The sequence below is a fragment of the Python bivittatus genome, unplaced genomic scaffold, assembly GCF_059951505.1.
Source record: "Python bivittatus isolate LINGU-HERP-01145 unplaced genomic scaffold, Pbiv_v1 ctg000480_np1212, whole genome shotgun sequence".
Classification (NCBI taxonomy): Eukaryota; Metazoa; Chordata; class Lepidosauria; order Squamata; family Pythonidae; genus Python; species Python bivittatus.
The window spans coordinates 52,796,032-53,053,958 of NW_028277075.1; the positions used below are offsets into that span (position 1 = coordinate 52,796,032).

General features: G+C 38.3%; 2 protein-coding genes across 10 annotated transcripts; both read right to left on the minus strand.

Moving 5' to 3' along the window:
- Nucleotides 1-5,958: 5,958 nt before the first annotated feature.
- On the minus strand, nt 5,959-10,599 carry LOC103056592 (alpha-1,3-mannosyl-glycoprotein 4-beta-N-acetylglucosaminyltransferase C-like). The gene is made up of 3 exons (XM_025176745.1): nt 10,473-10,599; nt 8,055-8,237; nt 5,959-7,097 (listed from the first exon to the last, which is right to left on the minus strand). The coding sequence occupies exons 1-3, from the start codon at nt 10,597-10,599 to the stop codon at nt 5,959-5,961; spliced, it is 1,449 nt and encodes a 482-aa protein (XP_025032513.1).
- Nucleotides 10,600-34,580: 23,981 nt separating this feature from the next.
- On the minus strand, nt 34,581-235,419 carry TEAD1 (TEA domain transcription factor 1). 9 transcript variants are annotated; one of them, XM_007426364.4, is made up of 14 exons: nt 235,104-235,419; nt 234,256-234,386; nt 156,801-157,054; nt 97,421-97,485; nt 89,331-89,393; nt 89,179-89,241; nt 77,329-77,463; nt 77,081-77,127; nt 73,670-73,731; nt 69,407-69,531; nt 59,239-59,412; nt 46,234-46,374; nt 44,681-44,833; nt 34,581-42,954 (listed from the first exon to the last, which is right to left on the minus strand). In XM_007426364.4, exons 3-14 carry the CDS (start codon nt 156,946-156,948, stop codon nt 42,841-42,843), a joined length of 1,290 nt encoding a protein of 429 aa, XP_007426426.1. In that variant the 5' UTR covers nt 156,949-157,054; nt 234,256-234,386; nt 235,104-235,419; the 3' UTR covers nt 34,581-42,840. The 9 variants fall into 9 exon arrangements, with proteins under 9 accessions (XP_007426426.1, XP_007426430.1, XP_007426429.1 ...); XM_007426368.4 differs by lacking the exon at nt 89,331-89,393; XM_007426367.4 differs by lacking the exon at nt 89,179-89,241.
- Between the last annotated feature and the right edge of the window lie 22,508 nt (nt 235,420-257,927).

Sequence of the window (257,927 nt, forward strand, 5' to 3'; positions counted from 1 at the left end):
CCCTGATCACATTGAAAAGATAGTTAAAAACAGCATTTTTCTCAGCCTTGAGCTAAAATGGGTGGCAAGCCTCTTACAGGATTCTTGCATGTTATTTGAGTGTTTCTTCTCTTCTGGACATGCATTTTTAAAAACTTGTTAGATTTTTCTTTGCTGTTCTAATGTTGTACATGTTTCATGGAATTGGGCAACCTGATTAATTTGTCAAATAAATAAATAAATAAATAAATTGGCAGATACATTTCTGAGGCTCCTCAAATTAATTCAACAAAGGTTTTTTGGTTTGGTTTGGTTTGGTTTTCATCACAGAGGGTACATATTTCCCATCTTTATTGGATACTTCAGGGAAGCTTTCAAAAGTTTCCTACTTCATTATGCTGGAAGTGAAAAATGAAGGAGGGTCATTTACACAGCCAATATGGGCTTGCCCCATTTTTGTTTGTTTGTTTGTTTGATTGATTTGACATTCATGAGCTTCTTAAAATAATTTTGGAATCGGTAATATGGCTTAAAGATGTGAATGTACTTTGGAATTATATCCCCAAAATTTGGAATGTATCACTATATAAAGAATTAGGGACTTAGAAAGCATGTAAGTGAAAAACATTATTCTTTTTCAATGAATAGATTGTAAGCTATGAGCCATGAGTGTAAATTACATAGGCTAGGTTAATGCAACAGTTAAAACCCCAGAGACCATACTATGGTACATGTTACAGACACCATAATGAGGAAGGAAGGAAGGAAGGAAGGAAGGAAGGAAGGAAGGAAGGAAGGAAGGAAGGAAGGAAGGAAGGAAGGAAGGAAGGAAGGAAGGAAGGAAGGAAGGAAGCAGTGTTGTGCAAAATCCCAGGCTTTTGTACATACTTTCCAACATAGATGCAGGTTTGTAAGACATGGTTTGTATCTTAGCATCAGGTTTTTGTTCTAATTTTCCTCCCTTCCTCCTCCCCACTGGCAGATGTCTGTGCTAGAAACAGACTGAAGATTAGGAACCAGTAACCACAGTCCAATATCCAGGATAACACCTAAGGACACTACAACATGAAATCATTATATTGGATTGTGTAAAGTTACCAGATGATTAGTGTAATTCAAAAAGCTACTGGCTGATATGTGTGTGTGTATATGAGTTCTACTTTCCTTAGTTATCTGTACTGATGAAGGGAAAAAATATTGTGTGTGTGGGAATATGAAGATCCCTAAAGCATTCTGTATTTAACAAATAGTTTATTCATCTAACAACTCACATAAGTCATCCCACCCACACCTCACTGCTACTTTTAAACATTTTAGGTTGTTTTGAATTGTGGATTTGAAAGAAGGTACCATCCCAGATTGAAGTGATTAGTGGAAAAAGAGGTCATCCTAAGGAAGTTCTCTGGTGTAGATTTGCTGCCATCTAGTGAGTCATAGTAAACAGAGCAAGGAAAGAAAATTTTGTTTAGAAACTTCTCAGCCTTGTGGCCAAGACTGAGGGTAGTTTCCTGTGTGCTTTCTTTAACTGTCACACACTTGATTCTACTCATCCCCCTTAAGCCCACTCCTAGAATTGTTTCATTTGGCTTCATGAAAGTGCGAGGCAAGTAAGAATCCAGACCTAGATCTTGAATATTACCAACAGCTCTGGTTTCAGATAGAAGAATAGCAGAGCAATCCATTGAGGAAGAATATTTAGTGGGCAAATTATCAATTCCCAAAGCTTTCTGGACTCAGTCAGGCAGAATGAAGGGGAAGGAAACGTTTCCCTTTTCCGTCTCCAACTTTTCTCAGTGTTTTTTTTTCCCCCTGTGCCTTTAGTTTATCCTCCCATTCTTTCCGTTAAAAGGGAAAATCTGCGCAGTCCCAGAGACAATATATATGAAGGTTAGTTCTTGATCAGGCCCTTATCAATACATGGAAACCCTCTCCCACCCAAAAGGAAAGCATTTCTAGCTCTAGCTCTTGTTGAATGGATGGGAGAAAAAGAGGCAAGAAAGGTGAACCATGATTATTAGCAAAGAACTCACATTTGAGTGAGTTGAGTGGCAGTTGCTGGGATTCTTCTGTATGGGTGTCTTAGCTTTCCTACAGTAAATTACTTAGGGAAGGGGAAGTGCCTGTATGTGTCTGTGGCCGCTTAATAATTTTCAGCTCAGCCTGCCAGGAAGCCGGCAATGTCCTCTTTCCCACTGGGGGAGGAGAGCACCTCACCGTGCCCTAAAATGAATCCTTACACACATGCACACACACACACACACACACACCACATACACCCACAAAAGAGAATTGCCAGTTGAACCTTGATGAGAGAGACGTCAGCCAATCAATCAAACCTTATGATGGGTCACAGACCCAAACCTCATAAAAGAAAATACAGGATGTAAAGACAAAGTTTAATGTAACATGCAACTGATAAAAAGGCCTGTAACTGTGCTAAGTCTCCTTTGCTGCCAACAATGCACAGGCTGCAAATACAAAGTTTGCAACAGCAAGAGATATCTTGGGATCTTTATCTGCCAAAAGAAGCTGTCTGTAGAATTCATCTGACCAGCCGGGAAATGGGCTAAGAAGTGGCATTAGTACAGTATCTCATTGCAAGCGTCTCAGTAATAATTACGTTAAAGCAGGTCATGATCCCAAGATTACAACAATAACATCTTTCAGCATAGGAGATGAGAGATGCAGTTTTCCTTTCACTAAATCCTGGGAGAGTAGGGGTCTCCCAGGGGAGAGTGTTCCATAGCCTGGGCGCCAAACTGGAAAAGACCCTCTCCTGCATACCAGACAGCTGATTTTTCTGGCAAGGTAGGCATCAAAAGAACATCCGGTGATAGAAATAACTGGGCTTGTTTATAGGGGGGAGGTGGTCCCTCAGGCAGAGCCTGAGGCATATAGGGCTTGAAGAATTAACACCAGCTTCTTAGATTGAGCCCAGTACACAACTGGCAATCAGTGCAGATGTTTCAGTACAGGTATCCAGGCGATCCCTCTACCTTGCTATAGTCTATGGCAGTGTTTCTCAACCTGGGCAAGTTTAAGATGCGTGGACTTCAACTCCTAGAATTCCCCAGCCGTTGAAGTCCACACATCTTAAACTTGCCTAGGTTGAAAATACTGGTCTATGGGATCAGAGGACTGTCCTGTTGATGGACCAAGGTGATTTTAGGTCCTTCAGTATTATGCTTCACCAAGGAGATTTGCCATTTATGTCTAGGAGATAAATATCAAAATCTTACCTTTTCTCTCAAGACACATCTTTTATGTTCTGCACATGTAAATCTCTTCTCTGTTGCTTATAACAAAACCCTCACTTAATGCCTCAGCAGATGGCAGCACCTGGCTGACCTTGGCCAGGCTTAGAAACTAAGCAAGGCTGGGTCTGGTTAGTACTTGGAGGGTGGATCTCCAGGGAATGCCAGGGCTTTAGGCTAGCCTGGAAAGTCAAAAAACGTCCCAGAAATTAATGACAAGCCACATCTGTAGTGTTGCAGAAAACACTCCCTGGATGTGACCAGAAAGTCACCAGCACTCAAGCTCAATGTGAAGTTTTTATATTGCAGAATAAGTTGCATAGCAGAAAATTATGGCTGAAAAGTTGGTGTTCAACTTAATCAACAATTCAATCCATTTAAATTGTAGCTTCTAAAGCTACCTTTTGTAAAAGTTAGGGCATAACATAGGTGGGCAACTTTATAAAAGATTTGGCTGCATTACTTCTTTCACAATGCCCTGGGTCTATAAAAAGGGAAAGTAGCTAGGAGATGGGAATCGGGACCAAACAGGGATCTAGATCAGGCCAGGCCAGGAATATAAATGAATACGTACTCAATTAAATAAATATCCTCTCCACAGCAAGAACCAATTAGTTGCTTCCAACTAGCCTGGAAGAAGGACATTAATGTTTTAGCAAACAGCGCACCCACGTGCTTTGCCGCCATTGTCTATTTTTTAAAACAAAGGCAATTGCTCAATAGCAGTGTGTACATTTTGTGTGTGGGTATAAAACTCAATTATGTTGTCCCCAAGTAGGCTATTTCAAAAGATGCAAAAGGACGCAATTTAAAAGTAACAGATACATTCCAATTTTCCTACCGTTTAAACATATGGAAATCAACCCGTAAACTATACTGAGGACAAGCATGGTGTAAGGTGCAGAACTGGGAGTGGGGAAACTCTCATTCTTCCTTAGGCATGGAAATTAACTGGGTGACTTTGGGTACAGTAGATTATTCCTTTTCAGCTCAGACCAGGGCCAGGTTCTGCAGCAAGGTATCTGATAAAGCAAACCCCTCATCATGTCATGCATTGATAGCTTCACTGAAAGGACTAGGCCTCAAAGGACTAGTGCACTCCCCATGCCAGCGCATGGGATAAATGTTAAGAACAATTCATAAAATATACCAGTGGTTTTCAAATTTAGGAAGTTTAAGATGTGTGGACCTCAACTCCTAGAATTCCCCAGCTAGCATCTTGAACATTCTTCATTTATCAACTTTGTTCTCCTAAACCTAAACAAATCCTCTTTTTCTTAAACCTTTGCTTGTTTGCTGAAACTTTGCATCTAATATTGGAGGAGAGAGCTCTGGATATTGCAGCACACCCAAATCTCATTGGAGCTTCAGCTCATATGTTGCATATGCCTCGTCTATGCCAGGAGTCTCTGATCTTATTGGGCAGATAGGCATATTGGGAAGTTTGACAGCATATTATTAGCATTTTCACAAAACATTTGCCATAGTGGCCGCAGCTAGTAATAAAACATCCATTTATTAGCAAAAAAATTACAAGTAATCCTTGGTTAACCACTGCCCCATTCAGTGACGTTCAAACTTACGATGGTGCTGAAAAAGTAGTTTTACAACCAGTCCTCGAACTTATGGCTATCGCAGTATCCCTGCAGTCACATGATCACAATTTGGGTGCCTGGCAACTGGCATGCATTTACGACAGTCGAAGCATCCCACATTCATGTGATCGTGATTTGCGACCTTCACAGCCAGCTTCCAACAAGAAAAGTCAATGGGGAAGCTGGCAGGAAGTCGCAAATCGTGGTCATGTAATGTTGCACCTAATGACTGTGGGTGATTCACTTAACAACTGCAGCAGAACTAATGTCGTAAGTCAGGTGCAGTCATGCAATGTTTCACTTAATGACTATGTCACTTAGTGATGGAGTTGCCAGTCCCAATTGTGGTCGTTAACTGGGGACTACCTGTAATGGGATTGCTTCTCAGCCTCTAAGGTTTTTTCTACCGTGATCACTTATTCTATTCAAGGTAAGTGGGCATGCTTTGAAACAGGGTATTGCTTTGCAACTCAGTATCATTTTTATTTTCTACAATAAGATGTGAGACCAGAGGCATCTTTGGGGGAGGGGGTTAGAAAAATTCAAAGTGGCAGCCATGGCTGTGTGATTGAAACATTGCCCCTTTTTTCCGTACAGCAAAGGCCTTCAGCTGCATGGCCACAGCCACCATGTCAACATTTGAAACACACATTCTCCTCCTCTCTCCCACAGATGCCTCTATGCAAAGCACAGAAGAAAATTATTAGAAATAAAGATTACATCTGAGGGTGGCCCTTTGTTTTGCAGTATACTAGCTGACAATTTTATTAAAAATACAATTTGGTGAGGCATGCAACCTTAAGGCACCCAGAAAGGTGTACTGTATACAGGCACTGTGGCACCACAGCACCATGCTGGGAAAACTGGGTCTGGGCCATTTAGAAATATTCCAATGCTGTGCCATAATCAGAAATGACATGTTTTTAGAAAATATTCATAGCCATCATCTTAGCGAAAAACTATTATCACACTGCAATGTTGCTTTTCTTTTTCTTTTTTTCTTTTCTTTTTTGCCTTCCAAGTTTTATTTTAATTAAGGAGAAACTGAACTATTCTTCAATCACAGAAATCAAGAGTTAAAACATATAGTTACAATGAAGGCAATGTGCTTGTCCAAGGGAATGTACATTTTAATACTTCTTCAACCAAATATTAATTCTCCTTATTCTCAGCCATTCTTTTTGTGGTGCTGTGACTTGAATTCGAAGACACTCTATGTCATTGTTTTTTTCCTTATCTACCAACTCAAAATGTCCATTCCTAAATTTTCCTATTTGTTTGAAAATTAGGCATGTTTGCCCATCTTCTGAATGGACTTTGAGCCTTCCCTCTTCTACATAACCATCATAGAGGATGTCCTTATTAAATTCAGCTGATCCTGTGTAAATCCGAATCTTCTGGGGAACAATTGGATTTCCAAAAACAATGGTGAAAAAGCTCTCTGCTGTTACATTCTTGCCCCAAAAGACACCGTTTCCAGGAGGACACACATTTTCTGGGACATAATTTAAAACACTGGGAATATTTGTGAAACACGAAGCAGTAAGAAAATCTCCCAGATCTCCAGAATCTTCTTCAAACTCTGGATCATTGATTTCAGTTTCAATATTGTGAAATGAAGAAACTTTCCCTACATGTTGGAAAAGAGAAGGCCGGAAGATGATAGGACTTTCTTGAGCCCTAGATTTATGAAACAGTCCAAGGAGCCAGTCCCCAGGCATGTCATGATAGAACATCAAGAGGAATCGGGCTAATCTTGTAAGATCAGGGTTATGATAGAGTTTCCCTATGAAGCCTAGTCTGGAAAATGCTATTGTGATCCAATGTTCCTTTCTATCCTTTATGTAACCTTGAATAATGGATACAAAATTGGTGGCACAAACAGTATCATCTTCTAACATCAAATAATAGTGGGACAGATTGGCACAGAAATTAAGTAAATAAGCGTAGTCCACATTTTGTTTGGCTGCTGAGCCAATTTCTTCCCTGTTGCCCCAGTGCTGTGCTTTCACATTCCATAATGGAGGATAACTTGCTGTAGAGCTTTGGATAACAAGTAATCTTCCTGCATTAGTATGTTCACTAAACTTGGCCTTAATTTCTTCGGCAGTTTTTACATTTATCTCAGAATCATTATTGGCAAGATATATCACTAGGAGGATCTCCTTTAATTCTTCTGGAGAGCAGTGACTGAAGATGGACTCAATTGTCCCCAATAAACGCTGCTCCTTTACTTTGTAGATTGATGAGATTCCAATGGTCAAGAATCCTGGAGTAAAATAGATAAAACAGGTATCTGTAGCAAGGATAGACTGTATTCTTTGTGCAAAGTACTTCACAGAGATTATTTTGGAAGCCCTGTCAGGTAAGTTATTTTTTTCTATATGAAAAGATTCCCATTTTCAAATTGTGGATGAGATACAAGAATAGACATACCATATCTGAGCTGCAAAAATCCAGATTATCACTAGGTAAGAAAATTGTAGCCCTTTGTTAACATCTAGTGATAGCCTGATTTTTTGTTTTGTTATGTTTTTTGTTTGTTTGCAGCTCAGATGTCTTGTATATAGCCAAAGGGATGGATTTAGAAAAGCATGAATAGAAGGCTGTTAACATATCACAGCTTTCCTGACTAATCTTTTCTATGACCGCAGGGACCCATCAAAATCTGTTCCAGAGAAATGTGGAAACTGCCCTGTATCGGTGAAAGTGTCCTTCCTTCTACCCTATTTACTTGTCTAAAGCAGTGTTTCTCAAGCTTAGCAACTTTAAGATGCATGGACTTCAACTCCCAGAATTCCCCAGCCAGGATTGAAGTTCATGCATCTTAAAAGTTGCCAAGGCTGAGAAACAGTGGTCTAAAGTGATTGAGAGAGTTCTGTGGCAGAGATTCTTTGACCACAGCCAAACTTTTGGCCACTGTGTATCATAAGCTTTCATGGATTTAGGAGGTGGGCAAGAACTGTGTCCCAGGCCCAGTTTCCACATGTAGACATCTTCAGGGCTGATCATAAAGCAAGCAGGGGAGCAGGGCTTTCTATGGCAAGTCCTGCATGTGATGAACGTAGAGTTGCTGATTTGGCCAGTATGGTGCTTAGAAGAAGCTACACAATATATCCCACTGACTATTTGGAGACTTATTTGGGCAAATCACCATTCCAGAAATGCATTTATTGAAAGATTGATAGATTCAGTAACAGCTATATAAAGAATAGCCTATACTTACTCTTTTTAGAGGGAGGGGATCCAACAAGATATTTATATTTAATGGGTAAAGGACCTGAAGCACTTTCCAGTACACTGATGTTTAGATTCTGTGGTATCTTCCAAAAAGGATACTCTGGAATGATTATCTTCTTTCTTTTTGTACTCTTAAAGGTAGAAAAGCATATTTGTTTTCCAGCATCAGCTATCTGAATTTGTAGTTGACTGAGCTTTATCATTATCTTTAAGTTACCATGTCAATTTTTGTGTCCTGCAATAGCAGGAGGTAATTACAGGTAGTCCCCAGTTTTAAGAACCAGTTCTGTTGCCAGGGTCTGTCCTTAAGTCGAATTTGTATGTAAGTTGGAACAGTATTATTGTATTATGCTGTATAAGTAGTATTGTGTAATAAACTTGAATCATTGTATATTTAACTCAAGTCATTGTGTATTTAACTCAATTTTGCAAATTGGGTGTTCTTAACCTGAGGACTACCTGTATTTAACTTTTTTCAGAGGTAAACAAGGTCTCCTTCCAAAAGTTGGTGAGCCAGAACTGAAAAGTAAGCAGGGCCTGCTTTGTTTTCGCCTTTACTGATTTATAATTGCATTTATTATTTTCCTACTTCGTTTCTTACTAATAATTCCATTACTGTTCCCCTTATTTCATTATTATTTCTTCTTGGACTTTTATAAGTTTCATTTCATAATTTTATTATTATTAATGTATTTCTCCTTTATTTCTCACTTCAGTGTTATTCCTGTCTTTGATCGCAACACATTTTTAAAAAGTAAAGTCACCTTCAAGTCAAAGATGCTTACAGAGACATATCCACATAGCTTTCCTGGCATGATGTAAACATGGTTTGCTATCACTTTTTTCTAGGATATTTTTGCATCTTAAAATATTTTAGTCACTGAAAATATTTTAAATCAATTAATAAACATCCACCTGGAAATTGGGAGAATGCTTCTGGGACTTCAGAACAATACTCAAGGCAATCCACTGAAAGGTGATGGGATTGTGTGTGTGTCTGTATGTCTTTGTGTACTTTCAAATGAGTCCCTGTGGTTTCTTGGCAACATTTTTGAAAGTGGGTTGCCATTGTCTTCTCCCTATGGTTAAAAGAAAAAGACTGGCCCAAAGTCATCCATTTGGCTTTTGTACTTAAGGCAGGAATAAGACCTCTGATCTCCCTACTCCTAGTCCAGCACCTCAACCACTAGACCAAACTGGCTTCTGTGGAAAACTTGCTTAGGCTTTGTTGTTACAGATGCAAATCCGGTTGCTGTAGACTCGAGTCCTTTCCAGCAAATGGGTGGGAATCCCTATTGATAGTTTAAGGTTTAATACAATCAAGGGCAAATGTCTTTATAAAAGACATAGAATAACATCTGGCAACCCTCATCTGGGGAGTCCCACTAAAGGCAAAAGTGGTTGCATGGTGCCTCCTGGTGGTCAGTATAACTGAAAAATAACATATAGGGTATAAATTCCATAAAAATAGAAAAATCCCCCCCGCCCTCCCAGGGGATATATGGAAGCCATGTAAGACCCCATACATGGGGGCATGACATAATATAACATCTGTATTTTTCTAGTCTGGGAACTTAAGGGACGGTGAACTATATATACTATTCTGATAGCTTCTAAATACTAGCGCCAGGGAGAAATATTATCCTGCATGTTTTCTTCCAGTTCTCATTTAATTTGATGAAAGAGAAACTGCTTTAGACATGATTTCACAGGAGAAAAGGACATTAGAGAAAGTCTCAAGGGTAGAATGTGGTGTTCTTGACATTTTAAAGTTATGATCTGGCCAAGAAGTGTGTAGTTCTCTCTTTGCTGGTCTGCAGCCTCCTTGGCTTCCCAGCTATAACTAAATTCTAAGGGAAAACATCAGGAAGAGAACCTCTCCCATGGAGATTTTTCAGTAGCGGTTCTCCTGTCATCTCCTGACAAATAATTGAAGAATTTCTCATATCTCTTGACAAACAGGTGAAGAATTTCTTCTTGCCCTGGAAATATTGTCCACCCAATTTCTACATCTATAAGTTTAGTTGAAAGTTTCCACCTATGCCACTTTTTGCCCAGTATTATTAGTAAGTCAAATGAGTCTATGGGTCAACTGTCTAACCATAGACGGTCTCCAGACATGCCCTAAACCTAAGTTTATATTGGAATACATGATTACTTCCAATGGTACTATATTGGTACTACAATGTCAGATATATATATTTCCTGAAAAGCCAGGCACCCTGAAGAATACAAATTAAACAAAACAAAATACAAACATCTTAATAAGAACATACTAATGTTTCATTTTTATTTGCAATTGTAAGAATATATAACATTAATATTAACAACCCCCCCAAAAAATGCAAATTTGGATCCACAACTTTTTTTCAAATACTTACCATGGATGTTGTCATCTTGGAACATTTGCAATTCTTTTTGCCATGCTTCCAGATCATAGCAAATAATATGAAGAGTCCTAGGAGAAAGCATAGTCTAAAAATGTTTCCACAAGTGCAGGTTAGGGACTTCCGTACATTCTTAGATTTCATTGTAGTTTTTATTCCAAGACCCTTTAAATGCAAACAACATGTCTTAATGATCTTCTACAGCAATAAAATATTCCAAAACTACAACTATATTTTAATTTACATTTGTACATTTTAATACAAATTTTAACTGCTGTTACTGAAGAAATCTTGAAGAAACAAAATTTTTTAAAAAACCAATCCTTTTTTAGTCAGATGCTCATTTATACTCACAGAATCTGATCATGCATACCTACTTTGCTAAAACTAGAGAAGGGAGAAGATGGTTACCTCCCCCAATTCCCCACCTTAATGCTGCCAAATGAGAATAATTGGTTTTATAGTACAATATTTATACACCATTCAAAAGAGACAATAAAAAAGCTAAGGAGGAAACAAAAAAAACAGAACACATTCTGTCCAGCAGCCAACACCCAGATAAGCAGGGATTAACACCAAATAAACAATCAAGCAGAAAACAATGCCCTAATCAAGGAACTGCCAAGGAGAAAATCACACCCCCACCAACACTGGCAGAGTAAGCTACAGTATTGTATATAAACAGGGAGCAAACCCCACACTCAGTAGCACTGATGATGTTACCTAGTTGGGTAATGAAATGTCTGCAAGCAAACAGCCAAACTCTGAGAGCACCAAGGACTCCATAGTACAATCTACTGGGAGCGTGTTAGTTCAGAGAAAGCTGGTTAAAAAAAATGGCCAAGAGCTTCTCACATGGATGAATAACAAGTCTATAGGTCAACATCAGATCTTACACAAAGATTTTGAATTTGGCTTGCTGTAGATAAGCCAAACAGAATAGATGAAAGCAAAGTGATCTCCTGTTAACAGGAGAGCTGCTAAGCAACTTTTTCATTTGGCTCAAAAGATGGATCTTGGCGGCATTAGTCCCATGCTTGCTTGCTTGCCTTATTTTGAAGTGTTTTTTTTAAATCCACTTGTTTCGTACATTGTTCTCTAACCTAGCAATTTCAAGATCACCAAGCATACAACAATGCAACTGCTATTTAAAATAAAGGAAAAATAAAAATACAACTTCAGGTAATTATCTTTTTAATCAATACAAATTGCATCTTCCAGATTTTCTCCAGATTCTATGGATGGTTGTTTTAGATAGTAATGTTAGATTGCTGTTTGGGATGGTGTGTGTGTGTGTGTTTTAAGCTCCCAAGTTATGAGGCAGTGCATATCATCCTGGGGGTGACGTTCTAAATGAGGGCACCTTATCCTCAGTAGACAAGAACTAATCTTGTGGTTGAGACAGAGAACTGGGCCTCTGATGAAGTCTTGGATAGGCTCAGCTGTATGTTGCTAATTCTTTTGAAAGGCAGCCCAAACCATTTAGTGTTTAAAGGCTGAAGCCAGCACTGTGATTAGGCTAAAACCCAAAAAGTTGCCAATATAAAGAGCTACAGAATATGTAATCTTATCTAATGATGCAGTTCTTGCATTCTAGCTGTCACACACTGTACCAATTGCAGTTTCCAACTTATCATCAAGAGCAGCTTTACACATACATGTACTGTATTGCATTACTTTGACTTGGGCATAATCAAGGCATGTTTCACTGTATTACTATAGCTAAGTCAATTGCCTTTATTTATTTGTGTGTTCAATTTATATTGCCTCCCACTTGCCACATAATCTGCCACTGCTGCCAAGACAGCCTACGTTATTGGTTTCTTACGAGTAATCAAGCCCATTCGTAGAGAGCACTAAGAAGACAAGCTGCCCCAGATTGTACACTTGGCATTTTAGGCAGAATATGTCCTAAACCAGAGTCAGAGATACACCTCTGTCCATAAAGACGTCTGCAATGGGGAAAAGGAAGGTAAATGGTGAAATGCATGTCATACTACAAACTCCACCCTTCAAGTACTTGTTAGCAATGGCACAATGCAAGAACAAAAAGGCAGAGCTTGCATTGTGATATCACCACACAGGTTTTGTCATTTTGGCATGATCAAGGTTAGGAACAGATGCTGTGTCTATCCAACTTACAGTATTTCCATCTTGTCTATATTAAATTTTATTCACCCTCATCAGTACCAACAGGGACATACCAATAGTGAAGGCAGAAGAAGCATCCACCTTGGGAGGCCTAGACATAGGAGGGCCTAGGCATCCCTTTATCCCAAGTCTTGACCCACTTCTTCTATCTTTTTTTATTCAAATGGTGTGTTACTGTGGGGTGGAAAAACTTGACCTGTGACTCCCCTCCCGTTCTCTCATTTACCATCAGTTGCTGCAGCTGGCAGAACGGCCCAGTGCTTGAGCAATCTTATCATATAAGCTTGTTATAATTGAGATATTTTGGTATAACCTTAACCACTTTTATATATAGCCTTATTTTTTATCTCATTTATCTAGAGTTATTTCTCAACTAACAAAGTGTTCATAGCAATTTTACTATCTCAGTAGCTTAGCATTCAGTGATCTAGAATTGTATTAATTTAATAGTTAAATTATTTTGTAATGTTAGCTCCTTTAAGTATTTTAGATCTTCTCTTGTAACCTATTTCCACCCTTACAGTATTTTAGCCAACTGTTCCTTATCCCATACAATTTGCCTGGAGACTTTTCCACTAGGCATGGAATCATGTTTAAATCTGGCCACTGGCTGTAATAAAGTTGTTTATTATTTTTATTGGAGGACTTTCTGAAAGGTTTGCCATGGGGCCCAGAGAATTCTCCTTATTAGGTCGCATACCAATTCTTCCGCCAGGATTTCATTTGCTTCCTTAGATTAAATGATGGAAAATATACCCCTGGGTCAGTCATCCACATATTTGATGACACCTCAGCCTATACCTCTGGACAATTTGTCTGAGCTGCTTCATGTAGATGTTGAAAAGTATGGGGAATCTTGAGACCAATAATTAAAATCTCTAGGCATCTCTTTCTAGCCTATGATATTTCTATGCCTTCATGTCCATTCCAAGAGGAGTGGGTCACAACTGCAATTGTAAAAGTCATCTTCCGGCATTACCAAGATTTTAGATTCTGTCCTAAACAAAATCCTGAACACAGACTGGAATCAGTGAATACTCAGAAATGGGAGGTGCAACACTGAATAATTGGCCAAAGCCTAGAAATCAATACCTGGCTTCTTCTGTCTTGGTTTCAGTCCTTCCTCTTTCAGGACCACCAAAGCTACCTTATTTCTTTATGAGAAATTGATCACTTTGGAGCAGTACTATCAGCCTTGTCCTGGAATTTTCATTAGCTGGGAGAGGAGGAATATAACAAATATGTCACAATCTTCTGGCAGATGATCAGCATCCTCAGTCACACAAGCTCAAAATTATCCATAGCAACCAGATCAGATGATAGCATGGTTTATTCATCTCTAATTCTGCCAAAACTGTAGTATGCGAGTCAGAGGAGGTACAAATATTTTATCTGCTCAATAGTTTAGGTGCAAACTTGTCCTTAAAGGTTTCAATTCCTGACTCATTGCTCTGTGCCAAGTAGGTTAATGATCACCTGAAAGAACTCTATTCATCAATGTTATGCAGATTCAAGAGTGGTTAGAAATACTTTTTTTTTCTGCTGCCATCAGCACTGAAGAGTAAAATGGGCTTTTATCAACATTCAGCCATATTTTGCTTCTCCTGCAAAATATCTCCTTATTATGCTTAACCCTTCAGAAAACTAAAACATTCTATGGTTTGGATAAAGCATGTAGGAATAAACAGTTTGCTGAGAACATTTAGCAGGTTCATGGCAGGTCCTCTGGTCAATTCTAAATGAAATCTCCATAAAGATGTAAGGGCACCTTCTGGATCTGTATGTCACTGAAAGCAGAGTATTAGCATGGGACCCCTTTCCATCCATTGTAGAGTCAGCTTGCAACCTAAACCTGGCTTGAGTAATGATTTGTCCATGACAGCAAAACTCTCATAAACTCCATACTGATAAATTGGACCTATCTTAAATCCAATACAGATCAAAGTGTGTTATGGCAGCCCCAAAGTTTTGAATTGTCCCATCAAAATAATGGCAATATGGATGTAAAAGTCCTACACATCTCTATGTTTGGGATTCCTCAACACTATCTCAGTTCAGTTTCAGTGCTTCCCAAACTTTTTCCTTCATTACCCAAAAGCGCTTGTCTGAAAGCCCTGGGGGCATGGTGTGTGTAAGCGAGTGAAGGAGGGAAGGAAGGCATGAGAGCAAAGAAAGGTGGGATGGGTGGGAAAGAGTTACCCAAGTGACTTGCAACCTCTCCTGCTGGCTTCCCCATTGACTTTGCTTGTTGGAAGCTGGCAGGAAAGGTTTCAAATGGTGATCACATGACCGAGGGACACTGCAACCAGTCGTAAATGTGTGCTGGTTGGCAAGTACCCAGATTTTGTTTTGCCTGGAACTTCAAGGACTGGTCATAAGTCCCTTCCTTCAGCACCATCGTAACTCCGAAGGGTCACTGAATGAAAGGTTGTAACTCAAGGACTACCTGGTTATAATAGGTACAATATCACTGAATTATCTTTATGTCATTTCAACAAATTACCATTGGTAATTTCATTGATTTCCATCTTAATAGGAATACTTCGGGAAGTTTTCGAATATATTTTAGTACACATGGCAATCTTTAAGCCAATTTAAATGTCCCTGTTGTGATGGGTAATGGGTTCATGTGTCATTACCCAAAGAAAAACCATTTTTACCCAGTACTGGGTAATTTACTCAGGTTTGGGAAGTTCTGCTAGGGTGATTACTGAGCAGTTGAGTGAATGGTATAGCTATGTGTACATCTTGCTTCTCATATTCAAAAGCAGTCATTCAAAGCTGGTCAAAACCAGTCAACTGCTGGTCAGAATATCAAGTGAAGAGATGGCATTTTCATGAACCATAGCTACCTTTCTCCTGGGCCCATGACTGCTTCTGCCCTTTTGGCAGAGGTTTGTACTTCCTCTTTTGTCCAGTCAGGTCTCTTCAATTCTCCTACCCTTTGACCCAGGCCATCTCCTAACTTGAAAGTCTCTGTATTTAAACTGAAGTTACTTCTGTTCTATTGAAAGAGGTCTCTTCTTCCTTTACTTGGTGCTGGAACTACCAAGACTACAAGATGAGAGATAAGTGTATGGATCACTGCAAAAACTGTAAGATAGATAGATGATAAATAAATAGATTGATAGACAGACAATATAGATGATAGATTAGATAGAGACAGAGACAGAGACAGAGACAGAGACAGAGACAGAGATAGAGATAGAGGATAGTGGATAGATGCAAAACAAAACTGCAAGATTGTTACTTTTGCTGGCAGGGTGAATGGTCTGGAGTACCAGCAAAAGCTGAAACTGGAGGCTACAAGATCACATCTGCTGCACAACTTACAATCCATTTGGGAGGGCTGCAATTCTCATCATAGCCAGCCAACAGTGTTGGCCTTGTTTTTTTTTAAGCATTGTTTTTTCTCCTTATCCCCCATCTCCAGAAAACCCTCACTTTGCAAATGGCTCAACTCACTAAATAATTACCCAGTGATTATTCTATATGCAGATTTTGAACCAGCAACAATTTTCATCAGAGCTTAAGCAGTCACTGCACCCCAGAAGCCCCAACTGCCGTGGAATCTATCTGCCAATCAACAGGACTAGAACCTTCCCTTGGGTTCTTCTTTTACTGCTGCTTTTAAACAGTTGCTAGGCCCTAACCATAATATATCTGAATTGCTGTGAAGTCAACAGAGCTGACCCCTTCATGGATCACTGCCTTGTCGTGGCAAAGGGGCTTGCGTAACTCAGTGAAGCCATGAGCTATACCGTGCAGGGCCACCCAAGACGGACAGGTCATGACAGAGAGTTCTGACAAAATGTGGTCCACTGGAGAAGGAAATGGCAACCCACTCCAGTATCCTTGCCAAGAAAACCCCATGGACAATGTTAAAAGGCTAAAAGATATGATGCCGGAAGATGAGCCCCTCAGGTCGGAAGGTGTCCAATATGCTACTGGGGAAGAGCGGAGGGCATTTCCAAGTAGCTCCAGAAAGAGTGAAGCGGCTGGGCCAAAGCCGAAAGGACATTCAGCTGTGGATGTATCTGGAAGCGAAAAGAAGGTCCGATGCTGTAAAGAACAATATTGTATAGGTACCTGGAATGTAAGATCTATGAACCAAGGCAAGCTGGATGTGGTCAAACATGAGATGACAAGATTGAACGTCGACATCTTGGGAATCAGCGAACTGAAATGGACGGGAATGGGTGAATTTAATTCGGGTGACCATTATATCTACTACTGTGGGCAAGAAACCCTTAGAAGAAATGGAGTTGCACTCATAGTCAATAAGAGAGTGGGAAAGGCAGTAATGGGGTACAACCTCAAAAACGACAGAATGATCTCAGTGCGTATCCAAGGCAAACCATTCAATATCACAGTCATCCAAGTCTATGCCCCAACCACTGATGCTGAAGAAGCTGAAGTTGACCGCTTCTATGAAGACCTACAACACCTTCTAGAACTAGCACCAAAAAGATGTCCTTTTCATCATAGGGGATTGGAATGCTAAAGTAGGAAGTCAAGGAGTAATCGGAATAACAGGCAAGTTTGGCCTTGGAGTACAAAATGAAGCAGGGCAAAGGCTAATAGAGTTCTGTCAAGAGAACAAGCTAGTCATAGCAAACACTCTTTTCCAACAACACAAGAGACGACTCTACACATGGACATCACCAGATGGTCAATACCGAAACCAGATTGATTATATACTTTGCAGCCAAAGATGGAGAAGCTCTATACAGACAGCAAAAACAAGACCAGGAGCTGACTGTGGCTCAGATCATGAGCTTCTTACTGCAAAATTTAGGCTTAAATTGAAGAATGTAGGGAAAACCACTAGACCACTCAGGTATGACTTAGATCATATTCCTTGTGAGTACACAGTGAAGGTGATGAATAGATTTAGAGGATTAGATTTGGTAGACAGAGTGCCTGAAGAACTATGGACGGAGGTCCGTAACATTGTACAGGAGGCAGCAACTAAAACCATCCCAAAGAAAAAGAAATGCAAGAAAGCAAAATGGCTGTCTGATGAGGCTTTACAAATAGCTGTGGAAAGAAGGAATGCGAAAAGCAAGGGTGAAAGGGAAAGATATAAGCAACTGAATGCAGATTTCCAGAGAATAGCCAGGAGAGATAAGAAGGCCTTCTTAAATGAACAATGCAAAGAAATTGAGGAAAACAATAGAATGGGGAAGACTAGAGATCTCTACAAGAAAATTGGAGATATGAAAGGAACGTTTAGTGCAATGATGGGCATGATAAAGGACAAAAAAGGCAGGGACCTAACAGAAGCAGAAGAGATTAAGAAGAGGTGGCAAGAATACACAGAAGAACTATACAAGAAAGATCTTAATGTCCCTGATGTCCACGCTGGTGTGATCACTGACCTTGAGCCAGACATCCTAGAGAGTGAAGTCAAGTGGGCCTTAGGAAGCATTGCTAACAACAAAGCTAGTGGAGATGACAGTATTCCAGCTGAGTTATTTAAAATACTAAAAGATGATGGTGTTAAAGTGCTGCACTCAATATGCCAGCAAGTTTGGAAAACGCAACAGTGGCCACGGGATTGGAAAAGGTCAGTTTACGTTCCAATTCCAAAGAAGGGCAACGCCAAAGAATGCTCAAACTATCGCACAATTGCACTCATTTCACATGCTAGCAAGGTTATGCTCAAAATCCTACAAGCTAGGCTTCAGCAATACATGAACCGAGAACTACCGGATGTACAAGCTGGGTTTCGAAGAGGCAGAGGAACTAGAGATCAAATCACCAACATTCGCTGGATCATGGAGAAAGCACGAGAGTTCCAGAAAAATATCTACTTCTGCTTCATTGACTATGCAAAAGCCTTTGATTGTGTGGATCACAACAAACTGTGGCAAATTCTTAAAGAGATGGGAATACCAGACCACCTTACCTGTCTCCTGAGAAATCTGTATGCGGGCCAAGAAGCAACAGTTAGAACCGGTCATGGAACAACCGATTGGTTCAAAATAGGGAAAGGTGTACGACAAGGCTGTATACTGTCACCCTGCTTATTTAACCTATATGCAGAGTACATCATGAGAAATGCCAGGCTGGAAGAATCACAAGCCGGAATTAAGATTGCAGGGAGAATCATCAACAACCTCAGATATGCGGACAATACCACCCTAATGGCAGAAAGTGAAGAAGAACTAAAGAGCCTCTTGATGAGGGTGAAAGAGGAGAGTGCAAAAGCTGGCTTGAAACTCAACATTAAAAAAACTAAGATCATGGCATCTGGACCCATCAATTCCTGGCAAATAGAAGGGGTAGAAATGGAAGCAGTAACAGACTTCATTTATTTGGGCTCCAAGATCACCGCAGATGGAGACTGCAGCCATGAAATTAAAAGACGCTTGCTCCTTGGGAGGAAAGCTATGGCAAGCCTAGATAGCATATTAAAAAGCAGAGACGTCACCTTGCCGACAAAGATCCGCATAGTCAAAGCTATGGTTTTTCCAGTAGTAATGTATGGCTGTGAGAGCTGGACCATAAAAAAGGCCGAGCGCCGAAGAATTGATGCCTTTGAACTGTGGTGCTGGAGAAGACTCTTGAGAGTCCCCTGGACTGCTAGGAGGTCAAACCAGTCAATCTTAAAGGAAATCAACCCTGATTGCTCATTGGAAGGATCGATAATGAAGCTCAAGCTCAGATATTTTGGTCACCTAATGCGAAGAGAGATCTCTTTGGAGAAGACCCTGATGCTGGGAAAGATTGAAGGCAAAAGGAGAAGAGGACGGCAGAGGATGAGATGGTTAGATAGCATCACTGAAGCAATGAGCATGAAACTGAGCAAACTCAGGGAGGCAGTGAAGGACAGGAAGGCCTGGCGCAATATGGTTCATGGGGTCACGAAGAGTCGGACACGACTTAACGACTAAACAACAACAACAACAACAACAACAGAGCTGAAGAGAAGTAGTCTTCTTGTCACTCTCCCTGCCCCCCGCCCGGAATTGTTCTTCATTCTAACTTATTGTGGAAGAGGATTATGACCTTCTATTTACTCTGACAGCGTACAATGTGTTTTTGTAGAGTAAGGGCAGACCACAGTAGTAAAACTACATGTACACCTACAATTTTTATTGGCTTTTGCAGATCACACCAAGCAATTGTTTAAGTTACAGTTTGCTGAGTTCATGCTTGCTGAGTCAAAACTAGTCAATCCCCATTGTCGCAAAGTGAATCCAGGTAATGCCTCAGCTACTGACCTTGATGTCCTGAGACCAAGTAAAAGACAACTTTTAAGATCCTAGTCAAAATAATAACATTTGGACATATGGGATTATTTAAATGTGGGGTTTTTTGGGGGGGGTGTTAGTCTACACACACTGACTTTCAGGGAAAGGGAATATAGGGAGCATATCTATATTAATAATCCCAGCTATGAAGTTAGGCTGCTTGACCTGCTTATAGCTGGGTCTTTGGCTCCAAAGTACCCAAGACAGCCTTGCATCAACTTAGGAAAAATAATAGGGTGAGTCATTTGACATGGGAGAGACAGAGTGATGTAGTGGTTAAGCTTCTGGACTAGGAGTGGGGAAACCCCATTTCTAGTCCTCCCTTAGATACAGAAGGCATCTGGGTAACCTTGGGCAAGTCACTCCCTCCCAGTCTAAATCAGCATCAGCTTCTTTTCTTCAGGTTCACATGGAAGGCTGAAAAATAAAACTTCTTGCTGCATCATGTATTGATAGCTTCACTGTAAAAACTGCAGTGAGTGCAGTGCAAAATAAGCAGACCCATAAACCAGGCAGAACATAGGAAAAACGGTCATTTGACATAACTGCTTCTCAAAGCATGGCATGAGCAAAGCCCCATCTCCTTGAAGAGCTAAAGCAGCTGCATCTTCTGGAAGCTCAGTGTGTTGCACATTATAATAAAAGTCACATTAGCATTCATAACTTTAGTTTCCTAGTCTGGTCTACCTTGAAGGGCTGACATCAGCTAAGAAAAGTGGCTGCCCGTGCACATTCCTAGCTAATCCTAGCTGAGCTACAATAATGTAATTTCTTCAGCACTGCAGTGTAGAAGTATGATCCTCATTTAGCAACCACAACTGGGACTGGCAACTTGGTTGTTAAGCAAAGCAGTTGCTAAGCGAAACCATGACTGTGCTTATGATCTTACTTCAGCTTTCCTTTGCTTTATAGACCTGCAAATGTTGTAAATGTGAGGATTGATTACAAAGTTACTTTTTCATCACTGTTGTAACTGCAAATGGTTGCTAAATGAGGCAGTCTGTAAATGAGGACTACCTGTACTTTAGTAAGCCATAGTAGTGAAGCATTATGGAGCCATGCAAACTTTCTATATGCAATAGTAATTTAAAAACTTACAGTCCTTTATATCAGCAGCTTTCTGTCTTTTAGAAGCTCTATTCCTATACCCCACAGGGCCTACGTAAGGCCTACCTCCCTGAAACATTTTAATTTTATTGTTGCTGTTGAAATAGATTTATGTCTATCAACACCAAAGGTCATTTGTGTGAAGAAGTCTTCAGAGTAACCTTTTAAATGCCAAGTCACAAAAGCAGGCCTATAAGGGAGCTTTATACCCTTTCCAATTGTGCAGTAGACGTTTTTTTAAAACAAATATTAAGTAGAAGGAGAAATAACAGGGCTTCCATTCGGTTGGAACCTGCTCCTCGGGTTCCAGCTGAAGACCCTCCAAATGGTGGTCAGCCAATGACAGTTAATAAGCCAAGCTTCAGTGCTGAATGCACAGGTTTGCCACATGGCCCCTGCTGAGTTTGCAGTCTGAAATTTGGCCTCACTGTTTGTGGTTTTCAAGGATTTCAGCAGATGCAGCCCATCGATTTAATGTTTCATAAGGACCCCTGCTGTAGCTTCCACAGCTTGTTCCATTGCCTTGGGAGCAAGGGAGTAACATACAAACAATAGAAGTGATGCCCCTCAGCAATTCTGTGGCTATAAACAACATCCAGCACCAGGCCTTCTGGCACTTCTATTTTGACCCATCTGCAGTAGAAGCCATTTGTCCCCCACATACAGTACATGAATAACATTCTTTCTTTTAGCTTTGCGCCTCTTTCTTGCTCCCTTTTCTTGACAATGTTTTTTTCCTATATGCATTAATCTTCAATGTAATCATCAGAAAAACATGAGGTGCCATGGTTTGAAAAGGCACTATGCATTTTGAGGGCCCAACTACCTCTTACCATTAGATAATCCCATGTTATTTGACTTCAATTGATTTTCCCTTGCTAGAGTGCTATCTAAAATTAACTTCCAGTTTTATTAATATAAATATTGTCATGACTTACTAGCCAGGGACGTGTGGCTGGGATCACCCGGCATGTTAAGCTAAAATATACCAACTACATTTTGGCCTAACATGATGTGTGACCTAACCATTGTGGTTTGGAATCTACCCATCCATAATTGATGACAGACTGGTTATGAGCAATACATTTCTTTATTTTTAAAAAATCACAGTTCAATAAGCATGTCTCGATATGTTCTGTAAACTCAGTCTGTATGTTTTACCCAAGGTAAGAATTGAGTTATCTCCAGGCTTGTATGTTTTCAGAAATGATATGTGTGTGTGACAGCTTCTCTGCTTTAGGAAGCTATGTGTAATTATCTCTGCAATACACACTGATGACCAATTTGTTCAGTTTGCACTCTCCAACTGAATACTGAGCCTAAGCAGATCATCTCAAAACTGCAACATCAACCCAGAGTTTTGGATTCTTCTGCTTCTTTCCCATCTCTTGCATTTTTCACCTGAGTCTGAGGTCAAACTCAAAAGATCGTTGTCAATAGCATGTTGATGGATCCTTCTAAAGAAATGACCCAACTGTAGATTTTGGACTTATTTCATATTAATTAATACAAATTTATGTATGTATGTATGTATGTATTTATCTTAATTAATTAATTAATTAATTAATTAATAAAAAGGGCTTTCACAGATAATGAAGTGAGCTTTTATGAGCAACCAACACATTTTGGCCTTGTTTCATTCTGTTTTGTGCATTTTTTTCTGGCACATATATTAGAACTCAGTCACTAGTTTCCTGTCCTATAAAGTGTTAACTAACATAGTTATTGCTGCTTTGAATTGGCAGTTCAAGTATTCAGTTTTTTTACATACAACAGTGACAGAGGCTGGGTCACTGAACATTGAACCACAAACTAATCAACTGCATAGCTAGGCTAGTGAGTTCTGTATATTTATATATATTTTTAGTCACCTCAATCACTGAAGCAACTCTAAGCAGTGTACAAAGATAAGAAGCAATTTAAAACAAGTATAAGCAAAGACAATAATAAAAATAAATAAATCACGCACATCAGGGAAACCACAATTCCAAATAATTTACTGTACGCTAAGCAGGGCCACAAATCATGCTATCCAGGCCTGTTGAAAAAGCCAGATCTTCAAGACTTTCTTGAAGGACAACAGGTCACACAAGGTTTGAATGAAGTTGGTGACATCATCAAGAACTAACTAGCAACAGAACGAATGAGCACCAAACAAGCCAACATGAAAAAGGGATGAAAATAATAGGGACCAGATCTGGTTGGTTCTACTTTAGTAGCCAGAAAGTCATTCTTTCCATGTTAGCTGTGCACTGTGGAAGCTATGCTTCTTACATAAATGTAGGTTACAGAGAGGACAATCTAAAACATTAGGTTTAAAGATGCATCCATTCCATTGCACTTATTTTGCAGGGGAGAATTTATGCAACCGCTGCCAGATACAATTGATAACCAGACACACTTTTTAATATCCAGACTGGTTATATGTATATTTGTCACCAGAAAGGTGAAACCTCTGATCATCTTGAGTTCTGGCAGAAATTTGCCACTCTGTGGCAAAGCCCTGGGTTTAACAAATGATTTCCCAGGATTTTGTTAATAGCATGACGAGGCACACTGTCTTCTAATGCCAACATTCCCTTTGTTGTAAGCTTTTTTTTTTAGCTGAATAGGTTCTTGAGGATTAGTTCAGACAATTCCCTTGGGAACACTCCTTGTTTCAGGCAGTTCCAGCTCCATTTCCTGATTTTGATTTCAGAGAGTTCCTGCTCCAGTTTACATGGGTACTTTTGCATCATTCAGGGAAGCCGAAATTAGCAGTAATTGGAGTCAGGTAACCTTGGCAGCCGCTAGGTGGCCCCATTTACATGGCAAGTCATTCGTTACCTCAGCAAAGGCAGCAAGGCCACCGGCGGCTCACTGATGCTCCATCCCGACTGCTTTAATAATACATATGGAGACAATTACCGTACGCTGAATCACAGTGAGCCAGCACTTCATTATACAAATGCAATTCTAATACAATCCATAATGTTTTTCAACTAGCAATGTATTAATCATGGTCTTTTGCGTCTCAGACCACTCACTTGTGTAAATAGCTAATAATTATTTGCTGCCCTTTAAGGACACTAAAACCAGCTGTTGGCAACAGATGTCTCACTCGGCCTATTGGCCTGCCCTGTTTTAATCACTCATAACCATAATGAAAAGATGCACTCTGGGAAGTTTTACAACCTCATCAGTTTGCATGAACAGGGTCTCTTGAATTACAGCCAGTTAGATGCATCCTGAATCTCCTAGGGAGACCATGATGGTGGTAGTTTGTCCTCAACGTCATGTAATCAGAGCTATCATTGACAACAGGTATTCTCCTTAACTGATGTTGGCCTTATGTGCAAGGTTTTGAGAGGGCCCCCTGCTATTTCCTCCCCTCAACCTGTTCCCCCAACCCCAGCAGAAGGTCTAAAAAAAGGCACAAAGTTTACAGTATAAATCTGCTGACATAATTCTACAGCGATTATGCACATCCCACATCAGTATGGCTCATGGCCAAAAACACAGAGAACTGCATTTTGAATATAGTTGGAGCTTGCCAAAGTGGGAAAGGCTGATTGTAGAGAGGGGCAACCTACAGCCCCAAAACTCATTGCTGTCCCCCTCTTTTCTAACTGTAGTTTGCTGACTTTGATTTAGTTTGAAAAGATAAACAAAGAAACAACCTCCCTACCCCCCAAAGCAGGGGAAAACATTAACATCTTGACCCCATCCACACTCATGACACTGTCTGATCCAATGGATATCATTTCCATAGTTATTGTAACCCAGGAATACCCAAGGCTTCCAGCACCATAACCGTTTTTTTTTAGAAGCCCACATGCCTATCCACCTGAATGTCTGTTAAATTGATCTGTCATTTTGGACTTGCCTTTACCCCTCCATCTTTTCAGAAATCTGCCACCAGTCTTCCTCCTAGCCCACCCTGCTGTGACCTTCTCACCACACACACACCAAATTTCAGAGCACCTTCTCTCCTTCCTTTCTATCAGTCTACTGATCTCCATTCATCTTCCCAGTCAGTTAGATCTTCCTCTGAAAATTACTGTATTTACTTTCACAATGATAATGTTCCTAAAAAAGTTCACATCCTTGGAATTTCTTCATGTGTCCTTGGTATGGAACCCTCTGTGGTTGTCCATAACCAGTGTTGTCCTGAGATCTAAAGGCTACCCAGCCTGTTGCAGAAGGCGAAACTGTTTCCCTGTCTTAATGTGGAAAAGCCTAGTCCTGACCTTCTGCTGTATAACATTTCACATTTTATTTTTATTAAATGTAGAAGCTGCCTGACTCCAAATGACTCTGAGCAGGTTACCATTTAAAAGCAAGAACAATGACACAAAAAATCATAAAAGATCATAAAGATCAAGGAAAAAAAACCATAGAAAGACAACCTCCCCTCAGAAGAAGGAATCAGAACCCACCCTATTCCAAGTCCTGAGGGAACAGCAAGATTTTCAAGGACTTTCAGGACATCATTAAGGTGAGAGACATGCACACTTCTTGGAGGAGGGCATTCCAGAGGTAGGTGCCATGACTTCCTAAGTCCTAATAGGTAACACTGCTTAATTGGAGGGCCCCGGAATGCATCCTCTGTGCCCCATCTTACTGCTTGGGAGACTACTGGAGACAGGCAGTCCCATTCGCCGGTGCCATGCAGGCTTTGCAAATGATTTGAAAGTAGTGCTTCCAACCAAGTGCAAACCCAAGTGCAAATGCAACACCTCTTTACTGTTCATTAAAGCAGCTCCATTTTTAATGCCTCCATGCAAACCTGGAAAAAAAAAGAGTGCTGCATTAATCGAAATGAGTGGATTCTTTAAAGAGTGACACCTTTTCTTCAGGTTCACATGGAGGCCTGAAAAAAGTTGCCCTGCTTTAATAAATAGCTGAGAGATGCTGTGCTAAGTCCAAAGCATTTCTGAAGGATGCACAGCAGTAACATCCGTAAATTGCTTTCAAGTATTTGAAGCAGTGATAATTACAATGTCCCTGTTAGTACTTCCCTTTGTAAAAGATAGAAGAAACTGAGGCATGGAAAGGGTGGTTTGCCTTAAGCAGATTCATAGCAAGATGGGATTCATACAGGTAGTCCTTGTTTAATGACCAAGCATTCAGTGACCATTTAAAGTTACAACGGTGCTGAACGAGCAGTACTTATGACTGATCCTCAAAGTTCTGGCTGTCCAGCACCCTGTAGTCACATGATTGCGATGTGGATGCTTGGCAACTGGCTCACACATATGATGATTGCAGTGACCTGTGGTCACATGATGGCCATTTGCAACCTTCCCTGCCAGCTTCCCACAAGCAAAGTCAGTGGGGAAGCTGGAAGGGAAGGTCACAAGTTGCTCCAGTAAGTCCCTCGCACTCTCCCCCTCCCAGCAGCAGCCACCCCTGGCCCTGTCATGTTGCACCTCACAGGCTACCCAAGCACCCTCCCCCACCTGGCAGCGGTCACTTACTTGCCTGCTGGCCTGCTCATTTAACAACCCACGATCTTCACTTAACAACAGCAACAGGGAGTGCTGGGATTGCCATAGCTAAGCAATGCAGCTATGTGACATCACTTTGCGACTGCATTGCTTAGCGATGGAAATTCCAGTCCCAATTACCATTGTTAAGTGACAGCTACCTGTACCAGGGATATCCAAATACCTAGCTTAGGCATTTTAACTACTAATGCATGCCGGCTCCTTTTAGCCGAGTATGTGATGGAGCTCCAAAACCGTTAAACCCTCCATAGTAGACTGGGAGGGGGGAAAAAACCCCAAAAAACCAGGCCTCTGTGATTCAGGTTCATTTTGAAATCGCAGTAATCATAGAAGGTTATATGCTTGATCAGAGCCACTTCTGTTTTGTATCTTGCTTTGATCAAAAGGGGGGGGGAAGATACATACAATATGTTTTACAATATGAATTACAATATAATTTGTCATTAACAATAGGGACTTTTGTGAATGTCCCCAAGAGAGAAGAAGGCCTGAAGGAAAAAATTATCCTTTCCTACTTACAGATGGTCTTTCAGGAATAGAGGAATATATTATCAGGTGCACCACAATGTTTATGACCTCAACTTGTAGTCTGTAACTAAAGAGAACTTGGCTTGCTTTTGCTCACACACAAGGGTCTAGCAATTATTTAAATGGAAACATTCTGGAAAAGGTTAGTAAGAGGTAAAAATAAGAATCATGAGTACATTTTTCTATTGACGATTACTAAAATGGGTGATACTTGCAGAAAGACTCGTTAGCTCTCTAGACTTCATCATTCATTACTGCCAAGATGAAGAATACATTTCTTTTTAAAAATTAATACAGTTCACATTTTATGCATTTTACACATACCAGATTTTCAGAATATCTAATCAGTTCGTTAATAATCTGTCTGGGGCAAATAAGAGATATTTGGGATATAATTATTGTCACCTTTGTGTACAAAATCATGACTTCAGTGTTAAATAATTGCCACTTTAGTAGCATAAAGCATTTTCTACACAGCAACACTCCAATTAAAAATTGGTTTAAAATCCATAGGAATTAAAGAGAAATTAGTGAATGATCAGCTCTGAAGAGATAATTTACTAATTAATATAGTGCCTGCATATTTTAGAAAGCAAACCCAAAATACATTTTTAAAACGCTCCAAACATCAGTCCAGTAAGTTCTGAGTGGAAAATAAAAATCAATCCGTGATTTTTCAAGAGGCATTGAAGATCCTGGCTTCCACATGTTTGAAGCTCAATTTACTTTTCCATTAGGTTGGTACAATGAGCAGAATTTCAGCCGCTATGGATAGATTGCCAGAGAAAAATGAAACAAAAAGACTTATTTCCTGCAGCCCAAACCAAAGCATAGATTGTGAACTTCGCACTTTTTCAGTCTGGTCACCCATGAAAGAGGAAAGAAAATATATACTGGATTGCTGTGAAGCACTCTATCAAAACAAAAGCTTTCATATCGGTGACAGGAGAGTCACTAGCTGCCATATGTCACTCTGATCTACATATGCTAACCTGAGCCTGGCCAATGGCGTTCCGTCAGACTCTTCCATGACCCTGTTGTTCCCTGTAATGAATGCCCCATTGTCAGCAGTGCTAATGCTACGCAATCTGTTTGGCCATATTGCCACATGTAGCCCAGCTTGGTGCAGCCCCGCACATTTTGCCACATAAGAGTCCCGCGCTGGATGCCTTGCAATCTGTTGCTCTTGAAAAGTGGAATTCGGCTGCGACAAAGGAGGCCCTTCATTGTTATCCGTGTCAGGCATTCCAAGTGCGCCTCTTCCAAGAGCAGCTGTCTCCGAGGCCCGGGTTGAAAATACACTTCCTGCCAACGACTTGGCCTGTTGTATGAAAACAAATTGCAGGGTGAAACAGAGTTGCTTTGACCGGTTCCTTCAAGTGAGAATGTTATGCTATCCAAATCTTCAGCTACATGGAATTCCATCCTGCCTTCATGACTGATATTATGACACCTTCGATTTGGTGCTATAACTTTCACAATCAGCACACTCTTTGATTCCAGTAAATTTGGATATCGCTTACCATAAACAGATCTACTGGGAATAATGTACTCTATAATAGGAAGTGGAATTCGGCTGAAGGAAATTTAAGTGTCTGATATTAGGGGAACATTCTTGTATTAGAATAGTTCAGTTAATTATTAGTCAACTAACAAATCAATAGTTTGCTTCATTCATAGAAATCAGTTATCACAGTGGCATTCGTTTTTATGTGCCGGGGAAGATTGCTAAGGGTAGACTTGTTTATTGTTGGAAACCACTTTGATTTTGCTTTATAATGAAATAGAAAAAAGATCACATTTCAAGCATAGAGTAGTAGCTTTTGTTTAACACATTTTAACCTTGCGTGTTTCTTTTTATGTTTCAAAAACTTCCTATATGGCGAATCTGATTATGTATTTTAAAGGCATTTTTATAAATATTTTAAGTATTTTTTTTAAATAGCACATTTTTGACAAAAATGAAACCAAAATGCCATAAGAACTCCTCACATGCACACGATTGTAATGAAAATTGTAAGAATAGGAAAAGATTGCCAGTTCTCATGCTCTGTTCTGCATTGTCACAGAGTGTAAAAAAGATTAAAAGGCAATGGTTAATCAAGTATAAGTATTTGTGTTGCTTCCAGCTCTAGTTTCAATCATGATCTAGGTTTATGCAAATAAGAGGTCAATGTAAAGCAAATCTCTCTTTCCATGTGGGGGATTCATTTATCATTTATTTACATAACCTTCTACACGGAGGGAAAGTGGCATTTTAAAGGAGGCAGAAAAAGTTGTGCACAGGAGACAAAGGCAGTAAAATCCAGGGTCTGTCCATAAATCCTTAATGTTCTTTGAAGAGTAAAAGATTAAAACAAAACAACACAACACAGGCTGGGCTTGTGCAACACGCCAAATCAAAAACTAACTAATGTTAGCCTAGAAATAGGCAGGTGACCATACAGTGACCGTACGTCCTTTATTAAAAGGACAGTCCTTTATTTCAGAAAGCTGTTCTTTAGATTTTTTTCCCCAAAAACTCACTTTTGTCCTTTATTTTGGTCATGTAACATTTACTGTACAAATGGTACCACTTCATGCACAGTCTTTCACATTCATGCGAAAATATGGAAATTGAATTATCTTTTTAAAATAATTGTACATACACTGTTTGCTTTTAGATATTTTTATTAGAATATGCATTTTTGTAAAGTTTTTCTTGGTTTTGCTCTTGAATTTTCCTTTGTAAAGCAATGTTATAAACATAAACAATAGATTCTTTAATCCTTATGAACTTCTTTCAGATTTCTCCCTTTTTCAGGTTTGTCCTTTCTTTTTTTCCAAGAAAATGTGGTCACTGTATGTTTAGTACACAGTAAAGGGAAAGGGACTTTTCTGCATGCTCATTTGAAGCCAGAATCGTAGCAAGTAACCTTTTGCAGACAGTAGCTATTATTTATCTGGTATCTATAACACATCATATACCCTTAGTACCCTGCCTTTCACTGCCCCCACTTTCCAATATAGTTCACTCGTGTGACACGGGGGGGGGGGGGAACACCTGCTGTGAAAGAAGGCGAATTTTGTCATGAAAATCTGTATTTGCCATGAAAGCATATTTCCCCCTTCGGCTTCCTTACTAAGACAAGGTTTATATTAAGCACATGCTGGCAAGCCAGGAAAGGCTGTGTGGATTCATAGCAGGCTTTGCTGCTGTCACACGAGGGCCCGTCTGCGGCATCTGGATTGGTCAAACACTGTGTGCGACACCGCTGCCTTCTCGGCAGTTTCCTTCAGCATGGGCACGGCTTCTCAAATTATGAATCAATACACATTTCTGTGAATGACTTTTCTACCTTGCTAAATTTAATAGTTACACATCTGTGTGCCAGGCTCTCCGAAGGCACCAGCCTTCTTTAGGCATTCATGGCTCACCCATTTCAAGAACCTTGCTCACTGGACCATTCTAACATGCCTTTCTATTGTGAGCCTCCAGAGTTGACTCAATGTCATGTCTCTTGCACAGACATCCTGATAATTTTGTTTGCTTGTTGGTCTGAGAGGCACTGCCCAAGGTTTTCAGAGGCACGCAGTCCTAGGGCGTCAGGTTGTGTATCCCTGCATAAAAAGAACTTATCTGGTCTTTCATGCCACTGCACCTGCTGCAAAAGTATTGAGAGGGTTGAGCCACTAGTTCCAGGGTTCAAACACCTGTCTGACTTCACTGAATGGTTGACATTAACCATTTGATCACAGACAATTAGGAAGTCCTAAGGATGTTTCAGCAAATTAAAGAGTGGTAGGGATGGCCTATAGAAGAGATGCAAGCTTTTACAATAACTGATTGCCCTCCACCAGGATTTCTAGATTGCTATTGTCTGCTCCCCAGCTCAGATCATGGGTTCAACTATACTGTAAAGTCAACGGGTCATCACATTTGCTGCTGCCCTCACACCACGACCACATACAGTTGAGGCTTTCTAGGCATTCTAGGATCTGACATTTGTGGTGGCCCAGGCAGGTGTGGGTATTCAGAATATCTGGATAATTAAGAGAAGTGACAGAGCATCTAGAAAACATCAGGTACCTTCTAATGGGTTCAAACAAAACAATAGATGCGGTACTTAAAACTTGGTTAGGAAAGTCATGGATCCGTCCATTGTCATTACGATGTCTCCCCTTGGCATCTCTTGCCAGGATGAACCAAGGCAATCTGGAGAAGTAAACAATGCAAAACAAACAAACAAACAAATGGAAAAGCAAAACAAAAACAAACATGCAAAACACATACAGGTCAGTGCAATTATTTCTCCAACATTCCTCTAAATCCATCGTTCTCACAATTATTATCATCCTGCGAGAGTGGCATGAAACACTAAAATACCAAAATACTGCAGAACAAAGCCAAATCACTTCCATAACTATATGATTAGATTTGAAGAGAAAAGGTCAGCATTTCCGAAATTTCCCAGTGTTCTTTCCTTCCTTGAAACACTATTGTTTCTCAAGGAATGTAAGTTATTTTAGTGAAACAGGTCTGTTAAAACTCTATGCAACATTTCAAGAGAAAGAATGAGCTCGTCCCATTGTTACCAAGAAATGCAACAAATATAATAGTAATTTCAAAACAAAATCAAATAGGAAAAAGAAGGTGGGGGGAGGGAAAAACCTCCGAAGTTTGATGACGCACACTTTATTCAGGAAAACAATGGTAGAAGAGGGGATTATTTCCCCCTCCTACCTCTGAACATCCCTGAAACATCGGGTTGGGTCCTGTGAGAAACAAAATGCTGGTCTAGCAGGGGTCTTGGATGCTCCTGCCAGGCTACGATGTTCCTATGCAGGGAAAATGTGCCATCGCTATCGGAGATAAATTATAAGGAAAACAGCAGAAAGGATGAGAAAAGCAGTAAGGAAGGATTTTGATCATTTTTAGTGTCCTATTTTTTAAAAAATGGCCTTTTCCCATGTGAGAGTAGGATAAAACTGAGAGACACGGCAATACACAACAATTGTTATGCCAAATTACTCTTTCAGTGCAATCCCATAGATATGTTACCCAGACAGCAATCCCACAGATACTCAGTGGGGATGTCCCAATAGTCCAAATTCATTCCTTGAGTGTAGTTTACATTTGAATGTAAATCAATTCATATTACGAAGCAGAGGGATTTTTAAAGCCCCCTCAGTCTCCGCGTATAGGGGATGTGTCTTTCCTTAATGTGCTTTCTTGAAAACAAGCCTCTCTGTCCATGGCAACTTCACCTCATTAATAGGCTCTTTTCTATACCTCCAAGAGATGCTTTATCTTACAGCGGCTTGGGGGAGGGAGTCATGCAGAAGCTGGGGGAAAGTCACAGACATGGGTGCTTTTCTTGTTTTTTGAGGGGGCTTGTTCTGGAAGAATGACTTTCAAAATTATTTTAGCATATTTTAGGGTTTAGGCATGCTTGCATTTCCAATCTCTTTATAGCTCGAGCTATACGTCTGTCTGCCCATTTTTACTGTGATATTTCACCAGCTGTACGTTCCCATGATACTTTAAACCACTTAAGTATTTGTAATGCATTGTTATCCACATCTTGCATAGTTCCCCTGTGGTTAAACATACATATGAGTGTGGAACAGGTGTTGTTTACCAGAATTTGCAAACATTGGGTTTCTAATTCTGGTCAAATATTAACCCAAAATGGAAGCTGCTCCATTATGATTGTCTGGAAGATGTAGCCAGAAAAGAGCTGCGGGCCATGATGAAATTGCTGTAATGCGTTGACATACAGTCAAATAAACTATCCAGAGCAGTTTAATAAGTTGTGTGGACATACCCTGTATAACTAACAAAGTTATGTGTTCAGCTGTTCTAGCATAGCCTTATCTCAGTTCTTTTTCCATCTACCAGGAAATAGTAGGGGTTCTTTTTCTATATATCCTGCAAAATGTGACATTTTATTCAAAAGAATTCACACATTCTTTCTTGATACAATTATTTTGCCTTCTGTGATTTCCTGAATGTTATATCATGCCATCATCATCAAATCCAGCTTGCAGTCTACTGAAAAAAGACTTATTTATAGCATGGGAGGGCCAAGATCCAAAATTCCTGGTTAGATACTGTATTCTAGTGGCTCAGAACTTGTGGATTTATGGTCGCAATCCTTCTGTGCCAGGTTGGGGAAAGCCGACTGTATATATTGCAGCATGGAGCCAGAAAGCCTGCACAGAAGTCTGATCACAGGAGTTTCTGTTTCCCCTTTCTCCTGAAGGCCTTTGTAAATCTGCTCTGGAGAATTGGAGGATTTGGAAGACTTGCCATAGGAGATGGAGTCAGCAAAACCCACCTTCCCCAGATGAAAGCCACTTCTGCTGCAAAGATCCCTTTATGAACAGAAAGAGCCCTAATATTTGTGGAACAGCAAAGCAGATCCACTAAAAAAAAGAAAAAAAAGAAAGTCTTTCCATTTCTGAGACTGGCCGGCCATAAATTAAAGGATTGAACTGAAGATGCAATCATCTTAAAGTACTCAAGCAGTCCAATCCTAAACAAAATTCCCAGAAGGCAGCATGGTGAACCACTTCCGTACTGTTGGAAGAAAAATAGGTAGGTATGTCCATATATTCACTGAGAGTTGGCTCAATTTTAGGAAGCCTGTATTTTTTAATCCTAAACATGCTCTCTCAGAAATAAATCTCTCTTATGGCGATCTTCTTCATACATTTTCCCCAAGCATTTCCAAAGATGCGAACAGAAACAAGACCAACTACCTGGCCTTATGCTTGACACTGTGTATGTTCAGCTGCCATATCTCTATGCATACCTCCGTATGATCCTTTGCCAAGAGAGGTCTTCATGCACACTGAATGGGTTCCAGTGGTAGCTTTCTGATAAGCCAGCTCTCAGCTCTTCAAGGTAGGCCAGGTCAGGAAACAGACTCCACAAGAAATACTAGAAGCCTACTTTATTGGTATAGGCTACAATAACAACACCTTGAAAGCCTGACAGTGTTTTCCCTTCCCTCCTTCTTATATCAAAGAAAGTCAAGGTGGGGCAACTGCAAGATTCTTTTTCACACTTTTTTTATCTTCCCAGACCGAGTTCGTTTTGCTAATGGTCTTAGCAGAACTTCTGCAAGGTCACCTCTGTGCTCCTCTACACAACCCCTTCACCACCATTCTGGAAGAATCTTGTGCGCTATATAAGGCAATACAAAGAACAACAAGATGATAACAACAACAGCACAATAGAGATTGCTCAACATGTATGACGGGGGGGGAGGATATAGTTGGTGTGCTCTGCTCCTTACTGCCCATTGAAGAAAGTAACTGAATGGGATTAATGATCTTCTAAGCTTCTTTACCAAAATATTCTTGGAAGATGCTGTTCCTAAGGCCTCAGTGTATAATAGAAAGATCCTTTATTATGATGTGATTAATATTTGCCTTTATGGAAAGACTTATCTTTTGAGGAGATCAAAATCTCAGGGTTATACAATCCCAGAACCCACCAGCCAAACTCTGCCTGCACACCCATCAGGGACACCTGGTGTGTACAGATTCCCTCCCTCAGGGCCTAACAACTGGCAGTATTGAAGCAAATTAAAACGAAAGTGACAATGATTTTATTTCCTTTATTTCCAATCAATACTGTAGGAATACAAATTTTCTAGAAAGCTACAAAAAAATCTACCACTTTATCAAGAAGGCATCAAAATGTGTCACTTTGCAAAGACATGAACACCTGCAGTAACCGACACAAAAATAGCATTTTTAGAGTGATGAAATAATTGCACTTAACTGTCATGGATATTAAAGGTATCACACATATGTACCGCGAAAGCTAGAATACAATTTTTTTTTTACAAAGCACTTTTATAAAAAAATTCTCTGCACACAAACCCTATAATTTTCATATTACTATCATACTAAAGATAAATTCACTTTAAAGCCAACACTTAAAACGTTTTTAAAAACAAAGAAGGTACCAGTACCTACACACAGACGACAAATACAAGAATACTGTACTGCCAAAAGGTTTGATTGAAAGTTGTTTTGAAAACTTCAAAATATGTTAAGACACAATTTGCCGAGGTTCGTTTTTCTTTTAAAATTGAGCTTTCCCTCAGTGCCTGAGCAAGAGGTACTTTGTCATCCAAGGCAGATTCAACACCCCCCTTCCCCAAATAACCAGCAGCAGTACAATATTAAAGTAACCACTGACCATATATGAATATGCTTAAGTCACAAACCCAGTTTATACACATTACACAAATAAACAAAGTGAGAATTCCATTAGGTCATTTACAAATGTGAATGAATGCATGTGTCAAATAAAAACAAAAAAGGAAACAGAAAGAAAACTTTTACATAAAATGCACTGATATTAAAAAATTAAAGGCTATTCAGGTTTTAAAAACTGTTATAAAATTATTTTGTCTTTTTCAGGCACATATTGTAGGCTTTTCTTCTGCAGTCAGGAGCCTGAAGGAGAGGCCCGTGTAAAAGAAAGAAAACAAAATGAGAAACAAAAATAAAACCATCGTGTGGGGAGGTAACAGGATGTATGTCCTCTGTGAAGTGAGTGCATTTTGGAATTAATTGACACAGCGGAACGACATTTTTGGAAACTCTCACAGCCATGGTAATCTGCTCAGCTGGAGAGAAAGAAATCCAAATTTTTATTATACTTGAATGATTTAGTCTTTCTACTCACGGGAATGGCCAGGAGAAAGAAAACAAACAAGATTACCAAGTAGTAACCAAAATAATAATAGTAATGATAATCATCATCATCATCAACCTGAGTAGAGACAAAAATGGGGACCAATTTACGTTATTACAGACATCCCACTTGGAGGGGGCAGGGAGTGGTGCTTCAGTGCCTTCCCAGGTGCTCCAATCCCCACTTACAGAGTTACCCAGCACTGGGGTGTGCGCCCTGCAGGCAATGAGGTCACTACGCACTGCAGACAAGGTGGAGTGTTTACCGTATCCAGGAGCTTCCCAGCTGCAGCAGAAGGCGACACACGCCATGTATATCGGTCCTAGAGAACAGGGATGGGCAAGAGTTTTTAGCCTGGGTGGATATCCTTGGTATTTGCATCATGCCCAGGGGGCTGTAGAAAGTGTGGGCAGAGTGGCTGAGGTCCCACATTTCAAGCTTTCTTTTCATCACTAGGAAAAAGCCCAGAGCACCTATTCTGCCCCTTAAACCCCCTCCACTAACATGGGAAGAATTAGCTCATATGGGGGAAGGATTAGAGGACTTTTAGTAGGCAAAATGGGTGCAAGGTTTATGACACTCATTTCACCCTTCAGCCCTCCATCCCAAAAACTGGATCTTCATTTCAGGCCCACCCACTTGGGGGACTGCAAATGGGGTGCTGTAGCCCATATGCACAAGTTGACCACTCCGGCAGCAGAACCACATTTGTTACATGATGTGTTGATTGTATGGGCCATGTTAAAGTCACCACATTGATCTGTAACTGATTTTCCTAAACTGTCAAAAGGCAGGGTCAGTTTAGAAAACATGCCAAACAATGATCTTTGTTTCCTGTAATCTAGAATCTAAATATCAGAACAGCAGCTTTTTCAGGCAATCTTTTCAGATTGGAAAATGTTTTGGGAGGGAAAAGTAATGAAATCGTATGAAGTTTCAGCCAGTCTTCTCTCTTCCTCCCAGCAATTGTTTATGTTGTTTTGGCCTTCTCACTTAAAAGCTTGTGAGATTCGTGGGATTGTGAGATTTCACCTATTTTTATTTTAACATGTTTAATTTGGTGTTTAATATTGGGTGCCTCACACTCATGAATGCCATACTGCCAATCCTTGATATAATCCATGGTTTGAGATCTAAAATATAATACGCACATCATCATTCTGAGCTACTTCCCTGTGTTTGTTTATTATATGACTGTTCAAAGATTTGAAAGTTCACTCTATGATGCAACAGCTTCTGCAGGCTGAGTAAGGAACATTTTTACTAAAGGGCCATCAATGCAGATGTTTTATCAAGTATAGAATGAATAAAACATTGATTCACAGAAGACTTTACTCTATGACTCTGATTCTGTGTATTTGGAAGATTGTGATCAGATTTCATAAAATTTGATATTACTTAAAAGCTGACTTCATACACTATAATATGGTTTGTTTTTATTTAGCACATTGTGGGATCCAAGCCAACATGTTTTGTAAACCGTGTTATGCTTTAATGTGTAGCATGAATCTAGCCAAATATGGCTTATTCAACCACCATGATTAGGCAAAGGCTTAAAGAGTTGTTATGTGAACCAAGTCCAGAACATCGTTAAGTTTCCTTCCTGGTTTGGCATGATGTCCAAACTAAAGAAAATGAAGAATACCTAAGAATTCAACCAGGACTGTAAAATTTACCGCTTTGCAGCTTCTGAAATTCTATAAATCACCTTCATGCTCTTGGTTGCTTTTGTTCAGTTTAATTGTCTCTGTTACTTGAAGGTGATAAAAACAGGAAGATTGAGTTCAAGGGAGTTGCCAAACTGAATGGACTCTAGCAGTAAGTGAGAAAATAGATATCAAACTTGCAAATTACACAACATAGTGGTACAGTACCTAAATAAGCCATTCTAGAATTCAAGTAAGTATAAAATTACATTTGTAAAAGCTATGTTTCAACTGCAACAACTTGTACCATTTCTTTTTTCTCAATTTTATACATAAGACAATAAATAAAAATGATTCCTTTGCAATAAAATATACTCCACCCACTTCCTTACTTATATCTGTCTCAGCAGATATATTTAATAGTTGTAAATATATATAGTTTACTTTTGAGGCCAAGCAATCCTTAGCGGATTAGATGCAAGAAGAGAGTGAGGGAGATTTAAATCTTTGAGGAACAAGAAAATCAATATGAATGCAAATGAAAGAGATAGGGGGAACAATCACAAATATTACCACTTTGTGCTGCACAGTAATTTTGATTTTTTAAAAAACAAAAAACACTATTAAAACCAGAATAGCTACAAACCCCTCTGCCAACTTTTGGTTTTACTGCTGTCAGTTTTCTCGTGTGTGTGTATGCGGCATGTGTACATGTGTGCGTGTATACACACACATACACACACACATACCTTCTGAATCAGTACATCAGTATCAACGTTGTCAATGTCTCTTGAAATAAACATTATTCTCCAAATTCACAAACTTTGTTAAATGGCACACTTTATTTAAGGAAGTTACCTGTCTAGCAGTATGACAGGAAGGGACTGAATGATACCAGTCCAAAGGATTTTCCAACAATATTTGTTACTCATTCCTAAAAAATTGGTGCCAAAAAGCACAGGTCAAATGACAGAAACATTCTGAGCCATGCTTTTCAATTTTAGGCATCTGATTGCTCAAGTTTGTAAACAAAATAAGTGCAAATTTAAGATAGAGAAGACAACCATCTTCACAGAACTAGTTACTACATTAATAAAATCACATTTGTCCTTTAATTTTCTGCTAATTATGGAAATATGTAAAATTGGATGGAGAAAGACATGGCAAAGGTGAAATACTGATTTTTCTTTTCAATGCTAGTCATCAAAGCCTCAGAAACAACAAGAGGGAGATTAGTTTCCAGCATTATGCACTCTTGTGATTTGAAAAAAGCATGCTACTATAAAAAGATACTCTTTGAGAATGGAGGCCTGTTAGTTTTGACTGTTTCCAATAAACCAAAGGCATTATGGTGATCTCTAAATATTTTTGGTCTCTACAATTTGTCATTATTATGGCAGCACTTTTCTAAGCTGGAACTTCAAAACCAAAGGCACTTGCATGCAAGAGTGCAGAGTCACAAACGTTTTAAGTATTTGGTCATGAGAATTGAAAAAGGCAGCATTATTTATACAATTTGCTTTCTGCAGAAAATTCTAGAGATGTTATGTTTCATTTTGGTATAAAGATTCCAACTATGTAGTAATGGGGACTGACTTGTCTAGGAAGGTATCTTTGACCAAAAGGTTTTTCTCTAGGAGATTGTTTTTTATATATATAAAGTAAACCAAATTAATGGACTACGTATGATTGACATGAAAGGCTGAAAGGTACTCCTACTATAGCACTAAGGCACTGCATATTGTAATGCTTTGGCAGCTTGGAATTAAGAAGTTCCTACGACAAATAACAGTAACAAGAGAGATGCTTCCAGCTTACAAAAGAGCTCACAGTTGCCAGGCAGCTTTTTGGGACCACACATTCCACACAAAACCTTTGACAGACTTAAGGCTTGAGGAAGAAACATGCACGGGGGATGAATCATTTACATCCACAAATAAGTGATTGACAAGGCAAACAGTTCCCCATACATTTTTACAAAAACGAATGCCAAGAAACATCAGGACGCTTCAAACTGTATAGTTATTACATACATTGTGTTGCAGGCTGCATTATCCGGAAAAAAAAAAAACACCTGTGCCTGTTTTGCAAACTGATCTATTTTACATGCCTCCAGGTGTTACCTGGAGACACAAAATGAGCCTAATGTTTCAAAACTTTTTTTTCCCTAAAAAAAACAAAAAAAAACCCAAAAACAAATCCATCAAAACCAAAAGCCTCATAACAGTTGACAGTTAAAAAGAGAATTTTAGACCTGTAACACCAAGTGCTTCAAACAAAGAGCTACTTCAGCTAGGAAAGATGTAGTGCTTCTCTTAGGTGCACTGCTAGTGTTAAAAATGGGTGAAGAGACCCAACCATAAATGTTCCATTTTAGTGCTCTCAGACAAAATAACTGACAGCACAATCCTGTGCATATCTACTCAGAAGTAAGCTCTACTTAGTTCAACAGGATTTACTCCCATGTAAGTGTCTACAGGACTGCAGCCCAAGAGGTTCATCTGTCTTAACATCTATTAGTCAAAAGACGCTCAGTTTACAAAGCGCTCAGAGACTCTTCTTGGCCTTTTCTTCTACTGCTGTCCTATCCTCCTACCTTTGTGAATGCAGACCTGAGGCTTAAGCGATGGTCTAGGCATCTTGCCTTTTCAGGTCTTACAAATGTTTGAAGATCCCTGTAGCAATCCACTAGAGAGGGTGAATGTAGTCATGGACAGAGGACTACAGATGTCATATAGTCTTCCAGATGTTAAGCACCATATTTTTTTTTAACAATGAAACAAAACAGAACTCTTCAGATGATTTTAGACAATTGTACCTTGATACACATTCTTGCAGTCTTTAATGTGAATGTTTTCAGTAGTGAAAGATCTGAGTTTATTAACACAATGCCTAAAATATTATAAATACTATCTATCCTAAGAGCTATCCAAAAATTATTTTTCGAAACTGTAGGGAACTGTGTCTCCAAGAGCAATAACAATTGTCATTCTGCCACAAATGCAAAGGAGGAAAGCTCCTGTATTTCATTCCAGAATTTTTTCTCAATTTTCAGCTTTGGATAGCTGGAGGATAAATTTTTATTCTAAAGGCCTGAAAAAGTCCTGAAACCAAAACCAAAGAAACCTATAATTAGAATGGGAACTGTGAAGCAGAACTGCCAGGTGCAAACGCACCCACAAAAAGGGGCAGGGGGTGTAGTGACAAAATGTGCAAAGTGACATTAGGATGGAAAAATGACAAATTATGTCCTTGTCTCAAGGGTTGGAATGCAAGTATGTAAGAATGGAATTTGCATCCTTACATTGCTGTGCATATGTTGTCATTTTGATGCAGATACCTATTGCTGTGCTTCTAGGAACTTCTCAAGTAAATCTGCTTCCACAAGTGAAGAAACTAAGAAAGTCTGACTTGTTATTTGTGGCTAATATTGTCATGTGCCAGTACTTCCAACCAACAAGCTGAATTATGGCCCATACTGTAAAGAGATGGCTTAGATTCACAGTAGTTGTTTAAAGCACATATTTAACCATACTGTGAACATGCTCCCCTCCTAATGTCAGATCTATTAATATAAACTTGATTAAGCCACATTTCAGCCTGGCTCATGTATGAAGACATAAACTTTGTACATAATATGTTACTGAAAGAGAAACAAGCCCCACATAGGCACAATCTGTTTATGTGCCTAAGCAGTATGAAATATTGTATGCCTAAAAAGTCATACAGGTGGGGGAAGCCCAGATGAAGGGAAATTATAGCAGAAGAGCCAAAAAGAATAGATTAAGGGAGTGTTGTGTGTAGGAAGCTCTATGCAAATAATCTTTTCAAACCTTTGGCATGAGTGCTCTGTTCCTTCTCCTGAGCAAACAGAAAACTTGTGGACAGAATGGATGATGATCAACAAGAAGAGGGATAGAGAAGTCTGCAAAAGGAAAGTTGGTCACAAACATAACCATCAGTGCTGGTTGGGTGTTCAGAGAGTTATAGCCCAACCCATCTGGAGGAGCATCAGGCTGGAGAATGCTGCATTCATGATCATCATAGGCATCATGACAATTTTAAGACAAATCTCATTAAGACAGAGTCTACCAAGCCACCTGCAGCTCACCAGATATGCATTCGGGGCAGCCAAGGACTTGATAGTCCTTAGACTGATTCTGAATTTTCAGAGAGGCTATTCATTTGTGTAGGGAGATAGCCATGTGCTGGCATTATATGCAGAAGGCTCAGTCTTGGAAAGACTCTTGCTTGATATCCTGGAGAATAATTCCCAGTCCCTACAGATAAACCTGAGCTAGGTGGAGCAGTGATCTGATTCAGTATAAAACAGTCTTGAAATGTATTAAGCCCTTAATAGGGCTTCCACAAATAGTTGATACTTTATACTTAGCCTGGTGGATCGAGCAGGACTAGCTTAAGGAAACCATTCTGTCTTTTGTCTGATGTCAAATATTTCTAGGATTCTAAAGACATTGAAACAGATGAACCTTTTGTTTTAGATCTTCTATTGTTTTCTCAATTACAATAATTGTTGTGGCTTTTACCTGACACTGTAATTACAAAATAGCACTTTCAAGCCCCTCTCCCCTACATTTGCTAATTGGTAATTTTGGTGTTGCAATTTCTTGAGTTGTTGAGAAAAACAAAACAAAACCATTTCATATAATATATAATCACGCACACAGGATTACATACACTGTAAGTCTAATCTTTCAGTATTTGTCTAGTTATTGCAAAACGAGCCATCTTTTAATTAAATAATCAAATGTCCTTATTAGTACAAATATTTTATATCTTTTTAATGCACTAGATAAAATTAGTAAAAGGGAGGAAGTCTTCTCGCTTTGCAATACCTGCTTGAAAGTTTCAATGAATTAGAATATTAGTTTTAATATAGAGGGAAAGAAAAAAAATATACTTTGTCTACTTTAAGGACCTGTCCATTCCCATCAGGCATTTCTTAAGGCTATGTTTGTCATTTGGCTTCAAACAGAAATTGAGTTGCAGTATAAAATAATTTAGTGATTTACATTCGTCTGTATTTTCCACAGTAATCAGTTATGAAGATACTTTTTAAAAAAGAATTTGTGTGCTAATTTATGCTTAGTCAAAATTCATTTCAGTTTCACTTGCACCTTAGAAACATGATTTTATTAATTTAGACAAAACACCTCATAAATTCTTATAACTGCTATTAAGCTTTTCCATGGCAATTGCTCTGTCTTACATTTTTCTAACACAACAAATTAAAACTTCCACAAATTCTTAAATATAGTCTCCCTCCAAAATGGTGGCTTTATAAATTTGAAGAACACTTTGTTTTAAGAAAGAATTTGTACAACTGTACCGGAATTTCACAGCTACAATATTTGTCAACACACTCCAATGAGGTTTAGAAAAATGTTGGGGACAGCTCAGCCAAAGAAAACTGCCATTTAGTGTTGAGGTTGACAGTCTGTGTTTTCATAAGGAGTTATGTTGAAAAGGTGTCTATAAATAACTGTTCAGTCCTTTACAAGCCTGTAGATATGATGCTGTGCACCATGTTCGCTGTTTGAAACTTCAAATACGCAAGCCATGCAAAGGAGGGTTTCTTGAGTGTCCCTGTTTGTTACAACCTGTTTGGGTTCATATGGGAAAGAAAGGAAAAGAAAGGAAAAGATGACATGTTAGAGACCTGTACATTCCCACAGAGAGACAAAAAAGTAAAAAAACAACAACAATGTAAATTCAAAAGCAGACACCTTTCTTTATTTTGAATATCAATAAATACACATTTCTGAACGGTCACAGCCTGTTAAACAAGCAGACTTTAAATTAGATTTTTCAATTCTACCTTTCTGACATATTTTGCACATGACAACAAGGCATGGTGGAATTGGTTTGGGGTCAAATTCTGAAGGAATATTTTTGGAATTTTCCTAAGGAAATTACTAACCATTGTGTTCAACTGTGTCCCTCAGTTAATTTAAAACAAAAACAAAAACCTCTGAAGCATCCATGAACACAAAGAGGTGGGAATGTAACTGCTTCCCTCCCCGACTGCAGCCCTCCTCCAAAATCTGCTCCAGAGGTTTTGGGATATCTCTGGGAATAGCATGGGAGCTAATAGCATGGGAGCTTTCATAAAGATTGAAAGAATAGTTCAGAGATATTGTCTACTTTTTAAAAGAGAGTATAACAGTGCAATTGTAGAACTGCTTAACTTTTTAATAACCTGTTCCATCCTGACATTTGGAAATCTGAATTTCCAACCACATTTGAAATGGAACAGAACCTACTCAACTTAGAATTTTGAAATTCTTCCAGAGAAGATCTGTGCCATTCTATGTATCTTGCTTGAAAGCCCTGAGAGAGAAAGTATACACAACTACTCTGAAACTCTTCTACTGCAGTCTGGACAGATAATGGCTTGGACTATTTGAGCTTCTTCTCTGCCGTACTAAAGTGCTCAGAAAGGGGGTAAGTTTAGGAATATTGGAGAAGAAAGGAGAGGACAAAGCAGAGGTGTAACGAGTTGCATGAAGAGATCTGAATTATATGAGATGTCCTAGTACCCAATCTTTCTCCCTAAGTTCTCAAGAACTTCAGGAGCTTCTGAAATACAGCCTGCTGAAAATAGATAGCTAACAGTGAACATAGCTTAAAATGAGTAATTTCACAAAGTAAGCTGCCAAATGCCATAAGGAAACATTACCTTCCTTGCACTTTGAACTAAAGAGGTGCCAGCTTCTTCCCCGATTCCCACTTCATCACTCAGAGTACTATGAGAGAAACACACTGGGTACCCAGTCCAAGGAAACTATTAATACTGTGAATGCCATTGCTAACATAATTAGTGGTCAGATGCTAGAGCTGAAAGTGTATAATAGGGTTACATGTGAATGTCAGCATCTTATTCCCATTAACTTTCATAGGTCCATGGTGAGGGCTAAGAGGAAGAAGCACAGGCAGCTCAAAGTATAAACACACCCAAGTTTCTACCCTAAAGGCACAAGTTATACATCAGCCTAATTCACATGTAATCAACCATTTCATTATGCCTTGATTTCATATGTGAGGCTTGTTCAACAAATCATGATTAAAATCCTGGGTTAATATTGTGTGGAATTCAGGTTTTTGCTTCCTACATCAGGTAATTTTATGAAAAAACTGAATTCTCAGCACACAAAGCTTCATATATTGGCCTATCAGGAAAGATTAAATCAGAACCTACCTTTGAAATAACACACTTCTCAACTGAAGGACATGGCATTTCTAACTCATTTAAACCGATCTTAAGAAACATCTACCTACTCCCAACATACTCCAGAAAACAGTGAGCAAAGGAAAGAAAAACATTACCAACAAAATTGTAAAGTTTTCCAACACACTGTTCATCATATATTTTTCTGGTAAATGCTTGAGCTTGTGGATGAAATTGATCATGTATTCACACATCGGGGAGCGGTTTATTCTAAACACAAACCGGCCATTCTCAAACCGTGCATATTCAGTCTAAAAAGAAAAAAACAAATAGAATGTTGAAAACTAGAATAATTGAACTAGGTATTTCAAAGAATTATTTAGAAATCATTTGATTTTCCCATTAAACTACTGCTTAGACATACTGTAATAAATATTGTAACAACATCACATATTAGCGTATTTAGACTGCACCCGCCAGTAGAATTCACTTCCTCTCCCTCGGCAATCCAATACACATTTTCAGCTGACTGCAGATTGGGAAGATCCTCTGAAACAAATCTAAAGGCTAGAGGTTTGTGTGTGTGTGTGTGTGTGTGTGTGTGTGTGTTTGTGTGTGTGAAGAAGAGTTATAAGAAAGCAGGAGGGCAAGGGAAAGTCCTCTTGCATAAATTGAAGTTATTCATATATTGTCAACTGTGGTTCTTAATTAAATATTTAATTCTACTAAATTAAATATACAATGGAGCTGAAATGTTAGTTTCTAATAAAAGATATGCTAGAAAATACTATATTGTTTAATCCATAATCTTTAGCAGTGCTTTGATAATTATATTCTTTATTACAAGCATATCAAAATAAAATACAATAAACCAACATAAGAACAGTGCAACACTCTAATACCCACTTGATATACCCAGTAACTAATCCCAATTTAATTTAATTTAATTTAATTTAATTTAATTTAATTTAATTTAATTTAATAATTTAAGTTCCACAAGCCACAGATGCATTTTTAGCAACAGCTAGTGTTGTTCTGGTGTGTTTGCCTGCCAAGTGGAGCTTCATATACAGTATAATGGAAATGGGTATTTGATAGAAGGCCTTTGCAGATACTGTACCTATATCATCATCCCTATTTTGTCAGCTGAGAACACTGAGGAATATTCAGATATTCCCTATTCAGTATGTGGAGAATTCTCAAATTTGTAAAAGGGATCTTTTCATCCATAGTTCCAGGAATTTAGGGAAGAGTTCTTTCTTAATTCTAGAGCAAAAAGCAAGCGTATCATGATTCAGCAAAGGGAATATGTAGGCTGAAACAGAATTTTTCTCCAAAAAGAGTGAAAAAGGGATACATGCTTACATGTCTGAGAGAGAGAAAGAGGTTGCATAGTGAGCAAGCTACAACACAAAACAGTACAGCTGTCAAACAGCCAGATTGCTTTAAGGATTTTAAAGGGCACTCATAAAAGACCATTCCCCTAGCAAGTTAGGTCAGGCTGAACAGCAGGGAGCTTATTCCACTTTCCTAGTCACTCTTTCCAAAAAGATACCTAGGTACCTAGAGAAGATATACACCACAACAATTTCATAGTAATGCAACTGTAGTTTCATCAATTCAGATGGACAATTTGAAAGAAGGCGTTTTGTTTTAGAGAGAAAAATATGAGATGGTAACGATAACCCCAGGGTTATTTTAATATCCCTACCTCTACTTTTTCTACCACTTGCTTCCCAAATGAGCAGACTTTGGTGGAACAGGTGATTGTCATGTTTTCTGAACTTTCATATTGACTAGTTACACCATAGAATGCTCCTGTATCATCTTGGATGTTGCAATTTAAATCCGCCTGTAAGGAAAACAACATTGATGTGAGAAGCAATTAGCAACTGGCATCCTACTTTTAGGCAGGCCACCCTTGAACCACAAAGAGCCCACTTAGATGCAAAGGAATACATCATCTTGATTCCCGCCGCATGCATAAATTTCTTACCAAGTGACTTTCCACTGCAATTTTGCAAGGCAGGATTATTTCATCTAAGGTTTGGATTCAGAATTCCTGAGCCATAAAACCTTTTGACTATTTTGACTAGCCAGTTTCTAACTCCAAGAAGTAAGAAGATATAGCTGTTCAATGGGAAGAATATCGCTTTTCTACTATTTGAACTGGATACATAAAAATAAGCCCTCCTTTGAAATGAAAAGAGCTAGAAATATATACTTTTAGCCCCATATTTGCTTGGAAATAAGATTTTAAAGAGAACAACCAATGATTCCCTATGTCAATAATGAATCATATCACACATTGGTTTATATAATAACCCACCACAAATAATAAGGACAACCCTCCAAACTCAGATGGCATAGGCATAATTTGGATCATTGGGAATCCAATTTCTTATAATTAATTTAATTATAGCAATTTTAAGAACAGTTCAGAGTGACCACTGAAATTCTTCATTAAATTCATAGGAGTGAAAATACAGCTACATGCCACATGTCACTGAAGAGTAAGGAAGAAGATTGCCTGATGTTCTTCAACACAGCCACTGAAAATTGCAACCATGGGTTCATGCCCTCTGACAACTTCTCAGCCACTCACTGAGAGACACAGGAAATAGGAGAATGGATTACCTGTTGCAGTGTGTGCATAACTACATAAATGAAAAGAAATAAGGACATGAGACTAGCATATGTTTTGAGAAAGTGTGTGAAAATTTGCAGGAAAAATCTTCTATTCAAATCCTCCCTGCCAACACTACACTTGTAAAACATAGCAAAGGTGGAATGGCTTTATATAATAAAACAGAACTATCCAATCTTTTTGCAGACAGACTTGTCTGGAGAAAGTAACACCAAGATATTACCATAAAATGGAGGGTGCCCCATAGATGACTGGCAGCATGCTGTGATTGGATTCAGCCAATCTCAGAGAACAGTAAACTTGAGAGGCTAAAAGACGTGTCTGTCAAAGAACCTGACTATATGACAGAGATATGGACAGAATAACAATTAGAAATATATCCAGATATACGTATTACAATTCAGGATTATCCCTCCCCTCAACTCCTTGTTTTCCACCTCACATTTCTCAAACAAAAGTGATTTACTCAACCCAGAAACTCATGGCTCTCTTTTAGGTTCAGCACCCAAATATTTTCCTTCCCAAGTTTCTCCTGAATTATGTCAACATGTAAGACTCCTAGTTATGTTCTGCAACCCTCCTCCCAGGACAAATACAGGTAGCCCTTGGTAACAACCATTTGTTCAATGACTGTTCAAAGTTACGATGGCGCTGAATGAGGAGACTTTACAACTAGTCCTTGAAGTTGCAGCTGTTACAGTGTCCCTGCAGTCATGTGATTGCAATTCAGGCACTTGGCAACCAGCTTGCAATTATGACAGTTGCAGCATCCCGTGGTCACATGATCACCATTTGCAACTTCACTACCAGCTTCCAACAAGCAAAGTCAATGGGAAGCCAGCAGAAGGTCACAAATGGTGATCATGGGATGTCATGCTTAGCGACCATGCAGGATTCGCTTAATGACTGCAGCCAGAACTGCCAGAACGTCCGCCATAAGTCAGTGCGGTCACGTGACATCACGCTTTACAACTGCATTGCTTAGTGTTGGAGTTTCTGGTTCCAATTACTGTTGCTAACTGAGGACTACCTGTAACTGTTTCCTTCTCCCTCAAATCAGTTATTTCTAATCTCTTCCCATCCTCACCCCACTATTGTCGCACTTCTACTGACTTTCTCCTTTATCTGGCAGTTGGTGTAGCTCTTCCTTTGGTGGAAAAGGAAGTAGCAGGAGCACATTAGAGTAAAGTACAGCCCTCTGGCCACTTTTTATCTTGACTTCTCAAGAATGTGAGGCCTAGAGGAATGATGAAGAATAAAGATGGATGGATTGCTTTGTGTTGAAGCACTCCCAGTTACGCCCCTCTATTATAAAATCAGCATGAGTGCAGGAGGAGATATTTGTAGTGCAATGATGCCCAAGGTATAGCATTACCTCCTCTTTCCACCTGTATTAAAAGGAACAAATGAAGCAAATGTAAAAGTATGGAGTCAGCCCTAACTCTTGGTAGTATCTGAGTATCCTGTTCATATGAAATTTGTACTGATGTTTATACTCCCATATTATTTTAATGCACATACGTGGAAGGTACATAGGTTGGGGTTTGAAGAAAATTTGGGATGGCTTTGCAGGTATTCTTGTCACTAGTTAGTTAGCTCCAAAGAGAAAGAAGTTGCACCTAACTGGAAGAGTAATATAATTACTGAGATTTCTTCAGCAATACATCTTTTTGCAAATCTGCATGGGACTGGTTATCCAAAGATGAGACACTGAGGTCTGAACAAGTATCCCTAGTTTAGACTCCAATAATATGTATCTTGTACAGCACTGTTCTAAAATGAAAAGGCTTTACAGATTGACCAAGTTTTTATTGAGAACATTTCTGCAGATATTAAATTGAAATAATGATAACATACAGTGTGAAAAGCTTCTGTAATATAATCTTTTTTTCCTACTTCCACATGAGCCGCGTCATCATTTTATTCATTTTTTCTAGTTCTACCACTAATATAAATTTAATATTGTAGAGTCTCAAATAATTTGCTAGGCACTCTTCCTAAAAGTTAATGAAATCAATCTGTTGTCAATTTGCTGTCACAGTTGACTAGTTGTTATAACTGAACATAAGGAAAGTTATTTTGCCAGGCAAAGTCACTCTACTGATTTTTAAAAACATTGTATGAAATGTAATTATTTTGTGGTGCATGAATCATCTTTCTATCCAGAGTAGTCATTTCGGTTACAATTGCAGGTCTGGTTTTATCATCAGAATTTTATTGGCCTCAGTCACTGTCCTGAGTAGCAATGCTCCTGAGGTAAATTATCATCATCTCCTGTTTTCATCATTCAGAAACACATACCTTAGAGGCCTCACGCTGAGGCAAAGATCATAAAACCAAATCTTGTATGGGATTCTAGAAATGCTAACAGGAGGCCCACTCCTCAAGAGGCCTCTCTTGGATTTGTGTATACTGTGTTAGGCAACTATGCTCCCATATCTGCCTTCCCTTTGGAGAAAGACAGTGGAAGAAATGGTGAGGTAACAGCTTCAGAGAATCCTTAAAAAAATTTTTTTAGACCATGGCCGTCAGGATTCAGACCTAGGCCCAAGACTGAAACTGCACTGGTCACTCTCACTGATGTTTAGTGGTAAGGTATGGATGATGAAAGGTGGCTATACTTGTCTTGCTAGACCTTTCAGCTATTTCTGATACTGTTGATCATAGTATCCTTATGAAACAGCTAAGCATGTAGTGAGTTGGAGGCATCATTTTATGGTGGATCTGCTCATCCTCAGAGGTTCCAGTTAATTGTTGTGGGGGGATAGGTCACACCTTCCATTATTAGGGTTAGGGTTTCAGTTGGTGCAAAGGGCAGTGCTCCATATGTCTACTAGGCAAACTCATTACTGCCATGTAAAGCCACTGCTGTGGGAGCTACACTGGTGATAAATATATTTCTAGGCACAGTTGAAGGTGCTGGTTATTACCTACGAAGCTCTATATGGCTCAGGACCTGAGTTTCTTCAGGACTACCTGCCCAGTACAGATTCTGTCCACTCAATCATCACAAGGTTGCAAAACACGCCTTGATTTAGCACATTTGGTTCTGAGTTTGTGTGAGTGTTATTACTGAAACTGATATAAAAGAACTTTCCATCAGCATACTTCAAGAAATGAAATTTTAGGTTTGGGATGGTATTTGTTTTTCTACTCTTTATGTGTTGACTTGTACATTTGCAAAAGCACTGTGTCCAAATTAAAAAGGGAGAGGTGGAAGAAGAAACATCTAACATCTAAATCTAGTCCAAGATTTGAACTGTACCATGATTAAACCCAACTGGAAACAGAGAACTGGATTATTTCCTGCTTCGAGCATTTTTTTAAAGGTAAGGGTAGTGGCAAGTTACAGTCTAAAATCACAACAGCTTCAGTGTTAGATTTCCATTTAATGCAAATACTTCAGCAACATCCTGGAAAATAGTACTGGCCATTTCCCAGGCACTTGTTCTCTGTGTCTGTTGATTACATATAATGCATTCATCCATCAGTATAATGCAGCTTGTCAGTACGGAGCGCTGGAAATTTTACATATCAAGCCTATCAGCTGTTTGACATGATGCATGAAAACGGCTCCTGCTGAAGGCCCGCAGCAGGCATTGAAAGAGAGCTGGCTGAAAACAAGACTACTTCAAGTGAAGAAAAGACTGAAATACAGAAAAAGAAGGCATTTGCCTGCATGTGTTTTACAACAGCCTGCTTAAACAATTTGCTTTAGTTTTTTTTTCCAGTAGCATTTGCAAAAAAAGACCGAAGTCCTTTTGCCATAAACAGGGGGGGGGGGGGGGGGCTTAGACTGTATTTCCTGAGGGAGCAGCATAATTAAAAAACAAAATATTCAGTAGTTAAAATTGAAGATGGAGGCTCATTTGCTAAATGGCATTGAGGCTTCTTGTCATTACCATGAGCTGCAATGAGTTGTCATTCTTATGGGCACATCGTGCTTCCCTCCCCTTCCAGTGAACAGTGATCAAAGGGCAGAGATTCATTCCAATTTCTTTTCTTTTCTCTTTTTTTTCCAAGTGCAGCATCTGGAACTTTGGCCCTGTTTGCTGCCGGTTTTGCATTGCCCCACGGCTCAGCTTTTTGCTGGCCAAGCCAAGCAACTGTACTTCCCAACAGCCCTCTGATTCATTCACGAGAATGAACATGTTTGTATCAAGTTGAGAAAGAATTTTGTATTCAGGTCCTGAAGGTCCCTGGGCAGGAATGATCTTCTCTTGGGTGACCGGAAAGGGCAAGCACAGAGGTTTCTGTCCAACTCAAATGTGTTGCAAAACTGGGTCAAAATGACCAGGCCACATCACTAACCTCATCTCTCTAAAGCAGTTTATTTGCCAAGCCTTATTCGGTTATGCAATAAAAGTGACATCTTAGGAGGGGAAACATTACAATGGCTTTTTTGTGAATGGAGACAAAGAATTGACATGCCTCCAAAGAGGGCAGCAGACATACATGAGGGACGTGGGAGGAGACCATGTGGCGGAGCTCTTTCTGAACACAAACTAGACTGAATTCATTACTGTTAACAATGGATGACAAAGAAACAGCATTATATTTTTCAGGTCACAGCTATTTTACATAATAAGAAAAGGAATAAAGTTAACCATCCAACTCATGTTACTTTACCACTAATTATGGCATATATTTACATCTATAAAATGGGAGAGATTTTTGGACATGATTTAATGCCCTTTTATTGTGCAGATTCCTTTATCTCTGTTCTACATTTGAATTTCAAAAATGCTTTGGACTTCAAAGCATCTTTAAAAGAAAAAAAGAAAAAGAAAACCACTAATTACAGCATGCGTTATTTTCTAGAATACTTTTTTGCAATGCAGATTCTTGAAAAGTAGGTATTCATTAAAAATACTTATTGATATTAATCAATAGTTCTTCATGGAGTTCTGTTCTCTGTTTCACAGGCGTGCTTGAAAGATACGTTGGCATTATTCTGAAGCAGTACCACAATCATTTAACACTTTAATAGCCTAATTCTGAGACTATTTGCTCAGGAATGAGACCTATAGTGTTCAGTGGGGTTTACTCCCATGTACAGTGGGGCAAAAAAGTATTTAGTCAGCCACCAGTTGTGCAAGTTCTCCCACTTAAAAAAATGAGAGAGGCCTGTAATTTTCATCATAGGTATACCTCAACTATGAGAGACAAAATGGGGGAAAAAATCCAGAAAATCACATTGTCTGATTTTTAAAGAATTTATTTGCAAATCATGGTGGAAAATAAGTATTTGGTCAATATCAAAAGTTCATCTCAATACTTTGTTATATATCCTTTGTTGGCAATGACAGAGGTCAAACGTTTTTGGTAAGTCTTCACAAGGTTTTCACACACTGTTGCTGGTATTTTGGCCCATTCCTCCATGCAGATCTCCTCTAGAGCAGTGATGTTTTGGGGCTGTCGCTGGGCAACATGGACTTTCAACTCCCTCCAAAGGTTTTCCATGGGGTTGAGATCTGGAGACTGGCTAGGCCACTCCAGGACCTTGAAATGCTTCTTACGAAGCCACTCCTTCGTTGCCCGGGCGGTGTGTTTGGGATCATTGTCATGCTGAAAGACCCAGCCACGTTTCATCTTCAATCCCTTGCTGATGGAAGGAGGTGTTCACTCAAAATCTCACGATACATGGCCCCATTCATTCTTTCCTTTACACGGATCAATCGTCCTGGTCCCTTTGCAGAAAAACAGCCCCAAAGCATGTTTCCACCCCCATGCTTCACAGTAGGTATGGTGTTCTTTGGATGCAACTCAGCATTCTCTCTCCTCCAAACACAACAAGTTGAGTTTAGACCAAAACATTCTACTTTGGTTTCATCTGACCATATGACATTCTCCCAATCCTCTTCTGGATCATCCAAATGCTCTCTAGCAAACTTCAGATGGGCCCAGTCATGTACTGGCTTAAGCAGGGGGACACGTCTGGCACTGCAGGATTTGGGTCCCTGGCAGCATAGTTTGTTACTGATGGTAGCCTTTGTTACTTTGGTCCCAGCTCTCTGCAGGTCATTCACTAGGTCCCCCCATGTGGTTCTGGGATTTTTGCTCACCATTCTTGTGATCATTTTGACCCCACGGGGTGAGATCTTGCATGGAGCCCCAGATCGAGGGAGATTATCAGTGGTCTTGTATGTCTTCCATTTTCTAATTATTGCTCCCACAGTTGATTTCTTCACACCAAGCTGCTTGCCTATTGCAGATTCAGTCTTCCCAGCCTGGTGCAGGTCTACAATTTTGTTTCTGGTGTCCTTCGACAGCTCTTTGGTCTTCGCCATAGTGGAGTTTGGAGTGTGACTGTTTGAGGTTGTGGACAGGTGTCTTTTATACTGATAACAAGGTCAAACAGGTGCCATTACTACAGGTAACGAGTGGAGGACAGAGGAGCCTCTTAAAGAAGTAGTTACAGGTCTGTGAGAGCCAGACATCTTGCTTGTTTGTAGGTGACCAAATACTTATTTTCCACCATGATTTGCAAATAAGTTCTTTAAAAATCAGACAATGTGATTTTCTGGATTTTTTTTCTCATTTTGTCTCTCATAGTTGAGGTATACCTATGATGAAAATTACAAGCCTCTCTCATCTTTTTAAGTGGGAGAACTTGCACAATTGGTGGCTGACTAAATACTTTTTTGCCCCACTGTAAATATGAATGGTACAGCTATCTATGCCAGTTGAATATATAAAACTGAACAAAGTTTGTCTTGTTCTGCTTCACTAAGTCAGCTCAAAGCATATATTCTTTTCTTTGAACTATCCCAGTCTCTCATGTCCACTACAGATGTACTTACTAAGTAGTGCTCAATGGCAGATACTGCCAAATATTATTTTGTCTAATATCTAACAATAATAAAGATAAAACAGAATTACAATGAAACAGAATGAAATTTAACACCCTATTAAAACATATTGATAAAAGAATATAACCGGCACCCAACCAAATTGAAATGAATCCCTCTACAGCAGGTAAACCAGTTTCAATGACAGCAGAATATCTACTGGATTAAGAACATTTGCCTCTCAGTAGTAGGGTAATGGAAAGATTGTGGAGTCCTTGGTGCTCTCTGAGCTTGGTTGTTTGTTTACAGATGTTTCATTACCCGACTAGGTAACATCATCAGTGTGAGTGAGTGTGCGGTTTGCTCTCTGTTTATATACAGTAACTTGCCCTGCCAATGTCAGTGGGGCTGTAGTTTTTCTCCTTGGTAATTCCTTGATTAGGGTATTGTTTTCTGCTTGATTGTTTGCCTGGTGTTAATTCCTGCTTATCTGGGTGCTGGTTGCTGGAGAGGATGTGTTCTAGTTTTTTTGTTTCCTTCTTAGCTTTTTTATTGTTTCTTTTGAATGGTGTGAAAATATGGTTTATTTCTATGTGTTTGTTGATGGCTGATTTGTCTGAATAACAAGGTTCCCTAGCATTTTTCGATTTCAAAGGATTGTAATCCTTTCTTCAAAGGAATAAAATTCACAAGGAAAGAAGAAAACAACAACACACTACTCTTCCTGGATATCCTCATCAGCAAAAGAAATGATGGCAAATTAGAAAGTCTTTCAAAAAGAAAAAAAAACCCCACATTAACCAAGTACTCCATTACCAAAGCAACAACCCAACCTCCCACAAAAGAAGCTATGTAAAAACATTATTCAGATGAGTACAAATGCACTGTAGCAACCCAAAACACCAGAAAAAGGAAACAGACCACCCGTACATCTTCCAACAAAATGGATACACATACAGCTTTATCAAAAAGTGCCTGACCACTCAACCCACTTCAGCACAACACAAACTATGAAAAGATTAACACTACCACACATCAAAAACATCTAAGAAACAACCCACACACGATTACAACCATACAGCATTACCGTAGCAACCAAACCAACTATAGCCCTCCAAAACATCGTAAGTAAACCAAAAGACCAAGTAGTCCAAAAAGAGAAAAAAGAGTCATCCACAACATAACAATGTAAGGACTGTAACAGCCACTATGTAGGACAGACAGGCAGAAGACTAGCAGAGCGTATCCATGAACACCAGCTAGCAGTCAGAAGACATGATGAAAACTCCTTAATCATACAACACATGGACAGACTCAACCATAGTTTCAACTGGGAAACTGTGAGCATCCTAGACTGAGCTAAATCCAAAAATGCTAGGGAATTCCTGGAAGCATGGCACTTAGGCAAGTCAGCCATCAATAGACATACAGAAATAAACCATATTTTGACACAATTTGAAAGAAACAATAAAAAAGCTAAGAAGGAAACAAAAAAGATCAGAACACATCCTCTCCAGCAGCCAACACCCAGATAAGCAGGAATTAACACCAGACAAACAATCAAGCAGAAAACAATACCCTAATCAAGGAACTACCAAGGAGAAAAACCACTGACATTGGCAGGGCAAGTTACTGTATATAAACAGGGAGAAAACCGCACACTCACTCACATTGATGATGTTATCTAGGTGGATAATGAAACGTCTGCAAGCAAACAATCAAGCTCAGAGACTTTAAGGGTTTTTGATTATTGAAAGATAATATTGCAAAACTGTTTTATTTTATTTGCGGTATTTTTCACACATTTCCCTGAAGGATTATAAGAGGCACTCCATTTGTTTTACTGGGTTCAATTCTAACATCCTGCTAACCATAATTTAGAAAACCTAACTATGGCCTAATATGATTCCTACTTTAACACATCCATAATTTTGAAATGGATTTGCAAATTAAAACAGACTACCAAGCCAACACCCAGATAAGCAGGAATTCACACCAGACAAACAATCAAGCAGAAAATAATAATCAAGGACCTACCCAAAGAGAAAACCACACACCCCACCCACACTGGCAGGGCAAGCTACTGTAAATAAACAGGGAGCAAATCCCACACTCACTAGCACTGATGATGTTACCTAGTTGGGTAATGAAACATCTGCAAGCAAACTACCAAGCTGAGAGAGCCCCAAGGACCCCACGGTTCAACATTGAGCACTGCATATTCTCTTCTATTGGAATGGAAAGATTGCTAGCCTGACCTCTCTTGGTTAGCTAGAAATAGCCATCCAAAAACTCATTTTCTTGTATTCCCACCAGATATGCTTCTAGTGGTGGCAGAACTGAGAGGAGGGCTCTTCCATAGAGCTTAAATGCGGGCCAAATAAATGCATGCCAAATAACTTTCCTGGACTGGGGCATGGCAGTTTTCTACAATATGACATGTGAGAATAGGCTCCATTGTGAGAAAACCATTCTGGAAAAGAGCCTCTGATGCCAAGGCAGGTGGGAAGTGGCTTGGAGTGCTGTCACTTGCTTCATTCTAAGCCCTACTCCTGGTCATGTGATCCAGGATAGAGGTATGCAGCCTGTCCTGTGCTTCCTAGTGCACACATACACACATAGATACAGCATGAACAGGAAGCAGAAACACATACATGCCATGTGGCTTCATTACATAGAAGGAGGCTGCATACATACAAAGGCTGCCTATGGCCACTGCTGGCAAAAACAGTCATGCTCTGCATCCTTCCCCAACCTTGTTTTTTTAAAAATGTGTGTTCTAGTTCTTTACTATTTTCCCACATCACAGGTTAAACTAGGGACTATCAGCTGTCCAAAGCTGGAGGCAGTAAACCATGTGAAGTTTTTTAATGAAAAAACAGTACCTTAGGGAAAGACAATTATACATGCCTATTTCCATGTACACTGGATGCAATAGGGCCACCTTCTCCAACCCTATTGTTGGCCTTCAGCTTACATCATTTTCTGCCCTCAGTCAGCATAGCTATTTAGAAAGCTTTAAAAAATTATCACTGTCTTCTACAATAGCCAAAAATGGGATCATATGTTATTTCACTGTACGCCTATCCCTGCTCTAATATTCTGCAAAAAAATAACATCACATCACATCTCTGACTGCTTCAGTTTGTCTTACCTATACTGGTTAGGAGGTACAAATTATATCTCATCCAATCACCAGCACTGAATAACGTTCTCAAGCCAATGAGTTTTAAGTTCAAGCCACATTTTACTTTTAAGTTTAAAGTGGGGCTACATTATTTTTCTTTCTCCAGAAATGAGTATCAGGAATTGGGAGTCTTCAACAATTTGCCACTCACATTTCTGACCCCAATCTGGCCAACTGTAGTTACTATTTGCATTGCTAAGAAAAGAAAATAGTAATTTATTGGGGATTTCCCTGGTGACTTTCAGAAGTGTACTACATGGACATTCTGGAAGTCGTAGCTCCACGTCTAGAGGGCACCAGGTTGGATAGGATCCCTTTAAATACCACTCAGTTGGAACTTCTTCTGCATGTACTCCCACACCATGCTAGCTTTCATATCTTGTGAATTGTTCCCTCCTCGCTATCACTACTTGAGTAATTGAATAACTGTGTCATTCTGCTGTTTTATTCCATTTTTAATTTTCTTATGATCACCTTATTATGCATTAATAGTAGGGATGCCAATGTGCCTGGTTGTACTTAGCAAAATAGGTTAATCTAAGGTTTGAGCAGCTAATATGATGTGTCAAATACTTTCCTTAGCTTAATTACTTTTTCTTTAGCCTAACTTCTTGGCTACAGCGTCTCTTCCCTGAAATCTAGCTGCACTCTATTAACACCTTCTGATATAACATTCATCTTCCAAACCGTGTTTCACATTTCTAAAATATAAAGAAAAGCTGAAGTAGACACCTTATGCCATTGAAGCACACTACTAAAGAAATACAGATCATAGATAGTCCATTTTAGTTAATACAATTTATGTGGGGAAAAAGACAAAAATCCTTAGGAACAAGACAGTGGGAGAAGTAAAATGTAAAGGAGGCTAGGAAGAAGGTTTGAAAAAGTACAAATGACCACAGCTCCAAAGTGGCAAGTCTTCTCTGCTGGGAGAGCAAGTCTGGAGAATGGTGGATTCTTCCAAATTGGGGCCTGCTTAGCTGTTGACTCTCTATACCACTCATGTTTTTGCAAAATCCAGTTTAATGTGATTGCATGAAACTGGATTTGCATATATATTATTGTTAGATGTAAAGGATGTACTTCTAAAAATATAATGTCAAAGTAACATGTTAAAAACAGCTGCAAATTATCCATGTGTTTCCAGGACTAGCTGGGATTGTGAAACTGAAAATCTCTCATGCTACAATTCTGAAAGAAAGACACAAAGTAATATATGCCATTTAGGTTTTGGAATAGGATTTCAAACCAGAGTACCTTATAACTGATTTGCATCATTATAATAGTTATCTTTTTATAAGGACATTGGTAAAATTTGAAAATAAATATATTCAGGACTGAAAGGTCAAAAATAAATGTGTTAAATCCAATGGGTGATCTGTGACACTTGATAACTCTGATAAGACTTGACAGTAACAAATATTATAATTATTGGATATTGTGACAAATAGTTTCAAGAGCTTAACGTGGCATGTCTAGCATTTCTTCCTCCATTTTTCTTCACAACCATATTTTGAGGAACGCTGCACTGAGAGATAGTGGCTGTTCCAAAATTATGGAGTAAACTTCTGTGGCTGATACTAGATTTGAACCTCCCCTCCTAATGCAACACCTTAACACCTTAACCACTATACAACACTGCCTTTCTATTACAGCAGAAGTCCTTCTAGCTTAATGTTCCATTCTAGCCATCCAGATCCCTCCAAAAAGTTCCCAAACAGAGCACAAAAACAACAGTCCCTTTTCTACTGTTGCTTCTTAAGAACAGGCATTTCCTCCAATCACGACTGAAATATAGTAGCGGACCTATCTTCCATATGCCTATTCTTTTAAAAACCACTTGAGCTACAGCCCTTAACACATCTTGAGCAGCCAATGCAAGTGAAGTGTCTTCTTTGTCTGTCTGGAATCTACTGTCAATCCATTTCTCTGGGTGAGCCTGAATTAGACTTTGAGAGAGAGAGAGAGAAAAAAATGCTTCCATCTACCTTCTGTACACCAGTCAAGATTTTTTTTTAACATTCAGAAAATACAAAAGCAAACACGCGCACATCCAAAACCCAGGCAATATTTGCTTAATATCTTACTCACCCAAAATTTTACTAGGAAGAAGGCATTCTGGGGTCCTTTTCCAAACAGTTCCTTCAAGCCTCCCTTCTTTTCAGGGAATTTGTCATAAATCTGACGAATGTCCACTGATTCCAGCAATGGATCACTGTAAGAGTGGTTGGCATGTCCAATGTGCACAAAGAGGTGTTTGTTATACTACAAAGTAAAGAAATCAATACGTTTATATTTATAATATTAGATGTACATAGTTAGATGTACATAGACCATATTTCTGTTTTAAGGAAATGACCAGTGCAATATCACATATGCAGTTTAACAATCTGAGTTAGATAACCTTTGGTCTGATACAGTACAGTTCTTGTACTCATAGGAAACTACTAAATAACCCTCACGTAAAAAACTGTAAACAATGAAAAAAAATCCAATTTATCAATTTGTACCCGTAGCCAGCATTATCATAATTCAGTTCCCTCCCTTAAAGCTTCTTATTTCGGAATCAAAGTTTAGCGTTTGATGACATCTAAACCCCACTTGAACAATTATGAGCCAGTTCCACAGTTTTTTCACCATTTGAATTTTTTCCCCCAAATCTTCCTTTCCTAATAGCCAAAATCACACTTGTTCCAAGCACAAGTGAAAAACTTTTCAATCTTTACTTCTAGATTAGAAATCTAGAGAAAGGGTATTTCTGTTTTGAAGAACGAAGTATATAGGTCAGAAAAGTAAACAAATGAATGGAGGAAGCTAATCCACGAATGAACAAATGCACGAATGAATGAATGCTTATGAGCAAAAGCTTTTGAAAGGGCAGGCTTAACATGCATACCGATCAGTTACACAAGAATTACAGTAATTATCGTCCTATTCTGTAACTCCAAGTAATTACCATACAGCGTCTGCACAAATATGGGACAACTGCAAAAGCAACAAGCTTACTAAACTCTTTAAAACTCACTTCAAAACTATATATGTAAAAGGCTTATAATGTGCACCATGCTATACCTTTTTAACAAAAATAATTCAGTTCCAAAGTTAGGTTTGATATTCCTTGTTGAAAACACCTATATTGAAATATATTCATAGGGATGCTAGCTGGATTACTTCTCAGTCTCACTTTCTGCAGTACCTTTAGAATTCCAGGTCAAGATGCTATATTAACCACACTCTGAGAACTTCAGACTAGTTTGATGTTGAAACAACACAGGATTGTGAAGTTGCATGCATACTGTTTATCAGTTCTAAAAAATCACTAGGAATTTACTTTAACATTTTTGTTCTGGCTTATACAGAATCCCCTATGGATAAGGTAGAGGCTAACAAACATACCTATGCTGACTTTTAAAGGAAGTACAAATTTATTCACATATATTATCTCAGAAATCTTTTCAGCCTGTGAGGGAAATCTATCTATCTATCTATCTATCTATCTATCTATCTATCTATCTATCTATCTATCTATCTATCTATCTATCTATCTTTCTTTCTTTCTTTCTCTCTCTCTCTCCTTCCTTCCTTCCTTTTTCTTTTCTTTCTCTCTCTCTCTCTCCCTCCCTCCCTCCCTCCTTTCCTTCCTTCCTTCCTTCCTTCCTTCCTTCCTTCCTTCCTTCCTTCCTTCCTTCCTTACTTCCTTCCTTCCTTCCTTCCTCCCTCCCCCTCCTTTCCACATATAATATAGGCTTGTGCCATTTGCCCTCCCCTCATGACCCTTTCCATTTGTTCCTTCCTCCCCCTCCCCCGTCCCCCCCTTCTTCCCTCCCTCCCTCCCTTCTTTCTTTCCACATATAATATAGGCTTGTGCCATTTGCCCTCCTCTCACGACCCTCAAGAGAGGCCCCATGAAGCTGCCTCCCCCTCCTCAACTGATCTGCGGAATGGCCTGCCACTTTGCTGGGGGAAGGTGGAACAAAGGGAGTTGTGGACCACGAAGAAAACTGCAACCCTGCCCCCCATTCCGACATGTCCCCAAGGGCCCCCTCCCTTGAGGGAGGAAGAGGGCTTACCCATTGACAGCCAGCAGCCCCCAGCCAGCCCTGCCTCACTGGCAGGCATCCAAGTCACCCCCTCATCCTTCTCTCAACACGCACAGCCATTAAGAGATTTCAAATTTCTGCCTCATTTCCAAAGCAGCCAATTGCCACTCGTCTGTTGGGCCTTGCTGCCAGCCAATTAGGCACAGGGGAGGGAGGAAAGAGGTCGGGGATACACCCATGATGATCATGTGACCTGGGCTGATACTGATGGTGCAGCAGCACAGTAGTGCTGAAACAGCTACAAATTTCCCAAATTTCAATCCCACAGATATAATGGGTCCTGGATTTTGGATGCATTCTGTAAATTAGCCCATCTGAGGTGCCTTGGTTCAAAATTGTTGCCCTATGACACACCGTTTTGCCCAGTTGAAGGTTACAGACACAAGAGTTTTAGTAGTATATAGATACCACTCCTAATAGCTTTTTTAAGAGAAGAAAATCCCACAGCTGTGTTACAACCATTGTATACATATCTACATGCAGATTTAATATGTTAAAAATCAGATTTATTGTTGTAATGATTGCAATATAGGAGATTTATAATCTTGGATACTTTAGTACAGTATAAGACTTGGGATGCAGTCTTAAGTACATATACTTAATAGTAAGCACTATTGAACTATTAATCTATATCAATAATGTCCCCAAAATATTTCAACCCCCCCTCCTTTTCTGACCTTGATGATAAAGCTAATCTAAACAAAGGAAACTTGCAAGGCTGCATACTATGAAGGACACTGCTATGTCCATTTTGAACTGCTGCCTGTACACATCCATGTCCTCTGTTCAAAATGTTTGGGGCTATATATGCATTAAAGTTTGACCTATTGTGGGACAGTGGAGATAGTTTTGAAGTAACTTTGGAGTGGTGTGGATTTATTTTAAGCATCTGAAGTATACTTTTTGATAAAGATACAAGCATACTTTGATTCTGCCATTTTGGGATAGCTTTTCCTTCTTAGGCACACACCTTTTGTGTTATTTCAGGGTTGATGTCGGAAAGCAGAAATTGCTTATGCTGTTGACTGTTGTATCCTGTTTTGTTGATCAGGAGTGGGGTAATTAAGGCTTTCGAGGTTCTGTATAAAACTGGCAACACAGAAGAGCATGTTCAATAGTTATTACCTGCCGGAGTCACAAGGACATACTTGTAATGAATATGGTGTCTTTTTGTATCTTCCAGCCAGAAGTGCTGAAGGGAGAGCATTACATTGGGCTAAGGTAAAGGCCCTTCTCTGATTTGGGATGTTAAGCTGTGTGAGATTCACAGCTGGTGCCCGAGTGTATCTCTGGGTATCTGCCATGGGAAGCACTAACACCAGTTTCTAATGAGAAATTCGCCACAGTGTTCACTGTTTTCTATATGAAATCCTAAGCTGTTTTAATGTTTCAGCCATTGTTTAAGAGAAGGTTAAATTGTTGCACTAGGGAGTGCAGAAAGTATAAAGAGATTGACAATGTACTTTCATGAATACTTTCAAATGTATAGTCTAAAAGTAGCCCATATAGCCTCGAGATGGCTGCCTCTTACTAAACATTCTTATATTTGAAGAATGCAGAAAATGGCTCTTGTCAAATAATACATATATAATCCATTTAGGAATTCAAAGGAACCAAGACAAATCATTGGTATATAGTGATGCTAACATTGTAAAAGCATTTGTTTTGCTTACTAACATACAATTAAGAAATGGCATTACGTTTTTTTTAAAAAAGAACTACCACAATCCAAGCCCAACAAGAAGACTAGAAAGCCATAAATACTACCAGCTTTTTTTTTATTATAGATATAAACAAGATTATCTATTGTGTTTTTTCAGCACATTCTACAGAGGAAAATAGAAATGTAAGAATCGCTCTTCATCACTGTGACCCCTAAATTAACCAATTCCATTGTTTCCACTGAGAAAACCATGTCAAGTGTAATGTAAGAATGCTGTTCCAACTATTTTTTCAGTGGTATTTTAATGGTTATTCCAACAATAATACAATTTCAAAGCTATTTTAGAGAACCTTCCTGGATTACAGCCAGAATAGTTTTCTCTGAAAATAAAGCAATAACATTTTTGGTTTTATTTTGTTTCCTACATACTCATCACTATCACAGGAGCCCTAAGAAAGCCTTGCAATATTTGACGGTGTACAGCAATATTTCATCACTCATTTTTAACCTAACCACAATCAATTGGAATTTATGCAAACATTGCTGCAAAAAGTAAATTCATTCGGATCTGGAAATGTGATTATAGGAGAGTTCAATCAAATTCTGAACAGAGAATTGGACTGATCTTCTAAAACGGAGTGGGGAAAATATGACATTTTAAAAAAATATTGCTAGTTTTATTGATATATACTGATATGAACAATTCATTCAAGGCAATAGAACTAATCACTTAACAGATTATCCTAAGATTTAATTTTAAACAATGCATCTGACAGATTCCAGCTTTTTCCTGATTCAGTTAAACATGATCTAAGTCGTAAGAGAGGGTGGGATACATATACTGTGTGCACAATTATTAGGCAAGTTGTATTTTTGAGGATGAATTTCATTATTAAACAACTACAGTGCTCTCAGTCAACCCAAAATGTTAATAAATCTCAAACCTGAATATTTAAGAAAGTAAAAGTGAGGTTTTGGCTTTCTTAGGAGCATATCTGTGTGCGCACAATTATTGGGCAACTATTAGTGTGCAGAATTATTATGCAACTAAATGAGAAATGAAAATTCCCCCATCTCACTCATTTATTTTCATCTGTTAAGGTGAGAATAATAATCAAACTCCTCAAAATTTACAAATAAACATTTCTGACATTTCAAACAAAAAATCAGTGACCAATATAGCCACCCTTCTTTGCAATAACAGGCATAAGCCTTCCATTCATGGAGTCTGTCAGTTTCTTGATCTGTTGATGATCAACTTTTTGTGCAGCGGCAACCACAGCCTCCCAGACACTGTTCAGAGAAGTGTACTGTTTTCCTTCACCGTAAATCTCCCATTTGAGAAGGGCCCACAAGTTCTCAATAGGGTTTAGGTCAGGTGAGGAAGGGGGCTATGTCATTATTCTTTCATCTACTGGCTAGCCACACAGTGGAGTACTTTGATGCATGTAATGGAGCACTGTCCTGCATACACATCATGGTCTTCTTGAAAGATGCAGACTTTTTCCTGTACCACTGCTTGAAGAAAGTGTCTTCTAAAAACTGGCAGTAGGTTTGGGAGTTGATTTTGAGTCCATCTTCAACCTGAAAAGGTCCAACTAGCTCATCTGTAATAATACCAGCCCATACCAGTACCCCACCTCCACCTTGCTGGCATCTGAGTCAAAGTGGAGCTCTGGGCCCATGACTGATCCAGCCATGGGCCCATCCATCTGGTCCGTCAAGAGTCACTCTCATCTCATCAGTCCATAAAACCTTTGAAAAATCTGTTTTCAGATATTTCTTGGCCCAGTCTTGCTGTTTCAACTTATGTGTCTTGTTCGGTGGTGGCTGAGTTTCAGCCTTCCTTACCTTGGCCATGTCTCTGAGCACTGAACATCTTGTACTTCTGGGCATTCCAGGTAGGTTGCAGTTCTGGAATATGACAGCACTGGAGGATAATGGGTTCCTGGTAGCTTCACATTTGATTCTTCTCAAATCTTTGGCAGTTAATTTGTGTCTTTTTTTCTCAACACGTTTCTTGCGACACTGTTGACTATTTGCAACAAAACATTTGATGATTCTGTGGTCATGCCTCAATATCTTAGCAATTTCAAGAGTGCTGCATCCCTCTGAAAGACTTTTTACAATTTTTGACTTTTCAGAGTCAGTTAAATCTCTTTTTTGGCCCATTTTGCCTGAGGAAAAGAAGCTGCCTAATAATTATGCACACCTTGATATAGGGTGTTGATCTTCTTAGGCCACACCCTCCCTCATTACACAAATACACATCACCTGATATACTTATATCCAATAAGCATCCAGGTTTATACAGCTTGGAGGTGGAAAATATGCATAAAAATGATGATATGGTCAAAATACTCACTTGCCTAACCATTGTGCAAACAGTGTATTGTAAAAGATTTCTAAAAAGATTTCGTACTCTATGCAATTTGACCATTACAGAAAGAAACTTCAGCTAACTTTAGCTAGTTTTGTTATGAAAACAAATCCACGTTAGACTTCCAAAGCATCCACGTATTTTCAGGGTGGGAGAATTCATCTCTATGGGGTATCACAAAAGAGCAGAAATCAACCTATTAATTTTGTTTTATTAGGACAAACCCATTCCCAAGTTCAGTGAGCATTTAAATGGACAGCAATGGCCAATGTTGTGTTGAATTGGCTTTTTGTTTGTCTGTGTGGCTGTTCCATGAAGGCCCTTCTTCTCAATAGGGTTCCTTAATGTGCCTCTTGATGCAGGTACGACATACACCTTCACTTCTTACTTATTGTATACCTTCTCTGCTAAGTCTGACTTCAATTACCGAGGGAAGAAATGCTTACTGTAACTCTCTCCTTAAGTTAGTCTTACTTCTGTTGATTAACTTCTGCTCTGCCTCTCAAGCCAACCAGCTATTTCCTTTTCTCAGATTCTTTTTACTTGCAGTGTGGCTGTATCAGCAGCTAGTAAATATATTCCCAAAGAAACAATCGTAGCAACGGCGACATAACCGATGTGCTAAGATCAATTAATTCCACATTCTCTAATTGAAGAGAATAATGGATTTTGATTGGAAAAGGATGATCAGGAAATGGCCAGTCACCCATACAGGTGGATCTGGTAGCAATTTCTACCAGCAAATGCCAGAACATTGTAAATATAAGACTTGAATTTCAATGTTTATATACATGTTTTAAACATCACTGGTCCAGAGGACAGTATTAATAGGCTCACTTAACATTGATATCTTAGCTTCTAAGAGATAAATCATCTTTACATCTAAAGTTAAAATTTATTCAGTCTTCCAAAGAGCAGCATTGAAAAATGAACCATTATTGTTTGTGTTAATATCTCTTACTGTTGTGCTGCTAGTTTTTATTCATAGGCTTATTGTGGTAAAGATTCCTCTTAGGCAAGATTACAGTGCCATATTTCTGATCTCCATTATTCTAAAAACACTCTCTTGATAATATCTCCTTGCATATATACTCCCTGCCTCAGAGAAAACAATGATATATGTATAAAAAGCTCAAAATAGCTTTCCAGGCTATTGTAGTGCACAAGCTTTTGAATAAAATTAAGGTTGAAAATTCCACGTGTTCATGAGTATATATCCTTTTTGGGGGAAAATCTGCATAAAATGGTCAGTTTAACACGTTTCCCCCATGGGAAAACAAAATTAATAGGTTGATTTCTGCTCTTTTGTGATACCCCATAGAGATGACAATTGAAAAAAATATATAAATAAAGGTAATTATATAAATACAATAATAATTATTATATACAATGTCATTAAGTGAGATCTCTAATGTTTTATACTTTCTTGCAAGTCCTATAGTATAAAATCCAGTTTCTTAATTTCCTGTTTTAAGAAATCCTTACAGATAGCGAGTCTGGCTATTACTTCACTTACTGCAGTATTGTCTACTCAAGCTGATGTTGCTTTTCCAATATCTCTGGCATAAAAAAGTCATAAGATTTTTTTCTACATTTTCTCATTTGCATGGTATGGAACTGCAAATTCAAAGTTCAAGAGGATGCTAAAACATTATTTTAGCTTTCAGCTCTTCATGTGAAATACTAGTCACATGTTGTGAAAAAAATACGCACTTAAATAAGGAACCAAAACAATTGGAGATAGACACAATGAAGTATCTTTTATTGCCATACACTCTAAAGGGATCACTGGGCCCCTCGTCAGAGGAACGCAGAAAAGCCCCACGGCCCACAAAGTTATAGGCTACATACCCTCTGGAAATGATACAAAGCAGTGTAAATTATAACATGGCCTTTATGGCAGGGATGTAGGATCTGATAACAACATGGGGTGACTTTACTATGGGCTGACCTGGCACCTTTACATTCTGCTCTTCTAAAGAGACTCCAAGCCTGTCCTTCCTACTGATACTAGCACCTTCTAACATAAACAATGACCTTCATTGTATCCATATATTGACTCCCTTTGCATCATAGAAAAAGACAACAACTTGATTTTTGCTGTCTCCTTCCCTTCCAGAGTCATCAGGCAGCTTCAGCTTGCCTGCTCTGCCTACTATGCACTTCAACATTATCTATGTAAGAAGAATATCATTTGTCCCCCCACACCTTCTCTTGATCATTTGATGAGCAACCTTTTCAGGCACTGAGCCTTGGAGTAGCATACTGAGGACCATAATCCAAAACACGGGCAAGGTCATGATATAAACAAAAAATGATTTAACTTTAATTTCCATATTGTTAATATAATGACTCCAATGCATTTAATAATTTTTCTCTTCTGCTACTTTCAAAATTTCAATTCATTGGTAAGTACTGAGAGGCTCTATCTAAGGTTTTAGAGGACCATGTCCTATCCTGGGGATCCTAAAAGTTTAAGCAGTGAGAGAAAAGAAGAATGTTGGCAGAAGAGATCAATAGAAATAAAGATATGAGTGAGGAAAGCCAGGGAAAAGAAGATATCAGTAGTCAAGGCAGAACATCACCACGCATGATGCAGGCTTTTTTGTTTGTTTGTTTTTTAAGTATAGGGAAACAAAACTTCCAGAACACAGCCACACAGCCCGGAAGACCCACACCAGCCATAGAGAATACCAATTGACAATACATGGAATGAAAGAAAAAAAGAGCAAAAAATTAAAAGAATGGATGCTTTTGGGGGGGTCAAATAGATAAATCTCTTGACAAGAATGATCTGAATAATAATCAACAACAAGACAACTCAGGAGGAAAGATTTGTTCAATCTGATATACTGATTGTGAGAAGGTGATGAGAAACCTAAGTGAATATCAGCAGGAGATGGACTGAGGTTGAGAGATCTATTCTGCGATCCTCCCAACAGAGGTGGTACTGATGAGGTTAGCCAAGAGATAACCATAGAGAGCAACAGGAGACTAACAGTAGGTTCCTCAGGAATCCCAGCAGGTAGAAAATGATATAAAGAGGAAAGAAGTAGATGATGGGAGGGTTCATATGTCCTTCTAAGCTCAAACCAAACTAATCACATTAGCAAGATATGTAAACCCAGCCACTGTAGTTTGTAAAGTATGATTTATGCTCTAAGTTGTATGTGAACCTAGCCATTGTCACTTATTCAATAAACCAAAGTTAAAACAAAGTACAGTTTAGAATAACATGTGAACATAGCCATTTACTTACAGTTAAATCAGAAGAGAGATTATGAAAATGGGTACAAAGCAAAGACATTTGATTTCCTAATGAGACCATTTATGAAGAGTAGTTTAGGTGTAGTGAAAAGAGAGGTAGGAGGTCAAGACTGAAGATCTAAGACAGACAGTTAAAACAACTGAACTGGAATATGAAAGTAAACTGAAAAGACAACATTGGCTGGATGTAGTGAGTGAAAAAGTTAGGTTTGGACAGAATCTGAGAGATGACTTTAAATGGTACAAAAAGTGCCATTTCTTATGTTTGAATCCAAATTGTTCAGTTTCTCTGTCTTTCCTATATTCTTTTTTACATAATTTCTAAAAACTGCTAACAGATATTTTGAAAGAATTTATTTAAAATTAAGATGAAAGATGGGGCCTAGCATAATGCATAAATATTCTGCATCTTAACATAGCTAGTAAATGACACTGAAATCAATGTATACTTGAAAAGGTTTAACATATATTCTTAATCTTTCTCTTTAGCTGAATATTGCTAAATATTCCTGCAGGTTTTTTTGAGGAGGGGGCGTTCACTGGGCTACATTAAGTCAGCAAAACCTATAACAAGTAGGAAACTATGTACAGAACTAGAATAAAAGTTACGCTGACAGGAATTTCTTATTTTACTAAGCAGTAATTGGACATTAAGGGTTAGTACAAAAATGTTCAAAAGCTGAAAAATCAAACTCTTAACAAAACATATCTATAATACTAACAATTAAAAGACCATATCTATGATACTAAAAAAAACCCTTAATATGAATACAAAACTGTTGAAGAAAAATAGGCATAACAATGGCTCTAGAGTACATTTATAAAGGAATACTTCAGAGAAGCACTTACAGAGTCTGGATCTCTTTGTTGCTCAAGAAAAGCAGAAAATTCTACGAGTCTGAGTTTAGTTGTTCCAATAGATCGACCTTGCCAAGCTGGAACAGAGGGTGCTGGAGCTGATGTGGGTTCAAATCCTAAAAAATAAAGAACCATCCTTATGAAATTAACCATTTACTGGCTATTCTAGATGGTAAATAGTTATACGCTCAGTTGCTTTTCAGCTTGCTTTAACAGCTCTGATAAATAGAGATGGTACACTTGTAGAATCTGTTTTGATTTTAAAGCAAAAATTTAACTATACGCTATTTTAATTCCAACATTTAATTCTTCTTTGTGAACCCATGAAAATATTAAAGATTTTGTCGCTCGTGGTCTTTGTAATTCCTCCATTTGTTAAAGGTGATTTCTAAAATGCTGCTATGTGACATAATCCACGTTGGCAGCCAAAGAAAGTAATACAGAAATATTATAGTCCATAGTATATCCTAGGCATCCATGGCTAGCCATACACGTACATAAGGACATGAACAATATTGAAGGTTTCCTGGATTGTCATCTTGGGGAGGTCATGGAGATGAGCAAGTGGGACCTGTGACAGACAATGAGATTCAGTGGGGAGATTCTGGCAGAATAACTAGCCCAAGAATACAAAGGCAGCTACAAAGGGCAGAGCAAAGGTGATCAGAGCCCATCTTCCTAAGGGCAGAGGGAGCAATGCCCCTAGTCAAGCCACACCAGCATATGGGGCTGTATAACAACAGCCTCCAGGCCTCTCCCACCATTTGAAACAACTCTCCAACTCCAGACCTATGTTCCTGCTACTCTAGCTCCTTGCCTTGTGGTCACACCATTGGCTTAACATTTGGACTGGCTTGTGTAATTCTCTGGTGCCAAGTCCCTGGACTACAATGGACAATGTTTCTAATTTTACCTCTGCCTTTTTCCTGCTTACAGAACATAGCAAGTGATATTTCAAGGCAAATCTTAGCACTCTCTGGCTAATCACTCCCAGCTTCTCTCAGGAAATTTATGAAACAGCAATAAAGACTTGCAACTTGTATTTGCCTGGCCTTCTGTTTTGCATCAGCTGGCATGGGATACTGTCTAACATCTCCCTTTCTGTGCTGACTGAGGACACTGGAGAATTCTGGAATAGCTCTCCTGTGAATGTTAATATCCATATCAAGGTTGTCCATCGAATACAGCTCAGGGCTTCACAATCACCACAACCCATATTACAGAATACATTATCAATTAGATTTTAGGTAAAACAGTTGGAAGTGACCCAATTGTTGTTGGGTTGAGTCACTCCATTGTGAGAGATAGATCACTTCCTGTTGAGGTTTGAATTGGATGGCAGAGTCCAGATGCTGCAAATTTTGCAATAAACACAACCAAGCTTAAGTGAGATCTCATAATTTTGTCCACTTATACTGTTTGTGATAGCATAGACCCCTTACTTCTTAACCAGCACTGTCCTGAGATAGACTCAGCTGATCGTTCTGTAGCCTTCAGTAATAGGTCTGTGAAACACTTGAAGGCTAAAGTCACTCATATCTCCAGTTTAGATACCAGATGAGTTTATGGGCCAGACTCAGGGAGTAACTAATGTCTCTTTATGTGCTATGCTTTGAAAAAAGCAGTGTATCACCTCTCTTGAAGAGGCATTTCCCAGACCTTCAGATTTTAGACAACTGTTGCCCAGTTACAAATATTCCTTTCTTGGTCAGAGTAATAGAAATGGCTTTAGACCAGATATAGCACTGAAAGATTCTGACTTATCTGAGTGATAGCCTCTGCTGGGAGAGACAGGGAGTGTGCTATCATTCTGATTCTTCTGGATTTCTCAGCAACCTCTGACACCACTGCTTGTGGGATCTTGCTGGAGCAAAATATTATAGTGGGACTTATCCAGCAACTATCAGAAGCCTGGCTTGGCCCACTCAGTGCTAAATATACATGCCCGGGATAAGAATGCTTCATTCACCTAGGAAAAAACTGTCAGCCACACTACGTAGACCAGACCAGGAAGTCAACTCCACAGGAAGGCTAACATTACTTTTATTGAGATTGGCTATAACAACAGAATCTTGATTGTGCTATATCTCCTCCTTCTCCTTCTTATAGTTCAGTGAATTAGGGAGGTGTCTGCCTGAGCTGTTTCTGAATGTTATCTTGTTCTGGACTTTAAAAAATGCTTTAGCCCTTTTGCCTAGGTAATGGATCCTGCATATCTCTGTCAAGGTCATCTTGTTTACTCTCTACAAAAACTGAGCCATTATTAACAACAGCTAAATTATTAGAGGTTGTTTGAAGCCCACTAAAATAAACCTATTGTATATTCTCATTGGAATAGCTCCTATAAAATTTCAGAGAACTGCAGCTGGCAGAATTAGAGAAAGTGAAACTGGACAGTGCAGAATATCTTCTGTATAACCACATTGTGAAATGTAAACATTTGAGATCATGTAAAAACTTCCTTATAGCACTGAAAGCATTAAATACTAGACTGTTTCCTGCTAGAGTGGAATTATGGCAGACATGATAGAGGGTGAAAGAGTAACTCCCTGATGGAGCAAGAGATTAATGAATCGTTTGGAAGGCCCTAAAATTCCTTCATATCAAGGTTGAATCAGCATTGGCAAATGTAGATACTCGACTGAACTAGTGATCTCTGACTGTGGCAAGAAGCCGATTATGCAACACCTCCTATGTTGTCCTTACTAGGAGCAGATAGTTGTATACTTTATGATCTTGCTGAGGCCAACTCATGAGTGCTGAAATATGCACAACAGTGGAAAGAAATACGGTTTGGTGAATGCACATAAAAATAAGCAGGTTGGGAAGCACTAGAGACTGGCAGTGGGAAATTTCTGTTCATTTCGATCATGTGAAGTCCTGCAGGTTTCTGTTTCTGTTCTTAAATTCCTGCTAAATATTATCTGGACACTTGGAGTGCAGTGTCACTCACTCTTTTCCACCTTAATCAGGAGAGATTATGCAGATGCTTGGTAATTACTTAGAAACTATGAGAATCAAAAAATGAAGCTGAATTCTGATAAGGCCCAAATGCTGATGCTATGTAGTTCTCAAGCCTGGGAATTAGGAAAGTGCTGTTCTGGATTAAGGAGCATTCTTTCTAAAGGAAGAGCGCATAGCCTGATGGCTCGCCTTGCACTGTCACTAGAATCACAAGTAGTCTCAGAGGCAAAGGACTATGCCCAAATCTGTCTGATATGCCAGCTGCAATTCTACCCAGACTGGCATAGCCTAGTTTCAGCAATCCATAATTTAATAACTCACAGTTGGATTATTGCAATGTGCTTAAGTGCAACGAAAACTTTCTAGTAGTTTCAGCAGATGCAGAAAGCAGCTGTCTGACTGTTCACTAAATGGGACACTGGTCCTTAAAGCATTATCCTGGCTGCAGGCACCACCAATTCAAACTACTGACTTTAGCCTATAAAAGGGTAAAGGCTTAGGACACAAGTATTTAAAAGATCACCTCTCATACTAATATGGAAGACCAGTGCTTGTGGCTTGCAGCATGGTAGCTAGGAGGGTCTACTCAGTGGCACTTTTCTGAGGGAACTAAAGTTGGCTTTCATATTGCCTTCTTCAAAGGTCAATCGAAGGCCCATTTGTTCACTCAGGCATTTGCAAGATAACCACTGTCCCGAGACCAGGCTGCCTTTTCAGCTGTCTTTTAACTGAACTCTGTTTTCCGTGCTTGTAGTCCAATCATTTTATTGTTGTATGGGGGTTTGTTTTATTATTAATGGGTTCTTTTGAACTGTTTCTGATTCTTTTGGGAGGCAGAGTGGAACGAAATAAATACACAAAATAAAATCTAAAATTAAACCAAAAAAAAAAAAACCCGCACTTGTTTGCAGGGTCAACTTGATACTGCATTTTGATTTTACTTTATTTCTCATCAACAAGGCCAGTTGAAAGGATCCTAGCCGAGCTGCTCCCTCATTAATGCTTCCACCATTCAGAATTCTGGAATACATATCAAGCCACTGCTGTGCTCGGAAGCAGGAGCGGCTGTTACATGAGCCACGTGCATATTCTGTAACTACTGATGAATGTGGAAATAATTATATACACAAGTTCACATGCATATAGATTCATTATTGTTAACTAAATAAAGAGGCTACCAAACTCCCCTGAGTATTTTGATATACGTTTAACAACTACAACCGGTGCCAAGCCTTAAATATGGGCTTAGTTCCATCCACTCCCCGCCACAAACAAATTAGTAAATGTTACCTGAAATGGGGGTTGTGACTGTGGGCTGTATAGGATAGGCCTGCTGAACGAATGGCTTTATGCTGAAATAAACCATTGGACAATGACATCACACACAATTACTTACAATATTGATTAATAAAAAATAAGTATATTTTGTCCCATTATAGACCAGTCCAGAGCAATAATATTTATTGTAAATGTTCTTTCTAAGTCTTGAATAAACTTTCTAATAGACTTTATTCAAGTTTATACACTTATGGTCTTATTATTATTTTTTTAAAGAAGAACCTTAAGAAATGAATTTATGACAAATTGACTTAAAAAACACCCAAGTTCTGACAAGGAGCATTTGGTATAAGATTTAGCTCAATTGCAAGCAAGCCACTAACAGAGCTTCTGGATCCTTACTGGGAATCATGATTATCATCTGCACCACAGATCTGCCATCGTTCCTGCCTTTTATGAACACAGCTTTAAATTTGGGAGATTTAAGGTGGCAGGATTCCTTCCTTCTCGTACAGCGAACAAGGGCTATGGAAAGCTTCATGGGGGTGCTTTGCTCTGACAGCCACGTGTTCATTCTTCCTGCCTTGCTACTTTTAACAGCAAAGTGGAGCAGCCACACTATCTCACTTTGAGGCCTCCTTCGACAGTTCCAGTAGCCTGAAGAGGCTTCTCCACACTCACTGGACATGGATAGAAATCTCTTTCAGCTACAGTAAGTAGGTGATGAGGCTTAGAGCAATGCACAATGCCTCACAATGCACTGTCTCACCTTCTTGTCTTGAGAAAAAGGAATTGCATTACCTCTGAGCTACAAAGTGACTTGTCAAGGCATATGCAAACTATCTCCCACAAGCCTACTAAAGAGAGGGTTTCCCCCCTTCTCAGCTGCTCAAGTTGCTCTAATGAGGGTGCCAAGCTCATTACTTGGATTCATTGGTTGAATCAACACATGCACAAAGTCAGAACGCTCAAAGCATGAACCAGAAATACCCATGCTTTTTTAGTAATTGATTAGGTGACTTCCTGGATATACAGTAAATTGTTCTTGGCATTCTGGTATGCAGCTAGGTTGGGAGTGGACTTCTGGATTATAAATTTCTTCTTAAATACCTTTCAACATTTTTAATTTATTTTCTTTTAAAAAGTACCTATTTTTCAGCCAAGGCACTCACAGCAGCATACTGAGTCATATAAAATTATGATATATGTACAATGAACAGCCAAACTGAGATATGTCCACAATCCCCTTTTTGCAGCCCTCAGACCCCACTAGAATATATGGAGCCAAAATTCTGTCCTTTCTTGCTACATTTTAAAAGTTATAGTGAGTTTAAGAAATGAATGGTGCCTAAGCCTTGTAGAGTTTTAAGGTACTCATTTTACCTTTAAACTCTGCAACCCATCCATCCCTTATTTATTTATTAATTAAACTTATATAGCCACCCTTCGTCCATTTTCTGAGTGTGACCCTTGACATCCTGCACAAAGGGTGTCAAGGGATATGCTGTAAGTCTTTGGATGTGTATCTCCTTTGACCCTAAATATTAAAGGAAGAGACCATGTTCAGTTAACATGTGGAATCTGACAGAACCAAGTTGGAGACCACATTAAATATATGTATGCATTAACACAGGGCTAGACATTGGGTAGATGAACATGCCTGCTGAGCAGAAGAGGACACTGAGCCTAATTCTGTGACTTGGTGTTTGTTGAATGCACAGGCTAGAATGAACTGGGGCAAAAGAGAATCAAGAAGAAGTTGTGGTCTTAACTTTAACTTGCAAAGTCCTTAAGTTGGGGAGGCAATCTGAACCTTCTGTGCCACATCTGACATTATTTTTTCCCCAAAAAAATTAACTAAAAAAAAAAAAAGACAAGAAATAGCACTTGTGCATCATCTTTATTTCCAAAAATAATTTTGGGGCCTACACAGACCCTACAGGCATGCTAAAAAAATAAAAAGAACAAATATCTACAACCCATTGGTTTGGATGAATGTCCAACTTGCCCAGAAAACAGACAAAAGTCAGGTGCATCTTGGGAGATAGAAGAGATGGTAGGAACACATTTGCATTTTCATAAATGACTATTTTCTAACTGGACACACCCACCAACGACAGCCCTTTTATGGGTGTGCCTGACATACCTCTCAAAATTCCAAATCAGTTCTCTAAACCAAAAATGAAGTAGGACATGGCTTTACCTAGAGACAACATTATCAAGCATAACAAGCACTGTACAATCAAGACTGCACAAGCAGTACAGGTAGTCCTCGCTTAACAACTGTTCATTTAGTGACCATTTGAAGTTACAACAGTGCTAAAAAAAGTGACTTATGACCAGTGCCTGAAGTTATGACCATTGTAGCGCCACCGCGGTCAGGAGGGATGCTGAGACACAGCACAAGTGCAGGCAGGCAGGCAGGAGGTGGGTGCTATGGCACAAGTGTGGCCAGGTACATGGATGAGTGCTGCAGTGCAAGTGTGGCCGGTTAGGGAGTGGGTTCTATGGGTGCCCCGAGTGCAGGTGGGCAAGGGGGTGGGTGCTATGCCCCGGTTCAAGTATGGCTAGGTGGTCAGCTGTCCACCTGCCAGGGGCCCGCACTTGTCTTGCTGCCTGGGGCTTCCGCAGAGAAAAAATGGCAGGAGCAGGAGTAACTTACTGGAGCAATTTGCAACCTCCTGCCAACTTCCCCATTGACTTTGCTTATGGGAAGTCAGCAGGGAAGGTTGCAAATGGCAATCACATGACTGCAGGACACTGCAACCATTGTAAGTGTGAGCCGGTGGCCAAGTGCCCGGATTGTGATCATGTGATTATGGGGATGCTGCAATAGCCACAACTACGAGGACCAGTCATAAATTCCCCTTGTTCAGTGCCATCGTAACTTTGAACAGTCATTGAATGAGTGGTCATAACCTAAGATTACTTGTAGGATAGAAATGTTCGGGGAATTTCCGAAATTTCAGGAATTACTGCTTTTACAGAAAAGTTTGATCATGCAAATACTATATACCAGTTGGCTTATTACTTTTTTCATTTATGGAGAAAGGCACTGAATTCTACTAGAGAGGTAAGCATAATTTTAATTATGCAGGTGGTCCTTGTTTAGTGACCTCAACTGGGATTGGCAACTCAGTTGTTAAGTGAAGTGGTCATTAAGTGAAACCATGACTGTGTTTATGATCTTATTTCAGCTTTCCTTCGCTTTACAGACCTGCGAAGGTCATAAATGTGAGGACTGGTTGCAAAGTTACTATTTCGTCACTGTTGTAAGTATGAACAGTTGCTAAACGAGGCAGTTGCTAAACGAGGATTACCTGTAAGTGCAATCAGGCAAACATTCTAGTATATACACATACTACCACATATGCAAACATACATACAAAAACAGAAATGTATGTTTCTTAATTTCCAACTTACTCCTGAGAAGATCCGGGCTGTCCTGTTTGTAGCATCCCAGGCCAAAACTAGATTGGGGTAAGAGGAAACAGAAAAATTAAACACACAGATTTAAGATATACAACTTATTTTCTTTAAAGCATATTTTTTAACTAAAAAGATTTATGATGGGAGAGGGGAAGAACCTTTTATGGATAAATTAACTAATTTAGGCATATCCTGCCCATGGCTTTTGGGAAATATATTTTTATTTTAGCCAATTAACTTACTCCAGGTGCTCCAGGGAACGTTGGACGGGGAATTCCTGGCAAACCCAACTTATTGTGAATCGCTGTTGCAGATACTATTTGAGCGGAGGACATGGCTGCCATGTGCTGGAGTGCTTTGTCCTTTGCAGTCTGATCCTTTAACATGACAATTACAGGCAATCATTAATACTCTGGACCCAACAAAGCATATTGAGCAAGCACAGTTAGAAAGCATATGTGCTAAAATTAAACGGCACAGGAAATGTGAAAAATATAAAGCATACCATGCAGAAAAATGTAGCTTGGGGATAAAATACATTCATCAGGGCAAAGTTCTTTGCTCAATATTATAATGCTTAATTCTGAAAAAGATTCTCTACTGTAAAACAGTAGGAAATCAACTGAATCAGAATTGAAAACTGGGCTGATGTCCTATTCTCCCCTTGCACACAACAAAGTAGGAAAGAGCCTGTGTATTTTTGCTGAGCCAAAAATGGAACTCTGATGCAACAACGAAGTCCGATTTCTAGCTCAGAATAAAGACTTGGTGTATTCTAGCAAAAGCATCTACACCTGTAGACTGTAAAATAAATTCAAATCCCTTGCACATTAAGACTTCATCTAACTTTATTATTCTCAGGCAGCCTGAAAGCTACTTGAAAGGCTGCTTTGTGTTCTATGATTTTTAGAGTAACAAGAACAGGGGCAGCACTGCAATGCGTGACTCAAGAGTTTGCAAGAGTTAGAGCAAGCCCTATTGGAAGTGGCTGAAAACGTTGCAGAGGATCCAACGAACCCAGCCAAAGTTAAGTGCATTCAGACCTTGCCTACTTCTGTAGGAAATATTTACATATGCACCGAATTCTTTCCTAAGCAACGGGGCTTAAACACACTTAACACAGGCTGGACTCCACCTTAAATGGTTGATCTGTACAGGAGGAATGATAGAATAACTTGACCAGAGACTGGGAAACATTCTATTCCAAACATCATTCCGTTCAAATTAGCAGTGAAGGATGTCTAGAAATAGACAGAAATGGCTAGACTCTCTCAGGACTACACTACAATTGTGGGCGACTGGAGCAAGAATCAGGACCTGAGAAGTTAGTACACTGCAGTAAACCATAATGTAGTTGGTTTAGTTTTGGATAAGAAAGCTGAGTGAATAAAGCATGGTTTATTTTAGGACAATAAATTATAGTCTGAAATAAGAGTTTGTTCTTGGCTTACTGACTGCAATTCTGTCTTGGCACAATGTGCGAATAGGGATACGTGATCTGTGAGATTCTGTCTTACTCTTGGTTTGTCCCTTGACTCTAATCAATCCAGAGGGCACAAGAAAAGAGTAGCTAAAAAAGAGGGGAAACAAGCCAGGAATTAGCTAAATAAGCCATAATTATTTTGCTTATCTAGAAGACTGATCCTGGTGTGTTTCTGGCTTGTTCGGTAAATAATATATGAACACAGCCACCTGTGGTCTCTTACCTCCTAATGTAAAAAAAAGGTGTAGGACCTGCCCTGTCGATCACACAAAGGCAATCAGCTATGTTCCCATAAACTAGGCTTCGGTTGGCCAGTCTTGAGTCATAGAGCTCAACTAGCCTAAGCTCCAGTTTTGGACCAACAGGTTTGGATTCTGGCTTAACGGCCCCTAACAAATTACATCGATAGTGTTACACAGCTAGAGTTGCTAGTTTAACATTTATTTTCCTTCCTATGTCATAGGCTCAGAATAATGGTTTTAAAAAGGAAACTCATTGCTAAACCAATGCATGCAAGTTCTATGTAGGACTGGAATAATGCCAGTGTGGCCATTCTTTATACTGTATTATATACAAGCCCACCTGGGAATGTGCATGTCTAAAGAATGGGAGATCAAGCTATGGGACTGTTCATCAATCTAAAAACTATCCTCATGTCTGAAAAACAAGTCTGATATAGAATTTAATTCAACTTGGAAACCATTTACAGATTACAGTTCTTCATATGGACTAATACTGCACATGAAGTTCGGGTTTCTCTTAACTTGAGGCTTTAATATCCACATTTTTGTTTGATTTGTTAACAAGGACAGAATTCTTGGATTAGACAGAATTTTTTTAAATTCATTATTCTGACTCATTCCTATTAAAGTGGTTATTGTTAATCATTGAATAACAATTTGATTTTAGAAATGTTCTAAAGTGTTAAACACAATATTATAATATGGAGGACTAATCTAACATTAGTTCAATTTTTTACTTAATCTTACACTGCTTATAATGTCTTTTCTCTTTGCTTTTCTTTTTAACTGGGTTTTTAAATCTCTACTAAAATACATACATACATACATTTTGAAATAAGAAAGAAAAGAAAACGTGCATATATTGCTGCAGAGAGCCTGCAGACAAAAGATTGGGGGTTCAGGTGAGGTGGAGAAAGCGGGCTGCTACAGAGAGATGCATTTGATTGATAGTATCCATGCATTTGTGTCATTCACAGACAGATTCCACCTGTGTGGGGTTCCCCCACTGAGGGGTAGTATCTTTGAAGTTACAAGCTGTGCATGGATGGAGTGAAATGGGGCAATATTCCAAACAAATACTAGCCAGGCACTGATTTATTTACAAATAGAAGTTATGTCATACACATTCACATTTTACTCAGGGATCATTTTCTGGTGACTACTATATAAGCAACAGCAAATTTGATTTGAATGGAATTGAGGTAATTTACGTTTTACTTCAGAAGTTTAACACTGTGGGATAAATCATGGTTTTAGGAACTGCTCAGCTTTGGATGTAAGGCTGAATAATGAAGGAACAGAAGCACTAAGAGGCAAACCTATGATTACAAGCAAGGTTGCAAGCATGCTGGCTAGGAATGCATGCCATCCAATATGGAATACAGATTCACACAAGTATTCCCTTGAAAGCTCATACAGAGTAACAAGAGGTGAGCAGCTTCTTAATTTGAACAGCTCCTTTAGAAGCAGCACAGGCTAACAGTAGAGTTAAAGCTAGCTAAAAAAAGAATATACATATATATATACATATATATATATATATATATATATATATATATATATATGCACACACACACATATATATATACACATACATATACAAGTATCTCTGCCAAGCATAGCTAAAGTACATATTTGTTTTACTGAAAATACTTACCATGCTTGTTACCTGGATGTAACAACAAAAAGTTCGTTAAAATGTTTCTGTATAAGTGCAATTTCTTAGAAACTAGGCTACAGCAAATTAAAAAATGGAAGGTGTTACAATAATTCGGTATCTGCAGGAATGTTAAATTTTCACCAAGGAACTGATTCATCAAAAGAGAAAAAAGATTTAACATAGTCATGTTGACCACACTAATAAAGTTAAGCACCTCGTTCTGGCAACAGCGAGGGCTTCATTAGGCTTAGACGGTGGTGGTGGAAGCTCCTGTATCAGAAATGAAATGCTGCCTATTTTAAGCTAGTTTATTGGGGCGGGGGGGGGAGGGAGGGGAGCAGCTGCTTGCAGTAGTGTTCTTCCGTCCATCCTGCGCAGAATACGAGACAGAAATCTGATCAGGCGTTAATGTTCCAGAAATGGCCCTAACACTTGTGGGCCCATCTGTGAGCTGCTCTTGCAGACAGAGGGGAGCTGCTGAGAACAGCATGGCTGCAGAATAACCGGGAAATGCACCAGCAGGGAAGCAACACGGTGAGAAAATACCTATTCAGAAGGCTGACCCAACTTTCGGACCAATTCTGATGCCTAAGTTTTTGGATCTCTCGTTATAATTTTAAATGCTTAGGAGTCTTTTTCAGAGTGAAAAATAAAATAGTATTGGTTTCTAAACCATGACGTCTTATTCTCTGTACTCCTACTATAGACCCCATCACAACTAGAACCTTATCTACACATCATTTTGAGTGTCAGAGTTGAGCCATGGACATTCATCTCAGCACCTAAGCCTCCAGAGAAATAATGGGGCTTATTATTATTTTTATTATTCTGCCTTTTTTATATATAACTCAAGGCAGCACACATACCTAATATTCCTTCCTCCTATTTTCCCCACCACCACAACCTGTGAAGTGAGTTGGGCTGAGAGAGAGTGACTGGCCCAAAGTCATTCCCCAGCCGGCTTTCATACCTAAGGCGGGACTAGAACTCACAGACTCCTGGTTTCTAGCCTGGTGCCTTAACCACTAGACCAAACTGGCTCTCTAGTATTTTCATAATAATTATATCATGTCTAATCAGTCAAGGGGATTTGTAACAACTATTAAATGGAGAAGCAAGGTCATATACTCAGATTCCCTTTCATGTCTGGAGAGTATAATGGTTGGGTTCACATGAATCACTAAGCTTGTATTTTTAACCTTGGCTTACTAAATAAATCACAGTTGTCTGGGGTACTGACCAAACTATAATCCTATTATCTGTACATAATTCTAAGCCATAGTAGGTGGGCTCATAAATCATGTTAAGCCACAAGTAAATATACCATGTTATGGCTTAATATTATGTGTGCACCAAGTAACACAGCAGCATGCTTCGCAACATTTCATTCCCAGATTTACTACATTGGATTGAGATTTTGGAAACCTGGCATTGCTATATCTTTATGGGTATATGGGAGCAAAGTAGTAAAATTTGTATCTTTAAGAAAAGATAGTACTACCAAGTAACATTTGTTGCTATGCCTCTGGCAGTTGGCTTGGCTGCTTGGTTTCTGGCATAAAGGAATCTCTCACAGAGAATGCCCTTGTTTGTTCTAGAACCACTGATGACCACCATCATCTCTCCTGATGAAGGATTCCTACCTTATATGGGGATATATGCAGGACTAAGCAGCCCTCCCTGCTTTGTAACTAAGGAAGAGAAGATTTGACCTGTTTTTATCTGCAGTTACTTCTGGGGTAACTCCTAAGAACTGATTAAATCACTCATTAAAATGCTATATGACATTTGAGCAACTAGTGAAGAAGACTACATCCAATTAAAACTGGATGGGGAATTTAGGCAAGGAGATTAGCAGTAATTACCTAAACTGGAATTTGGCCAAGATACATGACTTAACACCCGTACTGTATTCTCCACCTCTGAGTGCACTGGGATCTTTAATGAACACAAGTAATCAAGACTTCCTAAGAAAATGTGCATCTATTTTCACTGTCAGTTACACTGCAGTTAACATGAAACAGCTTAATTAGAATAAGGTGAAATGATGAAGTTGCTAGTGCAAATCTGAATAGAAATTTGACTTATGAATTATTAAACTATTACATTATTAAATCATTAAATTATTAATTTGACATTTTCCTTAAAACCTTGGAGCAAAGTAGCATTTCCTTGGATACCTCATGAACTTTTTTTTTCTTTTTTAAATTTTGTTTTGTTTTGTTTTTTTAGTCCATAAATGTCTAAGCTCCATTAAAACAGTTGCTTTGACCAAAGTGATCACCATGCTTCCTATAATAGCAAACAGGGACAAATATTCTATACTCTATTTCCCAAAGAAAATGTACCCCCAGTGAAATCAAATGCAGTATCATACAATATTTTCCTACATTATTCTGGTCTCTGTCAATTCTATCCCACTTTTCAGAGAAAAAAAGGGATTGGATCAAATGTATGAAGTCTGACCTTACTAACCCATGAGTCAAAAAAAAGAAAAAGAAAAATCTGTTGATCGGTTATGAATTCATTCAAATGCCTCTGCCTTGGGAAGATTTTTGAAAGGATTTACAGGAGATGGGAAAGATGCCTAGCTGAGAGAGAGGTCTACAAGGAAAAATGTGAAGCTCCATCATGACATTGCCTGCCTATTGCAACTTATCTACAGTTCTTTACTTGTGTTCAGATTCACACATAATGTGAAACCCCCCCACCTAAAAAGGATCAGAGCTGCCCTGTTGTTGTAGTGGACTGAAATTGAGACATGTGTTTTTCTATGTACTTATATTAACACATGTATAGATCCTCCTATGAAACTGGGAACCACTGATACATGTGGGATTTTTTTTTTTTTGGCCTTTTATTATAAATTGCACTATTCACCAATAAATATTGTATGAATTTTAACCATTCTATACATAACTGATGATGAAAGCTAGTAATCCTAATCTTTCATTATACATTGTAATAAAAGAAAATGGAGGATAAAAAGTGAGATGTTTGGAAGAAGGTGGAATTAGAAATAGGATATTTGATTAGCAAAGGAGTTTAATGCTTATAAAGGTGTTTGGGGGCAGGAGTCAAAAAATTCTGAGAAACCTACAAGTGAGGTTTGAAGGCAATGGCATATCATAAGCATCTTATTATTGGGAACCTGGTTCTTCTGTAACACATTAGTGCCAACTGTCATGCTTAACAGCTGCCAACAGTCCTATCCTCCATTACTAGTGGTCTTTAATGCCATATATATTTGTAGAGAGTATAGCATGCCGATGATCACCCCTTGCTGGACTCCTTTTGCATTACATAGAATTCCATGGATGTAGTTGTTACTTAGGCTGATTGTCGTGTTTTCATTTCTAGTGGTTTTCAAGCTGTAAACTATTGAAGAGCACTAAGCTCTATGCCAGCCTTGATCAGTCTAGTCACTGCAAACACCATAATCCCCAGCCTGATAATTGGACATGCTATGTGGGATGATGAGAGTTATAGTTCAATATAACAGGAGAGAACTAAGCTGGAATAGGCTGCTTTATGAAATGTATCAGTGTATAATATAATCAAATAATTTTTAATGAATCAGATTCCTAGGTTTCCATTGCTTTTGAAAAGAATACCAGAAAAGCAAAATATGATCAACAGAAGTCATTCCATTTTTTAAAACCATGGCAATATTTACTGAAATTTATATAACAAGGAATTCAAGTTTTTTACTGTAAAACTGTTGTTCTCCCTCAAAGAATTCAATCAGTCCAATCTGCCTTTAGAAAAATAATTTTGGATTCCAGGAAGATAAAAGGATATTTAATTTAAGATTTCAAAGCATACACTGGGGTGTGTGTGTAATATATAATATATAGCTAAATTCTTAGTATATATGTTCATTAAAGTGACACAGAGATTTAACCACACATGAATTTAAAAAATGATATGAAGTAAAAAAAAAAAAAACAACCCTGCAATTTTTAAAAAATGGATTTATAGTGAAGCAGAAAATATGAACATAGTTGCCTAATAAGTAATTTCACAAATCTTATTCCTGCTCATACATTGTATTGATTGGAATAACCTTTGAAATTATTTGCTACAACTAAAGAAGAAGAAGAAGAAGAAGATAAACAAGCCATGGAAGTACACAATTGTTCTGGACAAAAGACAGTTGAATAATTGTAGCCATGATCTCCAATTTGCTTATTATCAGAGGAGACAGTGGAAGACACAAAAGCTGGCTATTTCAGCCAGCAATAGCCAATGCTGAAAAAAAGAAAGCACATTCAAAGCTGTCCCAACTTGCTGCCTAATGAGGAGCAATTAATCCATCTTATTGTATTTCAAAATGCAGAGGACTCCATTCACATCAAAGAGAATTTTTCAAGGCTTTTATTATTGTTTTTTTTTTTTTAATAAAGAGAAGCTACATACAGCTATCTTTAGCATCCTGTCAACAGTATTTTCTTTTTACATGCAGGCAGCGTGGAATGCCCACTAATGGATTTCAAATCATTGCATACATGTGAACTGTAGGCATTTTTAATTTTTGGCTTCTTTTAATGAATTGCTAATGGATACTGAAAACCAAGCAAAAACATTAGTAAAATGTTACTGTACACCAGTGCAAAAGGAGGAGCTGCAGCATTTCCTAGCTGGGTGAAAAGAAGCAATCCAACATTTCTGAATCCATCATTGAAGATATTACCGAGTACAAAAACCGTTAGCCCCTAATGGGAACATCTGCATCCATAGGTAAAAATCCTGGGTCTGGGTAATTGTTTTCTACAATAAGGACAAAAGTGCAGAGAACAGTGATGTGCTCTTAACACTCATGTACTCAGGACCTTTGACTGCATTCCTTCTAGTACATATTCACTGTGCATCTTTCAGAAGACTAATCAGTCACATATAAGGAGAGTTGCTATATAAATTGCAGACTATAGGCTTTATTCAGAACACCTACTAAATGTGTGAAAGTCAGAGCTGGGCCTGTATATTTAATCCCACTGTGAACCCCTAAACACTATCCATCTATCTGCATTGACAGCTGAATTCTTATTAAATACTCATAATTCAAAAACAGAGATATGCAGGGAACTGGGAGAGAAGGCAGCTGGTTGAACGAATGCTTGCTGGCGCTTCCCAGGTGCTGTGGCTAGGTGCAAAAGGTGAAAAGTCAGTGTGAGGTACTGGGAGGGAAGGCAGCTCGGTGAACAAATGCTTGCTGGAGCTTGCTGGGGTGGCTGAGGCTTCCAAGAGCAGCTGCAGCTTTTCTGAGGCTCAAGGGCTTCTTGCAACCCCAGAGCTGTGGCGCACCAAGAAGCCCCTGAGCCGCAGCGTAGCAAGCAGCCCCAGAGCTGCACATTTCTAGGGCTGCTTGCTGTCCTGCAAGGCAGGGTGCAGGGCAGCCAAAAGGGCAGAGATGGGGGAGGTAGGTGGATGGCGGGGAGTTGGAGGCAGTCCCTTACCTTACTGAGGCTTGGGGCTGGGAGGAACCAAACCCAAAATGGCTTGGATTGGGGTGGGTCCTCAGCTAATGATTGGTATAATTTGCTTAATGAAGGCAACAGGGAGTGCCAGGATTGCTGTTGTTAAGTGATGTGGTCATGTGATATCTCACTTTACAACCACATTGCTTAGCGATGGAAATTCCAGTCCCAATTATGTTCATAAGTCAAGGACTACCTGTATTTCTATTCCATGAAAGTTGTTCATGAAATACTAGTATTCTGCAGAACATTAAGAAATATTTCCACAGAAGTTATTTATGGAAAATATTCCAAATTGCAGTAGTTGATCTGTTATTATTTATAGTCTTCAGATTAGATCAGATTTTTTTTCAGAAACTATCCTTCAGTAAATCATGCTGAATAGACAGACAGAACTGCAAGTAGAAAAACTCAATAGAATGTACTATGGAGCAGAGCAGAGTTTGCATGTATCTTAAAATCTGCAGGGTACATATAAAAGATTATCTTCTACTGCCCATTTTTGTCTCCTGTCCAAATCTCCCTTCAGGTTTAGAAGGCTAAGGTGTAAAGAAAGTCCTTCATATGATGTTACAATTCCAAAGAAAACCCATTCCTTTCCTCTTTTAATTTAGTGGATATAGTCCCAAAAGAACGATATAAGGGGACACTAATCCTTAGAGGACTCAGGTTATGCTGAAATAATATATTTTTATATTCTTTCTGAAGCACACAGATGAAGAATAGACTGCCTGCTATCTCCAACTCTTTTAGTAAACATCAGCTCTGGAAAAGGTTTATCATAACTTCATTGCCATTTCTTCAACCAACCTGACTTTCTAGCATCTCCAAACATATTATATCCTGATTTAATAGAATCGCAATCTTACATTTATTGTGATGCAGGATCTAGGTGACAGAATTCCCTAAGCAGGTTTTACTCTACTGAATCAGATAACCCTATATTTAAATAAGTACAAGACATTCCCAGTTCCATAGTATCTATGGGCATAATCTACAAATCCATATCCAGCCCCAACCCTGCATGGATCCAGTCTTGGAGGCTAGGTGCCACCTGATTTAATCCTCCACCTTTTCCTTACTAGGAGAAACAATTTTTCTTTCATTTACTGAATGTAAAAAAATGAATTTTGCACGGATGGAGATACTACCCTTCTCACTCAAAGCTTATTTTATTGGGGCAGCCTGTCTCTTTGCACTGATGTACATCCTAAAATTGTGACAATGGCAGAAATTCTAAAAATGCAGCAGCAGATTCTTTAAGAAGATTCTTTAGAATCAGTGCATTCAGGACAAAGGATTCCTAAGCTTTAAACAGTAGAGAGGCAACGAGCAAGTGCCCGCTGGGAAAGAGGGCTTCTAAGTATGATTGGTATTTGCTCCGGAAAAAGCTCCATCATTACCACTAGCACCATCATCATTATCAAAAGGAAGTGCAGAAATAAGAAATAAGCACATTTTCTAAAAAGGGAAACTTTACTATTTAGGTGTGGGTGAAAAAAAAAATCTTATGGTTTCTCCACAAAACAAAACCATGACGATGTAATTCCAAAAGTTTAAGAATAGGCAATTGGATAGGTATAATGCAAACAAATTGCTGAATTTATTCTCAACAAAGAAGGCTGCAGGTGCCCAGTATTGATTTAGGTGTGCGCTTGAAGTCAGTACACTGCTTTAACTTTCCAAACATGAGCTAAAACGCCTTCTTTTAGTCAGTAGATTGGATAGTTTTAGTCTGAAACGCTATAGCCTTCCGTATCTTTGCACCCTGGGTTAACAAGCAATATGTTTAAGTTGTCTTAGTTCTTCACCAACCCCAACTAGTCAGCCAGTGCAGCTCCAAAGCCAGCCACCAACAGCCATTCAAGCCTGCCAGCATGCTGCCCGCAGCAGAGTCAAACCAGAAGCTCCTGACAAATAGGACAGTTATGAAGTCAGTCTGCGGTTGATGTTTTCCTGTTTCAGGACTGTGGCAAACACCAATGACAGCGTTTGCTATTTCAGACAATGTAGCCTTGCCCAACCTGCTGCCTTCCAGATTTGCTGGATTACAATTCTCATAATTCCTGTCCCAACCAGGATTATATAATTTGTAGTCTAACATACTTGGCGGACAGCAGGCTTGGGAAGACTGGCAGAGGGTATTCACTTGCTGAAATGTATTGCTTTCAGTTGAATTGTTAAGGTATTTTGACTCATTTAAAAAAAAAAATACAAAAAGGATAGAAACAAAAGCAAAAAAACTCCACTTAGCCTGTCACTGTTTTCCATACCTTTTCCATTAAAAATATTCAGTAGCTCGCTAATTCAAAATTTAGCATTTCTGACATGTACAAAATGAAGCCTTGCCTGCTGTTTTTGTTTGCTCTTGGAAATCAGAAAGAGAAAAAAGACCATCCCTCTTTCGTTAATTTCAAGTGAAGTGATGCACAGCTTCTCCAGGATATACACTTTAAGAAACTACCAAGCTGGAATCGCGCAGCCCAGTCTCTGGTCTATGTACTCAAAAGCCAGCCTTACTGTGCTCTGTGGACCTTAAGTCTGCAAGAGGAGAATTTCCTCTATGGAGCCCACATTTATCAGATCTGAGTGAAGACTTCCACAGCTTCATGGAGTGCAGATAAAGCACACGCCTAACTTTTCTGGAGAAGAAGCCAATGAGGCTGTTTCATTTGGCCAATATAAAAATCTTAACAAGAGTGTGGAGGCTAGAACGATTTGTCAAAGGTAGACGCTCTGGAAATTGCAGATAAGGATAACATCGCTGGAGGCAGAATGGGAGTTTAGCAGCTCTCTGAAAAGGTCTCTTAAAACAAAAATCACAGAAGTACTGGTATATTTAAATCTCAGTTTTTACAACATGTGCTTGAGCACATACAAAGATCTCCTTTCATTTAACTACAGTGTTTTGCCTTTTTTTTTTTTTTACTCATATTACAAATTCTATCTACTAATGAGATTTTAAAAGGAAAAAACAAGGACATATTTCCCTATGAAGTTGTCATGCAAACAGTGAACAGCATTCCGAGGTGTTAAAATAGTTTAATATAGATGCTACTGCAGAAATCAGAGGGAGGGAAGGAGATTAAACACAAAGAAATGTCAACAGCTACCACATGCAAGGAAACTAGGTTACAAGAATCACAGCCCCAGGCATTCCTCCAATCACCAGGGAACACAGGAAGTGAAACGCATAGCAACCACAAGCCCCAAAGCAGAAAAGCGCATACCTTCAGCTTGGAATGAAAATCACGAGATTTCCTTCTGGCAAGAACCTGAATGTGACTAGACACCTGCAGGGTAGGGGAAGGGAGGGAAACAAAGGAAAAGCCTGTAACCATGGAGATGAAAAGCCCCCTACAACTGGGCAAGCCAAACGTACCTTAATGGCAGCTTGAATTTCTCGAACTTTCTTCCTGGCTAAGACCTGTATGTGACTAGACACCTACATCGTTTGGAATTTTAAGGGGGAAAAAAAGGGAGAAAAAAGGGGGGAGGGAGAGAAGAGAAATAAAAAAAGAACACAAGAAATCAAATTTATGCCTGGAAAAAAAAGAAAGAAAGAAAAAACCAGAAAGTTTCTTTGGGGAAAGTATTTTGCATTGTCAGTAAGCTTTGCTATTAAGAGATCATATTTCCCAGTCATGCACCATATTTCTTAGCACAGACATTTACCAACGCTGGTCATCGCTGCAGTGATTTCAGTGAAGAAAAACTTTTAGACTATTCAATCTTGTGCTCTTTTCTTAAAACCTTTCTGACTACAGTCTGTGTAACTGTAATCTGACGATATTCAGATTTGCAGATGTGTTTCAAAAGTAAACAAATTAAAGTTTAATTACATGGAAATACTAGATAGACACAGACACACACACATACAAGCACAACAGTAAGCAAGTTTTATCTCTTCCCCCCAAATAAGTAGCTCTAAATTCAACTCAGTAAATGTCACATCATTCGAATGGCCCAAGAGCACTTCAATTAAACATTTTTATAAATGCATACTTACTTATATTCTTATTGTAATTGTTGCTATGACATTTTTTGTTTCAACCTAAATACATTACCAGCATGATAACCATTCTAGCCAACTTGTTTCTGACCCAACTTCATGCCATTATTTCACATTATACTAAAGAAAAAGTTTTATTTGGGGGGAAAATGCTATTCCAAAAAAAAAAAAAAAGGCTCAGTCAGGCACTAATGGGGAATTAAAAATAACCATTATACTGCAAGGCTGGTTATACCATCAATCTTATCTTATTCATATCTTATATTTTTCCCCCAAGGATCTTAATGCAGATACATGAGGATTATTTGAGATCTTTCACTGCAGTCTTTGAAGCAGGTCAGGTTAAATCATAATGTTCATCCTATGTTACTTTTAAGTGAAGATCTGAACTAAGATTTTCCTGGCTTGATCTACACCGTGCTCTCATGAAAGGCACCACAATGTTACTAGCTAACGAAGTAGAAAAGATCTAAGCATAGTTATATTCCGAATGCAAGTATAAATAATGTAGTAAAGAATTAAAGTGAAAGGGCAGAAGAATAACACAATTGCCCCCACTTTTTCTGTCTCTCTAACCTCACAAATCTCCCTGGCTGTCTCCAGAACAGATATTATGCAAAAATTAAGACCCGCTCATTTATAGGGAAGAGTAAATATTATATGCATTGCTTTGTAATAATAATCAGTTGTTGCCAATTAATTATTATGTCTGTTACATATCATCAAGGTTACTAAATTTTAGCATTTACTCTACACCTATATGTTACTAATAAGGTCACTGGTTAAGATTTTCTGCACGTCTTGTTTTTTATTAAGTATGTGTTCACTGTTACTGCGTTGGGTTTTGTCATTACTATAGTCAGAAGCATAGTGTCAAAAAATGGTGCCTGTGGTGAGAATTGAAGTAAAATGTAAGAATTATTAAATTAGCTCAGTGGCAATTAATATATGGCTGAGCTTTTTAATTTGAATTGTATGTACACTTCATTTGTATTTCATTTGTATTTTATGTATTAGTATTCTATTTATTGTGTATATTTTCAAGGCTGAAAGGCAAGGCATGAAAATAAATAACTTCTACTTCATTTTTATTCTTATTAAAAAAAATTAAAACATTTTTGATGGCCCTAGCCTCTGTGCCTCTTGATCCTAATGGATAAGTTGATCCAGCTTTCCTGAACACCAATGATTTTATCTGTGGAGGCTTCTGATACTGTGTACACAAATCTCATGGTCAGAAATCCCTTCTAATGGGTAAAAACTGGAGCCATTCTGCACTCTGAGCAGGTCTATGATTAACCCTACACAATTAAGAAACATTTTATATCCAGCAACTGTATTTCCTTCTTCCTTCTTCAAAACCATTCTTATAAAACACTTTTTAGGGGAGAAATTGTTCAGGCAAAAGAAAACTTGCAAATCTTTAATCTGAAAGTTTACTGGATGAAGGGAAAGTCACTAGTCTTAAATATATCCTCAGAAACCATATTCAAGAATTTCATATATCCCGCATCTGTGCACTGCATTGATACCTTACAGTTCCAGTGTAATGACAGAAAGAGTTCACCATTGTGAAGTGATTATTCCAATAACATCTTGCCTTTCTCCCAGGATCTTGGGGCAATCTCATTTATTTTTTTCCCTCACAGCAACCTTATCAGAAAAGTTAGGCTGAGATATAATGATTGGCCATATCTTCCAATGAATGGGAATTTGAGCAAGGTTCTCCAGTCCTACTCTAAATGTTCAATCATACTCCAGCTTGGCCCACTGCATAATCCAATTTTAGAATATAATAACACTTATTATGGCCATCTACAGAGTGCGGGCTAGGGTCAAAATCTGCAAGATAGTGGAAGAGGTGTCACAGCCAAGCCCTTTTGGATGTCTGTGTGACATCAACACACATAAAAAAGGGTAGATCTTCGATTTGACACTGCATCCTCCATCTTGCACATTTTCGTACACATGCACTTTCAGGACACCCACTACTCTGTGGCTATTCCTGATTATTCAGTTTTTCTACTGTGTATCTAACTCAAAGCTTCAGTAGTACTGCTATGCGTTTGAATAGTGAAGGAAAACCAATGGCAATCATTGTGTGTGTGTGTGTATGAGAGAGAGAGAGAGAGACAGAGTAAAAGAAAGTATGTGCATGTGTGTGTTTTAATATAGGTAATCCCTAGCATCTGGAATATCTGATTCTCAGATGCAAGTTAAATACAACCAGGAGGCCCAATTTGATTTCAAAAGCAAAACAAAAAACAGAAAGTCTAAATAATAACAATAGTTACATTGTATAGAGAACAAAGAATGCTGGGTCACTTATTACCAAAAATTACATCTTTCAATATAAAATATTTGGTTATAATTCCTACAATAATCTCAGCAGTGTCTTGATTTCAATTACATTGTAGAAGTCCTAATATTTTTCTAAAATTAGGACATAATCAAGAGATAAAGCTCTTGCTTGCACACAGGTTTGAAATTCACTCTTCAGTATTTTCAGACAGCCGTAGAAAAACAAACTCTAGTTTAAATTCCAGAAGAGCTGCTGCCAATCTACAGGGTGTACCAAAAGCCAAGCCCTATAGACAATTTATTATATAAATTACTGAACATTAAATGTTCAAATTAGGTGCTATTTTCTTCTAAACACTTCCTTACTCTTTGATGCATCACCTTTGAACTTCCTAAATACAGGAACATTTTCTCGGAAAAAAAAAAACAGACTGTGATTGGCCTATGGTGCCCAACTTTTGATACACCTTGTATTTAGAGAGAACTCTAATTTAGGTGAATCAGTAGCCCTATTCAGCTTCAAAATTCTTCATTCCAAAACTGAGCTATATGTGTGTGACTTTACTTGATGCAGAACCATCCTAATTCAGATATTAGAGAATCTAAAAATCTTAGAATCAAAAGGGGCAATTTAGGCCGTCAAGACCAACCTTCTGCTCCATGCGGGATTCCAAATTAAAGCATCTGTAGCCCATGACTGAGGTTATCTAGGGAGAAGGAGCTCAGAATCTGTCTGGGTAATTGGCTCCACTGTTGTTGGTTTTTACCACTTAAAGTTATTCTAATATTAAACTGCAATCTATCTTTCTGTAAGTTAAATCCATTACTGTATGTCTTGCCCTGAGATTTACAGAGAACATGTCTGAAGCTTCTTCTGTACAACAGTCTTGGGTACTCGAAAAGTGCAATCACGCCACTACATCTTTTTAAACTACAGTTTATGCTTTTGGGTGTAGGTAATCCACAGCTGTTTAATTTTATTTTCCTCCTAGCAGCATTCCAATATTTAGGTACATTTTGGAGACAGAAAAAGAACTGTAACTTGAGTATACTGTATCAACTGAGATAGGTAGTCCAAGTTATAATTTGCAAATCCATTTCAAAATTATGGATTTGTTAAAGTAGGAATCATATTAGGCCATAGTTAGGTTTTCTAAACTATGGTTAGCAGGATGTTAGAACTGAACCCAGTACAACAAATGGAGTGCCTCTTATAATCCTTCAGGGAAACGTGTGAAAAATACCGCAAATAAAATAAAACAGTTTTGCAATATTATCTTTGAATAATCAAAAACCTTTAAAGGGATTTAAAACATTGCCATAACTTTTTTAGATTACAGTATATCTATTTTTAATTGCAATTTGGAGATCAGCTTTAAGAATCATTGTAATTTAATTTTTCCAACAGGGAAAAAAAATGCCAGAAAAAAACATTCAGTGTAGATGACTATGAGCCACTGACATTTGGCCATTTCCTTGTTTTTTCTTTTTAGCTGCACTAACATTAGTTCTATGGTATCACAAACAAAACATGTACAGCATTCCCTAGTTCAACCAAGACATACATAAAGGATTTCTGCATATTTAACCTTCTCTGTAAATGTCCAGTGCCACTTTGATCCCAAGACAGAAGGTCTGTAATACACTGCCCGTTCATTATCTTGCACCTGAGACCAAAAAAGGGGGTCAAGTGCACCTTCCTTTTCTTAGAAACAAAAGTCTCAATTTATTTCGGGAGAAGACCTACCTAGGAAGCAGCCAGACATGGATCTTTCCAGATCAGCCTCTATCAATACCACATGAAGCTATGTTTCTTGACCAGATTAAATATAAAATCTGTTAAACCCAAACAGGATATGTAGATTTAACTTATAGCCATACATACTATCACTGCTCCCAGTGGGACTGGGAGGCAAGATCTGAAAAGAGGATTTGACTGTGGAATACTTAGTGCTCTCTGAGCTCGACTGTTTGCTTGCAGACATTTCATTATCCACCTAGATAACATCATCAATGCGAGTGAGTGTGCGGTTTTCTCCCTGTTTATATACAGTAACTTGCCCTGCCAATGTCAGTGGGGCTGTGGTTTTTCTCCTTGGTAGTTCCTTGATTAGGGTATTGTTTTCTGCTTGATTGTTTGTCTGGTGTTAATTCCTGCTCATCTGGGTGTTGGCTGCTGGAGAGGAGATTTTCTGGTCTTTTTGTTTTCTTCTTAGCCTTTTAATTGTCTCTTTCAAATTGTCTCTAAATATGGTTTATTTCTATGTGTCTATTGATGGCTGACTTGCCTGAATGCCAAGCTTCCAGAAATTCCCTAGCATTTTTGGATTTAGCTCAGTCTAGGATGCTCACAGTTTCCCAGTTGAAACTATGGTTGAGTCTGTCCATGTGTTGTAAGATTAAGGAGTTTTTGTCATGGCTTCTGACTGCTAGTTGGTGTTCTGCTAGTCTTCTGCCTGTCTATCCTACATAGTGGCTACTGTATGTTGTAGATGACCAGTGTTTTTTTCTTCTTGGGCTACTGAGTCTTTTGGTTTGCTTAAGATGTTTTGGAGGACTTTAGTTGGTTTGTGTGTTACAGTCTATTGGTTGTTTCTGAGATGTTTTTGACAAAAAATCAGGCAAAAAACAATACTCTAATAAAGGAACCACCAAGGAGGAAACTCCACCCACACCAAAACTGGCAGGACAAGCTACTGCATGTAATCAGGCACCAAACCCCACACTCACTCACACAGATGATGTTACCTAGTTGGGCAATGAAATGCCTGCAGGCAAACAACCAAGCTCAGAGAGCACCAAGAACTCCACAGATCAACCCTGAGCTACAGATACTGTCTTACAGAGGATTCAACTATGTTTACTTCAATGTCAATATATGAGAATATACTATGGTTTCAAAGTACATACTGCGGAACATATACTGTATACTGGATTGATGCTTCTTATGTGTATTTACATACCCTATTTGAGTTTAATATTTAAGCATAGTTACAGTAATTAATGTTAAAAAAAAGTTTGCATAGATGTTTCTGAATTAGAAGCATTATAGAAAATTAAAATCAAGGATGCTGCCCAGCCCTAAATTTGATGCAACATACTCTGATTTTTGCAAATCTATGTAACAACTTCACTAAAATTCCATTAAGTAACTTGTGAGAACACAATTGAAAATATATGTATCCTTGCCACTTCTAAACATGGGGAAATTTTAAAACCTCTAAGTCATAGGAACCATTGATTAACATTATTCAATGTTGTAATAAAATTTAGTATTCCCTTAAAAATAAAGGCTGGAATTCACTTCATGTTTGTCCTGTAATGTTATTATCTACCTGGACTTTACAGGAATTCACTTTATCATAAAAATGTGACATGGAAAATATTTCTGATAATTCTACAAGCTTGTAGTGATCATATAGCAGTGTTCAAGAAAATAGATGATAATGATGATGATGATAATAATAATAAGAACAAGAACAAGAACAAGAAACTCCCACATCACAGGTGTCCTATTCAGACTTTATAACTAGGGTATTTAGTCATCACATAAGCAATCTCTCACCAACCTTCTCCCTTCCAAAAACTAGAGATACATAGGCAGAGGAGGCACTCATAGTACAGCAAGGTCATCTGCATCAAGAAGGCCTTTATCTATAGAACTGTATGGGCATTTGCTTCCATATGATCCAATTACCCAGACAGATGGTAGGCTCCTCTTCATTGAACACATTCAAGGAGAGATTAGACAGCCATCTGTCCAGCATGCTCTAATCTGGATTCCTGCACTGAGCAGGGGGCTGGACTTAATGGCTTAAAAGGCCCCTTCCAACTCTATGATTTGATGAGTTCAAATCCTGATTGCACAGGTTTTGAATTCATGTGGAATCCAGGATCCATACAATGGATTTCTTCTAGATGTCACTGACCTGACTTCAGAGGGAATATGGGTCATGCTTGTCACTCAAGTGGGGGACATAAATGATCTATTTGTAATGCCAGAACAGGGCTATGATAATTTTCTCTGTGAACATCCAGACTGTTCTCGCCTGACTGATTTTTTACAAATTGCTAAAAACCTGGTCACTCCCCCAGAACCTTGGGTTAGGATGGTGGATGAGCCTCTTTGGATTTTGGTATATTTTGAGTCACTATGGAGTTAGGTGGCCTCAAAATTGAAATATTAAATTAAATTAAAAACACTGACAAAGCCCTCATTTGCTTTTTCTAATCTTAGCTAGTATTTAAATCCTCAGTCACCAATCTGAACAGTCCTTCCTTCAAAATCTGCTTAAACTTATTTCTAATACTAGAGAAAACACTTAATATACAAATAAAGTTCTTCAACAGATCTTAGAGAATCCTTTGTAGAAATTCCAGTTGCTACTGCTAATCATTGGGTAAACTTCCTTGTTTTCTTCTTTTGACCTTAAACAATGTGTTATGGCTCTTTCTATTTAAAATGTTCTACACAAAGAATCTGGCCTGGTCTAACCTAAAACCTTACACTGGACAGATTACTGTCTCAAAGAGAACATGCATTTTACTAGTTATTCATGTTTTGAATAATTTTGCTAATTTTGAAGCACTCTGATTCTTTTTCTTTTAAATATCATGTGAACTCTGATTCCATTCAATATATTTTACTTTCTAAATGTAATTCTGTGCCTTGAAGTTTCCCAGTAGTAACATCACTGGATCCATTTGTTTGAAGCCCAAATATTTATGTAAGCCTTAAACAAGTACTAGCTAATGCACTGTGTCAAAAGGAAAAACTAAATTGTGTTGCTCTGCAAAAAGTTTTTATAAGTGCTAATTCTTTTGAGATGGGAACAATAAGCTGGGAACAAGCCAGGAGTTTAAGAAAACACAGATCCATTCTGCCAACTCAGCAAACTATTTATTCTGAAATTAACAGATTAATACTTCCAGACTATTTTTCGATACAGGTGTTTTAAACTTGCATGTGTACCATGTGCCTCAGCAACTGATATTGAAGTGATGAGTGGTACAAACAGCACTATTCTTCAAAGCAAACATAAGACATTGTAAACATCATTCTGCATCTAACTAGAGATGCCAAGGCAGTTACGACTGCCAAGACTGCTACATTCGCTCATTCACTGGCATACATCTTCTGTCCTGCAGGACTGTCTTACCTGTTTCCTGGTCCGTGTCTTTCCCGTTCTAAGTTTGATGTATCTGGCTATCAGTTCATTCCTACCTGAAATGAATATGAATTTACAATGAAGACTAAAAGTAACAATTCATCATGAACATATACATGTCAAAACAATGACTAAAAATAGACGCAATGAAAATAAGGACCAGGCATATTTTTTAAGATAAAGGTTTGAGCAAACTTCTGTTTGCATAATGGAATTTCCCCATCTTTTTAACCCTCTCCTGTTATTTGGAGATGGAACTGAGGGAGAATCCATTCAGCAAATGATGTCCATTCCATAGATACATAGATAGATAGCTACCACTGGATTTTTACCTTTGGTTTTGTTCAAAAATTGTACTTCAGCTAAAATAGTACCAGCACGTGGAAAATTATTTCAATATTTTAAACTATATACAGGTGGTCTTCGTTTAATGACTACTCGCTCAGCGACTGTTCAAGTTTATGATGGGGCTGAGTGAATGGTAGTTACAACTAGTCCTTGGAGTTCCAGCTGTTGCAGCATCCCCCCAGTCATGTGATCATGATCTGGGCACTTGGTGCCCAGCTTGTGATTATGACATCACAGAGAGTAGCAGTCATGTGATCACGATTTCCAATGTTCCTTGCCAGCTTCCCACAAGCAAAGTCAGTGGGGAAGCTGGCAGGAAGTCAGAAATTGCAGTCACATGAGGTCCTCACTTAACAACCTGTGTAGTCCTTGCTTAACAATGGCAACCAGGATTTCTGGAGCTGCTAAGGAGCACGGTCATGTGATGTTGCACTTTACAGCCGACTCGCTTAGCAACGGTAATTCTGGTTCCAATTGCTGTCAGAAACTGAGGACTACCTATATTAGAAAGAGAGAAAAATGGAAATTCAGACAAGAGCAGTTCCAAAGTGGAGCAAAATTCTGTGACATAAGCATCATCTGATTGTTGAAAATACAAAACATTTAAGATCTAAACACAAAGTTATTTTGATGGCTACTATAGCTCAACTTAAAACAAGTATGGCAGACCTGTTGGCTTTTCTTTTCCATTCCTAAATTATGCTGGCAATAGCATCCTAAGGTGCTATTCATTTTTCAGAGCATACATAGCAAACATTATGCTTTATGAATTCTGTGGTTGATACTGCAAAGAAATAAGTTGCTAACTTTTACTACCCTACTCTACCTACCTTCCTATTTAGCTCTGTCATATCACTAGCTACCAAAGATCTTCAGCACTTTACAATAAAATACCATAGAAAAATCTGAAGAATGAAATGGAAACAGTCCATGGTCAAGGACTGTGATGCCCCTATTTATTACAAGGACTGTGATACCCCGATTTATTAATTTCTCCCAGTTGTAGTGGGGAGGACCAGAAAGAGAGGCCCAGATAAAGGAACACACAATCCTACTGATCACAGTGTTCCTTAGCTGGGTTCAACAATGAATACTCTGGTCTCTCTTCTTCATATTAAAGCTTCCTACAAAATATCCTCAAAGACTATTAAGCCTTTATCACATACTCTCTAATGCATAAAGAAGACGTATAGAGAAGGCAGCATGTCACTAGTCCCATTCCCAAATTACTAGCTGTTTGCTCTGCTGCATCTGCCCAGTGCTTTTGCACATAGAACTGAATATAGATACTGGGATTCTACATGAGAATAGCACTACACAAGTATACTTCTTCAGAGGTTTTGCACAATGCAAAACAAAATATTCAGATATTGTGACATTACCTCCTTCCATCTTTCACAAATTCACTCTGTGTGGACCAAAAGATATAAAAAGCTCCCATTTTCATAGTTTTCAATTTGACTATTATTGATTATGTTAACCAAGATAACATTTTCCAGTTGCAAGAACCTAGATCAGAATCGCATACCTTTAAGTCCCAATAATGTATATCCCTCCAAAAAAACAATCCAAATGCCACCTAACTGTGGCTGTGTCTGAAAAATTCCTTAAATACATGGAGAACAATCCTATCAACTCTTAGGTTTCATTTATTGATCGACCGATTGATTGATTTGAATGCCTTTGAGTTAATGTTGATGCCTGGCAACTGCCTGGACCAGCCCCTGCAGTTTTCTTGGCAAGATTTTGGAAGCGATTTGCCATTGCCTCCTTCCCAGGTCTGAGAGAGAGACTGGCCGAAAACCACCCAGCTGGCTTTGTGCCCAAGGCAGGACTAGAGCTCAGGGTCTCTTGGTTTCTAGACTAGTACCTTAACCACTACAACAAACTGACTCTCTACATTTAAACTGAGCTTACAATTTATACTAAATCACTTTTAATTTTTGTCTTGGCTCTGACCATCTATTCCTGGGTGGCCCTCAGCGCTAAAGAGGTTACATATTCTATTAACTGCAAAGGGCTAGGTATTATCTGCTGGCATGTGGTTCTCAGTAGGTGAATTCTGAAAACACTTGACTCTAATCGAGATTAGCAGGAAATGTTACTGCAAGACTTACATATTACCACAAATTCAATTATCCACAGTAAATAAAATTAACAAGGGGGGCAAACAGGTAAGTTTTGCAAAATTGAAGCGAGTCTTTTCATATCTTGGATGATCAGCTTGCAAAAGTCTAGGTGGACAAGCAACTAAAAGTAGCTTCATAACTTGGTGAAAAAACTGTACCTCCAGTCCATACCTTTGGTTTAACTTTGCTTCTTTGTCTTTCTATCAGAATGGTGTTTTATTATATTGAGGTGATTATCTCTAAAAAGAGGCCCATCTTCCCAGCTCTGCCTAATCCAATGTTTCTTAAACTTTTTGCTCTCAAGACCCTTCCCACTTTTAAAAATTATGGAGGACCCCAAAAGAGGTTTTGTATGTGTGGGTTATATTTTTACAACATTTACCATATTAAACATGAAACTTAATTTGCTTCTTCCATCACAATCATTTACTGGAGTGCAACATTCAACTGTCACCAACCTAAGAATTCTTATTTTCATATATACCAGTATCATAGATGATTCCAATTCTTATTTTTGGACATACATTTTGCCCCTTTCATTCATAATTAGTGTTTTTCTTTTCATTGTTGCTTTCTATTCATGAAGTTGATATTTTTGAATATTATTTTAAATTAAGTCAGGCTTCTCTTATTGCCCTTCCAAGTTTTTTTTTATTTTTATCTTTCACATTTTTAATTTTTAAATAGTATGGATTTTATCAAAATTCTTTTGAGATACTTTGGGAGCTCAGATTTTAAAAAATAGCATAAGTGCTTAAGAATGAAAAATAATATAGATTAGTACAAAATATGCCCTGCAGCATGTAATGATATAAGATAGTAGGAAGACACAGCATTTGAGTATGCTTAATCACTCCAGGATGCCTTGACAACACATGAGACACTAAGCTCCAGTTCAAAACTCAGACTGTGTCTCAAACATGTGCAATGCATTTCATTCAACTGGGCTATCATATTCCAAAGAAACCAGCTTATTTTCAGAGAGAATGCCAAATGGCCCAATAGTACAACCCAAAGCCTCACTTTACTTGGCAACAATTACACAATTCTGTTTAAGGGGATTTTAAAGGACATACACTATTAAAATTAAAGTTGGAAAAATATTTTCAAATCAGAGAAGCCCACCTCCATTCTATAGTTATGTTAACTTACTACTCAGCAGAAACAACATAGCATTATGTGGCATCTTAAAAACTAACAAAGCTTTTGTGGACTAAGGATTTTGCCCATTCAATGTCATGTTTGCATTTTGGTGGAAAAGTGAAAATAAATTAGGGGATGTTTATTCTCTGGTAGGTACCAGAGTTGTTTTCTGTTTCATTTGTTCTGTTCCAGTTCTGATGAGATGTATCACTAAAATGTATCTACTTGAAAATGCATGATTAGATAGAGACAGTCTTCCATGCCTTTTTGGAAATATATTCAATAACATATGCATCAAATTCACATGGCAGGGCAACCTAATTTTATCTTTAAATCCTCGCTCCAGCCCTTTTGTTGTTGTCATTTTGCTGATTTTCAATACATATTCCAGTGGTGCTTGGACTGGTGGTGTTTGAGGGATGGTCCTCAGCAGCAGCATCTCAAAAGGCATTTTGAGCCACCAACTAACATCAGATTACAGCCTTCAAAGATTTCAGCATCTCAAAGTCAAAGGAGTGAACTGCATAGCTGCTTCCAGTGCCTCTGTCAGAGGAGGGGGGGGGGAAAGAACACTCCCCTTCAAGCATTTATGTGCATGTACCGAGTTGCCATGGTGGGGGAGGAAGACATTTTAAATCCAAATTAGCAAAAAAGAAATCACTTGTAGGTAAGTCAACAACTGATTAAACAGCTTCCTCTGCTAAGTAAGAGACCTGCTATTTAAAAGCCATGAGCAAAATCTATTTTAAGCCTTTAAAAATAGTATAGGCAGGTGTTAAGTCATCCCTACAGTGAGTTTTGAAAGTCGTCCCCTTTCCGAGCCTTACAGAAAAGCAGGGAGCGAGCCTGGGAGATTGGGCAAGCCTTTCCAGCACAGCCTGTGTTTTGTTCAGACAAGCTTACGGCAGAAGGTCATGTGACATAGGCCAAATAAACAGCATCTGGGGATTTTCAATTACAGACCTTCACCCAGCATGCCTGCACTGTAATCTCTACCAGATGAGGCTCAGGCCTCACTATTTTCAATAATTCACACACTGTGTACACATAACATGACAATAAGGGCATTCATGCAACCGCCTGATTCGCACATCAAAGCTCCCAAATGGCCAGCTGTAAGCATGCTTACTGTTGAATAATTCATTCTTTTCACAGGCTTGAAAAAACGCTCAGCAGGACTTGGCAAGCGTGTCTTCTTTCCTGTGTGGTATGCTAAACTCACATTTTGAAAGAGGTACAACCCCACTCTTTTGAAAGAAAAAAAAAAAAAGAGGAAGAAGGAAAAGGAGCTGGAGTTTCAACCATTTAAATGCACATTTGCAAATGGTTGTTTATAATTATATATACATATACACACACACATATTCAACAATATAAACTATAATTCCAAACAACAACAACAACAACATGAGAGAGAAAGCAGATACAAAACAATACTATTTTCTGAGGCAGGTGTTTATTATTTGTTTTTAAAAAAAGCTTTTTCCTGAAGGGCTTCCTCCTATATAAATGAACATGTACCAAAAAAACAGAAACAAAACAAACCCCTGCGTTACCTGGAGCCAAACAATTTACAAGCTCAAGAAAATTAATTTTGATAGAACCATTTATTTTGTTCTGTAACTCTACCTTTAAATAAATACCTCCATTATCCAGAAAGGCAAATCACCAAACCATTCCCTTGAAGCCAACCTTCAAAGAGCTAGAATGATCATTTCATTTTGCTCCTTTGTGCTTTATTGGGAGACTTTTACAGGCTTTTTAAATATCGCACAGCTATAATTTTAATTGCCAGACAGCATCCTTAAACAGCCTTTATGATGTTTACTGAATGAGGGTAACTTTGTTTCCCTGCCCTACCAAAGCCGGCAATCCCTTGCTTCATTATATCAAGTTTTCTTATCTGTCAATCAACCCTAAAACCAGCAGGATCAGCTAGTCATGACCTCCCCTTGTAGCAAACACATGCTGCTTACCAGCTGTGGGCTGTGTATTTTTACACCCTTTTCCCTATCGTTCGGAGTGGTTTCCTCTTAATCACAATAATCCTAAAAGTGCTAAAACATATCAATCGTCTTCTAAGCCCTGCCTACAAAAGGCAAATGAGCTTGTCCAGCAACAGCTGATACTTCATTCAGCTGCAAATCGGATTTAGCAGCTACAAGAGATTTAGCATACCTGGAGAAATATTGAGGGCCACTCTTGCATGGCTAAATTAGCAATATCCTTCTGCCATCCTGTTCTGTCTTTGGGGGGTTGTGTTGGTTTTCATTTTTATTTGCATTCCTTAGTTGAACTGGAAGGAAACAGGTTTCTTTTACCACTACCGTTCTGACAATCAGATCTATGTTTAATAAATTACGATCAGGTCTTTCATTATGAAAGCACTCAGAAAAAGGCATGAAATGCCAGTGTGTTTTTCCTGTCAGGTAATAACTATAGTTTTTTTTTAATATTATACCAGAACTTTTTCATTTACTGTGCACTTAAGGCAGAAGTCATGGAAATTTATTAGGTACTACATGAAAGGTTATCTAGGATACCATGTGAGCTGATGAAAATGATATATCTCACTGTCCTTTTTGAAAACCATATTTGGAATAAAAACAATATTAATTTCTGAAACTAGGAGTGCCAGCCATCATAACCCTTGGCTTTTTCACATTTTGTTCCTTACCCCTCAAGACAAAATTGCTTTAAAAGTATAAACAAAGGAACTTACCAGAGAACAGATTTGGAACTCACTGCTTTCCAAATTCATTGTCTCTGGCCAGCACTAAACAATGTCATTCATCATGATCCTATAATTTGGTAAACTTTGATCTCACTATTAGATGTATTTAATCCTAACCACTGAAAGCATCTTTTTTTTTTTTTGCTGAACTATACTTCTGCAAGCCTATCTTTCAATTTAACCTTACCACTCTTAGGAATCAAGATAGAATTGTGATTTAGAGACATCTCACCTTCTTCAGTAAGTGATTTAGATCTTCACTACTTGTGACAGCATTCATTTTTAAATTAATCAACTTCATCAAATATATACTTACCTATGGAATATGAACATTTTATTCTATTTCAAAATTAACGCAAAGGAGCATCTATTTAGTGATTTCTCACAAGGAAAACACACGCACACACACCAACAATACTAGGAATCTGCAAACTGCGATTTGGCACCCATCTGTGCCCAGTATAAGTTTTGTTATGAGTTTTGTTGTAAGTTTTGTTATATATATATATATATATATATATATCCATCCATCCATCCATCCAATACTTGATTTTAGAAAGATCACAGCTACAATTTTTACTGTCATCATAACTAAATACAAATCATATATGATAATTGCTTATACAGAGCATCAACTTATTTTAAACAAGTTCTCTCCTCTCAAGAATTAGGAGAAAAAAGTCCATCTCGGACAGAAAGCCTTAAACATGGAGACAATAGACGGTCTGTCATGCATGATGGATGAGTTAAGGGGATTAAAATAAGTATTTGCATCAGAATAGGTAAAAATTAGCAAAATACAATTTCGTAGTAGGTGGCTTCAGTTCTAATTATTCAGCAAGGGAAAAAAAGAGGCCTTTGTTTTTTAAGAATTATGATTAGCTTACCATTTTCAGCTATAAAAATTTTCTTATCCAAATCAATCTTCCCTACTCTGATCCTCTCCAGATGTGCTAGACTCCAATTCCCATAGCTACACTGGCCAAGAAAAATGGCATGGGAGTTCAACACATCTGGAAAGCAAGATATTTGGGAAGTTTGTTCAAATACCTTATTACCTCTCTTAATTAGGCATTAAAAAGGTTAAATGATTATCATACAAATGACAATCTAGAAAATTTATTTCAGTTGCACTGTAGCATAAAGGAAAATGCTATGGAGGCATAGTAATTTAACTTAAAACACAGTAATTTAAAGTTGTGGCATTGGACAGGTGTTCTCCTCTCCTGAAAAAGGTGAAATATGTACATACATAAGTCCATTAGTCATGCTGCTGAGGAGAAATCAATATCTTCTTGAAGAATGAATTCAATAAAATAGTAAAACATACACAGAACAGAAACAGATTAACTCTGTGCTTAAGAAGTACAATTAGTATATCAGTTTTCACAAGGATAAACCTACAGAAATTAAATATGCTAAGAAAATAATCACACGTTTTTCACATGAAAATATTTATTATGAACTAGTAATATCAGAAATTGATTATACTAAGGCTGCTATCCAATATGCATGCTGGGCCTTTAGCTTCCAATGAGACTTACTTCTCAGTATAAATGCCTACCAGCACATATTCCTCTTCCCTTACAATTCAGATGTAAAGTATACCTTTCTTTAGGGATCTTATTTTATTTTTAGGAGTTTTATATCTTCCATTTTGTTCAAGCTATCAAGCTAGTCCACAACAAACATAAAATAAATGTGTAAAAATTAAGGTTTTCATTTTTCTTGTTTTTCTTTTATGACTGTTACCTGTGCTCCATCGTGTAGAAGTGCAGAAATGGTTACTCAAAAGTGTAACAGTAACACCATCACCAATTCAGCATACAGCTTTGTCATACAAATGCAGGCTTCTTTTAGACTGATAATGACTATAAAGGGTTTGAGAAAGAGATGGCTCTTTTGTCTAAAAATTTAAAAAAATGAAAATCAAATGTTGGACTCATCACACAAAAAATGTTAGACTCATAGAATTCTAATTCTATGATCATTAGAATGAATTTTCTATGCGCCAAACTCTTCAATTTATTTAACATTAATTATATGGGGTATATGCCCACTAACAGATGCAGTGAGGTATCTAAATTTGCCTAGTGTTGTATAAGAACTTTAGACTCAGATTACACACAGTGATAATTTCAAGGGCCAAGTGGAAAGTATGTCACCAATGTATGAAGAATGTTTATGTCCCCAAAGCTTAACCTTGTTTTCTCAAAGCTTACAAAGGGAATACCTTGTTCTGCCAGAAGTATGGCTTAGGCAAATATATACGAAATATATATTTAGAATGAAGTAATTTGGGTATTTTTCTGTATTTACAAATACAAAGGATTTGGAGAAAAGTGAATGGCAATACCACATTAAAAACAACAGGGCTTAAACGTTCAGAAACATTCCTGTAGATAAGTAAGTTAACTTTGATTTTTCTTCAACTACTTAAATAAGGAAAATGGGCTGAATACGGTTAGCTGGGGGATGGTGATAAATGCAACATATGAGACAGGAAAAAGTTGAGATACAAAAATACTTCAATCCCACTTGGAAGCCTGACACTAATAAGTCTTGGCATGATTGTTCAACACTTCTGATGGCCCCAGATTAGAGAAAGGTGAAGTAAATAGGTTTCCTTAACTTGTATACACAACTTTGAAACAGCAAGTGAAAAAAGGGCTATACACATTGCTTCGGTTTCCAGAGGGTTAGCTATATTTGCCTTTTGCCACCAAAAAGGAGGAGTAGGAAGAAGAGGAGAAGGAAGTAGTCTTGTGCTACCTTACAAATTGACAAATTTACAATTTTATGGATCACTACTTCATCAAAAGGATCTATCTATCTACCTACTTATCCATCCATCCACCCACCCAAAAATACACACATATACATACTCACACAAACAGTTGGAGAGGAAAAGAGTAAAAAGAAAAGGATGGTTAAGGTATACTTACCTATCATTTGCAGCTCTGCTTTGGCATTTGCCTGACCATATGAAAATCTCAAAGTAGAGAGAGAAGAGGTCATGTACTCAACCTGCATTTACCTCTCCCCAATTTCTAATATTCAGGCAGAAATCTGGACATAAGTTCTAGCTTTCCTGGCTTGAAGGCAACTACAGCTCTCTGTGTGATCCAGAACTGGAATAAAGGCCTAGTTACAGCCACATTTGCAAACTTTGTAGAGTTCCCTTTGAGACTTTCTGCCTGAATGCATGGACGTCATAGACGGGTAGGCTGAGGATACATATCTGGTTTCTTTCCAGTGAACTCACATGATCCAGGCCCAAATTTTCAAGCAGTAACTCTATAAAATTCCATTGAAGTATATGAATGAAATCTAATGTATATGAGAGAATATATGAGGTAGAAAAAAAGAGGATGCCCAGTTTTGTTTCTGATCAGTCCCTTCTGACTCTTTATGACCCAGTGGAAAATAGTTCCCTGGGACTGTCTGTCCGGAACTGCTTCTTTATTTTTTTGGTAAGCTCATGCTTGTGAAATCAGTATTACTGTCTAGTCCCTTTGTCTTCTGCTGGCCTGTTTTTCTATTGGCCTTCTCACATTAACACTAACAAGCAATGTGACATTACATTCATGAATAGGGTACAACCAAGTGATTCTTGGTAATGATGGCTCTCTCTCCAGATTGCCTTTCTTCTATTTACATAAACTGTGAATGTATGAAAAGTACATCACAGTGGTTTATATCTCAACATAATGTGATATAGTAGCATTAGCTTAGCATGCAGGTTCCTATTCTTTGTAGTTGGGGGGGAGGCAATTTATGAGCAACCACAGTAAAAAGGGGTCCAATAACTCTTGTGGCATCTCTCAAAGGCATGATACAATACACTGAAAGAGCAGTCAAGAGCAATGCTACCCTACACATGGCATCTCTCTCTTCCACTCACATTCTCTTCAACATAGCTATCATAGCCCCGGCTTTAGCTTCAAATCTTGACAAGAACAACTGATATTTCAAGATGACCAAAGGATTCCATTTCAAAGATTTAGAAAAACACTGTGATGGTGATGAGAGGAAAGCTTGTGGAAGGATCAAGAATAGACAATGGAACGTCTACAGCAATCATATTTGCTATAACCACTGTATGAGCTAACCTGGAATTAAATGCAAACTAAGTTTTGGGCAGATGTTTACACATACATTTGTTGACACAGTTCCTCTCACTTCACTTTTATAAGCTTTGTTGTTGTTTCTATAATGTTCCAAGGCACAACTCTCAAACGTCTACCTCGCAGACTGAATAACTGCTATAACATGAAAGCTTGCTCATGTATTTTAAAATTAACTCAAACAAATTTTTCAACAGAAACAATGCAGTCAAGACTGAAATAATATTTTGCCTAAGTTATCTTTTTTTAAAAAAGGAGACAGATTGCTTTCTCTGTAACATCAACATGAGGGAGTCTTTGAATATTTCCATCTAGATCATAAGAAGATGGCTATATGAACACAAGATGGTAAACCTTAAATTCTTTTTACCCTCTTCATGACAATAAGGATATATATTCATGATGGAAGTTCCTTGAAAATGTTTTTAACCAAGTCACATTGGGGGCTGCCTTAAACAGAGTTAGCACATAGTTCCATCTAGCAAAGTATTTATTGCACCAACTGAAGTGATTGCTGTATCAACATTCCAGGATGGAGTTGTTTTTCTCAAAACCTGGGATTTCTGCTTGCAAACCATGTGCTCTGTTGCTGAACTAGCTTGCCTTCTCAGACACAAGAGTAGTCCTCAACCAGTCATTTCATTGCCATAAGCTCTGCAATCAAGCTCAACTTGAGGCCAGATCCATCTCCATAGCTCATGCAATCTTCTTACACTAAGACAACAAAGGTCTCTTTCAACATTGTTTCTTCTTACCCCACAAGCTTTTTTTTTATTATCACAAAGACTGATTAAAATAGTAGAATCTACTCTAAGCCTCTTTCTAGGACCTTCCATTCCAAAGAAAAAGCGCTTTAAAAAAAGTCTCTGAATTCCAGGCCATATTCATCTTCACAAATAATATACATAACACAGTAGTTTATTTTCTGGGAAAAATCAAGTTGATAATGACACTTTGGTATATCTGCTTGTTACAAAATGTTTTAGGAAAAAAAAGTAATCTCAAAACAAAATGTGCCAAGGGACATAGCTGATTGGCAGAATGCCTCTGGCATATCCACTAACTTCTCAGTAAAATAAATGCCAAAATTCTATAGGCTAGAATTATTGATCTAAATGCAAGGTGGACTTTTTGTGTATACTATAAAATGGTGCATGAGCTGTAAGTTGTTTTGGAAAACAGTGTTTTCTCATATTGTGAACCATACTGTGCCATTGGCACAATATACATTTACAGTATATACATACATTACATGCAGCAATGCTTTTTTAAAACCTTTCTTCATAAATATTTATGCTCTTTTCATCAACTGAACCTGTTAATGAAATAAGTATAGGTTCCACTATAATTGTTTTACTCTAGTAGAAAAAGCATCCAGCCTCGCTACCAAGATACAGAGTAATAGAGTAACAGTGACATATGTATACTTAGTAGACTAAATAGTGACCATTTATCTCAGACATGAGATATTGATTACTGTAAAAGGAAAACCTTGAACATTCTTATATGTATTCCGCATGATCACAACAATCCAGGCAGGCAGTGTGTTGAAAAACAGACAGAAAATGAAAAAGGTAAGAAATACAGGACAATATTTTCAATTAAAACAATCTGAAGGGAGGGGGAAAAAGGAAAGGAAGTGGATTTCTTCTACCTTGCCCTGCTGGGCAGAACCAAAAACAAAGGATTCAAGCTACAGGGAAGAAAATTCAGGTTTAATATTAGGAGGACTTTCCTGATAGTAAGAGTTACCAACCGGTGGAATAGGTTGCCTCATAAAACAGTACATTCCCTTTCACTAGAGGTCTTCAAAAGGGGCTATATAGACTTCTGTGTGACATGCTTCAGCAAGTCCTGCACCAAGCAGGGGTTTGAACTAAATGCTTTCTGAAATCCCTTCCAACTTTATGATTCTATTAAATATGTCCTAGGGTACCTCCAGCTGCCTAATGTCTGCTGAACCTGTTCTTAACTTCTCAAAATGCACCGTAAAATTCCAATGAATCTTGTAAGACAGAAGGTAAACTGAATTCAGTAGCTTTTAACAACCACTGCATCTGTGTCACTTTGGACTTCTCTGGCTGGGAGGTTTTTCTTAAATAGCAGCAACACTCCTCTTGCCTCCTTGCACTTTCTCCCCCTTCCCCCCAGTACTTCTCATTCAGCTCCACGATCACCATGTCACTCTCACTCCAAAGGTGTCATCCCTGTTGCTTCACCAGAAGTCCCCTTAACAGACGTGCCTTATTTCCCAACATTTTTTACACTTGAGTAGATAGTTTTCTACCTATACACTTTTTTGGACATGTTTTTAATGCATTACATTATGCAAACCCCTGCCCCATCCAATCACAGTAACATCTCCTCAGTTTAGGACTGCTTCCTGGGCACAAGTCAAAAGGAATACGGTAAATCAAGCATTGTAAAGAATTAGATGCAAACCATTTAAAAAATCAGGGAAAGGATCTGTATTTGTTAGGAAGAAAATGAATGGTTGCTGCTGGTGAAGTTTACCACAGCAATGTGTTTTCCATTGGGAAAAATGTATAACCCCCTGTCAAACCTGAGAATGAATCAGGCGGACTTCCAGGGGCCACAATACATGTTTTTAATTTCCCCCACTATTTAAAGTACATTATCACCTTAATACAAATAAAATTTTAACATAACTTTATCATTTAAACATGTGTGGCCTAGCAGACCTAATTTCAGAACAACCATTCTTTCCTACTTATATGTGTAAATATATATGCACACATACTCTTAAGGGGGAACAAATTATTGCTCTGAAGTTAAGCCACACATGTTTAAATGAAAAAGACATGTTAAAAGCTTGCTTGCAGTAGAATGATAATGTACTTCAGCCTTGTTGAAGAATATATATGGAGTTTCTGGCTTCAGAATTCTTAAACAGCATAGCTTCATTATCTCTTAATGCTTTCATCCAAAGAAGCCGTGAAGTGCTTGTTGAGAACACATTGTCCTACTTTGCATACAACATTAGACTATTCTCAGTCCTACCAAAATACTGAGAACTAACATCCTAGTTTTTGAAGGGAAAGAGAAAAATCACCCAGAATCAAAGGAAACAAATACCTCAAGAACATACTACAGGATTGAACTTAATTCTGAAATTCATAAGTTGAAATTAGAGGCTAAAATACATGCTGCAATGGCCCACAATTTTGACCAGAGTATTTGTAGTCACATGAATTGCACGAAATGAGAAAAAATCATTTGAAGTTGAACTTTATCATTGGAATCAACTGCTTCAATTTGGACATAATACTCTGATTTTGTGTTGAATGAATGAACTCCTGGCTTATCAGCTCCTTCCTTGCTTTTCTCTTACTTGTTCATGAGGAACAGAGGCATTTAAAGTAATGACACTTTGTAATGATGCTGGAAAGCACACAAAAAGAGGTGCGAATGGAGAGGAAGGGAGAAGGTATGGACACATCTCACCTCAACAACAATATTATTCCTGAATCAGGCCAGTATCATTACATTTCATCAATCCTTCTCACAAATAACTGTTGTCAGAGTTAAGGAAATCATGTAATGCCATTGCATCACATCCTTTGTCTTATTAGGGAACAACTGGAAGAGACAGTAAAGGGACTGCTGTTTTCAGGTGCCAAGTTCTCTTTCTTCATAACATTGTATTCTGGCCTACATCTTTTATTGAAAACAAGCTAGTGTGGATAATACAAAGAGCAAGATTTCCAATTATACTTTTGTCAAGCTGGATTGCTTTGAACAAATATAAGGCCATTTGTTATATGGCCAGAACCAACTGAATCTACCATTCTTCAGCCCAAAGGACCTGGAAACAGGTTTTAGTCAGTTTATTTAATAGATTGCAAACCTTGTTTGGCTCAGGATGACCCATACTAGTTAATTATTTTACAGTAAATAATTAAATCAACAATTAAAATTGGAACATGAATTTATTTGTGTGTGTGTGTATGCCTTCAAGTTAATGTTGACTCCTGGCGGCTGCCTGGACTAGTCCCTGCAGTTTTCTTGGCAAGATTTTTGGAAGTGGTTTCTCATTGCCTTCTTCCTAGGGGTGAGAGGCAGTGACTGGCCCAGGGTCATCTAGTTGACATCATGCCAATGTGGGAACAGAAGCCAGAGTTTTCTGGTTTCTAGCCTGGTGCCTTAACCACTGCACAAAACTGGATATCCTGAACTGAACCTCTTCAAAGTCTAACTTTCACTTCCATAGAATGTCACAGGGAAAACCACTGTCTGCACGATTCTGATCTTTGTAGGTGTAGACACATCCCGACATCAATATCTTTTTGAAAGCCTTCATTCCTACTCTACCAAGTGCTAATCTGTGGCATATTTCTTGACTGCTGATTCCTTTCCTACTGATAGTTGATCTTAAAAAACAGCATTACCTACCAAAATACCTAGATGGCACATGATGTCCATAACATTTTCATCAGGGAAGTTAATCATCATGCGGATCACACATTCATCTTCTGTACTTTTTAACAACTGTATATCTGACTGCTAGGAGCTTCCTTCTTCTGGGACTGTTATCTTTTAACTCTGCCAAAATTGGGTCCCTTCTAAGTGTTCCTCTCCTTTTCAGCTTGATGTTCTCCTATCCTGACAGCTTCATTCTTAATGACTCTTGAGGCATCATAATTGTAGTGGGATGCTGCTTTCTCACCTTAAAGACCTTTGCCACCAATCATTGTTTCTTCCTGTTCCTCCAATTCAACTATCAAGGACTTAAAGGAGTAAACACGCTCCTTGAGAGCAAGGAGCTCATTGCTCCTGACTGAGCAGAGTCATACATATGGCACTCAGCCTAATAAACTGAATAATCCCAACATCCCTGCTGGCTTTCTCACTGCAGTTATGTGACAGGATTTATTTGGATGAGCATCAAATTCTTTAGAGTGTCGTAGGGAAACACTCTCTGGCTTCCTTGTCCTGCTGCTGAAACTGCATAGATGCTTAGCTTGAAGTCCACTTCCTAGCAGTTTATAAAGAAGTATAAGGAAGTTTGCATAAATGTGCAAGTATATTTGTACATACCATTCCAATAAGTATGCTGCACCAGCAAATAAATGCTTTAATATTTAATAATAGTCATTTATACTATTTGCAGTCTATTACTCAATTAATCCCTTTCAAGCCTGCATGTTTTTCACTCAGTACAATTCAGATACATGACCACATGACTACTACTAGATGTAGTAGAACATTAAAAATCTGACTTGTTTAAAAATACTTTTTATCAATAATCTCTGACAATAATCTCTGTGGCTTTACTATCAAAACTAAGCAACGAGGAATATCAGCTTTCTCTATAAAGCATCTGCCTAAATCTACCTGTAGTCCTCAGCAGATTTTGCTTCATTAACTTTGCATGTCACGTTCATACACTGATAAAATGAAAAGGCAAGCATATTAATTTCTTTTATGAAGTATTTCGTCTTTTAAGGTGAACACTAACACTGTTGGTGCTGCAATAATATGCTTGCTACACTTTAAAGCATTTTAAAATATATAAATATTTTCAAATTGTCATAATAAAATTGATATATGGGCTGCTTTGCTATAGTTTTTACGCACATTAAGTTAAGAAACTGAACTGACATTATCATGAATTGCATCTTTGTATTAGTGGACACATCTAAATTTCTAGAACTGTCTTTCAGCCTTTGATCTTGACACATTATACCATCTTCACATATTACATTAAGGCATCTCAGTATCACTTGCATCTTAGATTAACTCAGGAAAAAAAATCTGAGTGTGGACATTTTTATGTGTTCCATTATTTAAATCCTACTCATGCAGCTGTTTCCATAGTTTATAAATGTTTCATTTAAAATATAATCATTTTAACATTGGTACCCCATTTACCTCATCTTACCACTATTCTGACTGGATAGAGTCTAATGTAGTCTACACCGTCTGGTCAATTATAGCATGGACGCTGGGGACCAATTAATGCCATCTATAAAAGCCTGAATCATTCTGTCAATTAACTAGAACTAACTGTGTCATCAGATATATTACTAGTGAGCAAGTCTATTTGGTTGCAATATGTCTTGGAGGAGAGCAGTATCAAATGAATCACAATTGACTTGGACAACTGCTAGCATAATTTCAGAAGATGAAAAGACAAATGGGGTAGTTATTAGTGGTCCCCTGAGGAATTACGGCCAATTGTAATGTGCTAAGCCTGCACTAGCAGGTGCCCTCAGCACAAATCAGGAAGAGGGTTAAATCAATATTTTCAATTTCTTTGGATCAATTCAGTGTTTGAACAAGATGGAAACTTGTTAGCATTTGGCAGAATGTGTAAATGAAAAGTCAAACTTATTATTTGTTAAAAGGGAACGGGTGCACTGCATCATGCCCTTGGCACAAAGTAACACTTTCATGATCTACTTGCTTGGGCATTCGCTGAGAATCAAGCGGTTCTTAAATTTTAATAGAGTGCAAAAGGTTAGTTGTATACACGTTGACAATTCAAGAGCTTTAAAAATGATTGAAGTGTCAATAGGAATGTTTTTGAGGTGTGACAACAGAACAGTTATTAATGATTAGTGCAAGAACCAGCAAGAAAAAGAAATACTTGTCTGCTTTAAAGAAAAAAAGAGTCCAACTAGGAACACAGCATAATAACTTAAATACTTTTCTATAGGAAGTGGAATTGATATAACTGAAGTTTTCTTTCTTTAGCAGTACAACATTATAAGCAAGCCCTTACATTCACATAATCCCATTAAACACTTGCAAACTTTTATATCTGTGGTTCCTAAGGCTAAGAAATCATGTAATTAATTTTACTTTTAATTAAAATTGATCCTAAGTGTACAAAAGAGTATGACATTCTGATAAAAGGTAACCAACACAAATTCTGAATGGCTCTACTCAGAAATAATCTCATTAAGTTAGCGCATCTTACTTTTGTCAATTTATTTATAATTTAATTAATGTGTTATTTTATTTTGTTTTTCATTTCAAAGTTCTAACAAGATCTAATTATGTATAGTAAAATAAAAAAGCTGACAGCTGGACTGCAAATTTTAAATATGATGCATAGAATGAGGTTTTTCCCACCCCTTTTGGAGTCATCTATTTCTCCAGATAGGAAACACAAAAAGACAGAAGTGGATATATGAAAGGAACCATGACTTTCATCATGAAAAACAAATAAATAAAATTAAGCATTTCTGTGCACTAAAGTGATTCACAAAATAAAGAGTTCAGGTGTACCCTAGAGTAACAAAGCTGCATTAATATTAGAGTATCTTCTCAAATGCATAAGGAACTATTCTCAGTAGACAAATATCAATATGTTTCTCTTTTTTTAAAAGGGAAAACATTGGGCTGGATCTTGAATTGTACAGGACAGAACCCTGCAAAGCTACTTGTGACTCTGCAAGAATGAGCTGGAATGCCAATTCCTGCTGATTTACCTATCATGCTGCAGCCCTACTGCCTTCAACAGCTGGTCTAAAAGTTTGGAGAACCCTCCCCAAAAGTATGAGAAGTGATACTAATGCTGTTACCATCATCCAGATGAAAGCAACTAGTGGACCCATTTCTATCCATTAATGGAAAGACTCTTTACATTTATAGAATAACTCTAGATCTAACCATTTGTCAAAAATGCTGTTAAAAGACCATGAAATTCAAGAAGTATAAAGACCATGAAATTCAAGAAGTATAAATGTTCAGTTGTAAAGAAACCTGAAAAACCACTCATTTTTTTTTTTAAAAACTGTTTTTTTAATGAACATGCAAATAAGGCTTGTTTTCCTGTAACCTTCAATATGTTTCCTGCCTTGCTGCTTGTTCAAGATAGCCACACATTTCACTAATTAAACAGATAAAAGATTCTGTCAACTCCACTAGCTCCTGAGGATTACATGCACATGTCCAGGTAGTTTCCTTCACAGTACATCGAAGTGTTTTGGAATTGCTGTCTTCTCTTGTTTTTTTTTTTTAATTTCTCCATCTAGCCTAGAGTCCTGGATATCTTGGAGATCTCCCATCAAAATACTGGCCAGATCAAATTCTACTTAGCTTTCTTAAGAAACAAAGTTGACCAAATACTACCACTTTCTCTGGACTTTTTACATGAAGCACAAACTAATACTCAGTTCAGCCTTGTAAAAATCATACTTAAAACTTCTGATTGTCCAATAAACCTATAAAAGATCAAAAGTATTTCCCTTATTAACCAGGGCTTACTACATTTTTGGAGATAAAAATCTTTGGACAACTGCACTATTTTTACATTTGCATTTTGAGACTGAAGTAGACCTCTGAATAACATCACTTTTATAATTTTACATTTTTTCCTTCTTTGGATCCGATAATATAGATTCTTCTAACCTTTAAAATTATCAGTTTATCAGGCTCATTTTTTTTTTTTTTTTGCACTGGGGTTCAATAAAAAAAAACCCAACAGGGAAAAATGTCAAATTTGAAACTAGCCCACGCACTGACCAAGAAAAATCAATAGCTTGTGTCTCCTACTCTGCTTAGACACACCCCAGTTTCTATCCTAGAAAAGCACACACAGTATACTATTCCTAAGCCAAAGAGTTAATTGACTCAATTATCTACTGTATAAGAAGCTATCAAACAAAGGCAGAGAGAACAATATGAACATACAGCTCTTTAACAGCATTACAAGGGTTTACTGTTTAACAATGGCAGTGATCAAGGAACAATTGGAACAACTGTTTCTTCCAATTGCCACATCATAGGAAGAATGCATTATTTAATTGAGAACTGCCTGTCCAGTCATAAAATGCATCTTCTGTAGAATGATAAATTGGCTTATGTTAGGCTCTTACTAATACACTAAAGTTTTAATGAAATACAAACATATTTTTATTCTTTTGTAACTGCCAAATGAGCAGTTTCACTTTGTCACAGCCTAATTCAGAATTCGTATAATTGATTTCACCAAGACCTAGATGAAAATAAGTATATTTAGGGCTACCACTTTCACTTTTAAAACAATTTGCATGATACACAAGGCTTATTTCAAAACAGAACACTGGAGAGGCTTGCAATTTAGAACATTAAATAATGCATTAAAAAGGAATCAGTTGTTTTGCACCGATAAAGAATTAGAAACTCTAGAAATCAATAATTAAGGTTGACACCACCATGTAATTAGAACTGTAACTGCGCTATAAGATTAAATTTCTCCAAATGTGGTTTGTGAGGGACTTTGGTAAAGATTTTCAAAAGTTCATGTACATAAATTATCATTTAGAGCACCCTTATCTACATATTTGTGGTGAAACTAGAAGACTGGTTAGACAAGATTTTCCTTTGTAGGAGTTACAGTATGTCAGCTCTTTTTTCCAAAAAACCCCTTTTTCTCTATTTGGATGATCATTTTCTTTTTAATAACACTTTTCCAGTTTTCAGAAGAGAGCTTAACCTAACTAGTCCATAATTTCCTGTGGCCCTCAATTCCTTTGTAAGGTGCTCTTAAAATCCACCCCCCCTTCGTTACTGCATGCCTTGCCAAGTTCTGCTCTCATCTTTCTTGGTCTTCTCTGACACTGCTGATTAACCATCGTGGCAGCCTCTTGGTAACTTCTTTTTTAATCTAATATCATACATTTAGTCAATTAGTTAAAGACCAGAGTCAGGTCCAGCTCCTGGTGATTATATGGACAAACAGTCTCCATCATACCTGACCACCAGTAACAATCTAGAATTGTTTTCATTCTACTGAGCTTCTTGATCCTAGACACCCACTTTTGCCAATAGTTTGCATTCAGTATTCCATTAAATATATGCTAAGAGCTATAATTTTTTTCAAGGTATATATTTCAACTAAATGCATAGTAAAAAGCATCTAGAAAACAAACATCTGTCAAAAAAGAAAATAACAAACCTGAACAGGTTTATGGGTTTGCATTACTGAGAAAGATTTCCATGCCTCTTTGCCAGCAAAGTGTATATTGTTGCTTCCTTGTAATTACTAATGGTCTGACATACACAAAAGATACATAAAAATGCTGTTTATTTTTTTTTTTTTTGCCTGTAAGGCAATATCATCATGAAAGTACCCTATTTTCTTGCTTTAAAGAAGGAATAATGGAGTGAGAAAGCATACAAGTTCAACACAGTGACCTCAGACACAATGCAACTATCAACAGCTTAGAATAAACCAACATGTACTAAACAATGTCACTCAGAGAGCTGATTAACTCAAGATCTTCTGTAAAAATAAAAATGAAAGACAGTCAAATTGGCAGTAGCGAGCAGTCTAACAATATTTCAAATAAGTAATATTTAAGGTATGTTTGTGTGTATATGTGTGTAATCATAACTAACACTGAACTGCTGGTCCATGTGATTTCCCCAATTGCCAGTCACATTTGATACCAAAACATTTTGGGCTGAGTGACTTCCAGAGGCTGAAGTTAGATGCAAGTCTAACAATTCACAAGACACAGAGATGTTTGCCTTCTGGCCACTTCTCAACATGTCTTACTTTGAAGTTTGTGTGATTCATTTAAACTGGAAATCAATGTTTCTGTGTAAGATTTCTATGAGGATTACCCTCAGGGAAGGTATATACACCATGGAGAGAAAGTAACTCAAGAAAATTTAATTAGAAGCCTTAAATGTACAGCATGTATACTTAGCTAATCGGATCAATTGCAGCCCACTAGCAAAGCATATTCTAATTATCAAGACAGATGAAATTTTGCCACCTCTCAGAAGCTGTGCAAGCCATCTTCAGGAAAAATAAGATACGACAGGCAAGGATCTCTCATACTCAGCACAACATCGAGTTTTTCTGCTTGCATTTTGCAGAAAACCCCCTGTGGACATTTGATTTGTTAAAGGTGGTTTTATCACATGTCTTTCAGTTGTAAATCAATCTACAATTTCGATGAGCCAGATCCTTTGCAAAACAGCTTTGCAGCTCATCAGATTTGTAGGTTTTATATCCTAAGTATTTCAGCATGTAGAATACAATCACACAGATAATGAATTGGTGTCTTTTTTATAAAAATTAATGATTTAGAAGAGATAAAGTATATAACGTATGTTCCCACAAACATGCATGCACATTATATCAAAACCTTCATAATTTAAGACAAAATGCTATTTAAGTTGCAAAAATCAGAAATTTCATAGTTTGATGCCAGATCTCCTTCCCTGTATGTCATTATCTTCAACAGAGCGAAACTAGACTGAGACAATTGTTACCTCCTTTTTTTTTTCCTTGATCACCTGTGTGGTAGAGGCAATTACCTCAAGGGTCAGCTTGGGGAAAAGGGGGAAAACAGCAAAGGTAGGTAAACACATTTCTTTAATTTCTGTCTGATCTGTTTCTGAATCCCTTAATTTGCTGGCAGAAAATTCGCTGTCAGAAACTGGTATAACAGAATCCAAGGATACTTCTATGTTTTTACAACTTCTCCTTATCCAAACAGTCTGAGGAAGAACTCAATCTCTTTCCACAATACATGTCAAAGCTGGGTAGGGAGCTGTTATGAGAAGGGGAAGCTAGCCTGCTTGTGAACAAGAAACAGCTGAATGTTTGGCAGAAACGGCTTGGAGGATACATGTTGCTGAGATTGGTGAGAGTTATATATCTGGTTGTGAAAAGGGGTATGTGCTAGGAGAGGAATTGCAGGGAATGGGAGAAGTTTGCCTAAGGGGGGGCGGGTTACAGGACAGGCAACAGCATTTCAGTTGTGGTGGGTCAAAGGAGATATGATGGAAAAGGGGAAGGCCACTTCAGTGCTTGGTGTAGATTCTGCCTTCTAGTCCTCAAGTCTGGAATTCTGCCTTCCAGTCCTCAAGACCCCAATGCCTGGTTAAGCTTCTGCAGCTTAACACCAGATCAGTCTAGAATAAGGCTCTCCTCATCCCAGATCTTATAAGGGAGGAGAGATCTGATCTGGCACGCATAACTGAGACCTGGATGGGCACTGAGGGGATGAGCCCCTCTCCGAAATGTGCCCATCTCTCTCCAAAGTCATCCAGGAGACTTTGGTGGCTGTCAGAGATGCTGCTCTGCAGATAGCCAGACATGAAACTTTATTTGCAATGATGGGCTTGAGGGTGCAGGTAGGAGTGCTGATGATGTATTGGTCTGATGGGCCTGATGGGATTAGAAGGGGCATGCATGTCTGCACGGCTGCACTCAGTGCATCCTCTTGGTCTTGTTAACGCTGAGATTCGGGATACGTTGACTCTTCATCTTTGGAGGCACTGTAAACGTTCCACAATCAACAGGAGAAAAGAGCATGCACAGAGTGCAGGTGTGTAATTAAGGTTAGCAAACCTTCAGTGAAATACTGTATATTATTTCAAAAAAACAAAAAGTTTCTTGTGCTGATGGTTTACTTGGATCTGGTTGGTAGCTTGAACAATGGTTCTTTTGAAATTTTGAAATGGCCAGCTCAATTTTAGGAGTTCACCATTATACTCTTGAGCATTCTGTTGTGTTCTATTTCTTGGTGGAGAATTCAGAGTGCATTTAACAATGCAAAAAACAAAAACCACCATACCCTACCTGGTTGACCTGCTAAGCACAGGTGTGTGTGTGTACCCTGTTCATGCTTTTGTGCAGTGTTAATGCAATCCATGATGCATTTTGCTGCATAGGCATGTTTGAGCTTGTTGGTTCATCAAGTATAAAATTAAAAAAAAAAAGTTGTTTTGCTCAGTAAAAATATGTGGAAGACTCATGATTCTTCCTTTATTTGGTGTACTACTAACTTGCAAGTGCTGGCAGCTAGGCAAGGATTTTTAAAAAATCTTTTCCAGGGTGTGACCTGTCTCCTGGGCAGTTTGCTTTTTCTTTCATGAATGTTCTTGTTTTTATTAGGCAGAAACTGGAATTGTTTTTCTGGCACCAGATTGATTGATAAATGTATTTGTAGGTGAACTTTTAATATTGGAGTATAAGGCAACAGTCCATGTTTTTGTCTGCAAAGTTAGGTTTAGTACACACAGATTAAATTCAGAAGAGCTTTATTTAAAAGTAGTTTTCTATAGAAATCCTAGTGATGCTAATGGATTATTAGAATTCATGTTATGTCCTCCTGACCTTTATTAATTTGAAAGGAATATGTGAGAGATTTAAGATCTCTTTTTTCTTTAAAGAGAAAGACAATAATTTATCTCACATTCCTTTCATTTAGCATGCCCCCAGGACCAAAAAAGAAGGATATACTTGTACTTGAATTCAAAGAAGATGGCATAAGAGGAAGATAAACAAATGCTTCCATAATGGGAAAGGTTTTATTCCCTGCCAATTTTCCTGCAACCTGGCTTGCTGGTAGCAGTCAGCATGAACTGCTATCCTCTCTGTTTTTTGATCCTGGGATGAAGAGAAGGGGGCAAATGAGCTCAAAACAGAACACGTTTACTATTTGTGCATTCCCCTAGACATCATATGACTAAATCGGACTGGTATACTCTTGAGTTCCAAATCATCAGGAAGAAAAAGATCCAATTAAAAAAATGATGCAGCAGAAAAGTCTTCAAAGAATATTTTACTTCTTCCTCTTAAAGGACTACCTTTAATTCAGATGAATGACCAATTGGTATCTTAAAAATCTGCTCAAGAATGAATCTGGGGTACCATCTGAAACTGTCTTCTCCCACCCAACCTGTTATCCTCTAGATTTAGAAGTTGTAGTCCAACATACCTGGAAGGCATGGTTAGAAAAGACTGCTAATTTGAAAAGTCTAAGCATCTGAAGGCAGTAGAGAGACCAGTGGGGAGAAATTAGGCTCCAAGTACTTGATTTGTAATCGTTACCATTTTTTTCTTGGTTTCTTCTGTAATGTGTGTACATGTCAATAAAAATTAGCATAAGCCATAATCATCTGGCTGTAGTATCAATGCACTGTAAACATCATTAAAAATAAATGCTACAGATTGCTCGGCAGTAACTTCAAAATGTCACTCAGGGGTATAATATCTATGCAGTTTGCACAGCATATAATCACTTTTTGCTCTGAGGATTTCACAAATATACTCCTAAAAGGAATAAATTAAATGGGTCCATGCAATAATTACACATTTACCTGCGTTCTTCAAACACAGGGTGACTAGTTTTAAGCATGTATTTTGGCAAGCACCATGAAGTCTCAAGGGCTCTGGCAACTGAGAGCCACTCATGAACACTCTCAGTGACTGGCAATGGCAAATTATGTTCCTTTTGGGTGTACTTCTCTCAATGCAAGCCTTCTCCACTAGCAAGTCCTACGGTAAAAATCTTGGGCTAAATCCTGTTTTATTTTAGCCAGAATACTCATGGAATATAAGCACTGGAAGTACTCCAAAAGTGAAGGGGCCCTTACCAGAGTGTTGCTATACTGAGCACCCTGACTTCTGGAAACCTTCTGAACTTGGCATTGCCTCTTGTGGATCTAGTGACTCCCCTCTCCCTATTTTCAAGCCAGTGAAGACTCAGGTACAGCCTAGGAAGACTAGAAGTGAAGAGAAAATTAAATCAGCAGAAGCATCTTCACAAATAACACTCAAATTAGTCTGGCCATTTCTTGTGCTCTGTCAACAAGGAACATGGGACAATGATGGGGTCTTCTGAGGTCTAAATCAAATGAAATTGATTTTTAATTTTCAGAACCAAACTTATGTTTTAAGGATGCTGTGAACAAGGTTCAAACAAACCCTGAATTAATTTTAGACTATCAAGAATTGTTTGGAGCCAGAGATCTGACAGTCTTTCTTTCAAAAGCCATACTGTAATGTGAATCAAAGTTTACTTTAAAAAATCCATATTGGGCTTTTCTCCTTATTCATCTCAAACAATAAAAGTTGGCATATGACTTGTTCATGGAAAAGTTTGCTAGACAATAAATAAGAGAGATACTATACACTGTTAGAAGATACTCTGAAGTGTGAAGATAATACACCTGCAGTTCCTCATAATTAGGACGAGAACATAAAACCCTACCATTTATTTTTCTTTAAAAGTACACATATCAGACCATGGAGGAATACAAAACTTGCTAGAACTTCTCAAAACTTATATAATTAATAAGAAATAATCTCAGGAAGAATTTATACAACTGGCTTAAGTACATCCTACACCGGATTTATTGTTCCCGTAATATTATTTTTCTCAAGTACTTTTCTAGTACTGATATAGTGAACAAAGTTTATTTCAATATTAGTTGTGATCTAGTGTCAGAAACTTTGAAAGTTAATACTAACTTTGATTAGCTTTGCCATATACCCGTGAAAATCAATACACTTTAACAGACAACAGTCTCGTATTTTCTTTATTTAGTATATTGTTATGTTATATTATATTATAGAACTCTATTTTGTTTTTTTGCTCTTTAAAGAGAGGATTCCTGAGATTTCAGATGAAAGCTGCATGACCTTGCAGTCTGAGATGGACTTGGTTCCAAGAACAAGCATATGGATAGAGAAATGCATAATTTGGATACTGATAGGTGAGTCCAGATGTGAGAAAACCAATTAAGAAGCACAGGATACAGCAAAAATAATGTTTTGATCTAACAGTCCATCAACATAATGTCAGTTTTACTTGGTAGGCCCTAGGAAATAACCAGCAGTCAATGATACTACAAAGTAGTGGCAAGCAGTAAAATTTGGGGTTATCATCAGAAGCACAGTAGCCAACCAGATCATAAAATTTGTTTGTAAATACATTGACACTGAAAAAAGAGCCATTTCTTCTTCCTGAATGCTACAGGACATACTATTGAATTCCTTTTAGTATTGGCCTTAACCCTGTCTTCCACGTTGAAGAAGCAGACTTCTCTATTCTTTCACTTTCCCAAGCTAACGAAAGAACTTTTCCTTTTCAGAACTTCTTTTCTTAACTTTTAAAGTTTTCCTTTGCTATCTTGTCCTGGAGAAAATCTATCTGTGAGGTTGCTAAGAGTGGACACCACCTTGATAGCACAAAATCAATCAATCAGTCAATCAATCAATCAATTTGCTGCCTTGGCATTTTCATCTAAAATACAGAACGGTTTTGGGCTTCCACTAGAGTGGTAGATATATTTTCTTTTATGCTTAAGTATGCTTATACTGGGAATGAGATAGCAAGGACAGGGATTTAATTTTTTTCTTCTGATTTAAATTCAGCCTTTTGTCACTGATTATGTCATGATTAGTTTCTGATTTATCATTTATTATAATTTAAATGAATGAATAGGAGGAAGTTTATTATACTTTTGCTGATTTAAAGAAAGTGTAAGATAAAGTGATTAGGAGTTTTTTGCACAAATATGTTAGAGAGATTATAGGATGCAATGAAGAGTACTCAACTGGAAATCAATGTATCAAAATCAAGGTAATTGTTTGACAGTGAAAATGGAGTGAATGTTGTAAACTATATATAAATGATGAAAAACTACAGCAAGTAGATGAATTCATGTTCTTTGGTTTAATGTTTATTAAAGATGGAAAAAATGAATGGAGAAATTTCATGATATGCAAATGCTGGTAGAAAGTAGGGGTTAGTATTTTGTTTGACGAATGAATTAATCTTCTTAAAGAAGAAGAAAAATAGTCAAGAATGAATGGCTATAAAAGTGAGTGATCAGTGTGAAAGAAGTACATTGAAGTTGTTTCTCTTATAGAGAAAATTATTTATAGAGAAAATAAATTAGGATCTAATTTACTAATCTAACAGAATAATTTTAGGATTTAACAGACTAATATCTACTAAACCAAGGCTTTATTGCAAAATGATAGGATTATGTTAATTGCATCATTATGCAGATGAGGTACATTGACAGAAATGTTGTCAATTCAGATCTAACGGATACCTTCCTTCAAAACAGTTGACTAAACTGGTCTAACATACAGTAAATATTACTGTATGTTAGACCAGTTAATCACTAGTCTAGACTATTTACACTTTCCCCCCCAAAAAATGTATTACATGTAAACAAATGAATTCCTTAGATGCAAACAGCAGAAGATGCTCCTGATTTGCATTCATGTCTGCAAATCCAAAACTAATCTGGGCTGTCCAACAATCTGTCACTGTATTATCCTTGGTTCCAGCCACCGCTGGATAAGTGTGTGTCCAATTAGTTGAAATGAGTTCCAGTGTTGGAACTCCAAGTACCCAGGGGGAAACTCACTATGCAAACCAGCTCTGATAAACTGCCAAGTTGTTTCCATGAAATATTCTTCCTCTCTTTAACACATATTTTGCTGTGGATTCTTTACAAAGCCTGTATTTGAGTATCTGTAATATAATACTGATTGCAACTAAGGTTACTTTCTCGGTCAGTGCTTCTCTGGCGAGAAAGACTTGCCCAGAAAGAAGGAGAGGGATGTTTTGCTTATGGCACCTGGATTGTGGGTAATTGCACATTTATTTTATTAGACTGCTCTGTAGCCCTGCATTATTTGTAATACAAGAGCCACAAAGCAGAGCTCTATCCTTGGTATCAGCATATATTGCATCTTTGTTATAGGCTGGTTTGGGAGAACAAGTCAAAGCACAAGAACAATGCCCCTGGGACACTCAACCAATGCCATGGAAGAGCATATACAGGTGGCACACAGCAGAGGATAAAAATACAGAGGGGCAATACACTGATTCAGCAAAGGACATGGCAGCTATATATTTACGTGTTATTGTTATTTCCACTACTATGGGGTCACCTACACTGCCAGAGAATCCTACACAAGTCTGATACAGTGAAATAAGCTTTAATCATGGCATTTCAATTAAAATGAAATATAATCATATAGCCTTTGCTCAGTGTAGAGGACGCCTGAGCTCTAGGGTCATAAAGGGCCATATTTGATCTGCCATTGTTTCATTAAACTGAAGATGAAAAATCTTGCAGCAATGCATTTGTTTTTAATGCTTCTAGCTTCAGGATTGTTTTTTGCCTGACTGGCAACATCAGGATCTAAAATGCTACAATTTGATATCACAACCTTTAATACTTTAAAAGGTGATTAGATGAGACAAGCATTCTTTATTTCAGTTTGCACTGCACACTATGCCTAGCTGGTATACTGGTGCCCAGACCTGATTAATCCTACTAGAAAAAATCAGACACTGTCATTCTGCAGGCAGTAACAAAATCCTAATGCAAATACAGTTCAATCCAGATAAAGTTGCAAATGTATAATTAAAGTTCTTTTTGACAGTTTAATTAAATGAGCATTAAACTTTTTTTAAGTATTAAACTATTTCATGCACAAAACGGTAAAGACAAGTGATGAACATTTACATGTAAGTTGAATTCCCATTCTTTAACATCAACAACAACAAAGAATTTTAAATGATTGAATAGGTGCCTGAAATATTTCATTTGCCGTGCGTATGTATGCATGACTGTGTCTCAACCAGGCTCCAGCGTTCTAAGAGTGACTGCATTTCACCACCCAATGCCCTTTTTCTATCTGTGACATTTTCATTAAGATGACAGGTATACATTATGTCACTGCAACAAATGACAGCATTGTTGGCTGTTAATAACTACGCTGAGTGGGTAAGAAACAGCGACAGAAAAAAAATCCCTGGGGACAAAGCCTCATTGTGATCATTAAACAATTATTGCAACATGAAATTAGACAGCGTTGTCAAGCGATAGCTCTGTTTTACTGCGAGGGAAATGAGGGCAGATCTTTTCAAATATATGGAACAAATCCAAACCTCGCAGGCTGCCTATAGGAAGGTGCGGGGTTTACATTTCAGTGAATAATATTCTACTATATTAGGAGTTCATAAAATACCCTGCCTAGTCAACTAAGACATCTTTATTGAAGTTTTTAAAAATTTAAAACATTTTAAAATGAGGAGTATTTTGTCATTAGTTTATTTTATGTTAAGAACACAATTGGGGTAGGATTTTTTTAAAAAATTGGCAGAAAATACATTAAAATATTTTCACATGTATCTGTTCTATATACGGACATGTTTGCTGTCTTGTACATTGTCTCATATGGAAAACAATCAATATTTAATGGGAAAAATCAGTTATGATTATTACAGTCACATCTTAGATGTTAACCAGGAGCCAACATGATTGTGTTTTTTATTTGTTATTCATATTTTAAAAATAAAAGATGTTAAAAGATGCTACAATTGCCCTGCATATACAACCTTTTTTTTTTTTTTTTTTAATCTGCGCTCAGTCGTTACCGACTCTGCAGTGACTGCTTGGACGAGTCCTTGCAGTTTTCAAGGCAATTGTTTCAGAAGTGGTTTGCCAGAGCCTCCTTCCTAGGGCAGAGCCCAGCTGGCGAGCGCAGGAGGCGGGGTTTCCGTTGCTTCGCACCCTTTTCGGGCGCGCGTGGTTTTTCGCGCTTACCGGCAACTGCTCCCGACTTCTTTTTTGCAAGGCGCTGCCAGCATTTTTCCTCCCACCGGAGTGAGAGCACCCATTTATCTACTCACGTGAGTTTTCGACCTGTTGGGTTGACAGGAACTGGGGAGGAAACAGGAGCTCACCCTGCTAATGCGAAGGCTGGACTCGAACCGCTGAAGGGTTGACCATTTCTGGCCAGCAACTTTCAGCGTCATTAAGCCGCTGCGCCACCGCGTCCCCCTTATATACAACCATACAATACTCTTATTTTGTTTACGATTTATATATGAGGACTACTACTTCAATTAAGGTGTTTTGTTTTGTTTTTAATTTAACTTCATGGCCTTGTCACCTAATCTGTGTCCTTTCTTCATCACAGAAGGAAGACTGAAAATTATTTTTCAAATTTGAGGGAACCGTGGGTGAAGATTTCAAAGTTTGGAAACAGGAGATAAGCCATGCAGTCCCCTAGCTTATGAGGGCTGTCAGCCAACCTTTAAACTTTTCCAATCTGTGGGACTTAAAACCTCCCTTCCAACTCTAGCTTCTAAATTAATGCTACAGCTTTTACTAGTAAAAACAGCTGATTTGTGTTTAGCAGTTACATTTGGGGGAATGCACTCTAAAATATGGATGAAATCAGCAACTACACTTTAAAAGGTTACTCTCTTTCATTCTCCACACAAAAAAAAGCATAAAATAATATGGTCTCTGCCACAACACCAGTTGCAAAGAAAAAAAAAAGACAAAAACACTAAATTCCTAAGGACAGTTTATAAAACACTGGTTTACAACTGAGGCTCCAGGGTAATATAGATTCCCTGAAAGGCCCTGGCTATCCAACTTTTCAAGATACAGAAGGACATGTCTGTTAAACAGATTGACAGAGACCACATTAACGGTATTTTATTTATTTAAACTTGAATTTAGATTATATTAATTTTTGCCTTGGCCTCACCCACTTTATTCAGGGCCTGCCTACTTTTGGGAGTGTGGCCAACTACATGCCAAGGACAGGTGCAGCTGTCATCTTTTAAAAAAAAATTGTACTCTCTGAGATTAACCATTTCCTAGTGAACATTACCTCTTAAGTGTCATGGCATTTACTCAGAGTTCTTGGAGTCTTAAAGTCACTTAAAGGTGTCCTTCCACAATTCTGTGATCCAAATTTATAACTAGTAGCTGAAAAATAATACCATTTGTAAGAATTTCTGCTATACAAAAAATGATTATTACAGCTGTGGAGTGCTTTTGATTTGGAGGCAAAAAGACACTTCCTGCACTCCTTAAAGCAATTGTGCCTTTTCCTAGGATTGTGCAGCTGTCTTCCGAAGCTGCAGTGCAATCCAGGGACTGCAATCCTGGTTTAAAAAGTGGCAGACAGGAGCTTCATTTGCACCTCATGAACTTTGAAGCATCATTTCCTCTTCCGATCTGAAACGCTATGCAGCCTTAATAGCTATTTTAAAAAAAAAGCATTCAAAACTAAAACAAAGCTTTCATTACTGCAGGGTTTCAGTATGTTTCCAAATATAAAGATGCAAAGTGACGTGACATGGTTGCATATTCTAATTTCTACATGTGATTCCGGTTCTATTTATTTTCTTCCTTCTCCCCACAAGAATGGAAGAAGAGAAATAACAGCTTAGGATATTCTGCTATTCAGTAAATAATAACAGCAGATAAGAAGGCTACCACGATGTGGTATTCAAGGTTTTCCTTGAATTTCTGTGGGTGCTTTAATTTATTTATTATTTATTAAATTTATGTGCTGCCCATCTCCCCCAGAGGGTGATTCTGGGCGGCTCACAATTAAAATCAAACATTAAAAACAGGAAACATAAATATCCATATTAAATTACCTAAAAAATAATACTATATAAAAAGACTATATACATACAAAGACTATAATTCAAGATGATGGGGGGGGGCAGAATCAATTACCCCACCAGCCAATTTCAACCTTGTAAGCCCCCATCAGGCCCCCAGGCCATCTGGCATAGCCAAGATTTCACACTCTTCCTGAAGGCCATGGGAGTGGGGGGCGCACCGCACCTCAGGTGGTAAGCTGTACCACAGGGTGGGGGCCATGGCAGAAAAGGCCCTCGTCCTAGACCCCGCCAGCCGAAATTCCTTGACTGGTGGGGTCCGCAACATGCCTCTTCTGCTGGACCGAGTGGGGCAGGCTGATATAACGGAGGCAAGACAGCTCCTCAGATAACCTGGTCCTGTGTCATGAAGGGCTTTAAAGTATTTTTTTTTCAATCATAAATGTTTTGCCATCTATTATCTTACAGCAATTATGCATACTGATCCATATTATCTTACAGCAATTATGCATACTGACGCATATTCAAATATCTCACAATTAAATTGCTCAACTATTCTTCTTTAAAACATGGCATCTACTTTTGTCACTGTCAGAAGCAAAAAGTTTATAAAAAGAACAAGGTTGGGTGCATTTATTCAAAAGAAATTACAGTGCTTCTGAATTTATCTTGTTTTTAAGTCAAACATTCACTTTGACTGCAACTAGAAAAACTTGCCATTTCTTCTTACAAATGTACAAAGTCGTTTTTTTTTTTTTTTTAATGCCATATTCAACAGCATAAAATATATCTTGGAGCTCCAATATTCCCAAAGAAAATTGATTACAGTAATTTAACAAGTATGTTATGTCAAAGTAAATGCAATAATACCATGAATATTGATGCTTACCAAAAATTCTTAGAATTTTTGAAAGCTAGAAGAAAATGTCAAAAGATATTGTTAAATATAAAGCACCATTTACCAGAAAAAGACAATGATTCCCTCGCTTTTGGCCTCCCACACTGCAGCATGCTACCTCCTACATTGTTGCAAAGAGTCACCCAACTCTCTGGAACAGCTACAAGAGGGTTACAAGGAAAATGACAATTACAGAAAATTCCCTCCCTCCCCACTCCACTGGCATAAAGCTCCATTGGATGAAAGAATTTGTTGCCTCTGCTGTTAAACAGGGCTGTGCACTGCTTTGTACGGGCACTTCAGATTGAGAAAGCTTTTGACAGAATCACCCCATCAAAATAAATCGACAAACTGAAATAGAGACTTGCATCAATGCTGTGAATCAAATTAGATGGCTGCAAAACATTTTGCAGATTCCATAGATATGTTATTACTTCCAGAATTGTGACAGACAATGTTCAATGTTGGAACTTCAGTTCTATATTTGAAGAATGCTGAGTGGGTTAAGTTGTGTGATGAATTCTTTAACATGCAGCAATCTTTATTGCTGCCTCTGATACATTGGCTATAAACTTTGAGGATAAAATCTGCAGTTCAGCCTATAGACGTGCCCTGAGCATTAATCAGATTCTTTTGAATGAGTTTCCACTTTTAAGGCCCGTATAAACAGAAGAGGTGCTTAACAGCGTTTGGCCAACACTATGTGTACCCAATCCTAACCCCTTATAGCCTATTAGATCAAATAGGAAGTGGGCATTTAAATAGGTTTAGGAGTCTATAAATTCCTCCTCATATGAAGGTATAATTCCAGCCCCATTAAAGGTCCTGAAGAAAGACATTGCTGGACCCAGAAGATCCAAACAATTATAAGCCTGTAGCCAATACCCCCTTCCCGGGCAAGGTTCTCAAGTCAGTGGTGGCTGATTAAATCTAGACACTCTTAAATGGATTTTCTAGATCCATTTCAGTCAAAGTTCACATCTGGTTTTGGCACTGAACTACCTCATTCACCCTGTGAGATGGTCTTTGCCAAGAGAGATACAGAGGAATGCAATCCGATGGATTTTCCAGGATCTCTCAAGAGTTTTCAATATCATCAGCTACCGTTTCCTTCTGGAGTGGTTATCCAAACTTGGTGTAGCCTGAATAGTTTTTTCTGCTCACACCTGAATAGCCATTTCTAGAGGGGGATATGGGGTCAACCCCATTTATTCTGTGCAGTTTCACAAAGTTCCATTCTCATTTCCTTGGTATTTAACATCTACATGAAGGTGTGATCGAGATTATTCTGAGATATAAAGTGTCATCATTATTCTGAAGACCCACAGTTCTGTCTCTTTTGAGGCCCAAGTGAGGCAGAGGAGGTACTATTCCAAGAGAGGCACTGCCTAGCTGTGTTAATGGACTGGATGAGGTGAAATGAATTGAAGCTCAATTCAGACAATACAGAGGTGCTAATAGTAGATGATTTATCTGTCCAAGTGAATGGTGTTCAACCTGTTCTGGAAGAAACTGCACTCTCTTCAAAGGATCAAATGTGTATCATGTGGGTGTTTACAGATTCATCTTTTAATTAGAGCCATAACTGTCCTCTGTGGCATGAAGAAACTTCTACCAGCTTAGACTGTGCACCATCAACAGATGTATTTGAATAGTTAGTCTCACCTCAAGTGCCCCCCCCATACTACAGTGTGTTATAATTTATATTAATGTTTTAAGCATTGTGATACATAAAAATGACACAAAGGAATATAAACTGGAAAGAATTACATAACCAAGGGAAGTCTTCCATTGCACTGTCCTTTAAAATAATGTATTTCTGCATTTAATGTGTATAAATTTTCTACTTCAGTAAATCAAATAATTGGAAACCAGTTAAATTAAAAATGAGATAATGTAGTATTTCTGTCAACAAAGCTTACCACACATTTTAACAAAAAATTGAAACAAATTGCCAGAATCTTCTATACTACCCATTGGCTGTAACTGCAGAGCTCCATGTATAGAAATATAGTTGTGCTAATTGAGCTAATTACTCACAGTGCCAAAGATCTGATTATGAATCAGGCCAGGAAAGGTAGCTGAAGTGTTTTCACCCTCCTCTCCAAGTCCCTTAGACCATTATTCACATATCAAAATTTCAGAAGGCACTCTGTCCAGCTTCATCAACTTTCCCTTCCAAGATTATCTTTCCCAGATATACTCTGGGAAGGAATTATGTTAGTAAAGAAACTTGATAACAGTAGGAATGCTTCAGGATTAATTTAGAACTCAGAGCTTCTGTGAACATGCTCTGGACTATTTACTAGCCTAGGGAAGCAAGGAAAATGTAGTGAGCTGGAAAATATTAGGGACTATGTTTATATTTCCCACATTGAAACAGGCTTACCCCATTTCACAATTCGGTTGGCTTATGTACTTTGATATGAGAAGACCTGTGTTCTCCTTGCAAATGAATCCATTCCCTGGTTCAGTCTTGCCAAAGTTATGTAATACAAGAAAACCTGATGTGGGATCCCAGTGCTGGATTTTCTACTAACTGCCAGGGGCCTGGTTGCTCTGATTGCTGCCAGACAGCAATACCTAAATGCTGTGGTGGCACACTGGATTAATTTTTTTAGGCCTGCAGGCAATTTATTTATTGATTTGATTTGATGCCGCCGAACTCCAAACAACTATGTTTAATGCAAACTCTGGATGGAGTTCACTCTTGAATATTTCTTACGTTGCACTAGAAAATTAATAAGATTTAGTAATGTTTTGGGGTTTTTTATACAAATACATCTGTATTCTCTTAATAGAACTGAACAAAAAATGAATTACAATTGCTGCATTACGGGATCCCTACGCAGTCCAATGCATACATAGATTATTTCAATTGAGGTAGCAGCTATGCACACATAAAGTTGCTTTCATGCAGATTTGTCCTCCATTGAAGATGATGGGACAGCTCCAGAGAAGAGAATATTGAAGTGTTTACTGGAGCTTTTGAGTGCTTCAAAAATTGTTTAATTCAAATCAAAGTATGCATAGTTGATGTTTAACCCAACTTTAATTCTTTTAACTCAGAGTTTAGCATTTCAGGTGTGCTTACACTGGGATACTTTAGTGAGCTGGAACGATTACTCTTATTCTCTAAAAACAAGATGGAGTTTTGGCAATATTCACATTTCAACTTGCACAAGAAATATGGAAATGTTGATTTATTTTTTAATTAGAAACTCTATTAATTTTAGTATTTCAAAAAACATTAGAACAGGGAGAAGGAGCAATGCCTTTCAGACTGTTGGATTCAATCTTTAATCAGTTCTAGACAAAAGCCACAGACCTCTAGCAGATGCATTCCAGCAATATTTTAGGAGCCATATATTGAATCCTGATACAAGGATGGCAGCAATATCGTACTTAAAATGTATGTTTAATGCAAACATTTCACAATGTTATTTAACTTTAAACTTATACTTGATAAGTCTTCACTCAGACTTACTGAGAAATTCTAAGTTTTTGGTTTGTGTCTGTGCAATAAATATATTCTTCTTTTGTTTGGTATTTTATTTATAAAACAGGTAAATTCTAGAATTGTTCCCTGATAGAATCTTCTGCAAGACTGTCACCTTTTTACCAAAAGTCTACTAATCTCCTTGTCTTCTTCTCTGATTTAGTATGTATTCATTACCCTAAAACTCTTTGTAATATTTTAAAACAACAATTGTAATTTACTGAAGCAAGAGAACAGGGTAGTATAACAAGTAGAAAAAGGCTTCATAGAACAGGATATATTAAGATGTGTCTCTGCATTGTCAAAAGCTTTCTGTATTTTCTATTAAATAAAAATATTAATGACAACTTGGAATATTTTTTTAAGCAAATAGGAAAATCCACATATTTATGTACTGCAGGTGGCCACAGGGCTCCATAACATGAGAAGGAAGATTAAATTCATTTCAGTCTCTTAAAGTAATCATTGTTGTTTAGTTCCACCAGACCCAGGAGAAAAATATCTCATCTCCCCAAAACTGTGTGAAAATACAACACTAGAAACTGTTTAGAGAAAATTAAATCAACCATTTGCTTGCATATAAATGCAAAATGCACTTGTATGCATTGATACAAATGGAGGTGATGCAAATTTAGTATTGGGAGAGCCTCTGAAATGCTTCTAAGAATAAGCTGTGTGCCTTTTTTTGATTACTAAGCAACCAGTCAACACCTTAATTTAATATTAAAAGACAGTTCCAGTTAATCCAACTGTTTTTCTTAGTTGTGTCTAAAAATTTAGCTTTAAGATGAATTAGAAAGACCTAGTCTCTATCTTTTAAATAGCCTCATAAAAGAAAAGAGAGCAGGCTGGTTATTTGTGAGTAGTGACTATTAATGTAGAACACAAGGAAGCTTTCTTAGCCACCCTCACTGACACAAAGTAGACCAATTAAGAACAATTCATGTATTTCACTGAAATTGGTAATTTTTTTCTGTATCAGCATTCTAGCTATCACTTCATTCACTTCATGGCCGTCAGGTCAGGTGTGTGAGAATGAGCCATACTGGCTCTGCAAAAAGAGAGCGTATCCAGGGCTTTGATTGTTGGGCCAGTTGTACCAACCAGAAATTGCTCAAATCCTTCTGGAATCCATTTGCCTCTGAAGGAAGACCACATGAGTAGATCACAACCCTTGCAGAGAAGAAGTTGCAAACCTCAGTAGGAAATGATCTGGCCAAGGCAAAGATATGAAATGTTAAAAATCTCCCCCTACAATCCTCCTCCACTTTCTGCCCCACTGAAAAAAAAATAGAATATGAACTCATACACGTGTTGGCCAGTGACATGTTGGGTAGGGCAGCATAAGTCTTCAGAGAGGCTTTAGCTAGAGGAAATAGGATTCTATGTGGGTAGAGAAGACCATTTTCGGCTAAGGGAAGCACCAGAGGAGGTGCTTCATGTCGCCCTGACACCTTGACACAGTGAAGCACACTGCCTTCATGACTGAAGTATTTCTCCTGTCTCACATAGCTTAATGTTAGAATCACTTCACAGCTAGCATGGTGGCAAAATCCTTAGTCTGCCCTGATTAGCCAATATACAAACACCCTCTACTGATATTCAGATTAACAGAAAGCCTAGGGAAGTAAACTAAAGCCCTATTTATTAATAATAGTCTACCCCAAGGCATCAACCTAGCTCTAAGTTAGGAAGACTAGGATACTTGCCAAGTCTGCTTCACAGGGTGGAGAAAATGAGATTCCAGTCCAATGTAAATACGCTAAACAAACAAACATTGCCTCAGAGCAATACATTTGTATTGTCCTTTGCAACAATAGAACAGAGGACTTTACCATTCTGCTTAGTTGCAGAAGCCAATTCAAACAACACCTCTGATTGGTCCAGGATCATAACAAGAATGTGACAAAAGTAGTTTGAACTTTAATTAACACAGTGCCAAAATGTCACTTCAGTAACTGTATAATGATAATGAAAGTGTGAAACAAATTTCATCACCCGACATGAGGACAGTATCTAAAAAAAACAGAGGAAGTCATATATGTGTGTAAACATGAGCGAGCAAGTGTCACACAAAAGGAGGTATTAGAAGGTTTTTAAAAGGAGGGTGTTTCAAGATAGAAGTAAAATACAGACCCACTATTCATCACAACAGGAAGAAACATAATTTATTAGTCCAATTATATAGGAGGAAAGTGAATAGGTAGTTCTTGTTTATTACCACAATTGGGACTGGCAATTTGGTTGTTAAGTGAAGTTGTCACTAACTGAAACTGCAACTGTGCTTATGATCTTACTTCAGCTTTCTTTTGCTTTACAGACCTGCGAAGGTCATAAATGTGAGGATTGGTCGTAAAGTTACTTTTTCATCACTGTCATAACTGCAAATTGTTGCTACATGAGGACTATCTGTACAAAGAAAAGGTTCCAACTAGCCACAGCTATGCAAAACCATTTCAGACTACCCTAGGCATTAAAGTTGAGGATTTTGGGGGTGGGGAGGCTTTGACCATCATTTATTTCTTTGTATTACCATAATCATAATATCTTAACTGCTTGACTAATGTCCTTTTAAGGCAGTTTAGATACAGGATGTTAAAAACCTTCTTATTAATAAAACCAGATTCCAACAATAACAGAAACTTCTAACCCTATAACCAATAACGATTTGCATGCCGAATTGAAAAATAATAATCTGTTACAGAACCAAGCATCATTTCTTTCCCCTAAAAATCATTTATGAAGTTCCAAATCACACCCCTATCCCGACAGTTTTTAAAAGCCAAGGTGGATCTAGAATGCAAGCTTAAGTCTCAGCCTTCTAAAAACTTGTTCAGGTCTTCAGGTTGTACAAGCTAGAACAATGTGCCATAATAGCAGCAGAACGCAACACAACTGTTCACTGACAAATTTTCTACAATGCAGACCCCAGCTGGCCAATACTGGGGTCCAATCAGAAGCCCAATGATTTCCTCACACTACTTCCAACACCATCACGGAGTAGATCAAAAAGTGGAACCTCACATTCTCTGCATTACTTCATGCTTTAATGGTTGACTCAACCATTTCATAATCTTCAGGTTCTGGTTTGCCCATTTCTATAAACTGACAGCAAATAAATCGTAAGTCCAGGACACTATAAAGATAAAACTGAACAACTTGAAAAAGCAGCAATACAAGCTAGTAGCATATACCGCCCCCCCCAAAGAATTCATATGGTAAAAACATTGAGAAACTCTACCTAGTATTTTGAGTCCATTTCCAGATGAAAATATAAAATCTATTTTAAACTTATCTTATTGCTAACAAATAAATCATTATGTCCTTCAGATGGTTAAGGCAGAGATACATCTATAAGTGTACTTGTGGAGAAAGAAAGAAAAGAGGTAGATGCCAATGAATTATTAAAAAAAAAAATACTACTGCATATATTTCAGGTATAGCCTTCTAAAACAAAAGCTTATGAAGAATGCAGTTTTGAGAAGAATAGCTGACAATTAACCTTCCTTGGCACTCAGGAAAGGAGCTTTTGAAATAGTAGGGTTCTTCAAATAAGGGTTTTTAAAAGTTAGTTACGTTGTGTGGGAATTTTATTGTTGTTCGGTGAATGGAAGGTGCTCTAATTGCAGAGAAGCAGGCCTGTAAGATTGCTAATTGTTCCATGTCCTTAAAAACAAGGCAACTTTCAATAGGTCAGACTATAGTCTGCACCTAGGAAGGGATGAATGAGCGTCTATTAAGATGCAACACAATCTTGGTAAGCCCAATAATTTAAGGCTTAATATAAAGCACAGCAAAACTCCAATTTCTGTTTTTCTGAAACTTTTTTTTTTTTTTAATGTTTCTGGTTTCACACAGCAGACCCCTGTTCAGCATCTTGCTGCCATGGAGTTGGTTTTTTTTTTTTTTCTGTCTTGACAATTCACTTCCGTGGACAGGCATGCGGCCAACTCAAATGAGACCCAGCGCGGTGAAAAGCCCTTCAGGTAAACAGTGTGATAAGCTAAACTGCAAAAACTAGGCAATGTTTTTGGACTATGAGGCAGTTGCTATGGAGACAGTTGCTAATTAACCGCATTCAGCCAAGAGAACAAAGGGTTTTAAGGGCAGACAGGACTCTGTATCTCAGAGTGAGCAATGTATTACTGTACATCTTAAGCAATCTGCACATCTCCCATATCTGAAATACCTGAATCTTTGCTTCACTTACAAAATACCTTAAGAAACACATGAGTACCTTCTTGGAGTTTAATCAGATTTGGGTCATCAGGAGCAATTACTAATCAAAATATTATAAACATTGAACAAAAATGCACTTGGTCAAGAAAGCTTGAGATAAGCATTTAAGTTCATTTAAGCAACTCCTTGTTTCTGTACTAAAACTAATGACCCTGCCTCTATACCACTACTGAGTATACAATATCCTAATACTGTGCAGTTTAAAATATGTAATTCCAGAGGAAAACATCATCTTAAAACAAATTTGCTCCCTATATACAACAAGTTTATTGTTATGTTTTGAGTATTATTAGACTTCCCATGGGGGAAGGACCAAAAACACACACCCCAATTAAGACAGGGATTCCATCTACTGTATATTCTGAGGATTGAATCATTAAACTTCAACATTTAATAAGCCCAGGTTGATCTAATGGATAGATTATTGCATTTGCACACAGAAAATAGATTCAGATTCCTATTGAACTATGAAATTTAAGATTAAAAACTAGTCAAATCCCTTTTTCATAGTTTGCTTTACCTCACAGAGATGCAATGAAATAAGATGTGAACCCTCACTATCCTGCTATAAACTCTTTAGAGGACTGACGTGATATAGGGCAACATCTAAAACTGTTTTGTTTTTGTCTTTTACAAAGTTTGATGGAGCCTGTGCCAATACTTTTTTTTTTTTTGGTAAACTAGAAAATACAGGAAAGTATAAGTATCACAGCCAGTGGAACATTGGTACTGAAGGGCATAAACAACACTGTCATTGCCACTCCTTGGATATTCACTGAATGCCCGGGCAGATTGGACTGAATTTTCCCTTTCTGTCTTACATCCAATTTTAGACGGTATTTTATTCTGAACTTCTGATGATGAAAATAGTTTATTTCCTACTACAGGCTTAAGTATTTTTTTACAGTGCTTACATTTTAACAAAAATAATAATGATTATTTCTGGTGATATCAAAGTGGTGGATATCTTCTGCCTTTCAGGATCAACCATCAACAGTAAAGGAATAAGCAGTAAAGAAATACGCTGCAGACTAGCACTTGGTAGACCAGCCATGAAGACCTTGGAAAAAATATTCAAATGCCATGATGTGTCTATACTATACTTACAAAGATCAGAATCATGCAAGCCATGGTATTCCCTGTGACACTCTTTGGAAGCGAAAGTTGGACTTTAAAGAGGCAGGATAGGAAGAGTATTGATGCTTTTGAACTTTGGTGCTGGTGAAGACTCCTGAGAATATCGCGAATAGCCAAAAAAACAAACTAATGGATCATTGAACAAATCAACCCAGAGTTCTCACTCAAGGTACAAATGACCAACGTCAAACTACCCTCCTTTGGACACATTGTGCAAAGATCCAGCTCTCTAGAAAAGGCTTTATTGCTGGGAAAGGTGGAAGGAAAGAGGAGAAGAGGACAACCAGGAGCAAGGGATGAACTCAATTACAGTGGCTGTAAGTGCACTGTTCAAAGACTTGAAATAACAGGTTAGGGATAGATCATCACAGAGAAAATCTATCTACACGGTCACTAGGAGTCAAAAACTACTTGGTGGCACATAAAGTGTATTTTTATATTTTATTTATTTATTGAATTCATATAGCTGTCCATCTCACTTGCATGTTTGATATTCCCATCAAACTTATTTTAACTGCCAAATTAAAGGTTATAACACAATAAGGTAAGTGCACAAAGAAAAATGTGAAACTAGAGAGGTAACTCAGTGGGCAAAAAACATGACTACCAACTGTTGAAGATAAAAGTCAGGATTAGCTGAGATCTCAGTCCAATCCTACAGGGATGCATAAAATAATGAGGGTGGCAAGATCCATCCAAGATAACTTCTGCCTGTCCCACTCATCCAATGGTTTTCCCACCAGTTCTAGTTTTCCAACTGAGCCCCTTCCCCATCAGACAGATAACCCAAGTGAAACCTCCATATAACTGGATGAAATATGGTTCTGGGGAACACAGAGAAAACTCTGCTTTTGAACTTGGAGACATACCTGACATTTGAACAAGATGGACTTCAGTCTGTTCTAGCAAGAATTTGTATACATTCTCATGCAATCACTGGCCTCAGATTAGTATTTCTGGGAACCCAAAGTGCTGAAACGTTCCCCCATAGAATAAAAATGCTCAATTCACTCAGCCATGCCATCTGACAATCTTTAGTGTGTGTTCTCAGGGGAGCTTGGGATCTTAGACTGCTGCCCAATCAGTAAACAATATATTGATAACCAAACTCACTTTCTATCTATTCATGCAACTTAAAGTGCTTGTATAGTTTTCCAGCATGACTGATGGGTGGAGGCAGAAAACAATCCATTTAACCTTTTCCGCCTTCTGCTGAACTTGTGCAACAGCTAGTAGCTCAGATTCTCTTGATGAGTTGTATTTACTATGTTAGAGGCATGAGGGGAAAGCTACTACACTAAGGTAGCCCTCTTTCGTGGTCTGATTCATGTAAACAAAACCTTCATGTAAAAGAGCATTCAGTCTTCTTTGCCCAATCCTTCTTTCATTAGGACTTGCTAGGATTTTCACAGTGAAACAGTCTGGATTAGAAATCACTTGAAGTTCAGTTACGAATCTATTTTTCAACCACACTTTTAATCCAAGCCTTAAGGCAGGGGTAGGCAACATGGCATTCTCAGGGTGTTTTAAATTACCACACCCTTAAACTTCAGCCAGCATGCCCAATGGCAAGAGATTATGGAAGGCACAATTTTGCTTACTCTTGCCCTATGGCACACACCTATGGCTTAAGGAATCAGTAGCAAAACAATCTTTTCTATTCAAAACAGATTTGCTTTTCAGTTTTCAAAAAAGGTAATTGCCAAGATGTTGCAAGATCTTGGGGATGGGGGATTTGGCACCAGAGCTATTATATGCTGGTTTCTGGGGACCAGGAAGGGTTTTCAAACTCCACTGATCATTTTTTCATGGTGATGTGGAGTGACAGAGTTTTTTCTTTGCATATAAAAATGAAGTGTATTATAGAAAAACCCTGAAATGTATGTCTTAACATTTTTTTTTAAAGTAACATATAACAGAGCCTGAGAGACTAATAAAAAGGCAAATTACCTCACTGGTGCATGTTTTGCCCCATTTATGTAGTTTTCCTACAGAGTAGACAAAATGTATGGTCTTTTGTGCATCATGAGAAAACTAATTTCACATACATACACTGCTATTTTTTAAAGTGGATGTCTTATTTTTCAAGTTTTTTTTTTTTTTTTTAATGAACAGCTACTTATCCATCGCACTAAGAAGCACAAATGAGGACATAAATGTTTTTGTGTTGAGGATTCAGTTTTGGAATAGAAAGTCTTGACTCAGTGGCTCTTAGCAGCTCATTAGAGGGCAAAACTCATCTAGTTTTTCTTAATAAATAGTGTTTTCATGCTGAGCTCTTTCTAGATCATAGAAGTTCAATACGCAGGATATAGAAGAACTAAGGCAAGCTGTGTGCACTGGGCCCAAGACGAAATGCTTCCAATACTTTTGGCCCACCTGTACAATATTTCTAATATTCTGTCATTAAATAACTTATAGTGTGTGGCATATTTCTAGTATTTTAAAAACTCCATAAATTTATGCATTTTATTTATTTATAAATCAAACTTGTATGCCGCCCATCTCACTATACAAGAGACTCTAAATATTTGTCAATCAGTTATTGATAAAAAAAAGTTCAATAAACTTTCTACCTATAAGAGAGTCCAAAACATTAGAAAATGTGAAATTGTTCTACCTATTTTACTGGAAAGCAGTAAAAAAGCTCACTCCTCTCCACTCTTCCAAAACAGCCTGGTTCACACAAAAAAACTTAATGGAACTGAACCCCAGTGCCAGCAGAGAAAGAGCACAGATGATTTGGACCCGTAGGCACACCCCTTAGACCACTGGAATGCTGACAGCAGCACGTAGTGAATCAGATGATGATAAGGCAAAGGAATGACCGCTTGATAGGAACTGCTCCTTTTTGCTGAATCTGGGGGGGGGGGGGGATAAATAAGTTTTAGATAAGTTTAAGGCTCTTTCAGTGGGGGGATTTTCTTTTTCTTCCTGTGATTGGCCCTGCCTTGAAACCATATTTAATTCTTGACTCTCAGACTGGGCCAGATACCTTATTCTCGAAACCTGACCGTTTTATTCAGACTTTGACTGTCAGACTGACTTAAAGCATTACTCCTGCCTGGCCCCTAGCAGTTTAGACAAAAAGCTGAAGTCTGATTTATAGCTTTACAAGCAAGTACAACAGTAACTGTCCTAGTAATTTACAACTAGACTGTTACTCCCTGCAGGAATCTAGTTAGGCAGTGAAAAAAGGTTCCTCTGAAGATGCACGCTTCATAGATGTATGGAAGATGGTGACATTTCTGCATAAGCAGAATGTAGGGCTGGAATTACATATGAGAGCTGCTTCAAAGGAGTAGGAGAGAAAAGTCTTGGATATGTGATGCTACAGAAGTTGCTTATTATGTAATTGTCTCAGATTGTAGTAAGGTGCATAGAAGCAAGGAGAAAATTGAAGGCCAATATGTATAATGGTCTATATCAATATACCTTGGGCTATTCAAAGAGGTATATCCCCACTAATTAGTACCATGGGAAGGCAGATACCATGGGGTCCAACAGTCCTGTAAGAGAACGTAGTTCTATATGAACATATAGCACCAAGCAAAATTAGAGAGATATAACCCCTGAAAGCAGAGTGGAATTGAATTATGACCTCAGTGGTTTAGAGGGCTCAATCTTGGCCCTCTTACTTCACAAACACTTAGTCTGAAGTATGAAGTCCCAAAGGAGTTGAGCCCTGAATCTCTCCTGAGGTCACATCTTGGTTCTCAAAAAGACCTACTGCAGTCTGGACTGTATGGATTATGAATCCAGTGACTCCAGAATTGTTGGTAGTAGGATTGGGAAAAAAGTGGACGTAATAAGGAATTCTAAGGGGCCAGGGCCAGTTGGGGGTGTGGTCAAAATCAGACGTTTATTGAGTAAATCAGGAGTTTATTGGGAAATTTTATTTAATGACATGGCAGCAGCATGGGGATTTTTCATAAAAGATGGAGAATTCAAATAACCTTGAAGAGAGGGGAGAATAAGTACATATTACCCCAGGACATAGTATGGACCTTGGAGGAAGACAAGGGTAGGGCTACAATAGCTTCTGGGTCTGTTGCCCCAAGGACTGGCTTCCAAACAGTGCCTTACAAATACAGTAGCTGCAGTGAGCCTCTTTGATAAGTGCCTGTCAATGCTTGGAAAAGTCTACTGCATGACCTTCTCCAAGGCAGAAAAGACAATGGTTATGATTGGAGTGGGTGGGGAGCAGTTATTTCTGCAATGCTGGCACTTGTGAAAATGCCCTTTAGGCTCCTAAGACCTAGACCAGGTGGCTTGCAGAAAAAGGACCAAAACAAAAACAAAAAACCCCAGCCTTCAGTGAGGAAAGTACAGCTCAGAAGAGAGAAGAAAAGGAATAATAAGAAAAATAGAAAAGGTTTAAAAATTAAGATGGTCAAGAGCTCAAGGACAAATATGTGATGGCTGTGGTGGTTGAAAACTAACTAAAGGGATTCAGAGGGATTCATGTGATATGCTTGGAGATGAGTCTCCCAACAAATAATTCTGTAAACTTTAGAAGACTCTGAACATGGCTCTATGCATGCACATATTCCATATTTGTAAATTCCAAAGACCAAGCTAAAGAAGCCTTAGTTAATTGTGTAGTCCTGAGGAGCAAGACCAAACTTTACTGGGGAGACTTGGCTTGAAAGAAGGGTTTAAACCACAAGAATTTGGGAAATCAAGAAAAACTAGTTGGACCAACCCAGAAAACTTTTTTTAAAAAGCTGAGCATACAGGTCAGAGGAAGGAATAGTTGACCTTCTTGTTCTTTCCAGCTCAAACAAACCATAATGTGTTGGACTGGAAATGAAACCTCTGAACTGAATATACAGTTCCTGTTCCAAAACTATTTTAGATGAACTGTATCTTGTTTGCACTGAAACAGAAATTGCCCAAAACAGTATTCAGGCATTTCCTCACTTTTCCAATCCAGATCACTCATGTATTTGCTTAAAAGCTGGATCTGGGTTGATAAATTTTCCTGAACTGGGGACTTCCTGTGAGCGCCATGGCAAGCTGATGTCTTACTGGCTTGCTGGCTAGTAAGACAGCTTTTGTGAGGGAAATCGCGGCTGGATGTTGGATCTGGGCTGGCGTAATCTCTCCAGATCAAAGGAGAGATTGAGATCATCCATGTGACTGGACAGCCGCTACTCATGAGTAGACCGTGGAAACTGTCATTTTTATGGTCGGCTTATGAATGGAGTGGCTGGGAGTCAGAATTACATCAAGCTCACAGTCGCAAAGCAGCTTTATGAAGACTAAGCTCGACCGAGCCTTATATCTTAATTACTTTTTTTAATTACTTTTTTTTTTATGTGTTGTATATTGGAAAGATTAAGACCCTTTGGACCAGCAAGGTTTTACTGTATTCATCAGGTGAGTCTCTGCCTCCTTAAAAGACAATGGTTTAAATTTGATCTTAAACATTCTAGAAATATATGAATTTTTTTGGACTATGCAGCAAAAGGATGCTTAGTATATGGATTTTGGAAAGTTAATAATGGATTAAGGGGCCAGAGAAATTTGGAATTATAGTTTTGAATTTATTAGAAGATATCGTCTCATGGAAAAATGGCAGTTGCTTTTGTTTCTTTATGATAAGGAGAACTTGAAGGTTGGATATTATAAGGAGCCAGAGGACAAAGAAAATGGAGCAGAAATCCTTAGTGCAAACTTTTAAATACATCTCAGCCAAGAAACTGGACAGAACATGCTTTAATGAAGTTGCAAAACAAGAACAAGTTGTAATAGATGTTTATGAAATTAATTTGAAGGAGGACTTAAATGTAATGCAAATGGATCTGACGGATGATTTATCCCCTAAAGGTGACGAACAGATAACAAACCAGGAAATTGATTTGGATTATTTTTTTTTTCTTCTGGATATTCAAAAAAGCTTTGCTAAGGTTTGGAAAGATTTTTTTAGAAGTGACAAACAAAAGGATAAACTTTATCTAATGGACATGCAAAAGAAATTTGTTAAAGTTCTGAAAAATTTTTGTTTGGATACACAGATTATCAATAAATTACCTCTGGGACTTTTTTTGAAGGGATTAAAGAATAATTTTAAAAATTCAGGGAAGGTTTATAAGGTTGGCTTGTTTGATCAGGTCTAAGAGAGGAAAATAGTTATATCTGGCTGCCCTTACTGGACTTTTGCTGACAAAGAATGACTGATGAAGCATTTGGATTTTTTTGGTTTGTTTTTTGTTTTGTTACTTAAGAGATGAGTTATGGGGAGGAGAGAGATTATATTTTATTTAGAGACAGCAATAAGCTATTAAGACTGTTTTTACCTGCTGGAATGAAGGGGGAAGTTTTTCTCCCCCTCTCTTTTTTTCTTTTCTACACTCTCCCCCCTTTTTTGTGTGTTTTTCTGTTTGTATTTTTTGTAGTTTGTATTGACTTTTATTCTTTTCATTTATAATTCTTAATAAAATTATTTGAAAAAGAAAGATAAATTTTCCTGAACACGTTTCCAAAATCTTGATATTATTTTTCTTTTCTTCCAAAGCCTCATAACTGTAATATTTGGAGGTTCAGAACTTCTAAAACTTTACACTTGCTGCAACAAACAACATAAGTTAAAGCAGAGAAATCAATCTCAGTGAAGAAAAAAAATAATGCCTGAATTATTTTAATCTTAAATTCAACAGCCTTCTAACATATGTTTTAGAGGTTCTAGAGAGACTTTTAAATGTTGATAGTTTCCAGCTAAGCCAAGAACAGTATTACCTTCATTTATATTCTTCCACAACTTTCAAACAATAAACTCCAATGCAGCTCAATTCACTGTTATTAGAGGCAGTGCTGAAGTGGCTAAAATGAACAAAGAGATTCCCTTAAAATCTCTATGGCACGAGTCAACCATCTGGTGCTCTTCAGATTTTTTGGACATCTGTCAGCATCCCCAGCCAGAATGGCCAATGATGCATGGCCAGCAAAAGATGGCTGAATCCGCACAACATGATAAGTTATAATTCATTGTTGATGAAACTCAATGACTAGGTCCATACAACATGCTAAGGTAAAATCAATCAAACCACATTTTGGCTGAGTGCTATGTATGACTGAGGCTATATCTCTACATGGATGATCCAACATACTCTTGAACAAGATTCTCCAATCTATGTGCACAGAAAGGCAGTAACAGAAGTGAAATAGCAGTCCCTGTGAATCCTACACATATACACAGAGCTTAAGTCACAGCTTAAGCTTAATGTAATTCATAAGAATTTAAACATATTTAAATTGCTAGTTAACTAGAAAAATGCATGTTGTGAAAAACTGGATAAAATTATATAAACAATATAAAAATACTGTAACAAAAAGAAGAATGCTACCAGGATCAGCTAGATAAACATTTCATTTATCCAAATATTTAGAACAGTGATCAAGCTTTTGATATACAAGTATATAATTTTGGCCAACATATTATTACAGCTAATATTCTCTAAGTCGATGATTCCCAAACTGTATCTTCAAAGGTCCACCAGGCAGGTCCACCATTGTTTCTTCTGTTTCTGCCAGTCAACTGGCCAGACTGAAGCCCCCTCTCATCTCAAGCCCCTGCTTCCTCACATTCATCACCACTCAGCTGGTTTGGAAAAATGAATGTGGCTGAAAACTGATTCATCAAAGATACAGTGATAATGTGAATGGCAATATGAATACTAAGTTCAGGAAAGTAAACAACAGTCTTGAGGGCTGTTATCAACTGTAAGTCCACTTACAGTATCTGTGCTAGGTGCACCTGTTATCTTGTATAAATGACCCGCAAAGAAAAGCATGAATAGAAATTGGACAATGACTATCTAAAAATGGATTTCATAGGGCTGGAGTTCCCACCATCCCATATTCCTTAGTGCTCAGATTTTTACTGAAAAAACATTCTGGACAAGCACATTTCTGCTAAGAGTCATTCTTTTGGCAAGGGATACAAAAAAGAATTCAAGTGGTAAATAAATACTTCATTTTGGATTAAATTTTGGGGTTCACAATTTACTTTCAAAAGGTCTTTAAAATTGGAGAGGATGAAATGACAAACATAAATGCAAGTGTAATCAAGATCTTATTTCCTGAAAAACAGGAAGCTTCATACCCTTGAAGACAAAATGTAGGGAAAGGGTGTTTGTTTAATTTGATGATCCCCATATTTTCCAAATGTTTATATAGTGGTTCATGACTGCAAAGAGTTTGAGAAATACTGCTCCAAGTAGAAGATAATAGATAATGTATTGGGTTCAATTTTTAGTGAGCCATAAATGTGTCTCGGGGCCATGGACAAATCTATCTGTGACCAACCTCACAGGGTTGTGGTGAGGATAAGAGAGGAGGGGCAGAGAAACTGTGTAAAGTGTAGCCAATAGAGGGGCTGTATGCATAATGTATGAACATGTATGAATGTTACAAAATCCCATATTTAACCACAGGTTTGAAAAAAATGTTTAGGCAATTTGTGTACTGTAACTGATCCACCAACTATGATCAGAGAGGCCCCATCACTGGAGTATATTTTGTGTATGTTGCTGTGAAACAGAAATTGCAAGACTACATCTTTGTGCAGTGATTGCAGTAACAGTTGGATAAACATGCAACCCAATATCTCACATCTGGTATTTCAGCTCTCTCAATAGTACTTCTAGATTAGATATATTTGTCCTTTATAGTGTGCAATCTTTATGATTTACATGGTTATAGCAGCAGTAATAGAAAGAAAACACCTTTAAGTTAAAATCAGCAGGGAAACCCTCATATATTTAACAATGCATTAGAGAGTTCCTTTAAATATTTTATCCTTTGGGTTCCAAAAGAGGACATGTATAAGACATCGTGGGGAGAATTCTGCATATGAATGAAGTTAAAATGACATTTCCTCAGTGTAATGCAAAATCTCTGAAAATTGGACAGAAGGAGCTGAATTTGATGGGCTGGGATGAGCCAGCAGAAGAAAAAGTTCAAAAATCTCAGCCTTTTGGCTAAGATCAAGCAGAGTGGAGTGTGTAGATTTGATGTAGCTGGGGGAAAAGATTCCAGGAAAAAAATCCCCAATGAATCCCTACAGCAGAAGCACGGGCAATGGCTTGGAATGCTGTCAACTGCTCCATTCAACCCCCCCCCTGATTGCTCCTGGTCATGTGACCCAGAGTGGAGCTATTATTAAGGAGTTGGAAAGAATTCCAGAAGCTACTCTCTGCATGTTTTCCCTAACTTTTTTTTTTTTTTTGGTAATCCAATGGAATGTTGGAAATAAATTATATTAAGGGGGTTCCAACTTTTTCCATCTATCTGTCGGGTTGATAATGCTCCCAAAACTGGACAAAACAGAGTCACATTTGGTGTGTGGGAGAGAAGCCAGCAAAAGAAAAACTGAGTTCATAAATAGGCTGGGTCAGTCTGGAGGCCATGGAGAAAAGGGGGAAAAAAAAAAAACTACTGTACTGAAAAATTCTCCCAATGCATCTAAATGGAAGGAGTAGCTGGGCAGTGACTTGGAAGGTTGGTGACTGCTTCATTGTAAGAATCTCTGCCTCCCTCCTGATCTTATGGGCTGGAGAGGAGTGTATGCAGCCCATCATGTGCTTCCCATCACACATATAAACATACATAGATACAACTTAAGGGGAAAGCAGGAACTAATATACAGACACAGATAGTCCTCACTTAAGGACAGTAATTGGGACTGGAATTTCTGTCGCTAAGTGATGTGGTCATAATGATCATGTCATGTGACTGCATCGCTTAGCAACAGAAATCCCAGCAGCCCCAGTTGCCATCGTTGAGCGAAGATTGTGGGTCATTAAGTGAGGACCTCCTTGCAACTTCCTGCTGGCTTCCAACAAGCAAAGCCAATAGGGAAGCCAGCAGGAAATCACAACTCCCAGGTGGCTCACAAGCAAGCTGGCGGGCTCGTAAGTGGCTGCTGTGGCACTGCACAAATGTGGCCAGGTGGGGGGTTGGCTCCTACTGGGTGTGGGAGGATGCACCACTGGCTCCCTTGGGGCTGCACAAGCGTATCTGGGTGGGCAGGTGTGCACTATGGAGTGCGAGCAGGGAAGGGTGCTTTGAACGGGCTCCTCAGGAGAAAAAGCAGCAGGAGCAGGAGCAATTTGCAACCTTCCCTGCCAGCTTCCCCACTGACTTTTCTTGTGAGAAGCCGGCAAGGAAGATTTCAAATGGTGATCATGTGACACAGGACACTGCAACTGTTCTAAGTATGAGCTGGTTGCCAAGCGCCTGGATCACGATCATGTGACCGTGGGGGTGCTAGGACAGCTAGAACTTTGAGGACTGGTTGTAAATGCCACTTATTCAGCACCTTTGAAAGGTCATTAACTGAGGACTACCTGTACATTACTTTGTTATATAAGAACTGTATTAAATTTCAGCAAAAGATAAAATATAAGGAAACAGAAACAGAAAGTTGTGTACCCTTCTAGGCATGCCACTTTATGTATAAGTTGTCCAAACTAAAACCACATTATGTAAAGAGAAGAAGGAATAACTGAGGAAGAGCCACAACCAAGACAACAGTCAGATTAAAAAAATCTGAGTCCGGACCACAATTCTAACCTGAGAAAGCGACTCAGATAAGACCCTCCCTAGTTCTCAAGAAGATAAAGGGAGAGGGGAAAAGCACATTCAGACTTGCAAGATTCTGTTATTATAATCTTATAATAAAAGTAGTATTAGCCTCCTTTACTTCAGTTTCCTAGCCTAGTGTACCTTGGAGGGCTGACACATGTGCACACACACAAGAGCTGCCTACATGCTCACATGCATGCACCATCAGTGAAGAAACTGAAGCTGAAAATAGGTTGGACATTTTAGCAACACAATGATCTGAAATATACCTTCAAATCAACCATGAAGTACTTACAGGAAAGAAAGTTAAAAGTTTTCCAGACTTGAATATTATTGAAAATCTGTGGGGAGATTTCAAACATGCAGTATGCAGGAGGCCTAAGAATATTTCCTGCCTTGAAGGGTTCTGCAAGGAAGAGTGAGAAAAGAATCCCTAGAAGCAGGAATAGAAAGATGCTGAGCTACAAGAAACATTTGGAAGCTATTATTTCTGCCAAAGGAGGTATTACAAAGCACTAGCTGAAAAGGTATCCAAACTTGTGAACCTGCCATATTCACTCTTTTCTTATTTTGAATCTGTAAACAACTGTACATAAATAGTGAGCATACATTCAAATTTGTAGAAAGATACTAGGTCTAACTTTGTATCCATGTAGTTGTGTCAGCTTTTGTTCCCCAGGGGTGCCTAAACTTTTGAAAGAACTATATTTGTTTTGCAATTTAATCTTCAGTCATTCTTTCTATATGAGCAAACCATCGCAGCATACTTTTGTTGTACTGGTTACTCACTTTTATGTTGACTCAAAATTCTTTCCACACTCATACATTCTTGAACCAATCACTTCTCGTTTTAGCACACATGCTTACGTGCCTCAGGGCCACTGCATTCATCTTTTATATTTCTCCCAACATATTCACTCCCAGTTCCACAAAGTGAGCAGAAGCATATTCTCCTAACACAGCTATTTTCTTTTCTTTTTCTTTTTGACAAACATTCATTCTCATTATCCACTGCCTGTCTATCAGCATCTGCTCGTCATAATTATCATTAACTAACATTTATGATCAAAACACCTACAACTGTTTTACCCATGCCCCTTTGACTCTTGATGAATCTCTCACCATTCTTCATATTTAGATGGTTTTGATATGAATCTCAGTGTATCCCTAACTCATACTCTGTTGACACATACAGATTGCCAATCAAATGAACAATAAGACAAAAATATGAAAAAGAAAAGTAACATTTACTTTTCTGTGCTGTAAAACGAGACTTGCTTTTTCTAAGGATAAGTGACAGCTGCGCTTTGACAACATCAAGAACATCTGTAGTCCTTGTTTTTACAACCTTGCTCAAATATAACCTATATCAGAGCAAAAACATGAACAGGCAAGTATTTTGGCAATAGTAACTTCATAGTTACTTCCCAAGAAGAAATTAATTATCAAGAAAAGTAGGCCAATGGTTTGATCTAGATACAAATGCAGACCAGCCAACATCTTTGATCTTCAATATACCAGTATAGCATATTTCAAAAAATAACAGCTTTTATAGATAACATCAAAGAAAAGCCACAGTTACATTCAAAGAAAGCTTTTAATAAATATTTCTCAAAATATGAAATAGTGTGGATAGAAGGTTTCAATATATAACAAAATCTTCATAAAGGTTCTATTAATTGTTCAATTTACAAACAGCTGCCATTCTCTTCATAAATTGCTAATTGCTTTTATTCATTACATGTGAATTGCTAGTATTTAAAGATCAGTTTCTACTCGGCTATATATGTACAGCAATAAAGGATAACAATATGAAAAAAATTCCACCATTTACTTTTTTGCCTCAGAAGTAGAAGTCTAAGCCACACCTTTTTAGGAAAATATTTAAAACCTCAGATATTAGCACCAGATGAGTTTGGGCAAGTGAGGGAAGCATTTTGTGTCAGCAATCTCTAATTTCATTTGGAATTAACCACAGACAAATCTGAGGGAAATTACTGCTACAATCTACAAATTGCTGCTTATAGTATCTACACGAGCCATTTTAGTGGATGATAATGTGTTTACCTTTTGACTCCTATGTTCAAATTTGTATCACATTTCTCCAATCAAAAGTCCTATGCATACATTACTTATATGTAAGTCAGTTTTGTGGTATAATAAGATGGGACCACGATTCTCATCCTGTCATGATACTCTCACGTCATGATAGATCCACCCTCTGACACTACAAATGAGCAGAATGCTTTATAACTGGCTAATATATGAACAGCCCCAAAATGTGTCATATTATCAACACAAGGAAGATGGGAACCAGATTATGAGTCAATCCTTCAAATATAGCATAGCAGTACTGCAGCCTACTGAAATCTGTCTCTGACACACTTCCATCTGCGCATCTAACACCAGAGAGAAAATGTACATGGGACTTTTCCACATACTTTTTTTTCCCCTTCCCAGGGCAGATGTGGAGGTATTGAAAGACAGTTTGGTGTAGTGGTTTAAGGTATCAGGATAGCAACCAGGAAACTCAGAGTTCTGGTCCCACCTGAGGCACGAAGCCAGCTGGGTCACTTTGGGCCAGTCCCTCCCTCTCACCCCTAGGAAGAAGGCAATGGCAAATCACTTCCAAAAATCTTGCCAACAAAACTGCAGGGACTTGTCCGTGCAGCTGTCAAGATTGACTCAAAGGCGCATGCTCACACACACACATACTACATTGCATTAGTCCAAAATCCCATGAATACTGGAAGCTAACTTCTTCTATATTATACAGCTGCTACAAATAATTTCTCCATTCCACTCCCTATTGAATCATGTCTCCCAAATTAAACAATAGAGCAGGCCTGCACAACTTGTAGAGAGGAAAGGGCCACATTGGTAAATTAAAAATAACTGCAAGTTGCAAAGGAATACCGTGCATGCCAATCAGCTGTTCGGCAGCTACTGGTGCAGCAACAGCAGTGTTGGAGCTGGTGGCTGCAGCAAGACATGGATGCCTTAGAGGCACTTAGCAGTGCATCTTTTGGGGTAGTGGCAGCACTGAATGTATTGACTTTTTAAAAAATACTAGCGGTCCGCACGTTGTGCAGGCCTGCAATAGAGGATGCTAGAATAGTGCTCAGTATTAAATGTGACCAGAAATGCTGCTCAACCAGTTTAGAATGGCTTGACTTAATTGAGAATTTTGCTTCTGGGCAGAAAATACAGAATAAGACAGAGTTGGGTGTATGTGAAGAGATCACCTGTACTATTCTCAAAGCACTGTCCCCATACCTGATACAGACTCACACCTGCAACCAGAAGGCTTGCCTCCAGATCCCATGATGATACCAAAGCTGGCAACTCTACATATATTTATGAAGAATGGCTCAAATTATTAAAGTTGTGCATCACGGGGAAAAGTAGCTATTATTGTTATCACATTTTCTAGCAGTTCCAGCAATGGAGATGGGCACCAGTTTCCCATGTATACAAGAGAAAAGATACTGACCATAAATAAATTCTTATTCATACTAGGAATCATAAAATCATAGAATATAAGGTTTGGAAGGGACCCTGGATATGATCCAGTCCAACCCATTGCCCAGTGCAGGAATTTATCACGACACTATTCCCAACAGATGGCCATCTAGCATCTGATTAAACATCTCCAGTGATTGAGAATCCAGTAAGTTCCCAAGGTAGCGTGTTCCACTGTTGACTAGTTCCTACATTAGGATTTTTTTTCCTGATTTCCAACTAAAATCTATTTTCTTTTAATAAAAACCCATTGCTTCTTGTCCTATTTCTGGAACAATTCTGAATAATTCTGCCCTGGTTTCTATATGACAGTACTTCAGATACTTGAAAAGAACTACAGGTAGTCCTCAGTTAACGACCACTTATTCAGTGACTGTTCAAAGTTCTGACGGCACTGTTGCAGCCACTGCAGGGTCTCCACAGTCATGTGATTGCCATTTGTGACCTTCACTGCCAGCTTCCAATAAACAAAGTCAGTGGGGAATCCAGCAGGAGGTCACAGATGGGATCACCATGCTTAATGACCATATGGGATTCACTTAACAACCACAATTGGAACTGCCTGAACTGCTGTTGTAAGTTGGTGTGGTCTTGTGATGTCATACTTCATGACCAGGCTGTTTAACAATAGAATTTCTGGTCCAAATTGCTGTTGTTAACCAAAGAATACCTATACCATGATCCCCCATGGTTATATCTTCTCTAGGCTAAATTTACTCAGCACCTCCAACCATTCCACATTAGTTTTTTCTTCCGAGTTTCTTATCATCTTAGTTGTTCTAATCTGGATACACTCCAGTTTCTTAATGTATTTTCTAAATTGTGGTGCCCAGAACAGGATGCAATATTCTAGGTATGATCTGGCCAATGGAGAATGGAAAGGAATAACTTTTGATCTTGACACTATATTTTTGTTGATGCAGCCTAGGACTGTGTGTGTGTGTGTGTGTTTTAATAGCTATATCATATCATTGGCTCTTGTTCAGCTTGTGATCTACCAAGACAGCCAGGCCCTTTTTGCATGTATTGCTACACAGTATGGCTACTGCCGTTCTATTTCCTTTGATTTTTCCAACCTACAAATGTATGAGTTTTGCATCTGTCCCTGTTGAAATTCATCCTGTTGGTTTCTACCCACTGTTCCAGCTTGTCAATATTCTCCTGACTATTGATACAGTTGTTTACCATTGCTCCATCTTTATATTGTGGCCAAATGTCATAATCATGTTTTCCACTCCAGCACAAACCTAGAATGGAGCCCTGTGAAATGCCACTCAAAGATTTATAGGAACATCCTCAACTCCACCAAGAGAGACCAAAGTTCTCTAGACCTCTTCACCCTCCAAAATAAATACACACACTAACATGCACAGGGAGAAAAAAATTGCTACCCAATCCTTCACAATTTGCTACAGACTGCAACTCACTCAAAGACTGTTTCAATTCAAAAATTAACTGGCGTGATTTTTTTAATAGTTCATGGGTGACTGTGAAATTACACTGCACCTTCATCTCTGAAAACTTTATACTGTCATACCTCTTCCAATAACATGCTGTCCAAAAGTATCTTGTTTATTACTATTATTCTATGTGGCATCTGGAATAAATACAATGTATTTATATTAAAGTCCAAGGAGAACAATTTTATTATTAGGACGGTAGGACTCTATTATAAAACTGTAAATTCTCAAATTCCACAAGTACTGCACAGCCTGAATTTTAAAGAAATTTTATCCAGTGAGAAAGAGGACATACATTCTAATAATAGAATTATCTTCATTTTCCTAGAATATTTTTATTGCCTTAAAAAAAATTGAAATTCACCTACAACCTGAAAATATATTTGAGACCTCATAAAATGACAAATCAGGTAATAAGAATGGATTTTGGAAACCAGATTATAGCACTAGATTAAAAAATCCTGTTACCATTGTACAGCACCCTTATGGAGCTGTCTTCCATGACTTATTTTTTTAAGAAAAACTTTATTTCAGTGGGGTTTTTTTTTATTGTTTACTGTCAAGAACTGTTTTCTGATCCAACTGCTAGTAAAAATAGTAGCACAGGGAAAAAGCGCTTCATATGCCCATGCTCAGAAAACTAGGAAAAATAATGCTGTATGTGTATCACTAATCCATCAAAAGACATTATCATAGAAAAGAAATATTTTTAAAAGTTCATTTGTAACAGCCAGGCACTGAACAGTGTTTCAATTATACATGCACACTTTTGTACCTACTTCTCCATGTGCTTCTTTAGGGAATGTAAAATAATTTTCCCCAATTATCCGAAACCCCCAGTACGAAATGGTTAAACAAAAAAAGGTGGAAATGGATCCAGGGAAGCCAAGGGAGGCTGAAAACCTCTCGTGCTTGATATAAATTGGTGAGGGGGGAGGGAGGGAGGGGGGGAGGGGGTGGGAGAAAAACCAATTGAGCCGGGAAAGAGCGGTCTAGAAAGTTTCTGCCAACAGCAGCTGAGATGCTTCATCACCAGCCTATTTTCCAGACATTATGTTTCATTTGGCTTCCAGGGTCACATGACAGCTGCAAACTAATGCCTTGAGGTCTGTTTCTGCCTCTCTGTGACACTGACAGGCTGTGAGAGACTCCAACCCCGCAGAAAGAATGTTCCCCCCTTTTTCCATTACATCATCCGACCCGTCCTGGGGGAGAAGGGAGAGATTCACAGCTGGTGGCAGCTGCAGTACCATCTGCTTTAGTTTGCTTGGCAGATTCCTACTGAACCTCTTCTGGGGAAGCACGCCTGTGTCTCAACACAAAACACCCCATTGTGCGAAAAGATATTTGCAGATTGTGGAGGAGTAAGTTCTTCACTAAATGGTCAGAAACGGAGGCACCAGGTAAGGATTTCTGATCTCACGAAAAAAGCCTACTGCACAAAAGACAACATTGCTAAACATGCCATGCTTCTGGGAGAATCAAGAGTGGCGCCATAACCTGCCATCTGCTTGCCACAATGCCGGGATGAAAAAACTACAGTCAGCAATAATTTTGAAAAGGGCGTGGGGGCGGGGGAGAGAGAAAGGGAAGGGAAACGCAGCTTAAGCCTTCAAAGTCAGAGATTAGCTGGAGCAACTTGGAAAGAACTAAAACTAGAAATAACTTAGGCCTATGCGGAAAAAACTTCAAATATATTTATTAATACTGTCAGCACATCTGATAATTTATGGGAGCCCCAGCTGGAAGGGAAGACTTTGCAGTCACTCACTGACATGGGACTGTGTTAGTCAGAGAACTTCACCATAAACTAATAGCAGGAAAGGTTTTTATCTACCTCCTTGTTCGTTGTGATATATATTGCCAACCACGAAGCTGGATTTCAGTTGTAAAAAGTGCTTTCCTATTCAGTAAGCATGAATACTGCTTGCTTGTCTCTTAGTCATGTTACACTCTTGGAATACGTTTAAAACTTTTGTGGAAGACTTCAGAACTAATGCAAACTTTCTACTTATCACTACACAACACATTCAATTTTTTTTTTTTTTAGCCCAGTCACAGAACAATAAGAAGTGGGAGAAAATGTGGAATGGTGCACAGGCATGAGTGATCAACAGTCGGCTGTGCTATTGCCATAATTCATTTGTTAAAAAAGCTACCTCCTTGCCATAAAAAGGCTGGGATTTTGGAGTATATGCACAATAGGTCCCACCGCAAATGAGTTGTTTAGGTTCTCATATAAACAACAGACAAGACCTCTAATTTTCAGGAACACTCCTATGAACTCCCACCACTTTAGAAGCCTCTCTCTTCTCTACAAAAGTAAAGAAGCTTCAGGCAATCTTTACTGCACTGTTTTCAAAAAGGGCTGGGTTTGTGTGACTTACCATACATTTTGCCTTCATCAGACAATATGATTTTCCTCCTCCCACAAGGGGGATATATAGCTAGGGCCTCCTGAAAGCTCTGCTCAATATCTGGACTCCAGACCCCTTCTGCGTCATTGTCAATAGGTTTATCGGCAGAATCACTCATTCTCTCAATGTCCTCGGCAGGACTCTCGCTGCCGCTCCAGCTGCTGGGCTCAATGATGGTGGCTGGTTTCTCCAAGCCTTAGCCTGGACACTTTAAGAGAATAAACCTAAAAATAACAAAGAACAGTTTCAGATGAATTTTTCTTGGTTAGTTTTAACAACTGATACAACAAAAGCACAAGTTGTACTTAGAGATGCAGAGAACTAAAGAAAAGGAGTCAAGTTCTACTCTCCTTAAAGCAACAGGGAGACTAGTACCTATTATTTTTACCTGAAACTAACAAGAACTGTAATCTAGTTATCAATACACCTAACACTTTGGAATACACTGGTTACACTGACTTAGTAACTATAATGAGTTTTAAAAGTGTAAATCCAATCCCTTATTAGAACAATGGAAATATTTCTGTTTGAAAATGGGAATTTTGTTCTTTTAATTCATCTCAGGTGGCCAAGGGATTTTGACACAGGTGGAAAACCAGTATATTGCACGCTCTTTATTTTACCTCTGAATGGCATAGTTTGTGACTGAAGAAACAAAGTGACTAAACCTGTAAAAATAAATCACATAAGGCAAACAAAGGATAACTAGACCAGATTTTATATCTTATCAGCTATGGCACAAGAGATGGCTCTTGCTTCAGATGTGTGGTCAATTTATTAAGAAATAATCTAATATGACAGCACCTGCTAAGTCCACTGGACTCACAGACATTTCATTGTCTCTCTTGTATTTGTGGAAAATCTACTGCTGATACAAAGGTGTGCTCTAGGCAAAAATCTGCTGCACCAGTAGGGCTTCACAGTGGTAAGCCTACTGAAGATGGTGCAGAAGCACCAGGAATGAATTTATCTCAACCTGCTGAAGCATTGCGGATTCTTATTAGGGACAAAACATACATGGATAGACTAAGACTAATGTAAAAGACAGCTTCCAGAAATGTTTACTCCAATTTTCACATCCTTTTGGGGGGGGGGGGAATCCAGATGAAAGATCTAAGAAGTAGGAAAGGTTTTTTTTTCCTCTTTTTTCAGAATACAGAGGACAATATGAAAAACAGACCAAATCATTTGTTTAACACTGCTGCGTATTATGAATTAACCCTCTGCAAGTGATTTAGATTTGCCTCAATCAAGAGACGTGCCCTGGAGAAACATAATTCTCATTGAAGCAGAGATAAATCGATTTGCTCCAATGAAGCTCTTTGTGTTCTCTTGGCATTTCAATTCCCTACCTGCCATTTGCCAATGTCAGAAGCAGTTTCCATGTGCCTGTCCCAAAACCTCTTTGGGCTTTGGCAAAGGCAGACCAAAGAAGGTGGAGCGTGTGTCGAGGAGGTAAGCTGCGAGGGGCTGCGAAGCAGAGCAAAAGTTGCAGCCCAGCACAAACTCCTCTTGGGTGAGAACTCAGCAACAAACTCCTACATGGGCCAAAGGATGCCTCATGTACCCAACACTACTGGCCACAGAAAGCCTACTGGGTACAAATAAGTTCTCTGGCACTGAACAGAGCTTTAAACAAATTCCGTATTTGTGCGAATGCTGATATTTTACAGATGCAAACATCCTGTTGTGCAACAAATAAATAGCTTCCGTTTATTTCCAGAGAACTTGGTGATTAATCGCTTCAAGCTCAGCTCAATGTATGAAGAGCCCATTCTGCAAGTTGCATTTTAATCCAGAGTGATTCACCGTTATTGTGCAAAAGTAACCTTTGTATCATCTAGTTTTTAAATGTCAATTACACTTTTCTGAGTGAAAAGTCAATATTAAAATGTTTCTATGTTAAGTTTCGGGGAGCTTTTTTTAAAAGTATAACTAAAGCGACTAAGTACACAACTCAAACCAGGTGGATAACATAGCTGAGTATTTTTAATACCAATTCGCATGTGCAAGATCATAATGTACCTGCATATTAATTGAATTGAGATTCCAAAACTGGAGAAAGCATTACTTTCAAACACAGATCTAATCTAGCTTCAGCTAGTTAATTTGCACAAGAGTGCTTTTGATCTCATAGTAAAAACCTGACAGTCTTTAAAACAAACAATTTAAAACAATTTTTTTCATTTACTGTGCAATCCAAATATTTTCAGAGCATCTAATGTCTGATGTTTTCATTCTCTACAGTCTCCTACCTCTGATTTGGCTTTTTTTCCCCTTTTCCTTTCTAATATTTTCCCTGAAATATTTGGGTTCCTAGAGGTGCAGGCAAAATATTTGTCCCCATTGCAAACAGATCCACTCCATTCTCTATCATTTCTTTTGTATATGTTGCAAACTGGACCTTTATGAGAATTTGGGCTCTCACTTCTACATTCACTTCAGTCGCTGGATTGGATCTGTAATAAGCCACACTTTAATCACATGCAAATCACTGAGGCCTGGCTTGCTAATAATTAACTTATCCTATTTATTCTAACACGAGTTAGTGGATATGTAACCTATTGTTAGCCAGGCAGGTCGAACTAGCTGGTAAAAATAGCTCAATTCCCATTGTTTGCAGTCAGAAAGGACAGAAAGACATTTTGTCGTCCACATCACCTTTGGTACGCCTGGGAAAATAACGTATCATTTTTATCTGCCTTAATTCTTTGAAAAACCTATAACATGGGGCAGAGGAGCTTTATAGACCATCATATTGCTGAAAACTGTGTTCAGGTTCTTTATAGGTAACTAGAAAGTGCTTCAATCACTCCCAGAACTGAGGCATTCTTCCAGAAGGAAATTCTATTTTTTATACTGAAAGTTTATGCAAGCTGGGTTGTTCTGAATATTCCTGTTAAATTTCCTTACATTTCAAATGCAGAGAGGTAAGTTCAGTAAAGCATAACTAAAAGTTACATTTTCTAATGTTCTCACCTGAACAAATACTTTATTTAATTGATTACGGCTTCAACATATACAAATCAGTGTCTCTTGTGACCTGATCTTATTACCTGATGCTACATGTGCTATCAAATAGACAGGCTCTGTCTGCAGAGTAACATGTATTTGCAAATCACTGTGGCAAACACTTGGCAAAGATGTAAAGCAATATTTAACCTGATGAAGAAAATTATTTCCAAAGAATTAATAAAAGCTATCGAGTACAGATTATTATATGATTTATTAATTATTTAACAGAGCCCAGTTCCTGACTCTTGCTTTGTTAAAAATCCTTAACTGTGGTCTCGCCAACAATTAGTTAAAAGCAGTATTAATAAATTAGAATATTGTTCAATTTAAATGTAAAATTTGCCATTTTTATCTTTAGGTCTGACTAATTTTTTTGAGCACTCTGCACTGGGATGCCATTCATTCTGGGGGAAACCCACAGGTTTGAACAAAACCAAGAAATGCCTTTTCGTTCCTGTCAAATAGAATCAAAAATGATGTCAGATTTTAGATAAATGGCTTCACAACAAGCCTCTTATTTTAAGGGTCCAGAGAAACAAATCAGAATAAATCATTTTTAGTTGCCTTTTCAGTACATGGCTTAAGGAATTATTTTGCACACACGCCTCTATTGTACCATTAGACAGAGAAAAGGAAAGCTATGTAATTGATTTAAAAACTGTGTTTTGCCTAAAAATTGAATCTCTTAAGAGCTGGATTTTATATTTTTAAAAAAGAAGAAACAACATTTACTTCTTCTTCATTCCAGCAACCTTCATGGGATCCATGTCTGCAGTTTACTCCCTTAATTCATCTAAAACTATAACTGATAAGAGTCATGGCTTGAATAACAATCATATTTATTTCCCTCTCATCTGTTTTTCTGTAAATTGAGCCAATGCTGCTCAAGCACATGAGGTTCTTGTTACAATTCTGAAAGAAGCAGAAGAGTCTAGAACACGCAAACGCCTATATATGAAAACGGCAAACTTCATTAGCACTGACGGAAGTTCTGATACACTCCAGGGGCATTTCTGAATGCTGCATCCTTGTTCCCACAGTTCTGTCAATTGCTTCCAAGGATAATTCTAGCCAATGCGATTAAATCATTTTAAACGTCAATGCTGCATTCCAGTTTGCAGTTTCTTCTTCAACAGAATTAAAACATGACAATAATGGATCAAATAATACATTCTACACAGTGTTTTCCTTATATAGTCTTCACAGACTTCTTCCAATAGTTTCTGGCTGTAGTACATTTCTATTATGTGGAATTTTTTAAAAAGTTTCCTTCAGTACACCAGAGAACTTAAAAGGGTTCTTTTCATTTTTTTCCCCTTCTTGTTTGTTTAAATAATTTTCAACATGGCCAACTAGCTAGGAATTTGGGGAGTTGTAGGCCCAAAACATCTGGAAAGTGCCAGGTTGGGGAAGGACTCAAGTTGCCAAATTCCAGATTTGATTTGCATTTAGGAAATATTTTCCACTGACTCTAAAATACTCCTGCACTTTGAAATTCATGACATGAACAAATGTAGAGCAGATAATTCATATGAGATAGTCTATGTGAGATATATTTGAAGGACTGTATTACATTTTCAAGGCGAACATTTAGGCTCTCAAGGGCTGCAAAAAGGCCCTTGAAGAAAACCCTACACTCTTCTTCTTCTTCCTCATCACTTCCTTGTAAATATTTAGCATACTTTTCTCAAGGAGGTGAGGAAAAAATGTCTCTTCTATTATAGTTGGTAATTGCCATGGCAGAATGAGATGAAGTGATTATATCACAATGCATATGGCTAAAGAGAACATAGTTCAGAGATTTACTCTTTCCTCCAACACGTCATGATGATCCTCTACTATCCTTGAAGAATAAAATGTGCATTTTTGTAGTCTTTATTCCTACTCTTGTTCTTATCTTACAAATGGAGGGTGGTGATGACATGCAACAGAGTTATGTGGATCACAACTAAAGAGATCCCCAAAGGGGCAGTAAGCAGTTATCTGTCTTCCTGTGGGGCCAGAACATAATGCTTGCTCCTGTAATTGTATAATGAATATGTTGTGATCAAAATGAACAAATGGGTTTATTAGGAATGCACTTTTGGCCATGAGTCTTAAATAGATTCTAGAGAGCAGAATTATTAGGGGGCACAAAATACAGTCTCAGATGAGGTACCCCAAAACCAGCAATTTTGGCCCACAATGGAGGCTCTTGCATTTGGTTGTGATAATGTTGTGATACATAAGGAGGCTGAAAATAAAATACTACCATGGATTAATAAATATACATGAGTATTCCTGAAATGGTTGGCTTTTGACCATTTTTCCTAAGCATGCAGGAGCGTGGTTTTCTGAATGACTATGCATTGTGCGACTGTAAAAATCCTAGAGAAGAGCCATAAAGGTGATGACAACCACCTACTATGCTTGTCACAGTTGGGTTGGGAAGTCACAAAAAACTGTGTAGAACAGCTGCATGAAACACATATTAGAAAAGGCAACTTATGGCATTTGGCCAGGAAAAGTTTTTGGAAAGTGTAATGTCAGTTGGACCTACCATTGTCCACTCTGAACAGGTGCACGGATCCAGAGCAGAAAAGGTGGGGTTGGTGAAAAAATCAGTACAGAAGAATTAAAAAGACGTTACATTGATTTTGCCACATATTCAAGGGACATTTTACTGGCACTATAAACAGGGCTGAGAAGAGGATTGCCAAGGGACATAAAGTTAAAAAATGCAAAGAACGACTCAAAACTTTCTAGGCAAAGAAGACCTTCATGCCACAGACAAGAATCTACCACTTCGCCAGCAGCTGGGAAAGACAAAGTAATTTGACGAAAGAGGGTTCTAGGGACAAGTGATCCTGTCTAAACTGTGTACTTTCCTGTACATTTGAAAGCACAAACTATGGTTTAGTGCTGAAATATAATTGATGCAAAATTAGTAGATATGATCTTTGAACTCACCCACAAACTGCGCCCTGGGCTATATCTCCCTAGCAAGACAAGAAAACTAGATTCTGCTGCTAGCAGCTGTCCACAAATCCCAATCTACGCTTTGCACATGGGTGGAAAAGCCTTCCAGCAGCAGGTGCAAAGAGGTGCAAAAGCTCAGTCTTACACTTGATAGCTATATAAGCCTTCTGGCAGCCTGCCAACCAAGTGGGTCAGCCATGCTTTGAACCTGCCAGCTGTATTCAATATTTCAAGAACAGGTTGCTACAGCAGCCTTTCGGCAAGTTATTTATTTCCACAACAATAGGATAACCAAGCCAGACCTCTACATACCCTCTACATACCCTCATTAAAAAGCACAGTTAAAGAAAACAGAATAGATTCGACCCATATCCTAACACTTCCAGCCCCCACAGTGTTTTGTGGTATACAAAGAAAACCAAATGTATCGCTCTTGTAAAGCTAAGGAAAAATATACAATCTGTATATATGTTTAATAATTTAAGGGTCACTACTGGCAATGTAGTAATATGCATTAAAGCTATGCAATGCTTTGGAACTGATTTGGAAACAGCGCTTTGGAACGTACAAGAGTTCATATGGAGCATCTGTTTGTCTCATTAAAGGAGATGTGTCTTTTCCCACAATCATGCAGTTGTTGCAGGTAGAACTGTTGATATATTACCATTGAATACAATAAAAATACTAGATCAAAAATGTTTTATCTGCTGAGAATATTTTATGTACAGCTTTTTGTGCTAGCTGAATCTCTGTGCATTTAATTTTAAGCCATATCTGAGCTCTTAAATTCATGTTAAAACTTTAACAGCTTTTCTTTGGCCCACGTGAGCAGAAACTATGCCCTAGACCAGTGTTTCCCAATCTTAGCAACTTTAAGATGTCTGGACTTCAAGTCCCAGAATTCCCCAGCCAGCATCTTGAAGTCCAGACATCTTAAAGTTGTTCAGGTTGAGAAACACTGCCCTAGATCATACTCAATCCTCCATTAAATCTAGTTCAGCAACTTCAAACTGCTACCTTCCTATTGTGTTGTTGGGGTTGCAACTCCAGGAATTTCCAGATTGGGTAAGAATTCTGGGAGTTGTAGTCCTGGAGGGTGCCACTTGGGAAAGGCAGGTCTAGACATTGCAGGCCAAAACAAAACAAACAGCAGCACTATGTAAGCTATTTCCTTTCCATAAATCTGCACGCAATTACTGATCGTCGAGTTGTGGGCCTCCTGATAATTCTTCAAAGAACCATAGGAATCTTCCAGAAGATACGATGAAGTCCATAGCATTAGAAAAGCTCCAGGCATTTCGCCGTCCACCTAAAGCCTTTTTTTGCACCCTGGAAATGTAAGATCATACTGCTAAAAATTGGTGGCAGACCAACAAATATTAGAAGCCTGTTTTCGCATAGGCTTTTCTCAGTGAGAAAAAGGAGGAAGGCACATGAGCCATTAGAACAACATGACACACCTAAATATGTGAAAACAAAATCCCTCAACAAAAAAATATCAAAAACATCAAACACATATGAGATATCATGTATCATTGTTCCATCCTGTGCCCTCTGGTGCATAGAAAAAAAAAATACAGAAAGAAAGAATGGCAAATGGCTTCAATATGGTTTTCCACCCTGGCTCTGCAGCACCTGAATGCTTTTGTAATCTGGAATTTTGTCTTTAGTAAGGTCATCTTATATGCAAAGAGACACTTAAAAAAACATTTAGAGAACAAAGCCAATAAAAAAAGATTAGGCATTATTAGAGTGTAATTACCTACCAAATTTAATTAAGTCTTACTTGGTTAGCTGTACCACCAAAAAGAGAGAGAGAGAGGGACATTCATTGATCAGGAAATAACATCATCTTCATTAGCTGCAAAGGTACAGTCCGCTAATGATGTGCTCCTAGGAGATGAGAGGGTGAATTCATGCTTTCAGCAGTGAAAAGATTGCCTCCAAAAATCCACTGCTATTAAATTCTATGCCTCTTGTTCTCTTTTACTTTATCCTGCATTTTCTTCTGCAAAAACTCACCAAGAACAAAGTGACAAAGGCACAAATACATAATGTGTAGTACTAGCAAAATCTCTCACAATCTTGTACCCTCAGCATGTAGATATTCAAACCATGGGTAATCACAGAGAAAATTCTAGTATTATACCCCCATCAGGAACATTGATTTACTTGAACAACTGCCTTACCGAGAAACCATCTCATAGTGCTGTGATTTTTAAGTGCTGTTTTTAAGAATCTCCCCTTTTACAAACAACAAACAACAATATTCACCAAACCCAATATCATAGTTTATGTATTCAGCCTACATTTCCCTTGCAGTTATCACTTGTCAGTGAAGCACCCTCTGTCACCAGCTCAGATTTATGTGGGCAGTCTTGTTTCATCTCCTCATTGCTTATGTAGTTTAGCTCTGTTTTTAAGGTATCAGCTTACTATAAAAATAACTCTGTTGGCATTCACCAGGATTGTGAAACCTTGGCGACTCAGAGAAAAGAGACAACACAAAGGCATGGCAATAAATAAATAAATGAAGCAGCAAAGGAAAGGACCAAGGGGTTCCAAAAATCAGCTGAAGACCAAGAACCAGGGGCTCCTTGATTAAATTTCTACTCATCTAATTCTAAGGCTCTTAGATGCTGCTTTTTCTTAGTACTATCCCACATGGCTGTGATACAAATGCAACTCCTGCAACCAGCTGTGCAGGTCGTTCTGCAGCACTCAAGCACATACAACAACCATGTTGAATAAGACAAGTGACGTCTCTCTGTACAGTATGAATTAGAGAGGAGAAGGCTTGAACATATTCACAATTATAACATCAGTAATTGTCAAGATGGAGAGATGCTGCCAATAGTTTGTGCAGCTCCTTCCAAATATTAAAAGTACCTCTTCCTTAAACAGGTTCTAAGCGAGATGGAGTAATATGTGTAAATGTGTCCTCCTCTAACACTTCATCCTCACATCCCTTGAATGCAGCACAGGACACCCCAGTAACCTTTTATATTCCATGTTCTCATGACACTGCCTTCATCTCATCTCCAGAGCAGAGCTGAGACAACTGAAAAGATGTATTTAACTGTTTCAGTTTTCAAGTAGTGTTCTCCCTCTCCTCCCAATACAATTTTTGCCATGGACACAATCTATTGTATTTCAACAAGAATGTGGTTGGTGATATGGACAAAGGTTGGGATCTACCCAGTCCCTAATGGCCAGATAATGTTGCTGCAGGCATGCCTCCTCCCCTCCAGTTGCTGGGCGCTACCCTCCATAGCAATTTGGGTTTGGGCTGCAGGACAGATTGGAAACCTGGCTTCCATAGAGTCATCTCCCTGCATAATATCTGACCAGAAATTTCTGCAGTGCTTGCCAGGTCTATGTGGGTTCCTTATTTGCAAACATTTACACTTTTTCAAAAGAGCGCTCAACTTAAAAAAAAAAAAGTTTAATGCAATTGATAGTTGTTTTTCCCATCAGAAGGTGATATTTGATGGGACGGGAATTGAAGCTGGGGAATCCACTAATCATTTTCCTTAACTGTTCCACATTAAACCAGTATGGTCAGCACCATTTGCCAGCATGAGAAGCCATGTACTGTATTTGGCATTAAACTTTTCTGCTAGCTCACAGACTGGAGGAAAACACTGGCTGACTGGTTGAGCCCTGGGACAAGAGTGATTGCACCACACAGGCTTAGCTAGCATTAGAAAAAGGGAAGAGTTTAAAATTAACAAGCAACTAATTGAACAATTCGTAAATTGTTCACAAGAAGACAGAAACAATTTAACAGGGACCTGCAGCTTCTGAAGGATTAGAGAAAAATAGGCAGTCTAGGAAAATGTGGATTTCCTTCAGATTATCAACCAAATAATCAGAAATGGAAGAGGAATTCCATCTTTGCACATTCCAGGATGATTTGCCTGCAACTCATAGACTGACTACTGTATAATTCAGAATACAGCTGCCCCTTGAATTCAGCACTTCTCCAAATGAAGCATCAGTCTCAGCTCAATAATTCTATATTTTCTAGTATCTACTTTGAAAAAAACATTTCAAAATGTGTATCTTGAGAGGAAGTGTGCATCTAATTGCAATTTTTATTTAGACTTTAAAAAGTTGCAGGTATCATTGAGACAAAACAGTAGAACACACCTATAAATGAACAGATGAGAAAGTGGAAATCACTGCATGAGACTTGACCAGACAAAGGAGCTACTGATCCAGTGACAGTGAAATTAATGCTAAATATAGCTCTATTAATATGGACTTGAACTAATACATTCTGAAAAGGATACATTCTATTTTCAGTGATTCTATAAATAGATGTGATATCTTTGGGAACAGGACTTTTGTTTCAATCAAGAAACAGTGAACTTCTGATCAAGAGCTATGGTTTGTCATTATCAAATAGAAATAAGTTTCCAATCTGAAGAGCTAACTGGTATTGAGAGAAAGTGACTGAAATAGAGAAAGTGTTAAGAGTTTCTCTTAACTAGGAATGCATGTTTGAATTAGGAAAGGTTGTTGGTTGTGACAACAGAGACGATAGTTTGGCTACTGTTACAGAGACCTTTGGATGAGGTGGACTTTTTAAAAAAACAGGATTCAGATCTGGGTGTGGGATTGAAATCACATTGGTCACACTTATAGATGATCTTTGGCAGTAGCGACATAGGGAGAGGATGATTCTGTAGTCCTTTGAACTTCTGGACTTTTCATACCACTGACTATGGTGTTCTCTGGACTAAATACAATGGTAGGGGAGGGGGGAGCACTTTTCTTCAGTGGTTCTCCTCATTCCCAAGGAGCCAGTTCCAAATGGTAGTAGTGAGAGAGGTCAAATCCTCAGGCACTTAGTTATGGAGTGCTAAAGGGCTTAGTCCTCTGCCCCCTGCTATTTAACATATACACAAAGCTGCTGGGAGATGTCATTGCTGGCACAAACTGAAAGATCAACATGCAGATGACATCCACTTGTATATACATGTTTAGTCTGGGCTGAGTACAAGGTCCTGGAGGCCACTGGGTCTGGATGGGAACAAAGAGACTTAGACTAAATCCCACCAATATAGAATGGCTGTGGATTTTGACTTTGGATAAACTAGTAATTTACTGAATAGAGTTGGCTTATAACTTGAGGTTCTCATGGATCAAAGCTCCATGAAAGGTGCTTGAAAGGAAGCACCACCTGCAGGCATTCCAGGATCAAGAGGCTTTGTTCATGGTTACTCATGCCCTTGCCATCTCTCAACTGGATTATTGCAATGTGTTATACATGGGGCTGCCCTTGAGGATCCAGTAGTGTCAGCATGCAACAGCCTGAGTAATTATGGACACATTTTGCCCTTGCAATATTACTACTGTGGAAACTGTATTGGCTGCTGATCCATTTCTGGCTGCAATTCAAGGTTCTGATTGTTACCTTTAAAGTCTTGATTCAGAATTTAGATATCTTTGAGACTGCCTCCTCAGAGTTGAATCTGAGATCCACCCAATAAAATCTGCGAGAGGAATCTTGCTGAGGGTCCCACACCTAGGGAATGCCATCCTCAGGGGACCCAGATATAAGCCTTCTCTGTGATGGCTCTCTACCTTTGAGATAGCATACTCATGGATATCCAGCCTACTTCCTCCTTGCTATATTTTTAAAGAGCCTTGAAGGCACGGTTCTTCAGGAAGGCATGCTACCCCATAAATTGTGGCATATCTGGCTGATTGAATTATAGTTGGTATTAATGGCTTTGTCTTAAATTGTTTTATATTAATATATCAATATACTGATATAGTGATACTTTGCAAGCTGCTTGGAGTCTCTGGAAATGGAACAGCACACCAGTTGAAATAATAAAAAATAACTATAAATACAGTAGCCCAGGTCCAATGGTTTAATTTTAGGGCAATTTATTTTTTCTTTCAAAAACTTCATTTAAAATAGTCCCCACTGTTTTTCAGGAAAGGGAGGGGCAATGGAACATGGGATTACAAGTGAAAGAAAGCTAAAAGAAGAATGATTGCATAAATAGCCTTCAGATCATGCAACCTATGGCTGCAACCCAATGCCAACATTTTGCGTGCCAATTATGTCACATATTCGGGAGTCATTATCTCAGATTATTGATTTGGGTGAAGTTTATCCTTCATTGCAAGATAAATAACCTCATGAACTCATACATATTAAATTTGTATAACGTTTACTGAACAGTAGTTGAATTTACTTAAAAACAGGATGTAATCCATTAGAGTTAGAATATATTTAAGCTATCTTTTGGGGGGGGAAACAGTAAAATCAGCTGCTGGTAAGAAGTACATACCTGCCCATTTCAGACAAGGATGAAATTCTAGATCATAAACTAGAACAAAAACTAGATTTATGTAGAAATATCAGCATTAGAACTGCACACACAACTACCATTGTATAGATGTCCTTGTGTGAATTCCCACAAATGTAGTATTATGGATCTTTTGCAATGCACAGAAGTAATTATCTGGCTGTTCTCTTAAACTTATCTGTTTCTTTCAAACTGCACTATCATTTCTAAACATTTCACATTCCAGTTATAAGAAGAAATGCAAATATTCCTTTTGTGCTTGTATCGTTTTATCTAAGGCAGCATGTATCCTATACAATATATGTAATAACAAACATACTTTCTAAATGACTAGATACAATATGAAAAGCTTGGTTTAGGCAAAAGCATCTTTTATTGAATATGGATAAATGTCTATTTTAAGATCAAGAACTGGGTCAATGAGTCACTAATTTCTTCATTGTTTATACTTCTTATTCTCAAGACTGGACAACTCTTGCCTTCCACATATCATACATTTATAGACTGCATTTGTCATAGATATAAACTTCTCTTCTATCCAATGTGTGGGAATGACATTCAGGTATGTGTATGTAAGACCTGCACATGTGTATATCCATGTATCTTTGTCTATGCCTATGAAAGAACATTCTTGTATGAGATGAATATTATCTACGATAATTTAAAATGGAATCTCCATCATTGGGAAGCAGGATACAAGGATGCTACAGGACTTATATATGGACTACAAAGCAGGCTACTACAGCCCATTATTCTTAGAGGACAAACTTTTGACTGGGAACTAAAATAACTAGAATTCTGATCTGATTCAAGAAATCAACTGCTATGAAAAGCCCTAGATACTTTAAGTTGCAATATACATGCTTTACATTCTCATTTTATTTTCATTTGAGTACAAAAACATACCAGTATATATTAAATATATATAATATATAATAGTCTTCCAACTTGATATTATTTGAAAAATATATACTTAGTTTTAAAGACTCAGACAGACATCCTAAAAATAGGCTTTAAAATGAGGTTCTCCTTCTTTAAGGAGGAGTAGCTGTTCCTAGAAGTAACAATATCAAATTGAATTGATATTCATTAAGAGTGGCATAGAGATACTCTAAATAAATACATGAATAAACTGCATATTGCTTAATATACAATTTTACAAAATGATCATTCTGATGCAACAATCTTTTAAAATTGAGATTGTTTTTTTAGTACAGTGCAAATCCCTAGCTCTGTACTATATGAAAACTCTTAATGGATACGTGTATTTTACATATATGAATACTGCTGGGAATAGAGACATGATTTTACAATCTGAAATGTACTTTTCTTTTTTTAATAGTTTTCTTAATAGTTTTGAATCCACTATGGCCCAGTAAATGTTTAATCTCTGCATCTTCTTCCAAGAAAGCTGCCTTTTGATTTCCATGGAATTTTGGCTTTTACAGTTGGCTCAGTACGGTTACAACTGACTGATCCTCATCAGGAAGTTTCCCAGGCATGATTTAAAAGGTTTATAGGGGCCTCTGAAATTTTACTGGTCTTCTCTACCCCATACAAGGATAAAGTGTCTTGAAACTGCAAACGTCAGCATAAATTATTCTTATAATTCTAGTGAAACATATCCTATGAAATTTGTATCTTTGAAACGAGGCCTCAGACTAACAGAGTTTCTCAACCTTGGCAACTTGAAGATGTGTGGACTTCAAGTCCCAGAATTCCCCAGCTAGCATGCTTGAGAAACACCAGTCTAACAAAACTACAGAATTCACCTCTTTTTCAGCAGCCTGCCCCTCTTACGCATGTAAACAAAGAAACCCACAAGTTCTGCTAATATCACAATCAGTGCTAACAAGGGGAAAAAGATTACCAAACCTTCGTCTCTATTACCCTACTGTGAGTTTCCTAGAAATTTCAACTGATTTTCTACTTCACTTGTTCCCTTTTTCTATTCATAGAGCTGTCTCTTGCATAAAAATGAAACATTTCCAAAAATCCACCTTGTTTCCAATAAATGATGATTCAAGATTTATCTTCTGATCCTTCAGTTCTAATTCATAGCTTTGCCTCTTCTAAAAAGCCCACATTTCCATTTGTTTTGTGTTGCTGTCTTAATACTGTAATTACCTGTATTTTCACCCAACTTAGATTTGCTGAGGAAACAATAGACAAGTTTCTTCCATCTAGTACTATCTTGGGAGTTTGGTCATCTTAAAGTCAGAGTTCTTTTCTTATTGTCAAATACAGTAGTTTTATTTTGCTGTGGTATTATGATTTCAGAATTTCTGTTATGCCCACAAGTAGTTACAGCCACTGTAACTGGGAAGAAGAGGCAGGCTAGGTAAAGCTTTTTAAAATAAATAAAATACAGACGGACTGAGCATCCCATTCTTTTTAGCTGAGAGAACAGACTAACCCAGTATTAATAATTGGAAGGAACACTTACACACACTAGCATGCTGTTCTGGTTCAGCCATAATGCTTGCGTGCTCCTTCTCTAGCATTGGTGTGGATGAAGTTGGAAGTGTTGACTCTTATTTGCCATTAATCAATGTTTGAGCTTCTGCATTTGAAGTTAAAGCAGTGGAAAATTTCAGCTAGTTTATAGGACAGGTATGTGTGGCTCTCGAGATGCTAGAGTAGTGTTTCTCAACCTTGGCTGGCTGGAGAATTCTGGGAGTTGAAGTCCACACATCTTAAAGTTGCCAAGGTTGAGAAACACTGCGTTAGAGAATTCTAACCCCCATCAGCACAGCCAATAGTGAGGTATAAATGGAGTCAATGAATCCTGATTTAGAGTAATGTCCAAATTATAATCCATCTTTACATATGCAAGTCAACTTTGGCTAGCTAAAAAGCAAAATCTTCTTTTCATGATTGTGACATGGGGACCAGGGGGGAGGGGACAACACAAAAGGCTTTTAATCTAAGCCTTTAGAAAGACGTTCACTAACATTGACAATTTATAGAGACAAGCACTTATACAACTAGACTGGTGTAACTGTATTTAATGCAAAGTTCTGAATTTACAACCAGACTACAATCTAAAGTAGCGGCCAGTATCTGCAACTCAACCTGTTTCAAAATCCCTTTGCAAGTTTCATATATGCTGTATTAAGAGTTCGATTGTGGAAGAAAGAAGATATAAATGAATGATACAGATGTTGCTGGTCCCCTAGGGAAGGGACAGTCCAGGAGGACCACACAAAGCATGTTTAAGAGATGCTCTGCAAAGCACATTAATCCAAACAAAGCTGTGCTCTTGTATTATTAAAAGTGCTGGGCTCAAATGAGCTGCTTCAGGGGCCATCCCTGGCTGTCTCCATACAGCCACCGCTTTGCTGGTAGTCTCGTCAGAAATGGACCTGAGCATGCACATGCACGCAAGGACTCCTAGAAGCAGCTTCTACAGCAGCCATGAAAGCCTCGCAAAGAACCTGACTACACTCAATGCTTCAAAGAAAGGTGCTAGTGTAATTTGCACCTCTTTTGAATTGCTTTCACAGCCCTACCTATCAACAAATCTCTTTGTTAAAAAACAGCTTTTCTTTAGCTTTGAGCTCTATCAGGTTCAAACCATCCAAGGTACTCTTTTTCCTTTTCTCTCACATGTAAACACACACACACACACACACACACACTTCTTTAGATTATGGCTTTCCATGAAGCAATCTTCCAAACTTACATCCAGATTTTTTCCTGAAATATTAGCAAACATCCTTTTATCTGATATTAAAAGATCAACCATAGATTTTTAATAAGTCATCTCCTTGGGTCCATATATCTCCATCTCCACTCAACCAAATAAAAAAAGAAAAATACAGCATTAGTCTACATAAGTCTGCTCAGAAGTTAATCTAACTCCCTACGATTTTTCCCATGGTAAATAGATACAGAAGCTGCAGCACCACAGTACCTAGATGTCCAGTGCATTTTCACATCAATTTTCTTGATAATGAGTGTTTACAGTGGTGGCATACTTAAGATGCACAAGAAAAAGCAGAGAGTTTAATCAGTTCAACCAAGTCAAGAATCCAATCTCAATACAAGAGTAAACCATCAAAGTGCCAAATGTATACATGAGTCAAGAGGGACTACCCTATGCTTATGAATCCCATGCAGCTCTTAGAAGTTCAGAAATGATTCAACCTAGGAGAAAGTACATACACATAAGAGAACTGGAACTGTAAAACAATTGCCTCAGTTCTCCATCTCCTACACGTACCAGATCTACAGGATTTTGGAGGACAGCAATGGTATTAGCCGAAGCATCAAAGATAATGTGGTGATGGTTTTTCATGGATGAAGGTGCTGGGAGGAGACTTGTGGCAATGAAAATAGCATAAGAGGAAGAAGTGGAGAATTGCAGGGAGGCAATACAGGAGCAGCGGCGATGATGAACAAAGCAACGTTGACAGAAATAAGAAGATGTAACATCCAAGATGGTGGCTGATCCATAACTGCAGTAAACTGCAAGTCTCATAATTGATGAGGCTTCACTGACAGCCTCTGGTATCTACTTGAAAGGCTTTATATACCTGAACCAGACAAGAGTCCCTGGAAACTTACTATAGATTCCATTAAGTATTCACTGCACTATACTAGTTTTGGATGAGGTATCTCTCTTGAAGCTTGTCAGATGGGTAACATTACCATTTTGTTGTCCTTTTGTATCATGCGACTCTCTTAATTAATCCTTCCAACTATCCATCATGAAATTTTACTTATTTGAATCTGAGCCTGAAATGAAAATAAATCAGTTATCAGTCAAATACCTTTTTGGGCACTTAATGAATAATCTATGCAGGGAACTAGACATGCTCTGTTGCATGGAGATGATGGAAATTACAGTTCAAGACATCTGGAGAACACCAGGTGGAAAGGCAGGCCTATAGGCTCCTCCAGGCTATTTAACATCAACATAAAGCATCTGAGGAAGGTTATACAAACTTGTCTTTTTATATTATATAGAACATTCACTTGTCCTGCTAATAGAATAGGCATGCAAACTTGATCCAAACTCCATCAGCTAACTTTTTTTTATGGGGATTTTGGCTGAAGTAACTTTGGCACAAGATTTGAGAGTATTTTTGGAAGCTTTGAAAAACATCCCAAGCCTCTGGGTTTTATTATTTAACAGAATCCTTATTTCTACGTATCAAAGAAAAACAAAATGATATTCACTCAAGCTTTCATTGAACAACAGGACAACAACAACAGCAACAAAACTAAGGTGGAACACACCAAAATCTTTCTGAACCTTGGTACAGGACTACTGGAGCTTTCTAGAATTAGACCTCTTCTATCACAGTTCTTGGGAGAAGGCAACACAAACTGAAACCATGGGGTGTTTCCAAAGGTTTTTGATATGGGTTAAGATGAATTAATAGGATTTTCTGAAAATGATTACAAGTCTCTGCACTTGCTGTTTAGCGTATAGTTTAAAAATATAATGTATGAAGTGCTCTTTTGAAGCTTTAACATAAGAACATAAAACATGTTGCCTGATCCCTCATGGTGACATTCTACTGCCTTATAGGCCTTTACAAAATACTAGATCAGGAGTGGGGAACCTATGGTTCTTCAAGTGTTACTGACTACAGTGCCCATCTGCATCAGCCAATATGGCCAATGTTGAGGGGTTGGGAGACATCATCATCATCATCATCATCATGATTATTATTAAAATTTATATGCCACCTGAACATCTGGAGGCCACATGTTTCCCATGTTTTTCAGGCTTCACCTTTCCTGCTTCTACATGTATGACCTTTCAGTAAGTCTGTTCAATTACAGTAGTGTAAGTAACAATAAAAAGCAAGTGGTTGCATTCAGTTTTTATTTGAATTTTATTAAACTACACAAAACTGAGACTGGGAATACCAACTGGGGTCAGAATGATCCATATAACAGATACTGGTAATTCAGCCACAACAACAACAGTAATAATAAAACACCTGCCACACAATACCCCAGACGTAACAACTGTTGATAAGACAGACAAAAAAGTCTGGATAGTGGACATTGCAATACCCGGATACAGCAGAATAAAAGAGAAAGAACTGGAGAAAATCACAAAATACAAAGACCTGCAAATAGAAATAGAACAACTATAGCAAAAGAAAGCAAAGACAATCCCAATAGTTATAGGTGTCTTTGGCACAATCCCAAAACATCTGGAGCACCACCTGAAGACCATCAGTGTTGACAAAATCACCATCAGTCAATTGCAAAAGGCAGCTTTACTTGGAACAGCTTACATCCTGCAACGATACCTTTAACACCATCAAACAACATCTGCCTATCCCAGGTCTTTGGGAAGAACTCGATAGGTGCATAAAAACACCAAATCCAGTCTAAACATCTGGCTGACTGTGCAACCAACAACAATAATATACAAATACACAGAGATATGATTACAGAATGTATTTTATATTTTAGGAAACTGAAAATCCACAATTCTGCAGCTTTCATGTCCTAAATTTATTAGATTAAATAACACTTTGGTTCATCAAATTAAGAAGTTGTGTTTTTACTCATTTCATCACCAGAGAGGTTAAATATAACAGAAAAGATCTTGTTTCATTTCTAAGAAAGCTCTTATGATGGAAGACTGAAGCAGAGAATTGTACATGCAAGTACTATATTCTAATTCAAATTAGTTATTCCTGTTGAGTGTAAATTAGAAAGAGAAATTTTCTGCCATTTTATGTTATAATTCTGAATACATGGAGTAAAAAAGCAAGCAAACATTGCGTGTTTATACAAGCACCAATTTGAGTGCATCATCACTGAAAACAGGGATATAAAGTCATGTCCTTATAAAGTCAACTTCAGCTTGTCCAGCAGAAACATAAAGAGTGCCTTTTAAAAGTATCCTAGACATATTGCCAGGAAAATAACTACATGTTTTACTAGAGAAGAATGTATTTAGAGGGAATAAAGTAAACTATGTTCTGCAGAAATGGACACTATATGCCACTGATTGAGGTCTGTGTCTAATTTAATACCATTTGCAGGTCATTTTCCAAATGCAGTCAAAATCAACTAAACATTGTCAGGTGCTGCTTCAAGCAAGCATCTTACCAAGCAACAAGATAGGCACCTGCTTATATTGTTGGGGTTCTTGGCAGAGATGCCACCATCAAGATAATGTGTGAAATAAATTAGCATTAGCCCTGAACTTACACCAGTGGTGGGAGACAACCCCGAACAGTTTAGTTCCATTTGTACTACTGCCTCCTCTTTGTTGGTTATCACTCTGAATATTATGTGTAAATCCCTTTTAAGAAGTCTGGCAATACAGCTGTAGTGGAGAAGAAAGGGAGGAAGATACTAACCAAATATATCTGGTTTAAAGGAACGGATTTTGGGAATGGGGGGAGATGTAAGAGGCAGGCCCATCATTCCTTATTCTTTGTAAACAAGCAAGCAACATTTGTGGTTACTTTGCTGCCAAATTTGCAGGTGCTAAATAATCAGTGCTGGCTGATCACTTTATACATGATTTAGCCCAATGATTAGCTTTCTCATAAAATTAACTGGGCAGGATTTTCACTTCTAAGTGGCATTACTGTTGAGAAAGCCAACATTTGCCAGTGTGAACTAAACTTGCTCTAAATGTGGAAATAAACTCTTACTCAGACACAAGAGGATCCAGTGCTTCATGTTTTAGATATTGTAAAACATAGCTGGAACTTTAAAGGGAAAAAAAAATGGAATGTTATCCATGAATGAAAATTTTCTCTCTAACTTGCCTGAATTTGGGCCTGGATCACACATATATGTACCTTCCCCCCACCCCCCTCATTTAAGAGTTTTGATTATATCATGCCTGGACTACAGCAGAAAAGGTGATTATGCATTCCTTGAAGGACTTTCAAAGGTTGCCTTAACAAAATATATCAATTCTCAGCCTTTGAACTGGCTCTTTATCAATAAAAAAGAAAGACTGGGCAACGTGATTCCATGTGGTCAAGGTTTGATTTGTTGTTTAAAAATTGATTTGTAGTACTTTGCCTAAAAATGCAACTACCATTCTTGTATGGCTCATTCACAATTCCAAATCACATCCAGGCATATTGCAAACTATTTCTTTCTTCCATATACACTAGTCTAAGACGGTATGTGTGAAGGGCCCCGTTTCCTGGTTATGTTGACACTGACAGATTATAGTATCTCTTGGCTGCTATTTGTATTTAATTTTTTTTGTATTGTGTTTTATCTGCTTAATTGTTTTTATGATTGTTCACAGCCCAGAGTCACTGTTTTGAAATGGGCGGCTATCCAAATTGAATAAATAAAATAATAAACTTGCTTTGTTTTGCCTGCTTCTTTCCTCTCTGGTTATCTAAGGGAAATCTGATAGTTCCTTTCTGTGCTGCTAGTTGGAGTTTAATGTTATAAAAACATGCAGTAATAGCACCTCACTTCCCCCACCCCCCCAAAAAAGCAATGGTAATAGGGAAATCATGCCATTTTCTTTGCGTACAATAATAAGAGGGCTTTTTTTTTCTTTAGCTAGAAATATCATGGGGAAAATATCTTCTTTTCTACATAAAAGGAGGAAATGAAAGGTGGTTGGAATATACCTACTACAGACTTTACTGCTTTTCACGGATAAAAGAAGTTTCTCTCCCTCTCTGTCCCATGGAGAATGGGGAGGCCCTTGGTGTCACCAATAATGGTCTTGCTAATATTTCCAATATATTGGGAGGTGTAGTTTCCAGTATCTCTGGCCAGCATGGACATTGGCCATACTGGTTTTGAATTCTAGGAGCTGAGAATATCTGACAGGATGGGTTTGAGAATGATAGAAATCCATCTGAAACTACTAGGAGCTACATGAATTGTTACTCAGAATGATGAAACTTTCTGATTAGGTCCTTAACCTTCATCCTGTGCTTCAAATTGTTTTCCAAATAAGATCAGAGCAACTATAGCTTCACCTAAAATCACTTACACACTTGAGGTGACTTTTAAATTGAACAAATGAAAAAATAATAAAAATAAATGAAAAACTTCAAGTATGATTTGGATGTCCTGCGTTTAGCACTATATCGTGATATTAGCCATGAGGAAATACTGTAAATTAAACATGCTCCCACACAGACTCATAACTTTTTTCTTTTCTTTTCTTTTTTTCATGCACAGGGTAGGCATGATTAAAGGAACAATTGGCAATTTTTTATTCCATGATGTAATGTTAATTAAAAATGCTATAATTTCTGCCTTTTTTATTACATTTGTATTACATGATTTATATAGATATTATTCTGAAACATTTTTTGGTGGTGCTTGGAAGTGATCAGCAGGTGTCATTCTTTGAAAGTTGGGGAAAACACCAGCAAAAGGCGGTGGTTTATGTATGCTTATTTGAGATTTTGTAGAAGAGGTGAATTCCAGAAATTCTTTCTTGTCTCATGAAACATGGATGGAATGCTGCTTTTCAGAAAACTCCTCTCAACAAGATTGTCCTTCCAAAGAAAAAGTCTTGTAAGGGCCTAGTAAATGTTCTTATTATTTCCACTACTCATAAAAGTTTAAAAAGTTATTTTTATTACCTTGCAAAACTTGAATTTCTTATATGTATATCAGATTTGATTTCACATTTAGCAAACTTTGTTTTGCAAAATTTACTTGCCTGAAACAAAGTGTTGCATAAAGCTGTTAAACAAAATATTGCTCTTCTAACTGAACATTTGCAGGTTTAATTGTGTTCAGAACAAGACTGTGTTTTTGCAAGAACACAGTTCTACAGTTCCAACACCATTATTCAATTGCACAGAAGAAGTTATTGTTGTTATTATTAGATTTCTCTCTCTCTCTCTCTCGACAATAAATATACCTGATATTCTTGCCTCCTACTTTCCCCAAAGCAACTACCACCCTGCGAGTTGGGTTGGGTTGAGAGAGAGTAACTGGCCCAAAGTCACTCAGCTGGTTTTCATGCCTAAGGCGGGACTAGAACTCACCGTCTCCTGGTTTCTGGGCCAGTACTTTCACCACTACACCAAACTGGCTCTCTAGTACTTTGAAGAAGCATGTGTCTTTTGTTTTAGCAAATATTAATATGAAATAGCTTTCTACACCAAATGTTTAGCTGTATCCACTCTATAATACTTCTGATATTTTTCATACATTATTACTGGCATGAGCATTATTTGATTAGCAGAATTTGTATCAATATTATCTTTCACAAATATTTTACAGATAAGATACATACACTCAGGAGTTGCCATCAGTATCAGTTCCCAAATTCTGTTGTACAACTGCACAGCCATCTAAGCTAAGTTACTAGCTTGACATTAAGTGTAAGTTTTAGACTTACACAGGTATACTTATTAGCTTCACTTCAAAATCAGTCAGACTTTCCTCCTGTCTCCCCAGTTTCTTCCTCCACTCAAAACACACATGAAGATGTGTAATGATAGGATTAGAAATAGAAATTCTACGTACAAAGTTAACAAAGAAATAACACATTCTAGCTTCCTTGGAGACAGTTTCAGGAGATCAAGAGACAAACATGAATCTACAACTGATTTGTTACAAGCACAAGATTCAGCTCTAGACGGTATTCCTAAAGCTGAACAGAACTCATTGTGTCTCCCATCCTCACTCACAGGACGATCAGAGGATGTTTTGTACCACTGAGAAGGATAAGGACTGTGGCCATCTTCCATATTTGCCTACCCACAGACAGGGAACAGAAGCTCCTTCAATGGGGAGCAAAGGATTCCCATTCCTTGTAAGACCCCAGTGTGATGCCTGAATACATGTTGGGAGAAGAGAGGTGGAAAAATAAAGCTCAACAGAGATCTCACTACACAAGCACTTGCCTCCTTCAGTCATAAACCAAAAGAAATAAACAGGGTGAAATCTACCTTTTTTAATTGCTCTGAACAAATAACCCTTAAAGTACTGGTGACCCTAAAGATACGCAAATCTTCACTACTGTATGAGAAATCATACAACTCAACTTTTTATAGTGTTCCCAGAAGGAAAACTCAACAAAAAAAGCCAATTAAAAGAGGTTTTGTTTAACATAAACAAGCTGCTGCCTTAGCCATATGTCTTTGTTCTTGTAAATGTAATCCCCCTATTTGGTACCCTAGACTGGAGACTTTGAAATTCCTCTTAAGGATAATAACAGTAGACAGCACTTGAATGCTCCCTTTGAAGCACACACTATACAGACTTTACTGCTGACCTTCAATTTTCAACAAGATTAATCCCAGATCTACAATTGAGGTAGTCTAAATGTGATTATCCATCACAGTTGGTTTTTTCATTGTTGCTGACCGTTTCAGAATACCCTCCAAAATGGCAACTGGAAGGATATAAATTACCTGTTCAACATTGCATTAATATTTTATGCATAATAAAATGTAAAGGGAGAAAGCCTCTCTCTCCCGCTACATATTTTATTTGCTTTGGAGTAGACCAAAACATTGTTTGCCTTGCTCTGAACACTGACGGGTGCATAGATGCGATATTCCACCAACAGTCAAGAGACAGCCATGTTCCTGTATTCCTTTCAAAGGGGAGGTGTGTTTGTTTGTTTGTTTAATGCTTGGTTGGTAAATGCTAGGAAGAGTCATGTTTGAAATTATAAGAATATGCAAATGAATGGTTACTACAAAGACCGAAACAGAGAGATAGAAAGACACTAGGATGAGAGTTTTCTAGTTCTTACTATACTAGCAAATATCCTATTTCCCACATCTAATTTATTGTTCCAAAAGGAAGATTTAACAAGATTCTCTACCTGCCAAGGAAGGTTAGAACATAAAAAGCATATAAACACCACAAAAAATCTCTACACTGCCAGCTTCCTTTCATTATCGCCTGGGGTTGCCAACTCACACAGAATCTAATGCTGCAAATATTTCCCCTCAACATAGATAGACAGATAGACAGACAGACAGATGCATACGAGTATGCATATCACTACATACAGGCCAGACCGGGGGGGGGGGGAAGCAGGGCCAGGACAAAATATTAAATATTGACAGAATTAAAAGTAATTCCCTATAAAATAAGGCAACCCATTTATAAAATTAATGTACATTTAATCTGCTTACACACACATTCACAAACCATTGCATGTAGAAGTACATACATAAGAAAGAGAAAACAGAAACCTGGGCTAAGCACTATATGTCTCAGCATGCTTACTCTGTAGTAAGACCCATTGGATTCAGGGGCTCTTACTTTCAGTAAAACATGGATACAGTACACTGCTGCTATCAGGGGAATATATCTTTTTAGCCAGCCTACAGCACCTATGTTGTCAATGGGGAGGACATTGGGGGGAAATCCTTGGGATACCAACCTGATTGCCACAAAGAACCTGGCTGATAGAGGCATATGTTCAAATGATTTCTGTCGCTTCTTTCCAAGGTAAACATGCTCAGATCTTCTAACTCCTGTTCTATCAGTATGTTAGCTTCATTCTCTTCTTGCCCCCCGCCACCTGTAGAAGATGTGCACCAACAGTAGACAGCTTCTCTGTCTATTAAGACTCTCCGTCACCTGAGGATCTAGATTTTTAAGAGTGCGCAGTTGCCTCTCAGCTAATGTGTTTGCTTCCATCCCCAATGAAGGCAAAAGCTCCCCACCTTTCAGCTACTTGCTTTCATTTCTGTGCACCTCTCGCACTGCTCCTCACTTTCAGCAATAGCTTTGTCTATTTCTGTGTTCTCAGCTAATGTAAGGTGACCTTCCTCCCCCACCTCTCACAAAAGTAAAATATTTATTGGGGGGAACCTCTTCTTCAATTCAGGTAAACACAGTAAGGGCTAATTGTTGTTGGTATCAATGGTACACACTACTAAACCTGGGGATGGAGTAGTGGTATAGCAATGCTTCAAGATGCATTAAGTTCAGGATTCAACTGGATTTTCTAATTAAAGAAATCTCAGGCAGCCCAGCTAAAACCTCCACTTTAATCCTGACAGAACCACTGCCACTCCAAGTAGACAATACCGGGCTAATGAGTCAAAATCCTGTCAAATGAAAGTCAGCATTATATGCCCTATATGATTACAGAAGCAGTTTGTTCTGTCCAACTCTTCCTTGGCTTTACATTATCCAGGAGCTATACTATTTCTTCTTCCTGCAAAGTCCAAGTGATTTGAGATTTCCTTATAATGGTTATTTGGAAAAAGAAGACCTGGATAACTACAGCCTGGTCAGCTTGACATCAATACTGGGCAACATTCTGGAAGTAACAGTTGGTTTCTTAGCATTTAGGGAAAAAATGCATTGCTTGGAAGGAGACAGCATGGGTTTATCAACACAATATCATACCAAATCAATTCAATTTTCTTTTTTTGACAGGAGCCACCATTTTAGATGCCCACAAGAATGCCATGGACATAATGTACTTTGATTTCAGTAAAGCATTCCACAAAGTCTCCCATTACAGTCTACTAAAGAAGATGACAAAAAGTATGGTGCATTTGCTATCATTAAATGGATACAGAGTTGATCCAACAATTGTTCTCAACAAGAATATAACAATGGTTCCATATCAGTTGGAAGGAAGTGATGAGTGGCATACAGCAAGACTCTGTTATAAATGATTTGGATGTGGGGTTAGCTAATATTTTATCAAATTGGCAGATGACACAAATAATCAGGAGAACAGTAAACGGGGCAATATCAAGATTCAAGAGGAGCTTCAGAAACTGGAACAAGGGACTGAAACCAGCAAGATAGATTTCAACAGGAACAAATGCAAAGTCCTACGTCTAGGTAGGAAAAATGAAAGGTGGAGGTGGGGGAGGGGTGACCATACTGAGCAGCAGTATACGCAACAAGGATCTGGATGTCTTGGTGAATCAAACATGAACCATGAGATGCAGCTGCAAAATTTTTTTAAAAAACTCAAAGAAATCCTAATCTGTATCAACAGAAGTACAATGTCAAAACAAAAGAAAGCACTGTTCCTTTTTATCCTATGTTAGCTAGATCATACTTAGAACACTGTGTCCAGTTCTAGGCACTGCATTACTGGATGAAGACTGACAAACTGGAACATTTCTAGAAGGGAGCTATATGATAAATGGATGATAAATGACTTGGAAGGAAAAATTTATGAGGAACTATTGGAGGTACTGGGTATGTTTAGCCAATAATAAAAGACTATGGGGAGACATGGTAGCTGTCTTCAACTATGTAAATGACTGCTATGCAGAAGCTGGGCCAGAACTGTTCAGAATTATTCCAGAAGATGGGACAAGCAGCAATGGGTTTAAATGACAATGTACCAGACAGCCTCACAGACAGGTGGTGGACTCTCATCTGCTATTCTTGGTGGATTTCTGTGCTAGGCAGAGGGGTGGTCCAGATGATCTCCAATATCTTGTCTTAAGCTTTTAGAGTATGATTTCCATCTAATAACACCCAGGAATCCCACCTATTATATATGTTAATCCCATGATTTGAATCCTCCTCCTTTCATCCTCTTATCCCCTTTTCAAGTCAATCATCATGTGACTACTCATTTTGCCATCTCTCTCTTGTTTACAAAGTACCTTTCTCTTGTATAAGAATCATAAATTCCCACCTCACTAGCTTCAACCTACATGGAGTGCGCCAGGAGAAAGGTTTAAGGTATTGGGAATGCCTTTCTTAAAAAGTGTGTGTGGGTTTAACCTAAGAGGTAGGATCAAGAATGAATGTGTGCTAAATAAATATAGGTTGGATACAAAAGGAATAACTAGCAAGACCTTGACATGGATCAGTCATACAGGGAGAATGAAAGATGACACAGGGCAACTATATGAAGACAGAGTTAACAGGTTGTGAGGAAAGGGAAGACCAAGAAAGTTGGGCTGGTTGGAGTTGATGAAAGCCTCAAAAAGAGAGAGCTAAGAAAGTTAAAAAACAAGAGTCAACACAGGAATTGGCATATCACTGAGATGGAGGCAAGAATAGTTTTCAAAGACAGAGAGATATGAGAGACATAATGAAAAGAGCTGGTGTAAAATAAGATTGATTTAGATCCATATCCTTTCCTTTTCTCTTACCTCATCTCTTCAGTTTCTTCTGTTTGCTACTTCTTACTCTTTTTCTGCACTTTGCATAATGCTGCTTACCTTGAAAGGGAATTGCGTGATGAATATGTTGCTCAAAGCACCAAAAATGCAATTAGAACAGCTTGAAAACTACTGAATAGTCATCAGCTCAGGTAGTCCACAAAGTGTAACTGTGCACATGTAAGCCTTGCTGCCACCATAGCCCCCTGGAAATCTAGACACACACAGAACAGAATCGATGACAATGTTAGGCTAAGAACTTGATCTTCCCAAAACAAATTAAGCTGCATTCACCCAACAAAGGTTTTGACTGACCAAGAGGGCTGGATCTAATTCCAGCTTACTCATTCCCATGTTACTCAATATTAACCAAGGGAATACTGACCCCTTTACCAGAGTTTAGTGAGAAGTAGCAATAGAACTGATTGTCCTACGCATTTTGGATATATTTCACTCCAGAGTTCCAGATAGGCTCTCCCAGAAGTTTCCTCTAGATCTTGAATAACATTAGAGAACATATACTGTAGGTTGGCCATGGCTATACAACAGTCCTCTTGGCACCACCTTATACCATGATGGGATAGGAAGAAAGAGGATCACTGAAAATACATCACAAGGCATGACCCACAGTATCAGAGGTTGTCAAAAAGTCTCACAAATTAACAGGGCTCTTTTTATTTCCCTCAACCATTTCCTGGCATAGCTCATCAAAAGCAACCAAAGCCATTTTGTTCTGAAACCTCAAACAAATAGTTCAGAGATAAACCAATACGGTATCTTTGAGTTTGTATTAGAGTGGTTATTATGTTGCATAACATAGCTTTATACCACACTCTATACAAACACATCACAAAGGTAATGCCATAGAAAAGAAGAAAAATAAAACAGTATAAAATGATACAAATGTAAAAAGGTAGAGGTAAAAGAAAAACAACAACAATAGACGTATTGATCTAAAGGTCTGAGTGAAGAGATGTAGTAGTTGGTGCCTTAGAAACTGCATGGGACAGAACAGTCCACAGTGTTGGAGCCACCATGGAGAAGGCCCATCTTTGAACTACCACAAGATGGCATTCTGCAGCTCCTGGCCCACTCAAAGGATCTCCCGAATGATCTCAGTAATCAAGAAGTTGCAATGGCAAGGATAGTCAACCAGGTATACTTCTCCCAAATTGTTTGGCATCATGTATCATAAGCAAAACTCTAAACTATCAGTTGAGTAAGTAACTGATATACGTCACCTCTCCAGATATTTTGTTCAGAAAGGAATCCAAAACAATTGGATAGATCATTGTCAATGATTGACTATCCTTGCCATTGCAACTTGTTGATTACTGAGATCATTCGGGAGATCCTTTGAGTGGGCCAGGAGCTGCAGAATGCCATCTTGTGGTAGTTCAAAGATGGGCCTTCTCCATGGTGGCTCCAACATTGTCAAAATTATTTCAACCAGATGCAATCCAACAATAGGACCCAAAGCAAGGCAGATTGACCAATTCTATCTCAGCAGCGGCCAGGTTGGGCTGATGGCAAAGACTTAAGTCACCATGTTGTTTTCACTAAGAAGCAAAATTCAGGGCAAGAAAGTATCACAACCAACTAGGCAGATGGATGTCAAGAATCCTCTCCAGGCCAGTCTGAGAGAAGCAAAACTTTTTTCCCCCATGTGCCACAGCGGGTTGCTACCTCTGCGGTTTGCTCTTGGATATCCAAGGGAGTGATATTCTTAGACAACTCTGGCACAGCGATGATCCAACTGGCCTCAAATTGCTGATAAAAATGCTAACCTCTGCCCCAGATCTGATTATTGCAATGATGTGTGTGCATGCACGCCTGCATGTGTATGATTTAGTACACACATCAGCAATTGTAGCACAGCAAAATACAAATTAGAAATGGAAGTAGTGATTACATGACTTCCTGTAATCCTCAGTGATGAATGAGAACATGGCTGGAGATTAACTGGACTTCCAGGACATTGCAGAAATATTCAACACTACTAGAAGAGCACTTGTTTACATAAGCTGTGTTGACGCATTAGTACCAAAGACACTTGTTCATCCATGAACCATCAGTTGCTTGCCCATTTGGGTTTAGATGTTTAGCAGTTCTAAGCAGATAACTTGCTGAAAGCCTGCCCCTCTTCATTAGGAATATAAAGATTAAAGCTCTTACATCATATGTAAGACCTGTACATATACCTGCATAGACCTAGAACATACCTACATAGACAGTACAAATAAATTACTTGCACTTGAATTCAAACTACTGGAAAAATGTAGCTAACACTGAGCCTTGTTTTATTAACTAATTGTGCCATCATAGAGTATAAAGGCTCCTGTCGTATACATGAATAGACAGGTGAGTCTGATTTTTAATATGTGGTGTCCCATATAATTGTTTTGCCTTTGCCTAATATATTAGCTAAATTAAAATACTGCCATATTTGCATGAGAAACGTCAGAAAAAAATAACTTCATAATTTTCTGCAACATTTACTACACACACATGCACAATTATTAATCAAGTGTAGAGAAGCCAATACACACCTTGATACAACAATACTCAGCTTTACGAATGTTTCTAAACTAACTGCAGCTAATGTAGCTATTAATTCTGTCGGCAAAATAAATCTGATGAGAGTCCTAGAACTGGAAGTCTGTTTTACTAGTGAAGCAAGTCAACATACTGCAATCAATTATGCCTCTTTTCGAATTATCAGTCTTCAGTATGGGAAAGCTATGCAGGATCAACTTGAAAAACAAGTTTAACTCTTGCCCATGAGCTAGTATTACACTCTACAACACACCTTTCTTCAGTTTCTTTTGTGCATATAGCTTGTGCAATTTAGTTCTAGGCAAGTATTTACAACTGAACAGTATGCATCTTCTCCATAAAACAATTTTGTAATTCTACATTTGAAAATGATTTATACTGAATTAACAGTATTGCCATTTCTATAATGATCAGTGGGGTTTTTTTTAAACATTTTCTTTTTTTCTCACAGAAACAAATAAGAATGTAATGAGAAATGATGAGAAATTTCAAATATCACATAGTGCAGAATTCCCCAATCAGATGCCCTCCTGAAGTATTAGAACTTCCGCTGCCTGTGCTGATCCAAAGATCTTGGGAAATGTAGACTCAAGACCCATTAGGCCACAACCAAATCGGTAAAGGCTCGGAGAGTTAGCATCATGGACCTTTTCATGATTTTTATTTCAGCCCAGCTAATGTTTTGCTCATAGATACCTTTGAGGAAATAGCTATGATTACATCACTTTGTACTTTCATTCTCAGTTAATACAACACAGTGACTGCATTTATCTCTGCGTGTATATACAAAACACTTGTACAGCATACACAGAGAGGTGATCTCTGGGTCAGGAGCCATGTCCAATTAATATATTTTTGCTTTTAGGTGCTAATTAGTGGTACTCCGAAGAAGAGCTTATCCATAAATTACCCATGCAAATGGTAAGGAAGTACACACTGCAATTATACAGGCTATAACTTCACCATGAAACACTTGTGGAAGGTTTGTAATTAGCCTGCAGTAAGTAAGAACAGTCTGCAGAAGACTAGACAAGGAAACTTTGATAGAAGAGAAAAGAAGTGGTTCTTTCAGGATATTAGTGTGCTGCATTAATGCAGATGACTGGGCAGACAAATAAAATCCTGCGTCTAGCAATTTTTGCAGATTTCTTTGCAAAATGAATGCATCACAATACGTAGAGGTATACAAGCAGCTGTGCACTTCCCATTGTGAACAGCAGCAGAGAACACATACGGGATCAGAACAAGTTTCTGATCTCTTCCCTTCATCTTTACTATTCAGCTGCTGTAAAATGGCATGCTCTGGCAAGGTCTACGCCAATCCCACCTACCTAGAACAATAATAAGAAATGCAAAGTTATATGTGCATAACCTGAATAGATATTCTTAAATCATCAAAACCCCAAACTGCTTATTTTCAGCTGGGAAAACTGAAGCAATACAAGTGGTAGCCTAAGTGATATTTCCCTGGGGAGAAAGGGAGATCAGACAAATCCAACTTCTTTCTTTATACCTAAGGAACCAAAATATGAGATGCATATATAACCTAAGCCTAATTTTCATAACCATCTATCTATAGACCATTATTCTAAAATTTCACTTCAAACTCAACATAGTTAATCCATAATAATCAGCTTCTGCAGCTCTTTCGCTGTTTTACATCTAAAATGGCATGGATTATCTTTCCTGAAAGAAACAAACAAGTGCCAGCATCAAGAAATAGGACTCCAACTTTAACACGATTCAACCACAACCATTAAGAGGGGCCGATATGGAATGTCTGATATGTAAACCAGCTCTCCCTTCTTTCACAGGGTTAACACTTGCCCCAGGTGGTGACTGTGAAAGATTTCTGTTGTGTGATTACCATTAAAAGCAGCAAGACCCACTAGCCAAAACCACACATCTCTCATAATTTGCTTCTTTGAATTATTCAAATGTCTATTCCGTAACATGACTGTATGAGTTAAGAGACGAAAACCATGTGGAACTACAGTTTAGTCATCCATTTAGACATATAAACTGCCCTTTCCTCCCTGCATGAATAATCCTTCAGATTCATTACCAAAGAAGAGAGCCATCACATACTGTAGGAGCCTCGAATGACTGTAAAAAGTGCAGGATCCTGGAAGGTGCTCAACACAGCAAATTAATCCACTGTCTGCTCTTAAAATAAAGTATATAATTTGAATTTAAAAATGACTAGTTGCCTTAAGAATCTGCAGCTTTCCACCATAAATGATTGCTCCTTTATGAAAAGATAGATATTTAGTATAAATCCTCCCTCCCACATTTAGCTATCTGTCCCAAATACAGTACCTTGAAACATCACCTTTGGTACTCACTAGTTTCCCTGCTCCAATTTACTTTTAAAACTTTTGAAAGAAGATTTAAATTTTTAAACATTCTTTAAAAGAAGCTGGCATGCTGCAGAGTAAAGCACCAGCCTCCAGAATCACCATTATTTCCAAAAGCAAAGTTGGATTCCATACAACCCTCACAGAGGCATTATAAGCATTTTTTAAAACAACAATAGGTGGCTGAAGCTCAGGGCTTTGCTTCCAGATGTGCCCGGTTCTTCAGAAAAAAAAGACAAAGGTAAGACAAGGGTTGACAGAAATCCTCGAGAGCTACATGTCATGCCCAGGACCACCCTGATTCACCAGATAGTTTACCACCATCTGGCCATAACCACTATTTTATGGCTGGCCATATGCACTATTAGAGCATGATTGCTCTAAATGGTAAGCCTTTCCCCACTGGCCCCAAAATTTGGGGATTTCTAAACTAAAAGATCTATGCCAAAAGGGTATTAGTGAGGCATTCTGGAATTACAGCTTGTCCTCATTTAGCAACTGACTCATGTAGCGACCATTTGCAGTTAGGATGATGAAAAAGTAACTTTGCAACCAGTCCTCGCATTTACAACCTTCACAGGTCTGTAAAGCAAAGGAAAGCTGAAGTAAGATCATAAGCACAGTTGTGTTTTCACTTAGCGACCGCTTCACTTAACAACCTAGTTGCTGGTCCCAACCTGTAAAGCCATTTAACTTGCCAATCCAAGGAACAGCATGACACACCATGGCAGATGACCCCTATCAGCAGCTTTGAACTGGGGAATCACAGTGTGGGATAGAAGCAAACTGATGTGTCTAGAATGGGAGTATTCATCCACTTATTTCTACATGGAGCCTAACTTTTACACATAATTTTCCAAGCCACCAAGCAGTTGTATTAATGTTGCCCAGATGAGCTAAGCAGAATAACTTTGCTGCGCCGCTGACTATTCTTTCCTAAGTTATTTTTCAAACAAAGCAAACAGAAACACATTTCCCTCCATCTACCCTTTCTCATAAATGAAGAACTCTGAATTGTTCGTTAACAAAGACATCTCTTTTCTCAGACTGCGTGTCCAAACTGTAGCTGCCCAATTAGACTGTAGGTTTAATTTACTCACAAAGTAACAATTTCCTCTTCACTACAAGCCAGAAGTATAAACCTATTTTCTGGGTCAAAGAAAAAAGCATACAATCGAAGGAACAATTCCTCTGTCCAATGAGGGTCAAAGGAGTCTCGCTGTCATAAAGTCCACGGCCTTTATCAGACAGGTTACCTTGGAGTGAAAGTTATGTCACATAATCCTCGATTCTGTTCCACACTGTACACCATCTGGAGACAAAGTCAAACGCTAATCTGATTTCTCTGTTGTTATTTTTTTTAAGTGCCTATTTGGATTGAATATTGTATGACATCTGGCAAGATAAGCTGTTTATTCACATCTATTGCACGCTTGCCTGCAAATCATTCACAAAACCTTCATTTCTTAATTTAGGGAGGTTTTCAGGAATTTAGGAAGTACGTTTTATACAAATCCACTTACAGAATTATGCAACCAAACAGCATCAACACACCTTCCCAGAGCTCTTTCTTGAATACTGTATGTTGCATGGACCAGGAAATGAATGTTATGACGAAGACAAGTACTAAAGAATCTAGACAACTCCACATCCCCAGATAAAATAGCCTTTAATTACATCAGAGTTTATAAGGAAGAAAAGCTGGCAAAAAAGTGAAACACAGAAAGCAAAAATTCCAAAACAATTTAAGAGACCAATCCACAGCATGCCAAATTCAACTGACCACTTATTCTGTTTTCATTTAGATATTTTAATCTAATCTTCACCAAAATATCACCATATTCGGAAGAGAGTAAGTAAAATCCTCAGAGTCTTCAAACAAAACATTCTGCATTGTACATTTAAAGTCTATACGCACACATTACATTTAAATCTTTGGTTAAAAATGCAAATATGAAGTGCATATTTTAATAATAGGTTTCTCTAAAATTAACTTAATAGATTAAGAATATCTATGCTTAGAATATAATGCAGAAGAAAATCACGTATATGGCCATCTGCTATTCCTGCCTGAGAGTGCTACCTCCGTAGCTTGTCAGTTCCACTTTGACATACTTCAACATGCATTTATAAAGAATGTACAAACCATCTTTAACAAGGTCTACTAAGAGAAATCCTATGCATGTTTACTCAGAAATAAGACCTGTTTTGTCCAGTCATCTTTCCCCTGCACATATAAATAGAATTCGCTCATAAGAATCCATGTAAAGTAAAGCTAGCGTTATCTGTTTCAGGAACAATTAGAAACCAAAAACATACTCCTTCATTTCAAGCTTGGCTTTATAACATGCAGCTTCTCTACTACAGAAAAACCACAAGGTGTGCTATCTTGTTCCACTGCTTGAAATGGAAATCCACCATAACCTTACTTACTTTCTTGGGTTCCAGTTATAAAATTGTTCCACCTTTTAAGCCTCATCTTCCCTATCTACAGTGACCAAGAGTATATTTTCTTTTTTATATCTCATGATAATTTAGCATGCCTAGGCAGTGGCCTGCTTTGACCACCAAATCATAGCTTTTTAAATAGATGCATTTCAGACTTTCCCCCAAGTCAATTTCTTAACCATCTCGTTCCTCCTAAAAAGCTATAGACTCCTTTGAGTTGAATGGAGTTCCTGATGGCTACATGGATATATCCACGTAGTTTTCTTGGCAACAACATGGAAGCGATTTCATTTTTTTCAGGATTTTCTTTTTATTTCCCAGTCTAGACTACAGCCCTGGTATTTGCTCGTGGCTCCACCTTGATTAGGTTTTTCAAAATCTGCTGAGGTCAGCTCACCTGAATGAGCTATTTCTTCTAAGCTGTGATTTAATCACCTGCTTAGCTCCTAAATGTAAATCACGAATAAGAAGCAAGGTTAGAGTATCTGTCAACTTTTAAAGCCAAGATATAAATACCTAAACAAAGCCACAGTGCCCTTGAACAGAGTTGAAAATTCACCTTCAGAAGTGGGGGGGTTGTCTCTTAAAAGACCCACACAATAGAAATGCTGCTTGGCAAGGGAAAGGAAAAATACCTTATTTTGAGACCTACTCTAAATATTCCTGGATCCAAAGTTTGAGAAGAAGTTATTCTTTTGGAGCTGGACCTTCTGGAATTTTCACACAGTATTCAAAGGAAACCTGTCATTATGATCTATGTTCTAACAAGGAACTACCCTAATCCCATTAGCCTCAGCATGATTTTCTACTAAATATCAGTTCCAGCTCCTCTTCAGAATGAGTTCACCCATATGCTTCATATAGGTAGTGTATTCCCCATACAATAAAACCTTGATTTAACAGGGGTGAATGCAGGGGGAGGGATGTCCATTAAATCTCAATTTGCATCAATTTGCATCATTTGCATAATTATATAATTGGTGTAAAAGGCATCATTCGCAGTAAAACCTCAATTATGGACAAACCCTCAGTGAAATCCAAACAGAAAATGTGTCCATTGTATCCAAAGTCCACTAAACTGAGGGTTTACCGTGCTAAATAAACACTCTGAATGCACATTAGACACATTTGTTCACAGGCTAAGTTAAACATGGATTTGCATGATGGGAATAAGCCAAGCACGGGGCATGCTTCTCTTGCCCTCTTTTTCCCTTGCACAGTTTGGAGGAAGCTTTTAGAAATCTTTGCTTAAATACAACTGTTTCTTATGTTAACTGAACAGGCAGCTAGTGGAATTAAAATTAACTGTGGTTAGTTTCACAAGGTTGCAATCCAACTATATTTGTTCAAGTTAACACTATGAGTAGAATTCATGGCTCCTTCTGCTTGCAAACCCATGCTTTCAAAACTGTTCTAGAGGAACAGGGAACATCCAAGGGCATTTGGGGGAACAACCCAGAGAGAGTACAGTTGAAAAAGCATTGGGAAATCAACCTGTACAATGCTGGATGTAGCTAAACAAGCCAGGTTCAAACTGTATCTTCTGATGCTAACTAAAACTGATGCAATCAAAATTCTGATCAAGACAACTATGTTTAACTATCATCGCATTTTTCTAAAACACAAATCTTATGCTTGAGAACATCTCTTTTAAGCCACACAGAAGGGAAAAACATGTAAACTAGCCTTACTAGAGTTCATTGCTGTTTGTGCTAACCCTGGTTTAACCAAGCAACATTAAATCATAGCCAATGTCTGGATCATTTGCTGTGTTATGAACAAATCAGCACTGGCTGGATTTGCATATAATACTAATTCATAAGTCATGGTTTACAAGCCAAAACCAAGCCACTGTGGTTTAGTACAATGGGTGAATCCAGCCATGGTGTTTTTCAATCAATGCATTCTTAACCACTGGGGGGAAAAAAAGTCACACTGCTACAGTCAAATAAGGAGCTTAAGATACCATGATCTTCTTCTGTATTAGTAAGATGACCATTAAAAAAAAACTGAAGCTGTTAGCTGTTAGCTTCAGTTTTTAGCAACTGCCCCATTTAATGACTGTTCAGTTATGATGGTGATGAAAAAGTAACTTTGTAACTAATCCTCATATTTACAACCTTTGCAGGTCTGTAAAGCAAAGGAAAACTGAAGATCACAAGCACAAGTTGTGGTTTCACTTAGTAATTGCTTTGCTTAACAACTGAGTCGCTGATCTCAGTTGTGGTTGCCAAAGGAGGACTACCTGTATATAGAATCTGCCATATTTTCTCTCAGTTTTTTCTTTTACTATTTTGTTTCAAAAAGAAAATCCACTAGAAATTTGCTACAAATATGATTCTATAAGCTCTCCCAAACAAAACAAAACACCCAAGGAGTAATGCTTCATATCATTAATGCAACATACACTGAGATGCCCCGTGCATTTTGAATGACTTAGGCTCTTCTCAAAGACCAACAAAAATACAGAAAAGTATAAAATCCATCTGCTCATAATCAATCAATTAATTATATAAAAAGGTCACCTGAAAGAAGCATAACCAAAGTATATTAATTTTATGTATTGTCAAAGGCTTTCACGGCCGGCATACGATGGCTGGTGTGGGTCTTCCGGGCTGTGTGGCCGTGGTCTTGAAGTTTTGTTTCCTAACGTTTCGCCAGCACCTGTGACCGGCATCTTCAGAGTGCAGGATCCCCCCCTTCCCCCCCCCCAGATCTCTATAAATACCCACAAAAGGGTCACATCACCCTGGGCACAGAGAGAACTGCTCCTGTCTGTGCTCCTGCACTCTGAAGATGCCGGTCACAGGTGCTGGCGAAACGTTAGGAAACAAAACTTCAAGACCACGGCCACACAGCCCGGAAGACCCACACCAGCCATTATATTAATTTTACCCAACAATCATTTTTGGCACAATCCTATCAGTGTTTCCTGCAATAAAAACAAAATACAAATTATGGTGGACAGAACACTGAAAGCTGTCAGTAGATGTATCTCAGTAAAAGGCATTAGCAAAAGAGGCTATTAGATGCTCCTTGTCTTCAGATATACATCTCATCTTCACCCTTTACATTTTCACCTAAACCCCTGTGGGATTTATTCAATGGTATCCTTCCTCTAATCGAATGGACATCACTAGCTGATCAAATTCTCTCTCTTCCCTGCCACCCTCCAAAGGCCGAAGGGACACCCTGGGGCAGATCTGGATAAGCTGCTGCAGAAAAGGAATCATACTGTACAAGCTGAAGCCCACTTGGGTAGTGAGGACGTCATAAATTTGAACATGGTGTAAAGCAGATTTTATTTAATCATCCAGCAGAATTTTTCATCAACAAATATGGCTTGACAACTTAGGCAATCAAATCTCAGAGTAAGTTGTCTTCCAGAAAAACGTGTGGCTTCCAATAATAAAGCAGTGACATTATCATGGACATATGCCATCAGGCAGGTTTGTCTTACAAGACTGCACTCTCTCTAATATATACATGCAAAGCCAACAAACAGAATCATTATTACTGACCTAAGAAAAAGAGCACTGACATTGAGGAACAAATAAATGGTATAATAAAAATGAACACAATAGTCTTACAGAATTTTCTTTCACATCTATTAGAGCAGGAAGATCCTGAGATTGGCTAGAGGCTATGAAAGTCTGAGAAAATATGTTTTAATTTTCCAAATTTAATCATAACTAATATCTCCTGAAAGTGCAGGCAGGATGTTCTTTCACTTTCTCACCAGTTTATCCAATGCGTGGTCTTAATGCACTTAATTAGCCAGCACTCTTACAGGCAAAATCAAAGCATGTCAGCTTATTCATTTCTCTTCAGGAGAAATGAGAAAGAATCCAGATGAGCAGATAAGAAAATATATAACCATGTAAACACTTCTCTTCTGTGGAAAAGCCAGTTCACCTGCGCAGAGAGTGAAATGTGAGTGCTTTGTTTTGTCAAGCCATCTGTGCATGAAAAGCCTTTGCTTGTCTCCAGTGTCAATATACCATCAAGGCTAAGGATTTGCCAGGACGGATGTACCTGCCTTCCCACCCAATTGGTTCAGACTCCTGTGGAACTCACAACATTTTACCACTCCCTGGCTTGTGCTTTGATCCTTGGAAAACTTCCTCTTGCAGCCATTAAGAAGTTTTTAACTGGCCTCCTGAGAGCAAACTATAAGAAGAATCCTCAGGTTTTTTTCACTGTAGGTAAAAGGGACTTTCTGCACAATAAACAAGGTTGCTTAGATGCCAGCTCCTTGCTTCATCCGATACAGACAAGGAGACCCCAGATTCAAGCACACAGGAGATCATACTTCAGGCACTAAAAGAAAGGAGGACAATTTCTTTGTGGGAAAGGGAATGAAGGTGTTCACCCTTTGTATCACCTACTTCAGTAAAAGCGACTTGGATATATGTATTCTTTTTCTGAAGAGGTTTGAGTAGCCTGGTCCAGACCTTTATTATTGTGCGGGTTAGGTCTGGCTGTTTAGTATGTGTATTGGTTTGGAGAATAAAATATGCTATTCCTGAATGTTATGTAGACATTCCCAGGTTTAATAAAGAAGAGTATTCATTCTACCTACTGGTTTATGTCACTGCTGACAGAACAGCTGATCTCACCCTGTGAAGGAATAAATGTTGCAGCAACCACCGGAAATTTAGAGCTGCTTCTAGACTTGGAAGCTCTCCCCATGAATAAGGACTCTGATTTTCCAGGTTCTTAATCTCATGGAGTGCCTGTACAGATAGAACAGGCTATCAATTACAGATAGTCACCATTTTCATGTGAAAGATGTTGCAAAGAGTTAGCACACTTGTCCCTACCCAGATTGGGGGTAGTTTTTTTTCCCAGTGTTGGGTTCTTGGTGTTCTCGGAGCTTGATTGTTTTCCTGCAGGTGTTTTGTTGGGCAACATCACCAGTGCATGAGAGAGTGCAGTTGTTGAAGTTACCTAGCCTGGTAGTGAAATATCTGCAGGAAAACAAACAAGCTCAGAGAACACCAAAAACCCAACAGCTCAACCCTGAGCTATATCTATTCTCTACTATTGCAATGGTTCCCATTTTCTGTAATTCCTGGAAGAAAGCTTAGGTTTCTCAATTCACCCATTACACTCCCACCTATTTCTCCTGCACCAACAGAACACAGGACAAGGAAGGAGCTTCTTATCCAGAAACCTGTTCTCTGTGAAGAATCCCAGGATGAAGAAATGTCTGGTTGTGCATATCATCTGCAGATGCTGTGGTGAACCTTCTTCTCAACGTTGTTTCCTTTACAAACACTTCTCTAATATATATTCTAAGACTGTATGATTATTGCCACTCAGAATAGGTTCAGGTTCATTAAAAGTTTGATAACAACAAAACTTTAAAATACTCATTGTGACGGCTTACGTTTATTTATTTCTGACTTTGAATGCATATTTCTCCTAATAGGAATTATCCATGTTGTTTTAAATAGAATTCTTCAAGGTAGCTTAGGCAAGCAACAAAACAGCACTGGGGCCTGGAGGCTGATAGAGCTAGCACAGGGAAGAGTTTTATCGGGGCCCCAATACTGTGTATTGCTTTAAATGTTCTTTTTATTGTATTGTGTTTTTATTATCCGCTCAAGGTTCCTTCTGGTAGACAAGCAGCTAAATAAGTTTATTTAATAAATAAATGCAAAGAACACAAGCCTACAATGACTGTGGGGGTGGGGGGGGACTGACCCTAGGAAAAGTGCATCTCCCTACCCAAGGCTCTTGCATTCTTAAATATATTTTGAAATACAGCTAAAATTATATCAGTACGTGCCTGCATGCTCAATGGAACTTTCCTTTACTCTCCTTCCATTCCAATCCCTCTGCGCCACCATCATAATCCAAATTTTAAAAATGGGGGGGGCAAAAAAGGACAGAAAAGAATATGTTCTGGCGGTGTTTTGTATAATCGTAAGAGTTTATCAAAGCTAAGATGAAAGAATATGTATACTGTCTTTTTCCAAAGATAAAACATTGGTTTACACTAAATCTAAGTTGAAATACTGATTAGGTCACCTCTTCAATGATACATCTTTTTTTTTTAATGTCTTCAAATCAGTGTTGACTCCTGGTGACTGCTTGGACAAGTCCCTGCAGTTTTCTTGGCAAGGTTTTTCAGAAGTGGTTTGCCCTTGCCTTCTTCTTCCCAGGGCTGAGAGAAAGAGCGACTGGCCCAGGGTCACCCAGCTGGCTTCGTGCCTAAGGCAGGACTAGAACTCAGAATTTCCAGGTTTCTAGCTTGGTGCCTTCACCACTACCCCAAACTCGCTCTCAGTACATAAAGAGTTTCAATTTAATTGTCTACTAGCATTAGTTTGGTGATGTGAATTGATGGGTGCTCTGAATTTCCTTCTCAATGGAGATGAAGGGTACTTCAGTGCAACATCTTCCAAGAACATTTAAATATCACTTCATGATTGGAGTACAGCAGCTCAGATCAAAATGCCTCTGACAGAAAAATAATTTATTTTATCTATTTATTTATTTAATTTATATTTCAAATTTAGATACCACCCATCTCACAAGGAAGTGACTCTATGTCATAAATGTAAATCCAGAAAGCAATATATATATATAAAAATTAAAATCTAGAAGTCATTGGGAATCAAACATAAATACAGCATTTTATGTCATATACTCTTATACCAATTCCTAGAATTTATGTTTACAGAGAACGATGCTTCTGCTTTCCCTTTATTACTACCTACTAATCAAATATTGTCCAGAGAACATGACTCTTTTGGGGTGTATTTTGTCAATACTAAGACTCCTAGATAGCAAGCTTTTTTCCTCCCCAGTTTTTTCTTTCATCAGAAAGAAATTGTTTCTCAAGAAGGAAGAACGAAGCAAAAAGAAAAGCCAGGAATGCTTTATGCTGTTTCTACTGTACAATGAAGATCTCTCCAGTTCCAAAATAAAACTGCAATTGCTGGTTGCCTGCAGATAATATGGAACAAGACAGGATTCTAGTCAATAACAAACAGTACAAAGCAGACCTCTGTTTCCACCCTGCTCATTTTTAGAAATGATAAGATTGTGTCTTTTTTAAAAAAAAAAAAATCACTGGACAATTTCCTCAAAAAAACCAAACATCTGTATTATTTTAAAATTGTTTTTTTTCTGCTACTTTATCCAGCTCCTTCATTCTCATTTTAATATATTAACTTTTTACTAATATTTATCTTCCGTAGATCTGTTAATTTATTTTGCTGCTTTATTTTCCAAAACACCATATTTAATTAAGGATGGACTTATGCTACACTTCATATCAATAAAAATAATCAGATTTCTAGATATCACATTATTTGTTTCTCATCTTATATTTCTAATTTAATCTTTCTCCGATATTTTTCTTAAATGATCACTTCTTTTATTTAATGAAATTTAAATCACTTTGTTACTAAAGATAACTCTTGGATTATCACCAATCCTGTGGAATGATTTTTCTTCTAAAGTACAGAAGGAGCAAAGCTGGTACATTTCAGGAGATTTTTCATAAGGTATCTTTTTATAATAGTTTTCCTTAGTTGCTAAGCTCCTGATATTTATATTTTGAATGGGTTGGGTTTTTTAAACTTGTAATACTGTTGTTTATGCTGTTTTAACCACTTCTGGAAATTGGTTTACAACAGAATTAGAGAAATGGAAAGTTATATTTTTATATTTTTAAAACAAATTCTACTGCTGTTCCATCTTCATTTTCTCCCATTTCTTCAACTATTTCAAAGGTTTTTATAGCCAATTTACCATTAAATTATTTGTATATTCCCGCTCTGCTCAACAAACCCAATATTCACATATTTCAGATTTCAATAATTCTTTACAACAATTATCTTGGCAATAATCAAATTTGTAACTAATTTGCCTCAGTTTTTCTGTCATGTATTATCTAGATTAATCTAGCAGTTCATTTAACTGAATTTAAATATTATATAGAATCCATAGAATATATTTCTGTGTACAATGATCTGATTCAATACAGGTAGTCCTTGACTTATGACCATGATTGGGACCAGAACTTCTGTCACTAAGCAATGTGGTCATTAAGTGAGTCACACTTGATTTTACAACCTTTTTTGCCATGGTGGTTAAGCAAATTACCATGGTCATTAAGTGAATCATGCAGTTGTTAAGCAAATCTGGCTTCCCCCATTGACTTTGCTTGTTAGAAGCCCCCTGGGAAGGTCACAAATGGCAATCACATGACCCTGGGACACTGCAACAATCGTAAGTGTGAGGACCAGTTGCAAGTCACTTTTTTCAGTGCCACTGTAACTTCAAATGGTCATTAAACAAATGGCCATAATTTGAGGACTACCTGTATAATCCCATATAAAATCAATATATTTTCTATGGAATTATTTATATAAATCTATTTAAGTATACAAGTAATATTTCATCAGGGTAAACCCTACAGCTCTTTCTCCTAAAACTGTCACTAATCAGAGCCTGCCTTTTTTTTCTACCCAGCCTCCATCCAGCTCAATGCTTTTCTGCATTTCTTGGAAATATCCTGAATTTGAGGTGGAGGTCCTAATTCAATCACAATGAAATAGCCAAAAATCAGCGTTTTATGCGATTAATTGAAGTTGCATATATATCTGCCCAATTTTTAGATGGCTGAAGAAGTAAATCTAAGTCATAAGCACAAAATATGTATTTATATACAAATAGTTGTAATGAAAGTAATTATACAGCACATTTCTCTTTCTTAATTAAAAAGATCCATAATTTAAACGGGCAATAAAATTTTTAAAGTTTAACTAAAATATAATGAAGCCACATTCAGGTTTATAGTCTCCTCTCTCCTGTACTTATATAATTCATGCATTCATTCATTCATTTACTGGTTAAGAATAATAGAGCTGCCGTATTTTTCAAGCAGCCACAGAGGTGGGAAGACCTGCAAGTAGTTAATATCACTTTGCTTGTGTACTCACAACACTGAGAGTATAAAGACAGACAAACCACCTCTGTGATAAACTGGTATAAGCATCACAAGTTACTTCTGTGCAAGGAAGATGCAGAAATTCTGGACTAATATGAACATGGTGTCATTCTTATTCTCCATTCCAACTTCCAAAGATGCACTGAATGAATAACTCTATTTATACCAAAGTAGGAAATGAAAGAAGAGGAGGAGCATAGCAAATGTGACAATACCTCAACCCTGCATATGACTGGTTTGTCATCATCCTGGCCCTTCAACAACTGTGTTGATTCCTAGCTCTAGTTTTGCCAGTGGACAGACTTCATCTTGTCCTTTCTACCTTTCCTGTTCCTGCTTCCTTCTATGCCTTCCTGCCCACTTGGAACCTGCATCTTTTATGCCAGTCCTATGCCTTGTTCCTCTGACTGTCTGGTACCATTCAGTCCAGGGACAGGTAATCTGGGCCCACCAGATGTTTTGGACTTCAGCTCCCAATCAGAAGTTGCTGGCTAGCTGCAATGGGAGTTGTAGTCAGAAAAATATTTAGAGCTTTCAGGTTGCCTACCCTTGAATTAACCCCTGCATTGGATCACGGTCAGGTTTCAGGTTTCTCACAGCTGACGGATGCTCTCACTCAATCTGTTGAGATCTTGAATTGCACACAGAGATTCCACCTACTGATTTCTTAGAAGGGGGATATTTCCAGCATATTGTGTTAAATTTGTTTCATGACAAAAGAAATGCAACTGAAAGTTTTCTTTAGAGTAAGCAGATAAACTAGAGATGTGAAAAATATCTGTACCCTCCTTCAATACTATGTAAGTATAATATTTACTATACTATAGTAAATAGCCTCCTTCAAAACTATTATCATTATCAATGGACTCCCATGGCCTCTTTAAATACTGTTACTGCATCATGTGTTTCATTTTTATCCCACCTTTTTTTCTGACAACTCAAGGCAGCTTCCCTGGGAGTCTCCTCTAATTTTGTCCCCACAACAACCTGGTGAAGTAGAATGGCCTGAAACAGAATGATTGGCTCAAACCCACAGAGCTCTGTGGTTTAGTGGAGATCTCCTGGCCCATGTCTGACTCATCAGCCACTCCTTATTACCATCTATCCTGCTTTGAATAATGTTTTAGTAGTAGGAAGTGGCAGGTGTAAATATTTGCACCTCTATCCATGCAAGCTGAGTTTCTTCATCCTAACATGTCAAAAAGCTAGTCTCTACTTAATCATTCTTACACAACCCTGAGAGAGCAACCTGCCGAGGGTTTGCTCAGAAGTCAACCCATAAACTCCAAGTTGCAACCTAAGAAAATTTGTGCTTGCTTTCAGTCCCTCTCTCCTAACATGTTTACAAATGTATCAAGCCACACACTTTAATTTTTTGGTTCTTTCTTCAGACTGAATGCACACTTGCAAAAGAGCAAACAGTAAGCCCTGCTGTATTGTCGAAGGCTTTCACGGCTGGCATACGATGGCTGGTGTGGGTCTTCCGGGCTGTGTGGCCGTGTTCTGGAAGTTTTGTTTCCTAACGTTTCACCAGCACCTGTGACCGGCATCTTCAGAGTGCAGGATCCCCCCCTTCCCCCCCCCCCAGATCTCTATAAATACCCACAAAAGGGTCACATCACCCTGGGCACAGAGAGAACTGCTCCTGTCTGTGCTCCTGCACTCTGAAGATGCCGGTCACAGGTGCTGGCGAAACGTTAGGAAACAAAACTTCCAGAACACGGCCACACAGCCCGGAAGACCCACACCAGCCATAGTAAGCCCTGCTCTTTATTACACTCATTTCATAAAATAAAACAAGGATTCAACTCCCGATTTTTATTTTAAAAAATGAACTTCTACTATACAATGATATAAGAATGGCTTTATAAAATCTAGTATGGGCCTAGGGGGATCCTCAGATGTTTTTGAATCAGTTTTTGCTTTCTCTTAAAAGAGAAGAAAGACTTTCTGATTCGTTATCTAAAAACTGCTTCTTTTATTTTATTCTTCACTGTTTCTTTATTCATGGAGGAAATTGTTCAGGTAGCTCAGGTAAAAAGAGGTCCAAGGTTTTCCTTTAAAAGAAATAGTAGCCCATCCAACTGAACAAAATGTTACGTTCATAAACATATAAATGCAATACAGCAAGATGCATTCCCTTTGAATAACCTCGGCATAACCATCCCTGTGCAAAATTAAAAACAGGGGTTTATTCTTAATGCATATTACTAAATTAGATGTTGTGACAAGTGCTGCATTAATTTTTTGTCCAAGTAATATATTGTCCTACACTTTTCAAAGTAGCTGCTCAGCATAATTATTACATTTAACTTCTAGGGTGGCAATTGCTTCGACGCAGCACCTGCCGTTAGTCCGCCACATAATTACATACCACTGACCTTTCTATAAAAGCATCATGGAAATGTTACTAGAAAACCCAATTGCCTTTTATACAAACACTGAACTGTAGCTATGGCAATTCCCCCTCCCCTTTCTAAAAAAAAAAATGTGTTTATGTAAAGGAGGAGCTAACTAATTGCACTTACTATAATTTTCCAAATCTTGAACCATTTCACAACATTTGCAACAAGTTTCTGCCATCTCAAGACAAAGTGTAGGTCACAATATGTACACAGATGGATGTAGAACTGAAAATATTCCCTGAAGTCATAATGGTGGGGTTATGCAGGATGTCATTTAAAAGCTATTCACCAACAGTGTCTTTCCCTTTTAGCCAGAATCCTACTGTATAAATTCAACTGGGGAAAAAGGTCCATTAATTGAAGTTGTGAGTGTCGCTACACTAGAGCTGTAAACATAAACTGAAGGAGCTAACATGGAGAGAAAAAAACTAAGCAGTGTTCGTTACAGCAGGATAATACTTGCAAGGCTGTTTGAATGACAGTGAGGGTCCAGCAGGTCAGAGACTCCATTTCTAATACATTGGGAGATTTAGAGCTGACTTCTCCACATCAGTTGGACTACAGCTCCCATAATCCTCACCCAGACAGAACTACTGACCAGACCATCTTGGAATTATAAGAACTGTGGTTCAACCTACCAGGAGTGTATTTCTCCTCAATTGTATTTTTCATTCTACAGGAGCTAGCATTGTCCTGATTTCACTCACTTCTGAAGCTACAAACAAGTCAATCCTTCTTAGCCTTAGTTTTTGCTCTGTAAAATGGGAGCAAAAAAATTAGACTCAATATGATCATTACAGAAGCGCATCCGCTTAGCATTTGCTACAGAAATTGCACTAAGAATGACTTGCCCCGCAGGAATCAAAGTGGACTAGCACAATTATATCTAAATTTCTTACACCATACAAGGAAGTAATGCGTGGATAATAATAGTTTCATCCTGCTGCTTTTATTGAGGGCTCAGTAATACCTCTGGTTAAGATTACTATTTCAAGTTGAGTGACCAAGTCTTACAGCTGTCATACAAACATGCTATTTTTAAAGGTGCAAAAAAAAAAAAAAAAGTGTCCCTGACATAAAGTCTCCAGCCATGGGCACTTCTAGCTTGACACACAGCAAGGAATCCAAGGATCTACCTCCAAACTTTCAGGAAAATACAGCTACACAAGTCTCCAGTTAAGGCTGCAGTGCGAGGAGGAGAAAAGAAGAGTGGGTGATAGGCTGAAGGTGGCAGGATGGGGAAAAAAACAAGTTGACACTGATAGTACATTTGTGTGCCTCTGACCCCAAGTTCCCTTTGCATTACAGGACACAGGAAACAGAGTCATTATTAATGGCCCTGGAAAAGTAACAAAATACTCTGGGGCAGGATTGTGTAATTTTGTACACCTTAGAGCCACACTCCTCTCTCATTTTTTGCTTTGGTGGCGTCTCTCCCTTTCTTCTTTGTCTCCAACGCTGCACAGATGTTCATTCTGCATACAGCTGGTACGCAAAATTCCAGCCGTCATGAATAGAAGGCATTTGCACAGGGGTATCTCACACTTATGCTCCTATACAGAAATCACTCTCCAGTAACTTAAGGTACAGCCAGATAAGCACTTTGTGTTAATTCAAGATTGTTGCTCTCCCCTGTCCTATCTTTTCATACAATCTCTGATTAACTTCTCACTCAGCTATACTTGAGGAAGATTTGCAGTAATAAAACTAGAGCCTGAAGCGGACAGTTTTCCACTGGCAGGAATTCTTACGTTGTTCCTCCTCCCAGTTCCTCAGCTCTCCTTGGCACTTACCACCAAACTTTTTCAGTCCAGTGGAGGAGCTGTTTTGCAGTTGCTCTTCATTCAGACCATTCATTTTTTTTATTAATTGATGAGCTAGGAATGCCTTATTTTTTTGCACTTCCTTCTTGGCCAGTTGAAAGGAACGTAGCATTTCGTGAGAGGTAGCAATTAGGACAATTGCAGGCCAAGGTGAATTGGTTTCTGAATGAAAATGGTGTAAGCGCCTTTAGGCTCCCAGTGTAGACATGGTGGTTATGATGTAAGCAAGGAGGCAGAGACATGTGGTATAATACAAATATGATCGTATCTTCATGGCAAGACATCCATTTACCACACTGAATTCCTGAATATTCTGACAGTGTATCTCCTAGGGTGTCACAATGATTTCAGCAAAGGACTGTAAAACACATTTACAACCCCTCCTTGTTTAGGGGCTACTTCATTTAGCGACCACTTACAAATATGACAGTAATAAAAACAGTAATTTTCCAACCATTGCACCATTTAAGACCAAATTTCTTGCACCTGACAACAAAAGCCTTCATTGTGAAACTGATTAAGGTCTGGTCAGTTTCAGGCAGCAGTTGGGAGGGTTCTAATCAACTAATCAAGGTCACAGAGCTGAGTTTGTTAACTTGTGATTAGCACTTTTCAGGGAAGAGCTGCACTATGCAGAAAAGCAGCTCAGTAAGAGATAGCTGGTTTAAGCAATCTCTCTGCCCTGCGAGGGAGCAAAAAAAAGGGGGGGGGAGAAAAAATGGGTCAGGCACAGGACAATGTATGAGAGAACTTTATCTAAAGGAGACGGCAGCAACCAGTGATCTTCTCTCAGTCACATGTTCGCTTAGCAATCATTTTGCTTCCTATTTAGCAAATGGATTGCGGTTGTTAAATGAAGAGAAGTTGTATAATCTTCCTTCAGATCTCCTAATAGAGAAATATCACCTGATATTAAACAATACAGATACATTTTAGAAACTCGTAACCAAGACTGTGTTAGGATCTCAGAAGCAGAATCCTCCTCAGATGAAAATGAAGCATTTGAGGAATTTGACAGGTTGATGTCTACGTAAAAATGATTTTTCTGACTGCTGACTATCATCTTCAAAGCTAGCTTGCAAAAGAATTTCAAACAATATCTTTGTGCACAAGTGAGTGTGGAGAATTAACAATACAGATCTTTGTTCTCAGCTACCATTGCTTGATCAAAATGGTGTTGGTGGGGAATCCTTGCATGGCTAACAAAATTCTTTGATACGACAGCAGCAGACCTGAATATTATGCAAAGCAGGGATGACTGATTTAAAGCACAGAACGAGTCAGCAAAAAATGCCATGTCCTTGCTCCACATATGCCCAGAGAGTAAAGTTTTGCTTTCAAAAGATTCTTCAGTTATTTTTTCTTTTAATGTGGTTTCCATTCTAGAAGGAGGCAGTTGGGGGAAAACACAGATGAGGACTTCTGTTTCCCAGAGTTGCTCTCATAAAACCAATTGCATAAATGTCATACTATTTACATCCATATGCATAATCCTGGAAAACCTATCTGACCCTCATGCTCCTTGCAACATGCTATTGCAATGTTCAACATATTCTAAAAGACTCCAGCAGTGGAGATTAGTTTTAAAACCCAAGCCCCCAGCTCTTCTCTGAGCTTCATTTACAGTTTAAAGCTAAAGGAAATATTCTCAAAACTTGACACCTGGAATATATTTGATCTAGGCAAATTTCAAGCAATATTTTGTAATAGTTTAGGTGTCACTCAGTAGGAGGCCGAGTATGCATCATGAGCAATGTGGATTATATATGAGTCTGACAATCATTATTATGTTTGAATCATGGAGCCTGTATCGAAGGAGCAATAGCTTTGTTTCCTGCATTCCTTCTAACTACCAGGCATTAACCTACTCAGGGACAACTATGTAAGATTGAAAGATTCACCGAGGAGAAAAATTGCATCAACCATTCCAACATTATTTCAAGTTGCCATATAGGATTTTCCTAAACAAATCAAATAAAATACTTGGCAATGTGCTTTTGTCTTTTTTGTATTTCTAAACCAAACTGCAGAAGCTGATTCTGAAACACAATGAGAAGTATCTTGCACAGGATTTGATTTACAATTACCGTCAGGCCAAGACATCTTGCCAGTCATCCAAACAAAAAAGAAAAAAAAAAGACTTGTGGGAAACTAGCTTGGGGAAGGATGTGACAGATTGCACCATTTACTGGAGGAAACATCAAGTCTTGAATCTTCCAAGTTGAATAGCAGAATTCAAACGTACTCAGAAATGCAATTGTTTTGACCCAGAAGCACCATTCCATGATGTTATGTGCAAAGAGGAAAATCATCCCTTTTTATATGCTTGAGGACATCATTCTTCTGTTGAAACCATTTCCAGTTAAATCTAACTATCTTGGATTAAGATTAGGGAAACAGTCCAACTTTCTGCCTAATTACACAATGTGGGTGAGTGAGATTTCCAGTATTTCAAAATGCCGGTGTAGCCCTTTTAGTCTCCAGTACTGATTACAAGTTCCACTGGAGCATCTGAGGTCTGCGAGTCAGCTCACAAATCTGCATCAATCTTTGTAAAGCAAATTTTACAGATTATATGAAATGGGAAGATACTGAATTTACATTAAAAGGACAAGCAGAAAGAAAGGAAATCTAAATCTCAGAGCCAACTTCCAGAGTTTTTCCCCCAAATCCATATTAAAAAGTAAGCAATCTGTGTCTCAGATTTCCCTATATTATAACTGCACCTGCTTGAGTCTAGCACCTGCTTGAGTTCTGCACCAATGCCAGCTTCTGCATGTCTAAATATGTTTCACTAGGTAAGTTTACTGTTTCAGTGGCTCGAACCTTGCACAGGGAACAAGGATTTTCTTTTCTCTCATAGTCTTGTGTTTTCCCTTTCTTCCCATATAGACACACACAGAGCACCTTCATAAAATTAGAAAGAAATTGTAATTTTAAAAAATGATGGAACTAAATAGATTTTCCATTAACTGGAGGAAGAAATGCACAGATTTGTTGTCATCAGCTGCCCAAGACAGATCTTCTTTCTGGTATCTGCTCTTATCTTGATTTTTTAAAAAGAGAAAGTTTGTAAGTTAAATTTGACTGTAATTACTTATTTCCTCTTCATTCCAAGACTGAAATCCAAATGCACGCTTACTTCTGAAAGAGCATACAGAAGATCAGACTGAAAGCATTCATTGTGTTAAATGGGGGTGGGGTGGTGGTGGTCTTTAACAGCCTAAGGGTTAGATAGCCTCATAAAACAGCTCCCAAAAGGAAGCATGAAGTCAACATTGGGGGCCAGCAATCTTCCTCTCCCCAAGCTCCACTCCTTGGAGACCCACTGAGGAAATTTAGCCAAAACTGGGGGATGAAGGAAGATGTTCCCACATTAATCCTTGGCATTAGGAAAAGAAAAAAAAAATGGAGGGGTTGCAAATAGCAAGTGTTCTTCCCAACACTTAAATAGTACCAAATAACTATCTCTATTCTAAACTGCTATTAGTTTAGACATCTTCATTTACTTCTAGGGTGGCTCAATACACAACAAACAAAGGATTTCTGGAACTAATCTTCTTTGAACTATGTTTTTGTATGAATTGTACTGTAGGGAATGTCACAGAACAATAGATTGTCATAAAAACACTGGAAGATTTTGGTTGGATGTAAAGGAGTCTGTTTAGTGCAGAAACAACAGGGCACTAAGTTCATGAACATTATATGCAAACCAACCGATCACAACTCCAGAACGGAGCCCAAGGAAATGTAAAAAGAAACATCTACCTTTCATTTAACACTTTTTCATTTTGCATAATTTGAGGTACTGTGTTTTTATGTCTCAATATAAGTTATATTATGAATGGTAAAAGGGATAGACAGTCCTACACTGCCAACTCAGGAACATGATCTTCAGCCAAAGTAAGCTTCTGAACTGACTTTTGTGAATAAAGCCCCATTTTATTTAATTAATTTTCAGATTTCTAATCTGTTCCATCCACTCTGAGATAATCAAGAAGACCCAATTCAGAGGCATATCTTGACTGCTGATCTTGTTCCTGTAGTCAGACATGTGCATATACCTCTCTCCAACCTCATTTATAATGTGTGATGCAAATGCACCACAGGGACTTCCCAAATTATGCAATTATTACCACACAGAGAAGGATAAACATTAAAAAGGTGTGGTACAGATACACATATAGAATGTGTTCCTTACATATTTCTTTATAAGCCTGACAGCAAAGGAAATGTCTGTCAAGTCCTCCATGAGAAACAAGTCTACCAACCAAGGCAAGAATTTGAAATTGGCCTAAAATATGATTTGAGAACCAAATATTGAAAGACAGTCTCATCATTCTACACAGAATTCATTGTTCTATCATGATAGTTCACAAACGAACCCAGTCCGTTGGGTTACAGCAAGTGTCTTCAACCTACTGCCCTCTAGATGCATTAGGTAGTACAGTAATTCCTGACATTTTTCCAGTTGAGTATGATGGGAACTAAGCTCAAGTGGAACTGCAGAACTTATATTAAGGCTCTTTACTATTATTTTTTTAATTTATTCATTTATTTGTAGAATTTATATGGGCATCCAACTCAAACAGTATGACTATGTGGTATACAAAAAAAAAATAAAAACAAAAAACCCAACTAAAATAAAATTAAAAGTCAATAATATCAGTAGTAATCGCTAATACATAATGTCACTCACTTATCTACTCTATTCCGATGGAAACTTACTCATATTGGCTCCAGCACTTGGAAAAGTAATACTTTTAAGTCTTTCTAAAGGCCAGCAGGGTCAGGGCCAACCAAACATTGGAAGTGGGGGTCATTCCGAAGGGCAGGTACCATTACTGAAAAGATACACCATCTGGGTCCCATCAGGTGGCACTGTTTCAAGGATTCCTACATTACTTAGACAACAAATTTGACAGATGCATTCTCATTTACAACAGCCACATTCTTCCACAATATACAAGTTAATAGTCATTTCTGGGGATTTTGCTAAAACAACAAACAAAACAGGCTCATGCTTTCTGTACACTGGAATTCACTCCTGAGTAACAAAAATGAACACAGTGTCTTCAGTGTCCTTGGTGGAAAATATTAAAGAACCTCCATAGTCCTTATGATAGTGAGTTTGGGTGCCCATTTTTGCACATACGTAGACCAATGCTGCCATCAGGACTGCTCTACGTTCCTTCCTTCCCAAGGATCCTTCCCTTTCTTTTGGTAGTTATACAACCATTCTAATTAAATGTTAGAGATTCAGCCATGGAGTGCAGTTCCCATAGGAGTAGCAGAAAGCCATGTGCCATCCAAATTTCGAACCTTGCTGCTATCTGAAATTAGCCATCCATCATTTTAATTACTCAGATGACTGGAGTTTTTATTATTAATCCCTTTCTATACTTCTTTTGCTTTGAACAACCAAACTACTTCGTTTTTCTTCTTTTTCTGTTGTTCTTTGGCACATTTATTAATTTGGATTTCGAGGCCGCCTAACCCCACAATGCCTCTGAATGGCCTACAATTAAAAGAGAATTAAAAGAAGCAACATATATCAAAGAAAGGAATACAGCTGACCAGAAGACCAACCCCATAACACTGAAACATTTATACTTCTCAGCTATAATCGAATAAGTTATGTGCTGAATCAACTCCATGATGAACTTTGCCAGCCCCCCATCAATTTTGTTCACTTTCATACTCCTGCACCGCAAGATTCCACCCTCAACACACACCCAAAAATTCAACCTTGTGAGGTAGATTGGGTTGAAAGAGACTGACCAAACTTCTATGGCTGAGAATGGAATATGCTCTGGGTCTCTCCTTTCCTATTCCATCACCTTAACCAGTACATCATACTGACTCTAAGAATGCTTGTGATTCCATTATCTCTAATAAGATATGTTAATTTACAGTGAATTTGCAACAGGGAGATGCAACAAGAAGTATAGATTTGAAAATGAATGCATCAAAGCCCCAGGTGGTTGAACTTGACAGGGCAAATAGAGTGATTGCAAGTCATACATGAATGGCAAAAAAAACTAGAGCAAGTAGATGAATTTGCATACCTTGGCAGAATGTTTACTAATGACAGGTAAATGGATGAAGACATTTTAAGATGTACAGATGCTAGCAGAAAGGTATGGTCTACTGTTGCGAGGAATGTATATTTTCAAAAGAAGCTAAAATGGCTGTACTGTATTTCTGCCCACTTCCATTATATGAAAGTGAGAGTTGGGTCTGTTAGGAGCAACTTAAAAGTTGAATGCAGCAGGAACACAGTCCTTAAAAAGATTGTGTGGTTAAAGGAGAAACAGAGTCAAGAATGAATGGGTCCTGAATGAACGTAGCTTGAATACAAAACTGAATGCCAAAGTACAAAAGGAGTGTGTTGAGGTGGGTTGATTATATAAAGAAAAGGAATGAGGATAGAATTTCAGAACAAATATATGAAGGAAGAATGAATGAGTCAAGAGGAAGAGGAAGACTGAGAATGGTTGGATGTAGTTGATAAGATCCCCAAAGAGAACTGAAAAGTTTCAAGAAAAGACATGGATGGTTTGCGAAGATACAAAGTTATGGAGAGATATGGTAAATGGTATTGGCGTAAACTAGTTTTAGCTATGCTTCCTTTTCTTCTGATCTCAGGCTTTCAGTTTTGTTTGAACACTCTGTATAACAACTTACCTCAGAAAGGATAACATTATGGGGTTAATACGTATGTATGCATTTGTCAAAACTGTTGTTTTCTGCCAGTTCTATACTGCTTTCATCAGGCCTTATAACTGAGCCACACATTTAGAAAAGTGACAGGCCTAGCCCTCTTGGACTTCACTATTTCAGGAGGGCCATGGGGAAGGAGCTATTATTCTCACACAGAACGAATGCATTAGTAGAAAAGCAAATAATAGAAACCTTATCCTTAGCTTGCTAGCCTATGTTTAAGGAATTTTTGACACCAGGTGCATTTAAAACAGAGGCACCTCACCTATCTCTGAATAGTAAATCTCACTGCTGTACCATATGGCTGTGATGAACATATTGAAGCCCTCCAACATAACAGTACAGTATTAGATGTTCTATGATTCAAAGATATCTAAACTTATTTTTAAAAAAGTAAAAATCACTTTTAAGTCTTATATATCTAACAAGTGCAGAAAATGCCTCCTGACAAGCATTCACACAAAGATTAAAAGGACTGGGGCTTGAGGAAAACTCAATGAAAATAAAAAGTATACAAAAAAGGAAGTATCTCTTTATATAAACGTGAGGAAACATTTCTTCAAGCTTGTTGTATTTTGTCTAAACATATTTGAAGACCACGCTGCTTTGATGCTGTTAATAAGATAAGCTGCTATAGGAAGCTTACAAATCCATTTAAATTGATTTTAATTAATGAATCAATCACTAGCCACTGATGACTGGGTTTACAGACAATGAACAACTTGATGCCTCAGGCTTCTAATTCCCACCTGAAATCCACATTATAGTGATAAGTCGCCTCTTGAACTGACATCAAATTTGCTGCTTCTACTAAGTTAAGGATGTCTTGTACATATCATTGAGAAGCACAAAGTTTAAACATGTCAAATCGTACAGAACTTTTTACTGTCAGTAAAGAAAGAAACAGATTGTTGGTTAATTAACAGTATATTTCTGAAATTTATAATATCTTCTTTGGGATAATATTGTCTATTATGCTCTCTAAAATACAGGGTTCTTTGTATACTGTTTGACTATACATATAATTAGAGCTGTGCCAAAACAAGGCTTGCCATTTAAGATCAAAAAGAATACATCGTGTATTTTGTTTTAAGGATTTTTGGTTTTATTGAAGTCTGTTTTATTTAGTTCTCTGGTAATCTGCTCTGGGATCTTCTGGTAAAAAAGACCAGAAAATAAAATAACTAAAATGTTACCATGCACTCTTTTACAATAGACAAGAAGGTTACCTTACCACATTCAGAAACAGATACAAAAATAAGAGTTGTTCATCCTCACAAATCAATTTCAGACAGCTCAAAATCCTAATCTTTGCACTAATTTGTTAGGAAGATCTTTTAAAAGATACCAAATTTAATTTCTGCTAATTTACCATATATCAAGTATCAGACCTACTTTCATTTTCTAGTTGGAATCATAAGAGACAGTGAGGAATCTGGGAAAGGAATAGAAGACACAGTAGACATAGACCAGTGTTTTTCAAACATGGCAAGTTGAAGATGTGTGAACTTCAACTCCCAGAATTCCCCAGCCAGCACAGACAATCAAGAGATATAAGGCAAGTCAGTTAGCAGCTAATAAATGGAACCTGTGAAAAAGAGTTTCAAATTATTCAAAGAGACTCCACCTTAATTAGATTGCTATACATAAGGGTGGGAAACTCCCCTTACAACTTCTAAGATTTTGTATTTATCCCAAACTAACATTAAAGATACCTTAATGAAATGTGTGTAGTTCTTGCTTCCTTGATCCTTGCTTCCTTCCAAATTAGATGGAATATGACCATGGCACCAAGTGATTCCAATGATGTATCTCAGGTGTTTTTCATTCCCCCTACCCACCCAAAATTTTCATTTGAGCTCCTATTTACATAATAAAGGCTGGTCTTCAGAATCCAAATGTTTCTAGTTTAAAAGATAAATCAATAACAGCTGACCTCCAACTCATACCCTTCAATAGAGTCATGTTCCATATGCTATCTGCCAGAGGTTCAGCTGTCCTTGTGCATGCTTTGGGCACATCCTTTTGGTCGTTATCATCAGTGTTCAACTGGTGTCACAGAAAAAAGCTGGTGCTTTAGTTACTGTGACTGAGTACCTCAAGGTACCTGAGTGTTAAGGGGGATAAAGGCTGTGCTTCTGCTACATGCCAAGGGCTACCTGGGGGGCGGGCGGGAGATAGAGCCAGAAGGGTACATCTAGTTGGACCAGATGAAAAACATGATTATGTAAATGAATTCTTAGTAAATAATTTATTGTAAACTAATTTCCAAAATCAAGTCCTGAAGTAATAAGGTTTAAGCTAACCTTCAAGTATTATTTTACCTATTATTTGATTTAATCAATTCTTAGGATAATTTGGTTAATCAATTATTTCAACATTTTGTGACATATAGCTTTAACTGAATTCTAGTAATGTGTTTAGTGTTTGTTTTCTAAATTCATTCTTTAAAATAACATAGAGAGAGAGAGAGCGTGCGTGCGTGCAAAAGAATACCAAAGAGCACATTCAAACTTTTATAGTAGGAATTATATTCAAATTAATTTGAATCATCAGCTTGCAGTCCATTGGTTCTCCCAGGAACACAGATACTCTCTCTCGGTCACTCTTCTGAGTTAAATATTAACGCACATGGAGAAAGATTCGTGGAATAGCTCCATAGGGACCAACTTGGGGAGGCCATATGGAGCTACTTTTTAGAAAGAACCAAGTTGGTGGCACATGGTTGTTCTGCTAAAACCCACCTGCAAAGTGCACTATGCCTGAAATGTGGTGATAGCAGCAACAATTTTTGTCAGCACATTCAAATACCAAAGCTAGAGAAAGGTCATATGACATCCCCTAATTGTCTGACCATATTTGCTAAGCCCAAAGAATAGTCTAGATCAGGAGTAGAAATAAGATAAACATGGGCATGGGCATTTCAAAGGGATGGTCCAAAAGGCAAAAAGGAGAAGGAACATGTGATCTGGGGAACAGATAATCTATTGGGGAGGTACATCTTGGCACAGAGATCTTTAACCTGATTATCCTTAAAAAGTATGGAGACTTACAAGCAAGGCATAGACGCCTTCAGAAGGGAATAGACAGGTGCTGAAATAATGTCCACAGCAGCTTTACCAACCCACTGTTTCCAGCTTGGCTTCCTGCCTATATTTCTGGCTTCTCTTGTTAATGTCCTTGGAAATAACTTCCTGACCATGCTGTGCCTGAAGACTGAACTTGTGCTGACTGCCATTTACTCTGTCCTTCCTTTGACCTTGCCTTCACCTCTGAGTGCTCTTTTGAGAGCTGTGGCTTCAGTTTTTCCCCTTTGTGGGTTTGGAACTCAATACCCTCTTAAAAGCTGTTCCTGGAAGAACCTCCAAAACAATGTGAATGGTGGCATGGAATGCAGGGAAGTTCATGGAACGCACAGGATATATGATCATTGAGAATAGTAAGGTGTGAAGATCAGCAAGGCCAGATGCAACAAACTACATGAGATCTCTCTTCCACACTCCTACTCAAATCGCCTGCCGTTCAAAAATGCTTCAAGCAGCAGGAATTCCTCTACTATTTTTCCAAAGGTGGACGATTTTGCTGCTCCGTGATTCAAAACTGAGGGGAAGTAACTACATGTGAGCCACACAGCAAAATATCTCAGAAATTCTTACTTCACTGAGGGTTACAGGAACCCAAGATGTGCATAATATTCTCTAACCAAGCAAGCAAGGACCCAAGCAAGCAAGCGAAAGCGAAAAGGAAAGTAACCCACCCACTTACCGTATCGTAAATCTATTGTATTTTTGAAAGCTTTCATTCTGGAACTTAGAATGGCAAGAGCCAATTAACAAAAAATATTTTTATATGTATATTTTTTAAAAAAAAAAAAAAATAAGCCTACTGGCTTCAGAGTATCATTAACAACAAATGTTGCTTTTAAATCCTCCCCAACAATTGGTGCATTGTTTTACAATTACTCTATGGTAGTCAGGCAACTATCAGGCCACTACACAAGGCACGACAGCATCCAAATGTCCCTAATCAACCTGGAAGCCATTGTAATGTCAAATTTATTTTGGCTCAGAAAATTTCAGGTTGGAAATGTATAGCAAGGAATAAAAAGCAAAGCAAAGCTCTTAATACGATCAAAGAAATCTGTTTTGTACAGTATGTGTGTGGAAAAAATATTAGACCACAGTACAAAATTGCATTTGCTGAACCCAAGTCACAGTACAGGCTGCTATTCACCTACAGAGATAGATTCTGTAGCCTCTGAGGCTGAGTTAGGTAGCAAGGTTCAGCCTGGCCTTGGTTATATTTGAGCCAAACAAAGGCTAGGCTGAGTCTTGCTATTCAGGGAAGGGGAAAGCAGGAGGAAGACAACTGCTTATTTCTTCCAAAGTTTTTCTCTACTCTTTGCTCTTTTGTGTCTTTTAGCCTGGTTCCTGCCAAGCTTTTTCTAAAAAATAAAAACTTTTTGGAAAAAAGCAAAAAGCATGAGTTAAAAATGTTCTATGTCTTTAAAAAAAAAAATATCCTTAATGTTTATTCTTGAAAAATCCATATAGCAGCTCTGATTCACTTTTGCAGATGCCACAGTATCCAGACATTAAAAATCAAGACCACAGATCATAAACAGCTTTAGCAAATGGAGCTGAAGCCCTTTTTTCCTCAGACAAACGTCTTCCTATTGCTTACAAAAGCTGCATCTACTAACCACTGATTCTTGATATAGCCAGCACTAGGAAAGGAAGTTATTCAACACTGAATTTCCTGCTTTTGGTTGTAGCCAAGAACTGAGAAGCTTGTAGTGGTTTCAGGAACTGAGTCATCTAATGATTCATGAGCAAGATACTGGTTTTAATATGCTCCTAATCACAAGATTCAAAAACCTGACATCAAGCCTAAATGAGGCTTAATTCATAGTTTAAAAGCAGAACAAATTTATATTATGACTGGGATGGGGGAACCCCTAACATTTCAATTTACATTTGCTTTCAGCTTCTTTTTTAATATATTCGTTCCCATTACTGTGTTTTTATCTAAAACCCTTCTGAAAATTTACATAGAGACATAAGAAAGACTGCCAAGGTAAAAGCTAACTAATCATTCAAAGGTTGCAAATGAAACATAATGCTGTTTTTGCTGCATGCATGCAGTTTTCCAAGAAACAAATGATAGGTGGGGTGTCAAATGTTTCTATGGAACCACCCTCCCCAGAAATTAAAAGGAAAAGTAAACTCTACAGCCATATTTTTAATCACATCCTCTGTTGCTGATGTGAATCTGCAATATTTATGCAACTCTGATTTAATCAAGGACCAACTGACAACACCAAATAGGGGACCTTCCAATTCTATGACTTTGCAACTATCTGCCAGAAAACAGAAACTTAGCACAGAAACCTTCCCTTTCTGAAGGTTGGAACTTACCCTCTTAAACAGAGGGAGAGGTCTAAGTGCAGATACAGAATTCCCCCAACTCCTTCAACATTTGAGAAGGAAAAGTTAATTTTCTTGTCTAGAAAAATACTGTCCCCCACTTGATCTGAACATTTCTAGAACAAAGGCAGAAGCCATTAGCAGGCCCTGCTAAAGTGAGGCCAGGAAGGTAGAAAAGGGGACAATTTCTGCCTTCTAGATTTTACACAATATTGCAAGCATATTTAAAAAGAAACTAAAAAGAATAGCACGCTGGAAAAAAAAAGTAACCATTGACAAGAAAAGGCCAAAGTGCAATTCGAAGCTGGCAGTCATTTTATGGCTTCAGTCCTAGAGCAGATTTACTTAAATGACGTCAGTGGCTCCAATCCAGCTTTTTTTTTTTTTTTGGTAGCATTTCCCACTTGCCTCTTGAAGCCTCCACAGTGCTATAGAGCAAGAGACCATAATCAAAATTCCCTTTGTGAAACAGAGTTTACCTCAGGGCACACAGGCCTAGCTGGCTGAATTGAAGGCACTTCACTCTGTACTTCATGCCTAGCAATAAATAGCCTACAATACTGTACTTTCCTCAGTGCAGAAGAAACATTAAAAGCAGCCTGCTACATTTTAAAAAGATGTTTTCATTTGCTTCTCAAAAATCTCACATGCCAGATTTTACTTCATATTTCAAAACTGTCACATGTCATGACAATACACCAGCCAGCCTAGTGGCTCATTTAGACCTGGAAATGCTCATAGTCTCTTGATGGCTTGTATACACACAGCTCTAAAATACATGCTAAAATGTGGTCTGGCTAATCCTGGACAATACTTTGGTACCAAGGTCCTCAAGCAGATGCTTCAGCAAGAGGAGATGGAGTGCCACCTGCTCAACTCCGAAACAGGAAATGCATCATTAAAAAAACACCAAAAAATTCCAAGGTAGGAATGATGTAAATAAAATCTAAACATGATTGGTATATTTAGAACATAAATATAAATACATCTTTTACATGCTCATGCGTGCATACACACACAGGCCTTTGAATTGAACTGCTGGCACATGGATGGCCTGGCTTTCAGGCACAATTCTACTTACCCAGTCAAATATTCAAGAACACCAAATGGGGAAAATGTTTAACATTTAGCCAGACGTAGAATTTGTGTATTACAAGTGTTTTTATGTCTTTTCAATCAAAGGTGAATCCAAGCTGTTTACAATAAATTATACAATACATATAATATTAATAAATGACACCATCATAATTTCTAAAAAGGAGATAATTCCTTCCTGAAGGTAAAGGAATGTATATCCCGAAGCTGGCTTTTAATGCATAAGATTGGACCTGCAAGTGCTACTTGCTCATCGGACTCCATAAAACATGATGTTTAGTGGACAACCTGAAACTATTCCAGAACATACTTCTTGGATCATTCAAATCCACATAAACCAGAATGCTTCGGTTCAAATTTACGATCCTTTCAAAATTAGGCACTATGGTATCTCCTTATGTACTTACTAAGGAGGAAGAAGCATTGATGCAGGGCTTACTTTTGAAGAAAGACTGAATTATGCTTTGAGGTACAATTTCCAAGCATGAAGAAGAATGGCAGCTAAAGCGAGGACAAATTTTAGCTGAAATTATTCCATTATTCTTAGAAGTTTAAATACTGCTGGATCAGATCAAAGATTGATCTGCATATAAAACAAGTTGCATTTCAGGAAAAACTATTGTGAAAGTGCTAGACTTCATCTTCCAACTTTGCAACCTAACTTTTATTTGTATTGTTTTATCATATAGAGAAAAGGGAAAAGAAGCAAAAACAAGGAAGGAAGGAAGGAAGGAAGGAAGGAAGGAAGGAAGGAAGGAAGGAAGGAAGGAAGGAAGGAAGGAAGGAAGGAAGGAAGGAAGGAAGGAAGGCAGGCAGGCAGGCAGGCAGGCAGGCAGGCAGGCAGGCATATTAAAATAAATAAGACAGCTTTTACATAACAGATTAAATCTTGACCACATGGAGTTATCCTGGTCAGTCCTTCCATTGTGTTGATAGAAAAACAATTCATAAGTAGAGAATTAACACGTCAACAAGCCAGGACTTTAAAGCAGTATAACAGAGTCTCACCATTGCAGCAAAACAATTGTTTTAGCTCTGCTTAGTTCACAATAAATCTAGAATTTTTCATAGATTGACAGATTCCATATAATTTAACATCACAGTAACCTAACTTTTGCTTTCAGGACTGCACATTTCCCACATTATTGCTATAGGCATTGACTTTCCCAGTACAATCTGCGATCCATCTAGATAAAACATAGTTATCATATGGGTACATAAATGACCATGCTGTGTACATACCTGTCAAATATCATTCTCTTCATGTTTCAAAATGACTAAATCACACATCATTAGTATGGCCCCTTCCGGAGATAGATTTTCAACACAAGACAATAACAATTAGTCCTTCAAGGAATGGGTCTCATCTAGGATATTTTATTTATTTACTTCTCAGTCTAATCTACATCTCTGAGATTTCCTGATGGACTCCCATTCATTTACTAACCAGACAACCCAGGTTAGCTTTTTCAAGATGAGCCAAGTCACCTTGGTGTTGCCAACTGCTGTGATGCACAAAACAATCGACAACCTCAAAACATCATCTGGTTTTCTACAGCCTACACCTTTACAGGGACCAAACTATGTTTCAGTGATATGCTGTAAAAGTTTTCTACAACAGGATGTTCTCCAGATGTATTGATCTTCAATACCTATAGTTCTCAATTAATATGGCCATCGACTGGGAAATTGCATGGGAAATATGAGCACTGTAGCATCAGACTGTTCTAGGAATTAGATACAAATTCTGAAATTATGATTTCACACTGTTTTTCACTGCAGTCTGATCTCTGGTGGTGTTAATTGCATCAGGATTAGATAAATCCAACAGTTGTAATTTCATATTTTAAAAAAACAGACCAAACTCCAATGTACTTCAGAATGACTGAAAGATATGAGAACATGACATTTTTGGATTCCCTCCACAAGATTTTTTCCTTTTAATTGGCAGATACTTTTTCCAAAGTCTCAGGAACAATTTCCCATAAGTGGGAACTAAAAGCCCATATCTCACATAGAATGTAAGGGCTGAAGTGGGGATGGCAGGGTTCTCGGATTCTCACACCAAAGAAAGCTGTTGGGCCAACAAGAGACAGATGACAGTGACCTTCAAGGCTGGGAAATGAGCAGCTTCCTGGCCACAGATTTGAAAGGCAGAAGAAAGAGGCCCTAGATTTAACCCTGTTAACTAATGTAACAGGAGGGATGGATGCCTGGACGCAATGAGATGAGAACTTGTTTATATGTGTGGCTTCCTAATTCTCTGCAATAAATTTACTTAGCTAACCTTCTTGTCTCTGTCTGGGAAGGTGGAGAATGGAGGGAATTACATTGCCATATTCACTACGAATCCTTGACAGAAAGTTTTCCTTCTCACTATTCACAAGATCACGAGAAGGCAGCATGTGTTCAAATCTCTAGATTAAGAAGCAGCTACAGAATTTCTAGCAATTCCAATGACAGTGAATCAGTTCCAACATCTTGCTTGGGTATTAGAACCAAGCTGCAACCCAGATGGTCCTGTTAACCCAGCGGATATCATGACTTTGGCAACTTCCTGAACCAAAAATGATTCTTCTCCAAGCACAATTCAGATTATTCATATTAAGACTAATGGAGTACTGGTACAAGGATTCCAGCAAGTTAATTACCGTATTTTTCTGACTATAGGACGATACTTTTTTCTAAAATCCTTATGCTAAAAATTGAAGGGCGTCTTATGCAAGGAAGTCAGCCAAGGAGAGAACCGCGCGGTTGCAAAACTGCCCATACTTTGTCTCTGCAAACAGGCTTCCTCCTATTGCTAGCCTCCAATCACGAGTGAAATAGCTTGACTCTGCAAACAGGCTTCCTCCAATCATGAGTCTCCAATCACAAGTGAAACTGCCCATACTGTCTCTGCAAACAGACTTCCTCCAATCATGAGCCTTATGTAACTGACATCAGCTGATGCTAAACAAACCAATTGGAGGAAGTCTGTTTGCAGAGACAAGCTATCGGCAGTTTCACTTGTGATTGAATGTAATCAGTTATGCAAAAGAGCATGGAAATAAAGCTGCAGAGAGACGGTTTGGACCTCCTCCCACCGAGTGTATCAGGTCAATGTTACCTAATTACTAAATAAAAATGTGTTCTGCACTATCTTTAAAATATTGATTTTTTAATTTTGGGTTGGAAAATGTGGGTTGTCTTGTACATGGGGGCGTCTTATTAATGGAAAAATACGGCATTTTCAATTTAGAATCAATATAGCTCTGTGTACATGAGGTTGGAGTCTTCTGAGTCTTTTTCTCATAGCCTTACTATGCCCTGGAGAGGAGACAGCTCTCTTCACTGATATTGGGGAAGGTCTTCAGCTAACTGTTTACACAATCACTTGAATCTTTATCTGTCTGAACACCAACTCTTACAGCAGCAGGTGGGACAGAAACAGCACCTCCAGTATCACTCTGGCTCAAGACACCACAGTCATTGCTGCACCAGCAACTTTCTGACACCAAATACCTGCCTTCCAAAGCTAACAAGTATGATGGGAATCTTGGCAGATTTGTTATTTCCTTGCTCACTGCAAATTACAAATCTCACCAAGACCTAAGGAATTCCTAACCAGTCTTGTGTAGGATTTATAATCAACCTAACAAAGGGAGCTGCAAAATGCACAACTCCACTTCTAATACAAAACAACCTGGACCTGGACAAGTACTACAATTTTGTGACACTACTGAGAGCTACATTTGACAATTCCATTGAACAGGTGGCTGCCAACCATAAAATCCAGAGCCTAAGATAGGATAAGCACATTATGAATGTATGCATCTACTTTTCAGTTGTTAGCTGTAATGAATAAAGTTTAACTTAACTAATATGAAGAGAACTATCAGATGAAATACAGGATTAATTTATTTGACAGGGCACCTCAGAGACTTTGGCTGTTATTCCAACTATCCATAGGTATAAATGGAAGACTCAAGGAATTGCAACAAAGAAATGATGGGAGAGGAGGACATCGTTACACTGGTGCATGTCATGTCTGTGTTTATATTGTGGAGAATCTGGTCACTTTACAGGCGAATGCCCTACTGAGAATCCCCTTCCAACCAAATGCACTGCTCACTCATCCAATCAAGAAAAGGGTCCTTTTAAGGTAGGATTCTAAGACCCCAAAAGGTTTTCTTCTACTCAAACAAGCATTTACTTCTCAACCCTCCATTATCCAGATCCACACTGTCCTTTGTGGTTCAGGATGATGTTTCTGATGTGTTTCTATAATCTGCTCCAGAGTTTGATGTCAGCTTGATCCCCTGTATTTTTTTCCCAAAAATACCTACCAAGAGAGGTAAATTATGATATTTTAACCAAAGAGCTTTTGGATATCAAATATGCTTTTGAATATTAGTATCATCTTCCATAATGTACCAAACATCCTACAAAGGTTCCAACTTCTCACAGACTTACACAGCAGCAGGTCACAAGGGCACAATTCTTTTCCCTTTTAGCATTCTTATCTCTTATATCTCCTAGACTGCAGAATAAGCACTCCAATGCCTTAGCATATCAACTGCATTATTTCTTGTTTTATGTTCCTCCCACCACATTCATTCTGCACCTAGAAATCTTTATCACCTGTAATGGATGACATGAGCGAGGAAGATACTGGAATGGAAGATCAAGGTTATCAGGAGGGAGGGGGAACATTCCAGACCAAGCACTTTCTCAGTCCACAGCAGGAGCATGGGAAGACAAAGAGGATGAGGATAGCCCCTCCCTAGAGTCTCACGGGGTATATCCACTAGTTGCTTTAGCATAGGTTTAGCCTGGCAAGATTCTATTAGGTGCAAGCTAATAAAAGAACTGTACTGTACTGGATTGCCTCGTTGTTGTTCTTGGACTGAACCTGACATGGACTGTCTTGTCATTGTTCTTGGGCTGGGCCTGACATCACCCCCTCAGCACCTGCCCTGCCATGACAGCTGGTTGTCACAATGACAAGAAGTCTAGCAGCTATTTCCAAAACCACCAACAGGTGCAGTCTACCCCACCTTCACAAGACACAAGCCTCCTCCCTAGTGAGAAAATGAATCAGAATCTTTCTGCCTTAACTTGACTGCATATAGGTTTCTCATCTGAAACTAGAATACTCACTGCCTGTAATAAATATTATTAATCAGAGGTCTGAGAGACATTGATGAATTGTTTCCAGTCCAGGTTGTTATGAGAGAAGTTGACATCTCTCCCACATATGTATTGGCTTGGATAGATAACCTTCAGAATACCCTTTATCTTTCTCTCTCCATCTTTTCTTGGAAACAGGGGGACTGCTTCACAACCACCAGCTATATTTTCCTCCTTCCTTAAGAGAAGAAGTCTTACAGCTGTGCCACAATAGCCGGTCAGGTAGATATTTAGGATTATTTAAAATTACCCCTCTTCTCTGTGACTTTTGATGGTCTTCCATTAGAGCAGATATCAAGGCCTATGCTTCTTCTTGCCACAGGTATTGCCATGCCAAGAATCTTGTCAACAATGTGTTTGAACTGTTACACTTCCTCACTTCTGCAGCTTCAGATTTTATTTCTGAGGTACCACGTATCAAGTTTCTGGGTGCCATTCTAGTAACAGCTGATCCTTTCTCTATGATTGCACATTTCATTTCCTGTCCAAGCCTTCCCTCTATTCCTGAGACTATTCATCTGTTTATTCAATAGCTTTCTGGAAATATGGTTTACCCAATCATCTCATTTCTGACAATGGTTGGCAATTCATGGCACATTTTTGGAAAGCTCTATTTCACCTATGAGATATGTAGCTCCGCTTATCTTCTGCATCATCCATCTATAGATGATGAAATAGAAAGAACAAATGTCCAATTCAAAGTGCTTTCTATCTTCTATAAGTCTCTACAGTGCAGCACTGGATTATTTTACATAGAATTTGTTCAAGAAGGGCACGGCAAGACGACAGACATTCTCTGTAGTAGCCCTGACACTATGTAATATGTTTCCTCTGGAGATACAGTATGTTTGGTCCCCTTCCTCCTTTTAGGGAGCTACTCAAAACTTTCCTATTTAAACAGGCCTTTAATTATCTTAATGCCTAAAGAATAGCTATCTTATTTATTATTTAATTATTGTTTATGCATACTGGGAAATTGTTTTTCTGTCAACATTCTTCTGTACACCATCCAGTGTTGTTAGATTGGGGCACTATAGGAATGTTATTAATATATATATAAATAAATAAATGCCACCTTACAGCAATACCCTCATTTCTAGCAACTGGCCTGCTCTTTTACCTATGGCCAAGCTCATTTATAATAACTCATTCCATGCTTCTACTATGATATTATTTTTTTAGACCATGTATGACCTGAAATGCTATCTATAGTTTTTTGCCCCTCCCCATTCCAAAGGCCCTCCCAGTGATTCCTCAAGCATAAATTGGATTATGCCAAGGTCTCCCACTAATCCTCTGCTGTCATCACAAAGAGTGTCCCCCCATTACTGTTAGAGACCCTGTTAAGCTTTCTACCAGATATCATCCCTCCATATGGCCATCTAAAAAGTGGGATACTAAAAGTATTGCACCGTCTATTTTATTTGAAACCAATCGTATAGATTTTCATCTGCAGTTTCTACTGAAGATACTTTGTTTTCCACCTTTCCCTCCTGGTCTGGAACAATCCTGTGACATTTGTGCACTCTTCCCTCCCTCCCATCTCAGTAGTGGTAGGAGAACTTATAGTGCATGAGGAGCAATCTAGAATATTTCATTCTAGAGGCTATTCGGAGATTAAAAGATCCTGAGAAGCAACATAGAATGTACATGTCCCCAGCCTCTTTGACATTTCCATTTGTGACATCCTACAAACCCAATCTTCCTGACTGACCTTAGGTTCTGAGGGAGAAGACGACAGGTTCAGGGAAGGAGATGGAATGACTTTACAATGACAATTCTGCCTATAGCAGAAAGGGAAAGTTCTGGAATAGGAGGATTACTTGACAAAAATGTAGAGAAGACTGTCTGGGGAGAATACTTTCCAATTCCAGCCGAAGGAGAACTGGACATTCTTCCTCATCCTGAGATCCCTAGCCAAGACTGAGAGGTCTGAAGAAGGATGAGTCTTTGCCGGCTCCATCTGATGAAACAATAGAAATGGAAAGAGAGGCACAACAACTTCCAATGTCGCAGAACAAGAGGGATGGGGAGGGAGATGCTCCTGGCACCTCCAAGTCCATGGGGGAGGAAGAGGTGAAGATAGAGAAGTGATACATGGCTTGTAAATAACGAGCTGAGAGCAGAAACATTCAAGGCTGGAAAATAATCAGTTACACAGCCTTTGACTTGAAAAATCAGGAGAAAGAAGCCCCATATTTAAACCTGGGGACTAATTTATATAGAAGTTACAATTCTGAGGTACTGTTAGATGAGAAAATCTTGGTATATATTGCTTCCTAATTCCCTGTAACAAATCTACACATCTAACATTCTTATGTCTGCTTGTTACTTTAGAATGTAGATAATTTAATTCCCCTGACACAGAAAGAGTTGGGCAGTTCCTTAGACCCCAGAACTATTTTCCTAGTTACAGAAAAATGGGAAACTATTCAATTAAAGTTTTAAGGTTAACAGCAAGATCTTCCCAACATGCGCATTTTATAGTGTTAGATTAAAAACACTTATTCATATAGCTAGAAGCGAAGAGGACTAAAAAATCAGGAGCTAAGTTTTTCCTAGGATTTCTGAATGCATGAAAAAGAGACCTCCTAACTATGACCATATAAGCAGAGATACAGTTAAGTTACTGTAATTGTATCAGAGAGAGGAGAGAAATTCCCACCAGCATTCATTACATACGCACCCATGTGCTTTTAAAGATTTGGTGTGCTCAGTTCTTATACAGTGGTACCTTGGTTCACGAACGCTTCTGTTCACAAACAATTCGGTTCACAAACAGCTCCGGTCACAAAATTTTGCCTCCGTTCGCGAACTCCGCATCGGGGGACAAACAGGATCCGCAGCCATTTTCCCTCCCGTGACACGTGGTCGTGGCTTCCTGTGGGGGGGGGACTCTCCCTCCAAGCAGTAACCGCCTCCCCACCCGCCTTCCTGTCCTCCACGCCAGAAGTCGCGTCGAGCAAGGTTAGCGTTCTCTCTCTTCGTACTGTACTTTGTGTCATATTTTTGCGGTTTAAAAAAAACAAACATATGGTTCAGAACGGATTAACCGTAATTACATTGAACCTTATGGGGAAATTTGATTCGGTTCACGACCAATTCAATTCACGACCAGAGTCACGGAATGAATTAAGTTCGTGAACCAAGGTACCACTGTATTAATAAGTGAAAGCTGCTTCAAATGTTCCAAGTCCTCATCTCTGATAGGCAATGTATTGAATCAGTAACATCTTTGTATCTTTTCAGTGACTTCACCTGAAAGCTTAGAAGGAATCTAAGAAGCTTTCTCCAAAATGCCAAGAGGATATTCCAGGGACCAACCTTTCCCCATCAGGAGCATCATCCCACATCATTTCATTGGTTTGCAAATATCTTACTTTATAGTGAGCCTTGTTAACCCTGCACAGAAGAGCTTCTGGCTTAAGAAATCTATATCCAACATTAATTTGACCATATGGATCTCTGATCAGGCCCAAGAGAATGCTGGACTTCTTTTAAAAGAAGACAAATTGGAAGATTGTAGAAATATATATTACAGAGATCAAAACAGAGAATTATGGATTTCAGGAAGAGAAAAACAGAATATTTGGCTATTTTTAAAACTCAGTTTTGGTAGAGATGTCAATGTGCAAGTGCTACATAAAAATGATTATTCTAATAATTTTCAAGATAAGAAAAAATAATGAGCAGGGTGTTTCTAAACAGGGAATATGCTGAATAGAAGATTTATATATATCTCATTAAGTTTCTTAAACATGTTGTCTCCTCTATATATTTCTTTCTTAGATTAATAATCTCAAATTGGTTTCAAAAGTTTTATTTCTCTTTCTTAGGAGGGACAGAGATACCTACAGCTGACCAGGTTTTCTCCAATGGACTATGCACATAAAGCTAAGTATTTGGAAAATGTTGTCATGGGACTCATAACATGAGAAAGAGCTCATACTAAACAGCAATCTAATTTGCATAAAGAAATAATGTTTGGATTGGAAATCAACAACTACTGCTGAAAATGAGAATGGTAGCAGCAGGTGATACATTTAAAAAAAGCTTGGAAAAGGAAGTTGGAGGGGGGCACACTCACTACTATGGGAAATTGAAATGGAAGCATCAAAAGGACACTGGTCCTAAAAAACAGGAAAACTAAAACAGAAAAATACCCTTGAGAAGGTAGTACAAGCAAGCTGGGGGGGGGGGGGAGACCAAAGAGGGTACAGTATATAATCTTAAACAAAAAAGGTGATGGGTTAAGGAAGAGGATCCCAGGGGCAATGACTGTTTGGCAAGGTCAGAGGGCAACAGAGAAAGATCTTATTCTAAAGTCATTCAATGAAAAAAAAATGTAAGGCCATTATAACCAATATTTTTTATATCAAAAACACAGAATAGACAAAGGAGAAAAATCCCACTGCATTCTGTGCCTATTCTAAAATCTCCCAATTCTTCAGAAGTCTAGAAACAAATCAAATGAATGACATAATTAAGACAATGTTTCGAAGATTTGTATTAGCCATGTCACTGCACTGTTTTCAATTACTGTAGTTATACTCTAACAAACATGGAATCCACGAAAGCCTTTTTATCTCAAAAGAATTCTCAGAATGCTTTATAAATTATATTTATTGTTTTGATTTGTGAAACAGAAACATTTAGACACTGTATGTTTAGGCTGCTTGCATACAGGTGCATTACTTCTTTGGCCAGTCTTAAATAGGCTTTATATTCAGTATTTTACCAATACCTTACAGATGACAAGAGTTTTTATAATTGTTTTGCTGGGCTGAAAAGGAAGCATACTGATTTTACATCCAATTCCCAAGTTTGGGATGCATCCATCAGGTAATAAATTAAGCATCTAGAATCTACTTCATTTGTAAGTAGAGATGCACCCATGCAATTTCAAAAACAGTTCCTCTGGGGTGATCTGTGAAAAAGATGATCAGATCAGGAGGCCCAAGATTTGAGAAGCAACTTATCCCTCCCCCAGGAGAGTCAAAGCATTCCAGGTCATTCCACTACACTTGGACAGGGCCCAAAGTTATCTGAGCACTGCAACTAATCCATAGTTACCAGTTAAGCCATAGCCAGAATTTGTAACAAGAAAAAAATGCCAGGGACCTGTAAGTGTGCAAACTTAGCTCAACAATTCAGACAGTCAGACAGACAGACAGACAATATGCCTGTTACTATACAATATTTAAGCAAATAAACAACTCCAATGAAAAGATAACCCTGGTTCCTACCTGTAACACTCAAGGAACATTTTCACCTGGAATCACCAAGCTCCTTGGAAATCCAAACATATAATGTATGAAACTACTACTGATTAGCTAAATTAACTGATAACTTATCTGAAACATATACTAGCCATCTGTGGCCAAAACTTTTGTTTGTCTGTTGCTAACATAACAACGGGGTATGGCAGGGTTCTACTGGAAGCATTATTTGACATAACCGTCAGTGGCATTCCTCCCCCTATCCCACCCCAGACACATAGAGAAAGAAACAAAAACGCTCTAAGGCAATCGCATGCACATTTATTTGCATTTTAAAAAAACAGGTGAACAAAGAGTAACCCAGATGTCAACTTTCAAAAGCGAGCTGTCTGGTTTGGGAGAGTTAACAGAGGCAGGCAAACTGCTAATGCTCAAAGGGAGACAATGAGCTTCTCTCAAAACATTCTGGCCAAGGGGAGTGGCTATTTAAAACACTTGGCTTCCTTTATTTCAGCACGGTCGAAGTGGATTCTGCTCTTACGTGCCAACTCCAGTGAAGTCATTTTGTTTCAATGGGGTTTTCTATGCATTTTAGCAACACCGTGTGCATTGTAGCAAAGAACAAAACACTTTAAAAAAAAAAAAAAAAAAGCTTTCATTTGCAATTGCAAAAGTCCACATTTAAATGAAGTTAATGCTCTGATCTTATATAATGCTGACAAATCCTGTGAACAAATTATATCAGGTTAGGCAAACTTGAAATCATTATCATCTTCTGCAAGAACTTTGCAAACACTAAGTGCAAATTAGAAATGACCGTCTTAACTAATGTCATAAAGGTAAAATGCAAGAAGTAATAGATAAGTTTACAACTGGCCTCCTGTAGAAGCCATAGATTCACATCTGTTTTACAATGGAGAATTATAAGGATTTTTTTTCCCATGCTGTAATTCTTTTTCTTATTGTCATGATGTTCTTAAAAGCATCTTTCATCAACAGCAATTCAACTGCTCAAAAGCCTTCACCACACAACATATATTAATATACAGAACACTCCTTTATAGTATTTAATTTGACATTATGAGCTGGATTTCATATATTTTTAAATAAATTCAATTTAACTATGTTTGGATGGTGAGAGAGAACATACAACACATTAAAAAAGGAATTAAAGGATCTCGCCTATCCTCTGATCTGCCAATAAGAGAATTTTTAGCATACTAGATTTCCTTTTGAACTGAACATATTAATATTTTGGGTTCTCTTTAGGATACTTTTCATATTAAGTTAAAATACCATCTTGAACTCCTTCCAAAAGCTAGTATTACACTGAATTATAATTAGAAAATTGTGTGGATAAAGCAATGCAACTGATGCATTAAAGAGTTTGCTGCAGAGAATACAGGTTCAGTGTGTTGTCACATAATTAACATTTCCCATCATTGGTAGTTGCTTTCAGTTTATGTACTGATAAAATAATAGAACTCACTGATATTAGAGATCAGTGGAAATGGAATTATAATCACTATACTAATAATCTTTTAAGTTTTGGTCCTGGAAAAAGAAATAGTTGTCAAATTGCCAAAACATTAGGCAGCTCTGTATCTTTTGCTGACACAAATATAAGAGAAACCCAAAAACTATTCAAAGATTACTTATATTTATTATATTTATAATAAAAAATTAGGCAATTTTAAAACAATCCTACTGTAATTTCTAGTATTTCAAAGTAAATGGAAGGCATTGATTTTCACAAGGCTCTTTTCTCTTTTCTTTCAAATTCTTCTTCCTACTTCTCCTGTAAAACCTGCGCCTTACATTAAAGCCAGTAGGCCTTACTGGTATTATAGCAGGTAGGTATTAGTGTGTATTACAGGGCTCCATTCTTACCTTAACACCCTTCTTCAACTAATACAAAACTCAGGTGCAAACATTTGCTCTCATGTATTCCTGGTTACCCAAGCGCTGTTGAAATTTACATTATAATTGCTTAGGAGCAAAGGTTTCTTTTTACATAAATTACACAATAACATACCTTGTATGCAACACAATCACATCATTCCATTCAATTATTTTAAGCTACAAATTAGTGATACTCGCTTTCAATAAAAATACACCTGAGTTTTTTAAAAATAACAAATTTCTTTGGGGTATGGAAATGCTTCCTGTGAAAAATGTACTTAGTAATGACTCCCATATATTCTGTCTGTGATCCTTGAGACGGTTATTCGTGAGTAAGCATTCCCAGGAAAGTGTCTGTTTAACACTGAAGATTATTTTCCAGCACAGACTTATCATCCAAACATCCTCCTATAACAACTAATCAGGATTTTGTAATACCATGGTCACACACAAGATGCTCTACTTTAGAAATCCCCAATTAAGTCTTTCCACTCCAAGCAGCATTATGAGATAGGATCCTGGGAGCCCAATCATAAATCCAGGGCTACAAGCCAATCATGATGGTACATGCCAATAGTACAAGTTCGATATTGCTGTTGTGAGGTAGAAATGTTAGTCCACCAAGTTGGCATGTATGGCTTACAAAGTGAATCTGAGGCTTCAGAATAAAAAAGGTACATTTGTTTCTGATTCTAAATTCTAATTCTCACCATCATAAAACACCAGCTTGAGATTACTTTGCCCTTGTTCAGGAAGACATAAAAAATTGGAAGTATGTATTTTATTAAGACTTATCATCTTCAAGCAAGAACTTCATGCAGAAGCCAGTTTCTGAATGCACAGCTAATGTAGATTCACTTCTGAACATGCATTCCCACCTCCCCCCATTCCATCTGCTCAAGAAGACTGCAATGATCTGTTAATTAGAAGTGTCTTTGATATGTGAAGAGATATTTACAGACTTTGGGATCAACTAGTCTAAAGAATTAGAGTTACAGAAAGATGCTGGTATCAACACCATAGGACTTTAGTAGAAAGCGCATAATTGTCACATTTCTAAATAAAGCACAATTTCTGACTTCTAGATGATCCTTTAGTCTTAAGAGTGAAGATAATGTGTGGACACAAGAACCAACAGCTTCCATACAAACTGTTGTAATTTTCACAGCACAAACATATCTCCAATTAAAATCCACCCATATAGTAGTTATTTACTTGAATATAGTAGGCAACCTTAAAAAAAAGTCCCCATTTTGGTCCCAGTTCCACTACCATGGAGGTAGACAATCTATGAGTGAATTTCTGCTTCTCCCTGCCGAGGAAAAATTTATAATATAAACCTTGCTCACAACTCATATCCACATTGTATATTTAGGGATATTCTTATTTCCAAATTACCCTCTAGATCATAATTCTCAAGAACATAAAAATTCTAAAGATCAAATCAATAAAAATACGATTTCATGACAACATAAACAAACACACATCCCATGTTAATATGAGAGTCCTGATGCAACAAATATTTAAATCCTAAACTAATGAAGCAGCTTTAGGAAACAAGGCATCAAACCATTTCAAATAAACAGTATGAAACTCATAACTATGCCAGAAAACCTGCTGGATTAAAAACTTAAAAATACCCTTATTCCTTACTGGCATGCACATTACAAGCTGCATACCAAATTTCACAATATGGAAATCAGCCCAAAACGTTTTATAATAAAATCCATTATTTCCACAAAAAAGCGTAGATCATACAGGACGATAGTAGAATAATGGCTACCCAATTACACTTTTACTATACACACACACACAGATATATATGTGTCTGTATGTGTATGTATAAATTTTCCTTCAACTTTTCATTGCTTAGAAGAGGTTTTTGCAATTTGGTTCTCGTATACCTTTCAGCAGTTCTACTTAACACTTTCATGTTCTTTAACAACCAGAATACTAATTACACCCATTTCTTGCTTTAATGCATGCAGATACAGCCATTTTTAAGTTTTGTTTTTAATATAATTTAATTGCTGAAAATTTAGCAATGTTTTTACTTTTTACAAACATGTTAGGGCTTACTGTCTTCATGCTTCTAATCTTAACTTTCATCAGCAATGGAGAACTACCATAAAATGTTACTTCTTTCAAAATTTAACTCATCATCTAGGCAAAAGAAAAAAAATGTTACTTTCAAATTATTAAAGTAGCTTTCCAACCAACATGCATAAAGAGCCACATTCTTCAAACACTAAAAATCTTCCAGCTGGAATTCACTAAGGGCCAAGTTCTTAGTTGTACTAGAACTGTTCTTTTCCACTGTTTACTAAACTTTCTTTTAAAACCAACACTTCACTCTAGTCTCCTCCTTGTGATAACTTTAGTAAATATATTTTGGACCCAAGTATAATATTAACCACATATCTAACAGGCTGTACAGTTGCTTTTGATAACTTTTCATATTTTCAGCAGAACTGAACATCTACAATTATTTTTAACAGCAATCATATCTATTCAGATATTATCATTCCATTACTTTCATTTCACATAAGGGAAGAACATGGAATCACAGGGCCAAACTATTTTGCTAAACAATGCACCTATGAACCTTGAAAATATTTAATGCAATTAGGACTCCAAAGTTATAACTAACTTTATCAATAAATCATCAGGGTATAAGCATGCATTATAATAAAATATAAAGAAATCGCAAATGAATTGTGGAGAGCTGTGAAAATATTAAACAGAGTAACCCTCCAACGTAGGAATCATTTCTAAAACTCAGATAGGCCTCAAGTTTGTCCTCCTGACCTTTTGAAGAGAAATATGAATTCTCATCATTCCATTTGAAAAACAGGCATGAGCTGCTGTCTGTATAGAGATACAGAAGTAAGGCAGTGTAAAACAGCCTCTGAATTATCTGGAATCTTTTTAACATTGTCAGTACAGTCTAATGTCCTTGCAGTGGTATTCCCCAACTATTTATAGAGATGGCAATGCACTATGTACCCTAGGACAACCATTCCAAATTTAGGAACACATTTATTTAAATCTTGCATGAAATAAGACCAGATTTCTATTTACAATTTGTGTTCCTAGTGCACTGTTCATAATGCTCTTTTCCTTTTATGAGCTCCTGTCCTTCGATACAATTTCCACATCCAGATAAAATGCATTGTAAGTTTAGTTAAACATGATAGTTTCCTTTTACTTAACTGCCTTCAGTACTGATAGTTAACTACATTTGATTTACAAAACTACAGCTAAGGATGTTTCTTTAACTTGATTACCTGACAGATTAAAATGTTTGATGTTCCTGATAAAGAATTTTAGGTGAGCTACTTTTGCTGATGGGTTGTTTTAAATCTGAATCAACATACATCATACCTGAAGTCACATAGTCAATTACACGCACCAGGCTTTGCTTTTTAAATTTAGGAAATATTTAGCAAGAAAGGGATTTTCACACTCTGAAATTGAAATATGTAGCCACTTATGCTCAGAAGTAAAGGAAGGTAGGTGCCCATCAACTTTGGAGATATTTATTGAGGGCCATTTGATATGGAGACATAACCTCATATCCAACGCAGATAGTTACTTCTAATCACTTAACAACTCTCCTGAGAAACACAGGTGACTGGTTTTTCATTGTTTCATAAATATTTTAATACTGTGATCATGTTGGATGCTTTTGGGGGAAAAAATCCAGGATTGTATAGATTTCTTGTTCCTCCGTCCCCCCCAACAGATTAGAATTAGAAATCATGTCTGGCTACTGAACTATCCCTCACTTTTCATTTTTTATTTTGGATTTAGATAAACTAATTCTCTCTCTCCCCCCACCATGTAAGTGGACTTCCTTTCTTTGACAGTGTGAACTGGGGAACAAAAGAGTCTCTTTTGGCCAGTAGCACTATTAACATGTAGGGAGGGGATACAAGATGCCTGTAAAAGGTTAGAGGAAAATAAACAAACACTGGGCTCCTACCGAAAGGAAGTTTTCCAGGGACAATCTCCTCGTTTTGTTGGAACTGTGACTTTGTTGTCTTTTTTGGATACAATGTTTCTGCTGACTCCGGAAAATTTTCCACTTGAATGTGCAATTAAACAGCAGCAGTTCTGGAGAAAGCAAAGAAGCAGCGAAAAAGAACATTCCTTCTTTCATCTTTAAGGAGGGATAGAAAGGGGAGAAAGGCAAAAAGGAAAAACAAAACCTCAAAGCTCTAACTGCCAGCTAAATCTCCGATCCAGCCACTTTCCAAAGCTCAGCGCTAGGACGAGAAACTCAAGGGATGGGTTCATTTTACTATGCAAGGCCTGATCTGCTCCCAAGTTATTCCTTCTCGACGAAAAATGTGAAAAATGCCAAAGATTTGTGTGTGTGCGCGCGCGGGAGTCTGCGTGTCTGTGTGTGCGCGAGGGAGAGAGTGCGCGCGCGCGCCAGGCTGCAAAGCAGTGACTCAGGCAACTAAATTAAAGCAGCAACAGCAATAAGGCGCAGAGGGCGAGAGGAACGGCGGCCGCCTGTTGCAGCTCTGGCTAAATACCCAAATCAGGCTAAACTCCGCTGGAAACAGCTTTGCCTCCCCCTCCCCTCTCTCCCAAGGCTACTTTGCCTGATTTTCGCTTTTCCCCAACTCATCTCCCCACTGTTCACCTGCGGAGACTGAGAAGGGGGGCGTGAAAAGAGGGGGGCAATCGACACGATTCTCCCAAGTAAATAACAGAGGACCGGCCCCCCCACCGTTCCCTGCCACACAAAGCAAAGCGAACCGTAAAAAGAAGCTGCTCCCTCCAGCCTCCACTCGCCCCTCCACGCACACGCACAAAACTTACCTCCACTCCACTCCCCACCTTTGCAAACACCACCAGCCTTTTTTGCAAATCAATTTCAAACTTCTTCCAGCTTCCCCTGGGGACTTTTGGCTTGCTTAATGTCTAGCCTTCGTGTTTTGCTTGTTGTTGTTTTTGATGTTATTTTTTTCCCTTAAAAAATTACTGTGTGTGTGCGTCTTGGGCTCTACAGCTTGTTGGCTTGCGGGATTATTGAAGCCCTTCAAGTGATTAGTTACTGCCCCCAAACCGGTGGTGGCAGGGCGGGCTGGGCTTTCGAATGGGCTTGTGCAGCGCGAGCGATGCTAAGAATGTTCGGAATGAGAAGAGGAATGAAATGAACGCGAGGAGCGGACTCTCTACAGGGGAGGCGGAGCCACGGCCCGCAACAGCCAGGGGATGCAGAGGGGAGGAGCCAGGAAGCAGCTGGTGACCTCATAGGAAAGTCCAGGGGAGGAGGGAGGGAGCGGGCGAGGGGAGGGGGGTCGGATCACATGGGGAGGGGGAAAGGCGGGGAGAGCGAGAGGTGTCCTCGCGAGCCACCTTAGTCGCAGGCGCAGCGGAGGAGCCTCTTGAAATGGGATCCTGTTCACATGCCGAGGCACAATCGCGAAGGCGGAGCCGAGGCCGCTCGGCTGAGCCAGGCTCGCTCCAGCTGCGGCTCCCGTTGGGGGATGTACAGGCGGCGGAGAGCGAGGATTTCAGCGCCCTGGGGGAGAACAGGCTGATGCAAACTTTCTGGAGCTCCTTGGAGTGCGCGCTGGCGAGAGGTGGAATTTGTCTCAGTCGGTCGCGGCAACAAGGCGAAGGAGAGGAGGAGGAAAGCGCGAAAAACCCGCTCAGTTTCAGTTAAACGCAATATAACTCTTAGAATCGTTGGGAAAGAAAGCGTGTCTTCAGGAACAAATAATGATAATGATGCCTTAACTGCGATAGGGACAGTGGGACGGACGAGAGTGGGTCTATATTCGTTTGTTTTCTCCGGGTTTGATTTAAAAAAAAAAAATCTCAAGCGCGGCAACTCGTCCACTTTTGAATTTGCTCAACGGCTGCGTTTGTGCGATTCCACATCGCGTTTCCCTTCCCGGGGTGAAATCGATGTCATTTCCCCCTTGCAGAAATGGGCTCCTTAGGGATTCTCGGTAGCAAACTACCTCAATTAACCATCTGAGATCTGGATGGGGAAGGAAGCGACGCTCTAAAATCGGGAGCGGTGGAGTCGTGATTTGGGGGAGCCAGAGCAAAGATGGGCCACCGGCATCACGCTTCACCACAAACTAGGCAACCATATTTATGCAAACCTGGCATAATCATGGGTTTAGCTTATGGTTCTGTGTGTCCTGAAAACCCAGAAAAAATGGTTAAATAAATCATAGTTATCATGGATAAGTGTGTCATGCAAACACAGGCAGTATACCTTATGTAATTGTGAACCTGGAATCTCCTGTTTAAAAAATGCCTTTTCCTTTCCAATGGTGATTTTCCCACTTATAACTTACTGCATATTCTGGGGTCATCTAACCATCATTAGAGTTTTTCTCACGTTTACCTGACCTAACCATATTTAGAGGACATAGCCTCATGCCCCAGCCTTTGTCTCATCCCCAGCCCACCACAAAGGCAAGCCAAATTCATCTTGAGCTGCTCCCATTTTATAGTAGTGTTTTCTATCTCCTGCCAACCCAAGTCTTGGTGTCCACAGGATGTACAATACCTCATTCACCATCTTGGTCAAGAGCTGGCATCTCCTGAGCACTTATCGGCTGACTGAGGCTGTCATTGCCCTCCATTTTGGCTTGGGATTCAGAAGAGACTGGACCCCCGATTTCCACTGAAGCATCTGTCCACTTAATTTCTGACTTATGCTTCACAATGCGCCCATCAGACATGCAGTATATATTGGCATACTGCTCTTCTGGAAGACTGCTAGACTTGTTGCTAAGCATGTGTTTTACAATTTTTCAAAAGACCAGTAAACCTGACTGTAACAAAAGGGCTGCTGGTCAGTTTAAACTGGAAAGGAGATGTGTCACTGGTTCTGTCCCAAATAAGTGCATTGCTGGGTTTTCAGCTGCTTTTACTGACAAGATGACTTGGGTGGAGATCCTCTCCTACTGCTTGTATTATGTTGAAGGAAGGCAATGCTGTTTTGCCTGCTCTGTAGGATATTTCTGGGTGCTGCTGACCGTGGCCCTTGGCTGCCAGCACTGCCTTTCCCTTGCAAGACTTACCAGTTTGGAATATTAGGGAGTTGGGGTGAAATTGATAAGAGTTCTGCCAGTGTCCCCTTTTAACTCAAGTGACTATTAAACCTGTGTTCCAAAATAGCCCAACTGACAATGAGGATGGGTCTGGGATGAAGAGAGAGGGAACTCTTGCAGCGCTTCACGAGTGGCCTCCTGCTTCATCCCATATTTTTCTTCCACCCACCAACCTGTCACCCAGGATATTCTGAAAACAGGTCTACCAGAAGATTGGCAGACCTGCGTTCAGAAATAGCTCAGTTGACAGATGATGAGCACAAGGCATCTCTGCCCCAGGACTGCTTTTCCACACTTTAAATGAGCAAATTGTGGTAGTTTATCCAATCTCCTAGTAACAGGCCACTTGTAAGGTGTATTGCTGAAGCAAATTAGCACTCTGTTGTTGTGGTAGCATAAATTATGCTGCCATACAGTACTTTTCTGATTCAGGAAGTGCAGGAATGCACTGTAATATGGCCAGGAAGAGCCCTAAGTCACTAATGGGGCAATGGTCAATATTATATAAAGTTGGAGGCTGTGCTGTGCTGTGTTAAATATATTTAACAATAACCTATCTGGTAATGATTTTGGACACAAGGGATGCTTCCCCATAAACTTTTTTTTTCTGTAATTGCAATTCTTTATGTTTTAGACTTTGAAGCAGTAAGATAGGAAGAGTATTGATGCTTTTGAACCTTGATGTCAGAGAAGACTCCTGAGATGACCATGGATAGTGAGAAAAACAAACAAATCAATCCAGAATTCTCACTTGAGGTTCAAATGACCAGACTCAAATTATCACATTTTGGAGACATTAAATGAATTCCTATCTCCTTGAAAAGTTTATAGTGTTGGGAAAGGTGGAAGGAAAGAAAAGAGAAGGATGACCAGCAGCAAGTTAGATGGACTTAGTTATAGCAGTAATGGATGCATCATTGGAAGACCTGAAGGACCTGGTTGGAAACAGACCCTTCTGAAGAAAATCTATGCATGTGGTCGCTAACAGGTGATATCAAATTGATAGCACATAATCAATCATTCCTCATTTTTAACCCTGGGGTGGGGGGAAGGAAAGAATTGGCTTCACGCAAACAATGTGGTTTGATTTTGGCTTAGCATATTCTATAAATGCAGCCATTGGGGCTTATTTGTGTACTAAATAATATGTTTTTAAATGTTTAAATTTAAAATATGTTTTAAAATTTCAAATCCATCTGGTCCCTTATCCCGTTTGTAACTTTCCAAAATCAAAGTTCTAATTACCCTTCTGCTGTTTTTTCCAAAAGAATGTTTTTAAAGACCTTAAACTTATATTTGAAACTTTTTTTTGCTAAGGATTGAAGGAAACTCACCTAGTGCTGTAAAACTTGTCAATTCAAAGGTTCCTAATAGCTGACAAGCAGTTAACAAGCAATATCCAAAAGTGATTAGAAAAGGAAGTATGCAAACCCAGTATCCTTTCTGAAGGCGCTGACTGCAGTTTCAGCAAGATGGTTTCCCTTCATCTTCCAGAGCTCTAAACCTGCCGAAGACTGCTGTCTTGCAGTCTCCTTGCAAAGAGCAACTGTCTGGAGCACTTGTGGACAATCTCAAGTCCTCTCCTTATCCAGAGAGGAATTGCAAAGAGCCGGTCTGCTCGCCGGCTCTTCATTCCACTGTGGTTGTCAGCTCTGCTTTTAGCCAAGCCATCTTCAGTTAGCCATTTATTGCCCAAAAGTCAGAATTTTTGTATTGATTTTATTTCTGAAAGTGTTATAGCCTTCTCAGCTGGTGTCATCCAAGTGTGTGACATGCAGCCCCCAGAATTCCCCTCTAGCCATATTGGGGAAGGCTATATTAATATAGGATCCTATTTTTAAATGTCTGAACAAGGAAGGTTGGAATGATCTTGTAAGCCCAGAATGGTTCCCATACAAGTGTTGAAAGCCAACTGATGAAATTATTGTGGCACTGTTTTTTCCTTTATTAAATAGGGAACAAAATAAGCATGCCAAAAGTCTGATAGGCTTGACACACCTACTTTGCTAAAAGACAAAACAAACAATTCTGCTCCCCCTGGCAATATCACTGTTAGGTCCCTTGCAACTCTTGGGCAAAAAAAGAAGAGAAGGAATACGCTGAAAGTGTGGTCTTTGTTGAAAAAAGGTTGACTGTTGTGCCACATGTTCTTTGTAGTTACCAGAGTTCTGAATCATACAGTTCTTGCCTGACAAAGATCCTCTTAGCCCTCACTAACAATTAAATGGCTTGGCACAGCAAACAGAAATTCACACCCCCCCATTGTTGGAACCTGGTCTCTTCTGGTCATCTCAGTACATATTGTTCATTGTCATGAATGGGCACATCCTAAAGTTATATCACTGGAGCATTTTCTTTGCTTACTTTCAGTTCTGCATATGGGAGGGGGGAACCAAATATCTCTACCTTTATCTCTACCTCGCTATAGCCGTATCTCTATCCATATATCCATCCATCCATCCATCCATCCATCCATCCATCCATCCATCCATTGGAGTGCAACAAAAGATTCCATTTTATATGAGCAGGTTGAAGGTATATCTAATTTTTAAAAAGTCTGTTTTAGTAGCTCTTGAATTTGTGAGCAAGAGCAGTGTACCAAAGACAGACAAATCATGCTCAGCTTTTAGGTGGCTTGGTGCTATGTGCTATGTGAACCTGGCCATTGTGATTCATAAATCAAGTTTTATGGCATAGCAGATTGCACAGACTTAGCTAATTGGAGTTAGTAAATCATAATTAAAACATACCACAGCTTAGCTCAATCAGTAACTGTATTGGCATGACTTTTGAAATCAAAATATTCAGTTGATCATAAGCACATTGCCGGATTATTTCCTCTACTGGACCAGTTCAGTTTCCTGTGTTATTCACGCCCCAGACAGACAACATTTTACATACTTTAAAAACTGGAGTTAATAAGCTAGGTTTATTAAAAGTTACAATTTCTTGCTTCTAGAATCCCAACATTGGGGTGACATGTCAGCATGTGCATGTTCATCAACTGAATATTATAGCTTTGTGTATCATGAGAACATAGTGTACCATTATGAATAGAATTAATAAGGGACTCCTAGCTGGGTTCACAAATATGAGGCCATAAAGGAGCTTTGCAGGTTTTGTTTTATGCAGACACTGCAATTGGTAAACTATGATTTAGTATGATATAATAGACCCAGGTAAGTACGCTTTATTCAGTAAACCATGGTTAAAACAAACCTTATTTTACCATAATATGTAAACCTGACTGGTTAAGAACTTTTTTAACTATACTCCTCAAGAATGATTTATGCTATCCAGACTTCCAGTGAGGACATGGCAAACTAAAGACTCCCTGAAGAAGCAGGGACGACATTACAGCTGAAAACAGTAGCTGGATGCAGGATCTGGGCCACTGAAATCTCTCTGGAGAAAGGAGAGATCATGAGATTGCCCTCACATACTCCAGACAGCAGCTCCTCATGAGTAGATGACAGGAACCAATGTTTTTGTGACCTGCTTGAGTTGAACAGCTGGGAGTCGGGGATTCCATCGAAGCTCATAGGCATAATGTAGCCTCTAAGGACATAAGGTTCAGCTGATCCTCATTTCTTAATCACTTTGGAATTTATTTTTTTTATTGCTTTTAAATATTGAGAAGCTCTGGAATGGCAAGTTTCATAGTATTCACTGCATGAGTTTCTTTCAGTCCTTTATGAAATAAGTTTTAACTACAAGTTTAAGGATTTAAAAAAACATTTCAACAGCAAAGCAGTGATTAGAGTGTTGATTTTAGAAAGTTATAAATGGACTAAGGGTCCAGATAGATTTAATAATATTTTGAAATTAAATATAAGAATCCTTCCCATGGGAAACTATTCATGTTTTTGCATTCAGAAGAAAAACAACATGATAAGATGGGACTTTGAAGGTTGGACACTAGAGGGCACCAGAAGGAAATAAAGATTATAATTAAATGGGAAGGGTACTTAAACTGGACCTGATAATGCAGAATGGAGCAAAATCTTTTAACAATGGATGCATTGAGAGATATTTTTATGAACAATGGACTCAGTAGTTACTTTTAAAGTTCTTTGCCATTATTGATAGACTAAATGATGTTACAGAAAAGGAACAAGTTTTACTGGACAAGACTGAAATTGATTCAAATGTGGACTTTAAAATGACAGGTTACAAGAAGGATATGGAAAAAGATGAAATATTGAATATGCAAGTGAAACTGGCTGATGTTTTGATAAGTAAAAAGGGCATACAAATAATAAACCAGAAGAGTGTCTTGGAGAACCTTTCTATACTGGTTTTACAAAGGGGATTTGTTAATGTTGTCAGCGATTTTGTGAGAAGAGGCAAAGAGAAAATGAAAAGAAATCAAGTGTTTAGACACTATATGAAGGGATTAAAGATTGAGATTGTTGGCAGCAAGGGGAAGGAATATAAAGTTGATTTATCTGACCAAGGTCAATATAGATAGGTTGCTATTTCTAGAAATATTTAATGGATTTTTTTCTGACCAGGATTGGATGATGATGTTTTAAGGTTTTGTTTATAATAAGAGTTATATGGGAAAGAGATCATTTGCTGTATTTTAAATTTATCTGATTAAGGTTAAAACAGTTATGTTTTTATCTTTGGTAACTTTTATTGGTTTTTTATAGACTAGATTTGAATGATGAGGTTTGGGGGATTTGTTTAATGATAGAAAATGAGATATAAACATAAAAGAAAGGAATTCAAGTGGATTTATTAGATCACATTTATAACAGATAGGTTGTTATTTCTGGTAACCCTTAATGGACTTTTGCTGATTAGGATGGATCACCCTAATCGGGTTTTAAAGGTTTGTCTATAGAGAACGAGACATGGGATGAAGAGATTGTTTATTGTATTTTAAGAGATGGTGATAAGTTATTAACGTTTTTTATACTTGCTTGGATGGAGGGGGAAGTTACTTCTTTTCTTTCTTTTCCTTCTTAATTTTTTTTCTTTTTCACCCTTTTTATTTATTTATTTATTTATTGGTCTTTTTTATACTTTATTTTTATACATTTTATATATATAATGTATAATGTATGTATAATGTAATTTTTTAAAAAATATTTTTTAAAAAGAATGACTTGTGCTGTCCAAAATCTCTTCTAGCTAACAGGATACCACAGGCCAAATTATAGCTTGCCCAAAAGCAAGTGGCATGCTGGTATATGCTGTTCTAACCATGCCCACTCATTCTTCCCACAACTAGGTACTCTTCATGGGTTTTTAAAGCATGTCAGAACTAGAGAAAGAAACCAAGAACAAGGAGTCTATGGGAAGAGGTATCCCCCTCTTCTCCCCGCCCTTTTCCTTGTGCTTTGTATATTTTAGATTGCAAGACTAAGGTTGGGGGCACTTTCCTGATACTTGTAAGCCACTCTGGGAGCCTTAAAAACAAATTAAACGTAAAGAATGATTTTTAAAAATAAATATATAAGTCCAGGCTTCCTTCTGTGGCTTTATTTAAGAGGAGGACACCAGAGTCTCTGTTTGAGATAACCAGCCTCATAAAACATGGACCAAAGAGTCTGTTCTGCTGTTAATGGTGCCCCTTAAAGGAGGAACCAGTGGGCAGAATCAGAACAGGAGGCTGTACTATGTTTTGTATTCATTCATTGAGACTTGTTCATTCATTTGGCTAGCTATGTCATGCAGATGTGACTCTGAAAGAATCAATCAATCAATCAATCAATCAATCAATCAACCTTTTGTTAAAAGGGTGCATCTGGATTCAAATGACACAAATAGCAGGTAGCATGAGAAGCACTGAGAATATGAAAAATACCCTGACACTGGAGCATCAGTTTTACTCCCTGAATGCTGGGTAAAATCCAGAAAATTAATCTAATCATGGAAGAATGTTTTCACACAAAAATTGATTTGGATGAAAGGGAGCATCTTCTAAAAGTTCTCAGTAGTGGGATCTACATAACACACTAAGCCAAAATGTGGCTTGCCTGGCTGTGGCTCAACTTTGTATTATGTTAAGGACTGATGCTTCTCTGCTCTTTCCTAGTTATGTGACACAAGGGTCAAATTATGGTTGGTTCACACAAGAATGAATGGCCTGCTGGTACTTATTGTCATCCAGCCTGGCTTTGTAACCATGATTTCATGTGAAATCAAGGAATTGTGGTTTATTCTGTAAAAAGAAGTAAAGAAAGCCATGGTTTTGCATGTCATGCAAATATTGTCAGTATCTTTACCGCTTTGTAAATTTAGGAAACTGTTGGGTTAGTTTAGGATTGATACTGACCCCCCAGAAATTGATCTAGACAGATTGGTTGAAAAATGGGTGAGGTGAACATAAGATTCCAATAAGAAAAATAACCCATAAAAATAGTGGGCTATTCAAGTGTATTTCATTAAATTGATTAGAAGCAAGTAAAGGGGTTAAAGACAATTTGGTATAGTGGTTAAAGGCACTGAGCTATAAACCAGGAGACAATAAGTTGTAGTCCTGCTTTAGGCACAAAGCCAGCTGGGTGACTTTGGACCAGTCAGCCCCTCTCAGACCTAGGAAGAAAGCAAGGGCAAGCCATGCCAAAAATCTTGCCCAGAAAACTGCAGGGACTGGTCCATGTGGTCACCAGGAGTCAAGACTGACTTGAAGACACACAAGTGGGTTAGAAAAACTGGAAGGAAGCCTGGTATCAGTCTTTGTCATAGCATGGGAAGGGGCCATTGAGTCCATATGCCTAGCTGTTCAGCCTCTGCCTCGACACATCCAGTGAAGAGGAACCCGCCACTTCTTTGGATACTTGGTTCCCTTGACCAACTACTCTTATTGTTAGCAATTTCCTCCTAACATTCCAACAGAATCTCCCATTCTGTATGTATCTTAAATCTATTTGATGCTTAAATCTATTTCATGGGAGGATGGAGAGCAGGTCTTGGCCTTTCTCTGTGTGGCATCCTTTCAAAATTCCGATCATCCTTTTGGTTGATAGGCTGGCTGGATTCCCCTGAGGAGTTAAACAAATCACTTGCTTCCCCCACCCCCATGAAGTGTTACTAAGCAAGCTATGGCAAACTGTGATGCCATAGAACTGAAAGCCCTGCTGAAGCCATTGTAAGAAGGTGTAAAAACTGTCATCAAACAAAACTAAACATTTTTTTAAAAATCTAAACCCACAGCACAGGCCTGTCCTTCAGCTGAAGTTCCTATGGGCCAATTCAGTAAGATGGAGTTCCCTCAAATTATTTCCGTGTAATGCTGGTTGCCTGCAGATACCTTACCGATTTTTTCCATGGCATGTGGACCTTTTCTCCAGCCCCAGCACACAGGTTCTGGGATAAGCAGCTTCTAATCTTTAGAGGTACCCGTGGAACATTTCTGACAGATTTAGTGGCCCCTCAGAAGACAGAAGATGCTTGCTGGTCCTTAATGTGGAGCACATCTGCTGCTGAAAAACTTACACTTCAGGATTGACTTTTGCATATGGGTATTGAGCTCCCATTATCCCTAATTTTGTGGGTGTAATTTTTGTGTTCATAAATTATTTCGTCCACTATAAACCACAGGTACTGCCAGTGGCTTCTGATATCTAACAGCTTGTTAATTCACTCAGCAAATTACTGTTCAATTCATTGTGGTTACAGAATTACAGGCTCAATTTATTAGAGGTCAGGGCTGAAAATCAGGTGCTAAATGAGCTTTGGATGGGAGCATTTTAATTGAATTAAATGTCCAGTGGAACACAGCCATTTCAGAAAGCTCACCACTGATTACCACTTTATTCAGATTATCTGGAACGCTGGTGCATTTTGCTCTAGTTGTTCTTTATTTCTGCAGTAGGATGGATTTAGATTTATTCATAACTAAAATTCTATACACATCATGTTACATGAAACTAGGCTAGATTTATTGAACTGGCATGTTGTGATGTCTAAACAAAAGCATAAGTATACATACAACAGTACTAACAATATAATGTGTCCTCAAAATTAGTGAGTATTATTTTGAAAAAGAAAAGAAAGGTCTGGGAACTTATAAATGGAACTACTCCAAAAAAATTACCATATTGCTCAAAAATCTTTTTCTTTGCCCCTTTGTTGCAAAAAACTAATTCAGTTGTTAACAGACAACACATATCAACAGTTCATTGCATTCAAACCAGGTATAGATTTCTTTCTTTGAGTGTTGCAGTATATTTATTTTAGCCAGTTCTCCTACTCAAACAATCCACAATTTTTGATGTCTTCATAGATACAAAATACTAGGGAAATAGGAAGAACATGCACCTTTACATACAACAATCTATCCAGAGTCACAATAACAATCCTGTTAATTGCTGCTCCAAATATGGCTATAATAGGGTAAGTCACAGGTATCCAGGGATGGGGGTGGGGTGCAAGTGATAAAATATGTCATGATGTCACAATGCATATTTCTCCATTATGACGAAGTCTCATTTGCTGGATAAGTCTACACCATGTGGTTTGATGATCCAAGTCCTGAATGGAATTTCCAAAAAGATACTTGCAACTAACCCATATTAAATATTCACCAAGATATCCAACATATTTATTTATTATTAAACCTGGACACTGCCCAACTCCAAACAACTCCCAATGACTCATATATAAACCATATTTTTCATTGTAGTAACTTCATTTTAAAATCATAGGAAACTAAATTCACATCATTTAAAGAAATTCCACTGGTTTATCATATTATTCCAGAGGTTGCACAAATAATTAATATCAATGTCATGCACTTCCTTCAGCTTCCTGTACAAAAGGTATTGGCTCAGAAGTCACATTAATTCCTCCCAAACCTCTAACCACTGAGGAATATCACAAGCAGCAATAGCATCTGCTTTAATATCAAATAACAAATACTGGATAAATAAATTGCCAAGAAGCACTCTGAGGTAAATCAAAGTCATATTTTAAACATGCAGAATTTTTAAAACTGTGTCTTCACTTGATCCATAGTAAGAATATTGTGGAAGGCCCAAATTACCCTCCTCAAAGCAGATTTACCCACTATTTTTAAACTAAATTAATCCGATAATCTAAGTTTTTCATGGGATAATATTCAAAACATTTTCATTATATATAGTATTGCATTAAGAACCAGTCTTAAAACAAGAATTTTAGCGAAGTCAAATAACCAGTCTTGAGTTGAGCCAAAGAAAGATCTGAATTCTGAAGTTCCTTGTTCCAGCCAGTGACAAAACTTAGTATAAATCCCCAGTGATATGACTGAAAATCTTGAAGTTAAATCCTCCTGGATTCAGGTCTAGATGACATAATGTATGTTTTACATTGGCATCTCCTTTTTCTAAGAATCCTTTTTTCTGTGAATGTGTTGTGATGCACTAAGACTAACAAGTTGTTTGAAGTCCAACTAGTAAACATCATTGCTGGGTTCTCATGTCAGGCCAAGGCAAAATGTGGTTTATTTGCTTGTAGCTAAGCTAATGCCAAACAAATGTGACATCTACAATAAGCCATAGTATAGCACAATCTGTGATATTAGCTCTGATGCTGCATCACTTCTAAGTATTATTAGATACTAAGTCTATCATTGTTAACTTCATACACTCCAGACTTTTTTAGAATACAAGTCCCATCATTCCCAGGCAATGAATATAAGTGATGGGTGCTTTGACCCAAAGCAGGCATTTATCCAGTAGGGCAAAAACAGGTACCCATCTAGCAGAATTATACTTTCTACAGTTATTCTGCATTTTAATGTCTAAATAATATCTATTTCAAATTGTACTTGTGACTTTCAACTTTGACAATGGTCACTCATTCAAAAGAAGCAACCAGATTTACCCCAGGCATAATGCGTAGTTCAAATCTATACCGTGGGCATAAGAAAGAGCACCTTAACCATAACTTGTTTTGCCATAGTTTACTCGTCTCCGTTATGGTCCAGTTTATAATCTCAACCAAGATGGTGGGAAGCATTCTGTGGTTAATTTTCACTTTTATTTCTGGACATAGAGGTAGGAAGCAGGAGTGAGCAGGGAATAAGAGCAGTACCTCACCTGTTCATAAATGTTTATATTACCCAATCCAGCAGGCATGGAGAGAATAAAATGGTGATATTAATAGACTGGGAAATCTTACCCTTCCATACCGTCTCTGTAATGGCCCCGACCTTTATCTAGTACCCATGCTGTTCCTGTGTTGTTAAAAAGCAAACCTCAAAGCAGGGGATTTTTTTCTAACCAGCCCACGCAAAAATAGCTGGAATATGAGCTAAAATGTAGGACAACTAGCATATCACAACTAGCATCATCTGACATACTTCATGGGACAGGAAAGTAGTTTTCACTTAGTATGTCATGCAAATGCACTCATAATCTCATCTATGTTCATAGCTTGTCCATAAGCATATGTATCATCTGAAATATTCAGTAAATTCCTTTAAAAGATGTAAGCACTTGGTATTAACTTCTGTGGCTTTTAATCCAGTTATAGTATCTTTTCCCACAAATCCATACAATGGCTTGGCTTGGATGTAAAGTAAAAAAGCACACTTCAGTCTTAGAGGAACAATCTGACTCAGTCCATGAGCTGGAGTGCTTCTCCTCCTTTCTCCTCCTCTAGGGCATGTCAGAGTTAAGGACAGTCTTTATAAGATGCACTTGCAACCTGTAGCCTGTAGTCACTTTACATAGGGGCCAGGAAAACATGGGAGACACCAGCCCACCAGAAATTGCCAGCTTATTTTAATTTTCCTGCATTCCTTCACATTCTCACTAAGCAGGTGCAGAGATAGAAGGTCTAGATCATTGCATGCTGGAATCTGAAAATGTCACTCTTGAACAGATGATGCTGGTGGTGCAACTCCACCAACTATCAACTTGAAAAGCATTTGGAAGAAAAAAAACTCAAGGTGGGACCTTCTCCCCTAACACCCTTTGGGGAAGGGGTTGTGGGGATGGGAAATATGCTATGAAAATGTATCAGTAGTACCCAAGTATAGAAGGGCATTGTGGACATGGTGTTTAAAGTTGCCTTCATAAGTATTTCAACCCTGTTTCAGGCTGTTGGGCATTACTTCCTTAAGGTCATTCTGGAATACAAATAGCCAAGCACAATAAAAATGACTTTTGTGAAGATTAAGGTTCAATTTAAAGGCATTACTTTTTCATTCTTGCAATCTGTTCTGTGGAAAGTGTTGGGGTTTGGAGAGAATATAAATATGGCCACTATGACATGGATGGGTAAGTTTTGATCAGGGATGTACTGTCTATCAGGGTGACATGGTGGGCAGGACAGGAACAAGGAATGGGTGGGACCAAAACCTAACTAGGAGGGGACACATATTTTTCTCTCTAAAACACTCTTTTTTTTTTCCTCTTTCAGATCCCCTTTTTGATCTCTCATTCTTGGACTCTTCATTTTGGACTCTTTCATCCTCTCCCCTTTTCCTGAAGCAAGAGTTGGGAAAGAAGAGTGCTCTCACTAGGGGCCTTGCCAATTTCTTGCTAAGACTTCGGGCTGAAGCCACATGAAATGAGCCTGAGGACTGTCTCTGCCTTAGGAGTATCAGCTGCTCATCCTTCTATTATCAGAGGCATGGACACAATGTTGAACGGATGGCAAATTTAAACTTTCCTTGGGAGTGCAGTTTTCAGATCAGCCTGTTCCAATCCAAAAATGCTACCATGCAATTAAAATAGGCTACAATGAGCTTCAAGCGTTATATACTATTTTATACTATTTTAACAGATGTTTTTTCTTAGGGATTTTCTGATATTTATATTCCATAAAGGGAAGGCATCTTAAAGCTAAAGTATCTAGAGCCTGTTATTAATTTCATCTAAAATCATACTTAAAAAAAAAGAAGATACTTATTCAGGCATTTGGGGTCCTTAGGATACTTCAAACTGAAAGCCTGTCTGTTCACACCACTTCCCAGCCCCATCTTCACATCCCCTTTTGAGGCTTTTCAGAATCTGGAGGAATTGTATAGCATCTGAGATCTTTGAAGGACGTAGTGCAGATCTTACAGATAAGCATTGGTTATGGGTTTCAACAGAAAAATAAAAGATGCTCAGGAAATAAAGCAGTCAGAGAAAAAGACAGCTTATGAAAATGAAGAAAGAAGAAGAAAAAAAAAAGAATGAAGCTCCAATAATCCACAATGCACTTTGGAGAAAATCTGTGGGAGAAAAGGGTATTACTGGAGATGTGGTCACCATATATATATACATCATTTTGTTATGTATAAATAATAAATATTTTAAACGAAGAAAGCATGAGCAATGGGAATCCACCCCACATCTGTTCCATGTAAAGGCTTCATTGGATGTTAATGGAACTGCCACATTTATACTGCAACAGTGTGTAAATGATTATTTAACCCAGCTCTTCTCCAAACTCCTTGGGACTGAAAGAACCCACTATTTTTGGAGATACATTTCCAGAATTGTCATGTTGAGGAATTCTGCTGAAAAATGACTGCACTGTCTCCCCCCCCCTGCCCCCCCGTTAGTTCTTCCTCAAAGAAGGATTAACTAAAAGTTGTTTGAATCCTGTGTATTATTTCAGACACCAGGCATTTGAAGCCTATGTGGGCAGATATTATGGAGAGCCAGAAGTGTGGGAAGGCCAGCTGGTTTTTCTATAAAACAGCAGTTGGAGACCCCCACACATGAATGAAAAACAACATCCAAAAGAGTGACTAAAGACATTTTTGTTCCCTGTTTTGTTCTTGTTTTAGGCACACAGAGAAACACAAGGTTCTGAAAGAGGCCATCTAGATAGCAATATAGCAACCATTAGAAAACCAGTCTAGAGTGTAGGATTAAGGCCAATATTTTTTAATCATGATGTTTATAGGAAAACATACATTACATTAATTATAATTTTTCAATGCAGCCAGATCAATTTCTGGGGAGGACCTATTTAAAGATAGACCTTAGAAACAGAACAACAGAACACAACTGGTTGTCATTTGCAACTCATAGCTTAAGTCATTCAATACATTATTAAGCTACAACTTACACTGGACAAAAACACCACGCTTTCTCAGGCACTGGGTGGCAGACCCATACTTGTATACAGACCATCACACAATCCGCAACTGATACAACCAACAAGAAACAGTGGTAAATAATGGGAACCAGACCCTGCCACAACCCTGATGTCTACTTTGTGTCCACATTTACACCAACAACATGCCATAGGCCCAAACAACTTTACACATAAGATTAGAGGCACCTTCATATATGTTCCTCCTCCAATATGATATATAGATAGTCCTCACTTAACAGCCACTCATTCAGCAACCGTTCAAAGTTATGAAAGCACTGAACGAGGGGTACTTATGATGGGTCCTCATAGTTGCAGCTGTTGCCGCATCCCTGCAGACACATAATTGTGATTCAGGTGCTCGGCGACCAGCTCGCAATTACAATATTGCAGCATTCTGCCGTCACGTGATCACCATTTGTGACCTTCACTGCCGGCTCCTTCACTGCTGGCTTCCAACAAGCAAAGTCAATGGGGAAGCTGCCAGGAGGTTGCAAATGGTGAACACATGACCCCAGGATGCTGTGGCCATGCAGGATTCACCTAACAACAGCAACTGGTACTGTTGGAACTGCCATCGTAAGTCAGTGCAGTCACGTGATGTTGCGCCTTATGACCACATCACTTAGCGATGGAGTTCCTGGTCCCAATTACTGTCAGTAATTACCACCTGTAACCTATCATCTACTAGCAATCTCCGTCTGGATTATATGTAGGACAAGCAAGTCAGACTCCACACAAAAGTATCGAAGGATACAAGTTTGACATCATGGCTCAAAACAAGGACAAATCAATATCAGAGCATTTTACAGATTACAGAAAGTTGCCATTTTAGAACAAAGAAACTATGCCAGCATCATCGACAGACTGAAACTCAGCTATATCAAAAGGCTTTAGGCTATCTCAAAAAGTCTTAAACACAGCGGGTTTTAAACGCTTTTTTGTGTTTATGTTTTTATTGTGCCTTCAGGTCAGTCTTGACTGCTGGTGACTGTCTGGATAAGTCCCTGCAATTTTCTTGGCAACATTTTCAGAAGTAGTTTGCCACTGCTTTCTTCTAAGTAGGGCTGGGAGAGAGTCACTGGCCCAAAGTCACCCAGCGGCCTTTGTGCCTCAGGTGGGACCAGAACTCAGAGTTTCCTGGTTTCTAGACTGGTACCTTTAACCACTACATCAAATGGGCTCTTTTTTAATATATTGCAACCGCTAATTAATGAAGCACTTGTAATCTGCAATACCACCCTTTCTTCCCCCTCCCTTGCCTCATACTCTTTTCAAATGCTACATCAATTTAACCATTCTATGCACCTGATGAAGTAAGCTACTCACAAAAGCTTATACTTTTTAATAAAAAGTATTGCTTGGAAAAGAGGCTAACAGACTTCCGATTTTTATCATATTAATTTTAAAACATCATCTGCATGATAAATAAGAAATCTTATTTGGGTTTGGGAGTGGGTGGGTGTCATGTTGTGCATTTTCCATCCAAACTAAGAAGACTCTAACTTGAGAGTTGACATATAGTGGTTAAGCTTCTCAGACTAGAAGTGGGGGAGACCCAGGTTCAAATCCACTCTCAGTCATGGAAGTTCATTGTGACCAGTCACTCTCCTAAGCCCAACCAATCTCACAGAGGAGTTGTGGGGAAAAATAGGAGGAGGGAGAGCAATGCATGTCTTATTGAGTCGTAAAAGAAAGGCAAGATATAAATCGAATGAATGAATAAATAAATGTAATGACGTTCAAAACCAGCCTTCCGTAAGTAGTTGTCCACAAAATGAATTGATAAAAGTCAGCTTCCCCTATAAGAAGCAACTAGGAGGTGCTTATTTTTATAAAATTCTAATACAGTAGAGTCTCGCTTATCCGACATAAACGGGCCGGCAGAACGTCGGATAAGCGAAAATGTCGGATAACACACAGTAATGATTGAGTGCGGTAAAAAAAAAAAAAAAACACCAATCCACTGCGCCTGTTGCAATTGATTTTTGCGTTGTGGCGCTGCACCGTCAGGAGCAACAAGAAAGAGTACACTCACGCTCGCAAAGAAGCGGTACATTTTTCTCGTCGCCAATTTATGCATGTTGTGTTTTTCTTAGGGGCGTCGGATAAGACAGAATGTCGGATAAGTGAAGGTCGGTTAAACGAGACTCTACTGTATGTGGATATAAGCAATATTTTTTTCTCTAGAGGGCTTGATATCCATATCCAGGATATTTCATTACAATAATCCTTCTGCTATAATTCAGGCACATTCATAGAAGCCTCAACCAGCACCACATTTGCTGACTGGGTGTTATGGAAGTGACTGTCCCTACGGCCCACGAAGGGAACCATATTGGTAAGGCTGAATTATGTATTTGTAGTCAGAGCCTATTTTTCCCCTCAGAAACACTGACAGTGGAGCTAGAGTCTGGGAAAGAAACTCCTGATTATCTTACAACTCTTGATATATGTATCAACCTATTCCTTTTGTGGTAAGCAGTGTTGTACAAAACAGAAAAAGAGTGAAGCATAGCAGGCAAAAGAAATTAAAAGCTGAAGTGATACCAGGATTTGGGCATGGAGACAATCAAGACCTTGATCCATTGTCTGGAAATTCCAGACAACAGTTCAGAACTTTTCAGTCTTTACACCTAAATCCTGGTTTCATCTCCTGGATGATAGCCCCATTAGCAAAGCAAATACACTGGACACCATAAGTTGACTATGATTAATGACAGACCCTGACTTGGGCATTATGCAGATTTATGAGCATTAGGCATACTTCATTATTTATTCATCCATTCACTAAAACTGATACACTTTATCAAGTATGCGTTCTTCAGCCAACTGCCCTATTAATTAATTTAAGGATTAAACTGCTAGTAGAAGCGATGGCCACCACTGACTTTAAAAAATAATTTGATCCCTCTGCTGGTAAAGGGGACAGGCTAATCCTTTTTGCTTGTGGGCATGTTTGTTTCAGAGTTGGAGTGATAGCATTATCTGCCAGAGTAACTGATGAACCCTCATTGCTCTTGCCAGCGATTGAGGTAATAACGGGGCTGTTATCCTTTGTGACAGAAAAAAAGCATGCAGGAAATCAGAGAATGAGAACAGTCAAATGGAGGCTGAATATTTATTTCTTTTTCTCTGATGGCCTGCCTGCTTCACTGGAAGTTTAAAGCTTGTCTGCTGTTCTAATACAAAACTGTCTCTTTTGTTGAAGTTAAATAATATCTATAACAGGAACTCTCCGGTCAGAAATAAGCATCCATGAATATAATGGAGTTTGCTGTCAGGTAACTATGCCTAAGATTGCTGTATATAACATATGGCTGAGTTCGCATATTGTGCTAAAACAAAGCAGAAGTCATCCATTGTATTTTACACAATGTGTACATTTTAAGATCTCTGGCTGACTACAGACAAAGGCTGAATGCTAGAATAGACTGATTAGGATCTGATCCAGCATGGCTTATTCAAGTTCACCATTAGAACTATAGATGTCCATAACAGGCCATTATAACGTCACACACATGATCATCTCATTGTATGTGTGATATCATTCACCCCCCCACTTCCCCCTGTGGATGCCCATGCTTAGAAGTGAGAAAGAGTAAAGAATTAAAAAGATAATCCTTCCTAAACCCACATAATAAAGAGAAGAAGGTACATTATGCTTGATACAGCATATTGAGAAATTCTGTCAGGTCATTTCATTTTTTCCCCTCTGTTTACAGTAATAATGATCTGTGTCAAATATCTATGATGAAGAAGGCATCAGTAACATTTGTTCAGGAGCACCGGATGTGATATTGAGAAAAGGGGCTTATTTGTCAGTACGTTACCTAGATGATTAAACATTTACCAACATAAATAAGGAAATAATAGCTCTGGCAACCCTTATTCAATTGAAACACAGCATGAGAATTCAGGCTTTTAAAAACTATGCCAGGCAATGTAATTTTATCCAAAAGCTAGGAGCAGACAAAGAAATCAAATCACCTCTGACAGAGAAATGAAAAATGCTGTTAACATGCAGGCAGTCCCCAACTCTCAACCTTGTATAAACATCATTGCAAGAATCTGAATGAGTGGAAAATAATTCATTGTCCTGCCACATAGTACCTGCAAGTATGCATGCATGCAGGCAGGCATGTGTGTGTGTGTATTGTATATACTGTATATCTGTCTAGCTAGCTAGCTACACACACACACACAATGAACACATCTATGCATACAAAAAGACATTTGATCCAGGGCTGGAGGTAGAGAGTGAGGAGCAAGGATAACCTTCTTCTGGTCAAACTGTTGTTCATTTGTGGAGTCCTTGGGGTTCTCTGAGCTTGGCTGTTTTCTTGCAAACGTTTCATTACCCGGCTAGGTAACATCTTCAGTGCTAGAATGGAGTGGGGTTCAGTTGTTCGTTCATTCTCCAGGGTCTATCATGTAAAAGTACTTTATGGGAAGAAACAAACCCTGTACATAAGACACCTCATCATGCCCCAGCAAACATTTCCTTTGAGTCATTTGAGAGTGCCAGGATAAGTAATGCCATCAATATCATAGCATGTCTTGTTTCACAAATTTGATACACCATGAGCGGTTTGTTTTGTTTTCCCTTAGCATATTGGAGGAATTGAGCCACAGTTTGTGGAATGAGGTTCCTCCCAAGACCCAGGTGTCTTCCCCCTACTTGACATTTTGGAGGCCCTTGAAGACTTGGCTCTTTGCCCAGGGTTTGGCTAGTGGGGTTTGAAGCCCCTTCTGAGCAGTGCTACGTTCTTTCCCAGTTTTGCCATTTTTCTCTTATTTCTTTTATTTTATTGTTGTTGTTTTTTCCTGTGCTTTTACTTTGTGAACCACCCTGAGTTGCTGGGACTTGGGCAGTATATATATAAACAAACAAACAAACAAACAAATAAATAAATAAATAAGGCTTGGCATAATGTAGCTTAGGGAACTTTATTCAACATTCCATAGTGTCACAGAATCATAGATTTGTAAAGTTGGAAGCAGACATTTAGGCCATCAGATTCAACCCTCTGCTTCATGTATCAATCCAAGATAAAGCAACTGTGAAAATGGCCGTCCAGCCTCTGCTTGAACACATCCCATAAACGGGTAATTATTTCCACTGTTAAGGTGCTCTTATTTTTCCTACCATTTTTCCTAATGTTCATCCAGAATCAACCTGCTTGCAATTCAAACTTCATTTATTTATGCATCCAATGTATCTGGTCGTGCACCTATCCAAGAAACTCTGGGCAGTGAACAACGAAAACAAAGAATTGCATTAAAACAAAACAAAACAAAACAAAAACCCAACTAAAACTGCATTCAGGCTCAATAAAAAAACAACGCGCTGGGCACATACGCCCATGCGAGGGTTCCCAAACTAACATCTCACCCATAATGCCATGGGGAAGCGTCTTGTGAAAGGCCAATAGTGTAGGGGCTGTCTGTATTCAGGGAGAGGCTATTCCTCAGGGAAAGTTTCCTGATCATCCTCATTGCCTTTCTGTTCCAATTTTCTGAATCCTTTCTAACATTTGTCCCAGAACACAATGTATGGGATGGAAATCTGACCAGTGCAGAATTAGGTCGATCGATTGCTTCCTATGATTTAGAAATGGTATCTTTATTGATGCACCCTAAAAATGCATTTGCCTTGTTTCAGCCAAATCACAGTTCTGACTTTTAGTTTACAACAAATAAAGAACGTTGTATTTGTCTCTGTTAAAGCTCACTGAGCAAGCAAATAGAGAAAACAAACAAGTTTGGCTGGAAAACTCAGCTGAGGATAGGGAAGAGGGGGAAGAAGAGAAAGCGAAACCCAAGGAAAGGGAAAGTCTGTGGACTGATTACAGCTGCTGACTTGTTTCCTGAGTGCTGCTGATTACCCATTGTGTGTGACTGGACCATTGCTTCCTGCTGGCTTAGCTGAAGCTCCATCAGGGGATACTGTATATAAGGAAGCCAGGTCCTCAGAAAGCAAGCTCACTGAGTGAGCAAACAGAGAAAGCAAGAGGAGTTTTTCATGGCAGTTCAAGGGAGGGACCCTCTATTTGCTGTAACGACTGATGTTGTTTATCATCAGAGGACTATGCAGATGGAAGAAACTGCTGTCATAACTGCAGGAGATGTAACTTGTTTTTTCCTTGCTGAAGATAACAAGAAAAACACATTCTATACTTGCAGGCTGAAGAAGGTGAAAGGACTTGAGGCAAATCTATCCACTATCCAACTTTTCAGAGAATATGAGGAATTCCTGGATCAACGCAGGATGTCCTTGCAGAGAAACCACCCAGAAGATAGAAGGCAGTCAAGTGGAAGGGGTGGAGAGACTGAGGAACGTGACACAAAGAACCAAGCCTCTCAAGAAGAGTTTCATTCCCTGGAGTTTCAGTATCGATTCCGTGCCCTCCCTGTCAATGATGTTGCTGAACTCCTGGATAAAAAGCAGTTAGCAGAAGCCTCATGGACTGGGGATGAGGAGGAGGCAGCACTAATCAGAAACTCTCTACTGAGAGTGACCAAAGCAGTAGCCTGTTGTCCAGACAGTCTATCAAGAGATGTATGCTGCCTCTTAGAGTACACATTCAGGATGTGATGGAAAGACTCCCATGACTCTATTAGGTCACTGACAATTTTTTTCTTTCTAGTACTATGCAGGCATACAGACACAACCCTGAAAACCACACAAGGAACTACGAAGCACTTGGCAGGAAATGAAGGAGTTGGTGACACAATTCCATTCCATACATAACCCAAGAAGAAAGAGAAGAGACCTGGAAGGGAGCAACTGCCTATGCAGATGGTGCCAATGGGAACAGTTCAGATGTTTTGATAATGGGGTATATTTCTGAAAAGAGGGACTCCTGGCAAGAGATGGGCTACACCTCACAAGAACTGAGAAGAATGTATTTGGAAGGAGCCTTGCAAATCTAATCCAGAGCGCTTTAAACTGAATCCTGTGGTGAGGAAGAAGAAAGCTGAGGAAATAGTGTGACACTGAATACTAGGAACAAGACTGGGAGAGATATTCAGGATATGGAGGTATTCAAAAATGAGCACATAAAATATAAGAAGAAATGGGTCAAGCTATATGGATAGGATTTTTTTAAAAAAAATCATATTATTATATTATAATGAAAATAACAGATAGAAATAAAGAAACAATGCGACAGCAATAATACAGTAAAAAATAATAAATTGAAAGAGGAAAAAAAGAAAAAAATCCATATAACAAATCCCAATGAAGAATATTAATATATTTAAGAAGCTTGGCACTTTAACATGTTATTATATTCAGATCATATAAAAATGTAGTGTTCCAACTTCTCATTTCTACAATATAAGGACATTGCAAAGATCAACAAAGAACACATCTCCTGAATCCACTCTTTAACATATGAAATTTTATGTTCTTTCCAACTATGTAAGATCATTCTTTTGCCAATCCCCAAGCTTGATCAAGCCAAAGTTCTCCATAAAATGTCAAATTCCATATTTTTGGAATTTAATGCAGAAACATGTTTACATCTTT

Coding starts and splice junctions, on each gene's coding strand:
- TEAD1 (XM_007426364.4), bottom strand. CDS start 156,948: ATGAGTGATTCTGCCGATAAACCTATTGACAATGACGCAGAAGGGGTC. Junction 69,532..73,669: donor AGTCACAACCCCCATTTCAG/GTAACATTTACT, acceptor TTTATTTTTTAG/GATTTGAACCCACATCAGCT. Junction 46,375..59,238: donor TCTTCCTAGTAAAATTTTGG/GTGAGTAAGATA, acceptor TTTTCCTTACAG/GCGGATTTAAATTGCAACAT.
- LOC103056592 (XM_025176745.1), bottom strand. CDS start 10,599: ATGAAATCTAAGAATGTACGGAAGTCCCTAACCTGCACTTGTGGAAAC. Junction 8,238..10,472: donor TGGCAAAAAGAATTGCAAAT/GTTCCAAGATGA, acceptor AAATTCAGATAG/CTGATGCTGGAAAACAAATA. Junction 7,098..8,054: donor ATCCCCTCCCTCTAAAAAGA/GTAAGTATAGGC, acceptor ATTTTACTCCAG/GATTCTTGACCATTGGAATC.